At 40.7% G+C, this 285538-nt stretch overlaps 1 protein-coding gene across 2 annotated transcripts; it reads right to left on the reverse strand.

Annotated features, from left to right (window-relative positions):
• Window positions 1-24220: 24220 nt before the first annotated feature.
• Window positions 24221-231536, reverse strand: GPR158 (G protein-coupled receptor 158). 2 transcript variants are annotated; one of them, XM_075082627.1, is made up of 12 exons: window positions 229926-231536; window positions 215427-215532; window positions 143565-143667; window positions 135655-135872; window positions 109660-109728; window positions 77783-77892; window positions 49103-49341; window positions 37145-37283; window positions 32926-33031; window positions 30707-30853; window positions 29128-29950; window positions 24221-29001 (listed from the first exon to the last, which is right to left on the reverse strand). In XM_075082627.1, the coding sequence occupies exons 1-12, from the start codon at window positions 230789-230791 to the stop codon at window positions 28496-28498; spliced, it is 3432 nt and encodes a 1143-aa protein (XP_074938728.1). In that variant the 5' UTR covers window positions 230792-231536; the 3' UTR covers window positions 24221-28495. The 2 variants fall into 2 exon arrangements, with proteins under 2 accessions (XP_074938728.1, XP_074938727.1); XM_075082626.1 differs by having other exon boundaries at window positions 24221-29950.
• Between the last annotated feature and the right edge of the window lie 54002 nt (window positions 231537-285538).

A 285538-nucleotide genomic window follows, 5' to 3' on the forward strand; every position in this document is an offset into this window, starting at 1 on the left:
CAGCCCCTGGGGCCAGTGCCCAAAGTGCAAGTGCCTGGAAGAAACCAATGGACTGCTGTGAGAAAGAAGAAAGAAGGAAGAAAGAAGAAGGAAGAAAGAGGAAGAGAGGAGAGAAGGGGAGAAGGGAAGAAGGGAAGAAGGAAAGAGAAAGGGAAAGGGAAAGGGAAAGGGAAAGGGAAAGGGAAAAGGAAAGGGAAAGGGAAAGGGAAAGGGAAAGGGAAAGGGAAAGGGAAAGGGAAGGGGAAAGAAAGGGAAGGGAAGGCAAAGGCAAGGCAAGGCAGAAGGAAAGGAAAGGCAAGGAAAGGCAAGGCAGAAGGAAAGGAAAGGCAAGGCAGAAGGCAAGGCAAGGCAAGGCAAGGAAGAAGGAAAGGAAGAAGGAAAGGAAGAAGGAAAAGAAAGGAAGAAGGAAAAGAAAGGAAGAAGGAGGGGAAAGAAAAGAAAAAAGAAAAGACGAGAAAAGAAAAAAAGGAGTCCTGCTCTACCAAGATCCTGAGAACATCCTCAAAGTGCCTTGTCAGAGGAAGCCAGAGGGATAAGCAAGGCTGAGGTCTGCTGCTCCCTGCTGCTGCAGCCTCCAAGCAGAGACCAGGGAAGAAAATACATGTGATCAGCAATAATCCCTGAGGATTTTGTTAGAAGTGTCTGTCATAAGGTAACTCTCTCACGATGAAGGCAGGAGAGTGTCCGCAACACATACATGCAAAGATGTCTCCAGTACTTAGATTTCATTTTTCTTCCTAGGTAAACACCAGGAAGTCCTGATATTACCCTGCAGAATTCATCACGCCCTTGGGAACTGTGTACCCACATTGTAGCTGAGACCATTGTGATCTTGTGTAATCACAAGTTCATATGAGCCTGAAGCACCTCATGGTGGTTGACTGCTGCTGAATAAAATGTCAGCTTGTTAAAGGCAGGAGTGCATTCCTCTGGACTGTGATGAGAGTCTCTAAACCACAGCCACCAGGGCAAAAGAGACCAGTTACCCCCAAGGTCACCTGCTAACAACTACAAGGGGGGTAAAAGCTCCACAAAGTGTGCACGAGGAGGCTGGGCATCAGCAAACAGATGTGTCCTTTAAGAGAAGGGCAGGTTAGAGAGCTCAGAAGAGTGTCTGTCACTTTGCAGCTATTTTAGCACTCTGCATCCAGAAGTCAAGCTGACCAAATGCAATTAGGACAGGGATTTGATAGCCTAAACTGTTACTTCTGTGGATAGTGGATTTCATTGATGCCTCCCGACTTGCCTAGCTGTGGGAGGTGCCTACCTCTGAGAGATGGACAAGCACATAATCACCATTGAATATCTGGCCCTCCTGCCTGCTGCTTTCCTTGCTGAAGCTGTGGCAGCACTCCTCCTCAGCACAGCCCACAACACAGGGCAGCATGCCACAGCACAGAGGACCACCCTCAAGACTTGTCCTGAGGCCCTGTTTCAGCCAAGTTCCAAATCATGGCCAGTGCTGAAGGCCCTTTCTTCTGGCTTTTTCTTTTTTTTTTTTTTTTTTGGGGGGGGGGATCACTGGCTCTTTTAACATTCTGTTTCTCACCTCTAACCTTTTGTGGTAGTGAAAGTGAAAGCACCTTTCATGGTAGTTTAGACATTAATTATGCCTAACAATGTTTTATCTATTTTTTAGCTGCCATGTATTACCATGTGACCTATGCTTTTGGAGAATGGTGGGATAGATACAATGCCATGGAAAGGTGGCTTTCTCAGAGTCCACAGGTTATGTCCTCAGGGGCCTGATAGCAGATGTGTTTTCCAACTCCTCTGCAGAGGAACCCCAGTCTGGTCTGGCCTGGTAGGGCAAAGGGTTTCTGAAAAAAATGCATCTGATATAGTTGTTGAAAATGTTATCCACTCAGCTAAGAACAGAGATAGTTCCAGCACAGGATGTGACAAACATGAGACCTATGAGAAGATTTGCATTTTGAGACCACATGGAGCACTTGGTAGTCCAAGGTAAGCATATAAATAGTTTTGTAATTGTTTGTAAGGTTGCTTTTCAGTAATAAAGATGATTTTGTGGTCTTTGGCAGGTGATTGGGTAAACCACAGGGACTCAAAGCACAACTGAACTTATGCAGCTGCCCATGGTGGAAGGTCATCACTGGGATTTGCAGAAATTTGCGCTATAAAGGCTTGGCTTTGACCAGACCATCAAGGGATTTCTCCCTAGGAAAAACAATAGATTGGCATTTGGTATCTCCCTGGTATGACTTTACACAGTTAACAGGAATCAAAAGGTAGTACCATGCGAGAGCTCAGAGGCCCAGCGCTGCCCAACCAGCTCTTGGCAGGGCTTCAGCTTGCCCATTACTGACACACTGGGAGAACTGGCAAGAAACCCTTCAGCTTCTAGCTGGGACATCTTGGGAGCCCAAGGATTTACATGACCCATTAAAATGTTTGAGTCACAGCAAACATTATATCTATTATGACAAATTTTTGAATAGAGATTGAAATGATCATTTTTCTTCTTAGTGTAGGAGTACACATTTTTCTTTGCCTCCTAGTCTAAAGGCTTAGGGTTGCCTGGTTACTCTGACTCAGAAGCTTTGTGAGGTGTCTCTTGATGAAGGAACAGATACAATTTGGCAATTAGAGAAGCTTGATTTGTCATCTAAATGTAGAAATCCTTAGGAAAAAATAACCATTTGAAGAGCAGTTGTAGAAACTGCAGTGAGAAAACTCTCAGAATGTGCATTGATACTGAACGTTGCTGTTTTGCTTATTGTAGAGGCATGAAGGTCATTAATAATATATGCAATAATTGGGATTTTTTTTCAGTGTTCAATTAATAGCATCCTGTTCATAGCATATATGAATTGCAAATGTGATCAGAAAAGCATTTTTGTTGAAGAATTTCCCCATGGAATAGCGCTATAAAAAGACTCCATTCAGCTGGCAATCTATTCATCTCGGGCTGGAGTTAAAGGAACATGATGTATTCAGGTGAGGGCCACAGTACAGCCATCACAGCAAGCTAAAAAGTATCTTACCTGCTTAAATGTGCATGTGTATGTATATATAGTTATAAATATTATATGTGTGTGTATAAATGCGTGCAGATATTCTTAATACTACATTTGTGCTGATTTGGGAAATCTGTGACTGCAGAAATGGTTTTATTTTGCAAAGTAATTCCTTTAGAACTGAAGCCTTGTTGGTTTAACAGTTGCTTCATAGATGCCGTTCAGTTGTTTGCATTTTGATGAATAGCAGCAAACCCTTTAAGAACAAGGAGGGGCTTCTAATGGTTGGGAAGGTGGGGAATGTTTGTGTAGAAGTGAGATCTGTAGACTGACAATTCTGCTTGGAGGTCCAGGGAGCAGAAAGGCTTAGCCAGTGTAAACTTTAAAAGGTCAGAATTTGATTTAATGAACATAACCTTCAAGAAAACAAGCCTTTTTCATGTAGGATATCCCCTTAGGCTTGCTTCATTCGACTAGCAATAAATGCAGAACAAACAGAATGATGAAAAAGTCCCATTTTGTAAATCTTGCCATGTTTTTAATCAAGTGTAGCTGACTCATTTCATATAGCCTGAGATTAAATTTTGGCTACCTAATGTTGTACATGGAAGGGGTAGGGTAAATCTACGGCATTGTGATGGTTCCTTTATACCCTTGTGTTATGCACACTACTGTAACCCACATCACTAAGGTCTGAATCACCATGTGTAACTTCTGCACCAGCGGTGCCCTCGTAGACTCACTTTGGATACTGCTCAGTTGCAATGGGCTATTGGCTTAAACACCTCCATGCTGTTGGGAGTTCTTACTTCTCACAATCTGCTTTTTTTGTCTCTTAAAATGCAATGGCTGTAAGAGAGAAACAGAAAGCAATAGTTGTTTCTCCTCTTGTTATTAAAAATTAGGGATAGCTCAGGAAGAGCATACATCACCCAGGATTATTTTCAGTAGTGTATAACTGGCTGTAATAATCAATAATTTTGAATGTGAAATGGTGAAACTCTTAGGTAGTCATGATATCATGAGAGTCTTGCCAGAACTTTGCCAAAGAAAAATGGTGCCTCATTAATCTCTTAAGATTTTTTTTTTAACCAGAATCAATTGCACAGTTAATGAAACAAAAAAATCAGGATAAATACTAGTTTTCAGCGTGGCACAAGGTGAGCCTGATGGACAGAACAGTCACTACAGGAATGATATGTAATCTGCTTGCCAATTACTGTGGGAAAAGTCCAGTAAAATTTGCAGCTAACCCGCCCCCCCCCCCCCCCCCCCCCCCCAGTTTGCATTAAAATATGAGAAATGGAGAAGGCTTCAGGAAGACATACTACAGCAAAACTGCATGAGCAGTGAGGTGGGAGGTGGCATGCAGAGTGGTGCTGGCAGGAATAATTAGAGATAATGGCAGTCTAAATTAGTAGTGCCATTTAAAAAGTAGCTAGGTAGTTCAGATGCCTGAGGTGGGTGGTTGGTGACCTGTGGTAGCTCCTCTCTCCTGCATGCTCCGAGTGGCCTTCAGAGCTCCACAGCCTCTCAGGTCCGGCAGGGCCCCGAGCTTGCTGACTTTGGGCTGAACCACCACCCGCACCCTCCCCATCGCTCAGCGTGCAGCAGCAGCAGCAGGGTGAGGAGCAGGGAGAATTAGCTTAAGAAGAAGTAGCAGAAGAGGTTGCACTGAGGGTTTGTTGTTGCAGAGTATAAATCAGCAATTTGTCTGTGACCAGAAAAAGGACTGAAAATCCGGTCACCACCACAAAACAGGATTAAACAATGGGAGAGCGAACCTCAGTGATACAGTTATTCTGAGTGAGTGGGCTACCTCTCAATAGGCTGCTTATTCTATAATGACCTATTACAGCAATATTTGCATCCTCCTTGAGGATCCTCCACTTGCTTCTTTACTGAGCCAGTCTACTGGGTGAGAGGTATATGGGAGCCAGAGATATATGGAAGCCAGTATGATAATACTTGTGCTTTGGTATTAAGATTCATTCACGTGTTTAACAACATTATTCCAACCACTGTTACAGTTTTGACTGATATATGTCTTATGTTCTATTTTCTGAAGATAATATCCATGTTAAGTCTCAGGGAATCATGAAATAGAAAGAACTTCACCAACTGGTTTATATGTTTTCACTGACCTCGCATATGCAATATATGTTGTCTATACAGATAGTTTATTTAGGAGGACTTAAAGAGAAAATTGCAAATCAGAGATGCATTATATTTTTATTCCTGTCTGTGAACCTTTTCAGCTATTAAGATATATATTTGCCTTTAGTCAGAAACATGGTTTCTCACATATTTTGCCAGTCATGTTACACCTTACAGAAGTTGCCACAGTAAAGGGATACTTTGCATTTCCAGGTTGTGTTTCTCTAGCAAATGCCCCAAATATGGTATTCACAGGATTTCCATGCTCTCTATTGCAGGGGAGGAAGGATGCAGTAACACCAAAGTGGAAAGCCAAGGATCTGCTTTTACCCCAAATTTCTCACAGCGCCAAGCACTTCTTTGTAATGCTGCAAGCATCAGGGTGCTCCAGGAAGATTCATTTAACCAAACCGCCTTCTGAAATATACACAGCACAGAGGCAGAAAAAGCTTTCAGGTCCAAACTTGAATTTAACAAAATTTACAGAGGAAAAAAAGAAAACACAATGTGGAGGAGACTGACTTCTTAAGCCCTGAGGGACCAACGCTCTCCTAACAGAATTAGATAAACAGAGTTGCTGAAATGTTAGCGTAAACTGCAGCCCTCGGAAGGATCAGACCAGTGTCAGGTTGCAGAACTAGCTTCTGCACTTTTGATTTATTTTTAGTACAAGGAAAAGGATTTTAATATTGCTCTTTCTTGCCTAATGAATGATCAACGTTTTCCACATCTTCGGCTGGAAACATGCTGGGCCCAGTTTTTTTTCCTAGTCTATGACCACAAGATGCATTCACAGCCTCCCAGTGGACTAACATTATTTGAGGCTCAGCGAAACAATAAATAAATTAGTAAGAGGCAGCTGTATGAAATATACATCTACATATACATCTGTGGTGTTCTGACCTCATACTCAGAGCTCCTTTTTATGTGCTAATCCACAAGCAGGTGCTCTTCTGGCTTCCGACTGTGAACTACTTTACCCCTTTTTAGTCACTTTCAGTCATATTATTGATAATCCGAGAAATGAGAAGAATTACAAACACCAGCGCATAATCAAGGAGAAGGAAATTTCTAATGGGAAAATGGAGCATCCCACAGAGAATTCTGCTTAAAATACCATCTTTTACTAATTGAGATGACCACTGGTGTTGGAGATGATGATGTTTTTCACCTGACTTAAAGAGCGTTCAAGGAATACTTAAATCAGACATGGAATGTGAAGTGCTTATTATGTTTTTTCCTGAAGCAATGTTGTAAAGAGTATTTTAGAGACCCTGGAAGCTCAGCAGCCAATGCCAGCAATGCCCCAGCTGTGTGGGAAAGGGCTGGGGCAGTGCAGTTTTTTATCATTAGGTGGCCTAGATACTCACCCAGGTATATCCACCTCTGCATGAAAGAGAAATTATGCCGAGTTCCTGGATTCTTACTCCTCAGAGACCAGTACTGCTGGAAAAGAGGAGGAGACAAGGAGGACTAACTCACCTGCCCAGTGAAGGGCTTGCTATGAAGCCTGCAGTGGGGCAGGCATGGATTTTAAGAAGATTTCTGAAATGAAGAATGTAATAAAGTCCAGGCTGGGTTTCCCAGGCTTCACTGAAGGATTAAGTGCACATTGCAGTGGCTTTTCTTGCACCTGAAGCTGTGACTGCAGAGTGACAGTATTCACACAGGACCCCCGGGGACCCTTGAATCCATTCCTGATAAAAAGTAGGCTGCATGTATGTCTTGCTGCATGTAGGAGTTAGCTGCTCCTCTGCTGTGGAAGTATCCTCCTCAAAGTTATTTTTGTATAACCACTCTTTCTCTCAGTATGTGCAAAGCCTTAAGTTTTAATTGCCTTCTGATGTTTGAGCCTTGTTTCATGTTTTTATGATCCTCTTGGCAGCTATTTGATTCTTATAAATTCATACAAACAAAACCTGTTTTTTTTCACCTAATAGAGTCCTCACATTTAAGTAAGGAAACTAAAGATACACATCAAAGAACTAACTACTTATTTCAAATGTTTTCCTGAATTATTATTTAAGGGTATAGGAGGAGAGGGAGAGGGAGTAAATGTGTTTCTCTCTGATTCAACCATAGAGGTGCACACCATGACTGAAGCTGCTCCTCCAGCTCCCTTCCTAGCAAACAATAGTTCTCAGACACAGCTTAAGATCCCTTTTTCATCTTATTGTTGACTTCCTCAGCATTAACTTTGAGGAAGAGAAGTAATGCTGTGCAACGGTCTGGCTTAGTGGGAGATAGCAGCAATATCTACAGGAAGCTTTCTTAAGCCTTTCTGAAACTAACATATCGAAGGGCAAAAGCTAAGCTATAGAGGACGCTTATTGTACCAGGACAATAGCACAGATACCCTCACTGGGGCTGGTTAAGATTTTTGTTTTGTTATGAAGCTTTTTATATTGCTGTCAGAAAATGCCAGCCCATTGAAACTTTTCGTGGCAGTGTATTGATGTACCTTTCCTCAGTAAGAGCTTCTTTAATTCATAGTGGACACCTGGTCTGAACAAAGACAAGATAACTCTCCGTGATGCACCAACGTTGTCATGATCTCCAAGCTACAGTTATTCTTCCCAGATTTTTTAATTAAACTTGAAAATAATCACATAAGCAAGTAATGACACTCTCCATGGAACAGGGTTTTTATTTTTCCAGCTCTCCTTAGTCCTCCCCTAATGGCAACATACTGTGCGTCAGCTCAAAGAACATATGTCTTGGAGAAGCTCTGCCAGGAGGGAGGAAGTTCGATTGCTGTTGCTAGAGGGGCAGAGCCGAGGTTTCCAAGGTATTTTAGCTATGCATTTCGTTACTTTCAAAAATGCTTATCTTTCTTTTAGATTTAAAATTGAGGTTGAAATAATCTGTTGCTACAGGTTTTCTTGTAATGTAAACATTTTCGTTCTCTTCAGGCTGCTGCCATATATGATGAACCTCAACCGTGTTCATAAGATCTTAGGAACATAGTATGTTGCCAGCATCAAACAAGACTGCAGCTGCAACAGCATAGTAATCTGTAACACTCAAGTACAGAAGGTTTTTTGTACATTGGAAACCTCGGAATGGGAATGTTAACACCACCAGAGTGTTCCTCTGCTCTTGGAAAAACTCTGCCATATAGTAAACCCCAATAAACCAAGACAGAAGAAGATTGGATTAGCATCTCATGCCAGATTAGGTTGGAGTAGATTGGCTTCTTTGTATATATAAAAGGTTTTCTAGAACAACGATGATGTTTCAGAGCTTCTTAATGTTTCACAGTCTCTTGTCTAAAGGTCTGCTTGCAAAAAGCAGCAGTTCACTCCACAGTGACTCACTTTAGTAGATATAACACAGAAAACCTCCCCAGCGGCACTTTATTCTGAGTCACATTTCTCCAAAGTAGCATCTATTCAATGTACCTGTCACCTTACTTGATCAATTAAAATCTGGAGCATTGCATAAACATTACTGGAGGAAAGGTATAGCCTAGTGGAATTGCAGCTTCAGTGGTGATGGAATACATCTGCATAACAATAAAGTTAACATAGAGTACTAGTCTCCGGCTTTTAGAGCTCTTGTTTGTATTTTTAAAATAACTGCTTTTATATCTCAGGGTCTCTAGGCTGCACCTAGGAGATAAATGAGGGATAGTTGGATGTAGTTGTGTATATGTGCCTATGTGTGTATTTACATGCATTATACACACACAAACACACCCCCTACCTACATATACATATGTACACATATATGTTATATATACACACCCCCCCCAAACTATTTTCCTACATAAATGTCTTTGGTTAGCTAGTCATGAAAGCATGGTACAAAAGAAAGCTCGAAGACTTGTAGCAGAGAGTCATGGTACGCTGCTGACCACGTGCCATTGGTGCTCCCAGAGGGATCCTGGCTGACGTTAAAGCAGCCTTCATGGGGGAAGAGAACATGTCACGGAGAAAAGCCCAGAGTAGCTGTCAGACAGGTGGTATAGGAACTGTAGGCACAGGGGCAGAGTCAAGAATAAAAACTTCACTCACATCATGACAACAAACATTGAATTGGTGCAAAGTTCAGACTCCCCCAACTTTCAGTTAAGTGTTTCAAGCTTATTAAAGATAAGAAGGTTAAAATGGATAATCATAATTAAGGAATATTAGGGGGGAAAATTACAGTATAGCCATAGAAGTTAAACGAAAGCTTAACAATTATAAATATCGACAAACCTGATATACACAAGTTTTGTAACTCATAATTAGGTAGCAATCCTGCTTAACAGTATTCTGGGAAGGAAATGTGGCTTTCTCCGAAAAGCAACAGTGGTGGTTCTTATTCCAGTTGTACTTTAGATATGTACAAGGTCAGCACTGAAGTTTGAACTTGTAACCTTAACTTCCTTCATGTTCAAGAGAGAGAAATTAGTATAGAATCATAGAAACAGAATAATTTATGTTGGACAAGACCTGTAAGATCATCGAGTCCAACCGTTACCGTAACACTGCCAAGTCCACAACTAAACCATATCCTTAAGCACCATGTCTACATGTCTTTTAAATACCTCCAGGGACGGTGACCCAACCACTTTCCTGGGCAGCCTGTTGTAATTCTTGACAAGATATTTTGGGGTGTGTTTTATTTCATCTCTTAGATGTCCAGTTTAGCAGGAAACTAATTGTGTCCCAGACTCTATCAGCTATATTGATTCAATCTCTTTAAAGGGGGTCTAAGGAGACTCACAGGTAGAGATGTTGGCTCTTACTCAGATAGATACTGTTTTCAGTAGTCTTTGCAAAGAAAGTTGCTGATACTTCCCAGGTTTCCTCTGTTCCCTCCCTCATCCGTCCCACACACTTTTCATGGTGGAGTTCTCTCTCTGGCTGATTTTTTTCCCCCAACCCCTGAAGCACCAGGGAATCATGGCTTTGCTCAGTTCCCAGTATAGCACTTGGCTTGAATGTGGTGTGAAGGGTGGGCATCTTGGTGAATGATCATGATCTGTACAGCAGGTTTGACCTATGTGGTGCTCATAGGAACTATTTCACTGGCCTGCACCTGGGCTCAGTCCTTTCACCAGGATGTGATGCCAACGGCCCTGTGCTAGATCTCCAAAAGACATGAGAGGAGCCTGGCCAGTTGCTGCTGAGCACTGTGGCAAAAGAGAATGCCCCAGGGCTGCGGAGTCGTGTTGCCATTTGGAAATGCTGTGCCATTGCTGTGCCATTACTGTGCTTCTGGATGAAGGAACACAGGAGTACTGTCCTTGCACATTTAAGCAGGGTTAAATAAAGGGTTTAACTAACAAAGCAATTGGAAGGAAGTCAAGTCTCACCTGCACTTGGGTCGTGGTATCTGTTTCTTGGGTTCATGAGGCCATCAAGGGGGATATAGAGTCATGGTGCTCAATCACAGTGCATTATTGATGCATATAGTTTACAACATTGATGGTTGCTATGGACTGCAGAGTTATAATGCAGGACAAAATACAACATGTTGCACAGAGAAATGTATGGATATTCATTTCTCAAAGAAAGGGTATGATATTTAGCTGAGTGGTGTAAAAGATTGGCTTCAACAGCAGGCAGGCCAGCTATGTATCTCGGGAGGTGTGATCACACTGCATATATCACACCTGTGCTATGGCATATAACCATTTTTGAGGAAGAGAAAGAACTTAAATGGCTAAGTAGATGTGCTGATTTAGCTCAGTGATAAGTGACATTTTGGGGGCAGAAAGAAGGGGTGGTTAGATTTCTGAGTGGGCTGGAGTGAGATGTATCATTTGCGCCCTCACCATTGATAAGGCGAATCACAGCTGCTCTCCATAACTTTACAGTAATTGTCCAGCTCTCTGCACCTGCTTGTGTATGGAGCATCTTTTAAGCCTCACTTCATATTAGCATGACCTCCACAGCATCAGCATTGTGATCCATACACTTCATGGATATCCATTTTCACTATCATACAGATTTTCAAACTTGGCAAATTATGGACCCCAAATTCATCATATCCAAATTTAATAGTTTCCAGTGGTTGAATAATTCTGTACTACCTAGCACTTCATACCTATGATTAATAGCCTTAATATTCATCTCACTATACACACATATTTTTCCTGATACTGATACTATACTGCCACCCTTAATTTCAGTAATTTAAGGTATTCTTTCAATGTTTAAAAACTATATCAGTTTCAAGGGAAATTGCAATCCATATATTATTGAAGCAATTTTAAGCTTCAAGTCATTTTATATGACATCATTTCAATTACATCCTTGCTCAATATATAGAGCACTTACTCATAAAAGAGAATGAGTTAGTCAGATGTACAGAGTTTTCAAGGTCACTACATTGTTAACAAAACTTGTTAACTGACACAGGCATTAGTCATAAAGCTGAGTAAATGTAATGATTAAGCCACTCACAGTTCCTCACCATTCTGTTACATCCTGCCTTCTAAAGAGAGAATTTTTATTTTGGGGCCTGATTTAAACCTACTTAAGTCACTGGAAAAACTCCCTGTGGATTCACTGGACTTCGTATCAGACTGCCACTAAATATCAGAACCACACTCATGAAAGAAGCAGACAACAGGTTGATAACTTGGGCAGACTCCTACGTACCAGCTCCTGGCACAATTCATAGCTGCAATGTTCATCTCAGCAAAACAGATGGAGCTTGACCAAGCTCTAGGTGGAACTATAATTATATTTTAGTGCTTCAGACATCCCTTACTGCAGAAAGCACAGAATTTCCCTGCTGCAGAAAGCATGGAATAATTATTGTTTGGACTTGATGGGGGGTTTGTTGATCCCCCAACGCTGGGCTGTTATTCATTTGCTGGGAGCAAGGGACTAAATGAAATTATGCATGCAACATGCAACCACACAAAGTGTTCAATAAACAGAGTGATCAATAACCAAATGCAGACACTTCAATATAATGAAATCCCCACTCAGGTCCTAGGAAAGATCAAAACAGATCAGCTCCCTTTAAGTGATAAGAAGTACATTAGTTCTGTGTGCATTAGAGCTCTATACCGAATCCTAATGAGTACTATGTATTCTGTTTAAAACTGAAGGATTTTGTCTGGCCTGTGTCTGCTCTGCCTTACTCAGACAGTCACCCATGCTGTGAGATTAGGTATTTGAATGATCCTTGCCAAATGAAAAGCTGGGAGGCTGGAGAGAAGACTAAGGCATTGTCAGTGCCGATATCTACGATACAGGATGACTCACGTCCTATGTGGGATCCCACATCTCACCTAGTATGAGGCATCTTAGATACTTCTAAATCTGAGCTAGTCATCCTAATCTCCCTTGGAAAATGGAAAGATGGCAACTTTAGGGTGCCATTTAAATGACCTCCTCTAGGCATTGTCTTTAGTGTGAAAGGAATTATGCCATAGACTCCAGCGAGTATAGTGAAAAAATCTCCATTGACCGTACAAGGGTCCTGAGAAGACTCACTTATACATAGGTTTCCACATGGTGAGATTCATTCAAGACACTCCCACCCAAAGTATCTGCTGCTGGGTACCACAAGGCAGCAGAAAGACCAAGTTGCCACCAAACAGGCAGAATCCCTCCGTAGCAATACTGGACCACTGCAACGTACCGCTTAGGAAGTAGTCTGCCACAGAGACTAAGGAGGCACAGAAATCCTCCATGAGGAGACTGTCCACTGCAGTCCCATGTAGGAGCAAGGGCCTGCATACAAGAAAAAATGTCCAGTTAAAATGGACAGCTTGCTAAACAAAAACATACTTACAGAATGTGTATGTAAGGTGTCTACAGACTCCAGAGAGTGAGGGATTAAATATACTGGAAAGTGGTGGGGGAGAGGTAGAACCTCAGCCAGAAAGCTGATCTGGTTAGGATCAGCAGGACAGTGAAGTCTTTATCATAAGAGGGAGCTGGAAAAAAACAGAATGTATGAACAGCATCGTTGAAGTTTCACAAGGCAGAAGGACAACAGCATCAAGGTGAAAGGTCTCCTCCTCCTGCTAGGAATAATAATAAGGGAGCATTTAATTCAAAATCCAAGACACCTGAAAGATATATCCAGAAGGTAAAACAGACCAGCCACAAAACTGTGTCTTTTAGTGCGATTCATTTATTAGCACTACAACCCCTGTAACAGCCAACTGCCCACTGAAGCAGCTTTTTCTAAACAAAGCAAATCCTAATCCGGCGTGGTCCTAAGAAAGGAAGATCAAGGTTTTGGGACATGGACCAGAAAGAAGCAGCAGCCTGAGCACATGGTTAGATGGCTATTGGCAAAGCAGCTATAAAATGCAGCTATAAAATTCTCCTAAGAATTTGCAGTTTATATAAACAAGTATGGAGTCTTCCTACTTATTACTGAGCAGGTGGTTCATGAAACAGTATGGATATATGCAGACTTTAGTTTAGACAACAGAATTATTTTCATCTCTTAAAATTATTTTGATTTCTTTTATCTTTTATTTTTGCCTGAAAATCCTCTTAACAAACCTTGAACAGTATCTTAGTAGACAACATAGCTGGAAAAGCGGTGAATAAAATTTTTTGTTGTCAGTGATGTGTTTATTATACTCATGTGATAGTCATCCCTCTTCCTCTTTTGCTTTTGTCTTTGTCTTCTCATAATCCTAGGCTGGAAGGACTAAAAGAAATAAGATCAGCACTTATTTATGTATGTGCATTTTTGTACAGTGCCTAGGAAAACCTAAATTGATGCAATAATACTGCTGCTCCTGCCTTGTGCTGCTCAGAGAATCCAGAAAGACTGAGGGGGATAAGGCAGAGGGGATGGTTGCGTCCAGTGGGCAACAGTGTCTGAAGCAAAATGCATGTGTCAGTGGAGAGAAGAGAATTCAGAGCAGAAGTCAAGGTGAGGGGTGATGAATGTTTGGGAGGTGAGGAGAGAGCAGGTCTCTACTAACTGAAATGATTTTGAAGCTGCAAGTCAGGGAAAACAGTAGGGTTTAGCAAAGGCACAAGCAGAGGCCTAGTGAAAAAGGCAGAGGAAAACTCTAACACGGTTCTGGGTCTGAGATAAAGATGGAGATGCTAAGAATCAAAGACAAGGAAACATGCAGGACAGACAGGGTAAATAGGCTTTTTGAAAACGCCTAAATTCTTAGTGTTTCTAAGTCTCGTTTTCAATGTCCTGCTTGGAAGCAACAGGTAGAGCTGAAAAACCCCACTAAAGGAGAACTTTCATCAGGCTGAGCAAGAGCTGGACATCAGGCACACCAAAGGGGTTATCCAGAAACCTGCAGCCATGGGTTATAGAAATAAACCAGCAAGTCTAAGAAACATCTGTGCATCTGAGCCTATGTTAGTAAACGAGCTTGTTTTGATCACTCTGTGTAAGAGAAGGGAGGGGGAGAAAATGCATGTCTTGGAGGAGATCAGTAGAGAACACTAGAAGGAAATGTACTTAAAGCTTTCTTCTGGGTTTACTTTGCATGAAAGTTGCGACAGTGACATTGAATACAAATAAACTGGATGCTTACAACAGATTTGATCTCCACATTGTGCCTCAACTTACCTTTCTTCTGAACAGAGTCAGCTCTGTTTACAGAGCCCCGCTATTGTAGTTAAGGATGTCAAGAAGAACAGACTTTCATGTTTTTTCTTTGAATTTACCTGGCTCCATGGAATTGAAAAGGGATGAAGAGCTACTGAAATTAAACAGACGTACAAAACTGTACCAGATGTACCAGAGACGCAAATACCCAAGACCGCCCGTGTGACATTTGGATAGTATTTGGAGAAGCAAGGAGGATTTTGAATGTGCTCTTCATGTGTACACAGGAAAGCTGCGAGAGCACCAGCAAGCTGTGCAGGTGGGCAAGGGAAATTCTGGAGAATTCCTCGTGCTAGTGCTAAAAACCAGCAAATATTCATTTCCTACATCTGAACAGCTCAGGAAACAGTAAGAACTTTAATGTAGGAAAAGTTCAGGTCATTTCAGCTTCAGGTTTGTCTGGGTTTTATCTGTTTTGCTAAGAAAACTTGCAAATTATAAAAGAGCTGAGAGGAAGTTTTACATAGTATAAAATTCCTTACATTAACCAAGCTTCCATAACTTGCAAGTTGACAATCACCTGCTTTGTGAATCAATATGCATTTTACTGCCATTCAACCCTATATAATCCATTGCCATATAAAAGGTGAGGAGCAGTATCACGCCTGTGTTTCTTAGTGCTATCAGGAGTATCTGAGGACTGTAAGATTTTGACCGCATCCTTCTTCCTACTATCATTTGGAAGTAGTCAGGTTATCCCCACACAATGATGGACAATTAAGGCACAGGGAGCCTGGGAGCCAGGATAGTACCTATGTAAAATATCTGCCCTGAAATAATTTCCCAAATATTACACTGGAAGTTTACAGCTAGGCAGAAAAGTGAATGAGTGTGGCTTTGTCCTAGCTACCTCTGGTTTGGGGGGGGGAGGTATTTTACCAAGACAACTCTAGTCTGTATGGTAGCATGTGATTTAAAAATAAAATTGTATGTTTTGAGAAGACAAAGACAATAGCACTGCCATCTGCCTAGGGCTTGAGCTAGGGAAAGTAACTCCAGGTGATCAAAGGCAGCTGAACAGCCAGGAGAAAAAGCTGAAAAGAGCTTTAGTTTGCAGCACAATGCTTCTGGCCTCTGGCTGAAAAGAGAGCAAAACCAAGCATAAGCCACTGCAACATTTCCAATGAAAAGGCGAACCTTTTGTACTACCTGCAGAGTGGCAAAGGGCAGTAAGCACCTGGTGTGACCACCAGCTGGAAAGCAGGGATGTGAAGGAGCAGTGGCAGCTCTTGGGATGACAAACACTTTTTTGTTCCTTAAGGGTTTTGTATCAGGCGGATTGCTGACAGCATGTTTCTGTTTCGCTGGTATGAATGTGAACCAGATCCTGACTTGACACAGGCCAGCTCATTCAGTGGCCTACTTAAAATGAGCTTGTGGTCTCTCCATCCCAGTCTGGTGAAAAGGCGTCTATGCTGTCAAACGCGTTCTCTACCCTGACTGGCTCTAATAACTCATTCCTGATAGTCCAAAATGCATTAATTCTGGATAATATGTGGTCCTGTGTGCTGTTTGGAACTGTTTCCCACTCCAAGTGTCCACCTGGCTTAGCATCAGCCTGTTTCTCCAGCGGTTGTATAAGGGCATGGACTCTTGCTGACTTTGCAGATTTGCTATTGCCATTTGTAAAGAAAGACTCATCACACCATCAAAAACAATAATCTAGCCTTTCAGACTGGATTTTTCAAAGAAGTCATTGAACTCCAAGAGGACTGAAGACTAAATTTCTTTTCTGGTGGCTTTAAAAATCAGTAATTTCTATGCTAAGAATTAACCAATTAATAGTTTGCCTCTTATTCAGTAACTTAATACCTGCTGTCCTCAAAGTCTTCTTTTGGGTCTTATTAAGTTACACTAGAAAATGTGTTTCCCATGTGAGCAAACAGGAAACAAGCAGAGGAAAGCAGGAACTCTGAATGAATAGCCCCTAAACACCGTATTGTTTGTTTTGTTTAAATGTATTTCCTTTTATAACCTACCTGTTTGATACTCTAAACATGCACACACTTTTGAAGTATGAATTTCCAAATAACTTACTTCCTCAGAAAAGGAAATTTACTATGAGGTAAAAGCAGGAACAGCATAGAATGGTGCCTTAATATAAACAAAATCATACGCAGGCATGGACCTTCTGCACCTTCTGTTGAAATCCATTCCCACTGGGTCAAATGCACCCTAGTAAAAAGTGAGTTTGGGGCAAGAACTACAAGACTCATTTGTTTCAGCTGAAATCAAAAGTAATTTAAAAAGACAGAATGTCCAGGGCAGTATCTGATCAATCAGAAATCACAGAATCACAGAATCACCGAACAGTACGGGTTGGAAGGGACCTCTGGAGATCATCTTGTCCAACCCTCCTACTTGAGCAGGGACACCCAGAGCAGGGGGCACAGGAATGCATCCAGGCAGGTTTTGAATATTTCCAGAGAAGGAGACTCCACAACCTCCCTGGGCAGCCTGTGCCACTGCTCTGGCACCCCCACAGGGAAGAAGTTTTTTCTCATATTTAAGTGGAATTTCCTGTGTTCCAACTTGTGCCCATTGCCCCTTGTCCTGTCATTGGGCACTATTGAAAAGAGTCCAGTCCCACCGTCCTGACACCCACCCTTTAGATATTTATAAGTATTGATGAGATCCCCCCTCAGCCTTCTCTTCTCCAGGCTGAGCAACCCCAAGTCTCTCAGCCTTTCCTCGTAAGGGAGATGGTCCAGCCCCCCGATCATCTTCGTCACTTGCCGCTGGACTTGCTCGAGCAGTTCCACATCCTTCTTGAACTGGGGGACCCAAAACTGGACACAGAACTCCAAATGTGGTCTCACTAGGGTGGAGTAGAGGGGGAGGATAACCTCTCTCGACCTGCTGGTCACACTCCTTTTAATGCAGCCCAGGATACCATTGGTCTTCTTGGCCACAAGGGCACAGTGCTGGCTCAGGGTCAGCTTGCTGTCCACCAGCTCTCCCAGGTCCTTCTCAACTGAACTACTTTCCAGTAGTTCAGCCCCCAGCCTGTACTGGTGCCTGGGGTTGTTCCTTCCCAGGACCTTGTATTTGCTTTTGTTAAATTTCATGAGGTTCCCCTCGGCCCAGCTCTCCAGCCTGTCCAGGTCTCGTTGGATGGCAGCACAGCCTTCTGGTGTATCAGCCACTCCTCCCAGCTTGGTATCATCAGTGAACTTGCTGAGGTTACACTCTATCCCATCATCCAGGTCATTGATGAATATGTTGAACAGGACTGGACCCAGCACAGACCCCTGGGGAACACCATTAGTGACAGGCCTCCATCCAGCCTCTGCTCCATCGATCACAACCCTCTGAATTCTGTTGTTGAGCCAGTTTTCAATCCACCTCACTGTCCGCTCATCCAGCCCACACTTCCTTAGCTTGCCTGTGAGGAGGCTATGGGAGACAGTGTCGAATGCCTTACTGAAGTCCAGATAAACAACATCCACTGCTCTCCCTTCATCAATCCAGCCAGTCACACCATCATAGAAGGCTATCAGGTTAGTCAAGCATGATCTTCCCTTGGTGAATTCATGTTGAATTCACCATGAATGAATTAATGATAACCTTCTTGTCCTCTACATGTGTGGAGATGACCTCCAGGATGAACTGCTCCATCACCTTTCTGGGGACGGAGGTGAGGCTGACTGGCCTATAGTTCCCCAGGTCCTCCTTCTTGCCTTTTTGAAGATGGGACTGACATTTGCTTTCCTTCAGTCCTCGGGCACCTCTCCTGTCCTCCACAACCTTTCAAATGTATTAAAGTTTTCTCTAAGCTCCTTAATACTAAAAATAATTGGTTCTGAATGGGAAAGTAATAAAATCCTCATTGTGCTCTTTTGTTTTCTTCCCCTGAAATGCCAGGGGTTTCACATTTGCACTGTCATGTGTTTAACAAAGAAAAAGAATATGCAGTTTTATCTCACTGATTTTCTATTATTATCTGCTAGTCCATTATGTTGAATTATAATGTTGTTCCCAAGGAATTAAGAAAAATATCTAAATTTGCAAGGGAATGCATAAAACACCAAAGCAAGAAGTTTAGCAGGTAGTCTAGCTTGTGTGTAACAATTCTTGTCATACACTGACAAAATGTCAAATCCAAAAAAACCCCAAACCCTACCTGAGCACTGGATTTTCTTCATACTCTGATTGTGTGATTCCAGTTGTAATGTAGACAACACAGTTGAATGGAACGGTCATGCAGTGACCAACTGCAATGTACAATTAATCATAAAACCTGGAAGCAAAAATACATTTAAATACCACTTAGAAAGTAACAAATGTAGCATTTTGCTATCAGCTTTTACATATTGCAGTTTTGTTGGCCATTAAAACAGTATATATAATTAATCAGAATAAAAATTGTCAAAGTTGTATTTTAAAATATTTATTTCTGAAGGAAAATTCCCTATATTGTGAACCTATTGTCTTCTGACTTCAGACACAAAGAAATTTGTGAGGATAATACTGGCCTTGCAATGGAGCAGCTGAGATGCAAATCAAAGTTTTGTAGCAAGTTCCTGTAAAATAAATGGGAAAAAAAATCATAGAGATAACAAAACTGCTGTCAAGAAAGGGAAATGGATATATTTTAAAAGCATTAAAATTAGACTAGATTAAATTGAAACTAGAAACATAATTATTAAAAACCACTGCCTCAGAGGAGCACTAGCCAGTTTTGCTAGCTTACACAAATCATGTGCATTTGCCAAGTACCTCATAAAATGTGATGTGGGAACAGGGTTAGACAGGGGTCTTCTTCAGCGTTGCTGTGATTTTCCCTTGGTGGAGTCTCCAAGATGACTGCTTGGAACCACATGGCTCTTACTACCCCACAACTTAAAAAAAATCTTCATGGAACAAAGACATCATTATATGATACTATTTTTAGCACTGAAGTATGTAAAATCAACTGTTTCTCATCAGTAGTACTGTAGCCAGTCTAAACTCCCTGTCACCATCATCTGTTAAGCAGTACAGCTAATAGCAGTCAACTCCAAACAAATCCAGGCTGCCTCCAAAAGACTTACTCTGCCCCGCTCTGGCATCCCTGCATGCCCATAACACCCCAATCCAGCTCATCGCTACTGCCCTTGTCAACTTCTGTGCCGCAGCAGAGGAAAAGGTACGACAGAAAGCCACCATTATGGGTGTTTGCCAAGCAGATCAACCAAATACAGGTTTTTAAGTTTATTCCATGATTCCCCATCATGAAGTAAGGGCACAGTGGGTCAACAGCAAGCAGGAAAGCAAGAGGTCACACATGTGGGTATGTGAGCCCATGCTGTGGTGGGACTGGAAAGGCACCTGCATTTGCTTTGCCTCAGAAAATGTCTCCAAAAACCAGGAAGCAAACATGCTGGCAATCCCTAATTTAGCACACATTTTATGCTGGTAGACCTGAAAGACACCCAGTGGTTTGAATTTCATTAGAAGACTTCCATTAGGGAGGCTTAGCAATCTTTTCTTTTAATTGCTTCTAAAGGCTGCTACCCATACACTGGTAAACCTTACCTTCTGCAGCTACAAAAGATGTTATAATGTTTCTGTACACTTGTATATAAGATATGTATATCTGTATTATACAGAAGATTGTAAATGCACATTTTTAAGATATATGGCTATTTTGGGTACAATTTAATGTTTTTCCATGCTTTGGCACAATGAAAAATTGGACCCAACTCATACATCCAGAAACCTAAAATCCAGTAATTTGACGGTAAAATGTCCAGTGTTTGATTTGTTTGTACACTTTCAGTGACTAAAAGAGCTAACTCATAAATAAATGAAAAAAAAGAAAAATCACTTGCATAAATGAAGAGATGATGTTCAATTTTCCAAGTATTAAAGAACCAGAAGATTGAACATTGCAACATGATGGCAGCCTGCCAAACCAAGTGAAACAATCAATATCTTTTACTAAGTTTCTATCATTGCTAAAGCTAATTTCCGAGTTGGTGAAAAATACTCCTTTAGAACTGGAAAAAGTTTGCTCCAACCTGTCAGAAATACTATTTTATTAAGGAAAAAAGAAGTGTTCAGCTTGAAATAACTTCTCTGCAGGCAGGCATGCAGCCCTGTAACCCTGAACCAAATCATCTGCCATTTTGAAGAACTGCATTCACACCCCCCAAAAAATAATTTAGAACTTCTTTAATGGTTCCTTCAGAATCCAGTACTGATTTAAGAAAATCCTCAAAGTGTTAGAGAAAAACATTATACTTTTTTTAGGGTTTGGGTTTTCTTTGTGGAAGACATTCTTCATTCAGCTGTGCTCAAGCACTCACTCAACGCAGGCAGCTAAAACTGTTCTTCCCAACAAGCTCTAAACAAAATAATTTCCTTCTTCACTTGGCCACTGTGATCGCTCTGGGCTGTGGGGATCAGAAGAAAAGCAAAATGCCTTTCTATTACAGCAGCTGGTGTTTGTTAAGGGGGCTTGCCCATGTTATGTATTGTATAAATGAGCACACGTCCTGTACTATTAGGCTGGAGTCAAAGCTGGCCAGGGCATCCATCTGCAGGCTTTCAAAAGGATGATGTGAAGAACCTGTTGTGGTAGTGAACACTGTTCATAGGACAATAGGATCGTTCCAGTAGGACCTCAGGAGGTCTCCAATCCAACCTACTGTTCAAAGTAGGGTCAGCTACAAGATCAGCATTTTATCCAGTCGGTTCATTAAAAGCTCCAAGGATGGGAACTGCACAACCTCTGGGTAACCTCCACTGCTTGACTTCTCTCATGGTGAAATAGTTTTCTGTATGTTCAGTCTGAGCCTCTCTTGCTTGAACTTATGCCTGTTGCCTCTCTCTTCCTCCCGCCATGCACTACTTGAAGAGCGCATCTCTGTCTTCTCCCTACCGTCCCCATGGATGCCAGCAGGCTGCTGGCGACCCCACCCCCCCAGCTTCTCAGCACAGGGCAGGTGCACCCACAGTTTCGTCTCAGATGACATACACAAATCATTCTCCTGGAGAAGCTGGCTGCTCACGGCTTGGACAAGTGCACTCTGCGTTGGGTTAAACACTGGCTGGGCGGCCGAGCCCAGAGAGTGGTGGTGAACGGAGTCAAATCCGGTTGGCGGCCAGTCACGAGCGGTGTTCCCCAGGGCTCAGTGTTGGGGCCGGTCCTGTTCAATGTCTTCATTGATGATCTGGATGAGGGGATTGAGTGCACCCTCAGTAAGTTTGCAGATGACACCAAGCTGGGTGGAAGTGTCGATCTGCTGGAGGGCAGGAAGGCCCTACAGAGGGACCTGGACAGGCTGGATCGTTGGGTCAGAGCCAACGGTATGAGATTCAACAAGGCCAAGTGCCGGGTCCTGCACTTTGGTCACAACAACCCCATGCAATGCTACAGGCTTGGGGAGGAGAGGCTGGAGAGCTGCCTGGAGGAAAAGGACCTGGGGGTGCTGGCTGACAGCTGCCCGAACATGAGCTGGCAGTGTGCCCAGGTGGCCAAGAAGGCCAATGGCATCCTGGCTTGTATCAGGAATAGTGTGGCCAGCAGGAGCAGGTAGGTGATCGTGCCCCTGTACCCAGCGCTGGTGAGGCTGCACCTCGAGTACTATGTTCAGTTTTGGGCCCCTCACTACAAGAAGGACATCGAGGTGCTGGAGCGTCTCCAAAGAAGGGCAATGATGCTGGTGAAGGGTCTAGAGAACAAGTCTTATGAGGAGCGGCTGAGGGAACTGGGGTTGTTTAGCCTGGAGAAGAGGAGGCCGAGGGGAGACCTTATCGCTCTCTACAACTACCTGAAAGGAGGTTGTAGCGAGGCGGGGGTTGGACTCTTCTCCCTAGTAACATGTGATAGGACGAGAGGAAATGGCATCAAGCTGCACCAGGGGAAGTTTAGGTTGGACATTAGGAAAAACTTCTTCACCAACAGGGTTGTCAGGCATTGGAACAGGCTGCCCAGGGAGGTGGTTGAGTGACCATCCCTGGAGGTATTTAAAAGAAGGGCAGATGTGGTGCTTGAGGATATGGTTTAGTGGTGGACTTGGCAGTGATAGGTTAGCAGTTGGACTCGATGATCTTAAGGGTCTTTTCCAACCTTAATGATTCTATGATTCTAAGGAAAAAGGGTTGTAGAAAATACAGTTGTAGATTATTTCCAAAGCCACAAAAATCTGGAAATCATTCTCTTACTTCTTAAAGCTGTGAAAATGTCAGAAGTGGAGCTCAGAAGGCACTATTAGTTTTGGCACCCTGTGCCTGAGAGAGTAAAGCTGCCCTCGGTTTGAGCTGAGCCCTATGAAGTGGTTCAGAGGAAAATCTTCAGGCCTTATTTTTCTGATACCTGGATTTCTGTTTGCAAAGGTCTTGTACACTGAATGTTAGTAATTCCCTTCACCTTCTCTCGCCCTCATGTCCTCATTACACCTAATAGCATGACTCAGACTGGTTACCCAAATGGCAGCGATTCAACCCAGGAGGCACTAGGAAAAGTACAAATGAATAAATATATGTCTGTCAAGAACCTACCAGAACTCCTACATCAATAATGGCTGGTCAAAAAACCAGGGATGACAACAGAAAATAAACTAATTGAGCCTAACTATCTGTATTTATGCAGACATAAGAACGTATGAAGGTTGTGCTGGATGAAATGCTCATCTAGCACCATATCCACCATAGAGTGATTATGGAATGAAAACTGGGTGATTATGCAAACACAGCTCTCCTACTTATCAGCCATCTAAGGTTAGGGATTTAAGAGCTTTGTGTCCGCCATTTTCAGTGATCTTGACGGATTTCTCTTCCATGATCTCTCCAATGCTTTTTGAACTCATGATATCCACAGCAATCTGTGAAAATAAGCTCCACAAGTTATTTGTGCCATATGTAGAAGAAAACTTTGTTTTGAATTCCTGCAACATGGCTGCCCTGGGTGTTCTGTAGCTTCTGCATGACAAAACCCAGCAAATGCCAGTTTCCTAATTACCTTTGGACCATTTGAAATTTTACATAGGTCCCATCCCTCTCTCAGTCACCTCTCTCCCAAGCTAAACAAGTTGCATTTGATTTAGTTACCCCTCACACAGCAGCCGTTCTTTATCTATGATCATCTTTGTTACCATTCTTTGTACCTTTTCTATATCTGTTAGACATATATTTTAGATGAGGAATCCAGACATGCACACATATAGTACAGATGAGCTACAGGATTTTACAATGACATAATAAAATGCTATCTATTTATTTCCTAATATTTTTTAGCATGCTACTTGCCAGTAAATTCAGGAGAATATAGCATGGACCCTACAATTTTGCTCTCAGAATTGCAGCCACTGAGAGAAGAGAGCTGCCAGTCATGCTATTTCCTTAACCTGAAATCCCAAACATAGTACACAGCTAGTCTACAGGTCGATGTCAAGAAAATATGAGGAAAATCTGGAAAATGCTAATGACACGATCAGATTGTATAAGCTCTAAAACTCATTGTTATTTCTTTTACAAGTCTGATGAGAAACCTGTTTAGTTTGGATCAGTAATGACTTCAGAAAATCACAACACAAAAGGCTGCAGGCAGATTTCATATAAATGTGCTTTATTGCAGAGAAGTTACATTATTTACATGCTGCAACACATTACAACATAAATCTATCAAGTATTTCATGGTGGATGCTGTTGGTTGCCAGATAACATTGTTATAAGAACCACATTATAAAGTGAAGAGACTTACAGCTTTATATACTCTACAACTTGGAGTAGCTAAAATATTAAAAGTCAAAAGGCAGTGTTTTCTCAGGCCTGCCTGTTGTCATACGCATGCAAAAGCCTAAGGAGAGCAAATATAAAAGTATTGTCCAGTTTCAGGTCTATGATGCCACCAAAGCTGATGATAGGTGTGTACTGATTTATATTTTAAAGCATATAATCTTGCATAAATTATACAAGTCTAATAAGATTGGTATAAATCTAATTATTTATAAACGATGGCTTAGAAATAAAGGAGAAATGCAGCTTGCACATGCATTTAAAAGGACAACCTAGCAAATGTTTGTGACCTTAGTGTTTATTATCTTTTCTCTTAACAGATCTGCTAGAAAACATCTTAATTCCAGAGTTGCACTTCTCTTGGCTGAATAATGACAATGAAACTCCAGAAAAAGACAACTAAGCAATCTAGCCAATATATGCTGGTGGAGAAAAATCTATGAAATACAGAACATTATTTATGTCTAACTTAGTATGTCTTCATTAAGCAATGTTTCTAGCAGCATCATAGTGAAATAGAATAGTTGAGTGAAGTTTGGCCTCTCATTTTCTTCAGTGCAAAATAATTTAAAGTCCCAATTGAATCTGTAGCCCAAATATAATTTGCTAAATTAAATGGGGAAAGCTTTGTAGCTTTCTAAAGGGATGTTCTCCAATTGTATCAGTCTTAGGAGATGTGACTACAACAAGCCTAAAGAACCGTAACAGACATTTCTTAAGAAGTGAGGGAAAGGGTCAGGATGAAAGAAAACAAAACCAAACATGAATACACAAGCCAGTGCCTCCCCGGTAAATCAGCCATCATTCTTTTGCTTGCCATGCAGCTGGGCTGTTTTACACCAGCCAAGGAATGGGCTTTGTTTCTAAGTTTCTAATGAGGTTATAATTTAAAAAGGAAAGAAATGGAAAAGAAAACGAGCAAGGAATTGTAGGTAGGTAGTGGTGCCACAGACACAGTCATGCACTAAGGGCTTGATCCTGCCAGCGATGCAAGGGGCAGTGCTACTGTGTGGATGCTTTGCCAGTGTGGATCCCCTCATCCTTGGTGCATGTTGCATCCCAACACGACTGCTGCAGCGCGGGGGCAGCATGTCCTTGCTCAGCCCTGAGGTAAAGGACGGAGGGCAAGACAAGTGAGGGCGCCAAGGCTGGCACCTGCTTCTTGTGACCACATGTCTCTGAGGCAGTCAGTGTATGCAAACATCTCCTTTCATGATAGCTCCATGGATGCCCACTTCTAACTGCAGCGCCTGGCTCTAACAAAGCACTGACTCCCAGAGCAACCTGCCATAAGCTGTCCCCCCCACCTCATTCACACAAACCACTGCTGAGATGGGCTGCAGAACCTCCCTTCAGGGGTAGGACAGGCATGAGGTGGTCACCATACTCGGCAGGTTTAAAGTTGTGCATCTCTGCACACAGGGTCAGTGTGCTCCTGGACGACTCCCAGAAAGCTATATTCCCGGGATGGACTTCTTCCCATGCAGGGAAATTTAGGGTTACTTTCTCTCTGAAGAGCTGATCAAATCTCACTGAAGTTGATGGAAAAGTTACTGCCAAATCCTGTGAGTGTCTGGGACTGGGAAGGGAGAATCTGGGCACACCAGGTCTAACCTCAGCTCATTTCCACATAAGCAGAGATCTGGATTTGGGCTGCATGTGGGATCCCACTGGCACTGTATGTGCAATGTGGGTGCACAGATGTCCAAAGCACCCAGACTCAGGTGCCTGACTCCCTTTCACAGGTGAACAGGGACTCTGGGCCAGATGATGTCTGTTGAAGGCAAAGACCAGATGTCCTATGCCATAACTACACCCTACAAAGGAGGGGTGGGAGATTTAGACAAGCCCAGGGTAGCAAAGACCTAAGTCAGCATGTCCCCATGGTGGAACTGAGCACCGTCAAGGCTAACCAAGTTGTTTGGGGTAGTTCAGCCACTTAAATCTGGAGCTAATGCGCAGAATTTATGAGCGAGGCCAATGTGTTTAGACAGCACTGAGACCTGAACTGACTTGTCCCTAGCTGGCTCAGGTGTCAGCACATACCAGGTTAGGGCTTATCAGAGGAAGATCAGATCCATCTTGATCTTTCAGTGTAGATGTGCCCATAGTCTCCTGTCCTTTTTAAAGGACAAAAAAGTCCTCCTCATGCCCAGCTTGTCTAAGTCCCTCTGCTCACTGGATTTTATCTTAAGCCACTTTTAATATGATGCCACAAAAATCAGTTTATACTACATACATGTATGTGCATGTGTGTATTAGATATGACATTTTATATATATTAAACATATATAAATATCTATTTTTATATATATTATATATATATTAAACAACACATTCTATTCAATCATCCTAATTTCATGTTCTTCCATTGAATCCCATCACTTCTCTCAAATTGCACAAGTTCTTCAGGACTGAGCTGTCTTTGTTTTGGAGTACTGTATGTATAGCCAATTCTACTGAATAGCACTTTACTGGTACTGCATTCAGATGAGTGAGGGCTTTTTATTATTAGTCATACTCTTCAGAATCTTTACAATATGTCCTCAGGCCCTGATAGTATACCATCACTAAGACTCATAGTTGTGAATGGGCCATCTATGAATTAAACTCATATGCACGATGAGGACTGTAGCTATTACTGAAAATTAGCACTGTATTAAACACTAACTTACTGTAAACGTATGTCTAAATAAATTTAAAAAAACCCAAAGCATTTTGGAGAGTGGGGGAGAGATGCCATAATTTCCATTCCCACTATCTCTTACAATTACATATATGGGAGAAGAGTAATATTTTGGACTTCTCACTCCAAAGGCCAATTTTTTTGAGTTTTACCAACAGGGATAAACAGTACACTGTTGTTCTACACGAGCTAGCTAATATATTTCCCAGAGTTGTCAGGTTTTAGTAAAACAGGTGATCATTTCTGGGGTATAGTTGTTGTCATTCTTGCTTGTCTTATTTAGCAGTATATGCTCAGTATGAAATACCGAACAAGGTCATCACCATGGATGCTTAAAGTAAGAATTCTGTTTTGTTAGGTGATAGTTTCCAATTAGTAACAAACAACAGATAAGTTGTCCTAAGACTTACCAGAATATGCAGCTAAGACGACTGAATTTCCACTATTAACAAAGTCTATGAGCATTAACAGGGAAGTGCATAACAAGTAACTTACTGCGTATAAAACCCCTGAATAATACTGTATCAAACTATAAATTTAAATAACAGAGAGTAAACAAAAAAATTCACTATATAAATCACAGGAAAGGAAAAAAAAATAACCTCCAGAGCCCAAAGGAATTTCCCAGTATGAATTACAGCTTTCATAGCCAGTGAAAGAGTACTGCAATTCTATATATAAACAAAAAAGTCTACAGCAGGTATTTTAACTTGCAATTAGAAGAAAGTATCTGCAGATTGCATAAATGTGTTGTTGTGTCACATAATATCAAAGTTATTTGCAAAAATTATACAATCTGGAATGCTTTAATATGAGACACAACAATATACTTAAACACACAGTAATAAGAAAACGAGAGCAATCATTATATAAAATGTATTTTTGGGATGCATTGAGTTAGCAGTGCTATCTAGATTAAATATGTTAGTGAAAAGTCGTCATTTTAATAAGCTGCTCATTGATACCCCTTTTGCCATCAGGACATTTTCTGTGCCCTACTTTTGCTGGATCTTTAAAGTCCCAAGGGCAAGTTAAAGCCAGTTGCGGCATTCAGAAATAATTCGGTTAAGATCCACACTGTGTGTTTGTTACCACTGTATTTTTTTTCTTTTAAAAGAGAAGTGATTTCACAAAGGCAGGTTTCTTTCATTGACACAGTAAAATCCTTGGAGCAGGGACCATATTCTGGGCACTGCTAATCACATTGTTGGCACTCAACAAATAAATAATAACAACATTAATGATAATTTACTTTGCTTAACTCCTACTTATTTGTAGTGCTGATTCCCTTGATTTAAGTGATGCTCCTTAGGAATTTTCAGATCCTTTTGGCCTAAGTCCCCTCTGTCTTTCCTGTTGTCTTTCTTCTCAATGTTGCTACTCTCCTCAGTCCAAAAGCCTCTTATTTTCGAGGTGTTGCTGTTTTATTTGCACTTATAGCAGAGGTGTTCGATAAAGCTACACTTCTTTCTGCATTTGGTAAATCTGGTGTATCATACTCCCAGGGGCAGACTTCAGCTCGAGATGCTAAAGGTTGCTGTAAGTAACTACTTGGCTTATGGGAGTCAGATGAAAGCACATTTCCCTCGGAAGAGGCATTTTTTCTCTGTTCTGCCAACTTACTGAGGTTTTCCTTTTCTACTGCTTTCTGGAGTAGCTCCTCCTGCTCTGCAACACAGGTATTAGGTGCATATCTGTTAACATTCTCATGCTTCAGCCCAGGGGAGACCTGAGACTTAGAATTCAACTGGTTTTTCTCATTTTCAAAGACCTGCTGCTCCTGTGTCTCCCGAGCGGCTGCCTCCACCTTCTCTGAGCTCTTTTGATTTGATTGTTGGTACCCTTCAGGTGTCTTCATCTTATGATGAGACTTCCCCTTTGGCTGGGAAGGGTGGTTTTTCTCTGGCTCTGAGGAAGCAATAGACACATGTTTTTGAACTTTAGAGTCAGAGGGCACAGGACCAGGAGTTTGGTCATATATCTCCCAAGGACAAACTTCTCCTATGTCAAAATTGTCCTTGTGCAGAAACTTACCTGGGCCTGTGTCTGGATTTGCAGGTATTTGACTAACCCTTTGCTGTTTCATAATTCCAGATTTATGGGTTTTCTTTGTTTCCTCAGACTGGGTAGAGTTCTTCCGGTGGGAATCCTTATGCTCCCCTTTATCAGAGGCTGAGTGCTTTTTGCTGGCCTCCTTACCCTTCTGCTGAGATTTATGAGACTTAGTGCTTTCTTCTAGACTTTGTGTTTTACCTGTTAGTCCCAGAGTCTTTTCCTTGGCACTAGCAATAACACTGAGGGATTTTTGTAACACAGATGTTCTTGGATGCAGAGGCTTCTTATCGGCACTTAAATTATGTGCACTTACTGATTTGCACACCAAAGGGACTGATTCAGTGGAGACAGCTTCAACTTTTTCTGGAGCATTTTTGGTTAATTTGTTACCGTTCATGGAATCCAGAAGTGAATTCTCAGCAGCTATAACTTCTGTGCTTTCTGTAGTTAAGCTATTAGGTTCTTCTGTTTGATCCCTAACATGATCATAAGTGCTGTGGGACTTTTTTAATGAAAAGACTCTGTTTTTCGAAGTCTCTTCTTTTGGCTTTGCAGAACTCGTGGAGTCCTGTGGGTTTTTCCTCAGTGTGGCCACGTTTTTCACAGCACTGTGCTCCATCAGGTCCTTCTCATCCCTTGAGCACTGCCTGGTGACCGTCTCAGGGATTTCTGTAATGCGTCGCATTATTGAGCGCCCCAAGCCCTTTTTAGAGCACCTTTTTTTCTGGAGATGTGGGTTATTAGCAATCATCTTTTTCCTTTTATAGATTTCAAGCTGGGCATATAGTTTCTTCAACTCATCCTGCAAAGCAAAGAGAATGGCAAAACTAGTACGTACAGAGCAAGTGCAGTCAAACAAGCAGCCTGATGAATGCATTACCCATTGCTCTAAAAATGGCATTAAACTTATTTCACTGGTTTTTCTAAGTCTGAATATACCATTTCTCAATCAACTGGGATCCCACTTTTTTCCACTGTAAAAATAAGTTCAACCCTTGTGCACAAACCAGCTACCTTCCACAGCTGTGCATCATAAAGTGTGCACAATTCATATACATTAATGCTGTATGTTTCAGATTGTGCAATGCTGTGGTGCATGCTTTCCTACCGAACTCTATAGCTATTCTTTATTCTGGGAACATAAGCCCTTTTATAATCTAAAATAGGGATAAAGTATGTGGTTTTAGAATTTTATGTTCAATAGTTACGCATATATTACATACAAATGACTAATCACACTGACATCAATGCTGTTTGCACTTAAAGATTATTCAAAGGGCCTATGTAAACTGGTAAACAGCTCTTGCTGTACATGATTCTTTAGCCTCCAGTATGACTTTCACTACAACTAGTAATAATGCAGCTTCTCTGCACACCAGTGAATATTTTCCATGACATTTTACACGACCTGATACCACAATCTTTGAGAGACCTAAGCTGGCCTGTTTCAGCTGATATCTGCAAAAAAAAAAAAGTCAAATGGATGCAGTTCAGAGTTTACTTGTAGGAAAAAGTGTTGTTCTTGAAAATAAATGCTATTTAAATGAGTTATATATACCCGAATATCTTCAGGATCCAAACTATGTTCACTCCATGCTGAATTGATACTGCTGTTCAGATAGGATCCAGATCGACCCATATCAAGCTCATCTTCATAAGCTTCTGTAGCTATATCATCTCTTGGGTTATTGCTTGAATGTGAAAACTGCAATGAGTATTTATAAAAAAGATGTTCCCATCAGTGCAAGAAGTTACTTCAACATCACCGTAAGAGCTTACATCAACAGTTTTTATGGCACATCAATTCTTCTATGGATTTCATGTGGTTTTCTGAACTCAGAACCCTAGCTATAGGCATCATTGGCATAAGTAACGTCTTATGGAACATCAGGACTGTATGGAAGGAACTCTTATTAATGATTGCTTAACTTGATAAATCTTAAGGGATTTGCATAAGGAAAAAAATCCCACCTATTTTGATGCTTATTTGAACATCTTGAAATTGTATTTAAATTAAGTTAGTACGGAAATGGACTTTCAGGCAGTATTTCCAATTAGGCTGCTAAAACCATAAGACTGTATTTTATATTCCATACAGTTTAATAATCCTGCAGAAAGCAATTCTCCCGCTTTAGAACCTGACCCTGAAAAGGATGAGATGGTGTGGCAAAAAAAAAAAAGGGGAAAAAAAGAAGGAAACAAATAAAATAGTAGACAATTTCTGTCTTCTAAGTTTCAGCGAATGCTTGGATCAAGAGCTGGGGAGAGGTTGTCAGCTATTTTTTTATTCATATTGATTCACTCATCTGTAGTTACTATTGTCCACAAAGTCATCTGGCCTCAGGACTTTATGAATGGAACTAAACATTGCAAATCTTCTCTTAATTCCCTGAATTCTTTGGTGTGCTGGAAGAAAAACCTGTTCAGTGTTATGCAGATAATAAGCTAAAAATGGAAATGCTGATCAGTAGTTATGAGTCAGCTTCAGAAAGTTCAACAGATTTTCTAGGTTACTCTAGAAAGACATCTCTGAAGACATGTAATAAAGTATATGAATATAAAATAGAAAATAATAATACTATTGCTAAAGACCAGAAAAGTAATTTAAAATAAGAAATGTTATTCAGTATTAAGGCTGTATCAGTGTGTCCCCTTGTTATGACTGTTTAATGTACGTACATTTGACAGTTATCAGCATACCCTGTTCTGACACATAGGCAAAAGATAGGAATAGCAGCTTCATTAAACCGATAATTGCATCAACCTGAACTGCTTAATGATCTTCCTTCATTAAGGAACAGGAACATTTCCTGTTCTCTTTGACTCTTGACCTTTTGATTAATATTACTGGTAATTTCAAAAGCCATTATAAAATAATTTGCTTTGCTGGTGTACTAAGAAGAAAGCGCCATTCAAATCCTGTGGAGTGGTGCTAGAGATGGGTGTAGCTGCCTGCGGTTCTCCTGCCTCTGGTGAGACTGACATATCATTGCTTGGATCCCAGCGCCTGATGGGAGGCGTGCTGCGGTGCTCAGAGCACTTTCTCCTCTCTCCTCCTCCCCTCCCCCCTCTCCTCTCCTCTCCTCTCCTCTCCTCTCCTCTCCTCTCCTCTCCTCTCCTCTCCTCTCCTCTCCTCTCCTCTCCTCTCCTCTCCTCTCCTCTCCTCTCCTCTCCTCTCCTCTCCTCTCCTCTCCTCTCCTCTCCTCTCCTCTCCTCTCCTCTCCTCCCTTCTTCCTACCCAGCACTGGCTGCCTATCATAGGCCTCATCTCTCAGCATACAGCATCTGTCCATCCCAGACTCTGACTCACAAAGGGCCCTCCTTTTTCAGCCTGTAACGACTGCCTGGTTTAAGGCCCAGCCTCTCTGTTTCATGGCTAGTCCAAGCTCCTCATCCTAGTTTTATTTAGCAGTCCACCCTAGTCTTTCTATCCCCTTGCGTAAACCGTTTGTCTGATCTCAGCTAACTCTGGCAGCAGCATGGTTACCCAAATACCTTAAATAAGCATCACTAGGCAGGATTCCTTCCTTCTTGTATTAATCACATCAAAATTTTAAGTGCTTTAAACCCCTGGAATTTTGAAAGCTGAAAGAATCTTTGAAAATGTACAAGAGTTTTTAAAATAAAAGACACATAGAGCTTTTTAGGTAACATAGCCACATTTTACATCTTCCTTTTCTATCAGTTGCTTGCTAATTTTATGCAGCATTGCTTCTGCATGACAACATTTATCTTCCTCTGTCTTGGCAAAAGAAGAGAGACAGGAGACTTGAATACCTTAGGGATCAGAAGTAGCCCAACAGTGACTGTCACAGTCAGGTGCGTGTGTGCAAAGAACAGCATCAGCATCCAGTCAGACTGAAGTCTTGAAGCAAGAATGAATCTGAAAATAGAATTCAGGGTTGAAATTTACTGCCTTTTCTCCAGTGCATTATATTTAACATTTTCAATGTTCCCTAGGTTTCTTTGCATTGAAAGGCCAAACAGAACTGGTTTTGTTCTGTACTGCTTTCATACAGACTAAAAATTACATCCACATGCTTTACTTATATACCACAGTTCTATAACAACTCAGAAAAAAACCCCAACCAACAAGCCAAAACAAAATATAAAAAGAAACAGCAGACCTTAAAGGATATTGCTTATTCCATCATTCTCACTTTATTTAGCTGTATTTTTTTTGATGGTTTATATTGTCACAGCTTCTTTGGCCTGAACTGAGTTATGGCAGCTTACATGTATTAAGGATCTGAATGGATGATTTTAGGTTAAGTAAGCACATGTACTATGATAAATTGCAGTGCACTTCATAAATACAGGATGTCCATGCATCGCAGCTACAGAGTGTGGCTGATAAGCCATCAAAGAGAGAACTGAGCTGAAACGCATTTTAGCAGGGAGCAGAGAAATGGTCTTGATTGCAGGACCGCCCAGCTCAATACCACAGGGCCCAAGAGCCTTGCAAACACTGGGAAATGAGTGGTGAACCTCCCACATGAAGCAATTCCTTGCTGAGCTTTCTAAAAGAGTGGTAGGACAAGTGCTGCAGTTAAAGCTAGCTGAAGCATGCTTGCCTTATCTGCTTTAGTGAGCTCCTGAAGACAGAAATGGTGAGCAGTGCAATGGATGAATGGATCTACCCCCGGCTTGTAATTTGCAGGTTTACAAAAATCATTCAGCTAGAAATGACATTTGCAACTTTTCCAAGTCCACAGATGCAGATTTTGCAGAAGCTTTGTTAACAGAAATAGTCTGGCACGAAACACTGGCTTATATGCCATAATAATACAGTCATCATTTCTTGTTTAATACTTCATCAATGAAATGCTTCATGAACACAATAAAATATTATATTATTTCTTACAGAGATGTTGCTGTTGAGATGTGTATGGATATGAGGAGGCTCAGGCCTGAGGTTTAGCTAACTGAACATAACATGAAGACTATTGAAGATGACATGAGAAACTGCTGAGTATAACAGAGTGAACAAAGGTTACAGACAGCGCTGTAAGGGATGGTAAGATTTCACAGGTGGTTAACAGGGAGTCATTTGAAAGAATGCCAAACTTCACAGGTAACTGAAGGGAGCACTGGAGGTCTTTGGTGTAGTAGAACTTGCAAGGTCAGTGGTACTGATGTAACCACATCAGTAACAGCATATAAGGCTGTGCTTACCTAGCTAATGACATCAGAAAACGCAAATCTGAGTATAGATGTAGCAAAACTGGGACCAATGAGAAAAAAGTAATGAGGCGTTGGCTGTTTATTTGGGAGAAGACAATGACAGAGATGGACTAAGGTAGAGGGGGAAGAACAAGCATGGAAAGAAGAGGGTATAAAAGGGACATGTCTGCATGATCACACTTTCTACACTGCATGTGTGTATGTGCAATTCATGAGCAAACTTTAGGCTGGACTAGCCAGCACATGGGAGACCCACATCTGAGAAGACCCAAGGTCTCAGCCCATGATTAGGTACGGGGCCCCAAACCCGAAGATGGATATTGGCTTAAGGACTGTGCTTGTATTTGAAGGACCTGTGAAAGTAGTGTGCTTGTGAACCTACACAGGGTGCATGTTTCATTAGTGAACATGATCAGCTGCAGAGGACGAACAGGACCAGGCTGTACATGTTGGACCTGTGCTGGTCCATGTGGCCAGCCATGTGTTTCGTGTGACTGCACCGTAGTGGACGTGCTCAGCCTTGCTAGGCCTACAACAGAAACAGCAGCAGCCACATTCATCAGACAGAAATGGGTGAAAGCTCCCAGGTCCTGATGCCCACCGGATTTGTCTAACCCTTAGCAGCTCCAATCCTCAAATTCTGTGGAGGCTTTTTGCTTGTTTTATGCGTGTGAAACCTTGATGGAATAAGGTATCCACACCATACCCTTGAAAGCAAAATAGCATTTGTAGTAGCCATTCAGACATAGCAGAGATGGGGTCTCTATCCCAATGAGATCTTTTCCACACAAATTTTGTTTTTCTCAGTAATACAAGAGAAAGAGCAATTCAGGAATTTAATGCTATGCTGATCTGAAGACAATCAAAAATCCTCTGTTTCTGAAATGGGAATAATACTTTTAAAGGAAAACAAAATGCAAACAGTTCAGGTTTTATTTAGTGCTCACATCAATCTTTTAGGAGCTTCAGGAGTTATCAGACTGGATGGCTGCATTGTAATAGTAGGTGTCCTTCAAGGCTCCAGTGCTTTCAACTTCGTGACAACTCAGATATGTCATATAAATCTAATTCTTACATGTCTGCTCTTTCAGTTACATCCAGAACTTGGTGGGGAAGGCAGAAGCAAAAAAAAAAAGTAAGGAAATGTGAACTTCAAAGAGACTGGATTAAGACTTGTGTATACAGAAATGTACACAATCTCAGGAGGGATCATGTATTTCCAGTGCATTTTATTCAGTTCTATTCATAAACAGTACATGATATTTCTTCAACAGACCAGCATGTATCAGACAGAAGGCAAAGAATCAATACAAAACTTTTTTTTTTAAAAAAGAAGGAAGAATAAAATTAGCAGACCTTAGGTTGAAGTAATAGGATCCTCAATAGTATAAACTGAAAGACCTAATCCTTTTGTGTCTCTTTGATAAGGCATGTATTAAAATGCCACATTTTCCCCTTTCCCTCTCCCTCTAATCCAAGATTATTTTCATCCTGTCCTATTGTTAGAAGAATCTTGCAGCCCACATTGTAGTTCTTCTAATGCACTGAACTGTATCTTCTACATGGCCCAAAATATGGTTTAGGAACATTAATTAATGGGGAGAAATTTGACTGAGAAGCTGTCATATTAGTTGTAATCAATTCAAAAGCATTGTAACTGAATTTTGTATTTATCAGGAATGAAAAGAAAAATGCTTCCATCAAATACAGATTTTAAACATTATTTTTGCAGATGTTTGTGTTAGGGAGTAGAGAGGAAAAAATTCAGAGTGTGTGGACGTTGATATATGAGGTTAGCAGAAGGTGAAGGAAACAAAAAGTTGCAAGCCTGAAAAGTGCAGCGAACTTTATAACAATGATAGGGGAAAAGAGCACCTGAAAGAAGTAGAGATGAAAGATTTGCTTTGCTGATGTTCACTCAGAAAAAACGATGCCTGATGGAAGCAAATGTCAAGTAGACATAGAGAAATGTGAGTTCCAAGACAGACCAAGGAATAGAGAAGAGTATTTGAAGACTGTCAGTGAAGCAATGTAAAAAAACGCTCCAAACTGAGTAGATAAGGTCTGTCAGGATACAAGGGAAGATGTGAGAATGTCATAAGAAAGTCATAAGAATCTCTTACAGTATGAAATGAAATTCATGCTATCTTGCTATTTTGAATTTTCTAGGACCAATGCATTTTTGCACGGTACTCTGTAGGAAAGGCATACAGAGTAATTTTCATATAGCTCTGGCAAAGACCGTCATTTATTTATTACTACTTTATTAATTTACAAGTATGAAATGTAGAGCTCATTATAAACTTTATAGGAAAAGTGCTTTGTATTACTGTTACAGCACCATATGCATAACAATTTTTTATGTCAGCATATAAAACACTGTGCAAAGCAGTACAATTATCTTAACATACAGCTGCACCTTGCCAATCTGTTTCACACCAGGAAAAGTTCATATAAACCAGCATTCCTACCTGCTGTTTTTCTAGGGATACAAACCAGTAAGCAGTATGCAGATGACTGTAGACTGACAGTAGTTTTGCTATATCTGATTTATCATATATACTGAACTTTGATCCAAGAACGTATCAGTTAGCTATACTAAACATCCCCCCCAATTATACAATTAACAAGTTAATCGTACATATTCTTGAATCCCATGGGAGCAGTTTTAAGTTTAGTAATAGCTTAATTTGCAGAATTAAATATTTATTAGACCTTCCATTATGCATCCTATCCCATTCACCCATTTTAAGTTGCACCATATGAAACCTGAAAGATAAACATTTAATTACTAGATCTACAGATCACTTGCCTAATTGTATGGAATATAGCAGAGATAATGAGCTCATTGTGAACTGCAACAGCCATATAACGTGGCTCATGAAATGCTGATGGGACTGTCCGCACTGCATAGCAGAGATAAACACCCCACAAGAGGAATAAAAATTCAGCTGTGAGAAGAACAAAAAGAAATAATTTGCAATTAGTTTTATAGATGAAAAAGGAAGGAAATTTGAAGTACTACAGTATCTTCTGTATGTGTGAGTAGCTACGCAAAGACAATATACGCTTATACATGCATACATGTACACACATAGGCATTCAAACTCTTTCAGATACTGTCACTGTACACGATACATTGGTTTCAATTGTACACACTTCTTTTTTCTAGATCAGGAACCTTTGGGTTCATGGTGTTTCAGTTTTTCAGTTGACAAACTTTAAGACAATGTCTAACATGTCTTGCTTGCTTTTCAAATTGGTACTAGAGAAGTTTGACATCTCTTAAAATAACAAGTATTTTTATTTGAAGCTCTGGTTCTTATTACAGAGGCAGATACTGGTGCTATTAGACTATAAGCTTTTTACGACAACAGTTTCATTTCAAAGGTTTATAACTCAGATATAATACGTTTTGGGTTAAAAAAATTCCTCTGTTTATGATAGTTAATTCTGCTGATGCCCATAATACGATGAGTCATTCCTGAGGGTCTAATGTAATGATACCAAATGATGTGTTTCTCTCTGTTAGGAGAAAAATGAGTAAAGGAAGAAAGGAGAAGTAAAGGGTCAGGATCAGCTTAAACTATCCTGTTAGAGCTAACTCATCTGCACCCAGCAGTACTCTGACTTCAGTTTCCAGTGGAGAGTCTGCTGTGACATAATCTTGATTTTGACACAAATGAAATTATTCCATACCCATCTTGAAATACCTCTCCTTCCAGAAGAAAACCCCCACAACTCTGCCACATAGCTATGAGTACAGCTGACGTCTGTGCCTTTTGCCTTTCAGTCTGTATTGATGATGGCTGGAGGTGTTTTGAGTGTTAGGCAGCAACGTGCAGTTCTATGTTAGACACCTGCAATGCCGGCACTGCTCCGGACTGGCTTCAGAAATTGAGTGCAATCCTGTCGTTACTCATACACTGGTTTTGCCTTGCTGAATTTTTGCATTAAAAACTATAGTCAAATGTAGTATAATAGAAAATTAGTTCTTTTTCATAATTATTTTTGCCAATACATGTTATTACACCCTAACTAGAACTGGTGATTAGTGACACCACTCTATGGTAGTGATCAGCAAATCATTACTGGTCTGGTTTGGGTAAGGACAGAAATGCTTGTGAACTCTGCCATTAGCAACAGATTGAAATAAAACATCTGTACTGGATACCTCATGAGAAGAGGTCCTCTGGTTCCTCCACATTTAATAGTCCATAACTGCTGTAAATTATCTATATTATATTGTTATAGCATTTCAAAAGTTCTAATTTTGCTATGAATATCAGCTAAAATCAATAAAGACAAATCTGGATAAAATTAAAATTAATTTGGTTATGTAGATATCTCTGTGCTCTGATAACAGTTCAGTCTGAACTCTGAACAACACTTTGCATGTTTCTTACTTTTACCAAAAATAGATGGCCTAGCTTTAAGACCATTTTTACTAGAACATATCATACATATGCCCACCAGTTTCACCAGTTACTTAAAAATAAACATCTGAAAAAGTATCATCCATGCATGCTGCTATTTTTTGTTCTTCCTCACCAAAATCCCAACAATAATAAACCTTTTGACTAAGTAATAGTTTGACTTGGGGCCTTACTGAGTGTCAAAATGAAAATAGCATGGCATGAATCTTATGAGACTATGTGTCCCAACCTGGTTTTGAGCTCTATAAAAGCAAGGACACAGCTTTGTCTTTTCCACATCCCACATCCACTCAAGATTTGGACAAACTGGCTGCTACTTCCATTTCATTTCTAGTTAATTAGCTACGCTACTAGTGAAGTCTAATACTCTAGTTTCTTAAAAACACCTACACAGGAATGATCTAACAAGCCATCTTGCTCCTGAATCTTCCCTGAGCAAGTGGAATACAAATTTTGCTTTAATGAAATAAGATTAAAGGCTCCTTTACAAATGTCAGCAGTTTTGGTTTTTCTCTATAAGTACACTTGTCTCGCATGTGCAGAATCATGGCACTGAAATGTGTTGCTCTTCAAAGCAATGAAATGTATTGCTTTAATTGCTCCGTATCGATTTAGAAAAAAATTGAAAAGGATAAAACGGTTAGAATTAGGTTGCTAAAGCCAAATCATTGTATCTTACTGTCCTATGTTCTATGGAAACTCTTCTCATGAATACAGTTCAGCAGGTACGCCCCAGAACATGCGAGAGAGCCTCTTCCCTCTCATTTTGCTTTTCATCCAAAGTCCCCATGCAGTAAAAACCCCAACATCAGCAGAACTGAATAGATGAGCTAATTGTGAAATAACAGGCATACTCCACAAAACTACCCATTGTCCATTCTTCTTTCTGTTCCTCAGCTGAAGTGAGAAGAGCCCCAAGCCTCTTACTGATTGAAAAGATCAGTTACAAGTGCTTACAGAGGCTGAGAGTTTGAAAAAAGTTTGACTTTTCAAGGGATGAAAATACATGTATAAAACTCCACATCCTGAAGGTGTTCCTACTTAAACTAAAGAGCGTAGGCCAAGTTTTGCTTATTTTTAGAAGAAAAAAAAATCTGCTCTAAGTTTGAAGATTTACAAGTATTATTATTTTTTTAATACAGATTTGTATATGGGTATCGCAGAGAGGAAAGGAAAGTGAAAAAGCCATGCCTCCATAATAAAAAGCAATTTCAATGAGCTGGGCTAAGTAGGAATGAAGGTAGCATTTGATCTCCATATCTGAATAATTCTGAAAACGTCAGAGTTTTCTGTTTCACAGTCATAGTTACAAGGAGTTCCTAAGAGGAGATTTTAAAGTATTAATATACTGGAGGGTAATAGTTTGCACCATTTAATGCATAATGCTTTTATAAAAGCTTTACATTTAAAGCAGAGCTGGCATTCCTGTTTGCAGACAATAATTAGTGTGACAGCTGGTATGCAACACAAATGGGAATAGCTTTTAAAACACAAGGTAAAATAACAGAATTCCTATACTTGCTAAGCCCAACATCACAATAACTTCATTAGCAATAACAAACAAAACAGACTGATAGAATACCAATTTATTATCTAAACCACTAATTACAGAGCTTAAATGTATCACGTAGAAGCTGTGCTTGAGAGAGGAAATCAAGTTCATATAATTAGCTACAGACTATTAGTGCAATTTGTAATAAAAATCTGAAGGTGTTATACAATTTTGCCGTATTGTTTCTCTATATGGCCTTTTTGGTTTCTCAATATAAAATACAGTGACGTATTAATGTATTTATTACACCGATGAAGAACATGGATAAACCAAACTCCAAATAGATAGATTGGATGGATGGATGGACGGATGGATAGATAGACAGATAGATAGACAGATAGATAGATAGACAGACAGATAGATAGATAGATAGATAGATAGATAGATAGATAGATAGATAGATAATTGGACTAGATGACCTCTAGAAGTCCCTTCCAACCTACACCATTCTATGATAATGGAGCACATCTGGCCATCATGCAGCAAGGTTCTTATGTACCAGTAATCTCTGAGGTCTTATTAGTTCTGTCTATGGCACACTAGTGACTGTTTTGCACCAAATATCTTTAATGATTAAAATCTGAGAGATGTGCTATGAAATTTCTATTTGGCTTGCTGAATAATTTTCCACTACAAGCCTGGCATAGATAAGTGACTTCCTGATCACTGAAGGAATACCTTAGCATATTGCAAACCTGCCAAGACCAAACTCAAAGCTCAAAACACATGACCTTGTTCCTTTAAGTATGATTTATCATAAGGCTTATAAATTAGCCCATTTTACATAATAGGCACAAGAGCAAGAAATACCTTATTTTCCCCTTCTGAAAAATGATGGAAATTCCTAGGAGAGAGAGCTGTCAACACCTATCTGGACAGAAAATATGAAGTAAAAAAAATAAAGCATAAAAGAGCTCTGAAAAAACTTGCAGTAGCTACTCTATGACTGTTCAAACCAGGCATTCAGATTTCAGGTGCAAATCTCTGATAGGTAAGACCATAAGAAAAGGCACAATTGCTTTAAAGGCATAATGGATGCAGATACGAATAGAAGGTAAGAGACAAAAATGTAAAGTGGTCTCGATATGTCATGTGCAAAATTAATTAATCTTTTAATATCTCTCTTCCTAGTCACTACCTATTTCTTATGCACATAAACTTTTATCTGGTCTTTGCACTATCTAATCAACTTGCTTAGTTATATTCTTTGGTGTTTTAAAAACATGATCGTTCATTTAGTTTGCAATGCCCACCGTGTTTTTAGAAAATTGAGTGTTTTGGAACACTTAGCTTGGTCATCCAATACACTGGACCAGACTCATGCCCAATGCCACTGGCCTGTTACGACTAAGACTGTGCCCTGTGTGCTCACTGGGATTTGTTTAGGTCATTGCTCGTATTCTGCATTTCCTGATGATGAAGGACAATGATACGTGTTTACAATATGTGATATGTATCAGCTCTACAGAAAAGGAATGACTCAGGATTGGTATTAATCAAACTTCCTCAGAAGATCTGGGTTAATATATTTACTAGGTTTTGCTAAACATGCAGTTGTCTGTGCCGCAAATTATTGTTTCATATTTAAAGCCAGTACAAGACAAAGACGTGTCCAGAGACAGTTTCCATGACATTTTCTTTCAGTGTCCATTAGCCACGCTGTGTCGTGCCTTGCACAGCACAGCGGATGCAGACTGACTCCCTCCTGCCTGTCCAGCCCCCAGCACAAGTAAATTCCTGTGTTAATCCATATCCTCTCTCATTGCCTGCTCTGTACTTTGCCTGACTGCACAGAACTGCAGAACAAGATATGATGAACTGAAAGCAGTGATCAAAGTCACTTTCCCCTCTTTCAAGATTTAGAAAAGTCATTGAGAGCCTCCTTACACTTTAGTGGGTATGGGAAGAGATCACCCACAGATGAAAAATGGAGTAAAGGCAATAAGGGCAGGACTTCAGGAGAGGTAAGGAAAAATAGATTCAGAAAAGCAAAGATCATATAAGGAAACATGAAAAATCAAGAAATGTGAAGCTGGATTTTAGAACATAGCTTACAGAACATAGAACATGGCTTACACACCAACCTAAGTGACCAGGCTCACTTAATGCATGTGGCAGAGCAATTCCAGAGATAAGTCAATGAAAGCTTTGTAATTTGTTGCAAATGACATTTAGATGCCTAGTGAATGAGAGAAAAGACTGCAGGGGGAAAAAAGAGGTCATGTGCACATGCACAACCAAATTCCAACTTTGTGTGTACCTTAAGCTCCTGCCGTATGAAAAGAGTTCGTACTCAAGCCAAACTTCGCAGAGATGATTACAGAGAGCATTTCTCTTGTTATTTGGGTGCCAAACCAGGCATTTTTGCTGCAATTTGCAGCAGAACTAAGCACACAGGTCTGTATTTGTAGCCAGTGAGACCATACATAACGTGTTATATATGGATTTGACTAAGCTCTGTAACTGAGCCAAAGGCACTGCAAAACGGGCACCCAGATTAAATGGACCATATAACTCTAATCTTATTGTGCCTCAGCAATGGCTGTGTAAAATGGGGATAATGGCACTCTGTCACTGCAAGATGACAGGGGAAATAAATTTACCTATATTTGTGAAGAGCTTAAGTCCTAAACTGTGAGTTTTCTTCCCGCCATGGTTGGGAAATGAAAGTGAGTTATTTCAGGCTGTCCTGGTTGCTCCTCAGCCCTCCTACCCTGTCAGAAATGCCTTTCTCTTGTGCTTCTTCAGACCAGTCTCTTGGTGGAGATGGCTGTGGGCTAGAGCTGCTGAAAGGAGCTCCCTGGAGCCAGAACACCAGTCCCTGTGCTTGCTTGCACTCTTCTGTCCAAAAGCTACCTGCAGAAAGAAGGCACTCCTAAAGGATTAAACCCCATTTTCATGACTCTGTATGATGTTCTATGTCTAATCACACAAACTTCCTCAAAAAGCACTGTCGAGGCCAAGAACAGGCCACTGCTCTCCAGAGACAGTGATGTGCTCCATGTCCCTTCCTTATACTAATAAAGGAGAGCCCATTACAGCTGTGACTTGACTAAGTTCATTTGGTATTCTGAACTTTGCACTGCTGGAAAAACAGTACTGTTCCAACAGTTACACCATTTTTCCCCTCAGGTTGTGAACACAAATTACTGATTACAACTCTGCTTACATCCATAACACAGCTACAACAACTCATCTACTTCTCCATCACACTTCATTTCATCAGACTAATGTCAACATTTTAAATCCCCATAACCGAAATGAAGTGAGCTATGGATCTGGAAGCACGGCTCTTCCATCCATTCACTCACGCAGGGTGTCGGCTGGAGCCGAGCATGCACCATTTTAAAATAGGAAAAAAATTGTGTCCTCGATTGCTCCTGTGTTGTCAGCCAGCACAGTCTTTTTCTGCCTCACTGTGTCCAATCTCCCACCTGGAGAGTTGCACCATGTCATAGAAGTTTTTTTCTTCAGTTGAAAAGATTTTCTTATATTTCAATGAACTGTGATTACATGTCTAAGTCTTTAGTGCTGAGTTATTCCTAGCAAGTTGTAAGTTACCAGAGGTTTATCTGCATCTCTCACCAAATCTCAGCATCATTTTGATTAGTTCGGCACAGCAATACAATGACCTATGTGTGGAGTAAGAGCCAATGGCACCAAATCCTGACTTCTTTTTCTACCAGAACTTCCGTGGCCTGTGGCAGTGCAAGGCTGAAAGAAGAGCAGGAGTCCATGGGCTGGTGGGAGGGGACAGCACGCTCCGTCTCCTACACAGTCACAAGTCTGCCTTGCAGGTGACTTGAAGTAATACAAGGGACATGCTGACGCACTGCCTGTGGGACCCATGGCTTGAGGGTGACCTAGAGATGTCTTTTGCTGACAACAGAGACTTGAGGGTGAGCAACATGCCTAGGAGTCTCACTGCACAAAACATGCCAGCACTCAGGTCCATAATCTCCAGGAACTCCCCTCATTTCAGCACTTCTCTTAGCCCTTTTACTTTTTATTCCTTCTTCTACACACATATGCTGTCCCGCCTCACTCCTTCCATAGCTCGCTGTTGTTCTTAAAGCCAGCTGGCCACTCTTCTGTCTCCATGTGCCCCATCATCCTTTTCACTTGTGTGGGGCTGAAAGAGGGAGAACAGGATCAGAAAGATCTACCACCAGCAGCTGAAAGCAAGATGAATGTGGGACCTCTTCTCAATTCCTAAAGAGGATGCAAGCAAACCCCAGTGGTATCCAAAGTACTTGATGGGCTAGAAAGACTTGGAACAGTACAAGAAGTGGATTCCAAAAAGGGTGGTGCAAAGACAAGAGGAAGTCAGAGCATATTCCGGCCTCTCCCAAAGCCATATCCTACGCGGGTGGCCTGCAGAAGCATTTGAATATGGCATTTACCAATACACAAACATGCGGCTAAGGCAACCCAAATATGGTTTCCTTAGCAGAAATGCTTTATAGAAATGGTGCTTAAATAAAGTTTATAGGATTTCACCTGTGAGGTAACAGATAACAAGGAAAAGCAATGTTACTGCAGGGGGTAGTGTAACCCAAACTGCTCAACCCGGGGGTTCCGGCATCACTCGTCATCTTTTTTGCTCTTCCCCATAACTTTTCCAGATTTACCGTATCCTACAGATGAGGCACATAAACTGTGCACAGTGTTGGTGATGCGGACTGTGAAAGACATGTACATGGTAGTGGGAGGAGTGGGTGACAAGCAGAAAAGGGACAAGGCTGAAGGCTCCTTCGTAAAACTGGATCCTTTTCCTATTTCTGCTGCAAAAAATTTTATACAACCCTGGTCTTATCACTCAGAGTAAGCTTTTCACAAGTGGTCACTAATTTTACAAGACACATTTTCTGAGTATCTAATGTGAGAACTGAAGCCACATCTTCAGTGCTGAATTCTAGCAAGTGCCTCCTGGTTGTGCTTTCCACACAGAGGAGGCTATAAACAGTACTCTGAACAACCAGTCCCTACATGTCTCAAGACAGACACCCAAAATGGATAGTTACTGTTGACAATTTTTACTTTAATCTTTGTACATTGAGGCTATGGAGAACAGGGCTTAAAAACACCCATTTGGAAACAAACAGCTCTTTAGTCATTGCATGCTCTGAACAACACACCACGAATATGGCATAGGGCCACATCAAATGGGGATAACAAAAAGAAATAATAATCACTCATTTGCTGAATGCAGCAGAGGGCCTGTAGAAAATTTAATAAAGGGCCTTGTAAGGCTGTATTGCAACGCTCTAGCTCAAAACTGTGCAGGCAGTCTTAATGCCCAATTGCCAGAGCCTGTCTGGCAACTCATACCCTCTCTAGATGCATAGATTATATATGTTAAATATCAACAAATGAACAGGGGGAGGGATTTCTTTTGGGAACAGCCTGAAATATTTACTTTGTTTCTTTTCCTGGCTGAGGGCATGCAGTAATGCTGATGCAGCCTCATGTTTGAAATCCTCTCGATGCCCAGGACCCAGAGCATGACCCACCGATGAGTGGGCTATGGTAGCAGCTCAGGCCAGCTGCGCGGGAACAGCCCAGCTCCTGCCAGCCAGGAGTCAAACAGGTGCTGGGGAAAAACACCTCCCTGCCCTAGTTAATATCTGCCATTCACTTCTGGTTTAAATAAAACATTGAAAACCACATACAGAATATATGGGGGAATTTTTAAAAACTACAGTTCAAATCCTACCCATGCTGGATGAAATCCTTGTCCTGCTGAAGGCAGGAACATCCACCTGCCAAGAATTCACCTGCTTTTTATTTGTGTTTGTGCATGCATGGTTATTTGTTGGCCTGCCTTTCTCTCCTGCCTGGGGCTTTGTTTATCAAACTTAATATTCCCCCCCTCCCCTAGTTTGTGGGAAGTTCTTTTAAATCCTGTGCTGATATCTGCTTCATTTATATGATTTTTCCCTCAGGATAAAGAATAATAGTTTGATTTGTGACACTGTGAGCCCTTAGGTACCAAAAGTTTACCTCTTGGTTTTTTTGTTTGGTTTTTTTTTTTCTAACTTGGAATCTGGCTGTGACAGGTAGAGGTATAGAATATATTCAGGCCATAAGAAAAAGGCTTTGTGGGAGAGTGTTTTCAAGCCCCCAGGTCTTTCTCTAAAATCTCACATTGTCAAACCCATGACACGGCTTGTCAATGAGACAGATGCCCCAACCTTGAAAGTCATGCAGAAATGAACACAAAGAAAATAAAATAATCTAGGCAAGGGACAAACAAGCTACCCACAAGTATCCAACCTCAAGAAAAATGCATACTAACTTACATTATGTTATATAGATAAAACAAGATTTACTGAATGCTAATTTTTATCATCAGCATATCACTACAGAGACAAAGCTAGAAATGGTGACAACCTTTGTGTCTAAGTCCCTACTCCTCTCACGGAGAGCATCCTCTTAAACTTAATGGAAATGTAAATATAAAACATTCACTGCAATAAAAGTCTCTGGAGATAGAGCCTAAGTAGCGTGATTAGTATGGAAAACGCTTCATAAATCCTAACTCCAATAATCTCTGGTAGCATAAAGGATTCATCTCATTATGACTTTCTAACAGAGCCTTGTTAATTCTCACTTCACTAATCTGCGACCTTGAAAATTCCCTCTCCATATTTCAGTAAAGTGTTGACAGCTGAACGAAACAGGGAGGTATTCCAGCAAGGGCTTCAGGTGACAGAGTATATTCCAAATCACTTACTAGTTTTACATAAAATACTATGCCTGTCTAAATTAAATGAAGTAACATGCCTTCATAAATTACCATCCAGCATTTTTATTTTAGCATTTTAAACCAAATATCACAATCTGTCAATGAATTTATCACATAGTGTCTTTTGCAAGGCTGCTCCCAGTCAATTATAGAAATAAAAGGGGTTCTGCATTATGGGTATTTCTCCTGACATATCTCTGAGACTAAGTATCTAATTTTGGAACTAGTTCCTACTGGCTGTAAGCTTTTCAGACTGCTAATAACAATAAAAATCGTGAAGTGCATACACACACACACACAAGTGTGTCTGTGTATATATATAGACACACACGTGTTAGTAGAAACTTGTAGGCATACATCTCCTGGCTGCATAGTTTACTGAGGACTTGCACAAACACAACTCTGGTTATAAGGTAGTTTGGGTAAGAAGGCAAAATGACAGAACATAAGAAATTCTGCCCAATTTTGTTCAGGCTCGAGAACTGGCTTTGCCTCTACTGCCTTTGAGCGTATTTTCAAAAACATGAAAATCTCCTCTAAATGTAAATATACCTTTAAAAATGATCCTTATTCTTTCCAACACTAGGCAGACAGCAATTTATGTAATTTCTTACCAAAAAGGGACTACTGGTCATAATTAGGTATTAAGATCTGAGTTGTTAATCACTTCACTACCATAGCTATAAAATCCAGAGAATAAAACCATTTGTTTGCCATTATGCAACAACCACTGTATTACTGGCTGTGAAATGCAGTAAACTTTTGATGCAAAATGGATTAGTGCAGATGACGTCATCAAGTGTTCCACATTTAATTCTCTTTTGTTATTAAATTCAGCACATCTCTGGTGATAGTACTATTTCATGACTGCAAAGTATAGTTATATTTTATCAGTACACCCCTCCAAAAGGGCTCAAATTAAGACGCATTTCAAAACACACTCCTTCATACTCCTCTCCATGTGGTTCACCAGCGAGCACGTTAGACACATGGGGTACTCAGAGATCTTAAATAAAGGAGAGAGGAGCAGAGCACACAGGCAGTCCTTGGTGAAGCTGGCAGCAGTGGTTTGCCCTTTAAACTGCTGTGCATTACCACGTGCTGGCTTTCTGTACACCACTCAGAGAAAAAACTCCTCATACCCCTGGGCTGCTTCTATCCATCTTGTCTGCATTCTCATGTGGAGGAGCCACCATTACCTCTCTCTAAACCTCAGCAGCAGAGCTCTGCCACTGGGATGTCCATGGGGGAAGCAGGGAAAAGGGAGAAGGGTAAGAATTTATTTCAGATTTCAAAACACTGATGTATTTGAGATAGTGGGTGGCAAGCCTGGGTTGTACTAGAAACAACAGCTCTAGGCGCAGAAGCACCAAAACTGTCTGGCCATTGGGAGGAAGCACGTTATACTGTATAACTGAACCCTGCCATGGGGAATCCACTGTTATAAAATTAAGGAAACACAAGTGTGTCATTTTTCTCCTCGATATGCGTTCTGCAGGACTCATAGTTTTTAGCTCATGCCTGTCCCATGCATGGAAAGCACATCTAACAAATACGCCAAGTTGCAATGTTTGATGTGCGTTTCCTACTCCCATTACTCTGATACTAATTTCTGTAAGGTTATGAAAGAGTGGTCTCGCAAGTTCTTTCCCTCCTCATACACAAGAGCTCTGCCCAGTTCTGTGGTGCAGAAGCAAAAAGCTTCTGTTATTCTAGCCACAACTTCTCAATTAATAGTGTAGAAGAGCACAGTATCTTCTGCCTTTAAAGACAAAATTTCTTGAGTACCCATCACTTTGTTACTACAATCCAAGTTACAAACCTTTGAAAATCATAAAAGTCTCAGTATATTTAAATATGTTTTACTTCTCAGCCCGTTTAAAAAACATATATGCCAATATTTCATTCCCCTAGAAGCTTTTCACATGATGTTATGCAGTCTGACAAATCTTTCAGGTATTCTAAAAGAAGAAGAATGATAAGGCAGCCAGGCTTTATTTAGGAAATAAAAGATAAACTAGAAAATGAACATACCAACAGCCATCATGTAATCCCAGCGGTCTATGAGGCACATATTGAAGATCAGGTGGTCAGATGTTTGCCCTTGGCCAATGAGTGGAATGTTTCTCTCCAAATTTTGGGTTATTGCAGAAGTCCAGCCAACAAGAAACCAGAAGACTATCAGGAGAATAACAGCCAGCATCCTCATCACTCGCCCGCCTGTCATGTATGGAATGCGCTGGGCAGTTCGGGACAGGAACACTTTCAAAACCCTGAAAAATTGAGACAGAGCAGAATTAAAAAGAGCAGTAGCTGTGTTGCAGGAATGAAACTTTCATTTTATTTCACGATCAGATTAGTGAAAAAAATTATCAACGTTCTTTCCCCTGACAGTATGTACAAGAGTGAAATTTGAAACATTATTACTTTCATATTCATCGTATTTAAATGGAACTGATTGCTTCCCAGAGAGTGCTACACAGCAATAACAGAAAATATTAGCTATGCTTATGTTAGAGACATGAATTCACATGCTGTGTTATCAAGCTGTTTTGTACCTTCCAGTTCCCTGTGGAAGACTTCTGTCTTTAGAAAAGGGAAGGTCATTTCCATAAAATAGCAAGCACATGTGAGATTTAATTTTGTTTTGGTGCTGTCTGTCTGCTCATCCCCAATCATACCATTCCTGAAGAAAAAATTAGCACTTCTTGGATATTTTTCCCATTTAGTTTGATGCTTCTGAGACAGTATCTTACTCCTCATAGAAATAACTATGGAAGGAACTTTGCTAATTAAGTGTTTTCTGACTTGTTTAGAGGCAACAACATGTTTTTCAAGCTGGCACAGAACCATGATAGAAAAGCCACATTATGTCAGGCACATATATCATGTAACAGCCATTGAACACATAACACTTGCTTTAAAAATATTTGCACTTACTGTTAGGATAGGCTTACTCCCACCAAGAACCGTTCAAGGAAATATCACCTGCATTTTCTGCCCATCACCACCTGCTAAAGCAGAAAAAGGTCCTGCTGGGAGCATGGTGGCAAGCAAAATTTGAGGAAATTGGCTCAGGAAGAGGGAGTAGTTTGACTTTTTATGTAGCACAGAATATCTGTGTTGCCTGCAGCACGGGATCTGACAGAAGCATCTAACCCTCTCCTGGTGTTTTCCTACAAGAAAAGGAGGCTGCAGGGGCTGCTGCTGCCATTGGAGTGCTCCTGCCCTGACCCTGCCAAGTTACTAAGGCTCGGCAGTGAGGAAAGGCTATCACTGAAGTATTCATGTACCCAAACCTTTAGACAGAGGTGGGCTGAAGTTTAAAGGCTTTCTTAGAGATTGGGGTGAGGAGCCTTTCAAAGTTAAAAGGTGAGCTGAAACAGGTGATTTTGTCCTCAAAACGATGGTGGTTCCTGATTCCTGAGCATCAGTGTGTCCAGTGAATACTCTTGATATCCATGAAGGGACAAATTATCACTGAGGTTTAGGGAACTTGAATTTTTTCAGAAAGTTGAGTTTTTAAATGCCCTTGACAGCTCTCAAGTCTTTTCAGTGTACCAAGCACCAAGTCACCTCCCAAGCCATTCCATGGCTTTTCAGAAAAAAAAAAAAAAAAGAAAAAAAATTACACTCCAGATTAATATTTATGCTTATATTTGTCTAAGAGAAGGCAGAAGCAACTGGCACTACCTTTCAAACAAATAATTGATCCATGTCTTTTAAAGCAGAAGCACAAAAGCTTTTCCACATCCATAAAAATGAATCATCATTTGACTACAAACACAGCCTTCACAGTGTGCATTAGGTGAAGTCAGAGATCTGAATATGTTCAACATTATTCAGCTGTTTCCCTCCCAACAGTTACTCCGCAGGGAGTCATGGTTTTTGATCCTTCCCTGTTTGATAGATGTTCTGCTCTCCCTTTACAGATGCTAAGTGTTTTATGTTGGAAGCAGCTTCCCAAAGACTTCAGGCAAGACAGACAGACAACTCCACAGCAGCAAGGCAGGCGACTCCCTCCACATTGCTCAGCCACACCACTACTGTTCCAGGGCAGCACCAGTAAATCCTTGTTTTTACGACACTAAAATCAGTAAGTGAAATCTTTCCTTCTCCCTATTGTGAATGCCGATCAATACGTAGCTTCTTTGAAGGGAAGGGATTCTTTTTGTAATGCACTGGAAAACACCATCTTTTCACAGATATAGTTTGCCATTTGAGAAAAATATCACACCTGTTTATGAAGCTTTAAGAATTGCAGAAATGATACAAAACAGCTGAGAACTACTAGAAACTTTTCTTTGTATTTTGGGTCTCCAAAGTTAATTCTCAGTGATTCTACTGAAAACCAACGTGTGAGCCTTTTCTGGACGTAACAAGGACCCATTACATTTTTTTCCACTACTAGCTCATTAACTGCTGACCATGAGAGAGCTTTCTAAGGGAGATGGGTGGGCTGCTATTACGTTACTGACCTAAGCACAGTGAAACAAATAACAACTTGCAGTACAGCAATCAAAAACCCTCCAGTATGGATCTAACCACATTAATTTTTTTCTCAAAAAAGAGAATTTTTCACAAAAGTAAGTGTCCGCCACCACCACCATTTCTACCTTGAACACGTAAGCCTACATGTAACCCAACCCTTGTACTTTTTTTTTTTTTCAAAAATCCTTTTTCTGAGAAACTGTAGGGAAAGCCGGGTAAGATGTGTAATGTTGAAAATCTCCTTTCCAAAGGCTGTGGCATAAAAGTACCCAGCCAGAACAGGAGCTCCAGAGTTGTAATTCCCTCATCTTCCTGCTGCAACATGAATCCAAACCCACATGGCTCACCACCTCAACAGTAGCACACATGCTCCGTCTCCTCTAATCTCCTATGTATTAGTGAATATGTATCAAAGCCCAGGAGATTCCCCTCCCAAGAGCATGCCTACTTACCAGGCTGGAGGGTCATTCTCCTTCCTGTACCTCTGACTCACATCCTTTCAAAGTTCACCATAAAAAAAAAGTTGAATCACTGCAATATGAGACCAAATTGCCCCAGCAAACATGTATTGTCTGATGACTGGTACCCTCCATCAGAAAATCGGTGAGTTCTTGATTCAAATCCTTGCCCTCACTTCTGGGCAGGCAATACTCAGTCCCCGCTTTTCACACTGTTCTATATCTATATATTGGGTTGATATACCTGTTGAACAAATGAGACATTTCTCATTCTTACCTCAGGGAGGTAAGAAATACCTTACTGGTACCATACTAGGAAATTAAATATGCCCAGGGTTGTTCCTGGCACTGATGCCAACTGGCACAGAACAGATGGCATCCATACTACTACCCTCCAACACAGAGCAGCTGCATGCAAACTGCCCACTGCAACGGCCTGTGCCAGCTCCTGAACCACGCTGGGAAATGGCTTGGAAGCATTCAGGTTAGCATGGGCCAAGGGCAGGCCAGGGACCACTAGAACAATTCAGCAGGACAGATGATGGACTTCCAGTGCCCAGGGATATTCTCTGATGCTACTTAATTTATGAATATAGACATACCTCTGGATTCAAACCCTTGAGCAAACTGATGTTTAATTATGAAAACCAAGTAAGTCATTGCCAACTGGAAAGACTCCTCCACCTGTCCTGTGTAACCCCAAAATGCCTGTTAGTGCCAGGCAGTGGCCTGGTAGAAGCTTAGGACACTGTTTGAGAGGTATCTCAGGCAGAAGAGGAAACTAAACTATCTTCCTCAGCATAGAATCATAGAATCGTTAAGGTTGGAAAAGACTCTTAAGATGATCGAGTCTAACCGCTAACCTATCACTGCCAAGTCCACCACTAAACCATATCCTCAAGCACCACATCTACCCTTCTTTTAAATACCTCCTTCTAGCTCTTCTCCCAGCTAAAACCATTCAAGCATATGCAACCCACTTTTACATGCTGTTGTTGCATAATCAAACCATCATTTTCAGCGACGTGTCATCAGCTCTGTTTACAGGCAGATCAGACAGAACACTGCAATGTGCTTTACCTGCCTTGCTGTGAGACACAGCTGCCTTGAAACAAAGCTTTGACCTACAGACAGCTACTGGCAGCATTAAAGCTGATACGCAATAGCCATCCTTTTTAGAGTAAACAGAAGGCACAGTTCAGGCTGAATGAACTGCCTGGAGACCACTGCAGGTAACTCCCAACTCTGCTGGCTGCACTGCCAAGTCTGGGGAGAATTAAGCTGAATGGTCTGAGGGACTTTTTGGGGGTGGTCTGGCTCCATATAAATGGACAAGGGGAGTGCTTGGTTACAAACACTGTGAGTTGAGAGCCAAGGGAAGCCCAGCATCTGGAAAGAGAAACAATGCCATGAGTGGATCTGAAGCAGAGGGACAGAGCATGCTGGTTTCACAAGCAAAACATGTGGCTGCTGCTGTAGAAGTTACATCCTGAGATGTAATGTGTAATATTAGAAAATAAGTAAAACCATCCTGAATTTTCATGTCATAACAATAATCTGTCCTGTCAACAGAAAACATGGCCCCCAAACTACCATCTGACTGCCTAAGTGGCAGGAACAACAGGTGAAGGATCCTGCTTTGACAGCAACGACCTGGCATGGTTTGTTTATTTTTTATTTCTAGCATCTGTCATTTTGTGGCTTTACTGAGTCATCCTGTCAAACTGTTCTGTTCCAGACTGATGATTTTTATTGTGATGTGAAAGCTACATCAGAAAGATAACAGGTCACGCTCTTACTAAGTATATTGCCCATCTATGGTGCAGGGATTATGTCTTATCTGCTTTTTCTGGAGTAACAGCAAACATGCCATTAGTTACTTTGAGTCTGTAAACCAATGTGATTCTACTAAAACCAGTGAAAATGTACCAATGGCACATGTATGGCACCATGTCAATACAAAAGAGAGCCTACATGTCACACTTGATACACAGGCACACACACAAACACAAACACTGAGTACAGGTTTTATTTCCACATCAGGAAAGATGACTGAAGAAAGAACATCAACACTTAAGGCCCAAGACTTCACAATTTGTATTTAGATTCACTCATATCACTAGTTATTAGCTCTTGGCTTGAAAGAATAAAACCCATCTCAGAGAGAAATGAGCAGATTTCTAAACCACATTCCAGCTGAAAGTCTCCAAATTAGTCATTCTCTGCTTCCCAAGTAATTTCTCAAGGCCTCAGCATAGAACAGAATTGAAGTCCAGAAGATATTCACTGAAATCAGGATGATCTTTTGCTTTATTGAGTCTGATCATCTTGGACCTGAGCAACCCTGGACTGAGAGCCATGCCATGTCAAAAGTATGACAATGGGATGGCGAGACCTGCATCACCCACATCACATCTTGCCCAGTGAAAAGGTACAACAATTAGAAAAGGAAGTTCTGGCAATTATTTGGGTGTACAAGTACTTCTGAGAGTCCCCATCCTATGTGTAGCCATCAAACTTAGCCACATGTCACTGACAACCATCAAAATATCTCAACTCCTTCACACCACGCTTGCAATAAATCAAAGTGTAGATAATAGGATATCTCCCACATTTTCCATTTCAAGAAAAAATTTTTTAATAGCAAATACACTGTCAAGAAGACCATTGCCATAAAAGGCAACAAATTCTCAGAATTGACTAACCCTTCCGAAAGGACTGGATTTTGTCATCGGTAACAGGTAGAAGGCTAGTCCACACAGTGAGACAACTAGGGTATCATAAGCATGCTAGACAGTTACAAGGCAAACTCTAGGTACCCATGGTACTGGAAACATGGCGAGAGAGATTGTGCTGCAGGATTGTTTCCTGTGTACTGGAAGCATGCCTCACTTCAAATCCTCACCTGGGGATCTGTGGTTAATAAATGGCAATACTCATATCTGAGGATACCCTGACAGTACATTAACAAATTACTGATCAGATAGTCTTGTGTACTGAGTGAGCAGGGAAACAGTTGTGTCTTTTTTCCTTAAGAAATTATATTTCATTTCAAAAATGTGATCTTGAAAGTACAGTTTCATTGATAACTTCCCCAGAGTTTTGAAGTGATTTCCTACTGTGGGAAACTAATGTAATACAAATTTATCAGATGTATGGTTAGAAAAGCAAGCTGTGACGGGGAGTTAAAAATGTATTTTACCTCAGTGCCTGGTAGAAAATACTTTTAGTAAGCAAAGACACATGGGTCATGACAATGCAAACCTACTCAGTACTGTAGTTTCCTAGATTAGCTTAAATACTACATGTATAAATGTAATTCTACAGTGCTTCAATGGAAGTCCCCCTTCTGGATCAATATATAGGAGATAAACTGTGCTGCCATAATTTCCAAGAGTTTGACCAGACTGAAGAAGGAGAGAGGGAAATCACATGCCATTCAAGGGAAGGCAATAGAAGTCCAATAGGTCTCCTGCCGCAGTCAGAACCACTCACTCATTCCCATGTGAGCAGCACTGGACTCTCAGTCTCATGCATATTTAATAACATGTAAAGAGTCTAAAAATATGACTTGCTTTGATGAAAAGGCATTGATTTGTAGTAATTTTTGTCTGTCAATCTGTAGGTAAGCCTGAAATGAGCAAACATAATGCTGTGTTATTTCTTTAAATGTAGCCTAGATTCTGACATTTAAAATGCTATACATATGCTTTATTTTCTCCTTTCACCTGCAAGTCTAAATTCCCACCTGAGGAAAGCTCAGTTTCCTGGTGGACTATAGATCAAAAGCTTTCTCTGTCTGCAGCCAATTCCAAGGACTGTAGCTGAAGTCTTTTGACAGACGCGCTGAGGTTTGCTTTTCCCCAGTGCCTCCTTATTCCCCAGCTCACCGCCCTGTGCCCATGTCTATTCCAGCTGCCTGCTAGCTCCCGTTGCAGGAGACACTGAAACTGCACACATGTTGCTTTTTGAAGTGCTTTTGTTCGTATTACTATATCATTCAGGTAGGTCTCATCAGAAATGGCAGCTCCTCAACTGGATTTGCCCATCCTGGGTGTGTGTTGATGGATATACCAAGCACCGGGGAGCTGAGAGGTAAGAAGGCTCAGGAAGGGGGCTTGTCATGTCACGTAACTAGGTTTCAGTGATGCAGACCAAGTCTCCTTATTTATGAAATCCTCATCTGCTTTGTGCTAATTCTCTCTCCTAATAAACCACTTACTGCACTAATACCACCACGAATCCTGCTGTGATTAGAACTACACAGTGTCAGTGAAACATCTGACCCTCTGCTGTCAAACTCTGACCACGCAGAGCTCTTACAGAGCACACCGTGACTATGTAAACTGTTAAATAAAAAGCCCGTTTATCTGTCCCCAGACAACTAGCAGTAATATGTCTCCTGTTTGTCAACTAATCATGTTTAAGTGTACGTCACTTGGTTGCTTTGGTGGCACCAAAATCACCACCCAATTCTGAAAATCCCTGGGCACTGGGATAGGCACAATGCCATCTCTTTCTGAGTCTGCTACCAAATGGTTAACATAGCCATTTCAATGATTTCCTCCTGATAGATATGTTTAAATAACTACATTCCTCACTCCGTAAAAATGAGGTCAGGTCCTCAGACATTTTTCTCCATAAGCAAACCAGCCTTGTTTGAGCTCTTTTCTTCATTCAAGTTTGAGGTGGTTTTGTGGCAGAAACCTTAATTCATAGATCCTTATGACTCCTGCCACTAGTAGTTTAGACAGAAGATTATAAATCCTGCAGCCTGTACAAGCTTTCACTAAGCTAATTATTTGCTTCTTAAAAATCATCAGGTGATTATTATCTTTTTGTAAATCTAAAGCCATACCGTTCTTTACCCTTATCAAAGACTTTCAGAACAGGCAGTACAAAAGATCTCAAGGTCACTATTTATTAGGAAGCTTACACTGTGAAAACAGATGCAAGAACTGCCTCCTGGTAATCCTCCCCTACAACAGGTCAAGAACATTTTCAGCGCTTTCATTACAAAATTTGCTTCACGGAGCACCATGGATTTGAACGTACAAAATCCAACTCCCCTCACAATCCTGGCTCACAACATTTCATTTAACAAAGGCTGATGAGTAAAGCCAGTGGGTATGACACAAATTCCCCTCTTCATTAGTGCTGCTCCACACAGGCATCTTCTCCCACTAAAAACATTCACAGACGATTTTGACAACCTTTTTGAATGTCAGAGGCATTTTGTATTGATCAACAATAAGGTAGCTGGTCAAAACCTTATGCCAAAGCTTGTTTTTTTGTTCTTAAAATAGTCACACTACAGATAGCAAAAATCTTGCCATGGATAAGCCCAAATCCAGGCTGAAGTAAATTTGGGGGTGGCTATGTATCTTGATACACAAAGGTTTTCTTTTCTTTATGCTCCTTAGTTCACTGGTGAACATTGTACTTCTGATGAGAGAATGATAAGCCCCGCTTAAAAAAGACAGTACCTCTTCAGCATTTTGAATGTGTCCAGAAAGCCAAAATACCTTTCTTTTAAGCTAAAGACAGTAGATATTCTGATCCATTTGCATGATGTGAAAAGTTGCAGCTTTAACAAAAACAATGCATATGAAATTTTCAGCAGGACTGTAAGATTTAGCAGTCAATAGCAGCTGCACTACATGTTTCACCTCTGTTATAAATTTAAGTTACTAGATTAATTTATTAAGGTACTATATAAGAAGAATGCAAGGCTTTTCTCTCGATCAAAAGGCAGTGAAGAAAAATTTAGTGAACTTGAGTGAATTACAATTCACTCTGCTAGCAGTTATTTATTGTGAGGACTGAACTATATATCCATAGCTTATTTACAGATCACTATACTTTGCTTTTTGAGAAACGCACTAAACAGTAGTCAGCAACTGAAGAAAAACATAACCATAATTTCACAGATAAATGTCTTAATGTTCACAGATGAATGTTTCATTGTTTTCCCCTTTATATCCAGTTACACATGTGATTAATATGATATTGTAACTGTTAGTTCTTGTGTGCTGTATTGTGGATTGAACAAGATAAAAAGCCTTCAATAAAAAGATCTCATTAATTTACTTATTTTTTATCTCTTCTTACATCACAAGTTTCTATACTAAAGCACCATAAAATGAAAAGTGCTGTTATGTAATCTCTTTCTTCTTATTAGCCGGTTAAACAACATTAAAAACTATTAATGGTACTCTTACAATGATATCATACAATTCTGTTACTGAATTTTGTAGAGCAGAATCCGAGATCCTGCAGCTTCAAGGCTAGATGTAGCTCTTTGTCTCACTCGGGCTGGGCATTTACTAGCTGACATCCCTGGGACCCTGCTAATGCGCAGACCAGTACAGGTGTACTGTAGCTGATGCCCCATCCCTGCTGTAAAGGAACAAACCAGTTGATTTACAAGATCTAATCACAGAATTGGAGTTTGGATTTGTCATCACAGGAGCTTCAGTGACCAAATGATTTCTCTGAACTCTCCACTGGTAAGGGGAGATTAAAAACTGAGCAAAACTTGTTTCTCCTTAGTCGAATTGTGCTCTCCTTAGCCTCTTATGCTGATGAGATTTGCCTGAGGATCTTCAAGCTCCACATGACATCTGGTATTAGCTTTATTTCTAAGATAATAAAGATACAATTCTTTAAGAAACAATGGGGTCAGTAGACTTCTCTGAGAAGTGATATTTCCCTGTCTGTCAATGGACTGCTGAGCAAGCTCAGGAAGAGATCTGGGAGATAGCAGTGACAGTAGGAGAGCTGGATCAGATCCAGGAGCCTGGAAACAAAATTCCCAAGAATCAGAAAAGACTGTGGAGATCTTGATGCTACTTCAAAATTCACTAGAGTTGCATCAAATCAAGACCTGCCCTGCAAGGGCATGGTACACACATGAACTATTAGGCATAAACACTGCTATTTATTTCTAGACTGATATATGTAGTTGCCCCAAGATTTTTCCATTAAAAAAACCAGTCACCTTGGATGGTCAAACAGATCCCTAATTTTCTGAGTTTGAGTTTTCTTTTGGGTTTGCCTTTTGGAGCAGGTTCCTGCAGGAGAAGGTGCATACAGCTCAAAGTGATTGCTGACTGTGGGTCTAGCGAAGATTGTAAGAGAACATTCGAGAGAAGTATTTTTCAAAATAAACTGGCTTAAGTGTATGCCTTGAAAAAATTCCAGTGAAAAGAAAGAGACCAGGAGAAGTACTGTGTCTGTGGAGCACTTGCTAAAGCACTATACAGAAAATCTTCTGGCACAAAAGTATCTCCCCACCAATTTACTTGCAAGCACTTGTTTCCTTTTCTGCTGTGAAATGATGTTCCTACGCACTACTTTAAAATGGCAATCCATTATTAAAGACACAGGAAACAAACATCAGCAATTAAAAGGACAGGAACTTCTCCCATCTATATAAACTGTAACACATCACCATTATTGTGCATTTCTGTTTCTTCCATATCTTTTGGAGCGTGTTTTTTTCCTTTCACTTTCCTTCTGTCAGAATGTTTCAGTGCTGGAAGTTACTGTGAACAGGTTGAGAGGTTCATACAGCTGCTTCCATATTGGATGACCAGAAGGATGTGCACCTTTACATATCCAAATAAAGCCATATAAATGTTCGCATTTTTTAAATCACATCATTCTCCCAATCTCACCACTTCATTGCTTATCATATGCAGATATGGAGCCTTTTCTCAAAAAAAAAAGATCCTGAATTTCAGTTAACATTGATGAAATTTACAGAATGGAATTTCCAACACTCACCTTTTTCCCTGAAATGAATACAATTAATATGTGAAAGAATCTCTTCTTCTACTAGCCCATATAAGCTAACCATATAGAGTTTTTCCCTCTCAGCCCTCAAAGCTATCTACCTTTTCCTAACAAAATAAGAGTTAAGTAATCATTAACAAGAACAATCCAAATCGGCATTTCTTTTCAACCACAAGGACACTGAACAGGAGGATACACTGAAGGGTCCAGTCTTTGATGTGTCTGCTCTCATTTACGTGCATTCATAACGACGGCAGATAATCAAATAGCACAGAGGTAACAGAAAGAACTTGTCCGATTATTTTACTTTCTTTAGGTGTAAGATAGAGTAATCACACCCACTGGACACAATCCTCCTCTAAGATCCACAACGCAGATTTCTGTACTTCAGCAGAGCTCAAGAAGAGGTGCTGGGTTGCCAGCACCCTTATTATATCATGCAAAGCTGACAGGGGTTAATGAAACATGAAACAGAAAACTGCAGAAAGACACATAACTGTAATATTTAGTTATAATACTTGTTGAGGGTTTTGTGCCCACTTTAATAGAACAAATGTTAACCACTTTATAACACGATCAACAGGCAGCACCATCTCATATCAACTCTACTGAAAACAAAGCTTTTTATCAGCATTGTGTTCTTCCATCTGTGGAATAAATATTAACTTTATCTCGTGGTGGTGCATGCAGGTATCATGGCTAAGGCCTTCATGTGGATTTGAAAGGAAAGTTTATTTTTCAGCTTGTCTGCAAAAGATATGATTCAAACCACTCTTACAACAGATAAAATCAGGAACATCTCCACCTGTCAGGAGATATAGCAGTGTTACTACCAATAGAAGTTGAGACCACAAACAATGCTAAATTCTTTGGATAAAATTCCATGTGATAAAATATTATTATTAACAATACTCCTCTACAAATGAGCGCCTGGAGTAGATTACACTGAAGGGAATGAAAATCCTGGCAAGGGTATTAAAGCTCATCAGGGATCTGGGGTGTTTTGTGGCTCTGGTCAATTAATTCACAGAATGCCAGAATAGCCAGGGTTGGAAGAGAAAGATTAAGAAATCACTTAATCCAACTTTCCTGATCGAAGCTGGATCAAGAAAAGCAGGTTACTCAAGACCTTGTACAGTCAGGTTTTGAGTTACTGGTCTATGTTAAGCATCTCCTGCCATGCGGAAAGGAAGAGGCCAGTTGCTGGCACAGAGGAGCAGTGACCCTCTTGTAGAACAAAAAGTCCAACATGAAAGTTAAATACCAGAGGCTTCCACAGCAGCTTCACACCTTTCAGTGCAACTTCCAGGCTCACAGGAGGTACTTAAGATACAGGAACAATATCACATATAAACACACCTCTACTCTACCAATATAGAGGTGCAGATATGGCTATTAAAGGTTGCAGTACTAACTGCAGACCTCCCCTTGCTTTGATAGTCTTCTTATTTTACATTTTTAAGTTATCCAGTTTCAAAAACAACAATGGCAAAAGGTTCCAAGCTTGCATTATTCCAAAACCCCTGTCTTTTTTCTGAATGCAGATGATGCGGAGGACAAACAGACATTAGTTGGTAACCAAGCTGGTATCCACATAAATTCCCCGACATATTGCCCAACTTATTTATGTTTCCTTCTTAGCATTCACTAAGAACTTCAGAAAAAAGGCAATTCTACAGTAAACAGACCAAAATATAATTTTTTAGGTCCAATCTTACTCACACTCCAGTATGTCAAACACCCCTCCTGATGGAATAACAAGTAGAACAATGACCATATAAGAAAACAAACATCAATATGTGCACAGCAGTTTCTCACTAAAGTAGAAAACAAATTCTGGCCAGAGCAAAGTCAAATACAGAAGAATAATACATCTCTTCTATGATACTGTAATAAAGAAACAAATAACTAAAAAAACCCAGCAACCAAAAAGCCCCAGCTGTTTAAAACTGACATCTGATAAACTGTTGAAGAGGGATGGATTCTTCTGCTCTGATTAGCCTCAGCTTGGCTCGTGCAAGCAGCATGGTACACAGCAGTGCAGACAGGCTCTGTGTTTTTCTGTCTGCGATTTCTGCATGAATCTGGCATGCTACTGACTATTGTTATTGAAACAGATCAGTTACATTCGTGCTCTGGAGGAGATAAATTGCATTCTGTGTGTTCTTTTTCCAATGTTTCATATAAAATACAACATACAATTAAAGGAAATTTAAAGAATCATAGCCCAGAATAATTGTATAGTGTCGGCAATATCTGAATAAAATTAATCCTTTCATAAGCTTCCATATTCTATTGCCAGGTAAATGCTCACTCAGCTATGTTTACTCTCAATACGTGTACCCAGAAATGGAAAAATGAAGAAAGACACAGACATACTGGATCTGAGCCCAGTGAAGGGCCACAAGGATGACTATAGATAATTAAAGGACTTGAGCATCTCTCCTTGCAGAAGAGGCTGAGAGGGCTGGGACTGTTCAGCCTGGAGAAGAGAAGACTCAGGGAGCATCTTATCAATGTATATAAATGTCTGATGGGAAGGAGTAAAGAAGATGGGGCCAGACTCTTCTCAGTGTTGCCCTGTGACAAGATGAGAGGCAAAGGGCATAAACTGAAATACAGGAAACTCCATTTAAACAGAAGAAAAACCTTTTTTTTCTGTGAATGTGGTCAGACTCTAGAGAGGTTGCCAAGAGAGGTTGTGGATCTCCATCCTTGGACAAATTCAGAACCTGACTGTCCATGGCTCTGAGAATTCTCTGGCTCAGCCTGCTCTGAGCAGGTGGGTTGGACTATATGATCTCCAGAGGTCCTTGCCAACCTCAACTCTTCTGTGAATCTGTAATGTTTGTGTAGTCAGTATACAGATCTACAGACAGATGGAAGAAACTGAGAAGACACTAATACTTTCTTAGTATGCTTTCTGCAACAAGCTTTTTATTCAGACCTTAAATCTTAAGATTTAATATGCATTAGAAGCTTATTATCATTAAAAGTATAGTTAGCATTAAAAGCTCTTTTGTATAACTCGTTCTATGAACTTCTTCAGAGCTTTGGCTGAATATTCCACAAAGTATCACAAATTCTGCTCTCAGGGGCCCACTAAAGTACACCTTTTCACTTTTATTTTCCCAATTTATTACTAGACAATACTGTAATCCATTCTAATGAAGAGGGTAATGCAATACTCATACTCCCCTCCAAGGTTATATATATCAATGCAACATACAACTTCAATAAATAAATTTGGTTTGTTTGTCATCCTACAATAAAATATTCAAGTTAAAAAAGTCAACTGAAAGAAACACTAACTCTCATCTTCTCTGTTTACTCTCAGAAGCACGGGAAGAAATACCATCTTGTGACAAGCTGAATTCTGAAAATATTGCTTTGTGTGTTCACCATTAAATAAATAAAGAAAAAAGACAATTTAAATTACGGTCAAAGGTTTAGTTGTCAAGGGTTCTAAGACAATCTAGAAAAAAAAGAATGTGTCTATTTAAAGATAAACTGAATTAAATTTATTCTCCTGTTCTGAGGGAACATTAAGCAAGGACACAGGAGAGCTAATCTAAACTCCACAATCTTCAGTAAGAAAGAGGAAAGTTTTCTTGCTATGAGATGGATAAAACACTCAGAGGTTTTCACTGAAATAAAATGTAAAAGATGGAAACACAGACAATCTACCCACATACAGCAATGAGACCATACTGGCAACAAAATGGACCGAACAGAATGAGAAGAAAATGCAATAAGCTTGAAGGTCTGTAAAATCTACAAAGATCAAGTAAGGAGGAAGAGTCCCAGCTCCACTCTGAGGTCACTTACCATTAGAAAAGTGTTGATAGCCATGAATTTTTATTAAAGAGTAGCTGTTTAAACAGACATTTCAATCAAAGAGACATCAAGTTGTGCTAAGAAATGCAGTGGCAGTGACCTTGCTTCAAAACCAAATAACCCAAAGAAACAAACAGGGAAAAAAGGGGGAATTAATAAGATTCCTTTCTTGCTAATAGTCAGACATTGCCCCAAATTCAGACTTGATGGCATCCATGCAATAAGAGCGAATAACACAAGAAACAGATTTGGACTTTTGAATATAGCAAGCAGCTTAAATGTGGTGTTTCACATATCATGAAGATGAAAATAAAACAAATCAGCCCAGTTTAACTGAACGGAGAGACAAAAGGGAACAGAAAACATGCTTTATTTTGTTTTTACTGAAAATAGTCCTGAGATACATAATTTGGTTTCTTTATTCTACCTGACAAGTCTTGCAAATGACATAGATGACTCTGACTTTACATGCTAATGCAAATGCATGATGACGGACCTGAGCCTTTCCAGGGCAGGGTGTGCCGCCAGCTCTTCATACACCTGAGCCTGCTAGGGCTGCACCCAGGCGGCAACAAGCTAGGAGACACTAATTTTGATCTCCATTATCTTTCAGGTTACTCAATTTTGCTATTCTCAGTAGTCTTGTGTTCACTCCAGAAGTGGGGAGCCCACCCAGGAAATAATACTGGGATTTGGTATTGCAGGATGACCTCTGTCAGTGACTTTAATACAGTCACTATACTTCTAGCAACAAGGTGCAGAAAACAACGACAAATTTCACTGACTTCCTTTATAAATTCTACCTTTTTTTCTTACAAAAAGACTCACAGTTGAAGTCTAAAGGGCTTTGGATTGGTTTTTTTATTTCTTTCTTTGTTGTTTTTTTTTTTTTTCCAGAAAACCTGTGCACTCTGGCTGGACTGCAGGTTTAACAGAGACATTGCATTCTGGCCACTATGCAACTCTGTGCTTGCCAGCTGTAGGAAATTGTGCCTTTAGGAAGATCTGGCAGAAAGCAACTGCAGCTGGTGGCTGTGCCCCTCCTGCTGTGCAATGCTGACAGTGTAGCTACGAAACTGCTACACTGAAATTTGAAAGTGCAGGACTTTCTTCATAAAAGTAGTATTTTAACCAGACACACAAAAGAAGGTGGGAACGAGAGAGTTTCTAACATATCTATGGTGAAGAGTTGGTCTTGTCATTTGAGGTGGAGCAGCTAAGTAACAGACCTGGTTGTGGCTGACAAATGATAGAAGAAAAACCAGAAGGGATTTACTGGGATCCCAGAATTAGCCCTTTAAAATGTCACTAGGATTTGTCTAGTGAATAAATTACCTGAACAGAACTTGGGATCAGAAGACCTGTGGGACAAAAGGCATGTGGTGGAATCCACAATAAACATTGTGCTGCACCTGATGGTACTAGACAAGGCATCTGTGTTCTCCAAACACCATGCCCAGTGTTTGAAGAAAGGTTGAAGAGCGACACAAGTATGCCTGCTCCAGCTGAACACTCACACCCCACACAGGACTAAACCAGCAATGCTGCTGGCTCCACAGCAGTGATGAATGAACCAATGAAGTGTCATACCATCAACCTTAAAGCGGTCCAAGGCAGACAAGCCAAAATGGCACCTGAAATAATGCCAGTAAATGCACAGCTAATGAAAAATAGTCTAGTTTTGGAGTTAAGTGGTGACCAAATATCCTGCAAGCTGTTAAGCTAAATATACATATGGATAAATAGATAATTGGAAAAGACTCAGTTTATAGCTTTTACCAACGAAACGTGTATGAATTAAAAGGATAAAAGCATGCCTCGATCTTGGTCTTGCTCAGCTATACCTTTCTTTGGAGAGGCAAGGATCAGGCAACTGAGGAACATCCTGGCAGAACATAGCAGTGTCATAAGAGTCCAAACGACCCATGACTTACAATCATGGAATCATTTAGGTTGGAAAAGACCTTTAAGATCATGAAGTTCAACTGTTAATCTAACACTGCCAAGTCCACCACTAAACCATGTACCTAAGCACCGCATCTACAGATCTTTTAAATACCTCCAGTGATGGTGACATCCCTGGGCAGTCTGTTACAATGCTTGACAACCCTGTCAGTGAAGAAATTTTTCCTAATACCCAATCTAAACCTGGTGCAATTTGAGGCTGTTTCCTCTTGGCCTATTGCTTGCTACTTGGGAAAAGAGGCCGACACCCACCATGTTACAACCTCCTTTCAAGTGGTTGCAGAGAGTGATAAGATCTCCCCTGAGCCTCCTTTCTTCCAGGCTAAACAATTCCAGTTCCCTCAGCCACTCCTCATAAGACTTATTCTCTAGACCCTTCACCAGCTTTGTTGCTGTTCTTTGGATGTGCTCCAGCACCTCAATGACTTTCTTGTAATGAGGGTCCCAAAACTGCACACAGTACTCGAGGTGTGGCCTTACCAGTGCCGAGTACAGGGGCACGATCACCTACCTGCTCCTGCTGGCCACACTATTCCTGATACAAGCCAGGATGCTGTTGGCCTTCTTGGCCACCTGGGCATACTGCTGGCTCATGTTCAGCTGGCTGTGGATCAACACCCCCCAGGTCCTTTTCTGCCAGGCAGCTCTCCAGCCACTCTTCCCCAAGCCTGTAGCGCTGCATGGGGTTGTTGCGACCCAAGTGCAGGACCCAGCACTTAGCCTTGTTGAACAACAGCCATACAGTTGGCCTCAGCCCATAAATCTAGCTTGTCCAGATCCTTCTGTAAAGCCTTCCTACCCTCAAGCAGACCAACACTCCTGCCCAACTTGGTTACCTCTCATCCACACTCGTTGAGGGTGCACTCGATCCCCTTGTCCAGATCACTGATAAAGATATTAAGCAGAACTGGCCTCGATATTGAGCCCTGGGGACATGGTTTAGTGGTGAACCTAGCAGTGTTAGGCTTATGGTTAGACTCCATGATCTTAAGGGTCTTTTCCAAGCTAAATGATTCTATGATTCTACAGTTCTATGTTTGGCACACTGTTGCAGGGCTCTACTGCTTTCAGGTATCAGCATAACATTGTACCTGTGGGAGAAAATCCAGTGTCAGCACTTGTTTGGTACTCCTGCACCATGTTTCAGTGCATGGCACATGCCCACTGTCTCCTCTGGGTGAGATATAGGTGATCTTGGTCATGTCTAAATTTTCAGTCAGAAACACAAACCTGTTTTTTAGCACAAACCCCATTAATCTATGTAAGCGCCATTTTGGTACAGGAACAACTAAGTACCTTTGATGCCAGCTAGGGGTTCTGGGCAGAGATATATGAATACCAGAATGCCACATGAGAAAAACAGCAAGCACAAGAACAAAGTTCAAAGAGGACTATAAATAGATAGTGACCATCACCATCATGCTTCCCCCCCGATGAGAAAAAAATATGAAAACACATGGAACGGTCAACAAGGATTTTGTATCTTGCCCATATCAATGATCCCGATGGTGCAGCTGTGCAGCACATATGACTGCAAATCCCAATAAAGCATGTAAAAAACAGTATGAGTTTCTTCATGGGGCTTCCAGCCCTGAGGTATCATCACAGAAGGCAAACAAATTGAACTGAGAGCCAGCCAATATTTCTGAGGTGGGACACTGACAAAGTTTCCTTATGAGAGACTGAGCCACAGACAAAACTGAACATTACATAATATATGCCCTTGCAAAACCCTACATTTTAATACACTCAAATGGTAAAATGGTCAATGTCTCTTTTTCACAGGTATAATAGGTTCTTATTCATCAGAGGCCAATGCTAGCTGATACTCACCAGAAACCATCAATTGCTACTTTTAAAAAGAGTTTTGACTGCCACCACCTACAAGGTTCTGTGCTGGCTTGGGCTGGGATAGAGTTAATATTCTTTATAGTAGCTAGTATGGGGCTATGTTTTGGATTTGTTCTGAAAACAGTGTTGATAATACAGACATGTCTTCATTATTGCTGAGCAGCGCTTACACAGAGTCAAGGCCTTTGCTGCTTCTCACCCTACCCCACCAGTGAGCAGGCTGGGGGTGCACAGGAAGCTGGGAGGGGACACAGATGGGACAGCTGACCCCAACTGACCTAAGGGATATCCCACACCATATGGTGTCATGCTCAGCATATAAAGCTGGGGGAAGAAGGAAGGGGGCGACATTCAGAGTGACGGCATTTGTCTTCTGAAGTAACTGTTACATGTGATGGAGCCCTGCTTTCCTGGAGATGGCTGAACACCTGCCTGCCCATGGGAAGCAGTGAATGAATTCCTTCTTTTGCTTTGCTTGCATGCGCAGCTTTTGCTTTACCAGTTAAACTGTCTTTATCTCAACCTATGAGTTTTCTTACTTTTACTGTTCCAATTCTTCCATCCCATTGTGGGGCAAGTGAGTGAGCAGCTGTGTGATGCCTTGTTGCCAGCTGGATTTAAAACACAACAGGTTCCCAGAGCAATACAAGGCTATTTTCTCAACTAGAAAGGGATGGCTGGGACAGTGTAATTCCAGACCTTTTATTAGTTTGAAGGCTTTCAGCACTATATGGAGTTTTGTTCAAAGCCAACAAGAGAGTGATTTCTGAGGTGCTAGAGGAGTATGTCAGAAGGAATACATGATGGTCATTTAGGGACTGAAGGAAACCATAAGAGTTAGAAAATACACAGTTTAATAAAAACTAGTATAAAATATAAAGTTCAGTACAAAACTTTATGAAAAAAATACAAACTGTGGCATGAAAAAGGTTCTAAAAGACTGTCACATATGCCAGAAGTAGAAAGACAAGTTAAGCAGAAGAACAGAAGAACTCCTGCAAAAATTTGGGCACAAATTTACTTGCAGCATCTGGAAAAAAAAGCTCATAGATTTTTAGCCTTATTTCAGTGAGGCAATGGTACCAATCAATTCCACACTTATACATTTCTAGCCTTGGTGAAACTGCCACGGTGCCTTCTGACATCAACTCTTGATTGGAAGCTGTGAATTTATGTAGTTTGAACTACGTAGTATGATTTCAGACAGGTAATGCTAATTTGCATTATCCACAATCAAACAGTAGAAAATGATGTCAAAGTAATGCTTGAAAAATGTATCATCGACCTTGGTCCCCATACAGCGACAAGGCAGCACCAATGAATCCCTGGTTGCTTATTTTGATACAAAACTGAAAACAAGAACGCCTGCACTAGAGAAAATCAATTCCAGAATCAGAAGAGCCTAATGGATAGACAAAAAAGATAGGCAAGGAGAAACAAGAAGCTTAGGAAGATTTGTGGTCACGAGTGGCTGCCACTTCCCAACAACTCTGCGCAAGCCAGTGCTTCAGGCAGAGGCTGGCGACAGCAGGGCCTTCACCACCAGCAGCCCTGCACTCGTGTGAAGTTGTAACCTCCCCTAGGCACACCCAGAAGGAACAGGTGGCATCTCCCTGAAATCCCAGCAAGGGGAGAGAGATTGTTTGGCTGAAGATGATCTTGGAAAAATAACAAGATGTTGCTGTTGCAGAGGCCACGTGCAGAACATGGCTCCACCAGAATGACTGTGCTGCTATGAACTGCCTGAGCACAATGCTGGTGATGGCTGGAAAGAGACCCAAAGGCCCTTGAGTAACTCAGCACTTCTAGCTAACTTAATTCACACATTAAAAATGGGGACTCAGAATTTTACACTGATTATTAACTGCTAGTATTTTTAGATTTGCCCAGGAACAGAGGCTCCAGCTTGAATTGTATACAACCAACTGCAATTATGTACACAGGCTCACACTGTGCACATGAAAGAGGTAGAACTCAAGAAAATCCAAAACTCAGCTACATGTAAAAGTTGCCAATGTACTGTACTGTAATACTCTGCAATAGCAAAAGGGTTTTAATTTTTAATACAAATTTTTGTGGTAATTTTTAATTGGAAGTTTTACAGATTAGCTCTAAAAGGAATAGCTTGATACTTACAAGTGAATTAATAAATACTGAAGCTTTCTTCAGAACCTATTGTCTATGTATTCTTGACCTTGAAGCAGCCAAGGCAGCGCTGCCTTGTTCAGATCATGTATCTAATACATTACAACTAAAATTCTTATAGCACCTTGGACATCTTTTAAAAAAAGGATATATGAGGATAACTCACTGATGTGCAGGCTGGTACAACTCTGACAAGCTTTACCCTTCTGCATGTTACAGCATGGCAACACAGCATTATATGTCACCAGTGGTTGTTTACCACTGGTCAGATAAAGACTCAATTTTTCAAGAATATAATGGCAATTTATGGCCTTCATAACAATCCAGAAAAGAGCAACTAATATCTGAGAATATTTGGTCCAGGCACTAGTTTTCCCAGTACTAAAGATCTGCATTAGGGTAAGTGATTTCAAAGCAGCCAGTGTGTCCCGTTAAACAGTACAACTATAAATACGTCATTTCAGTTTAGAAACATGTTCAATTTCTCAATAGACCCATACTAACATGCATGCTATCACTTCTATTGCATGTTAGTAAAATAAAGGCCAAATATAGGACTAACCACTAAATTATATAGCTTGATCAGTTGTATAACACAGACCACTACATTTTTCTATAGAAACTCCTGTAATTTGTAGTAGTATTTCACTATAGAATATATTCCAAGGAAGGATTCAGTCTTGATCTGAAAGCAGCACAAGAATTTCCTCATTTCTTTTGTTAGGTTTTTCTATAGCTAAGCACCCTTCTGAGAAGAATTTGTGCCAGATTGCTCATTTAAATTTCTCTGTCTTTGGTTTCCTGCTACCAGATCTTATTAAACCTCAGTCCAACAGATTAAAGAGCCTTCTGTGACTACTTTTTCTCTCCCTGCTTGTTTATATACCACACAAGAAGTCATCTCTCAGTCTTCTTGCTGATCTAAAAAACAGATTAGGTTTCATAGAATCAAGCACTTTTCCCAGCCCTCAAAGCACTTTCTGAACCACATCCATGTATTGCATATCTCCTTTAAAAATGCATCTCAGGCACTGAATATAATGCATTTGTGTTAGTATCAAAGAAGTCACCTCCTGCTGTGAAATCAATTCTTTACTGATAAACTTCAAAACTCCTATTCTCCTCAATTTTGTTTTTAACTAGTCCCTAACTATAATTTGCCTTTTGACTATATACAAGTGTATCTCTTTGACTAAGCCCAAGTTACCAAGCAATAAAGATTACTTTTCATTACTAAACTTTCTGAAGCAAAATTTACAGTTTCACCAAGCTTTGTGTTACCCACAAATTTTATGAGTAATCATTTTGTGCTTGGCTCTCCATTGCAACTGAAATGCTAAATAGTATCAGGCTTACTCCTGATCCTTCACAGTAGCCCACCAGAAGCCTCCCCTCCAGTCATGATTTTTCACTGACAATCTGCGTATGTGATCTGCAAATCTCTGTTTCCACTTAACTGTGATCATCCCCTGTGTGAGTATGAGTCACACACTTAACTCCCTCTTCACACTCCTCCACAAATAGCCTAAACCTCATGTATTGCAGTGCAATGCTTGGTTTCTCTTTCATGCCATAATCCCACCCAGCAGACAACTGGGCAGCAGATACCTTGTTCCACCAACCAATTCCGTCCTTCCCTTGGAATAAGAAAAAAAACCAGTCTGTAGAGCTACATCACTTGTATAGCAAATGCATGCCTACGTGAAAGGAAGATGCTGCTGTATTGCACCACAGTACAAAGTTTTGCCAGCTGATGGGGTCCTGGACTTGGATAAGGTCTCTGAGAGGATGTCTTCCAGCTCCAGTTCTGAAGCCCTTATGCTATCATGTAATCTGATGTGTAAAACCAGTCCTTTCTCCCATTATCTGCCATGGTACTCTTGCATGCCATCAACACTTAAAAGAAATCTGAAAGGTCTTGTGATACCTCTGGATTATTGTAGAGGGCCTTCCAACCCACTGTTTTTTGTTTTTTTTCTAATCATGATGGGAATATAATTTAATATTAAAACATCAGATACTTACTTTATCTTCTCTTTGAAGTTTCCTAGCCAAACTCAGCCTACTATGATAAAGCAGAATGTGTGCTATATTAAGGCTATATTAAAAAAAAAACAGCCCACAGAACTGTACAGCTGTATCTACAGTATTTTTATATAAATTAAATATTAATAGGAATATGGATGAGAATTTTCAGGATCACAGAGCTCTAATAATCTTATGTACTTTATATGCCACTGATTTTTTTGCTTAAAGTTAATGTTTATTAGTCCCACTTCTACACTGTGCTCTATCAGGATTAATTCTGTGCTGAGTGTCTTTATAACAGTTGTGCTACATTTTATTAGTTTATACATATGGAAGAAGATATTTTATTCAGAAATATGAAACACAACCATTATGCTGTCTAGTTAAGGCTAGTTATTGCTCAGGAGTGGCAGGGATACAAAAGAGCTAAATAGGATTTTAATAATGCAGGTTTTATTGGGAAAAAAAGCCACAGTAAACCAGCATGTGACTCTGTTATTTAATCTAAAAGAACTACCAAAATGAGAATTTCATCTTGAATGTGCATTATGCGGGAATGGTATATGCAATTTACTAAACTCTCGAAGTTGTTGTCTAAGGACTATAAATAAACAAACCAGCAAAGGTTTGCAGCAGGCAAGAGAAATGAATTATACTCAGGAAATGAATGAATTAGGTTAAGACATGCTAACAGGAAGAGAGATTTTTCCATGACCAGCCTAATCAGCGAAACTTTATTCCTTATGAACTCCTACTGTATGCACATATATTTTTGCAGCAAGTCCAACTCCCTTCCTCCCTAAACTACATCTCCCAGCCTTTCACTCTGCCCCCAGCCCTTAAAGCCCATGTTTCTCTGCTGTGTCTTCCAGCAGCCAGGCAGGAGGCACAGTGGGGGAGCCACCAGCAGCACGTGCCCACTGACGGCACAGCTAAAACCATGACAGGCCTCTAGAGAGGGACCTGCTGACACTGTGGGTTTCAGCCTTTGCTCTGCAGGAACATTCATAAGGTCTGTTTTCTGCCCAACAGTGTTTTTCACAAAGCTTTGTAGGACTTAGTGAGTACAACTTCTTCTTCACTGCTATCTTTGAACTATCGCTTTTCATAAAAAAGAAGCGTCAGTGATGTGAGCTTCAAATAATGAAATGACATAGGAATCCATGTACACTTTCCATGTACTGCTTTACTTCTTGTTTAAGCAAAGATGGGCAAAAGTGGATGGCAACAAACTGCTGCATGTGGAAAAAGCAGTGAAAGAGGACAGAGATGCCCTGCTTTCATAGATTTACTTTTTCCCAATTAAATTAAGTTAATAAATGCAAAAAGTACCTGATGTCTCTTTTTTCCCTTTGTGTCTCTTTTAACTGAAAGTAGGTACCTTCCTCTTATCTGAGACATCACTACAAGAAAATAAAGCTGATAGTGAGGTGACAGTAATGCAGGAAGTGTCTTTTTTAATCCTTACAGTTTCTGCACTGCTGCTGGCTCTGATATTCAAAGCAGCATCATGGAACTCTCGCATGAACAAAAAGAGAAGAGGCAGAACGGGGAGCTATGGTTGCAAGAGCATCAGAGAGGTATGACAGATGCCCCCAACGCTTTAACCAACCTAGCCGTAGTTTGGTACAGGCTCCAATAAAGCCCTGAGCTGTAGCCAGGCCAAGAACTCTTCTAGTTCCAATCTGGTCTTTGAAAACCCACAAAAGAGCAGAGTGACACAGTGAGCATCAATGCATATGAGCTTGGAACACCAATCGTGATAAACACGTGAACAGCAGGTGGCTTCTCCACGACTCATTTATCAAGGAACAAAGAAAGTTGTGGGTGCAAGGAGTCTCATGCCTATCTTTCCCATCGCGTGTGATTTGACTATGAGCCAACCACTTTATTCCATAAATATGACAGCCTAAGTGAGCCGCCTTTGAGCTGTCCCTGCTAGGCAGTGTGGCTGCATGGCAGTGATCTCTCCTTGAGATGGGGCACCTCTCAAGGTTGTTCCTTGAGGCAGAAAGACATTTTACCAGGAGCAGATCTTTGGTAAGCAACTGATATCATGCATAACCTTGTAGTGTGGTAACTTTGCTTTGTGTCTTCGTAATTTTGAATCGTCATTCACATGACCATGCCATACAGTAATAGAGTGAACCTTGCCATCAAACTTTGTTAAGTTGTGCTTTTACAACATCACATTAAAACCACTTTTGCCTTTGACAGTGGTTCTTTAAGCAACTTGAATCACTCATTTTTGACAAGAGGCATAGAGCTCCAGCAGTCCACAGCAATAGGTGTATGGCTGTGAGCCCTTCTCTGCCAAGCACTGGCAAATTTTTGAAGCTTCTTGAGTTAATTTTTCTTGTAGAATAGAAACTGGCAGTACAAAACAAGTATCTTCTCAATTCAGGATGTTTATTTTCAGAAGTCCAGCTGCCCTTCTTCCTGAACCCAGAACGATAATAAGTAGTGCTCAGGCAACTCCGTTCAGCCAAGGCTTCAGACCCTCCACTCTGCACTCTGCACTCCCTCTCCACTCTGCACTACTGAGGCCACATATGGAGTGCTGTGTCCAGTTCCGGGCCCCCCAGTTCAAGAAGGATGTGAAACTGCTCAAGCAAGTCCAGTGGAGAGTGACAAAGATGATCAGGGGGCTGGAGCATCTCCTCTATGAGGAAAGGCTGAGAGACTTGGGTTTGTTTAGCCTGGAGAAGAGAAGACTGAGGGGGGATTTCATCAATACCTATAAATGTCTAAAGGGTGGGTGTCAGGGCGATGGGACTGGGCTCTTTTCAATAGTGCCCAATGACAGGACAAGGGTCAATGGGCACAAGTTGGAACACAGGAAGTTCCACCTAAACATGAGGAAAAACCTCTTTCCTGTGAGGGTCCCAGAGCAGTGGCACAGGCTGCCCAGGGAGGCTGTGGAGTCTCCTTCTCTGGAGACATTCAAAACCCGCCTGGACGTATTCCTGTGCCCCCTGCTCTGGGTGTGCCTGCTCAAGCAGGGGCATTGGACAAGATGATCTCCAGAGGTCCCTTCCAACCCTACCGTTCTGTGATTCTGTAACCTGGTCATGAAATACAGGGCTTGAAAAGGACGCAGAAAGTCTTCAGTCACAGAAATATACTGAAAGATGCAACATCAGCAGCCCTTTTAAACCCAAATGGTTAAATTTGAAACATCATTATTTCTTGAGAGAATTATTTTGAAGAATTCATTGTTGAGGAAAGTACTGAGTTTTCTGTTCACGGCTCTACAGGTAGATTTCTTAAATTAAGCTTATTTCCTCACTCCCATCCTTCCACCCCCATAAACATCAGCTCATTATTTTAAAAATGCACAGGGAATAAGAAAGAGGCAATTTAAGATGAGGCACTGTAGAAATTGACTGTGACGGGTGTTCAAAGAATGAATCAGTACAACTTCTCTGTTCTTTTACTCTTCCTTAAGCATCTGCTTTTGGCTACTTTGCTGGTTTCTCCTTGATGCTTGACCCTAACAAAGTCTCAAAGACCTCCTTGGGAAGTGGGGAGCTAAAGTCACAAAGAAAAAAAAAATGTTTCCAGTGCCTCCTACCTGGCTTTGGATAACCTTCATGCTCCAGTGCTACTCAAAGCACCTCATTTGTTGAGAAATACAGCTTTGGACTTTCTGGTTATCATTAACAGCTGCTTTTACACAATACTGGTTTTCCCATTAAACTTACAAAAATCACAAGTTCCTTGCTAGCAATCAGCTTTTCCCCCAGGCAAGACACAGGCTATGTGCAGGAGGGAACCAGTGCTTGTCATGAGTATTTGTGGTGTCTGCAGTAAGCCACTCTTCAAACCTGCGGTGACTGTGGATTAAATTAGATCTGCCAAAAGTTTCTACCAAATTTCTACTAGCATCATATTATTCTTAATTAGCATAACTGTTGTAAATGTATATAATAAAACATATATCTAGCCTGACTCAGTCTTTTGCAAGGCATGCTCCCTGACTGAAATACTCAGTGCTAAAAAATGATGACAATATCATGAATGTAGGAAAGGAATGGTCAGTAAACCTGGGTGGAAAACATAGATAGATTCCTAGAGAGAGTAATTCTACATTCATATAGGAAATAGGGGTTTTTTATCATCATGTCTCACAAAGAAATGTAGAATTATTCAGGTTGGAATCACTCAGAAGGTCTTCCAGTGCTCAAAGCAGGCTTAACACTGAATCCGGACCAGGTTGCTCAGGGTTTTATCCAGCTGGGTCTTGAAAACCTCCAGGGGTGGAAATTCACAACCTCATAGGCAACCTGTTCCACTGCTTAATTACCCTGATAGTGAAAATGTCTTCCTTGTATAACGTTGACTCTGATGCTAATTTATATTGTATAAACTTGAATTCTCCTATTTCAATTTGTCATTGTCCTTTGGTCTCCCAATACACATCACTGTAAAAAGCATGGCTCCATCTTCTCAGTAACCTCCTTGTAGGTGTCAGATATCTGCTGTTAGGTCCCTCCAATACCATCTCTTCCTCAGGCTGAACAAGTCTTGTTCCCTCAACCTCTCCTTGCAGGGCAAATGCTCCAAGCCCTGACCATCTTGATGGCCTTTCACTGAACTCACTCAAATTCACTGATGTCTTGGGGGAGTCCAAAACTTGACACAGCATTGTGGATATGCCCTAAGGTGTACCAAGTAAAGGAGAATAATCACTTCCCTCAATCTTCTGGCTGCACTCCTGTTGATATGGTCCAGTCTGCTGTTAGCTTTCATTGTATTGTGCTGATCAAGGATGAGGATTTGGTTCACTCTTGGTTTCTTGTTTAATCTTGGTCCCATTTGCTGAGCCTGTCAGCACAGGTGCCAAGTAACACCAAACAGCTGAATGAGCAAAGCAGAAGTGCAAGATTTTCTGGTGAATTTTGCAGCCTGTCCTCACTTCATGTAAATGGAAGATCATCTCCCCTGTCAGGATATTGCTTTCTCACACCATATAAAATAATATAAACAACCTGTTAGGGTAGCAGAACTGCAATGATGATGTGAGCCTTCCAATAGTCTTAGGTTGTTTCTCTATTTATCTGACCTATAGATAACAAACAACCCAAGCATTTCTATAGTGCTCTAGTTGTTATTCTTTTTGCATCAGAAATTGTGCAACCCAGAAAATACAGAAAATGAGGGTGAGGGATTTTCTGGATGGATTTCAATGTGAAGATGTGGCCAGACACAGTATTATGCAGTCAGAGTTTACCAGCCAAAGTGTACACTTGTAACCGGGGACACAAACGAAAGGGAACTGTAAGAGGTGGCTCTATTTCAGTGGGAAAGCAGGGTTTTCCACCTAAAATGTGACAAGCCAATACAGCAACGTGAAACATAAGATATCATCAGTCCTCATTGAGTTTACGAGCATAATATCAAAATTCCCTTATCTAATATGCCAATATTGTAATGAAACTAAGATAAAAAGATTAGCAAGCCTACTTCATCCGAGATGTCTGAATACCAATATATGCATACTGCATTTCTCTTTGCTTCAATAAAAATAGTTATAGAATGTATCAGTAATTTTTTCACTAAAGTTTAGAGAGCAAAAAGCATTAGGATTTCATCAAGCATAGCCAGAAAAACCTGTGTGCTGGCAGGCACAGATGCTCATCAAGTGTGCAGCCTGTTTGCTGTGATTGCCTGAAGAAAGCAGCCCCTGACTTATGACCCATAAGTAAATACAGTAAGTATATACACCATAGTGTACTATCTTACCCACCATTGCTCTACCTAAACACTTAGAAAGAATGTCTCTATGAACACTTCACAGGAAAACTTTTGAACACTTTTGAACACTCTACAAACACTTCTGTATTTTCCTATATCCAGGTAAAATATATTCACCTTCTGTGAAAAGGGGTTCTTGCATAATTTTACATCTAACATATATATTTTTCATCAAATCCTGCCTGCATTCATGGATCTCTACTGGGATTAGTAGCATATAATTCAAGCAGGAATTTTGAGCAGGAATAGTGAGAAGAAATACACAGTGGTTTTAAAAATCAGAAGTGGCGCTTGTTTATGATAATATTTGCAGCTCTTCCATCTAAGTACCCACACAGATTGCACATACTCCCACAGAGATGGAAATTAATAATATGTGAAATACCTGTGCAGCTTGAGCGTCACAGTTCCATAAACAGTAGCAAAGCCCAGAAGACGAACCCATCTTAGGAGAACACAGCGAAATACACTTGGCTCAAAATACAAAATGACAACCTATAGAATAGAAAGATAGAGAGCTTCAGTACCTCTTTAATGTGAAAGTAGTTCTTCATTCAAATGCAGAATAGTTGCAAAATGGGACAGCAGACATATTTCGGCTCATACTGCTGTATATTTAGATTTTCTAGTAAAGTGATGGGATGATCAGATCAACCAGCTGGCACAGTTCTAGGCACCAACTCCTTTTGAAGGGAGCTGGCAAAAGTCCTGTGACAGACTGTGAAGTGACAACACTTTCAAATGCAATTCAACTGACTTTTCTTAACCGAGTGAAAACATGTACCCAGAGAAGAGGATAGAACAGACAAGGACATTCTCCTTGAGCTATTCCAGTAATATGCAGCTGGCCTAATTCTGTTTTGAGGGACTGTATTTACTAGGTTACACTTCAAAGTCACTCCTTCTAATAAACCTAGCAAAATGACAGCTGCTCATTTTTCTCTGCCAACTATTCTGCCACACTAAAAATGAGTGCACTAGCCTCTCTCTGTCCAAAACCCAAAAATCTTGACATTATACTTGACTCTTTCTTATTCTTCCCCATATATTTCCCCTAAGCCATACCAAATCTCCCTATGCAACACAACTTTTTTAACAAAAATAACCGTTTTGTTCACTTACAGATTTCTATAAACACAACAACAGAAGCGTCCTACTGGCCTTTTGCTCTAACAAGTACCATGCATGAGGACAACACTCAATAAACAGTGACATAAAGCTACTTCTGCAGATATAGGGTATATAAAAGCATCATTAGCAAGTAAAATGCCACCCTCACCTAAAACAGGGCTGCTCAAATGGTGGACTCAGTCATGACCTGAACCATAAGTCCATTTCATCTTGTTCCAACAGATGTTGTCCCTGGTGTCTTGAGGGATGATCCTATACTCCTTCCCACTTGCCTGGCCCCACCAAAGCCTGCTGGCCCAGGGATTCGGCTGTACACTGCCCTTACCCCACCGGCAGACCCTGCTTGGTCCAGCAAAGCTAGATCAAGTGTATCCCACCTGTTTGATCAGAATCTGGTAAAAAGACCCAATGTACTGTAGTACAAATGAATTGGGTAATGCTGGTCTAGAGAAAGAAAGCACTGAAACATTTCAGGCCATCTGCCACAGCTTCATTTAGAGTCAGTACGCTCTGGCAGTAGAGGTACTATTGTGCCTACCGGCTGCCACATGGTATTATTTTCCTAAGTAAATGCTTTTCTATGTGGGAATTCAAGCCCAGGATATTGGCCAAAAGCCCAGGACTATGTCCTTTGGGTGACATAGACATATTTAGGAGAGTGGGGGCAAAAGTGGCAGACATGTGGGCTGAGAGAGATAGAAGCTGCTGTGCTTTGCTGGCATGTGTTTTTACAGCAGAATCAAGCTATTTCTTTAAAAAATATGGTTTGTTGAATCAAAGAAATTTAATCTGCTTTTTTCACTGTTATTGGACTGACATGTTTCAAGGTAGACATTTTCTGGGAATCTGACAAATTTTATGTGTAGGGAAGGGAACAGCATGCAGTAAAAGGCCTACTTCTCCTTGGAAAATCAGTTAGAAAACTAAAATGTATCCACACATGCATGAACACACTTGTGTAAATAGAGCATCCAGCAAGAAGTTTCTCAGAAAGACCTGAACGATAGCAGTGACCTCTTATCCTAATATACACATTAGGACAGTTGCAGGACCAGAGCAAAGTCTGTAGCAGTAACCTGCCTCCTGACGTTTGCCAGAGGGTAGAAAACACCCTGTTTCATCTTTGATTCTTTCAAACTAGAAACACAATGCCAAAAAGGACTGGTATGCAGACTCCAAACATTTCAAAGTTGATCTGAAAGCAGAATTTTTCAGGTGATTGAAATGGGGAGGTCTGAAAAATTTCCAGGCACAAACTTTTCTGAACAAGGGCAACAGCTCTCTTTGCCATGAAATCTGACACAGCAATTTTATCTGCAGTTGCCTGTTGAAATATTAACTGCTTGTGACTAGAAAATCTCATTGATTTGTATGAGCTGCTGAGGCATTTGGCTAGCTATCAACCAAGAAAACACCCCTTCCAATGCAGCATGGTGAGAGCTGGCATGTGGCAGCTCACCATGAAGACTGCAGAGGCAAGGTGCTGTTGGCAGAAACTGTTCATATTTCCCCATTTGAATGCAGACGCATTTGAGCTACTCCGTTACCCAGTGGTCAAGTACACTGTGGAACCTCTCAAAGACTTGATCCAAGTTTGATTCCCTTTTAGGTCTTTCGAAAATCTCTTCTTATGTTTGTATGATGGAGAAAAGTTGCAATGCCCTCCCAAGGGCCAATATCCACTTCTACCTCTTCTTCCATAACTTGCATGTGGTGTGGCGTGGACCAAGGCTTTGAACAGCAAGAATTGCTATAGTTATGTTTTGCTTGCTTCTTAGGCTTTCCAAAAGTTTATTCTAAGAATATGTCCTTCCCACCAGGGTTCCCTGGGATGTCCCTGGGATGTTGACTGCCACCTCTAAGCTTCTGTCAGCATAAAGTCTCTTACAATCTCAGTGAATTTTAGGGGCACAGTTTTAAAATTGAGTAATCTTTAATGGATTGGAGCCAAGGGGCTACAGAAACATTACCCTGGAAGCTCAGTACACCAAAAGCCATGCTCAAGTTTTTAATCTTAGTGGAATCACATTCTTGCAAAGAATATATATCTGGTGAAAAGTGGTTGCTGCACTCCATCCCTCACTCTTCCTAGCTAAAAAACCCAAACAAAACAAGAAACAAACACAGAAGAGTCTTGGTTTTGTTTCATATCAGCCTCTTCTACCTTCTGGTTACCAAAACCCCCATTCCCTACTGTTCTTCCCATATATAAGCCTTCCTTAAAGTGACTAACAATATGCAGCAATAGGTTGTTGAGCTCCGAGCTAGGAGAGCAGGATGAACACAGGATTCACCCACATACCCAGGTAGCTTTGAAGGGAACAAGGGAATCCCTCTGCAGTTCTAAAGGACTACTCTGCCCATCAAAAATCTAACAATAATTCATTTCCCCTTTTTTCTTTTATAATGCATTAGACCATGACAGCAGCATAAATCTCATTTATAATGCTTAGAGGTTTTGCTGATGGATGTCACAGAACCTATTTACTGTACATAAGGAAAAGTGATATCCTCTGTTTTGCCAGCTCCTGAAATCCATTTAAATACTAGACACCAGTTTCTGTTTCTTAAGCAACAAAGATCTGGGGAAAAAATATTTGGAAACCAGAAGAAGAGAAACCAGACAGTGCCTGTTTTTTGTACCAGTTACTGCAGGCGTGTGTGAGACTTCATAAACTGTGGCTCATCTTTGTCATTTGGACAAATGCATTGAGATGTTTGCTTTTAACCTCAACACGTTTTAAGCTATTATTACCCTTGCCCAAACATTGTCCCAGTAGTCACGCTACCACTTGTGGAGTCAGAGATGAAAAGACTTTCTAAGGTCGCCAGCTGACAAGTATGTTTAGAGCTGGAGAATTACAGACATGGAAGAGAGACTTAGCTTGCTGACACGGTGTTCAGCCAGCTCAGTTATTCAGTTGACATGATGAACAAGCACACACGCTCTCTAAAGGCAATGGCTAAAGTAAATAAAGGTACCTCGCCTACTATGGCAAATTTTTGTTATCAAGACAGATAGGACAGTAAAAGTGCAAAGAGAACTGAAATTGAATACTGAATGTTTGAAAGTATAACAGACATGGCCCTCACAAAAAATGAGCAAGTATTGAGTTTTCTAGCCTCAGTGCCATTGCTTCTTAAAATATATACAGCATCTAGAAAGATTCTTTAAAAGGAGGAACAAAATCAGAACTCTATAATGTTAATAGTGAGCAATACTTCTGTGCAACACAAAATATTCTTTTGGTTTTTAGATTAACTTTACTGTGCACATTATAAAATGATTAATTTTGCCCTTCACCTTGGAGAAGATGGAAGAGGGAATGGGCAATGCCATAATGCCTCAAAAGATCAGAAGTCAAAGAACAAATATTTTAAAAAATACATGGAATCACCAGTGCTAAAAATCCTAAACCTAAACGTGAAAAATTTTGAGCAGGACCTTAACTCAAAAAAATCCAAATCATTCAATTTTGAACTCGTCTTATTTTTGCCCTCAGTTGTAGACTCACAGAACAGTTTGGTTTGGAAGGGACCTTTAAAGATCATCTAGTTCCTGGTGCCATGGGCAGGGATGTTATCCATGTTAGATACATGGAAACAAGACACAGACCTTTAAATTTGAGCATCAGCATCATCTGGTTATGGACCCAAGGTGAAAGCGACCTACCTTAGACAAAAGTGATACAAAAATATTAATTTTTTTCTCATTTTCAAATAACCAAATCTCTCTTAAAATTGTGCCCAGTTAACCCAAAAACCTTTACAGGAAAACTACTTATGTTTTTTAACTTCAGAATTTGCTGCAAGTACTCTGCACAGCTCAATGCAGGACATGATGCAGCCATTTAAGATAATGCCTTTTGGGCTAATTCCATTAACAAGCATCTAGGAGATACTGTGAAGAGATCCATCCGATCTGTTCCATTGCCCAACACCATCTGCCTTTGCCTGCCTGCAATAGCTGTCTTGGGCTGTCTCTAGGCAATTGTGCTACAGAACGAGCCATCAGATGCTTCCTCCCAGCATCCTGCTGTGCTTTGAGATGGGCAGTCTTCCTTCTTCTGCCATGTTTCAGTAGTTTCCTTGAACACATAAAATATCCTTCAGGGTGACCTAGTACATCAAGTCACCTATTAATGCTTAAGTCCTAATACCGAGAAGGGATTTCCCACAACAGAGATGCTGTTTGCAATGTTAGATAGGCTTGCCATCCAAACTCATAACTGTCTGGCACTATGCTTTCTAGAAAAGGGACCAATCCACTTTTATGTGGGCACATTGCCATCTTAACAGATGGGCATGAATGAAGGCATTCATGAGCCTGTGTACACTATGGGCACCACATACCACTGTTAGAAACATGATTCACAGCTCAGAGCATCTGCTTAAATATTAGTGAATGCATAACTCATTATCCAATCCTGTACTACCAACAAATATTTCCGGTGTAACTACACAAAACATTTTAGAGGTATGATAATAGCTGAATATATACTTAAGCTAATTATATAAGAACACTTCTCTCCATCTCTATCCCTTTTTTTTTTAAACCACATGTGCTTTTTAAGCCGTAACATTTTACTGTAATAGGCCTATGGACACACGGTACCATCAAACCCTGTTATCCTTGAAAATCTCACAGTTTTAAAGGGGAGTTGTGCTGGATCACTAGCTTGATGCCACTATAAAGCACACAGTTGCTGCAAGAAATGACAGTAGGTTTTATTCTTGCCTCCGAATTGGAACTGAATCAACACCCCAGTACACAGCACTGGAGGCACTCTGCTGCTGGGGGAAATACATTTCAGACAAGATGTATGTCAAAGTCAAAATACTTACGGCCATTTATGATCTTTTGTGTTTCTTCATAAATGAAGACAAGTTCTTCCTAGCCGCCCACACAAAGTCCAGCTTGAAATTCTGCCTACTGAAATCCTCTTTTCCCTCCCACTATACTTTCATTTGTAGATAGGTCTTCTCCATCACCTGCCTTAAAACATATATTAAACCTCTGACTGTATTTCAGCAAACAGAGATCTTGTCTGTAAAGTGTTTTGGAAGTCTATGATGCAGTATAAGTGCATATCCACCAGCACTAGTGTAAAACACAGGGACAGACTGCTAGAACTTGATTCACCAGAATGCTTTGCTATCACTAAGTTTTATTATGCTTTGGATTCATCCCCATCAGGCAGTAACAGCACATCTCTAAAGCTCTTTATGGAACATATTTTTTACAGTGGAGCTCATTTAGCCTCCTGGGAGATTTATCTGGTGATTAAGCAAACAGAACCTTCAAGATCATTCTGATTTGACACAAGACTGCATACATAGAATGCTTTTTTATTGATACATCTTCAATTATTTTCCCTCTTCTTTTTTTTCTGTTCATAAGGCAGACCTCATCTAACGGTTGACGGGGCATCTCTGAAGAGGTTATTTTGCAGAAAATACAAATCCACATGACTTCCAAGATGCTGTCACGTCTTTCCTCCAATTTGAAGAGAAGAAGTGGTATGTCACAGATCCTATCAGCTCTGGAAATATTCATTTATAAGTGACCTGAACACATGACAAGAAAATACATTTATTTGCCATAAATTCTAGCCTCTACTTAGAGTTACTAATGATCCAACGTCACTATTCCTGTTTACATTGGCTTAATGAATAGTATTCTAAAGTCAAGTAATAAAAACTTAAGATATAATCTGCAATGTCTTTAAAAAGAGACATGCTTGCACTCTGTAAACTGATTTGTTCACAACAAATGAAGTGTTATGCCCAACAAAGCCCACACAGTAGAGAAGGACATTCTGGAGTTTTTTCCTAATAATGGCTAAAAAGTTGTTAGAAAGACATTCCTTAGCTTATGAGAGACATAAATTGACACCCTGGCCGAATCAGTTATAAATGCTAAGGACTGTAGGATTCCCCAAGGGTGAATTTACATCCAGGAAAAGAAAGGCGATACAAAGAAAGATGACACACTAAGTCTGCATCCTTCTGGGGGAAAGAAAAGCATAAGAACTAGTATTACCAAAACGACTAGACCCCTGATACAGCCAGCTGTGGGAACCATCCAGGGAACTGAAGAGAAACAGAAATCACAGAATCACAGAATGGTAAGGGTTGGAGGGGACCTCTGGAGATCATCTTGTCCAAGCCCCCTGCTTGAGCAGGGACACCCAGGGCAGGGGGCACAGGAACGCATCCAGGCAGGTTTTGAATATTTCCGGAGAAGGAGACTCCACAGCCTCCCTGGGCAGCCTGTGCCACTGCTCTGCCACCCTCACAGGAAAGAAGTTTTTTCTCATATTTAAGTGGAATTTCCTGTGTTCGAACTTGTGCCCATTGCCCCTTGTCCTGTCATTGGGCACCACTGAAAAGAGTCTGGCCCCATCCTCTTGACACCCACCCTTTAGATATTTATAAGCATTGATAAGATCCCCCCTCAGCCTTCTCTTCTCCAGGCTAAACAAACCCAGGTCTCTCAGCCTCTCCTCATAAGGGAGATGCTCCAGTCCCTGGGTTGTCTTCGTAGCTCTCTGCTGGACTCTATCCAGTAGTTCCCTGTCTGTCTTGAACTGGGGAGCCCAGAACTGGACACAGTACTCCATATGTGGCCTCAGTAGTGCAGAGTGGAGAGGGAGGATAACCTCCCTCGACCTGCTGGTCACACTCCTTTTAATGCAGCCCAGGATACCATTGGCCTTCTTGGCCACAAGGGCACAGTGCTGGCTCAGGGTCATTAGCTTGAAACCAAACTAAATCAAGAAATGGGTTATCACATACATTCTCCCTATCTAGCTCCAAACACAGAAATTATTGCCTAGCTTTTCACTGTAATAGAAGAAACTATTTAACTGTAAACTTCTCAAATACAAAGAGAGATTTCCATGGCGCTGGCCCAGGGAGTGGTGATCCTAAAACAGTAAAACATGGTCATTTAGGAAGTAATAGGTCTCCTAGCCTAAGAGCCTAATAGGCACTGAGCTGCTGGAGGTGGCAAATGCATGTTGGGGGCAAACGTTTGCCCATGAAAGGTGTCTTCCTGACCACTGTGAGTTATTGGATGCTTCTGCAGTATCCAGTACAAGACAGGGAGAAGGTCTGAAGCTCAGAAGTTCACTTGAGACCATGACAAGGTGTCGAACAATGAATAAAATACCTAACACTGAAGAAAAAAAATCTGTATGATAGCTCTAATTACATCCCATCTTAAGAGAAAATGAAATCAGAATTGTATAATACTCTTTACTTGTTCTCATTCAAATGTATTTCTGCTCCACCGCTGCCATAAAGCAAAAGAAGCAATTAAATACTCCTCAGAGAATCCAAAAAGAAATGGGCTTGGTTGGACCAATGGATCTTCTTATCCATCTGCTTTGATGTGCCAGTTATTTCTCCATCTTTGGTATGTATGTATCCCTCATACATATGTTGGCTCACTTCTGACAGCCTCACATCCTTTAATACAGTTACCCTAACAGCAGCCTGAACAGCCTCAGAAGTCAGTCCCTGAGGGCTTTAGAGTTGGCTGATCTCAGCAGTTCAGAGACTTCAAGCTGGCCAGATGTGGATTTGGCTGGATGTCAGAAGTTTCCACTAAAATCAACACATTACCACAGAAGGTTTAAAATCTGTTTAAACAAGATTTTTAAAAACAGAAACAACTGTTGCGTTTGAAAATTTAAAGCCCACCAGAATCAATGTAGCTAACTGTGCACAGAGGAAAAATGTTTTTCCTGATTCATGCAGGTCACCACCTGCAGCCTTGAGGCACAAAATTGATGTATAGTCATTGATCTGATTTTAAAGATACTTAGAAGCTAGCCAGGTAGTTAGGAGCCTTTGACTTCACTAAAAAGCAACTACCTAAATATTTTAAAAATGTCTGGCTCCCTGTCCTCAAAAAGCCCTGCAAGTGTCAAGAGCAGTGTAGATCACATTGACACTCTGCACTCTTTCATACGATGTTTCTCTTCCTAAACTTATACACAAAGGCCTTGGCTTACTTTCCCATGAAATATTGAAATATATGTGAAAATGGGGGGTTCCTGATCAAGCAAATGGTCAGGTTTTAAGTGGAGATGATTAGAAATGCTCTGCCAGCAGCAGCACTAAAAGCAAAGATAAGCAGGTGGGACATTCAGGGCTCCAGCCACATGCATGCTAAGGATGAGAAAAAAGCACAGGTGAGGTGTAGAGGAGAAGCTGAGCTCCTTAACCATTTAATACTTCAATTTTTCACGGCTTCATTAAAAAAATGTAATTCAGAAATAATAAAGGTATTTTCATTGGAATGTTTTGTCTAGGCAACAGGTATGTATGCATAGGCACACTTCAAAAATTGTTCACACCAATGCAAAATTATGAAAGTGGAAAATCAAAGGAAGTTTAAAGTCAAAATATTTTCCAATATTTGCTTCCTCTACCAGTTAGCTTTTATAATCCAACTGCTTCTTTAATCTCTTCAAATACATTTTCTTCAATGTGACCTGCCACTTGGGTGATGACAGCATTCAACAAAAAGTCCTAGTTTACCTATTCCGTATGTGGAAAAAATAAAAAATTTTCTTATTGGATGCACTACTACTATCTTTTCTTAAAAAAGATGTGGTCATCCAAGACGCAGAAAAATAAACATATTAAGGAGCTGAAACATCTCAAATGAAAGAGACTGACATCTATCCAGCCCAGTCATTTGCCAAATACTTGACACGTTCTAACAACAGGATTAAGAATATGCTAGTTTCACTTTATGAATAAAGAAGGAGACTATGCAATACAATATTTTATTAAAGACAAAGAAAATCTACCAATTCATTTTAAGACCATGTGTGTGTGATTTTAAGAAAAAGGAGCCTTTTAAAAACGTAATGGTAAAGTAGTCTATATTAAAATAAATCTTGCAAGAGCTGCAGCTAAATCAAGGCATAATAGACTAAATTATTCAGAGCAACTTCCCAAGTATACTTAATGCAAGACACAAGCTCATAAAACACTCACATAGACTTTTGCATTTCATTACTATATGGCTGAATTCCCTACAAATATACAACGCAAAGAAGGGTTTTTATATGAGTATTTTCAAATAGCGACTTCTACTTGGGAAAAACAAAATATGCAGCTATTTAGAGTTCCAAAAATACCTTATCCCCTGGTCTTAATCTAACAAAGCCGGTGAAGTATTTAACATCAAGTTTGTAAGAAAAAACTACCTGATGGTTTAGGTTCTTCAGGAATACCCCCTTCCTGGCTGTGCCCTCTCTGAACATGTTAGGCAGGTTCACAAGCCAAGGTAGGAATTTTGTTGACAACAACTTTTAAGATGGTTGCTTGGAAAAGACAATAGGAACAGAGCAGGTCTTTAAAATATCCTGTTAAAGCACAGCAAAGAGTCAGACATAGAACTCCCCTCCGCAGGACAGTTTTTGTTGGTATTTATTTTGACAAGCAGTAGTTTAGAAAACTTCTCTCCACAAAATACCAGCCAGACATCTCAGTTCAGCCAGCGCTGATTATTTTACTGCAGACATCACTGTTGGAACTATCGACTTTTCATTTTCGGTTTATGTACCTGTGGCAAAAACAGCAGTGGGGACAAGCCAAAGGGCACTGTATGACAAACCTCCAGAGGAAGTGGTGGGAACACTCCACCTCGTAATGTTCCCAAATTAGATGCCCCTCTGGGAAATCTGCTTTAGGTAAACTAAAGCTATTGGCTTCAATAGAGAGGTAATAGGGTGAACTGTGAAAATGAGCAACATACTCTGATGACACGATCTATGATCGCACCAGTCTTAAACTTATATTAACCATACTAAACAAATTATGTCATTAATATAAATAATTAGTTATGGGTAATTAACAAAGTCCAGAAGAAATCAGCCACAGCTGCAAACTCAAAATTCACTCTACAGTGGAAACTTATAGAAATAGGAAAGAAACACTATTTCTCTTCCTACTGACATTCTTATAGTTCTCAAATCACACGATATGAAAGTTGCTCCCTTCCAAAAGCTTGTGAACAGTTTTCTTGCCTAAGAGGTTCAGAGTGCTCACATGCTTTAGTTCTAGTCAAAACAAAATTCTTTTTTAATATACATCCAGACCAGAAAAATATTTATCTGGTGTTGATCAGATATTGATAGAGTATTATGACTTGAGAAATGGAAAGACATTTTAAAAATTTCTAGATTCAAGGCAATCAGGCTTTTCCGAGATTTTCTCTCAGTCACATATGATCTCTAGGTGATTTTTAACAGCATAAATCAGCTCCACTCCTCTCTGCTCCAGTGGGAGCAGAGCAGCCTTCAGAACCAGCCCTCCTCTGTGCAGAGCCTAGGCGCACACACTACAGGTCCGCTTCTCTGGAAACACAGACACACCCATAGGTAAGTCACTACTTACCTTCAGGTGGCTCAGGGACGCTGAAAAGCAGGAGTTCAATAATTGCCTAATAAAGGAGAAGTGAACATGCTAAATGTTATGAGTGGGATTACTCCCATGGTTGCCTGGAAGGGCCAGGCACTGATCTCAGTGAAGGAGGAGACCCTTCTTCTTACATGTTCCGAAAACAACTCTTTGCTTCCAGATTTTCATTAGGAATTTTTCTTCACAGAACTTATATTTTGTGATGTATTTCTGCCATTCTAGTTCTTGAGCATGAATGGAAAAGAAAAAACTCAATCACCTCTATAATTAGAGAACAGCTGAGATTACTGGAAGGACGTTTTCAACAAGAGCAAGTGCAAGGTCCTGCACCTGGAGAGGAACAACCCCAGGCACCAGTACAGGCTGGGGGTTGACCTGCTAGAAACTGGCTCTGCTGAGAAGGACCTGGGAGTGCTGGTGGACAGCAAGCTGACCCTGAGCCAGCACTGTGCCCTTGTGGCCAAGAAGGCCAATGGTATCCTGGGCTGCATTAAAAGGAGTGTGACCAGCAGGTCGAGGGAGGTTATCCTCCCTCTCCACTCTGCACTAGTGAGCCTCACTGCGTGCAGTTCTGGGCTCCCCAGTTCAAGACAGACAGGGAACTACTGGATAGAGTCCAGCAGAGAGCTACGAAGACAATCCAGGGACTGGAGCATCTCCCTTATGAGGAGAGGCTGAGAGACCTGGGTTTGTTTAGCCTGGAGAAGAGAAGGCTGAGGGGGGATCTTATCAATGCTTATAAATATCTAAAGGGTGGGTGTCAAGAGGATGGGGCCAGACTCTTTTCAGTGGTGCCCAACGACAGGACATTGGTGAGGCCACACCTTGAATACTGTGTTCAGTTTTGGGCCCCTCACTACAAGAAAGTCATTGAGGTGCTGGAGCGTGTCCAGAGAAGGGTAACAAAAGCTGGTGAAGGGTCTGGCGACCAAGTGTTATGAGGAGAGTGATAGAGTTAGAACTGTTGTGACTAAAACCTGTTGCTTTGGGGGAGTCAGAAAGGCTCCTAATCAAATTTACAATGACAACATTTGACCTTAGAAAAAGCAGATGTACAAAACCATAAAGATAAGGAACTGCAGAGCAAACACTAAACCAGAACAGACTGTCCCTCAAGGACAGTATATACGTGATCTCAGAACTGGGTTTGCGCAAAAGCAAAAGTTAACTAGAGGACACAGTGAGGAAGAGTATGTCCTTCATCCAGAAACCTCTGATGACCACCAAGAGACACAAACAGGCATGTGCAAAGGACTTTTGCATATGAAATGAGTTCTTGCAAAATCAATGAATATGTATATATTTTATTGGAAAACTAATGAATATGTATGTAAAGCTTGTACAAGTTATGCAACTAACCCTGTGTGGGCACGCACATTAGGAGTGATCCTCTGGGCATCCAGCACTACAATAAAGAATACCTTCTTAATAGTCATTCAGACTATTGAGCCCTGATTTAGGATTTTCACTGCATCAAGAGGTTGAGGAAACTGGGGTTGTTTAGCCTGGAGAAGAGGAGGCTGAGGGAAAACCTTAATGCTCTCTACAATGACCTGAAAGGAGGCTGCAATGAGGTGGGTGTTGGTCTCTTCTCCCAAGTTACTTGTGATAGGACGAGAGGAAATGGCCTCAAGCTGCATCAGGGGAGGTTTAGATTGGATATTAGGAAAAATTTCTTCACTGAAAGAGTGGTCAAGCATTGGAACAGGCTGCCCAGAGAGGTGGTGGAATAACCATCCCTGGAGATGTTCAAAAAACATGTAGACGTGGCACTTCAGGGTATGGTTTAGGAGACATGGTAGCGTTGTGTTGATGGTTGGACTTGATGATCCTAGAGGTCTTTTCCAACTTTAATGATACTATGATTCTATGAAATAGATATCAGGAGACATGAGCCCTACTTATCCACCTGTCAATGAGCTTCAGAGGAGGAAAATATTCTTAAATAAATAAAAGCAGTAAAGAATAAATACTTGGATGGTGCAAAAATTAATACTTTCACAAACTTGGGAGATCCTATAGGCTATAGATATATATTGATACTATGGTGCTGCAGAATTTGATTCTGTTTTTATGAGTATGCGTGTGCCTATGAGTGGACAGTTGTAAATAAAACATAAAACCTTTTTTTTGAGTGTAAGTTCTACATACACAGACATTTCCTAATCCCTTCTCCAGTTGATGTGCATGCATGTGTGTGTTTGTTCATATAAGATTAATCACTTGCTTGTATGAATATTTACATATCTATAAATTTACATACAGAAATAGATATGGTGCTTTTCTTGTGATTTCTTTTTTTGCCTGCAAAATCACTATTCATTTCAAAAGTTAGCTACATTTCATATCAATTGTACGGCACACTGATTCCAAAATAGCAGCATAATTCAATTTAAGTATATCTGTGCCAATGTTTTCTTCTTTATGAAAAGCGACACAGAACTTCATCAAGCTCAGTCTCCTGCAATCCTAAGCAACCCTGAAATAGACTTTTAGTGCAAAAGGGTTCACATGGCATCTCCATGAGCCACAAAATACTCCTTCACACAGTATGTGAGAAAGTAATATTTTCTGTATTCACTCTCCTTCACCACATTCAGGTAGTGTGATTTTACACTATAATCCTTATAATTCTACAGGGAATAGAAATCCGGAGTGGAGCTTCTAAACACCTGAGCTAGGGAGGAAAAATGAAAGGCCTAAGCCCAAGACAGGTAGCCTAAGTTCCCTCTGTATTCAATGGGGAGCATCACAGGCAGAGGACAACTCATACTGTCCTTCTATAGGCACCTTAGTTGGGTTACAAGCAGTGTCCTCCAGAGGTGCCTACCTTTCTCCACAGAGTATAAAGGAAGCCTAAGGGTAAAGTGTGACATTCAAAGTTAAAATTAATTTTAAAACCCCCTGCACCACAAATTACCACTCCAAAGTTTTATTTACAGTTCTCAACATTCTCAGCGCTCTCTCCTTCTCAAATGAGAAAGACTTTTCTACAGTTCACGTGCAGGTAGTAACGTGGCAGACCACGTAAAGCCCTTCCTTCAATTCTAATACTTGAGAAAACGTTTCAAGTTTCAGAACTACTTAGCTTAATTTAATATTTACTACTATTTTAAACTGGGGATCTCAATGGAAAAAAAAAAAACTTTAGGAGAATCCAACTGAGGAAAGAAATGGGCCTGGAACACAAGGTATGTTTCATGAATTTTAAGGTAAACATGCATGCAGAAGCACAGAAATAAGATGGCAATGAAAGTAACGCAGACATTAGCCCACTGAAGGCTATGTTCTGAATGGACAGGTATCAGTTCTGTTACAGAAGAAAAATGCAAAAGTCTTAAAATGAAAAGCAGTGACCTCAGACTAGCTATGTTGAATACAAGCTGCCAAGAAGCAATCTTAAGCAATACACCAACAATATAGCTGGATGAACTCAGAGGAGCTTGAGAAGAATTCTTATTTACAAACCTCAGGAGGAACATTCCTCTAATAGTAGAAGAACAACATACTCAGCTCTGAAAGAGCAGTCTTCTAAAGCTCCAACACATGTACGAGGCAACCAACTAAACAGAACAACAAATGAGAAATCTCCCCTTGGAAATGCTGCATGGGAGTGGAAAGTAGGAGGGATGGATTTTGGAGCAGATCTTGAGGAAATTGAGTGTGGGCTTGAAAAACTTTAGAGAGTCTGTGGAGGCCATTGAGCAGTTGGTGAGAAGTTTGAAGTATAATGGTGCGGGAAAGAGAGGAGTCAGAGGAAAAGGGAGTTGCAAAATGTGAAATCATTGACTGGGGGAAGCTAAGAGTGATGAATTCACCCCCTCTGGAAAACAAAGATTCATGACACTTCAGTGATTTGTATTGCTGCTCATCTCCTGAAAAATCAACAACAGTAAAATCCCTAAGACATAATAGGTGCATCTCATCTTCCAAATAGCTCATTTGCTAACCTTCACACACATTCTGGTTTTCCATAAAACTGCATTGGCAAATGCACAAGTAAACATATTGCTGAATTTTTAGTTGTCTGACATGGGCAATTTCTTGTTCAAAAAGAAACAGATAAGCCACAAAAACATTTGTGATATAAGACTGTATTTGATGAGCATATCTTTGATCTTTAACATCTTTTTCAGTTGTCATTAAAAACTTCAATTCTCTCTCTCACATGATATGAAGTTTTTTCAGACCCTAAAGATTTCAACTCAAACACCCAGAACAGAATTAGGACTTGCAGTTTGTTTTGCGGAACTATGCTTTCTCTGTAACTTAGGATTTGGGGTTTTTTTGTGATTAAAATTGCCTTTTATTTCAAACATGTAAAATAACTGTACAGAAACAAATTGTGGATAAGAAAAAGAAACGTAAGAGTCAATTTCTTATTATTTTTCAAATTCTGTGGGATTGGACAAAACAACACACCTGTCCTCAGTGCAAAAATTAGGAGGTTTCTGAGGAAGCAGGTTCTTGACAGTTAATACTTTAACCTGGAAACCAACCAAATTCAAGCTATGTTTTTCTAGTGATAACAGTTGAGGTCCATATGCTACTCACTGCTCATAACTAAAAATAACTTCAGTGTTCATTGGAGCTGGTATTGAAGACAGGTCTCCCCCTTCTAACCAATAGGTAACCTAGCAGCACAAGAGGCTGAACACTTTGCATGCTACAGCATCTTAGAGCCAAAGAGCTAAAACTTTCTTCAAGGTGGTACAAGTTTGTATCTTCTGAACCAGAGAGAGGAACTGAACCTGTGTGTCACATTCAGAATGATAACATTACTAAGTGGGATATTGGATAAAAAACCTATAGGTTTTTTTTAATCACCTATACTTGGTAAGAAAGTAAGGTGCACCTTAAGACAAGGTTCAAATCTGCAGCCCTTTGTGAAGGAAGGCATTTTCCCACACACAAAAACTGGGCAGATCATAAACCACAAATCTCTCTGTCTTCAGCACGCCCAACTGTCTAAGCTAGTGAAGGCAGGCGTGCTGGCTTCTGCGTCTCTGACTGTGAGTACACAGCCATTTAATGTAAAGACTACCTTACTTGACCTCAAGGCACCAAATTCAGGCACTGCATTCTGGAGTTGGAATGCCGAGCCCAGTAAGTTGAGCCCTTAAAAGATTTGCCGTCATAAAAAATGAAGCTATGTTGAGAAACACTTTCCCTGCTAATGGCCTAACTATTCAATCGTCTTTGGTCTCTTGTCAGAGACACTGACCAAAATAGCTGTAACCAGTACCTGCTGGTTCCCTCCTGCTGCCGCAGCTGTAAAAATAAAGCATTAGAAATACCAGTCTTTCAGGGCAAGATCTCCCGTTTGCAGTCCTGACACATTTCACTTGCACGGTCCACAAAATGTGTTCATTAACAGATCAACAAAACAGCAGAAGGAGGCTTTCTTCAAATGTTCCACTCCTTTCTGAGCACAGGGGGAGTCCTCCAAACATTTTACCAATTTATCAAAGAATATGCCCACCCTCCACCAGGAGAGACATATTCTACCCCATTTTGTTGGTAGGCTGTCCTCTGAATTTAACAGCAATTATTTATTTATATGAACTTCCTTCTCCGTCCTCCTTATCAAGCTGCTTGGGGTGTTGGATAAACAACCGTACAATAAAAACAGCATAAAAGCAGGACAAAATATTTAAAAGCAAAATGAACAGTTGTCACCAGAACTAAGAATGAGATAGTAAACAGAAACCAAAATAACCAGGGCACCAGGGAGAAATGCAGTGGTTTTTTATTAAAGAGAAGCCAGGTTGTTAAGATAGATAGAAAGAGAGATAGCAATGAGATAAAATCCCAAGCAGTGAGATCCTATATATGAGACTGGCCAAAATGAACACTTCAAGACCCACATTTAGATGAGGAAGTGAGGGTACTCAGAAGGCCATGACCTTCTTTTTCTTCAAGGTTCTTGAACACTTACTATATATATCACAACGATTTATGATTTAAAACAAACTCATTCAGGCAAATTTTGACAGGATTCCTTGTGACATGTCTGAGAAAAATGCATTACTTTAGATGGTCTAAGGAAATGAACCTAGCAGATTCACTATATCATGCTACAAAATTTCATCTACTTTATGCAAGACACATGGAGGAAAAACTCCCATTCTTTGAACTTGCTTAGGTAACTACAAAATCTCAAGAAAGTCCACTATGTTCTCTAGACCAACAGAGTACTCAGATGCTGTTTAGCAACAGACACTTCTCTGTCCTCTATTTCTTCTTCTCTCTTTCACTCTGAGTGGTTTCAACTTTTTTTTTCCTGTTCTTTAACCTACTTCTTAATCAGTTAAGACTAAACATTAATTGAAGTTCGATCAAGGTTCCCAACTTTTTTTTTCATTTGTTGAAAATAACAGAGATGACCTTTTCCAACTTTAGGTCTTCTCAAGAATTCATTCTCTGTCAGCTTGCATGTTTGTTTTACCTGATCCATATCTGGGGCCTTGTCATTAATACAAACAATAACATGTGCTAATTATTATATGAAATATGACTGATTATCTTTTATGAAATTATTTCATGTATACAAATTCTTGATCACCTCTGATGTCTGCTATACACACTTGAGAGTCAAAACAGAAATCAGTGCCTTTCACAATTACATCATTTGATATGAAAGGCTTTTGATGTTATCAGGTTAGTCCAGCCTACAGAGAGTTGAGGAAAGCCTGATACACTAGAGGTTTCTTTTCCAAACGTAGTAAGTACTGAAGGTATTTACCCTAAACAGAGAAGATGCCCTGTCTGAGAAAATAAGTGCTCCTTATTATTTGTAAGTCCCATAGCCAACAGCAGCCCATAGAAAGTCACCTCAGCTCAGGTTCAAAGTAGACCAGATTTCTTTTTCTGTAAACCTAGTAGTGTAGCGTGTCTTTTGGTTCCAGAAAAGTTACATAAAGTCAGCTAAAAATTAAATTTAGATTTTTTTAATATTCTTGGTGACATCTAAACTTGTCAGATACCTTACTGTTACCAAAATAATTGGCAAATGACTTAATATTACTAAATCTATTATTCTTTCTTAATACTGACATTGTAGGTATTTAGGGCATGTTCTGATTCAGCTGTCTTCCAAAATTCCTAGAGCATATGATTGCCTAACAGAGCTTTATGTTGAATTAATACTTAATATAGATGTTCCTTAGGGTTTTAAGAGACTTGTTATGATAGCATTTTGCCTTCTCTTGTTGTAGCAACAACTGACGGTTACTTGAACATAGAGTGCCTGCTACTATGGCAGTGACTTATTTGGATTATGATTTCAAAGATGTAAATACGCTTTGAGGCTTGGAAAGTAGATACAAGTTTAATAAATATGGATATAAGTAGCTGACTAAATAACCCAGCACACAGACTTTTACAGATTATTTCTTTACAGATTTCAAGGCAATGCTATCAATAAAGACAAAAAAAGATGAGCCGGCTCCATGGGCCAGGAAGCTCTGCCAGAGTTTCAAAACATTTCAATGGTTTGGCATGCTGGTGATTTCAGACTGGGAGTTTAAGAGAGTGAGCTGAACATGGAGAACACTTGCTCTGTACCCCAATACATTCTATATTTGAGAGGATTAGGCTAGTTAACAAATTAAGCAAGATAAGTAGATTTAACAACATACTACTGGAATATATAAAATTATTTTGGACCCTGACTGGTGTGACAACTTGCACGCTTGGACTGACATGGAAGAAAACATCTGAAGATTAAATCATAGCTCCAAGGTTTAAAATCAGTGGTTATTTCCTACTGAAAATTCCAAAATTTAAAATTTGAAGTCTGAATAAGATACAATACTTGAAGGAAACGTGGAAAGAACTTCCTTATGCCAATAAAACTTCCTTTACTTTTCTTCCTGAATGTCATTATAGTCTGCGTAAGCACATGTATAGCATGTGCTATACAAAATATACCTGTTGGATATACGTGTAACAGGATTAAACATTTCTTTCAGTGAAAATGACCAAAAAAGTTTTCATCATACAGGAAAAGCAGAATTAGTATGCATTTAATAGAAGAAAAGTTAAACAAAGAATTATTAAGATTTCCCTTTATACAAAAATGTTTCTTCACCAAGCTCTGTACACACACCATGAAGTAGAACCAAATCTCTGTGTAGAACACTCTCAGACAGCAAATGCCCGCAATGTGCTGCTGCCTGAATGGAGCCCAGCTGCAGCAGCAGCAGAGGGCATGCTTTCCTGTGAGAAATTCACAACACAACTTTACTCCACCAGAGAATACCAAGATTTCAGCACACTGAAGGAACACTCTCTGCCTTCACAGTGGATCTGCCCATGTGCACCAGTCTGGACATTCAGAATATGTCTGAATTAATGTATATTCACACTAAGACTATGTTTTGCATTTTTCAGCGGCTTTGGCCCTTCAGATTACTTTTAAAAGCAATGACCCTGACACTGACAAAGTTTCCAGGTATTCCAAATGACTGCTTAGGGTTACTTTTGCCTGCTTTTTGGCTTACTGCTTTTCTCACTACCCTTGACTCAATCTCACACTGGACATACACGTACATACTGGTAGTCCTTACTTGCCAAGGGAACTAATGCATCTAAAGGATTCCATTAACTTCAAGATTATGCATTGCTGTTGGTCACAAAAACCTTGCCTATTCTAGCATGCATCTGAACCCCACCAGCAACACCACTCTACACAAACCAACCCATTTAACTCATGCCAGTGCCAAACTATGCAACTTCTAACTCCCTTCTGAGCCCTCTTCAGCTGTTAGCATGTAGGAGCCAGTCTTGCTGGCAAGGCCAGACCAGGATACTGAATAAACTCACTCAGGCCATGGAAAAGTGGTTTTAAATCCCTGATTAGTTTGAGATAGTTCAAAGACCCTTATCTGTAATAGCATGCCGACTGTGAGGCAGCTTGGTGGTCTGAAGCTGGCCTGTTCTCAACCCACACTAGTAGAGCTGCTCCAGTTTACATGCATTGCTTGAATGCATTCACCAGGACACTCTGTACCTTATGAGCTCAGGTCAGACCCCTAAAAACAGACAAATATGAGTTACAAATTTGTGGTTCTGTGACTATTTAGCAGACGACTGAAATACTCATTTGAGTAAAAATGGGACCTCTTCTTGTTTTTGCCCCTTATCATTGCAAGCTTTCCCACTGTTATCTTAAATCCTGCAGACTGAGGCTTTCTAGTGGGAGTGATGGATTTTCTTCTTATTATTCCCTGATGCTTTGTTTATCATCTAGTGTCTTGCTATGCAATTTAGGTGCAGCTTCATAGAAATTAGTAGAGTAGCTCTGAAATACAGTCCATGTGGGACTTGAATCGGGCTTTTTTCTGCTAGTATTTTTATGGCTTAGTCTTGTCAAGCCTAAATCAAATATTTTCAGATTATTCGCATAGAGTACATATCATCTCCAGCAGTATAAAAACAGTTGCATGCTTCCAGACCTTTGAGAAGATGAAAAACTCACCATCGAATGTGTCCTTGCTCACACCTTTAATAAAATGTTTTTAATCACTTCTGTTGTTATTATTAGTAACCGCCATTTGCAATGTGATTCTTACTCATTGATCAGGACTCTGCTGCGCACAGCACAGCTATGCCAAACATCCTTGTACCAAAGAGTTCATAATTTAAATATGAGATGAGAAACCACAGGTCAATACAGAGGAAGCACAAGGAAAGAATAAAAGATTTATATTCTACAATTATGTAAGTGGTGGTTTAGGACAGGAGAAGAAAGCTTGCAAGGAGTAGTGAGAAATAACTGTATGCATGCAAGGAACAAGCACTGAATGTACAATCTGTGGTTTTACAGATACCCTCTATAACATGTAATTGTGACAATGGGAGAAAAGTCAGCTTTATATCAAGGTACAAGATGTCACTTCTGTCTTGTTTTCATTTTTATATTGTTCAGTTGCTCAATTTTGGATTAATTTTCTTGTTGCTATATTAGACTTTTTGCTGTGTTTAATTTTCAGGGACAAAGTTCTTTATTCTTTTTTCTCACTACCATCCTTTCCTTTTTCTCTTTACATTGCTTTTACTAACTAAACAATATGTAACAATAAGGATTTAGCACCCCAGCTTATTTAAAGATTAACATCAAAGAAAAATGAAAATTGTGATTGATCTAAAGAATTTAAGTTTGATAAAAGAGACACTGTAGGAGAACTATATAAAAATGTTATTTTCTTCCACTTGCAACTCTTTCTGTGATGAAGGAAAGTCTCATTTCATCCTCTTATTTTCTATGGTTTTTGTTAATATATATTACCTTGGAATTGCTTACATTTTTTTTTTATCTTTGTAATACTCCCATCCATTTCTGGTAAGAATTTTGATTGAATTGACGTAGTTCTCTCTTTGCTCCTTTTTTTTTTTTTCCACAAATGTGCAGAACTTACTAAACTGTATCATGCCACTACAAGAAATCTACTTTGGATTCAGATTTCAAAGAGAGATCCGCACATGGATGCTGTGTATTGGCTATGAAGGACAGGACATTCCTTAATGGCTTTGTCAAAACTTGCATATATTTGCAGATCCGTGCTGAGTTCCACAAAGGCAGAGGATCTAGAAATCAAATAGTTTGTGTAAAACACTGTTTGCTGAAAATGCTGTTGCTTTTTCTATATTGCCCTAATATACAGAGTTGTATACAGTAAATAAGGTTTATATCACATAGTAAAAAGCTGGTTTTTGTAAAGATTAGTTGCTCTAGTGAACATCATCTATTCCATGCCCAGTATTACTGTTACTTCTAAGAACAGAAATCTCATCTCTCACTTCTTTATGTCACCTAGATTTAGACCCAGGCACTACTCTTTTGAATGTCTCATTTTCAGAAATCAATCTGGCCAGTTTCATGGTGAACTTTTTACCTGTTGGCCCCTAACTCTTCATTTTTTTGCCCCAGCAAACTGAAATTTTGAATATTTCTGCCAGATGACTCTATTATTATCAGTAATAGAGGAAATACAACTTATCTTATACACTAGTACTTGTTGATGTGTTTCGATAATTTTATATTGCAACTTATATTTTATGTTGTAAACTTGGCTCTGCTCTCCTAAGTATTTCTATTACTTTTTCCAGTTCCTCTCTAATTTCTTATTTATATCAGGTGGTAAGCGGTTTTGGGGTAAAAACGTTTATTTAAATCCTACTAATCTCTTATCCCAGAGTTTAGAAATGAGAAGTTTAAAACTGCCACATAGTAATGAGAACTTTCCACTACCACTATTGTAATTCTGTAAGATTTTTCCAGCTCAGAGATTTCACTAGTTATCATATCATTTTGTCTCTAAACTGAAAACCGCTTAACAATGTCTAGCAACTGGTATTAAAAACCGTAAAGATATCATTGCCTGCATCTTCTTGGTTCTCAGCGTGTAGAATGACTGAATAAGGGCAGTGTCACCTCTGATGGATGAAATCTCTTTTCTAATTGATCTCTTCCAAAAACATTGACTTTCTCCACTGTAATGCATTGAATTTCTCATCCCTCCTAATCATTAACCATTAACAATCCTCCATGGTGTGACACTTAAACTCTAAGTAGATGGTTAGGAAATACCTAACACATTCATACATAAAAGAAGAGGGACTGAAATACCCAGTGAGAAAAAAACATATTTCAGCTCCTGTATTATACACAGTGAACAGGCTTTGAGATGGAGATCCTGTCTTTCCCTTTTCCTCTGCGTTGATGCAGAGTACTCTGTCAAGCTGTCAAGTGACATGGAAGTTGGTAGGTAAGATACCATGTTTTATCACTCAGCTGTACATATTATACCAGTCTGCGTCTTACCTTTAACATGTCAACCCCATATTCCAAGGCATGGTGAGTTATCATACCGCCCATTTCAGTCTGGCAGCATGGGTTTACAATTGCACTCAATTTCAAACCAGAAACAGCTTGGTAGTATCAGATCATCTGTGTCAAGTCTTCCTTAGCCATTAACTGCTTCTGCTTTCATTTTGCTTCAGATTCTTGCTGAGGCAGACCACAACAACCCTGAACTAAGGAACTGGACAACAGCCAAGTCTGGCAAGTTCAGTAAGGTCTAATGACAAGCTACAGGCCTTTCAATTTACCTCAGTTATTGCTCTTTGGGTCTCAGGTATGAAAGCATGAATAAACAATGAGAAAAGACATTTGGTGGAAAAATATAAACATACCCCTAGCTTTCACTGAAAGACACCTGGTTAAGTGAAAAAGAATGACTGAAATTTATCTCCTTCCAACATGCAGTCTCTCAGGTGCTAAACTAATTAGTGAAGGTAAATCACTGGTATCAGGACTATGCCCTAACCGAGAATATGACAGATGTTGACTACAACTTTTAATATTTGTCTTTCTGGCACACTTCAATCCTGGCTGATCTATACTATAAAAAACTCTTGCCTTTAGTTTTACAGTTTAATAAAAATATGGTATATCATTTTTGATTATCTTTCCTGTAGAAGTTCTATCACATTTATATTTTGAACTAATACCTGAGAGAGCCTTTCTTCATGTGTTGATTTTTTCATAAACTGAAGTCACTACAGTAAAATTTGAACATATTCTAAAACATCGTGCATAACGACTCAGTTCACTTGCCCAGTGGTCAATGTGATCATCAAAACATGTTTGGCCAAAAAAAAAATATTCCTATCCTTTCTAGCTTATATGCCACTGAGATCCAACAAGAGTTATATATAATAAAGTACACAATCATTCACTAAGACTATTTTTCCTGTTTTGTTACTCTAATTCAGCAGAAACAGGTGGGGTAAGTGATGACTTTCACTAATTAGATTTTTTTTCCTACCAGGTGTTCTTCAGTAACTCCTTGGCTTGCCTATGGCACTGCTGTGGTCTCCCGCTCAAGTGGTAGCCAAGCCCCTAATGGTTTAGCTTTACAGAGCAGGGCAACCAGGATGGAGTATATAGCATGGCTCCAGGCATTAGTGAGGAGTATGCCATGAATATTGCCAGCACTATCTTCCTCCATATGTATTTACCCACATTTCAAATTCTGATAGTTTTTGTGTGTCAATACTTTCTATGACCCGAAAAGAGGTCCCCACAACTTCCACTTTTCAAATGTAGCAGATTTTTAACTTGTGTACATTATTGCTTATACTGTATCAAAAAAAGTTTAAAAGCCCTGGCTAAATATTGTGCATTATTTTTCAGGATTTTGGTCTGGTTTTATAACACTACTTTGAAAAGAAGAGGTTAATATAGTGTCTTTATCTACAAATTCTTATATATGCAAGTAAGTGTATTCATGTGAGTTACTTCAGTGGAATTATGAGTAAAGAAGAAAGTCTACAAGATATTTCCCTGCTCCCCTCACCACAAGATTAATTTCATTGAATGAAGGGCTGGCAAGACTGTATCATACGAGCCAGCAGTTGAAGACAGTCATTTAAAATAAAAAGGTCAATGAAAACCCAGTGTGGCAGTTGGTTCCGGTCACCAACCATTGTCCTTTCTCTCCAGCTCTCAAGCCCTACATGCACACATATACTTGGCTATTCAGTGAACCTAGATTCTGAAAAATGCGTCCTTCAAACATAGTTCTCAGGAAAGCTTTCACAGTAGCAAAAGCAACGCTGCCCTCCTACACTCCTGTACCACACCTTTGGATCTGTGGGAGGAGGAGATGAGGTTTTGTCTCAGTATCACAAATACTGTCACAAGTATGAGCATGGGAGTCCAAGATGTGAAGGAATAGTAACATCAGTGCCTGCACCTTCACTGACCTCTCTACAGCCTGTCATTTATATACCCCACTATATGTTCCAACAACATCACATATTTCATAACAAGGTTCAAAAACTACAACCATGGGACTTTATTATGTGCCTGCACACTGCCCATTTGTGTAGCCTCTATCCTTACAGGTTTTTAAGACCTATCTGGATAAAACACTTAGTAGCCTTGTCTTATAACTAGTCTTATTGCTGTCCCTCCTTTGCGCACAAGGTTGGACTAGAGGCCTCCTGAGGACCCTTCCAGCCTGAGGTACCCTGTGAACACAGCACACAGGCGTACACTGACACACAGAACAATGTCCTCATCAAAGTCTACTTTTATAATTTACTAGAATTATGTCATAGCTCTACTGAGTTTCCAATATCCCAACCATTTGTCATCTACACAGATATACCAGTAGCAAAACAAAGTCATGAGACATACAGCTGTAGGTAATCACAGTTCTAGATGTGGATAATCATAGATATACGATGGATTTAATTACCTCCTTGAGAGTAGCTCCCAGATTTTTTTAGGACAGCTATGTACATTTGTGACAACAAAACCATGAAGAACTATAATATTGTGTATCTCATTTTTCTGCTATTTCAAATACACTTATTCAAAAACCAGAAATTCTTCAGTGCCTGCTTCCTGTTAATAAAAATAGCCATAAACATTTTTCTTAGTGAGGTCCAGGCCAAGGATACAAGCGTTCCCAGGGCCTATGAGGTTTCTGTACTTTGAAGCACAAGCTTGTAATGCAGAGGCTACATCAGCTTAGTTTTGGCTTTTCCATTCAAAGCAAGCTGGCTCTCAGAAAAAGCTAATGGTTTACTGGTTGCATGTTAACTTCAAAAAGTATGTTTGTTTGACAAGGGCACTGAGAGAGACAAACTATTGCATAATCTTCTGCCTGGTTGCCTTACTTCTCTGCCCAAGCAAGACAACGTACATATAAAATCCTGGCAACATTGCATTTAAAATCTGCCTTTTCCATTGGCTGGACGTCTAATCCACTACGATCCAAATAAAATGGAAAGACCCTTTTCTAGAGAAATCTGTAGTGATTATCTCAGAGCAGATAGTTACAGTGTCCTTGGACCTTAGTGACATGAATACTATACTGAAGACAGGCATGTTCTTAGCTACTGTCAAACAAGAACAAGAAAATTATGGGCGTTCATTGTAAGAGTTTTTAAAACTATTTTATGAGTAAAGAGGATGTAGCTGTATGCTGAAAAACAATCAAGCCAAAACATCTGGGGTATCAGAGAGGGCTTGAAGCCTGCAATTCACTCCACAACATATCAGTATGTGCAGCACTGTGTTGGAAAAAGCAAAATATTTCATTTGGCCTCAGTGTACATGAACATATAAGGAACAAACAGTGACTGAGCTCTTGTAATGCATCCCTTACAGGCATACTTGAGGGACAAATGCATAAAAGTATTATGCACTATTCCATTTTCACATTCATTAATGCCCAAACCAGAGCTTTCCAGTGACCTTGTTGGTGTGCTCAGGGCTGTGACTAATGGACCTACCACAGCCTACTAATCTTCCCAACATTCATGGCTCGCTTCTACCATGCTAATGTACATACAGATCATTCAAGGGAAAAAAGCGCACGTCCACATCTAAGCTCCACTACTCCCATCTTTCCATTCCTTCTCATAATATGAGAGTAGGTCATTCTAGCCTGAGTGTGAAAGAGGGAGTAAAACAGATCCTAACACCTACTACATGCAACAGGATGTCGGAGCACAAAGTTTATTCCAGGCTTCACTACTGAACTGCTTCATGAGCATTATTAAAGTCAGTGCACTGCTGCCCAGCATCTCCATTTCTCTGAACTGACAGCAATATTGCCTCGGTATAATGACAGCTTTAGAAAAACAAGGACTAGCAGTAAAGACAAAGAATTTGATTCTTTACCCAACAGAAGAGAAGACTGAAGGGAAAAATCCTAACAGGATACTCTGCAGCCTCTGAAACTAACTGACCTCACTGTTGTACAGGTTCCCCCCCACCATCTAACATAACTTTCACTCGCTGGAATTTAAAGCCAGCACTTCTTATCTGCCAAATCAAGAACATGGAGAAGAAACTATTCCCTTCCTCTTTGCACCATGGTACTCAGTAACTTTTATTGTTGGCTCTAGAAATAATATCATAATATTGCATGGATTTTGGAGTGCATTTTGGAGTTTCAGTTAAAGTAGACTAGCAGTATGGAAAATGTTTAATATATCAGTTAACCAGCACTTGCCTAGGGTAAAATTCATCGTTCTTTGAGGCAAGTACCCCAGGCTTCCTTTATAGTCAGTGAGGCCTAGGCCATGATCCACCTCATCCTCAAGTTGAAGTAAAAAATTAGTCATAAAAGGCCTTGTTTCTCCTCACTGTCTGCTGAGTGTAGGATGACGGTTTCAGCTATGGATACCTATACTAGAAACACAGACTAAGAGAATAATTTCACTCCAGAGTGATTTAGTCCAGTCATTTAGTCCAGCTCCCTGCTCAAAGCAGGTCTAATCAGGTCAGCTCACTCAGGGCTGTGTCCAGTCAAGTCCGGATACTCCAAGGATGGTGACTCCACAACTTCTCCAGGCAACATGTTCCACTATTTGACCACCCTCATGGTAAAAGAAGTTTCCTGGTCTCTAACCAGAATTCCCTATTTTTCCAGCTTGTGTCCATTACAGATGTCTAAAATCAGCTGAGATCTGACTCCTAATACAATTAGCAGGATGCTCTATTACAATATTGTGTTTGTGTTTGCTTTATTTGAAGGTCTTTGCAACATGCAAAGTGTTTTCAAACCCATGTTAATGCAAGATGCTTTCCAAGCATTAGCAAGATAGGGAATTAGGAACGGTCTAAAAGCTCCACCACAGTCAGTATTTCTGGAAAGGGAAAGTAATGAGAATCCTCCCTTCAGATGCCAAGAAGTAAGAGAGTCCTCTATAAGACAGTCAGGTTTTGACCCTCTCTTCAAAATCTAAGAACAAAGAAATATAAGCGAAATCAATTAGAAAGCCCAGCTTTCATTTGGAGAAAGTCCATCGATAACTGGAAAGACTAAGTAAAGGGAAATCAGAGATGTTACTGTGAGACCTAGAGATAATGTAAGAAATGAGAGCCTCAGAAATGAGCGCTGCCCAGCAACCGCTGGGTAAAATCTATGCATTTGTAATAGACAAGGCTCATCTGCCTGCTTATAATTCAGGAAAGATTGATGTGTTGTTATCAATATAGCAGAATTTGAATAATAAATTTTGGTGGAGACCATCATTTGCACTTCCCGTTTGGTTAGAAGGGCATTGTAACAGCTGTTTTTCTCACCAAAAGCAGCTGGCTGGTGATATTATTTTTCAATTAATGATGCTACACTATGAATAGATTACCGCATGTAGACATGTAAACAATGACAATTAGCGAAAGAAATTAAGCAATGTAACAAAGTAGGGTTTGGTTTCCATTTAATTGGAGGGTAAGGGAAGTCAGAGATGCAATAAAGCCCTTATGGACACAGTGAAATTTGTATGCTGAAGGCTCTCAAAATAATCCAGGACAGACTGGGTAACTGGATCTAGAAAAGCAAGAATTAGGAAAGAGTAAAGGAACGGAAAGTAAAGATGCAAAAGACTTAAATCAGTGTTGAGAAAATCTAAGGGGATTTTGATTTTTAAATGAGGATGTAATTTTGCACTGGAATCCTTAAACGACCAGAGTTACTTAGAACAGAAATGCTGCCATTTTATCTCTTTACACTGTATATACACTAAGGCAAACTATGTATTTCTGCACTTAGGCATGAATGTAAAGCTTTTTGATTTTACCTTCCAAATCACAAAAGAAGAAAAAACGATACAGAAAGGGAAACAGACTTATGTTAAAGAGTAACACCTTACTGCAGGGATGCCTGTCTGGCCCAAAGTGGTGAACTCCATTCCGTATTTTAACTTGCATTTTGTGCTAGCTGTGGAAAACATAACCCAATTTGGGTGTATAAGAGGTGAGATCTATATTAATTAGTCTTAAAGCTCTAATATACTCCTCTATTGTGAAATGAGGACCAAATCAAATAGCTGAAACAACTGTACCTCTGTGCGCATGTTACTAGGTCTTTAACCACATTCCTGAGTTACTGAATATTCCCACGTCTTCTCAGAAACAAATAAAAACACTAAATAACAAGAAGAAGTAAATGAACAATGGGTATGACCCAGGAAAAAGAAGATCTGCTTTGAATATATGTGACTTATAACCAATATGATAATTGATTAGCTATGCTCTACACCTTGCTATGAATGAGCATGTGTGTGAATGTCAGCTGGTACAAACGAGAATCTGTTTAGAGCTTGGGTTTTCTTTCTCATGCCATCCTGCTCTGCTTTGTGCTCCAGAAAAGAAGGAAGTGAACACGTTTAGACACTGTCCATGTACAGCAAAATGTCAAGAGTTCACATCCCAAGGACTCACACCCATAATTCGCACCTTGCAGAAACACAGGCTTTTCTTTCTTGAAGATATATAAAAGGCTTCTCTGGCTATGCTTCATAGCTTTCACACATTTGCTTTTCCACTGTCTTGTCCTGGATCAGAAACCGATGAAATCTCCCTTGCAGTGAATTGAGGGACAGCAATATTGAAATCCTGATACTTCTGTATTAGTCCCAATCTTCTTTATTTTTTACGAAACCATACTCTTGCGGTTGGTGAAATCAGGATTAATTTCTCTCTCTGAACATTAATATGACCTCCCGCTACCACACTCTACATCCCTCCCCTAAGACACTAAAAATAGAAATGATAAAATTTCTCTCTTTTTTGTTTCAGCCTGTAGGAGTAACAGCCTGATTAGTAATTACCTGTGTAAGAAAGAAAGAGAATCATAGCAAAGAGTGCGGGAGCATAAAACTGCTATAAAAGAGAAGTCAGGTCGTACACTTTGCATATTAGTTTCTAATAGAATGTGTTCTCAGTGGCCAGTTTTATACAGTATGAGAATAAGATGTTCAGAGAAGGACAAGCTCTGGTGAAATATCTACATCCCAACTGCGAGACCGGCTAATCAGGAATTTTCTGCAAAAGGTTTTTCCTCAGAATAGGCCAAATTGTCATTTTGTACTTGCTGTACATTTAACATTGTTAATGTCAGTGGAAAAAAAGGGGGAAATATTTAAACATCTGCGAAAAGCTGAGTGGCTGCTTCAGTTATCGAACCCCTCCCAGCTCCATTTCCTTTCCTCTCTTCTCCCTCTGCATGTAAAGGTTGTGGGTGGCCATCTCTTGCATCTAACAAAATGGTTCTTCAACTGCTGAGAGAGAAATCTTTTTCCACCAACAGTATCTAAGTATACCTGATGCTGAGCACCTGAAGCCTGAAGAGAGGCAGCCACCAAAGCACGTTTGCCCTTTGTGAAGTACATCAGTTAGAGAATCAAGACAAGAACTGGGAAAGAAACTGAAGAATTAGTGACAAGGCGAGAAGACTGCAGACGCAGCAATAGTTATGATGAAGTTCTGGCATACTTTGGAGTTGAGGTTGTACAAACACTGACTGGTTCTTATGGAGCCTCTACCTGGGGAAGGCACTGTATGGCCCCAGGGTTCTCTGGGAAAGCAGAGAGGGAGGAGACAGCCACGGAAAGGAAACCTCTCACGTTATGCTTTATGCTATGAATTTCTGTAAATGCTTCACAGCATTTCTACATCAGCTGAGAAAGCAGTGCATGGGCTTTCTGTTCTGCTCATTGGAAAAGAATATGAAAGAAGCTCTGAAAACCCTGGGGAGAGGTATTGCAAGTTGTAAAAAGCATTTGTACAATATGGAAAAATACAAAACTTCTTTCTTCCTGACATCTGAAAAGTGAAGAATGAAAAAACACATAAAACAGTCCTAGAAATGCATACACTTTTTCATTAGAACTTGAAAGACCCACATGGTTCAAAAAATAATGTGTAAAACTTCCACGGGGATTTGTGTTTATTATAGTATTCTTCACACCTCAGTCTACTACAGTTGATTTCCTATTTGTTCGGCAGCTGCTAAGGGGGTTTGTTTTCCAGCTAGTCTCTCAGTAACTACATGATGGTCTGTGAAAGCACAGAATATTCTGACTACTGAGGAAAAGAGAATATTCAAATATTTAAATACTTAAAAATATTCTAAAATAATCCACAACCCCATCTTTGTTTCTGTCTCCTGATCTGCAGGAGACAGATCTGATTTTCTATATCAACTTCATTCAATTTACACCCTGATGTCTTGCTTTACTAGTCATTACATTTGGTTTATGTGGCAGTTAACAAAGTCAGGTTTTCTGGGATTTTTGAAAAGAGAAAGGATCTGTATTTCTATGAGTTTTGTACTATATTCCTCATGTGACTGTAAAATTCTTTTTTTTCCCCACTTACAGTATAGGGATAATACCATCTCATTTTCCCAAATACAAGGTATTACAGATGTCAGATGTCACACAGCTTCAGAAACATCAAAATATATGCCAGTAATACACTGAAATAATTACTCTCCTTTGTACTATATTCCAGAGAAATACTTGGTATAATCAATGGCCTCCTTTTACACACCTTCCATATTTTTCCCATAGCATAGTTTAGAGAGGTATCATCTTTCAAAGCAAAAACTCAGCTTAAGCCAGGACACCTAAAAACTTCCAAGTGAAAAACACTGGAAAGTTCCCTATACTGAAAATGCAGAATTATTACAAATATAGTAAAACATTCAAGTGCTCTTAAGAATATTTACAGAACGCAGCATATTTTATAGTCAGATCAAGCTAATCATTACATAAATAGCTTTGACATTAATATTTTCAACAAGATGATTCATACAATGTTTTAAAATGTCAGCAAGGATATAATTTTTCCAAAAAAGTTATAGTTTTACTTACCGGGAAGTACAGAAGAAGTGATCCAAAAAGAATAGTTTCCAACAGCACCAGCCCTGAAGCCCTGATACTCTAGAAGACAAAAACCAATATAAAATATTAGAAAATTCTCTCTGTGTGCCATATAGATGCTGGGTTTTTTGCAGAAGGCTCCTTCACTTTTGTCAGTATAATACTTCCACAGTAATGCTTATTAAAGCACAGTGTTAAGCTGTCTGTCATATTGGCAGGCTCCAAATTCTTTAATTCACAGGCCCATTACAATGGTTGTGTTTTACAATATCCAATTTAAAAAAATCACTCCTTTGTTAAATACTGTTCAACACACATTACCTGGATACATTTTGAAACTGCTAAAATTGTTCTCCAGTGTGAAGAATTATGGATCATGGGAATTACAGATATGAATTTAACTGTAGAATTTGTTCTGTACTATTTAAACTTCAATAAGTCTTTCGAACATTTTGACTTATTTAATACTAATGACTTGGCTTCTATAATACATATGAATAATCTACAATTTTACTGAATACGGAGTATGCTTTAATCTAAAAGCACCTTTATCTTCCCTGAAATTTTGTGCGAAGATTTTGATTCAGACATTAACTTGTCAGGATTGTAAAATACCATGACATTTCCTCACTGATTCTAATGCAGTCTCTCCGTCACAGTTTTCTTATATTTAAATTTTTAAAAAAATCAATTATTTTTCCTAGTACAAAGTATATTCCAATAAGTTTGATGATTTATATACAGTGCATCTGTGTGTTATCTTAAACACAAAACACCAACTCTGCTTCCCATTTCTTCAGCTACCTACTTCCCCTGAAATATTGTTTCATACACTGTCCTGGAAGAAGGCAGTGCTTTCCCAACTGCAAGGACAGCAGAGGAGGCTTTACCAAAGATCTTTTGAAAAATCCCCTTCTTTCACATCATAAAATCCTCTTGTGGGCTGGAATCAATGGTTCATGGTAATCTCTCTAATGGTTTTAGATGGGAGAAGTTTATCTTTCAGAAGTAAGGCAATCATAAAAAAAAGCCCCTCCATCTGAATGGATTTACAGACGAATTTTTCATGCCCTGGGGTCCAGTTTCTGCTTACAAAAGACTGGTGGAATTTTCTAGATAAAAATTCAGCTTTTCAGTGAACCTATAATCTTATTCAGATTTTCTATTTCATAATTTGTTTTTTCAACTGGTAACTTTTACAACATCTCTGGAACTGAACATAGGTTGAAAGACATGGAGAAGATTCTCAGGAAGCCTTTTTAATATGAGACAACTACGGAGCTACCTAATTTCTAGTAATGGTGAAATTTTGCAGCAAAGGTTGTCGAAAGCATGTATATCAGTAGAGCTGTCATCAACATCCTACACAATTGTCCACCTCAAAAATTACCATGAGAATTTAATTCCAACAGGTAATCATTTCAAAGCTTCCATTTTAAGGAAAACACAAATATAACAGCTCCAGGGGCATCTTGGTGCTACTGATGCTGTTTCAGTCACAGTTAAAGCCTTGAGCGAGGACTATGAATGGTTTCCCGCTAGTCTTAAGATTATAATGGTGGCTATTTGGCTCAACCACTGCACACCTTATTTCCTTGGGTTTTGGCAGGAATTTTTCATGTATTCAAGAATTGTTATGGCTCCTGTTTTCTAGACTTTTTCCAATTCTTTCACTTTTCCTCATGGATCTTAACCTTAGACTTTCATATTAAAAATTAAGGATTGCAAAACTGTTCTGGTACCTATCTATAAAATTGCACCCTGAAACTGAGACATATATATTTCTAGCAAAATTTTCATTGAATTGATATGCTTTCATGAAATATTTCTTAAAAAGCAAAGCATAACAAAACACCAGCAAATAGCAAAAATACTGTAACTATCTTTCTGAACAGGACGCTATTCCTGCCTTACCAATTGCTGAAACTTGATTATCGACCCACAAGTGTAGCTTATATTTACTCTGGGTTCCCGCAATGCAAGGCTTTTGTTTCAAGAACCCAAATTAAAGAGTTTTGGCATTTTTTCCCCTCTGTTATGATGTTGGGTAAAGCAAAAACACAATCCCAATTGCAAAAATCTGGGAAACTGGTAACTGAAATGCCAATGTCAGGGTTTTTAGGCTCAAGCGATCCCACTGTTCAATGGCATATCAGATTCAACTTAGCCAGGACTTAATATAATTTATTTCTGTCACTTCAATAGATGGACAGTCTCACCAACTAATCTGCTAATGTAAAGATGGCCCAGCACTCCCGTACTGCATTTCCCCATGTAACAGCTGCTGTTACATCTAGAAGGATGCTTCAGAGAGACACCTGCAAAGCATCAAGAGAAAAAAAAAATGCCCAAAACACATTCTGTATTTGTGAGACACTCATTTGTTATAAGCATCCCTAAACAATAAACAAAGACCGGAAGTGATGACACTATCTTTTATGGGTGCTGTAATAAAATTTTTTATGTACCTATATTCTGTATTCAGCTGCATTCAATTTTTTCAAAAGGCACTATAAAAATCAATACATATAGACAACTTTTCAAGACTGCTTTCTGCAGACACTTCTGTTCTGATCTAATATAACACTAAAAAGCTGGAAGTAACTGTTTAGATGCCAGTTATGAAGTCACTAAATGGAATACTTCCAGGTTATTTTAATTAAGAAGTGACTAGACTCCCAGTTATTTTATAGCTTAAAGGTTTGGAGCTATGGATCATGCACACTGCTTTGACATGAATAATAGAAAATGAAAATATTTCTATGGACTATAAAGGGCAGTATGAGTTAGTTCACATTTCTGATGAACACAAAAAATTTAGCCTGAGTGAGACGTAAACCTTGTGTGTAGCAGATGAAAAAGAAAAGCTTAGAAAGCTTTTAAACCTTTTGGTTAAAATCTGCTTCCAGTAACACAGGTTTCACACTTTGTGATGTGAAGATCCCAGCACTATATCATAAATTTCAAAAAGACACTATAGGACACCAGATTCCTTTTGTGACCCTGACTCTGCCATAGCTGGGAGTTCCACAGGTTTTGATACAGTTTTGATTCACAACATCTTTGTAAGACAATGGCACTTTACTCATTGGGAATTAATGCAGAAGGGTCTTGCCAAACACCACACAAGACACTGGCAGAGGTCAGTGAACTCATGTCTCCCGCTATCGATCAGTACTCAAACCCCTGAACAAGCTTTTTTTTCTTATTTTGTACAATGCATCTGGATATGACAGAATGGCTGAGAAAGTAGCTGAAATGGGTATCATATGGAAGATGGAAATTATCTTTAAAAAGCTGGTCCTTAAACAGCTTCTGTGTGAACATCCTTTTCTAAACAACTCTCTCACATCCTTATCAGCCTTATCTTATTCTAAGATAACCTGCAGGAGCACTTCAGCATTTCCAGCTCTTCTTCCAAAACAATGAATGAACCCATGATCTTCTTCTCACCTGTGTTCCAGTAGAAACCATTCCCTGTGAATTCTGTCTATGCATTTCTGCTTCTTGCCCTAAAAGAAATGCAGCTTACAGAGCACACTGGAATTCAAAATGAGCTTGAATCCAGGCTTTGACTGTCCTTCTGTCTCAGTCTTTGATACCTGAAGAATGGGGGGTTTAACCCAACGTTTACAGATACCACAGCTCTTCCTGACAGGATTCTCCAGCAAATGGAGCAGACATTCTGGCAGAGATGAACACCACCCGTGGTGATAAAAAAAAGTGCAAAAATTGAAATAAGAAATAGTACAACCAAAGAACTATTTCTGCTTAACTGTAGAGAAAAGAAAAAAATGGGATGGAAATGGAAGCATCAGAATTCTACCGAACAACATTTTTGAAACTCTAATTGTCAATTTTCTCTACTGTGAAGAAACGGAGATATTTTCGTGACAGAAATGTAACATGAAAGTTTTTGGTTTAGAAAAAAACACATACATTGATTTAAAAAACATACGTGCCTTTTTTTTCTTCAAATAACTCCCATTACAGCCCAAGAGGTAAGGTCCAGGAAGTAAAGTCTGCATCCAGCACTGATGCTTTAATAACAGGGAATAGCTAGAGAGGGGGAAACCAAAACTAAGGCAGAATGTTTTTAAATTAATTTATTAGAGAAAGATATTCTATATTTGATAGACAGTATTTCCACCAGTCTCTGAGCACCATTATTTCCACCAAACATTGAATCCTTCACTGTACAGACTATGCAAATACAGGCCCCTAAGGCATGGCTGTGGGCAGCATCACAAATGCTTGACTTCATGGGAATCTGCAACATAACACAGCAGTGAATATGCCCACATACCTCAGGAAAAAAACCTTTGTTCTTTTAAGAAAACAAATGAAAGAGTGGAAAAGAAATGATAACCCAAAGCCTCCACCAAGTGGTGTCCACCTATACTGTCTGCACAATTAAAATTCTCTGATGGAATTCAAGGAAATCAGGGCATTTTAGGACATAACCCTGAAATTCCATGCAGTGGGATTTTCTTTCACTTGCATGCAATATTTGCTCAATTTTTTTCTCTTCCTTAACAGCTGCTTGGTTTTTTGCATCTGCTTTGCTTGTTGGCTTTTATTTTGGTTTTTGCTTATTTACTTCTCTGGCTGTTCATCTTGTATACAGTTTGCTCATTGCCTCTTCATCTGTGTGTTCATTTCCCTTTCGGGGTTTTATTTCTATGTTTACTTATTTGTGTCAGTAAATCTGTCTTTTCTGGTTTTCCCTGTCTCACTTAATGGTTACACATTGCTAACACCTAAGTGATATTACAATTTATTTTGCTTCTAGCTTCATACTAACTTTCATACTTAGCTTAGCTACATCTACCATACATTTTCCACATTCTCTATGTTTGTTTGCTTTTTAAGTGAGACCTTGGAATAATAATAATAATAATAATAGCATAATATTACTCAAGTCCTTTGACTTATCCATCATAATAATAATAGTTGTTGTTATTGTTATGATGGATAAGTCAAAGGAGGAAAATTAATGATTGAACTAGGCATTAGCTTCAATCCAGCCTCCATCCAGAAATACTGGAATCAAATTAAAAGGAAGCAATTAAAATAGTATGGCATGTATTACACTAAAGGTCAAGACCAGGTACGTACCGGTCTATACCATCCTCTTCAGCCTGAGCCAGAGTGTTTTCAGAGAGTAGCTACCATGCTTCATGTCTGATGCAAGTTGTCATCCGTGAGAAAAATTCAAGTGAATGGCAATCAGGTGTTTCATAAGAAGCTATCAAAAGGGCCAGCTAGCAAAATGCAAGATAGGTTTAGGTACATGGCAGCAAATGCAAATGATGAAGTGGTGTGAGGACACAGGACATAAATGCCCCCGTTTGGTAGGCTTGGTAACTTCTGAATCACTGGGTATGTCATGCTACACCTACACAGGAAAATTAGCATCCTGGAACAGTAAAATATCTTGCATCTGTACATAATGTACTTTGAGAGGCGTTTATGGAAAAAATGCGTTCAAGTAAACTAGTGTGATTTGGGCAGTGGCACAGAACTCATAGTTGAGCAGGCACCCTCACGTTATACAGCCACTACAGACTGGACCAGCACTCCAACTCAAGGAAGACACTAGCCGTAGCAAGCCCTCTCAGCTGGGATGTAGCTATTAACAGTTGTGAGATGCTACTGACTGTTTGCATTTCAGTGACTACTCAAAGTTAAATGAGTGTTGGTGATCTAAAGCAAACTGTCAAAACTGTTCAAAGTCAAGAAACACTCACAGTCATTACCAGCTCAGAGGTTAGATATCACCTCCATGTGAGATTCCGGATTTAATTGCAACTCTACATCCAGGTATAGGGTCAGAGTCATGGCACATGACATCATGCTACACATTGTGGCAGCTACACTGAAATTGCCTTTGTAGGTTTCCCCTTGGAAGACAAGACATAATAGCAGGTCACGGTAACCCCATGGAAGATTCTTTTGGTCAGTCAAGCAAGATGCACTGATGGAGAGGAGACAGAGCCTTGGGGTAAGGGCAGAGAAAGCAAAATGAGGGTGCGTGGGTCCAAGGCAGCCCTGTGAGGAAGGAGACCTTGCCAGACCTTGGTGTGGTCCAGACACACAGACAGTCAGAGGGATTTTTCTTATTAACTGTATTTTCCATACCGAAATCTCAGGTCTGCATGTACAAATATTCTGAATTAGGAAGACAAGGAAGTAGAGGCTGGTTCATTACTTCTGCTCTCCCGTGAAGCAAACACAGCAGCCGCTCTGGAGCAATTCCTTTATGGAAAGCTTCATTCACTGTTTATCAGAGAAATACAGCTATCTTCTTTCTCACATATCTTTTCTCATGAATGAAAACAAACCAAAAACACAATTACAGGAGGGAAGCCGTTCACCATAGGTCTGTGCTGTTCTCTGAACAGCAGTCCAGCTGAGACAGAAGCACCCCTTTAACACAGAGTAACTCAGGAGACTCATCCAAACCAGCAGGACTGGGGCTAATGACTGCTTTGAAAAGTGAAAACTTGAACAGAAGAAGGAACAATGAAAGAGAGAGTATGTGCCCAAGTGGAATATGTTAGATTCTTTTTATATACCTTTACTAGAAAACTCCAACATACTACTGCAAAATACAGAAGACTCTGTGACCGTTCATCAGGGCTCAAACAAAAGTAACACAACTGAGGTGCAGCTGCTTCAGTACTACGAGGGATTTAGCACATAGATCTTCCTGATTCCTTTATGAATTTGATAACTATAGCTTTTCTAGGCAAGAGGCTAGCATATTAGAAATACATGAAGAGAAAGCACAAATTTATTAATCTGAAAATTTAAAAAAGTGAGGTGGAATGGGCAGGTAAAGCTAGAAATAATACGGGTCCTAAGGGTCACCTCTGCAAGCAAACATTCATTTGCAAAGACTTGTGACAGGAAAAATGACCAGTGAAACTTTTCATAGTACACGAGTTACAGAACTTTTCATAATAAGATCACCACCCTTTGTTCTCTTGAATATATTAGAAAAGGAGGTGTCTGGGTAGGGTGGCAGAGCAAAAATACCTACTAATCTACAGAATGGATTTGGAGAAACTGAAAGAAGATGAAGTAACACTGCACAGATGGGTAAAGCTGTAACTACTGACGAAGGTAAAACATCATCTAGCTGATTTAAAGCAGGATTATTCGCTATAATGGATTAAAATTATGTCAAGGAAAGTTAAGAGAAAAATTCTTATAAATAAAAGGTTTCTTGTTCCCACCTACTTTATCCAAAGGAAAGTAAATATGGAAAATTCCAAGTCTTGATACTCTCCAGGATACCCTAAGGAAGGGAATATAAACCTTACAAACATCTAATCATCAGCTAAAAGAAGATTGAGATGCTTATCTTTTCACAGTTCCTGTTATCATACCTGCTTTGTATCTAATTGATAAACACTCTAATATGCCACAATGTGCATAATAAAATCTAACTAGTCTCACAGAATCACTGACTTACAGAAACATTTGTTGGAAGGGACTTCTACAGGTCATCTAGCCCCACCCCTGGTCAAAGCAGGAGTATTGCCAATACTAGAGCATGTCAGCCATAGCTTTGCCTATCCAAGCCTTAAAAACCTCCAAGAACGGAGCTGGGTTAATGATGTGTTACCCAGCTGACTCTGGTCTGGCACTTCTCTCCTAGTGAGAAAGTTTTTCCTAATGCCCGTCTTAAACCTCCTGAGATATAATTTGTGATTGTTGTCCCTTGTTACTTCCATCACCTGCCATTACTAAGGAGAGTTTGGATTTGTCTTTGCAACCACCCTTCAAGTAGGCTGCTACTAGATTGCCTTTTAGCTTCCTTTCTGCCATCCTATCAAAGCTTAGCTCCCTCAAGCTCTACCTGCAGGTTATATGCTCTAGTTTCCACTAGTAGTCATCCACTAGACTCTCCCCAGTTTCCAGGGCAACAAGTAGGATTACAACTCGGGACTTCAGGAGAGCTAACTTTGGCATCTTCAAAGACCTGCTTGAAGGAATCCCATGGGCTAGGGCTTTAGAAGGCAGAGGGATCTGAGACAGCTGGTCAGTATTCAAGCACCAGTTCCTCCAAGCTCGACATTGGTGCATCCCAGTGAAGAAGTAGTCAAGCAAAAGAGCCAGGAGATACGCATGGATGAGCAAACAGCTTCTAGAAAAACTCAAATGGAAGAAGGAGGTTTACAGTGCATGGAAAAAGAGACTGGACACTTGGGAGGAATATAGGAATGTTGTCAGGGTATGCAAAGATGCAACGAGGAAGGCCAAGGCCCACTTGGAACTAAATCTGTCAAAGCATGTCAAAGATAACAAGAAAGGTTTCTTTAAATACATCAGCAGTAAAAGGAAGACTGGGGAAACTGTGGGCCCACTGCTGAACAAGGAAGGGGCCCTGGTGACACAAGATGCAGAGAAGGCAGAGTTACTGAATGCCTTCTTTGCCTTGGTCTTTACTGCTAAGGCTGGCCCTACGGCAATCCAGCCCCCAGAGAAGAGAGGGAAAATCTGGAGAAAGGAAGTCTTACCATCGGTTGAGAAGGATCGGGTCAGAGATCACTTATGCAAACTGGATCCTTGCAAATTACACGGGCCCCAATGGGATGCTCCCGCGAGTCCTGAGGGAGCTGGCGGATGTTCTTGCTGAACCCTCCATCATCTTTGAAAGGTCGTGGAGGACAGGAGAGGTGCCCAAGGACTGGAGGAAAGCAAGTGTCACTCCAATCATCAAAAAGGGCAAGAAGGAGGACCTGTGGAACTATAGGCCACTCAGCCTCACCTCAATCCCTGGAAATGTAATGGAACAGTTCATTCTGGAAGCCATCTCCAGGCATGTAGAGGAAAAGAAGGTTATTGGAAACAGTCAACATTAATTCACCAAGGGGAGATCATGCTTGACCAATCTGATAGCCTTCTATGATGGCGTAACTGGCTGGGAAGATGAAGGGAGAGCAGTGGATGTTGTTTACCTCGACTTCAGCGGGCTTTTGACACTGTATCCTGTAACATCCTCATCAGTAGACTTAGGAAGCGTGGGTTAGATGAAAGGACAGTGAGGTGGATTGAGAACTGGCTAAATGGCAGAGCTCAGCTTGTGACCAATGGAGCAGAGACTGGATGGAGGCCTGTCACTAGTGGTGTTCCCCAGGGGTCTGTGCTGGGTCCAGTCCTGTTCAACATATTCATCAATGACCTGGGTGAAGGGACAGACTGTACCCTCAGTAAGGGAGGGTACTCCCTCCCACAAAAGTGGGAGGAGTGGCTGATGCACCAGAAGGCTGTGCTGCCATCCAACGAGACCTGGACAGGCTGGAGAGCTGGGCCGAGGGGAACCTGATGAAATTTAACAAAAGCAAGTGCAAGGTCCTGCACCTGGGGAGGAACAACCCCAGGCACCAGTACAGGCTGGGGGTTGACCTGCTGAAAGCGGCTCTGTTGAGAAGGACCTGGGAGTGCTGGTGGACAGCAAGCTGACCCTGAGCCAGCACTGTGCCCTAGTGGCCAAGAAGGCCAAAGGTATCCTGGGCTGCATTAAAAGGAGTGTGGCCAGCAGGCTGAGGGAGGTTATCCTCCGCCTCTACTCCACCCTAGTGAGACCACATTTGGAGTTCGGTGTCCAGTTCTAGGCCCTGCAGTCCAAGACAGACAGGGAAATGCTGGGCAGAGTCCAGCGGCGAGTGACGAAGATGATCAGGGGACTGGAGCAACTCCCTTATGAGGAAAGGCTGAGAGACTTGCGTTTGTTTAGCCTGGAGAAGACTGAGGTGGGATTTCATCAATGCTAATAAATATCTGAAGGGTGGGTGTCAAGAGGATGGGGCCAGACTCTTTTCAGTGGTGCCCAATGACAGGAGAAGGGGCAGTGGACACTAATTGGAACACAAGAAGTTCCACCCGAATATGGGGAAAAACGTCTTTCCTGTGAGGGTGCGAGAGCAGTGGAACAGGCTGCCCAGAGAGTCTCCTTCTCTGGAAATATTCAAAACCCGCCTGGACGCATTCCTGTGCCCCCTGCTCTGGGTGTCCCTGCTCAAGCAGGGGGGTTGGAAAAGATGATCTCCAGAGGTCCCTTCCAACCCCTACTGTTCTGTGATTCTCTACACTGTTCTTGAACCATGGAGCTCAAAACTGGACCCAGTATTTCAGGAGAAGTTCCACTAGCTCTGAGTAGAGAGGATTAACAGCTTTCCTTTGCCTGCTGGCCATCCTCCTGTTACCCAGTATACAGCTTTCCTGGATTGTGGTGAGAGCTCACTGTTGGCTTGTATTCAGGCTGATCCCACTGGAGCTTCCTGGTCTTGTTCAGCCAGGCTGTTACTCATGACATTTGATTAATGAAAAGATCAGGATAAAATAAAGACTTAGAGATACAACATATGAACTTTTTAAGATTCTGGTATCAAGGCAAGGTGTTTTCATAGAGCTTCCTCACCCATCTCGTTCAACGACTGCATTTCAGCCAGAGTTTTTTATCTATCTGACTACTGGTTCCAGTTTTGGATCTGAGGGAACTGGAACTGCATGTGTCTGGAGCATAAAAACAGAATCTCATTCTCTATTCTTGGTATTACCTTCAGCTACTTCATAAAGAAACTGACGAAAACAAGAAGGCAACTCCTGAAGAGAAACTGAAATGGGGACTACAAGAGCTGAGGAGCAAGCATGTGTAGTCTAACTCTCAGATGTCACTGAAGAACAACAGGCAAAGCCAGATCACATTCATGTCACAACACTTCAAAAGCGAGATTTCAGTGTTACAGCACTGTTTGGTTTGCTCCTGAGGCTTTCTTCATGGCATCAGCTCCCTGCATGCTATTGCCAGTCCACCTCTCAACTTAAGGGCTTTACTCTCAATTGCCTGTGAAACTAATGAGGGGGTGGGGAGTTTCTAGGTAGTGCAGGCCAGTATCCCCCATCTTATCTTCTGTTTACCCCTAACAATTGCCTTTGCAGAGCACATTTACTTTACTAGGCCTGCAAAAAATATTCTTTGTGAAGGGCTGCTTCATGCCTTTGGGATTTGCTCACAGTCTTCAGTCTACCCATACTATTTAGACCACATTAGTAGCTTTTGAGATAAACTTATCCCTGGATCTCAGAAAGTAACACCATTTCTGTGGCAAATCACATTAGGAGTGGAAAGCCATATGTGCCTCTTGGGCACTGCTAAAGGGTCATAAATAAATGCTTAACAATTATTTGCATGAGGGAAATTAAAAAAAAATGTAGCCAGCCAAGTTGCATCAAGTGTAACAAAACAAAAAGCTCAAATGATAGATAAACAAGCAGAGAAGATACTGCATTTCAATTCTCTGTGGTCCTAAGCAATACAGGAAATACAGCAGCATTAATTAGCACTGAATTTCTGAATGTCATCACACAAAGTCAGTGATATGAGTGTCAAAGTATTTTCAGAGGAAATACAAGAAATTAAAAGCCAAAATAAAATTAAAGTCATTCTGCATCTGCTACTTGTATACTACTGAATTAACAGAACTGTACACTTTTGGTGTCCGTCCAGGAAGACTGCAGGTTTCTCCAGGGCTACATGCCACTGCGTATTATATAAGTGTAGTACCATGGAAACCTAGTGAGGAGAAAAGTTTGGCATATTTTGATTTTTTTTTTTCACCTTCATTAAACAGTTCTGCCACTTTTACAATATAAATAATGACCAACTGGGGCTGTGATTTAAAGAAAATTTCCTTTTGCAAAGGTGGCTTACCACCAGAATGTGAGCTTGCCTTACAGATAAATGAGGCCTACAAGAAATAATTAGAAAAAAGTGAAGACAGATTTCATCTTTGATCTCAACTTTGAATACGACACATTCATACTTATTAAACTGTAAAGGGTATCTACCACTCAACGTCCAGCTGGAAAGCACATACGGATACATGACAGAATGGTAGAGAAGCAAGGAAACACAGAACAGATACAGGTTTTCTCTGCTGTGCTGAGCTGATGCATTCGAAGTGATTATACAGAATACTGCGTAAAACCATCTCAAGTGAAACAAAAAGCTTGGCTAAAGGTACATATGATGGCAGTGCAATCGCTCCCTGGTGCTTTGAGGAGGAGTAGCTCTCATATGACCCTAGTAGTGCATGTCTGGCAGATCCAATCTACTCTGCACGTGAGGACACAGGAGATGTGATGAGAAGTTATTAGATTGTATTCCCAAAGCTGTCTCTTACTTCTCTGAAAACCCTTCTTGTTCAAATTCTTGTTTCCTGGTATAGGTGGTTCTTTACCTCTATCAAATGACAGAAGGGAGAGACTGTGTCAAGTTGAAAATATTTGGTCTAAAGTGGAGCTGGTTGAAATGTTTCATTACCAGTGCCTTTTCTTACTAAAATATGCCTTCGCAGCAAGCAGATTTTTTCAGTGTGACTGTATTTTTGCTTTGATTTCCATGTGCTCTTTTTCTAAAGTCCATCAAACCTTCTTCTTGCCTCTTATCCCATATAACTTTTCCCAATTACAGACACGTTGTTATATTTTTCAGTGAAGAAGCTCTGTGGAAAAACTACAGTGCTAATTTTCAGAAATTTTATTTCACTTGAAATTTACCTTTAAGAAATAGAACATAGAGATCCTTCTTTCTGTACCTGAGGCTGGACTACAGTGAGCAAGATGTTTAATGACTCTGTTACGAGACAAAAGCTGGACCTGCCAGTTCCCAGACAGGTGCCAACATTAAGAATAGCAGAAAAGAGTGGAACTGCATTTAATTGCCATGGTTATCTTCATACTGTTCACACCAGGACGAAGACTACCAGGGACTAAAGACTGGGCACAATGGCAACTGGAAGGAGTCCCCTGAAGCCTCAGTCAGGTACCCTGGAGTGGTGCTGTCATCATTTTGTTATTTTCTTGATAATAAATTCAGGGACTGAGTAGGACTGCTACCCAGAAAAAGGAAAGTTTTAAATGCCATAACAAGGCTATGATTTAATTTTATTATTGTTTGATGTACAAAATTCAAGCAACTCATTCCCAACTAACTGCAGGAAACACTCATCACTTCAAGACAGAAATGGTTGTCCCTCTATTGAAAATTTCTTTGTAAAATATTCAAGATGAAATTCTGTGCCCTATTCAACCTCTTACCACACTGACAAATACTTTTAATGATAATTGTTCTATTTGCATAATAGCCTCCTAATAGAATATGGATTGCAAATACAGTAAATTTCATAGCAAAGGCAAATTTTCCAAAGATAGGCCTACAGTTATGTGCTTCCACTTAAGCAATATTGGCAAAATGTCAGAATTTTCTGGCATTTGCAGGTTTTGTGCAGTATTCTTAAACCAAATAAATATAATCCTCATGTTTTTTCATTTCACTTTAAAGAACACTTACACAAAGGTCAATTTTCTTTTCTATTACTAGTTATAGCTGAACCTAAATAGAAAATAATTATTAAATTTACTTTTTACTTGAAAAACAAATCAGGAAAAGCAAAGGTTAAGCAGCCATCAGTCGTAAATCAATTTTATTAAAAGTGCACAAGATGTCAGGGATCCAAGAAATCCCCAAATACTTTCGTTTTCAATTCATGTTGCCCTTGATCTTTTCTGTTATACAAGTAACGAAACCTGTTACAAAATACCATGACGAGGATAAGGTGTTCTGCATTTTGAAACATGGGTCCTGCTGCATGTAAGTTGCACTACACCACCTACAAGACAGATACTTGAAAAAACAGTATTTGTTGGTGAAGAACACTCACAGTACAAAGGTTAATGCCCCAGGGACATCTTTTCTTATAAAAGCAGGAATTCCTTCCTTGGGAATGTACTACTTAGATCAAGATACCTGGTTCTCACTAAATAGTGATGAATATGTAGATTAAGGAAAATCAGTAATGACGTAAATAATGCCTAAGTTCAGTTTCAGTTTATTCACACCCTTATGGTTAATTTAAAAGCTGAGTATGTAAAATGACGATCATCAAAATTCTGGATCACTTAAAGTGCCTGTTTCACTAGGTCATGCAGTCAATTAGTACAGAAATTAAACTAAATGAAATTAAAGGAATATGCAAAGGCATTATGGTCTTCAAAAATAAAATGCACTTTAATATCGATAGTTGTTTAATCAGCAAGAGATCAAATGGAATATGAAAAAAAAAAAAAGGATGGTATACAGACTCAAACTTCACAAGCAGGAGGTGGGACTCAGTTAGCATGTTCACTTGATTTAGTTTACAAATAGCTTCAGAACACCAAAACTAAATTTCAGCTTTCTTATTCAACATGGCATCACCTACTACAGAAAAAAATACCAGAGCTCACTAAAACAGTCTTTATAAATTGTAGGTCAATCATGCAAAAAGAAATAGTTTATGGTAAATTACAGGAGAAAAATATCAACCTGACTGCAAAGCTCAAGATTCATAATATCTCAGAGGAAACAAACTGAGAATGGTGTAGAAAAGAACAGTCAGAATAAATCCGATAAAGATTTAAAAAACTTATTATTCACATGACTGAGAAAGCAAATGAACTCTAGATGAAGATCATTATACAAATTTCAAATCAAACAAAACCTCATCATTCTGAAGATTTTAAATCCAACTGTAGTTTATTTTATTCACTTTTTACTTTACAAGAGCCAAGTGGTTAAACCACTCCAAATTAATAGCTTATGATTGGATCTGAAAAAAGCTGATCCCGAAAATGGTGAGATTTTTCAGCTCTTCAGAATGTACTATGCTAAGTAATCTCTTATTAAGTTCAGATCATGGATTGTATGTTTCACTGGAAATAAAAGCATATTTGCCTTTGAAGGAAATATTGCTATGTATAACTTAATTATTCTACCTACTGCAGTACTGCAGAAAGCCCCAGCCCCAGGTCACCCTCAAGTTATCGTGGACCCTGCACAAAGAGAAAGTAAAAAAGACTGTCCTTCCTTCATGAAGTTAAGAATTTCAGATAAGGGACAACAGACAGGTAAGGACAGATGGGAAGAACAATGGAACAACAAGGCAATATCACATATCGTAACAAGCAACGAGTAGTGCCAACCTATCAGTATCCCACCTGTAGTCACACACTTTGTCAGCTCTTGAATCTGAAGACATGATATGGAGAGCAGGGTATACTCTCAAAGAGCCTTTACCAAGCACGAGGAAAGTTGGACAGGAAAAAGAGGGTTTTTTTTGAAAAATGTAACAAGATAACGATGGAGGCTGGTGTTGACACTTTTGCATCAAAGAAACGGCATCTGAAGAGAGAGAAAAGCTCATGTGGGAGTTCAAAAACTGTATAGCTCATGTATGATGTCAACAGGGAGGTGCAATGAGGACATCACAAAGCGGCAGGACAGAAAATTGTTTGCAGCATCGTTTTGAATAGACAAGAGCAGGCCATGACTGCATTTGCCAAGGCCAGCTGAAAGGACATTGCAGTAGTCAAGACACAGGACAAGCTGAGACAGGATTTTTAGGTCTGTGAACCGGCAGAACACATGTATTAAAAGGGAACTCAGAAGGAGTTTGGTAAGGCTTAGACATAGCCAGAGGCAGAGTGAGCTCCACAGTCCAAAAGGATGTTAGATAACAAGCAGGTTGCTACAGTAACTAAGAAAGCAGTGGCTGGGATGTCTTAGAGGGAAGCAGGAGGAGATCAAGGTTACTCTCCAGCTATATTGGTATTGAAGAGAAGATGTCAGAGAAAAATGTCAAGATTTTATTCCAATCAGAGGCAGGCATGACTGGGACAGTGAAGGCAGAAAGCAGTCTGACTGCATTCGCAGCATAAAGTCCTAAAGAGAAGCTGACAGCATAAGGCTGCTACTTGTGAGCTATAAGCCTTCAACTTTCACCCAAAGAAATGAAGAAAAAAATGAAGAATAGGCCTATGTTTTAGTCTGAATGATCTGTGTTCAGCTTCCACCGCAACATACAGCCAAAAAACCCACATAAAAAGCAGCACATAAAGTTTCCCTGAGGATGCTACCATTAAATAAAAGTTTTGCAATTAATAAAATTAACTAAAAAATGCAAGACTTTTCCTCGAATAAAGTTTCCAATATACTGTTATTTCTGGTATTTGAAAGTTTGCATCCTACATTTTTTCTGACAGTGTTTGTTTTCCCAGTTTCTTCACTTAAGCTACATTTTCCTTCTCTTTGAGTGAAACTTTTTTTAAACAAAAGTTATTTTCTCATCTTTAAATGTGGTCCTCCTTAGTTATACCAGTTTTCAGCATCAAAAAGGGGTCCAGACACCCGCACACTGGAATGCACATCCCAGCTGCATCAGAAACCATGTTTCGATCTCCAAACCTTGGCCCTGTCTATTGGCCGAATGCTTTTCCCAGAGACAAAGAACTCGTCAAGCAAATGACTGTCACTGTGAAATTCTGCAAGCATTCCTGGTTGAAAAGTCCCTCCACTACAAATTGGGCTCACACTTGGAATAGTTTTTCTGAGCCTACACTTAGACCCTTAAAATAAAAAGAAAGGCCTACTTCAGACAAAAGTCTGCAGTTGGAAAGGGAGGCATGCCACAGACCTTGTGCAAGCTACCAGGGACTTTGCTATTACTATTGATTTTACAAGGAAGCTTCACAGCAGCATACAAAATACCAGAATAAATAAATTATGTCAGTATTATTCTGCTGACATGATAGCAAGTCCCTTTCCAGCAAATCTGTAAATGCCTATTCACAAACGCAAATGAAACTTCAGGTAAATACAACTATCCTGAAGTTACTGCATCAACGAATCAGTAGGAAAGCTTATTACCATGTGCCAGACCACTTGGTCTAGTCAGCTTCCCTACAAGGGCCACAAACGCAAGACTCATCAAGAATCAAAGACAGAGAATAACAGACAACCAAAAAACTTAGCTGTTTCCTCAGTTTAATTTCTAGCTCTGAAACAGCTTTGGAAAATTTGTTTTATCCTGTAATAGGATAGAATGGAAAACATATGCTGAAATTCAAGGATTTTATTACCTTTATTTTTCACAATTTATTTTTAAAAAGTGAAATCAGAGTGTAATACAATTAAACTTACATATGCCTTCAAGGCTACTGCAGCCTTGTCTCTGGTGACAGCTATCTTCCTGGCCAGCACCCGACACTGAAAGCGCACTACTATCAGCTCCATTAATGTGAACATTGGGACTCTATGCTGTAGAGTTTTGTGGAGTATTGGTGGGACAGATGAGAATGATTCATAGGCTGCAAGGTCTTAAAGAGCAAGACACTGAGGTTAAGAAAGTAAAGGCCAGGAATCAGTCCGAATACCAAAGTGGAGCAAACACGTCAGAGTCCGAGGCTGATGCACATCACTTCAGAGGCACTACACTCCATGTATGTTTTCTAGATAGGCCCTAGGGTGCTGTGTTATCCAACTTTGTGGAGACAAATGTTGGCATAATATAAAGATACATAAAGAAGGTTGCAGCTTTTGTATCCTTAGAGCTATCATTGAGTACTGATTAAAAGTAATTTTTAAGACTTACCTTGTCCATTAGGGGTAGGCTCTCTCTAGTGAACTGTTATATAGCCTTTTTGTGCTTCCTACCGCCCTGCTCTTCGCGTTATCTCTTCTTCATGAGACTGAACTGAAATCAACCAACATATTTTATATCTAGATCTTTATTTTCTTCATGCTTCAGTTTCTCCTTAGGCCTAAAGTATTTATAGTGAAACTAGGTTTATTTTTCTGTTTATAAGTACTTAATTCCTCTAAACCATGTATTAGAATGCAAATATATAAATACGTGAAACCTTTGGGCTTATGAAGTGAATGCCACAACACACTGCAAACACAGGGCAATACCACCACTGCAGCCATGCCTTCCAACACCTGCTGTCTCTGGGAAATCCAGCAGCCGGTACATCATCTCCGATTCTCAACTGCTGCCACAGGCTAACAGCCCCTGCACTTCTTATCTTTTCACTATGGCACTCTGCAATTATTTATGTGAGAGTTAAAAAAGTACAGCATCCCTAAAGGCATATCCTAACTATGCAGAAAAATGGGAAAGGACATTTTATAAGTTCTGTTTTATGAACACAGGAAATGAGAATTCCACTAAAAACAACAACAGTTTTGAAAAAAAAACAAACATCGCCAATGTCTTTAAAGCTGTACACCTCAAGACTACAATAAACTTCCTTGAGAAATAACAAGAAACTAGGTTCTCACTCTAGGACATGATGAAGAAAGGGTGTATAAAGCACTGAGCAATGTGTATGTGCTGAGTGAACTGTCAGGTATGCCCACCGGCACAGCACATAAAGGCAGCTGCTCCATCTGCACAAGATCTCTTCCCTCTATCAAGTTTCCACTTCAGCTGAAATGTCAGAAATTGGTGTCTAGGGAAAAAAAAGTAAAACGTGCACCAAAGATGAAAGGCATCCAGGCATAAGCACATCAAGATGCCACTGTAGAGTTAAAAAAAGAGAAAGGATTGGCTGATTTACATTAGCAAAAAAGGTATGTTTGCAAAGCCAGCATGCTTTAATATTTAAGGATGTATCACACATCAATAGCCTGTGATTATCTCGTTCTGAATTACTGCATCTTATCATGGCTGCAGTAAGGGAGAAAAGACATTCTTGATTTCTCAGTATTAGAAAGGGGAACTACAGCATTAATTTGCATGTTGCCTTTCCATCTTTGTGCTGTTTTGTGCAGTGTTTAAAATTGCATTGTTAGGGACTATCTTCACAGTTTTGAAATCATATTTAGTAGAACATTTAAATGTATTTACATTAAATGGAAAAACAGGAAAGTAGCAGCATAGAATATCTAGCCACCCTGAACTCCAAACACTGGAAATCTGTATTCAACAGAGAGTAAAATCCATATAAAAACAGTCAGTTGCTGTTATTTGCCACAGTTCCCTCAAGAGAGGTAAACTGATTTATTCTTGTTGATGATTAGCCATTCTGTCTTGTTAACTGTGAGTTTTTCCCTTGATCAGTATTCCAGACATATATTTTTCTCCTCTCATTAAAAGTATTTGTATTTCTGTATTTCCAACAGTTCTTGAGTGTTCATTAAAGGTCGGGGGAGGTGGGGGTGAGGTAAGACCAGTACAATAAAAGGTTGTTTAGTTACAAATTTCTAATATTTGGGACTGGAAATGGTCTTAAATGGGGAAACGCCCTTCATTTCAATGGGCTCTATCATGGTCCTTCACCACTGTTAATACTATATGACAACACCATTCTGAACTGCTGCTTTGAAGACTCTCCTCTAAGCATTTTTCCATTATTTTTGAGAGCTGAAAACCACCTTTTCCAAGTCTGCTAGCTGCTGTCAATTCTACCTCGATGTGCTGGATTTACATCCAGAGATGCTGGCCACAGATATGTCAGGAAGGCGAAAAGACCAGATCCCCCAAAGGTTTCCTCTCACGTGCTGTGGTTCCCCTGCCTGCTCAGAACTGGCAGCGCCACAGTGCACGACAAAGACAGATGGGAAAGTAGTTTGGCTTTAGTGCAACTACTTTGAGGCCTTTAGCATTGATCTGAATGAAAATTCACAGCAAACAAGATCCTTCCGAATAGGTCTAGTGTGAGTCAAGGCTGACATCACATTGCATCTCTCCATCACCGAAGTAGCAATTAGCCTCTTCCATGCTATGGCTGAGATCTGCTTCTCTGGTTTCTTTGCCAGTGTTCTGGCAGGTTCTTAGCATTCCTTAAGGGCACTTACAATTCCTCACAGCCATTGTATCCTACCTGATAGTTCCATGTTTGATCTGGTAAGCTGCTATGCAAAGGTCAGTTATTTTCAGCTCTTCTTTCTGATTCATTTGAAAAGGCAGCCTGATAACTGATGAGCTTTTTTGGTTCTTTACAGGTAATATCCTTCCACAGTCCCCTACTTTTGTAAGAACTCATTTACAATGCAGCTTGTTTCCTCTCTAAGGCTCTGGTAGATCTTTAGCCCTTGAAATCCTATCTTAACTTTAAAAAAAAAAAAAAAAAAAAGACAAAACAAAACTTTTTTTATTTCTATTTATTGAAACCGTCTGCTTCTTTCTGGTGCTGTATAGCTTTGCTACCCTTACACTGCATGCAATCAATACTGCAGTTGGTCGCTCCCTGTTTGAGCTCTCCATTGGTTCATATAACACTACTCACATAGATGAGTTCTATTTTGTTGATGCTTTTTCTCACAACCACTGTCCAGCTTCTCATTTTTGAGAATATTTGTTTTAGCATCAGTGATTTCTGTCCTTGCCTAGCCAGCAACTTTTGTTAGCTTAGCCTCATACTTTCTGGATGTGATTGTAATAGTAATGTTTGCATTATCCAATCAATATAGTAATGCCACAGCACCCAAGGAGGTTTGCTAGCGTTCACCTTGAGCTGATTTGTTAGTTGTTCAACTTAGAGGATATTTTTCACTTCTGTATACAGCCATGAAGATCTGACTCTTAGGGCTGAAAGCTGTTCTGCAAGATCCTCTCATAGTCTGTCAAAGTCTTTTGAAAACCGAAGAAATAGGAGGAGCCTATTCCTTCATACACTCCTCTGCAATTGCTAGGACCCATATCTAGTCCATCTAAAGTGCTGAGAGAGTCAGCTGAGCCTGTCCCTTGTTTTGCATCCAGTGCCCCTTTACCACTCTTACTATCACACTGCAGAAGCCTCAACATCTCCCCACCCGCACTATTCAGCAAGATCACCCTGTCGGGGCAGTCTAATAAAACACCAACATTTCCACTATTGAGGAAAAATCTCTTCGTCCCAGGCTTCATTGCACAGCTCCCTCAGTGTCATTAAACTGGTGCTGTCAGGTGGTGTCAGCTTTTCTGATGGGATTTCATCCATTTCCATCTCCCAGGAGTTTCTCAGCTTCTTGCAGCTTGTATTAACGCCAGGCTCAGGGCTTCCAGCTTTCATTACTGCTTGGCACGAGGGTTGTCTAGAGTAGTTAAAGACTTCTTTAAAGTGATCCACACATCTGCTTTCCCTTCTATATTAGCTGTGAATATTTTTTCCTTTTTTTTTCCTTTGTTTGGCACATTTCCTCCATTTCCTCTCCTGCTGAAATGCTTTGTCTTTCCCCATTCTAGCAGTAGCATCTGCTTTATCTGTTACATTTTTCGTCTTTTTCTGTCTTTCCCTACAATGTTTTTCACTAATGTTTTAGCTTCTGCTACTCCTTCTGTGCCTTCTTCCAAATTTCTTTTATTCTTAGCATTTTGGAGTTCTCCCTTCTCTCGGCAAAGGGCCACATTTTCTGCCTGTGATTTTCTCCAGTTATGACTCTTGCAGTTTAATAACATTGCTGCTGAGCTAATCTTGGGGCTGCTGAATCACTTTCACCTGCGTTTGGCAAAGCCTCAAATGAATTCCTTAGCATTGATCTGAGCTTTCTCACAGTATCTTTCTGCAGTTCCATTTTGTACTGTTTGCCAATGCTGACTACTGCTCGAAGTCACTGATTTGCAATTCCATTTACAGGTTGGCAATGCCAAGATTTTGGCCAGTAGTACCAGTGATAGTTTGGAGTAACTGTGCCTTGAACAAATTAGTTTAATTTTGTTTTGTCACCTATCAAACATGCAAGTCTATGTAAGTAACTACAATGCTTTCAAGAGACATGAAATTCAACTTAATGATTCTTTGCCAAGAGAACAAAAGAATGGTTTTCTAATTCAGACTCTAATGTCCCACCTCAGGTCATGACCTGTGCTGCATTATTAAAGAAGAAGAACAGCAGAGAATGATCCTTCCTGGTCTATGCTCCCAGTTTCCAACAATAAAAATTATGGTCTTCCTGCACCAGATGTTTCACTAAAACCACTGTGTTTAAACAGCCAATAATAGAGATATCCTTCATGATTGCTTCTAAACTCCATTTGAATTGATCCATACTTTGGGATCCATGATATTTTTTGCCAATGAGTAACATAAAGCAACTAAAAGCTGTGTAAAACACCTATTTGATTTTTTTTTTAACCAATTGAGGGATCCCTTCAACCCCTCTAGTGATATCTTAAGAGGAACCATGAATCCATACGTCAACATCTCCCTGTCTCGCACGATTATACCATATTTCCTGCACTGTCTTTTCCTCTCTCATCTCTTCATTTTCTACAATAAGTGTAGCTCACCTACCCCCTTGACACCATAATTTTTAAGAGCTTTTTGTGACAGACCTTGGAAAAAGCAGTCTCACATCCACGTGCTCGTAATCCACCTTCCCAGAGCTACAAATACATTTGTAGGACATCATTCTCACAAAAGCCCACTTCCCACACTTACCAGTAGTTCTATTTTTTATTACCATTTCTATGAATTTGCAAGCATGTAGGTTGGACCTACTGATCTTTAGTTCTTGTCACCATTACAGGAAGTCTTTCTAAACACAGATGTCACATTTCCTATCTTCCATTCCCCCTCTACAACTATTAATGTAAGCACTAGCTTACTCCACAGTAAATAATTCAGCAGTTCTTTCAGAAGTCTGAAGAGGACTCTTTAGAGGAACTTTTAGAAGTTCTAGAAGGAGAGACTTAAAACTCCAGAGACTTCTAAAGGTCCCTCTAAAGAGAAGCCTGGCTTTCAAAAGAGAGTCATCTGGCTTTGCTATAGGCTTTGCCTATTTACTACCATTCATTTTGTCAAGATCTTTCACTCGTTGAACCACTTTGGTTGATATTTACCAGGTTTCCCTGCAGATCGTTATTACTACATCCTAGGTTGGTAATAAAGATCATGTCAAAATGAAAGTCGCATCGTCACATTCTGTCAATAACACTTCGGCAGTAATTGTTGAAAACATCACTGTTCTCATTGCTATGTTCTTTGGGAGTGGAGCAGTAGATCTTTTACCAATGGCTGTTCTTTCAGTAATTGGCTTGGATCTAGCATATGATCCTCACAGTTGATGAAACTGCACCAATGACTGACTCTTCCACAGAAGTTTCCATTGGAAGTACTGCTTGGTAACTTGTGTAACTGCTATGATCTAAGAAGCTGAGCTATTTCTTCTCTAATCTTCTGATCTACATCTGCTCTTACTGCTATGATTATTTTTTTGAGATCACGGTCGTCACCTCCATCACGATCTAAAGAGCCCTTATGGACTTCTATCATTCTTTGTTTGAATTATTACACTCATGACAGTCAAGGTGCCAGGGATTTATCTTCCCAAGGTGCCTTCTGTTAGCAGACTCAGACTTTTCAGGACCTCAGCTTTTTGAAGTTAACGTTTACCATAAAGTACAAACATTGTGTAGTGTTTTGCACAGGCATTTTTGCCGGAGTGGTCACCTGGTCCCATTTGCCTTCCCATTTTACTAAGCCCATTTTACTGATCAACAACCGTAGCAAAACGCCACATATCTATACTTCATTCTTTTCAGCACTGGGGCCTTAATTTAGCATTTTTTATTCCTTAAGACCCATCCTTTGATCTTTTAAAGACTTTGAAAATTATTTCTTTATATGGTAGCAGTATATAATTCTTTCTGTTAAAATGCTGTATTAAAAATTTCTTCTTGTTGTAACTATTTCAATACTGTAGTGCCATACGTGAGAGTGAATCAAAAAAATGCTCTTCTCTGACACCTACCAGCACAATGGAAATGAGCAGTTTAACACAGTAACTTTAATTACAGACAGATTTACTAACCTAATTGAGGTTTGTTTCACTAACAGCTGGAAATTCTCAAAACGCAGATATGTTGAACTATATATTTAATTATATATTGAATATTGAATTATATATTGAATATTTCAATAGCTGTTTTTTCATTTTCACTACTTTCCCCCCTTGGCAGAGAGTACAGTCAGTTACAAGTTTTCTTCATTCACTCCAAATTTCTGTCATTATCCAATGTAACCAGCAGTTTTCTTATGCAAATACTCATTGTTCTCAGTATGTTTGCCCTTCATACAGCTCCTCATTTCGTAGTAATAACACAAGATCTTTTCCTTTTTAAAATCATGCTGTACTAACAAGATAAAGAACATAAAAGGAATCCAAGAAAAAACTCAGCTGAATGACATGAAAAGCAATGGAACATCTACTTATCAGTTTCTTGGCCCTGAAAACATTGATCATTCAGGAAAGGATTGTTAATCATCATATTACTTTTTTGTCTCTCTTTTCCTCCTCTTTTCCTTGTGAGATATACATTTAGAGCAAAGTCAACTCTCTTCTAAGGTAGCAAAATTATAACTGAATCCATCTCTGTCCAACTGAATGAAATGCAATGTCTCAAAGGCATCACTTTTCTTTCTGGAAAAAAGAATGTTTTGTTGTATGTCTGGTTCTCATTCGTTCACATATTGTGATGAATCTTTAATGGTAAGGGGTAATCTGGAAAAAAAAAGCTCAAATTTTTTTATAAAGACTGAAAAGTTCTTTAGAAACAAGGGAAGTTTATGCCTCTTTGGTATTGCTTTGATATTAAATATTCAGATCCCATCTGGTTCTTGACTCCTATCCTGCTTTGGAGAAATGGCTAATCATCACAAAAGTAAACACATACCTTTGATTACTAGCAGGTTTTATGAAATACCAACTTTCTGTAGTATGTTTAATAAAGATGTACCTTTTTTTTACTGTAGTGGATACATATATCAGAACATATATAAGTGTACAAGTGCAAGAGTGTATGGAATTTTACTCACCTCAGATCTCAGGCTATTTATGAGAAAATATAGAAATTTCTATAAAACAATAAATATTTCAGTGTTAAAAAAAATCAAGCCAAACTTGCAATAGCTACATATGAAGTCATCTACTCTGTTCACTTTGTAGGTCTAGAGAGTAAATTTTCTATTCACAAGGAATGCTTCTTTCATGATGTTGTCTATGACATTAAAAGTGAGTAACGTTACCATGAGGACTAAAACCTCACAAAACTGGAATGAAATTCTTCTAAGTTAATGCTAGGCAACAAAACAGATGCCTACAACAGACTTTTCATATGAAAAACTTTATAAATACAATTAAGTCTGTAATTTGAATCATTTTATGCAATATCATTAAATACAAAGACTCTGTCAGAAACAGGAGAGAAAAAAAAAAAAGAATGTGACTGTGACTGCTCGTTCTGTGATTTCCTGCCAGGATATTAAAGTCTTTCAAAATGAGCCACGCATTTGTAACACAGCCACTGTAGGATTAGGAAGACTCTGGGATCAAGTGTTCCAAAACCAAAATGGAAATGCTTATCTAGTTACGGAAAGTGGATGAAGCTATTAATTTCAACAATGTAGCATACTGTGTGCACACCTACACCTCCCAAATGTAGGTAGTGAATACATGCCAGCTTCAATTCATTTTTTCAGTAAATTGGAAGTTTCAGATTATATTCAGTATTTACTGAGGCAACAGTGAGATTCCATGAGATCTTACAGGTTAAAAGATTTTGAGTGAGGTAAGGGCAAAAAGTTCATTAGGTTAGTACATAAAACATAACCGCCCTACATCAGCAATCTCCAGACACTCCTTAATGTATTCATACTTCACAGAAAAAAAAAAATCTTTACTCATAGAAACAAGTTCTAGGAACTAGAATTATTTGGAAAGATTTCTCTTTGATGCCATTATTTTCCAGCTAGTCTCTCAAACATATTGAAACCAAACATCGTTCCCAGCAGTGGTAAAACAGAGACTTTCAAGATCCCGAGGCAATAAATACCCACATGCCTCCTTAGATACCTGTGTAATTGGCCTGATTTTCCAAAATTACTTTGAACATAATAGGTTTCCTTGATTTTTGCTGATGATGTAAGCAGATTTCACTGGGAGAAACAAATTGCTCAGCTTTTTTCTTTTCTTTTTTTGCCAAAAACTATATAAACAATTTAGGTACCTCCATGCCTAAAGCAAAGCATTCCTGGTTGGAAATCCCATCCTCTCCTTGAGTTGAGCTCCTTACCTGAGAAATTGACTGTCAAAATGAGAAGCTATACACTTAACATAAATGAGTCTGTACCACGCAATGAGCAGGAATATCAAAGTAAAACATGTCTGCTTACCTTTGCCTTGCGAAAATGGTAGACTACCAGCATGCTTATGAAGTCCAACAGCATACAGAGCGTTTGGAATGAGATGATAGCCAGCCGTAAATATTTGTCTTCCTGTGCATAGCAGGGAGTATCGTCTGTACAGTAAGAACATCCTTCCCTGCAGGGTAGGCAGGTGTAGACTTCCTCTGATACTTCACCACCAGAAAAGCGATTTTCTGCATCCTTTCCTGAAAGTATCAGAAGGGTAAGGGGAGACACCTTTAGTTGTACAGGATGGGCAATTTATCCATACAGGAGCAAACCAGTCCTCTGCTGACTCCCTTCCCCTCCCCGTTGGCCTCTTTCATTAAGTTAGAAAATGGTTTGCCAGGGCTGCTTTTCTCATTTGCTTCTCCTCTGTCACGTTCAGAAAATGCAGACCAATTCAGACATAAGGGAAAGTGAGTTTATTAAATGCCAAATGCTTTCCCGTTGCATTTAAAGTGGGCTAAATCTGCACGGGAAATTCTTTGAAGAAGAATTCTGAATGGGGAAAAAAATTACATCAAAGATTTGGGAATAAGGAAAGGATTTTACACAGACATATGAAGAGCAGACCCATTAACTACTTAATGTTCACAGTACAAGCTCTGATCCTATTTCAGATTGTTCCTCAATTTCATAAAGATGCTATCTAGTGAATTAATTAGCTTCAAATTAGATAAAATCCTTCTTAATTAACATTTGTTCAGCATGCTGTTGCATGATGGCACTACTCTGTCCCCAGAGCAAAACCAGTGCACTTACACTAAGTATAATTTCCCAGTGTTCACACAAGCACACCAGGAAATCTGGAAAACCTATCAGCAAGTTAATATTTTGTCTATGAAAATCAATGATTCTTGAGCTGATACCTCGTCCACCAAAGTGAACCCACCAACAGAGCACACAGGAGGATTCCTACTTTTTCTGATCCATGAACACTTGTCCATAACCACCTGTAAGACTTCTTACCATACAGGTAATTAATGAAATAAAAAGGTACAAGAAAAATGGGGCAAATAAAAAAGGAAAACTGAATTTGCTGAAAATGTTTAATATAAGTAAGACAGGCATAGGAGCTTCCAGAATCAAGAGAATGTGGCTGAAGCCAAATCAGTTGGCTTCAGTATGTTAAAATGTGTGATAACTTCTCTCAGTTTTCACAAGACTAGGGAATTGCTCCAATATCTTTGATCAAAATTCTCCTCCTCTGTCAGTGAAAGTAGTAAACCATGCATTGTTTAGTCTTAATTCAAGAGATGGCCTATTCCACTGACGTTGCGCATGCATATTGGATTATGAAACTCTCTTCAGACTTTTAGCTTGAAACATTTGAAGCAGAAGGTTACCTGCAAGGGTAATTATTTCTTGCTTTCTCAAATCTATGTACAAATGCACATGAGCACACATCTTCTGAAAGGTAAAGCCTGGGAATGGGACAAAGAGGCTGTATACCCAAGTCTGTTTATGTGGCATGCCTTTCCAGCAGCCCTGTGTTCCTTGTCCTCGGTGTAGGATGCTTCGCTCTTGCATCCCACAGTGAGCAGAGAACAGGCTGGTATTTCTCATGAAGATTGTGGATTTCTCTTTGCAGCTTTATTCTAAACAAAGATGTTGGAAACCTGAATATAGCAGAGTAGAGCTGACTCATGCTGGTAGCCAGATTTTTTTAGATATGAGCAGACAGCAAGAAGAGATCTTATGTCTTTTTGACCCAGGCTGTGGGAGGCAGGAATGGAAATGTTGGAAAATAACCGCACTTGGGCACCCCAAGAAGGTAGGGAACCTCTAAGAAACACCAATCCTGAAGATATCCTAGGACTGGAACTTCTTTTCAGAGCAAACACCCATGGACCTCAGCCCATCGTCATTCCATTTGCCAGAAACTACCTTCTTCCTATCTAACATTATATCTCTGTTTTCTAAATTATAGCTCAAAAATGGACCCACGCCTTCCTCTGTCAGAGACAAAAGTCACAGCCTCCCACTTCCCATCTCCATATCCAAATCAGGAGTGCACTACTTGTTGTCCAAGTTTCCCACTGTTTCCTCAACATTTGCACTCATGTCAACCTGCTTTTCCACCACCTACCTGTTCCTTTATCATTTTGGTAAAGAGTCGCCCTTGAATTAGCCCAGCTCCAAAAAGATTATTTAATCTCTTTTAAACCTCACTTTTCTGAGCCACACGGGCCATTTGTTAAAATCTTTTTATTGTGCTAACTAAATAAATTATTTCCAGTGTAAAAACTTAACCACTGAAAAAATATAATTTAAAAACTAAAGTTATGAGATTACTTAAGTCACAAATATTATATGAATATGGCTTTTTGCCATTCCATTCCATTGCCATGGCTTTACGTAAACTATGAATTTTGCATGGTCCTAAACTTGATATTCTTACTTTATTTCTGAAATGTTCAACCTTGAAAGTTCTTGCAAATACATATAATCCATTTTATCATGCATTTTCTTATCTGAGTCATGCATGGAAGTTTCTTCCTGTGTATGCTTGTCACATACTAGAGGGATAACAGTCAATGAACAGTTGCATGTGACAGTAAATATCCCAAGGATATGACTTCATAACCCAACAGCAAGCCTTTGCTTAGATGTGTCTGGTGTCATGCTGTCTGCTGTATACAAAGGAAGATCATCGATAAGCATGTCCTGTACTGCCAGCTATGATTGATTATCTGGTAAATGTCTTTTGACTTTGAAATGATTCTTCATTATAGCTAATATAAAAAAGACCAAAAAAATGGATCTACTTGAGATTTTACATAATGTAAGAAGGAATTATTAACAAACCCCATCTTTTTTTTTTTTCTCTCCTTGCCAAAAAGAAAGAACATTCTTCAGACCATCCGGAAGAAGCTCTTGGGAAAGAACTGATTGTTGTATTTACCACTGACTGGGAGCTTGTTTGTTCACCCACACCCTTGCCCTGACTATATGTCTCAGGGCACTGCTGCCCACTGTGTAGTTGAACATTTCTGCCCTTTATGCCTGGCCCTGTCACCTCACCAAAGTCAATATAATGTCAATGCAACCCATAGACAGTCCAAGCCAAGCAGGCAGTTACTGCCTCTTACAGCACTGCTAGAGATTTCACTGTGCCATGTCTTCTCCTATCTCAGCAGCTCTTTGGGATCACACATGCTTCTCCAATGAAGAAAATCAGGTTTTCCTCCCCAAAAAGTGGCAAAAGATTGTAGACAGTGGTATGGTAGATGGACAAGAAGCCAATTCTGCTTCTTGTAAGGCGGCAGCAGTTTTAGCGCTGACACAAATGAGATGGAAGCAAACACTGAAAGATTGACTGTGCTGCAGGAGTTGAAACTGAGGATGAGGAAGATGTAAAAAAGTACTGTCCTCAAAGAAAAGAAAAAAATGTAGTAAGAAAAAAAAAAGGATAAAATGGAAGGAGAAAGAAACAAAGAATTGGTGGAAAGTAGGAATAGGGACACAAACTAATTTGAAGTATAATAAGGAAAATGCTTGAGTACTGGAAAAATAAACAGAAAAGTTTAAATGGTTCAGCTATGACCCCTCTACTATATTTTTTCCTAGTCAGCCCGTTCGTTTTTGAAATGGTCTCCTAAGGGTAATTCTTCATTATCTTTTGTTCTCCTAAGCACACTCTGCTACGCAAGGGTGCCTCTGCAGCTGTGACATTGCCAGATGAGATCTTCCTCCAAAGTAAGAACGGCACCACAGACTGCTAAGTGCCAGGACAGGGATTGCTACCATCCCAAACATAATCATCCCAGACACCAGTCAAAACTCAGCAGATGAACAGAGAGCACTGTGCATGCTGAGCGCTGGGCAGAACAAGAGACTGATTCTGTTCCTGTTCTATTATAACACACATTTGGAACACCAGTGATGCTGCAATAACTCAGCACTTGTGAATGTAACGGGGCCTTCTAGCATCAAAACCTGGTAATCAGCCATGGTCATAATCCTCAGCCTAGAAAGGGATCACTGAAGTCAGTCACGGCCTTCATATGTGCAAAGATCTGCATGTGCAACAAGTTCTGTTGAAGAATCAAAGCCAAAGGGCAGGTGTAAAAAAATGGGAATTCCCGTTGAACTGGAAACCCCTCCTGGGACTTTTTATGTGATCATAGCACTGTTAGAGACAGTAAAGTCCCACATCCAGACAAAAGAGCCACCTCTGGTGCAAGCAGCTTTTTGCACAGGGCAAGTTCCACATCTGAAAAGCAAGAGCTGAGCAGAATCTCTGCAATATACAGGTGATGCATTGCTAAAGAATAAACTTTTAGGTTGAACAAAGCACTGCTGTTCTACCATGGATCTTCCAATGCAAACCTGATTATTCCATGAGCCAGAGAACATAAGTGCTTTGGAGAAGGGTGTTATGAAAATGTTATAATGTATGTAGTAGTCAGCAGTTAGTCCATTCTACCTATACTAATAGCGCTACGTAAAAATGAGCCACTAGGAGAAAGTGCATAATCATGTACTCAAGCACTTACAGGTTAATGCAACTTGCACACATGAAATACGTCTTTTTCTAAAATTAATTTCTGTCCTCAAAAGAGACCCTGGAAATATGGCAAGAACTCTGTGCTCCGCTAGTACCCAGGGTCCTCATTAACTAATGCAGAAAAAATAGAAAGGTTTTACATATTTTGGCACTGTCAGTTCTGAAGAACAAACTCAGCCGTGGGAGGGAAATGCTCTCCTACCTGGTTTCCAATTTAGTAAAAGAACAGCCTAAATTTCAGCTGTGCTTCAGTCCCACACCCATTTCGGGATCCTGTGCGACCTCCCTGCAAGCAGCAACACTGTGCTGCTTTAAGTCAGAAAAACAACCAGTCTGCAGCATCTTTCCTATGGAGGACACTGTTTATGCAGCATTGTATCACGGCGTTCGGGGCCCCCGCTGAGTTTGCAGAGGAGGCAGATAAGCAATCTTTTAAGCCTTCCCACCAGCAAACTGTGTAGAGTGTCCAACATCCCTGCAAAGCCATTTTATACAGCTATCTTTCAGACTCAAACCAAAATCTTCATCTGGACCTAAAGCAGAACCTGATCCCCAGTTAAAACTCCTGTACACTTCAGGTACAATGTGCAACTGTAGTTAACCATATTTTGCTGTGGTGCAGAATCCCAGTATCATTGAGAAATGTTCCCATCTCAAGACACAACACACTTGATCCAATTTTTCAATCCACAGAAGTACAAAAGTGGTCATTTTTTGTATCTATCTGCTTACTTAAGACCTACCTCTCATCTTAAGACCTGTAAATATTTCCTGCCACTATTTTCTTCCACTAGGAATACTTTCTAAACAATTAACATTTCTACTCAGTTTCATCTCTTTCATGCTCAAACTTCATCAACCTAACTCTACCAAGAGATCTTCAGGTCAGACAGTTTCTGTCAAAGCTGCTGGCAGGATTCATGTCTAAAAGTGTTGTATTAGCATAATTTAGAACCTCCAAATACAGACATTTTAACCATGTTATCTTCTCCTTTTTAAAGAACGCAGCTGGGTGACAGGGCCAAGTTCCCTTGAACTACTAGTTTTTCTCCCACTACTTCAGAATCATTTCCAGTCTCACACTAGCTGTCTCACTGTTCACTTTTTGAAATCACCTGTAGAGGTTCACGGATTGACCTGCATCCAGATGAATTAAAGCAGTTCTTTATTACTGACTGTTTCAAAACTCATGCTTATGTTAGCTCAGTAACACATGCTCAAATCAAAGTGGCCCCAGATCATGTAATTACACCCCCTAAAATATCAGCATATGCAAACACTTCCATGAGACAAATGTCTCTCATTTAGAAGCTAAATATCCAATCTAAGGTAGCTATATAGGTTCCTCCTCCTATAGTAAATGCAGAAAAATGGATATTTGACTGAAGAGTTACTTTTCCCATCTAAAGACAAATTCTGCCTTTCTAAAGCAGCAGAATTATCCTCTAGGGGAGCCACACTCTCGTTGCTGACTGCATTTGAAACTTAGGTGACTAACACATACCAAGCATATACATTTTAGACAGCTGATATGAGATAAAATTAATCTCATCCCTAATGATCAATGCTGTTACAATCTCTAGCCAGATTATTTTTGTGTGTTCTGTGGCATTTGGCATGACAAAAATCTAAGACTTTTTTTTTTATTAAATACTTATTCAAGGAGTTAAATCCCAACTCCATCGTAACTCGCTGCACTGCAGGAGCAACCAAACATCATCCTCACTTCATCAGAAAATTTGCACAAAGCCCAGAGAAAAAGTGCTATCGCACAGCTGCCATCTGTGACACTCCACAATATGAAAAGAGAAGGGAAACAAACACTCACCAGGTAAACTGTTGAACAAACACACTGTGCTATTTACATATAGATATACAGGAGACAGGGCACATATATATCTCTATCACATATACAGCATAAATAGCACAGTGTGTTTGTTCAACATATATATGTATGAGACATATCAAGTTAGGGATCAGGTATCTTGGCCAACCTATATCCAAACCAGGTCAAATCAATAAAAACCAGGCCAACCCATGACACAGACCGAAGTATTTAATATCTGGAGTTCACGGCTGCAAACAAATAGGGAATTTGAAAGCTTTCCTAATATTAAAAGTTACTTACCTTTCATCTAAAACCCCTGTCACTTTTTAGGTAAGAAAACGGAGCTCATGAGTAACTAATATAGGAAGGAACTTGGAAGCTTTATTTGCAGCTCTTGAGTCCACACCAAATAATTTATTTAACCCAATTATCAGGTACTCTGTAGCATGGGGGCAAGCTTTTATAAGTACCATCCTGCACAAGATTTACCAGTACAAAACACCTGAATCTGTATCTGTGAGTATCATAGAGGTGCACATTAAGTGTTGAATACTACTAGAGGTATTTCTGTAGTGGAACAGGATCAGCTGTGTTCACATAAGGCAGGAGATAACACATGCAGTCTGGAACCAAACTTGGTGAAAGCTACTCATCACCATTCCCTGTGCATCTCATACAAAATGCTCCCACAGCAGAGAGCTGATGACATGAACCTTTGGCTAAAGGATGGTGCAAAGAAGCTGGGGATGGTATTCACTCAAAAGCAGGAGGCAGAGAAGGGTGCCCTGTTGCACCTTCAAGCAACACCTTTACACTTGCGACTGCAGCATGAGCTCTACTAGTTTAACTGCAACGATTTCAGCACAAAATCTGCTCAGAGATTACGCTTTGGTCATGTGATGAAAGTAATGGACTTCATCTTTGGGCATGCAGTTTATATATTTTCCCTGCTGAGTATCAGCCAAGTTCTGCTTCTCTTACTGTGGGCAACCCAGTCTCAGTACCATACAACGCGTGTCCTGGGCAAGTGTAGGCTGTGTGTCATCTGTATCATACAGTCCCACTGATAAGCCACTGATGGGCCTGACCCATCTCTAATACTTCATCAGCAACTATTAGAGTTTGGATGCTCCTTAGGATTTACCTTTGCAAATGAAGTAAAATGAAAGCAGTTAAAGCCCACAGAAAGCCAAAGGCTAGGGCATTCAGGTTTGCCCTGACCAAAGAGGAAATTACTAGATTAATTTTCTCAATACTTGTGCTTGAGCACAGATGCCAGAAATCTCTATTTCCCTATAGCAAGACTTCTTTTCATGTTTTTAAATTTATTTACAAATCAAATATTCTTCAAGCGGGTATGTTTTACAGGATTCTCAAGAGTATCGCAAATGACAAACCAAAGGGCTAGAACTCCTTAAGTGATTATATAATCCAAGAGTTGCAAACCACTGGGATTTTACTGTATATCCCCGACGAGGATAAAAAGGAGTCTTGCATTATTAATGCTAGCTCTGTTTTCTTTTTCTTTTTTTTTTAAACTCAAGCAAAGGCACTTACTCTGAAAGCTGTTCACTGAGAAGATATTGGGATGATAGAATCCAGCCTTGCAAATACATTTGTAGGCTCCGAGCACAAATCCAAGGCCTTTAATTGGCATACACTGTGAGAAAGGAAAAAAAGAAAAGTCATGCAGATGATCATACAGTGATATACTCAGATGTACATTCAAGCATAAAAACATTACAAGATACTGTGAGCAGATTTCTAAGAATAAACAGACACCCCTTCCAGTCTGACAGTATTTTCTCAGTGACTTTCCCCACAGACATACATCACAAATTTTTTTTCTTTGTTGCTCATCACCAGCAAACAGCAAAGATTGCTGTTATCAAGCCTGTCCCACTGATAAATCAATCAAGTGCTAAATCTGATTCTTGTACTTTGGTTCTAGGTGGGACATCAGATGGCTGTGTTTTTTTCCTGGAGAGTTTCCAGCACTCTTCCCCAGCTGAGCAGGTAGGGTTCAGACAGCTGGAGCTCGTGCTACGTGAGGGAGAACATGGACACCTGCAGCCAAGCCACCAACCTTCTGCAGGCAGCATGTGCGGGTAACCCCACGGCACTGGCAACCATACCAGAGCGGAGACTGACCCAGCCAACACAACGCCAACAACTCATTAGAGAAAATGATTGCAGACCTAAACCTGACCTAGGTGAAGGAGAGCAAACCTACACCAATTGGAGCCCCATACTTCTAAGCTCGCTTGTCCCTTTTTGAGGAAGTAATATGTGAAACAAGTTTTGTTTTAACTCAACTTCACTTTTGTTAATTTTGACATCAGGACAACCACGGTGACTTTATTACAGTAACAGAATATCTACTCTCAGACCATTTTTGTACAACAAATAGACTCTGCCCAGTACAGAGGGAAGAAACAGTCCAACAACATAAAGGTAGAAACACTGGTAAAATTATTTTCTCCCAGTATAGCTTGCTTCACTTTATCAGATCAAAGTAGACTACTGTACTAGATGCCTCTCCCATCAGTATAGGTGTAACTATACCAACATACCTCCATGAACAGGAACTAGACACTAGTAGTTCCTCAGCGAGCAACTGAATTGTTTAACTAAAACACCCTCTGTCCTCTCATTTCCTTGAGTTTCACTTGTTTGTGACCATCTGTGACTTCAGAATATGCTTCAATCTCTAACTGCCTGTAACTGGGAAGAAGATGCAGAGGACAGGGTTTGGTAAAAAAGATCTGTTTCAAAAGATCAAATGCAAACCAAGAAAGGACAGTCTGCACTGACACTCAAGAAAACCTCAATTTTTTGATCTCAGATTTCAGCTTTGTGACATAATTCTAATGTTGGGAAAGACACTTGCTTTTCTTTGCCTCAGTGCCCCAGATGGCATCGTCTTTTCTTGCACCCTTTGCCAATCTGGTGTCTGTGCACACAGTGCATGATTGTAGGTGCTATTGGAAACCAACTAATAAGCAGGAAACCGGCATGCAAGAACACTGAAAATTCATTCAGCCTTTGTATAAACATGAAAGCAAGAAAGAACAGGAAGAGAACACACAGATCTTTTTTCTTCACACTTCACTTCCATAGGTGACCCCTATGGAAATGTGACTGTTGACAAGGTGGAGGACGGAAGAAATTGAAGTGGGATGAGTGTGTGTGCAAGTCCGATGACAGCAAAACCTTTTTAACCAAGCACAGAAAAGCAGTTAAAGTAGTAAAAAGAATTTTTCAGGCGAATATTCTGTTCTGCCTTTCTAGCTTTTTGCTTTGTAATGGGAATGCTATCGAGTCTGCATTTTCTTTTCGAAGGCAAGGAAGAAAAGAAGTAGCTTCTACTGAATTCTGCGAACACCACAGTACCCCCAGTACCATACCCATAATCCATTCCCACTGAACAAATTCTTCATATAAAATGTGTCACAGGCTCACAAATCTGTTCTGCATCAAAATAAATGCTTTACTGATGATCCTTTCACGCATATCCAATATTCACACCAAATAAAAGTATAACTTTTGTTGCTGACAAGTCTAGAATTTGAAAATGGACAAAATATTTCAAATGCCGTTATCTTTCCTTGGTCTGGGTTATTATCCTTGTTTCCAGTCTTTGGCAGGTGTAATGCACACCTTAAAAACCATCAGTCAAATTCTGCTTCTTGCAGTCCATCTAATCCATTGGAGAAGTGTAACAGGGATCAGAACATCAGTCTGTTGAAAGGAGGGAAGGAGAGGAAGCAAGCCTAGATCCCTCTAGATGCAGTTTCAAACTCTGAAATTCTACCACACTCAACACTTCATGGAAACAGAACTATGTACAGCCTGAATTTTTTTTTAAGAAATTGCAGCAGCAAGGCAGGGAAGAACACTAAATATCATATGGGCAAAAATGGGGAAAATACTTTTCCTGGAAAGAAAAAACACTCCTCTTTTTACCAACAATTTAATAGTTAATATTATGTTAAGCAATGGTGGTAAATATTATGGTGAAAATGGTAATAAACAAACTGAGTAAGAGTTTGCTCAGGTACAGGAGTAGTTCAGCAAACAAAGTCCAGATTCATTTAATCAAGGTTCTTTTGTCAGATACAGAGGCTTTTCCTGGCTGTCTGTGGGTGAATATGCCCAATACACAGCAGGCACATGCAAGCAACTTTTGTCCTTGCCCTGGCAAGTGGACCCCCAGAGCCCGAGTCCAGCAAAGATGTACTAGCTCAGCCACAGCAGCCCACAGCATCAGCCATGGGCTTCAGACCGCCAGGAGCACAGAGGCTGAGCACCCCACAACAGACTGCACAGACACAGCCAGTAAAACATTAGTCTGCTGCTAAGTTACTTAAGATTTGATCCATATAGAACTTAGCACTGAAGAAAAGATGTGTGAAAAATATCCACCTCCACATAAGCAAAAAAAAGGAAGCATAAAACTGACCTGGTTTCAGATTTCATTATAAATGTGAAAGCAAAGCTGTGGGAATAAAACCACCATATTCCCAAGTAATTTTTTGTTCATTAGTGGCGATCAGCTTTTTGAAAATAATGCTTTAATTAATTCATATGAGCAGCTACCTTGGGTTAGACCAGAAGCTCCATTTAGGCTTGTATCACACCTCTTTTGTGCCCAGCAGCAAGTGTTGAGGCAAACAGTGAAAGATGCAGTGTGGCTACTGAGTGAGCCTTCCCCAGATATGTCCTTTAGGACATCATCCTCCCAAATGGAATTTGCATTGCTTTAAATTCCAGCCATTAGTACTTATAGATGGCTTGGTTACAATTCAGAACAGCTTTATCATGATCTTTGCTAAAAGGAGAATAATCGGTGTCTGTACAATTCACACTGCACATTTATTCCAGTTGTCTGTTCCCTGGTTTGCAAGTTTATACCTTCAGCTTTACAATACTTGTACAACATAGTGACTCCCAAGTTTAAGACAGTATACTTTAAATTATACAGTCAGCTCAAAAAATAAGATATTCAACAAATGTTTATCTTGTAATTATTTATAAATAAACAGGTCCTGAATAAACACAGACACATCATCTAAACTAGTTTAAAAAGGTTGTATTGATTTCATTTTTATGCTGCTTGTTGTAAAGCACAAATTTGGAAAAATCTATTGCGATAAAGACTATATCTGTTGGAGACAAAATAAATCCTTCAAATAAGCCATGCAATTGCTTTGAAAGTCTGAGCCAAACCCTCTGGCATAAGAGAAGCGAAGCCCTTCATCAGACCTGATTAGCCAGAAACCAAGTGACAAAGTATTCAGCAGATAACACAAAGCAGATGTTACACCCACATCAGAAAACAGAAGGGAATAACAAGGCAAAAAGAAACCAGGAGTTTAACAGAGAAACATGTGGCATCATGTCCTACATGTAATTTAGAAACTTAGATAAACCACCAAATAAATCTGGCCTGTGGCATTCTGGAGCAGAGGGGTTAAAACAGTAACTTTAGAAAAAAAAAAAAAGAAAAGAAAAAGAGACTAAAAATGTACTCAGCCTTGACTCAGGTATTTCAAGGTATTTAAAAAAGCATCTTTCGATTTCCACATGCAGAGAGTGATGGGGATGTCTCCCTTTTCTAAAGTTGACTCCTTCTTCAAAGCATGGAATAAGTGCAAAGTCATGACAGAAGCAGCTTAGAAAAAATAATACAAATAAGCCCACATTCCTTTGCACTGGTTTGGGCAGCATGTAGGGACTTTCTAGAAAATACTACGTACAGAAGAGTCATTTTGTGCCTGGCACACAATGATAGCTGGAGCCGGTTGGTGTCCTGTGAGACCCCGAGAGCTCCTTTCTGATCCTGTTTACCATGTTGTCAAGCATGCTCGCTCATAAAAATAAAGGAGATAAAAGTCAGAGTAAAATTCTGCCTGCTGAAGTCAATGACAGCTCTGTCATTGAAAAGGCTTTACCTGTTATATCTTCTTATTTCATTTCTCCTTCAAAATCAGAGTTTCATGTTAAAGTGTGTTTGCAGCCTCAGAAGTGAACAGCGAGCACATCCATACATTCAAGGTCCTGGTGCATCACCCAGGAGCACCCTGCTTGCCTCCAGACAGCTCAGGAGGCAGCCAGCTGCCAACAACACTACTCATAAACTTTTTGCTTTTCAAACATAACATTTTATTTCAGAAGGACAGGACAAGGCTGGACACTTCATAATTTACACTCCAGGGTTACTTGGTAGGCCCCTGTAGCTTTTCTCCTCCCTTCTGAATGCATCGGTGGAGTTAATTCTTGTTTAAATTGAAGTTTAAAAACGTGGTTTCCAACAACAATGTACTTAAAATGACATTGAATTGTTTGAATTCTGATCAGACAAAACACAGCAATAGCTGATCTGATTCATCTCAGAGCAAAGGTAGCCGTCAGGACAATATTTATCTCAGTAGTTTAAAGCTTTGCTAAAAACTCCCCACTGCTTTTTAATGTGATTTTCCATTATTCTGGTCTTGTTAAGCCATGGGACCAGAGTAGATACTGATGGGAAGGAGTCTCAGCTCATTCACACACATACCTATAAACTGCATGTGATTGTTAAAGTTAAAATGTCTGATTTTTTATTAAACTTTTTATTACTCTTAGTCAAAATACTCAGAAAATAAAACAAGTTTTTCAAGTTACACATTTTTGTTAGGATACATTTGTTACTACTGACAATCAATGAACAGAAAAGTTAACATCAAATCATCCCCAGTTTGAGCAGGAAAACTCTCGCTACATGTAAGAGACTACAGAGTCTTTAACTTCTGATTAACCGCTTTTGCAATGTCGATCAGTTCGGTTACCTGGCTGTATGTCTGAGGAATCCTAGAGGATTCCCTTCTGGTTCTCTGTCACTCCCAAGATGCCATTAGCAGCGTATTACTAGACAGACATGACAAAAATTCAAGTGCTAGTGAAGAAAAAAAATATAAATTGGTGGAAATGGAGCGTTTTGCAAAGAAATGAAAGTGAGGGGATCAGAAATACAAACAAATGACAGTACTTGCTTAGAAGACAGTGAGAGAGGGGGGAAAGGTGAATTTTGCAGTGTTTGAAAGCAGGTTACTTGGAGTGGGGAGGCTAAGCAGCAAAAAACTCATCATCAGCTGTTGTGCATACAGAGAACCCAAGGTCAGCTTACAAAGTGCTTCCCACAGCCCGGATCCTTTACTAAAGGATGAAAGCACAACAATTACAGCAATTTTTGGAAGATGGGTAGCTTGGACACTCAAAGGTTCTCAGCAATGACAGTGTTGAAGACAGATTTTTCATTACTGCTGAAAATAGCTGTGCAGGCTACAACCAGGCTACTTCAAAAAAGAAAAAAAGTCTTTATACGGCAGACTGGAATTGTCATTGGTAACCTGGGTATCATTGTAGAATACATCAAACTTCACTTCTGATTAACGTGATAAACAACAAAATCACAATTTCTCCTCTCCTTAAAAACTGCACAGCAATTGCAGGGGAACCTGTTACAAGACACCAAAGGTAGTGATAATTTTATAGCCATTAAATAATGCAGTGTGATTAATTTTCAGGCACGTTCTCAGGGCCAGATTTCCTTGACTTTGAGGATAAATTCAGATATTTTGTCTATTAGCACAGGTTAAACTGCATTTAGAGCGATGTCTAATTCAATTCCTTAGTGTCCTTCCCACATTAGAGAGAATTCTCTTCCTACTGTATCTCTACCCCTTTTTTTCCTATCACTAGGATAATTTGTGCTTTAAACATGGGCAATACTGGAAATACCAAACTTCATCTGCAGAAGACCTTCCAGAAGCTGTCAAGGAATACACATAGGTCCTTTACCTCCGGACATCTGGTTCTGCCAACTACTTCTGCATTCATCTGTGACTTGGCACCAAGTGTTGCAAAAGTTTGCCTGGAAAATGGACCACACAGTAAGAGGGGATTAAGAAAGCTTGCCAAAACCTGCAAGAATGTGAGGCATTTCCAAAAACATTTGGTGGGGAGAAAAGCTGGATCTATCCCTGATCCCCATGAAGGGTGCAGTTCTGAGTAGCAGAGTACTCTTTCTCACCTATTGACATTTCTCTGAATTATTAACAAACTAGCAGAATTTTGCAATGTTTTAAAAATGGAAAAAACCCTCAATTTTGTATTACTTATTGATGTTAATTTTTTTAACCAAATTTTCCCAATTGGCCATTCACATTTTCTTCTAAAAGCCAATAGGAAATACTAGAATAGGCAGTCCAAGCCAGCAACTAATCAAGAGAACTGTGGAGTTGAAGCAAAGAAAAATCATTCACAATAGGAAAGAGTAGCAGAGGATGCGCAGGAATTGCACAGCTCATCTCACAGAAGAGCATGGCTGAATGTCTTGTAGACTGCACCGTTCTTTAGAAAGAGCCTGACTGTTACAGTACCACCAGCATGGATAGCCTGCTGGCCTTGCTCTTTGGAAAGGGAAAAGAATTCCTGTAGTTCATTCAAAAGCTACCAACTAGCGGCTATAATCCACAGGTAATTTAGAGGCATAATTCAAAGAGGGGAATAAAACGGTGGAAAACAGTGCACAATATTTTAATAAGTTAACATGGACAACATTGGTAAACCAATATTTTCTAGCCAGCTGCTGTATCTGTTGTTTCTATAGCATTTCCCAGCAACCATTAATGTAGTTACTTCCTGAGTCTTAAACATTATTTTTAGGCTGATTCCACACACTAGCAAGCCATATGTGATCGCACTGGAAAAGGTGTGTAACGGTTTGTGTGTTTCTCCCCAACCCACAATAATTTTTTCGACGTACTGGCTGGTTGCAGGCAGTGCAGCAGGGGTGAGAAACTTGCTAAGTTCCCACAAGCTTCATGAAAATAACAACTAGTAGAGAAGAGATATCTTATCAGTGCCCCCGCTGAGGGAAAGACTACATCATGAGGACGTACCTTTTATTAGACACTAGAGAATGCTCTTTGAAGTGCCACAGTCACAAGGAAAGCTTTAGCTGGCACTGGTGCCTTCTTAGACATCTGCTAACAGTATAAGGAAATGCCCTAGAAAACCAGCATAAGAAAATGCACTAGAAACCAATAATCCAGTGCTCCTGTTCCTTGGCATTCAGTCCATCCTCAGGAAAAGTTGGCCAGTTATTCCAGAGGTTTTTACTACTCAGGACTGCTAGGAGTCTTGAGTAGAGTCCAACTATGCAAAGCCGGATAAAAGATGCTTCTAGTCACAAAATCATTTCTTACTGAAATTCTACTTGCACATTTTGCATGAAACATGATTGAGAAGATGGCTGCACAAAGGATACAAATTTTATTATCTTTGCTCAATTTTGCAGCATTCCGTCCTTTTGTATTAGTGCAACATTAGATGGCAACTGAAAGAAAAATACCCACTTCATTGGTACTTGAATGAAGACACAGCGTTATTTATCACAAAACAAAGTCTGACACAGTCTGTTAAAGTCATCTTTCTGTTCACTTTGTGGTCATCGGTAAAACAAAACACCCAGCTAGATTCTGTCCATCAGCAGCATGCATTTTAAAAGCCCATTTCTCTCACGCAAGAAGGCAGGCAAGTCCTGCAGCAGAGTGACTGCTCTGTCCACAACTTGATGAAAATCCTTTTATTAATTTTGCTTTATTCTGGATTGTAGCCTCTACAGTTTGACAATGTGTTAACTCATCAAGAAAATTAATCTTGCTTACAAAATAGTACCAGAATTTGAGTTTTTCTACTTGTCAAACATTCATCTCCATGTTCCAGCCACAAGTCTCCCATCCTCAAGGTTGGGATGTATCTCAGAACTGAAGTTCAGAGCACAGTTTCTAGGTTTAACCTATGATCTCAGCTCTGTCAAAGTATAGATTCTTCTTGAATGCTTTTGGTCTCATCACCTGGATTCTCTCACAATTTCATCTGTCAAAGGAAACAATGATTTTGTGACAAAGCCATCATTCCTCCTCTTGCCCAAGAACACTGCAGATCACGGTCTGTCAGACTGCTGATCAAGCACCATCATAAGGGTCATATCACAGTCAGAAGAAGCACCATTTTATTGCTGCCCGAAAAAATTCCCCCAGACTCCCATTACTTGACAATACCAGCTTCACACTGACATTCACAGCTTCGCTTTGTACACTTACTCATTACACCAAACAAGTCCCACAGAGATGCTGCATGACCCGCTAGCACCATGAAAATACAGCACCCACTATTTGCCAGCTATTTGCTAGCTCATTCAGCCTCTTCTTTAGCACTAGGCAAGCACAGGGTTTTAGAAAATCCATTTGGGCAAGACATATAGTTATACTTTTGGTTATAACTAAAATTAATATGAAACAGCAATATACTTAATAAATTAATACCTTTCTACTTGCTTACTGCTTCTCATCCAGGACCCCAAAGAGAGATCAGCCATGAGAGTACACCATGAAATCCTGGTTTTTGCTCTGAACACTTGCTTTCTTCTTGCAACCTTTATCAGCTTTGAGGAAAAATGACCTAATTTTGAGTAGTAACTGTCCTATAGGTAAACCCTCACTTCTAGGTCTAAGGCTAGCCAGAGGGCTGGTGATCCAGCTCGCTATATGGAGCCACCATATTCTAGGAAGACACATTGAAAATCTTTCCTCTGTTCTTCTGCTTCCTTTATCTCAAATCTAGATTCTTACTTTTTATCCAAAGCCAATGTAGACTTGATGACTCATATCTCACTCCTCCATTGTCTTCTAGAACTGGAAGGTTTGGCCATGAATGTAAACTCCTTGGAAGGCTCTCTCAAAATGACTGCTTTTAATATTTAATGATGCTTCTCTCTGCCCATCATCATTTTTCCCTCAGGTTTGCACTTAATCCAGCAAGGCTATTCCTGTGCCTTGGTGATTAAAACCACTTTTCCCTGTTCTGCTTGACTGCTATTTCCTGCCCAAGCTGAACTCCTCCTTTATACAAAGCTACAGGCAGCCTCAGTTTAACATTATAAAAGCCACCCATTATAAAGATGTTCTCTGAAGCTTATGGTATGTTTAACACCAGCTTTGACACAGACCTATAAGAAGCATTCTTATTTTAATAGACTGAGAATAAACTATTGTTTATAGACATGTATATGAAAGCAAATACTCCCTTGTCCTGTCTCCAGTAGGGAGCCCCTGTGTTACAGAGTCGACTTGTATCCACAGAAATTTTAGGTGGGTGTCAGCTAGAGCACATGACCCCAGAGAAGGGCTCTGGGACTCTGTCAGTGATATGCCAGGGACCTCCATGGAGCAGCCCAGAGTCACAAGTGTGCCAAGGTGGCTTAAAAACTTGGCAGCAGCCCTTCTCCATTATGAGAGCTCCCAGCAGGACAGCTTGTATAAATCTGAAGTATAGCTAATCTTTACCACAGAACTACAGCCACATTTAATTAATCCTCCAGGATGTATAACAATACACACCCCAAAATGAAGGTTAAGTTCAAATCTAAGATGGAAGGATGAAACACACTTTCCATTTTAATTTGTTCAGTACTCTGCTTTCCCTCAGTTCAGCAACGCACCATTTTTGAGCCACAGTCCCAAACCGACAGACGGCTTAACCAATTCTAAAATGAGTTCCCTGCTAACCTCTACGGCAGATGGCAACACCACAGAGATACAAGAAAGATGAAGTTGTTCCAGCTTGCAGCAGGAAGCCAAAGCAAAGCATCAAACAGTCTCTGGAACTACAAACTCTGGAACTTTGTATTACTTCTCCTGGCAGGGTAACTACTGATAACACTATTTGAAAAGCATGTGACTGTAAATTTGGAAGCCAAATTTGTAGGGATCATTAAGAATGTCAGAAAATACACAGCAAGTCTATCTGCACTGTTAATTATTTCTTCCTCAAGTACTTGCAAGTATACAGTGGCAGACGGGTAACACTAAAACACAGGAATCAAAGTGGCCTTCAGGCAGTAAGGTACCTATCACCCACTAATTCTATTCTATGAACTTGCATGAAAACAGGGACTAATGAATAACAAGTAATATGGTATATCAACTGGACAGAAAGAGAGCTGGAGTTTTCTCTCTATTATTCAGGAGCTGCCAGGAGCTGGTTCACAAAGCATGATGGACTGGATCTTTTCTGACATTGTTAAAATTAAGAAGGAAATTGTTTTCTATTATTAATTATAGAAATGTACCTCCTGTTCTCAGAGCTCTCAGAAATAGTGAAACAACATCTGGTAGCAGTAAACTGTACACATACACTCAGCAGACAATAAGATGCTCAGAAGAGTTTGCCTCAGACTCAACAAAATGACATGTTTACTTTCCATCTGACAGAGCAACCCCATTTTATTGGAAGCAGCTACAGAAATAGCACCAAAGACCTGTCAGCCTTAATGTGACACACACACACATATACACAAAAACCCACCTGTAGGGGAATAGACAGGGATCGGCGACCGGAAGATCACGGGATGTGACGGAAAGATAGACTCCTCCCCATAGGAGTGGCAGGAACAGGAAGCGCAAGAGCTATATGAGCGTGTGACGCAGTTAAATAAATGGACATTTTGTATCCATCATATTGATGTCTGTGCATCACTGTCCCCAGGGTGGGTAGAGCCCTGTGTCCCAGAGATATGCGGCCCAAGATAAGTTCTCCCGTAGAAGCGTACAGCTACACCCACCCTCACTCCACATCATCTCACTTTTTACCTCTCACTTCGAGATCACCTGAAGAGGTTGCAATACAGTTATAACTTCTGCCAGGTGGCAAAATCCCCGAGATCAGTGAAGCTTAAGCCAGGACAAATGAGGGCAGAATCAGATCCTGTCACACATGCATAGAGTTTAGTTGGTAAACATGTAGATATTATAAAGGTGACAATGGAAAGGAAACAACTTTCAAGTTAAGAGAGAAAATGTTTGGTTAGTAACTTAATAACCTGCAGTTTAATGGCATCAGATTTTGTTTCATATTTATAAATAAATAAAGCTCACCTGTCTTCCTGGGCTAACAATTCCACAAGAACAACAACTTTACAGCACACAGACTTGTAAAATTAACTTACTGTTATGTTTTGTGTTACTGCTCTCCCCTCTCTGTCCTTTCTACTCTTATTCTCCTGCAAAATGCAGCAAACACCTCACCAAGGAAATGAGACTTGTGACCCACCTCCTCAGAAAAGTCTCCCACCTCACCCCCAGAAATGACACAGACTCTCCATTCACCTCACTCCAACAGACTCTTATTCCCAGTGCTCACGAAGCAAGAGGCAAACCCAGGCACCAGCCCATTCGGTAGTCTCAAGAGCCTTCCCAGTTCAAATACATTGCCCAGTACTTTTCCAAATCTTCTACCAGCACAAATGGGACACAGATGGGATCTTCTGAATTTCTATTCTGATACATCTAAAATTCCATCTCGACCACTGACTTCATTAAAACAAAACAAAAAAAAAACCCTCCTGAAGCTAAATTGCATTAACGTGTTTCTGTATTGTAAGTGAATTATAAATCAGCAAGTTTGAAGACAAGAGTCTCTATTGAGTTTTCTTGAGTCTGAGGCAAACTCTCCCAAGTACTGTAATTGCTTCAGTTTCCAGAAAGTTTCTGGATTCTACATGCAAAATTTGTAATTCTATAATATTGTAAATGCAGTCCTATAATGTGATAACTATATCCAAAAGAGGTTTTATACAGTTATCATGTTACAGAATTGCATTCATTATATTATAGAAATAAAGCTGCATGAATGGACTGTGGCAGAAGCTTATGCTGAAATCATACCCCCACTCATACCAACCTTCCAGAGTCAGCTGCAGGAAATGTAATGAAAAGCATAAAACCTAGAGGCAATGTTCTGAAAGCTCAAAAAAAGTCAGAAACACATGAAAAACTGAAGCACACACTATTAGCAGCATGAGGGCCTTGCCAACCTGCAGAGCCCACACACTTCCAGGTCAAGTCTGGAGGTTCTTGGTAAAGTTCAAAATGTTCAGAAGTTCCTAGGCATCTGCATGGTCACTCCGGGACAAATACTTCAGCAGACTGTCAATGTGACCTACCCACTAACAATTCTTACTGATCTCTCACTAGGAAGATGCTTCCTTATCTACAGGTTTCTTTTTGCCTTGTCTTGCAAATGATACATCTTTTTCCTATCTATGGACTTATTGGGGGTGTGTGACTTCTTTTTTGATCCCACTTGCAAATCCTCAAAGCATCTGAAGATTAGGCATTTCATACAGCTTTATACTAGTTCACCAAAACACTTTTCATGGTACAAATACCAGGATATTTAGTCACTATCATACCCATAAGGAAATACAGAGAAAAAAAGAAGAAGAAAAAAAGAAAGGATCCCTGCTCTAAAAAGCAATAACTTGCTCACTATAATGTAAATACTCTTAAAGTGTTCCCGTGACATAGAGAAGGTTACCTGACAATCTAAATTGTACTTAGATTTTGCTATAACTCTTTGCTATCCTTATTCGCTCATTTGAGACTGCATGCTGCTTATAATTACCCTGACCTGTAAAAAAAACCCTGTTAATATTGGCAGTGATGCTGGTACTGGCAGAGCAAGTTATAGACACTGAAGTTAATTATATTCAAACTAAAGTAAATTTGGGAAATGTATTTGGATGCACTGAGCATTTGACTACCTTTCAAATTACAATCATCTACTGTAAATGCAGAACTTAATTTCCCCAGTGAAATTATATAGGTTTCTGTTACGACAATTGTTAAATTTTGGGCCCCTCACTACAAGAAGGACGTCGAGGTGCTGGAGCATGTCCAGAGAAGAACAACGAAGCTGGTGAAGGGTCTAGAGAACAAGTCTCATGAGGAGTGGCTGAGGGAGCTGGGGTTGTTTAGCCTGGAGAAGAGGAGGCTGAAGGGAGACCTTATCCCTCTCTACAACTACCTGAAAGGAGGTTATAGTGAGGCAGGGGTCGGTCTCTTCTCCCAAGGAACAAGCGGTAGGACAAGAGGAAACAGCCTCAAGCTGCGCCAGGGGAAGTTTATATTGGATAGTAGGAAAAATTTCTTCACCAAAAGGGTTATCCAGCATTGGAACAGGCTGCCCAGGGAAGTGGTTGAGTGACCATCCCTGGAGGTATTTAAAAGACATGTAGATGTGGTGCTTAGGGACATGGTTTAGTGGTGGACTTGGCAGTGTTAGGTTAACAGCTGGACTTGATGATCTTAAAGGTATTTTCCAACCTAAACAATTCTGTGATTCTAATTAGCAGTTTTGTGAAGAAGTTCCCTGGGTAGGCACCAAACGTAAATGAGCGAGCGGGTAGTTAAACTCCTCGCCTACAGAACGCATCCTTCCACCAGCATCCAGGTGAGCGCCACCGCCTCCAGCTGTCACATGTGAGAGTGGGGAAGGACGGCATTTATGTACTGCACCCGTCATGCTTTTTCTCATTACACTTCCCACAGCTGCAAGACAGATGACTGAATACAGAAACACTACTTTCAATGGCACTCTTTAGCACCTTCAAAATTCTGCCCAGTTATTCATAGATACTGTTAGTATCCTGAAAACCATCTCCCTCCCTAGAGATACATTACAGACTCCTCAGCTACATCTCATAACTAATTCCTATTATAAGACTGAAATAAATACACAGAGTAAAAAAAGAGACATCTCATTTTGCACTAATCTCTTTGTAATAAAAGTAAATACTACTGTTAATTTAGAAAATAAATATAAACTACATAAATTTATATAAATACCAACCATAATGAGTTAATATACAAGAAGAATACATAACTCACACTTAGCCACCAAAGAAACATGTGTGCATGTAACCTGCATTGGAAATAACAGAAATAACAACTAGAGTGGATATTTAAGATCACCATCAGTTAACTGTACCTAAAGCAACAATGTGTCTCTGTTTGAACTACAAGGAATCTGAAATACTTTACAGGAGTTATCAGATCTACTAATAACAATAATAATGAACATATTTTTTACAAAATTTCATTCTGATTTTAGTAACTCTATACTGCAATGTACTACAGCAGTCACTTTGCAACTTATGTCCTCACTGAATCACATCTTAGTATATATAGTCTATATATTTTTCATTTAATATCTCTGTATGACAAACCAGCAAATTTCAGAATTGCTGTTCTAATCAGTAACTGCTGATTTGCTCAGTCAGTACCCTCATGGATTACTTCTTATACTCAAGTCAGAATTTGGATTAAAGGTTGGTTTGGCAATGAGAAATTTCTAACTGTAAGACTGTAATATAAAACAATATTGAGCAAAATTCCAACAAAATGTATATATGACCTAATATAAACATGTAATCTGGAGTGGAGAAGACAGGAACAAGTCCTTAGCCAGAAGGCAGCCCGCTGGAGGAGCAGACAGGGGCTGCAGGCCAGCCGTGTACCAGGGTGGTCTCTTTGCCTTTCTGCACCAGGCTGAATAGAATTGGTATGTGCCCTCAAAAAAATCACGTCAGTTGAACTAGCATTTTTATTAAAACCTCATTCCATCAGAAAACTGTAGCTAAGCTCCTCTTATATTAGTTTCTCTCATGTCAAAATTAACAATATAGAGGAAGGGGGGTAAATTTAGTATATCTTATTATCCCAATGACCCCATCCATTATCTTCCTCCCTCATACTCCTTCCCCAACCTTGTAATCTCTAAATCTTCCAGACAAAGCCATTTATCCTCACAGGCAATTGTGCTGCTGAACCTCAAACTCCAGCTGAGGAAACACATTTGAAAGGCAAACCAGCTTTTAGTGGCATAATGTCAAAAGCAGCTGAAAATACACAGCAGTTCTTCAAAAAGGACAATTCTTCAGGAAATCATTAGTGGTTATTTTCAGGATCACAATAATGTGCTCAGAGTTGCACAGAACAAAAGATGTATACGGTCTCTGTAACGTGAAGTTTATTGTAACAGACACTTGAAAGACAAAATGAGAAGGATCCAATTCTGTTCTCATTTGCCTTTGTTTTAAATAAAACAAAATTCCAGCAACTCCAGTGCTTCCAGTCACCTCACTGAACTTACTGGCTAATGATGATAGAATCAAATCCACTTTGCTTCATTCTACTTCCATACTCAATTAATTTAATACAAATTCATTTTTTGAGACTACTAAGAAGTTATAAAACCTAAAGAACTAAGACCAGTGTAGCCCGAAGTGTCACCCGTGACACTGGCTTCCAACAGATGCCAGGACGGGCAGCCTTGCTGCTATTGCCAATTAGAAAATTATACTCATTTAGCCACATGATTTCTCGTCCTTATCAAATTCCAGCTTTATCAGTGAATACTTTCCTAAAACTGTTTAGTCCTCAAATCCTGTTTTTCAATCCACAGTTTCAGCAAGCCTCTCTCCTCGCTGTAAAGTATAGAGTAAACTTGCCTTGAGACGCCAACTAACTGTCAAGTTTTACCACTGAAACAGCTGGATTTCAGTGTTAGCCAGTGGAAAAAATCCCTGAGCTAGTCTTCAAGTCAATAAGTGGACTGTGGGATCTTTGAGGGAGGAAGAGACTTCATGTTAACAGGACTGAAATTATTTTTGCTGAACACCCTACTCACCATAATCAGTGCCAGAGAGATTATGAACACAGCCTGAGCTTCACTGGTAGGACTAACAAAGAGGCTTTTTCCAAGAAAACCAAAGATCCTTTGGAATATCTATTTGTAGCATCACTTGACATTACAGAAAAAGCTGGCTCAGAACAGAGCGCTGTGCCATGGCCTGATTCACATCTTTACTAGACAACCAAAAGAGCTATTAGGTTGCAAAAAGCCCCATCTCAAAAAAAAACAGTTCTACTGACACAACTTCTGACAACTCAGAGACACCTTTTCACTTTCAGTAAATTAGCTTATTTTTATGCAGCAGTAACCCACAGCTGTGCTATAAGAATTTTACTGTTTCAGTAATAACAAATATCTCTCTATAGACTGTATCCTCTCCCTTTATCATGTAAACCCACCAGACTTTTCATGTCCTAACTTATCTTCCATGCAAACTGCCCGCCAGATTGGAAGTGGTGTCTCCCCAACGCACAGGTTGGTTTTGCCCTTTCCCCACTCCTGCTTGCAGACCCGTTTGCTTCCTCAGGAGGTTTCTCTACCTGAACAACCTAAACCAGTGCCAGTTAAAGCTCTCTCTTCTCTGCCCTCCTCGACGTATTCCTTTATTTCCCTTTTCTTTCTGGTCTAAGGCATACCTCTTAATTTATAGAAAAACTGGGGAAAAGTTGCTAAATGTTTTTAGGCTGACATCCTGGCATTCACGTTCATTACACGTCTCCTTAACCGAATGTGTCAGCAGCTCCTTAGAAATGAAAATCATTAGACTATTATTCCTATTAAGATCACGCAGATTTCAATCAGGATGCTTATTATGAAATTTCATCCTTTAAAATAACTTTGCAGAATTCTATTCAACTTATTGTCCAAACAAATTACTTCTTTCACAGAGGTAGGAGGCACTCCCCACTTGAAGAGACTAACTTCAAGTATATTTTCTCCTCATTTGCTCTCAGAGGTAGGTGTCATAGCTGCATATGTCTTAAAGCTACAACAGAAATTCCTTCTTTGCACGGGAGATTCTGTCATCTCCTCTATACTGGTTTGCTTCTTACTCTGAAACAGCCCCTCAGATTTTCACGGTTACTTTGCTCAAGTAAGAAACTACTAAAATGAGCAAGACAATAAAAGTATAGCCCTAAAATAAGGTGTGCAACAAAGCTGTTATCCTGTTATCTGTGGAGATGTCAAGCATTCCTCAGCTTTTGGAAGAATCATTTATACAAATATTTAAGCCCTCAAAGCCAACACATTTACCAATCATTTAGACATAATCATCTTGTCACTTACATACAGCTCAACAAACATGTCACTGGGGAAACCCTACAGTGTAATTAACATTGGGTTGAATGACAACTGAAGAAAAACATTATAAACGTTTTCATTCAAACCTGAAAGGCAATATCTAGCATGTCAACACTCGCTTCACCAGGAAGATTGATTTTCCCCATTATTATTCTTAATTGTACACATGTAGCTTTCAATGTAATTTCACTGAGTGCTTTAATCGTGGCTTGGCTTTAAGGTTTTCTGTTTAGCAGTGCAGTCCAAACTTTTATTCTCAGGAATCAGAGATCAAGCCACATCGCCTGATGGCACAGTTAAGAGATCTGATGGCCAGAGAGGAAAGAAAACAAGGAGAAAAACTTACTGTAATTTTTACAAACTTTCAATTTTGTAGGTAAAATTCTAAAAAGAAACAGTAAGTGCCAGTTCCACTCCAATAACCATATTTTCCTAAATATGGAAAATTGGTCCAGTCTTCTGAAGGAACTGTGGCCTCAAAAGGTCTTATTTTACTGTCAGTGTTGTAAAATTTCATATAGTGAAACAACTTGCAGTCATGTTTACCTATGTTATGTTTCCTCTACATTGACTGCAGAGATGTAAGCAGAGCTATCTGCCAGTGTATCATTTTAAAACACATGCACAACCATTCTCTAAGCAGCACAACAGCCCGAAGCTCCAAGATGCAGCAAGGTCTCACCAGCACATCTGAATTCTGCATAAAGTGCTATTAGTGTCCAATTAAATATTAATTATAAGAATGTAGTTGTACAGCATTTAGCTGGGGAAAGGCCATTAGCAAATCACAGTTTTTCTGCCAAAAAATACCTAGCACAGCACAATGTTACTTTCTGCCCTATTTAATATGGATCACAAGGAGGTAGTAAGTAGCCTGAAAGCATCAGTCTGACCAGTGGCAAAGGCTATGGTCCACTGTGCTCCCCACTTTTAACCAGACAAAATCCTGGCTAAAAAGCATGCCTGGGAGACATGAGTAGTATTTATTTCAACAGGGACAAGAGGCAAACGTTCCCTTTCAAAGAGAAGCCAAGCCTGTATACAGGGAGCCAAAGCCACAGCAGCTCCTGACCTGTCCTCTGCTCCCCTTCCCTTCCTGCCTGATGGAGGTTTTGGGCACCTGCCCTCACGCCCCAGCTCCTAGCTGTGTGGGGTCCCCGCCAACCACATGTGGACCACAGCCATCCTTCTCCAAGAAGGACGGACCATCTCCAGCTATCCACATGTATTCTTTGCAATCAGTTTAACCAGGAGATCCACCCAAGGACCATTCCCACACCCCCTGTCTTGCTCAGATGCCACCTGCCCTATCCTGGGGAAGTGTACCAGCTCTGCCCATGAGCCCTGCTGGCAGCTACACAGCTGTGACACCACTTTTTTCCCCTAACAAACTTATGTCATGTGATGGATATACCACAAAGACTTGAATTCTACCAACTGAAGAGAGCAGATCTAGTGCCTCCACTGAAAAATTGGGGTCGTTCCTACTTTGCTAACTTAGAGCAATGAGATATGGGCCGAAGGAAAGCTCTATCTAGCACTACCACAGGCAGGGGTGAACAAATAGTTTTCAACTATTATTTGGACAATAAGAATTGTTTGGGTCATATTTAAACTACTTAACCACCTGCATCCACTCCTGTGAAAAATACTGGTGAGGAGAGGGAGAGCTTAAATTCTGTATGATTAAAACATGGGTTCAATAATGGTGGCAGAAACAGTAGTTTCCCACTGGGCACTGAAAAACCAGGAGTACCTACACCTACCGTCATGTAGCAGGCATCACAGGTCCAGGTCCTTCCCTTGCGTTTAAGGACCCAAACTTGCATCTGGCATCCCCAGAGAGTGCTCTAGCACTCAAAATTGTTCTGGGAGTGGTTTCTCTCAGACTCCACCAGAACAGTGCAAGATACTGATCTCTGGGCATTTTAGTTCAGGTCTCTGAACGTGTCTTAGAAAAAGCACCTCAACTCTCAGACACACCCTTTAGCTACCAGGCTACGGATCCATTCATATTTCCTCAGTGTTTCCATGCCTCATTGCAGCACTTTATTTAAGTGATTTATTAAGTGACACTAGTGGGGTGGATTAGAAGTGTAAAATCTACTTCTTGTTTCCTCACATCAAAACACCCCCCCTTACTTTTTTTTTTCTTTCACAAAATTGCCTCCTGTTCAAGGTGCCCTCTAGGTTTTCACATGTTTCACTAGAGCACTGAAATATTTTATAGCACTCAGGAGAGCACCGGATGGCAGAGACACATGATCCCTGCCCAAGGAACTCACAGCCCAGAGAAGCAGGAGACAGCGAGTCAGTTTGGTGTCACAGTTATTGAGCTCTGGGAGATGCTCCTCCTGGGCTTTCCCACCTAGTCCTGGCTCTCTTCTATTTGTTCTCTGCAGCCCTCACCTTTAGGGAGGCATCTTTACAGCCCTGAGCTGTGCCTGCAGGAATTGCTCTGAAACCTATTATCACTTTCGATACGGACAAACACAATCACACTATTCTTCCTTGTAACACAGGACACACAAAATGCTTAGGAATTACAAAGTCATCAAGCAGGTCTATACGAGTAAACTTTTTTCAGAGAAACCTATGCAATCAAAGAAGGACTAACTCAGAAGCACCTTTATGTTGGCTGGAGAAGCTAGGCATCCTCAGTCAGGGTGAACTAGCTCCTTGCAATCCCTTCTGTCGGTTCCCAAGGCATTTCCTCTCAAGCAGTCTGTACTACCACATTTTCAGTACTTTTTGTGTCTTAGCACAGCTGCTAGTGGGAAGTTGGTAACCTCCAAGAGGATTAGAAACGAGGTATGCAACCTGGTAGAACACCATCACATTAAGAGCTCCCAAGGGCTCTGTGGGAAGCGCTTCTCCCACCTGGGGCCCATGAGAAACAGCACTGCAAATAGCACCACGTGCAAAAGTATGAAACTATGCTTGGGGACAGAATTTGAGAACGTTTTTTCACTCCGCTCATTCTCTGCCTGCAGCTGCCTTAAATACATGTAAAATTGTTCCACGTGATCCAACTTCCTCAGTTTCTGCACTGGGTTTTAGAGTAATGGAACAAGCTGAGCTTGTGATTTTTTGCTTTAGTTGTTGCCTCTGTATTAAATAGGTTATGCTGAATGCTGAGGGAGAATGAAGAAAAAAAGATTTCTTCTTCTTAAATGTTGTCATCATAGGATTAGCCTACTAGGAGATGAATGCCAACGAACATCTCACTGGGCAGCCCAGATTCAGGCACTCTCAAGCTGCAGATGCCCTGGGAGAGTACAGGCTTTTATTTGCAGTACATTTTATCCTAGCTTACACTTGTAATTATTTGTCACTGCTCAGCCCCATAGAAATGAAAGGATTTACATCTTTTTAAATAACTGGCTTAGAATAATAGGTAAGGGTTTGATGAATCTTCAAATGTTTCTTACAAAGACAATTAAATTCAGTCTGCATTATCTAAAAAGCTGCTACAGCAGGGAAGCAAAAAAACCAGTATAACTCCCCCTTCTTTTACTAATGCATTTTTATGTTCTGCATACCTAGATATTTAGCTATACACTTTTTAAACTGATAAATGGTGAGCTGCAAGCACTATTTGAATGTTACATCTAGGATTACCATGCCATTTCTCAGGAGTCACAGTAAAGATTTTTAATACTTATTTTTTCCTGTAGTGTTGCTCTCCTTTCTTTTACAATGTTTTTCAACTTTCTACTGCAGTATTTGAAAATAAAACTGACCAAGAAAGCCCACCAATTAATTCCAGAAGCAGTGGTTGCAACAAAAAGTTGGTATAATAGATTTAAAATAGGCTAGTGCTCCAACACCCCTGCCTCCCACAGTCAACAGTCATAAATCCTAACTCATTCTTTGAAATCAGAAGGAGGTTGCTGATGCAGACAGCTCCAGTTTCACCTGGGAGGTAATGAGGTGAAGTCATTGCATAGGAGAGAAGAAAAATACAGCCAGCTGACTACTTACCATTTAATTCAATGGCTCCCTAGTGGGAAGCATGAACAGCAGGGGTGCAGCTGACAAGTGAAATGCTGCTTTGTATAACACTTTACTACCCATTTATGGGCTATCAGAATAGCAAACAGTTAAAAGGCCACAGAGGAACAGAGCCCCATCAAAGCAATCTGCAGAGGTACCGTTTGTGGTTAGTAGGCAAGAATTCAGCAAGCTCATGGCTTGGCACAAGGCTTTATCCCTTGAATTTTGTTAGTAATTAGTTTTCTCAAAAATGCCTGCCCAGACTGTGCAGTGCTTTATAGTATTGACAGAATATAAAGTCCTTGCTTTTAGACCTTAGACTATAAAAGTGAGTGATAATAGGATGTAACATCTCTCTTGCTACTCTTGATGCCTTTGTTACCTGCTAAAGAAAAATTCTATAGGCAGTACAATCATGGAAGTCTAGTTCTTAACAGATGTACCTCACGTTTCACTGTGAGCTCTACTTAAATCATCCCACGTGACCAGCACGCTTACATCTCCTGCACTTGTGCAACTTCTCCTGACTAAAACAGATGAAATCACCCCATGTCTTTCACCTCATGGAGGGATTTTGCTCTCTTCCACTCCTTTCTCTTCACAAAACGTGCAGGACCATTACGTGTCTGGGACCTCCATCCTGCTGTCATATTGGCCAACTGGCTCAAAATTTTCTGCGTAAGACAACCGGACAGTCACACAACACAGCCACGAATGCACCTTTTCCATGGGAAACCAGGCTAAAATTACAATAGAAATACATCCAACAGTAACACAGTTTTCCCCCACTCCCATCACTCGCAGACCATAGATTCTGTGCTAATTACCCACCGAGCTGCAAGACTGTTCCTACGTAACCTGGGTGGCTGGCCTCCAAAACACTTCCAAGCACACTCCCTGTTCAGCAACATCAGGGTATTGGAGTGTGCCCACAAATTTGCCAAAATCTGACTCTCTTTATCCCAGGGCAGGACTGAACACCATGTGCGCTCAATTTCAACGCTTTTCTGCTGTTGAGCTTGCACATCTCTACAATCACAACTTCAACTGAATGACCTGGATAGAGAGGTGACTATAGAAACATTGGAGCTTCCAATATATTTGACATGTTACCAATTAAAAGTAGAAATCATCAGAAAAAACTCTTTTTTTCTTAGAATCAATTTTCTCCACCATAGCATCCACGTTTCTACAAGCACTACCACAGCTGCAGATAGGTTAATCTCCCTATCACGATTCAAAAGCATGTCTCTTGTGCCCAGTACTACTTGAGTCAAGTACAACAGATAAAAGTCACATAACTCTGTAACCATCCAAGAGCAGAAAGAATATGGTCTCCTGCTGATCGATGGTGTCTTGAGAAGAGAGAGAACTGCCCAACACTTCATGGTTTCTGAGCAAGGTGGGTATAATATAATTTCCAACCAGTCCCATCCACTTCTCAGTCAGCTACAAGTCAACAGCACCGGCTGACCGCTGACCCCAAGCAGCTAATTGTCAGCTGCTTTATTTGATAGCACTGCCATGACTTGCCCTTCCCAGTATAGCTCCTGTCCCGTTCAAAGCAGCAACTAAGCAAGGATAATGATATAACCCTAACTGCTTACTGATCAATAATTAACTTGATTATCATCATCAGAAAACAGCTTCCCAAGCAAAATTTACCCAGTGGCCTCACAATCAGATGCTCTATCATTTCCTTAACAAAAAAAAAAAAAAGAGGCGTTAATAATAGCCATAATCAAAAGCATAATGGTTTCTTCATGGACCTTTCCCAGCCGGGTAGTCACTTGTCTGTAGCCTGAAAGAATACAAAGCTGCCTAAACAATTCAGTAAGCACCACTGACCCATACCCAGCCAGAAAACACAGTAGCATTTGATCCATCATCTGCCACATTTGTAGCCGTGATAGCAAGCTGGGCAGCCTTGACCTGCATCATTTCCATTTGAGAATCACTGGAAATTTCCTCACAGCTGGGAGGCCGCTGCACCTTGTTGAGACAGACACTGTTAATCAAACTGTCCTCAATCATAACCAAGGCTGCAGTTGCAACTTTACAGATATAGTACACGGATGGACTACAGAGAACTGCTTATGGAAGAAAACATACTTTCTAATCTTGTTTTACCAATGGATTCAATTCAAGACATTCTGATTAGTTATGTTTAAAAGCAAGCATGCAGCAAGAAACCTATATTCTTTCCCCATATACCAGGAACATGTCTTTGCTGTCCCCTAAGCAGTGCAACAATGGTGCGAAAAGATTTCTAGGAGAAATAGGAGTCAGAGTCTAGGATACAGGCAGCATGTATTTTCTTCTTCCTCTTGGTAAGTCTCCAGAGTTTTAATAATTATTAGATGCCTTTGCTAAGAAGGAGTTTCAGTATCAGAGCAGAAGCCTATAAATGGTGAGAAAACACAGGAATTGAAGTGTCAATTCACTAACCTAATTTTTTTCATTTAAAAAAGTAAAATTAAGTTCAAGGTTGAATCAATGACTATTGGGTTCTGCCATTATCATTACTGGCAGATAGAAATGTCTTTGATTTGTGTGCTGCTACTCTTTCCAATGAAGATATGGGTACACATTTACATTTGTGCTTAGACTTGTGTTTAAATTTAAGATTTGCTTTTTGGTGTATTGGGAAAATCTAGTAACACACTAATAAGATTTTTAATTAGCAGATATGTATTAACACTTTCAGCTAAATTAAGGAAGGGGGTTTTGTCTGGGAATTACATGATTTTTCATTTCACTTCTCCGTGGCTGTGAACTGAAAGCACGCAATGCTGATACTTCTTTCAAAGTGACTTTCCTTCAGAGGACTTAAATTTTATATTCCTTCTTCATTTGCAGTTGTTCAGGTCAAAAACACACTTATCTAGAAACTAATTAAGTGTTTATGTTAGGATCATTGTATTGCTTTCATAAATAAAAAACAATGTTTTCTTTAACTATCTAGCAATATAAATAGCTGTCATTCCAAATATGCATTATTTTTATAATTTATAAGAATGGTTTTAAATGGTTAAATGCATATTTCAATATCTTTTTGTCATATTTTTCACATAATACTCTGGAATTATTAAAATTTTCAAGAATCTTCCCTTATCCAAACTCCCACATATAATCAGCCAAGTAGTTTACCAACAGAAATAACAGAGCAAACAATGAAAATCGACTGACAGATGCCTAATAGCTAGACATTTGTAATATAAATAAGGGTAGAGAACATGTGTGACAAACATGTTCTAAGAAAACCAAAAGAGATGGCTTGATTTTGGAATATTAGATTGTGGAGAAAAGCTAAGGTAAACCAAGAATTAGCCACCAAAATATTTTGTGAATGTCCCTGAAAAAAACATACCTAAGAAGTCAATTTCTAAAATCTGCTTGTGTGTTTTCCAGTTTTCTCAGTTCTAACTCATATATATGAAATAAAAGAAAAAAAAAAAAAAAACCAAAGCTGGGCAATAAAAAATTTACGTCAAATACAGTCAAAGTTAGTGGAAAAATTCCTCTTGCCTTATTACAGTGTTTGAACCAAACTTTTAATAAATATCAACATGAAGATGCTACATAGATTTCTGAAGAAATATAGTCCATATCATTCTGACTGCATTTTCCTTTTGCTTTAAGTAGATAACTTGTTTGCACAGCACCTTTGCTGTTTGCCACTTACCCCTTCCCCACTTCATCACTCCTTTACGCCACTAGGCTAAAGTTACTCAAGTAGTGGTATTTTCCTTCATTTTTTTTTTTCTTTTTTCTTTCCCTCCCAAGATTAATTGCATATTCATATATTTCCACAAATCTTCCCCGGACCATATGGGAATTATTTCAACCTGCCCCAGGTTAATTTCTGTCATTATTGGCTATTCATTCCCATTAGAAGCTGTTACTCATCCTGTTACTCAACATAAAAATGGAATCCTTTATTATCTGCATCACAGTAATGCTGGCATTCGCCTCCTGCCATTTGGGCAGTCCATGGCAGCAACAACATGACCATCACTTTTTGAAAGTTTGCAGAAGCAGCTCCTCTGCTTGTTCAACAGATGGTGCAAACCAAGTCATCTCACACACAGGCATAACGCACATAATTCTACCAACTGTATTATTAGGCTGTCAGGAGTGGCATAATGTATATAAACCATTCTGTATATAAACCATTCTGTACTTGACAGCAAAGACTCAGTTGAAAAGAGGTCAGTGTTTACAACTCCAATAATAATAAAAGAAAATGAGGTTTTTTTTAAGTTTCACTGATACAAATATGCAAGTGTTCAGCATGGTGAAACTGGGCAATGACGTTGCTTCCCAGTAACTAACCGATCCTGGAGCATGGAATCCTGAGTTACTTCACGTAGGAAAAAAAACACAACTGACTTTCTCTCCAGAGAACAGCCAAATGACCGCTACCCACAGCAATTCAGGGAAGCAGAGGCTGTGGTGAGAGATCCAGGTCTATCCACTGCTCTGGACTTCTGGACAGTATTAGGAGAGGACCATAGAAGGAAAGATCAGTGGTATCTATGCCCCACTTCTACACTAGAGAAAATCTTCTTCCCATACTTCAAATCTTTGTTCACACTTTACTTGCAGAAGACACGAGTCTGTCTCAAACACCATATATACCTAATAGGTTGTATTTCAAAGGACTACAGCATAAGCTGTGAACTGTCTGCTCAAAGTTCTGACCAGCTCTGCCACAGCTTCTGACCGATGGGAAAGAGCAAGAATTCAGGGTGTGTTTTCAGCCCTGGTCCTGCACGGTACTGTGGCTCCCAGGAGCCAGACTGCTCAGTCACAACTCCTTCCTATGGGGGACATCAATCAGAAAGGTTGATCCTGGTAAAGCTGGTGAAAGCAAACTGCAGCCTTGCTCCTCTCTTGTTGTTGCCTTGGCTTTCTGACTTTTCCAACATAGCTCACCAAGACTGACACCATGCCGGGGGTGGGGCTGTTCCTGATCACCGCCCTGTGAGACTCCTGGTGACACTCTAGCCTCGGTGAGCCACATGTACCTCTCTGTTGCAGACTCCCTGGACTGTCCTTTCATGGCCATGTCATTAGCTGCATTTCTGAATGGCCTGCACTGGCTCATTTCTCTACCATTTTCTCAAGCCAGGTACCATAAATACTACACATCGACTTGCCTCTGAATTGATGTGACTGATGGCACCAGTATAGAGCTGGATGTGATTTGTAAAATGGAACTATTTCCAGCTAAACCACCTGTCCTTCTACTCATTTCTTTTTGAACATAGCTATAGGCTTTCTGGGATGACTTCTCTAAACTTGTCTTCTACCTCCACCCCACGGTCCTGAAATTCAGATTTCTGTGACTGCTATAGCACTGCTTTATCTGATATCAGAAGTAAGGAGAGGAACTCAGGATGGCCCGGCAAACACCAAGACAAAGAAAAGAATCACACGACACTATCTGTAATTGTGCAATCCAAGGCTGCCGCCCCTTCTTCATTCAGGACATAGGCTAAATCTGGACTTGGGATAAATCCTGGTGCTTACTGATGGTGCCTGTTGCCTGAGTAACCCTTGCTTCATTTGTTGCAGTAGTTCAGCAGCACACTGAAAATGAGGCAAAGCATTAGAGGACTTGCAAGACAATTTCATGATTCAGATAACTACATACTTCCTTGACGAACCTCTTTCTATCCCTGCACAGGCAACAAAGGCTATGTGTGTGGTCAGCCTGGCAGATCTGAGCTCACCCTGCCTTTTCTCCAAGTCAGCATAAGCTCACCCTGCCAGTGAGCTGATCCAAGACCATGCACATCCACAGCACAAAGCCCAGGCTCATACACCCTGCCCAGGAAGACGGGCACTCAGCTGTATGTAAGGTGCCTGAAGTCAGCAGGGTGAAGTATTTACTAAGAATGTGAGCTTTTCTACTGAGGTCAGTTTGGCTGAACCCCATCATACCCAGGGATAACTCGTGTCCTGTCTCAATCGCTGCTGCAAGGAAGGTGCAGTGCTCAGGGCAATTCTCCTGAGCTCTCCTGACAGCTATCCTATGAAAGCAGGAAGCAAAAGAGTTTTCCAAGAGGCAGAGATCTGCTCAAACCTGGGCACCGTGGACTCTGGTTAAGTCAAAATCAAGAGAAGCAAAGTGGCAGAGATCAGAAGACAGAAATCCTGCCCAGCACATGACAGTGGACTCACACGTTTTTGCTGCTGGGGAGGGAAGCCAGCTGAAGCAGCCTGGTAACCACATGTGGTACGACCAGCAACTTCAATGGTCAGCCAGATAGGAGCAGGAAGAAGAAAAGACAAACAAAGCCTGTGAGTAAATAATGGAAAACAATTCCAGTGAGAGCTGCCTTAACAGTGCCTCTAAAACTTTTCTGTAAATAGTCCTCCAAAGGCTGCCTCACAAGAAATCTGAAATAAATGCTAGAGTCAGAGTGCTCAGCAGCCTGCAGCAATTCGTAGGCTGGGAGCATCCTGCACGCCGAGCACTGGCACTTACAGACTCACGGGGTGCTTGTTCACCCTCCCAGCCAGACAACAATAGGCACAGATCCTGACACCACTCAGCCCTGGCAGCAGGAGCAGGCTCTGCTGGCTTCACTGCACACCCACCCAGTCCCAAAGCACCCTACACACATCATCTATGTCTTGAAGTCGTGTAGGGGGACAGAGGTGACCATCTACGCATGGAGGTCACCTCTGTCCCTGGCTGACACCTTTGTCAATGGATAACAACTGCGGCAGCTCTTCCTATATATCTGTAGGCAATAATACTACTCTGTATTTCTGCATGGCCTAGCAAACACAAAGTGTGTTGCACACTTAGATTTACTTGCATAATGCTACATCTAAATGAGTATTTCCAACAGTATTTTATAGTTGAATTAACCTATAAATAGTCTAGGAGTCAAAACACTACAAGGATGCAGACTACGCTGTTTTATTTTTAAACAGGTAACTACTGCATTTCATTTTAGCAAACATTTCATTCTTATTAAAGGGAAAAGCTGTTTTCATAGGGGTTGATAGAAACTGAGTAAAGGATGCTTTCTTATGAATCCTATGTAATTCCTAGCTTTCACAAGCCTTCAGAGTTAAAAAAAAGTAGGAACCACCCAGCCAACATTTCATACAATTTAGCTAAAAAAAATCAGAAACAAGTGTTGGGGGTTAATATGCTCTGAATGACTCCAATAACCTTAGAATAAAGGTCTGAGCAGAGTTTGATGATCAGATGGCATGCACCAAGGTGACAAGAAGTGTCCTCAGATACTGTGAGTCGTTGTTTTAGTCCCCTTCCTACGATCTCTGACCCTGCTCTGCAGTGATCATATGCTGCAGCTTTTCTCTTATCTAAAAAAAACCCTTGAGAAGGTTACAATAGATGAAGTGATAGTACTGTAGACATAGCCTCCTTCTCCTTTCGTGTGGCAGTTCTCTGAAACACTCATAAAATATGCATGTTTTAAGCTTCTTCATGGCACTGACTATTGTGCTAGTTAGCTTGATGAAAGCAGCACAATAGCGAATTTAAAGGGACACCGCTGACTGCTTTGAGGCCTTAAAAATGGTTTGACTCAAATTCAGCATGTGTGTTCGGAGGTGTTCGATGTTAAACAAGTCTATTAACTACAGAAATGCATGTTGCAACAAATAACTTAATCTTTAATTCAGAATAATTTGTATTCTTTCAAATTATCTCCCATGAAGTTGTAAAGCCCCTTCCAAAACATGACTGTTCCAAAATAAGAATACAGGAGAAAAAAAAACCTGCAAACTTTGGAACATAATCAAAATTATGTAATTTTTTAGAATTACTTTAGATGTTTCTCTATTTTTGCACAAACATCCCCAAGCAAAGGCCTTTGCCTATTCCACTGTTGCCATCTTCTGAAAAGATGGCTCTAAAGTAAGGATAATACTGTGGGGAAGTTCAAGCATCTTGGTTAAGGCTGAAAACTTTTCAGTCTTGGTGACAAAACCTTCAGAGAAGCTCTGAGTATCCACTACCTCAGTCCACTCAGGAATGCATCCAAAAATGGCACGTGGACTTCAGCCTTAACACTTCCTCTATCGTTAGCCTTGATGACCCACCCACCCATCTCCCGCAAAAAAATTGCAGAACTTGGGTCATCAATACTGAAGGCCCTAAGCGTGTTGAGAGTGCCCTTAACAACAGCTAACCAGGCTTTTACACTCTTTGAACAGATGCTGACATCTGAGGAAGGTGCAGAAGCTAAGTACTCCTGACCTTACTGCCCCCATACCTGGTGTTCAGCCTGGCATGCATGCAAGTACCGACAGAAGCAGGCTCCCTGCAGAAGGCGGCGGCTGCCGTTGCCTAGTTGAGCATCTGCCCCTCTCATGCGTTTTTGTACTAGTTTTTGGATCAGAGCAGTTGCATGGAACACGGAAAAGACGTAGGTTTAGGTCCCCCCTTGTGTGATCGAGGTTCAAACCCACAACTTGTAAATCCCAAAAAAAGAACGTTAACCACCAGACTCTGCACTCTCCACATGTGAACAAAGACAAAGGGCAGGAGGAGGTGAGAAGAGCTCCTCAGCCACGTTGCTAAAGCATTATCAAACAGAACTAAAGATTTATTGTACAAGACAAAGAAGTTACATATGCAGCAGGAAGAAGGCAAGTCTCCTCTGTATATAGTGAGGTCTCTGACTAGTTGGCTACAGAACAATGCTTTCTCCAACCCTTTTCTCCTGTCCGATTCATCTTGAATCCTTGGTTACACAGTGGCATTAAGTCAACAACAGGAGAGGTGACTGTCCCAGCCTAGTGGCACGTTACTCCTCTGATCTGAATGGTTTTGTATTCACTCAGAAATAGGAATATTGGAATCTGGTCTCCTTCATCCTGGGTGAGAGCTTTAATTACTGAGCCATTGCAGAATGAGGATACCAGCAGCAGCCTTTCCTCCAGCTGTGTCTTAAATTAAAAGAGTGAGGCATGGTGAGTTCCATGAGAAAAAATCCAAAAGGCTGCCCATAATGAAGGGGGGGCTCAGCAGCAAGTAAAGAAACCTCTCTGCTGTCTTCGGTGACATGCCAGAAGTCATACAATGGGTCAGCAGCAGAGCAGGGAACTGAATCTAAATCTGCCTCCTAACCCAGTGCTCTTTCTGCTCCACCTTCTGAGCTCTCAGCACCAAAGTAGAGCTCAGCCACCCAAGATTCACCAGCTTTACATGAGTTTGCCTTGCAGGGTGCTGAAGCCCTCCAGCACATTTCCTCTTGGACAAATCCAAGATGACACACACTATTCCTCCCCTGCTGGTTTTATGTCGAGGTGCCTGCCATTCCCCTACTTTGAAGAAAAGGACAAAGCAGAGAAAAAGCCAAATGCGGCAAGATTCAATTCAGAGAGACAACCTGTCCAGCCTCTGGGGAGCCTTCTCAGAGTGCATATCTATGGTCAAACGATCAAAGGAAAACTATTTTTGCTCTTTCCACTCTCCTCTGGGTCCTTTGAAGAAAAGAAATAACAGCTCACAACAAAAGTGAATATTTACTCTTGCAGTTTACATAGCACGTGATCGCTATCCAGCTTCTTCGGCTTTTGCTACACCTTTTGCTAAAGCTTCTTTGGCTTTTGGCGCTTCCTACAGCTATTGGAGTGGAGAAAGGCTTCTTATTTTCAGACATCAACTATTTCAGCCTCCTGAAGACTTCTTTCTTGTAGTTAACTAGCAAAAAGTCTCTCTTTATCACTGTCCCCCAAACTGCTGCCCATGGAAATTGGCAGTCAAAGGAATAACATCTGCTAATGTCACCAGAATAATCTATCACCACCACCTTCGTCCACCTTCCCCTCTCCCTCAGAAGGATAAATCAAATTAACTGTCAATTGCTTAAAGGTTTTCCCTCTCTTTCGTTACCCCTCTCTAACGTCTACTTACAACTGTGTGGCTCGGAACATTTCTCAGTGTACGGCAGATACCACACTGATAGACAGTAGGATAGTCTTAATGCCAGAAAATCTGGAGTGACTCATCTTCATGAAAGTAAGCCATGTGAGTCACAGCCATGATGACTCAGAAGCCTGAGGAGAAGGCACCTTTCTGGGAGAAAGAATTGAAATTGTCCTACTTTTCCAAATAAATAACTTAGAGAGGAGTTTCCCATAGTGGTAGATTTGGGGGGAAAGGAGTGAGGGGGAATTACATCATCAGAAAGAAAAGGGACAAGATGTATATTAATAGCACTAAAGAAAACCACCAGTTACATTGTAACTCGACATATTTTAATTGTTAGACCTCCTATTTAATAAATAATATCCTTCTTTTCTTATTCTGGCAAATTAAACTGTGTTAGGCTTTTTGTTGAAGAGCTTGATTGCCTGACATCATTGACCATTCAATGATTTCATGAGTGACCACAGTGAAAATAAAATTTAGAAGATCTACAGTTCATTAAAGCTGTCAACAGAAGTGGATAAATATGACACATTGAATAACAAATTGTAACATTTCTGGATGTAAACGTGATAAGGCATTTATCCATCATGATTCACTTGATGGTAGCAGAAATATCAGATTGAATCAATCATCTGAAACAAACAGTATGAACTTCTAAGTCTGCTATCATAATTTTTATAAAAACTATAAATTATAACTCTGCTTATTAGAAATTGTGCAAAGATATCAATTAGCAAGCACCTGAATGTGATGGCAAGTCATGCAAATTTCCATCTATGGATCACATGTGGTCCAGGCTACATGAGCCACAAGGCAAAACAGTCTGTGTCTATAGATGTTATGAGGCATTTCTGTCAGGGTCTTACACAGACCTACAGAAGGGAGAAAGTTCATTAAATAGAAAAATTCAGTGACTAGAGACAGATAAGTTAGAAAACTCAATCTAATTATCTGGTTTGATCCATCAAATACCAGCTAACCTATCCACCTGGTGCTGAAGCAAGTGCCTCAGAATGGTCTGTCATACCCAGGGTCTGCACTACTGTTGAGTAAACTCTTTGGAATGCATCCAGTGTTAGAATCATTTTATTCTTCAAGTTTCAGCTCTTGCTGACAGATTTGTCCTTAAAACAACTGATTTTTCTTTCTTCAAATTGATCATCCTACCCCATGGCTATTCTGGCCATGTCCTTTAAGCACACCGTCACATGGAATAGACTAATCAATGGCTGTCTCTACATACCTTCTCTTCAACCTGCTTTCCATTCCCATGAATTTATTTTATATTTCAATTCCTTACATTTTTCTTTAGAGTTATGAAGTAATGCAGCTTCACTTAAAACCTCAGCAAAAAGTTTTATGCTAATACATTTATTCAGGAAGACTAGGAACATGCAAATGAACACCTGAGGTCCCTTCCAATCTGAATTTCTCTATGAGTCTATCAGATTGATAGTTACAGTGCCTTAAATAAAGAGCAGCAGTTTGTTACTCCACCACAACTTACCTATTTGTCTGAGACAGCGTCACCAGGTGAAGACACAGCTTACAGCACATCTCTACCGCACAGGCAGTCACACAAAGAGCTGCTCGAAAAGGCTGCCAGCATTCAGATACTTCATAACGAGAGGAAGTGTGTACGCATGCAAAACAAATGGGTTTTGCAGATGGTCCTCAGAGAGCAGACCTGTGGTAAATTATTTTGAATATTTAGCCCAACAGCCAGCGCGGCTAGCTCTAGCTGCCACTGCTGAGGACATTGCTGCCCTGGGTGTTTATTCTGCCCCAGCCCCAGCTAAATTACTCAGCTCACAGTATGGCCTTACCATCATCTGCTGGCAAAGGTGGGTTTGCATTATAGCTTAGGATGGAAAACTGATGCAGGTAATGCACCGGCCCATAATCCCCTGTGAGCGCCCTGCAGCAGGGGTGCAGGTCTCCAACAGCAGGGACATGCAGAGGGCTGGGAGCAGCAGTGTTTCAGTCTATCATGTGTAGGTTTGCCAGCAAACATCTGCCAGAGACTGGAATTTACCTGGACTTAAAATTCAGATAATTGTTTGTCTTCCTATAGATGCAGGTAGAGCCATGCTCCCCTCCCACATTTTTATTACTACCTGAAAGGTATTTATAGACATTGGCAACATTTTCTACAGTGGCCAGCTCTTGTACATATTCTGATTTCAGGATACCTCAACTCAATTCACCTGAAAAGGCCCGGTTACCATATGCACCGAGTGCCAGCTCTCTCCAGAAGCAGGTCATGTTGAGGCAGCTGAGCTCCCTGGTCCCTCTGTACAGCCAAAACACTCGATCTGTCTCCCTGACTCTTTCTCTTCATCAGGGTAGATCTGTGGCAGGCGTGAATCAGCAAAATTCCCGCTGGTAACAGAAATTTTAGTTGCATCTTCTTACAGGTTTTCTCCTTCAGTTGTCACAGACATATTGCCCTTCAGTTTTCTCCCAGTTTTCCATATTTTTGTCACCTCTTAGAAACAAACTTGAGGTCACAACACAGAATACTTATCTAGAAGCAGTAAGTAAAGGCAATTTAAAAGAAAAAGCATAAAATATAAGTAGAAACCAAGCAAAAGTGACTTGCTAATCTGTGATTATATGGTTTTGCTACTTTTTCTGACATGCACTATTAGAGTCAGTGGTTTGGGGGCTGCATTCAGAAAAAGAAGCAATTGATTAGAGATCCACAAATTCCTCTGACACAACTGTGTGTATATTTATAAAAGTCCTATTTCCCTGAGCACAGGAGGAATCAAACAGCAGGAGGCAGTGGGTGTGTTGATGCTGCAGGACGCAGTGCAGCATAGAGATACCATCTTTAAACAGGCTGGCTTGCACACTGGGAAACTGGCACTGCCGCAGCAGCACAGAGCTCCAGTTTGGACCAGCACATCCACGCGAGTTTGCATGTTAACTCCCTAACACTTTAAAAAAATTTTCCTTTGGTCCCTGGCAGCGAGCTGCCTGCCTGGGCTCTCTGCAGAGCAGCCAGGCAGCACACCCAGGACTGAAGTCCAGGCTGCTCCAAGAAAGCACAAAATTTCCCAAGCCAGAATGACTCTTCCCTAACTTGGGAGCCCTTATATTTAAGCATCTCCAATGCCACTGCATGTCTTGCTGCTATTATGTCTCCTATTCACCCAGAGCGATTTACATGAGGCTTCAGGAGCTATCGCAAGGTAAGACTGGATGTGGGAACAATGTAGACACTCTAGCTTAGAAAACATATTTACACCTTAGACAAGCACATGCACATTCTTACAGAGTACTGACAAAAGGAACTTCGGTGGCTCCAGGAGCTAAAATCTAGATTAGGCTCAGGCTTGTTGATACTCTTGGCTCAGTCCATGAGCCCCTCTCTCTCCTAGTGCCCAAGTACCTTTGCTCTTTCCTTAGTTCTTGTCATTCCCTCTGGGAAAAATCACTCAGAGATGCTGAGTGAACAGTGAGGACAATAATTATCCCCTGCATCACAACTCCACCTTTACAAGCTGCTTCTGCAGGCAATTGATAAGATCCTGAATTACATCAACAACAGAAATGGGCATTGCTGCACAGCAGTGTTAATGCCCCTATTAATTCACAACATCCATGAAACGAAGGCCAAATTCACGGTCAATGCTTACAGGAGACTCCAGACACAGCCCAAATCAGACATAATTAGGACAGCGTATGTTTAATGATAAGGCATTGATACTGTTTGACATTGAAATTACTCCAGAACTTCAACTCACAAAGGCTATATGTTTTAATTGTAAAGTTATTTATAGCCTTGATAAGAGGATAAAACTAAGCCCCTTCTGGCTGCTGAGCACATGGATGTTAAAGATCCCCCTTGCATTCAGGGATTGGGATAACCCATCTTACTTCTCCAAAATAACACTGCTCTCAAAACTAAGTTCACAAGTGCTCGTATCATGTTTGGATAGATAGATAGATAGATAGATAGATAGATAGATAGATAGATAGATAGATAGATAGATAGATACCTTCCTTCCTTCCTTCTGGGACAACTGCTTACACCTAAGGTACTAGAGCAGTATAATGTTAAATTGGAAATAAAAGTAAATTGTTCCATTTCACTGGTTAAGAACAAAGCTCAGAATACAACAGTTAGTACAACAGTTGTAGACATAACATATACATAACTGTAAGCACTTGTTCTGATCTAAAGACGATTAAAAGTAATACTTTTTATAAAAAGCTGCTTGTTACAAGAATAAAGATGCAGAAGTAGATTATAGTGTCCTTTTTCTTGTGTACGCAGCCAGTTGAAACATAATGCAAAGTTATGCGTATAAAGGAGCAACATATTTGAATTTACCTGTCAACATCCTAGACATAGGGCTGCACTGCAACTGCAAGGACCCATGGAAACCAGCAGTACAAATTCAGAAATTAGCTTTATAAAACCACTTGTACAATTTATTAATTGTGACAGAGTAGTTGGTTGTACCAAAAAGGGTGCACCATATTGCAGGCTGGAATTACAGCATGATATTAATTTATAATCAGATTTTCATATTTACATAGAGAGGCGTGAGAAAGATGCGTGACATTAGGAAAAACACTACCACCACCCCCAAAGTACTTTCTATTGCAAAGCATTCTATGATCGTTATCCAGCAATTGTAACCACTTGTTCTGAAGAGTTACCAAACAGGCAGGTGAGAACTGGGGAAAAAGCACAAATTACTCAGCATAGCATACAAGGAAGAATCCTGCTAGACCCAGAAGTCAGAGATGTGCCTTTCAATATCCAGCCTTGCTAAGCCTTCCTGAATTAATAAAGAGATAAGCTACATACCTTCCTATCACCTTTTCCACAATTCCCAGTTCAAAATATAGGTTGGTTGCACAGTCCTAAAATTCCCACTTACTCTGCAAGAACTAACATCTTCCTCCCTGTCCAAGAGTTTTGCAAATAGAGCTTTAAGAAACACCCTGCACAACGAGCAGAAGTTCCAGAACATTTGGATGGGACTGCTCAAATAAACATTAAGGACATCTGTTCTGAAAACTAAATGAATCTTTGTGGTTTTATATGAGTAATAAGCTAAAAATGGATCATAAGTGGCCAAAGTCTGTTCTCAATCAAACAACTTCAGTGATTTCAGCACTACTACCCTAATTATCTCAGCTGATATGCATCACTTCTGCCCGTTGGCACAGAAGCTGCAATATTCACTATATTACAGGATTAGGTGCTTTCCTCAGTTGAAATCCTCTCCTTTCATTGTCTCTTTACTGGTAATTTTATTTCCTGCTAGTCTTCGGTCTACTATAATTTAGTCATTTCATTTCACTTTGCACATTTTTCATCAAGTTGAGAATTACAGTTTAAAAAAAACTGCATGAGGAGAAAGGCAGAAATGGAGACAGGCTACCATTAGCATGCATTTAATCCACTCAAATCACACCTCTGTTCAGTCCAACAGCAAAGTGTGAGCTAGTCACAGCCATGAGTAACACAGTGGGATAGATTACCAAAGGAACTAAGGAATTTCTCATTGATTAGAGTCTTTAATTTCAGACTGTAGGTTTCTCTCGAAGTCATACCTGAGTTCAGCTACAATTTATCGGACTTGATGTCTTTTACTTATATCCTAGAAAGATAAATTTCATCCAAAGAAGGAATTACCGAGTGACATTTTGTGCTTTGAATTATGCAGGTGATCAGGCCAGTTATTCGTATATTCTCTACGTGGCCTTGAAATCAGTGAGTCACAGCTGAGGCTATGATATCTGATTTGATGTGACCTAGACTTTACAAATGAATATTTCAATTTACAGACTAAACCAATTGTACAGTAGCACAGTTCATAAAGTTATCAGGTCCTGGCTGGTTCCAGCTCTTAGTATTCTTGGATAGGAACATGTTTCTTAGCTTTGGTTTAATCCAAGTCCAAAATTAGGAAACATTTCATGTATGCACAAGCCACAGCCCTTTACTTTACCTAAGTAATAATCAGTTCATATAGTAATTATAAAGTAATAGTCAGTGTGGAGGAAAGAAATCAAAACCCACCAATATTTTCTTTCAATAACTAACACATTAATTTTTATCACTGCTAACTTGCAGTAATTTTCACACAGAGGAATACTAAGTGATTTTGTAATCTTTACTTCATTCTTTTTATGTCTTTGAAGAACTCAAAGAATAAAAATTACACTTGTGCAAGACAGTGAATTCAAATTTCCACAGCTCCCCACAGAAAATCACTCGAGGGTGGGGAAGTTAATATCTCACAGGCCATCATCAGCAGAACATCCCTTGCACTAATGGAACACAGCAATTCTCAATTACCAAATGGTAGAAAGCATTTTATTCTATTCCTGGCAAGTGGCACAACATCAGACATTAAAATCACATAATTTCATTTTTATAATATTTTACATTCCTTCCCCCCATTTCAATTTGGATGTTATATTAGCAACCAATAATACAAGAGCAGCCAGAAATAGAAATCAGATCCTTGTACTATCCAAGAATAGCTTAAAAAAATATTTCAAAAGCTATGAAGCATTAACCTTCGCTTTAAACTTTTAAAAAGAAGTATTACATACTGGATCCTTAAGTCATATCTGAAATGGGAGGAGGCAAGATTAGAAGCAGATATCAAAGGTTAATATCTCACAATTTACAGTAAAGAAAATAGTTTGGCAAAGGCATAAATAATACAAGGTTACCTAAGAATTTCCAAGTATTATTTGTTCCCTAAGTCTCTTTCAGTAGCAGCACCATTCAGTAGCACCAGCTACAATTCAGCAGCTGCAACCAACTGGAATACATTTTTCTTGTCTCATTGCTTTTTACACTGCAGTAACCAGTGTAATGAAAACAATATCCTTAAGGCTAAATTTGACCAGGGGAAGTAAACAGGGACCAAACTCAGCCCTTCTGTGAGTATCATACCCCAGTAGGAGCAAAGAGGATAAATATGAGGCTCTATTTGGTCCTGATGTAGAAGAAATTGAGGTCAGTGGAGTTAAATAAAATTTTCCTACTTCATGTCTCACTCTAAAGAATTCTCCAAATTGACAAAAAAATACTATAAACTTCTTCAAAATTTCATAAAATTTGAAGTCTCTCATGTTTCAGTACCTGCACAGAGATTTTTTTTTTTAAAAAAGGACAATTTTTCATTTAACACCTCGACTTCAACAGTCTTATTTTGTTCCACCAGTGGTCTAGAATGATATTATGAATTTTGTAGCACTACTATCCAATCTAAGTTACTGTGAGAAACCATGCTGAAGTCTCCTTTCAAACACAATGCAAACTCAACACCACAGGAGAACCCAGAGCATCTCTCCATAGCAGAGAAAGGATTTTTCACCACTTTTACATTACTGCAAGGACCATCGAAGGTCTTATGATCTCTTGACCATTTTCATCAAAAGAAACCACTTAAAACAACTGTCAGATGTTGCCAGCTGAGAATATGGATATCAAGCAGTGGGATTTTTGGCTGTGTTACGACAGCTCAGCAAGGTCTTGGATGCCTTGATATTACATGCATTAGACTAACATATAGTACATCTGCCAACAAGCAAAATTGCTTTATACTGAAAAGGGACTATGCTAATTGCACAAACCTGTAGACAAGTTAAACACTAATAACGATGATCCCCGTAGTACTGACAGAGTTGAGTAAGCACATAGAACTAACAAAGCTAAGAAAGAATAAGATACTTTCAATTCTATTGCTATATTTGTTGTTTTAACTTAAAATAACTGTACCTGGAATTACTTGCATATCATAATAATTTGAAACAGCTACAGACTTGTGTACTTTAGGTGTACACAAAACATGAAGGAATAAAAGCAGCAAATTTGCCACCTTTCTCCACTGTGCACAGATATGAACGTAGTGTATGAAAACCTTAGTTTAAAAAAAAGTAGCAAATGCATGATATGATATACTGGGATGTGAACTAGGTAAAAGGGGAACTATAAATCAAACTGCTGGATAGCCAAACTGAACCTGTAAGGGCTGCTTGAGGTGCTGCAGGTGTGAGCAGTAATTCTGCTACTGAATCATGTTCATGGCTTAACGGTACTGAAATCGTAGATGCTAGAAGATAAGACCAAGCTTACACCTTGCCTTGGAAAGCTGTATCACACAGAGTTACAGAAAGAGGGTATCTGTGTCTAGTGAGTGTTGCAGGCAAGTTAGTAAGCCCCCTTGTTGGCAGGAGTTACTAGCTCAGGATAGCCAGCTCAACAAAAATGCAGAGAAAAAACAAGAAACTCATCTCACTTGTTCACCCTGGAAAACCACAGTTGTATGAAAGAGCCTGTGTTACCTGTAGCACAGCCCTGGACTAAGCAGCCCAGCAGGCCAGGCATGCATTAGGAACCACTCCCTGCCTGAGGGACAGCACAAATTGTCTGTAGCAGAATTCAAAAAGCTATCAGCTGTCCACAATCAAAAGATAATCGCATATAAAGTAGACTTAGCAGAAAAAAATGTAACCACACTCAGCAATGGGATAAAATTTCTTAGTCTGCCTGTGCATTTTTCTGGGAGCTGTAGCATAGGTTTCCAATTTTAACACAGATTTTTACAATCCTTCAGCCTCTAGGAAATCACTGTACAGTTCACAGAATCCCAGGTTGGAAGGGACCTCAGGGATCATCTAGTCCAACCTTTCTAGGAAGAGCACAGTCTAGACAAGATGGCCCAGCACCCTGTCCAGACGACTCTTGAAGGTGTCCAACGTGGCCAAGTCAACCACTTCCCTGGGGAGATTATTCCAATGGTTGACTGTCCTCACTGTGAAAAATTTCCCTCTGGTGTCCAGTCGGAATCTCCCCAAGAGCAACTTGTGTCCATTCCCCCTTGTCCTCTCCATGTGACTCCGTGTAAAAAGGGAGTCTCCATCTTCTTGGTAGCTGCCCCTTAAGTACTGGTACATTGTAATAAGATCCCCTCTAAGCTTGTAAGATGATATCTTGGAAAAAAAAAAAATTGCATAGGTTTAGGACTCAGTAATGTATGGTGATAGGCAGAGAGCAAGGCGAGACTTCAGAAAGCTAAGCAAAAGAGAGACAAATTCACTACTCTCTTTAACCGTTCCCATTCTCCATAAAGCTAGAAAGCTGCAGCTACATGGTGCCAGCAATCACTCCCACTTGCTGTTCCATACAGCTAGGTACCTCAACTGGTTGTCCTATTATGAGCAACCTTTGACAAAAACCCTCAAGAGCACAGGAGAGACACATTAAATCAGCCCAAAGGCGCAAAGGCGCCTAGCATACAATCTCGTAATTGTGGCTAATAGCAAATGTAAGGAAGCCCATAAGGACTGGAATAATATACAGTGAAACTTCTCCACAACATTCTCTTAACTTCCAGCTTGGAGGTAAGAGATCAGATTTGATAATCATCAGATTTGATAATCCCCATTTGATTTTACTTCCCTTCATGTGTCCAGACATTTTTTTAGCATGGGAATTGTCAGCTTTCACGGTGCTCTCTGTCAAGGAATTTCAATGCTGAACTACTCAGCACATGAAGGGATCCTCTCTTCTTTTTGTCTCCTGCTCGATGCATTTGGTAGCTTCCTTCCCAGAATGTCATTATTATGGAAAGAGAAAGTATCTGGTACTCGGTCACCGCTTGTGGGGGAAAGAATAAAAATAAAATAAAATGAGGCAGAATTAGACCTCCTTGTATACAGTAGCAAACCAGTCCTGGAAGAGAAGATTGATACAGGATGGTGTTCTCCCGGCAACCTGAGAAACTGGAGTCCTCTTCTCCAGGAAAGAACTTATCCCAAAGGCTACAGCAGACCATTAAAGCTGGTGGTTGTAACTGCAGTCAGTAGCAGAAATTGCAGGGCTCTGCCTCCCCAGGCTCTTGTGAGGAAGTCAAGTCTTTGCCACAAGTATCATAACCCGTGAGGAACCTGAATTGTTTCTGGGTCTGCCAGCCTGTCAGGTAGGGATGGGAGGCAACACTGAATACACTTAACAATAATCAATAAAATTACTCATATTGAAAGGAGTTACACGCATGCCACAGTTTGTATTTATATCCAGCTGTTTAACAAGATTTTTATGTAAATGTTGAAAGAAAACTCCTGAGTGCAACAGAAACATGGAACATATTTTCAAAGAAAACTCCTTACAACTGCATTTCTCACATGAACATGGCAGGCAATTAAATAAATACGCTAGGGTCAATAAGCATAGACTTAAGAAAGCTAACTAATATAGAGCTAGTCCCAAAGAAGGGAGCTGAAAGTAATGAGGAAATAACCACACTACAACAAGAAGAAATATTGCAGAGGTTTTGTCACCACAGGCTTCCAATATGGTCATATCATGGCATATAAAACTGGGGGACAGAAAGCAGACCCTGCTTAAAAGTAACCACTGCTATGAATACATGGTAAGCAGAGATGATCTGTACCAGAGAGCCAGGGAAAGGCAGAGCCTTGTTCCGTAGCACTGGTAACAGATAACACGCTTCAGGCTGGGAGGCAGATGTTGGCCGTCACATGCGTTCCTCCCCCATGCTAACAAGGAGCGCAGCCTGGCTGCATTTTTACACTCAGACACAAAATCCCTAGTAGACACTAGTCCATACTGTACAGAATTTTTTTTTTTAAGTTTGAATTTAAAAGATATTCACCTATCCTAAACAGAAAGCTCCTCTTTGATTCTGCTACAGATCATGTGTTAAGTTCTAATGTTTTTGCATTTTTCTATTTCATTATTTGGGGAAAGAGTAAATGCTCTCTTCTGTTAACCTTTCTTTGAACAACTGTTTCTCCAAAATAAAATGCAAATCTTCAACAGCTATGTTATGCGCACGTATGTACACACACAAAGCCATGCCTTTTCATATCCACTGTTTTAAAGACAGCCCTCAGTCAAAATCAGCCGTATTCCCAAGCTGATTTTCAACACTCTATCCATTTAATGAAAAATCAGGCTGTTTTCACTAATACAAACAAGAACACAGACATATTTACTAAGGAATCCAAATTCTCTTCCTTTTCCTCTTACACACCATCTCACTTGGTTCCTAATTTATTGAGCACATCACACTATGTACTTCATCAACACAAAATTTAATTTAATGTTTAAATAAGAAATAAAAATAACCAGACATTCATAACTAGAACAAATTCAGATTTTCATTCTGATTTTTTTTACATTTAGTTCCAATCATTAAATCTTTACTTTTTTAGTAGTTGATCGAATTTGGACATGATGTTTGCTGACAAATTGTACATTCTGCTTTTCAAACATTATGCAGTGAGTTCTGCCGGTGTTTCCCATACCAGACGTGTGCATTCCAAGTAGTGTTTTCACTGAATTCTTTTTAAACTACAACGATCATTATCTGAAAAATGTATTTAAAAACCAGCGCTAAAGTACTGGCCTTTATATTGCAAATCCTTTTAACCACTGAAGACAAACAAGGGTAGGGGGTTGGAAGGGATCTCTGAGGTCCCTTCCAACCCAAACCATTCAATGATTCTATGATTCCATTCTATATACTCAGTGGTGTGTACTGCCACAGTAGACAAGGGTGTAAGGGTCAAAATGGACATCAATGCCAGCCAGCTACCACCACACTACCTGGTGCACCTGATGCTACCTACCACTCCAGGTGATGCTTTAGAGGAGGGAAGGGCAGGAAGCTACAACCCTTTTAATCTTAGTTCTCATGTACATCCATGGTCTGCTGCTTGGGTAAGGATGCTAATGCCTGCCCTAAAATTAGAAACACTTAATAGCTCAGATTATATTTTCAATTTCAAAATGAACTATGGGATAGCTACTTTACTTTAAAAGAAAAACAGCTGCCATAGGGATAGGCATTGGCTCTCTACGCTAAAGTTTATATTCTTACAGTAGAACACAGTGTATTGATGTGTACCCTGAAAAATACCACATTCAACAGGAAAACTGCTGCCAATTGCAGCCAAATCTCTACAGTTCCTGGCCTCCTTAAACAGAGCCAATGCCTCATGGAAGCCAAGTGGTCAGCACAGGCTCCTCGTGTCTGTGTCTTCTTAGGTGAGGCACAACTGTGCACCAAGTCCAAAGAAGAAAGGAATAGAAACATCTTAGCCCCTGTGGCTCTGCTGTCTCTAGGCACCGCTCCTGATGGAGAAAGCTGAGTGTGCTTCTGACCTGTGATTCTCATGGGACCTTCAGCTTACAGCTCCCTTGCGCCAAAAGCAACGCTGACCAAGAGAAAAAGAAATTAAGGAGAAAATGTGTATGAGTGCAAGGAACTGAACAGAGTGGGACTCTCCAGCTTGGAAAAGACGTCCTTCACTAGAGGCACGATTGAAATTTATAAAATGACAGACACAGAGAAAGTGAACAGGGAGGGACAATTCACAGTTTCTTATAACACAGCTAGAGGCAGAAGAAAACTATTGTTTCCCTGCAAAATGTGCTATACCTAAGCAGGGGCAGGGAGCTGAGACATTTTACCCCAGTCAAGTCAGCATTTATGTCTAATCAGCCTTGTAGGATTTTGTGTGTGTTGGCTCTCATGGAGAAATCACAGACAAGAATCTTAATAAGTAAAGTTAGTGGGTTGGTTGTTTTCAAGATAGCAGATAATTAATTCTAGGAAGACTTCTCCAGAAGAGCGGAAAACAAAACTTCACAAGACTAAAAGGCTTTCATTTGTTCTACAGAATTATCTTTCTTCTGTTATGTTAGTGACAGCCAAGTAGATCATATTTTGCTTTCCTGAAGCTTTGAAATGTGTCTATCAAAATCCATTACCACAGCAGCAGCCATTCCTACTAGAAGCCATTAGCCAGCAGGAAATAACAAAACTCTTCAGACACAAGCAAGAAAAAAGAGCAAAAATTAGAAATATGCTAAGACAAGAATAGGCTAAAAATATCAGTAAGCAAGTTTCCCGATATAACTGAAATACAGTCAGAGGAAACACATCCAGCTCCCAACAAATGCTGATGCTTGCTTTACATGGGCAATGGTCACTAACTTGAAGCAAAATATTACACTACATACAAACAGAGTAAACTCTCAGAATTTGGTTGAAGAAGCTAAGAATACTTTTGAAGATCATAGATCTACTTTTTCTGTACTAACAGAGGAAGATCTGCTTCTCCCAGGCCAACAGTCACATCAGCACAAAGAACCGTCCTAGGGGTACAGGCTGAAAAGGATTCACCATTTTTCATAAAGTCTTCACTTTAAGTTTAGACAGGCTTTATTTTGACCTACCAAGTTAGCCCCTTGGTAGTATTTAACTGTATCAACAGAGAAGAGAGGAAAGCATTTTACTTTCTATTTGGATGACAACAGTAGCTCAGGGCAGAAGCAGATCAGCATCTTCAGGGTAACGGAGATCCAGCTATACTACTTGCAGTGTACTGGGCCAAGACACCCAGAAAAGTCACTGGAGAAGATGCAGTCGTAACCACCCTGTGAATTGCTCCCACTGTTGACCATGAATGGTTCAAGCTGATGGGAGTTTTAACCACTTATTGTGATCTCCACACTCCAAAATGCTGACTGCAGAAAAACGCAGGCACTGCATAGCAGTGCCCATGGGTGTTATCTAACGCAGACACAAAGGACTGTGATATAGGCCAGAAAGCAGACAGAGGAACAAGATGGCTCAGCCTCACTGTGATGCTGCATCTCTTTAATTGGTCATTCATTTGTCTGGACCTTACTAATTAGTAGGTCTTCAAAAATTTAGTGCTGTCACTTTTAAAAGGCCACAGAACATGTGATAATCAGTTTTATCAAGAAATATTTATAATGAACACTGCTAATATTTAGAGGCAATTCGAGCCTTCAATGAACAACCTCAGGAATTTGCAATAGGAATACAAAGTGATTTCTTCTGTTTGTAAATACATGCACTTCTGGGGGGGGATTTTTGCAAGTTTTTTTCCCCTGTATTTTCTATGGCCACTTAGTGCATGTGGCAGGGACCTGCTCTGTGTCAAGTTCCATAACCCAATGCAGCGATCACATTTCACAGCCAAGGCTGCAGCTGGTGGGGGCGGAGTTTGTAGAAAGAATGCCCTGAGAAAACATCAGACAAAACCATCCTGACAATTTCTATTCGGGTGCCAGGACATTCTGTTTCAGAACTGTCCCAGCCAGACAGGGCTGTTTAGACACGTTATGTAGCTACTACAAACCTGAAGCTTCATCTGTACCCCAGTTGCTTGTGCTGCCAAGCTATTGCTGAAACTACAAAGGAAAGAGTGTATGTCCAATAGGCTACACTGTCCTTCTGCTAGAGAAACATCTGCAAAAATTTCTCATTTGTATGAGCAGAACAAAATTTTACCCAAAACGATGAAGCAAAATGCTTCAGTTCTGGATAACGAAAAGCATGCACTCCTAGTAGCAAGAAATCCAGGGCCAACCATCTGGGCAAGGTTACTTAAGCCTTCTGATGCCTAAACTAAAAACAGGCTTGGGCAGGTAACCCAGATAATATGTCAAAGATACCTAATTTGAATGAATAAATTCACCCACCTTCTTCACCTAATATCAATTGCATAAGTAGTTAATGTAAAAAAGCATTCACCCTGAAAGAAGAGCAGAGACCTTTTCTCCTTTTTTAACACATGGGCAACTCCTCCTGATGTCCTAGGAAATGGAAGGCCAAACTTAGAAAACCACTGTTTAAAAGGAATGGATAATCAAGAAAAATTGCTACTAAGTTTACATAGGAAAAATAGGAATTTCACAGCCAGTTGCATCACAGAACATGCTATTTAATGTAGCTTTACCTGAAATTTTATACCCGAAGAAGCAAGTAGCTAAGTGGATGAAGGACAGTGTTAGGGAAAGCAGTTACACAGAGCATAGCTGAAGTTCAGAGCTTCAGAAAATACTTAGGAGCCTGATAACCACTGAACTTGAAATCAGGGAGGGAAACTCTCGAGGACTTCTGAAGAATTAGATAGAAATTAGTGATCAAAATTCATCACCGATTACTTCTGACTGCTAAGACAGCAGAGTTGATCCTGACGTATATCAGGAGGGGAATACTGCAAGGGTGAAGAGTCAACATTAATATCATACTATGGCATTCATGAGGCCATAATTAAAAGGCAGTGTCCTGTCTTAGCACCCAAATTTCAGAAAAGATACGGACAAATAAAATGAAGTCAAAAACAGCTATAGGCATGAGTCAAAGGTTGGGAAATATGCACGAAGATAGTCTAATTTACTAAAAAATAAAATAATAATCAGTTTCATAAATACTTTCCTGCCACACAGAATTCTAGTACTGGTTGCCTCTTTATCCAACAAAATGGCCTGACTCATTCCAATTACTAGAAAATGAAGTTAAATAACCTCAAAATAGAAATAAGTTTATTACGTTTGCCAATTAAAGTCACAAACTTTTGGAACAGCCTGGCATCTCATGTGGTTTGTTATAGATGACTGGAAGAAATTAGCCAAGATCAAATACCTTTATAGAAACCTTGTTAAAATTGAATGAGTAATTACAAACGTGCTGTAGAGGCAAACGAAACCATAATTATAAAAGACAGTGGTTCCTCCCACCCCTAGTTGACAAAGCTATTTTAAGAGTTTCAGATTTCAGTGCATCAGGGCAACTCCATTGATTTCAGATAATTTATCCAAGACTCACTTCAATAGAGCTGACATTAGGCACTGGCACAGTGTCTCTGAGTAATGCACCAAGGATTACAACATCCAGTTCAAACTGAAGTAAATATATTTGGAAAGTTTTAAGAAAAACTGATACCTAGGCATGCTGTATTGTTGAATATTGCTTCCAAAGGGTGTTAAATAAAACCATTTGCTATTATGCCATCTGCTATTTTCAGTGGCACATTTTAAGTGCTGCAAGATGTGATAGACATACCAGCAATAGGCCAACAAAAAAAATAATCATGGTTGATTCAAATAAGTAACCCACTTAGGGAAGCTTCCTAGATGACTACTGAAGCATCACAGATCTGCAAGCGCAGTTCACTTCAAATTTCCAATTATTTTTCACATCAGTTACAGATACACAAGCACACTAGTTGCATGTATTTCACATTTCAAATTGTCAACAGCAGCAAAAAACTGAGTAAAAATATCAATGCATGCACAATTTACGACAGTCACTTCCTGTTTAACTAAAGGCTACATTCAGTTCAGTCTGGGTAAATATACCAACCATTTTTTTCTTTCCCCCAAATTTTTGTCCACTCAGAAGTCTAAAATGTTAAAAGAACAAAGGAGAGCATTCCAGTCCCCTGAAAGACTAAAAGAGAACATAATCTTTGAATAGAATACCAGGAAAAATACCAAATAATGAAGCAAGGAGATTATATAATCTCTGAATTCAGCAATCGTGAAGCACATTCTGGGATGTGTGCCCATTCCTGGTGTATGCAGTACGCTGGAGTAAATTCAGAAAAAGGTCCATAAAAATGAGCAGAACACCAGAAAACGGGCTTTATAGGAAAACTTCTTCATGATAAAAAAGACGGAGTTGTTCAGATTGAAACACATGTTCATAAAGAAGGCAAATTTTATTTCATTACCAACCAAGTATCTATAGTGGAAGAAGTTATTCAACAGCAAAGGAGAGCTTTAGATATGTGTCATGATGAGGCTGATATTTACATGCTATCTCTGAATCTGCACATGACATTTATGATGAAAAACAAACTGAAGGGAGACAAACATATATGTAGAATAAGAGACTTATTTTCACCAGAAAACCTATCATGCCACCAAATAGACTTTTTGTAAATAATGCAAAATTTACACTGTAAAAACAAGACAGGATCTCCCTCGCCAAGTCATTGCCTTGTGGTCTACATTTCATGCAGGAACTCATAGATAACTCTAGGTAACCTGTGCTGCAAAAGGGCTTGGTCTTTTAATTTCTTTTGTCAGGAAGTTACTGCACAGAATTGTTTCATAAAAGATGTAACAAAGCTCTCTGAGTAAAAACAGAAGACTAGAAGGCTTCTTGTTCAGTCCCTATGCCTGCTACCACTGCATGATTTTTAATTCTATCCACCAGTAATTCAGCTGGTACCTTTGATTTTTGTTTGCCTCACCTTGAAATACTTAAAATCTTGGCATTCTGCAAAGGTACAAGAGTGTGAAAGAGCAGCTGCAGTCTATTACAATGATAATGCAGTGAACACAACCATGAAGACTTTCCTGAAAGCTAAATGATCTGAAATATAATGGATGGAATATGGCTGTTCCTTCTGTAAAAATGGATGACAGAATCCTTTAGATTTTTTTGAGTTAAAAACATGACTCTGCTTTTAACGTTCACAGTAAGTAGGGCTAGTTTGGACTAGGGTAACAGCGAGAATCATTTCTCCTAAGAAATAAAGAATTATTCAGCATCACTATTCATTTAAAAAAAAAAAAAGGAAAGAAAGAAATAAGTAATTTTAGATGCCAAAAAGACACGCATAAAACTATGTATTTTTCTTGCTCTTATGAAGCTTTAATGAAAAATACATCTTTATTCAATGGCAAGCCAACTGATCTTAATCAGAACAAGCTGTGGATGCAGAGGGTGATGGCTCTTATCTGTGTTAACCACCCAGAAAACATCCCTCTTTCCCTTTTAAGCAAGAAAACTGTTGGAATCAGCTAATACCAGACCCTGCAAAAAAAAAAAAAAAAACTGTCCAGACTGAAATGTTTCTATATTGTAAGAAACCTGGAGACTGCTGAGATGGAGACTGAAGGTAGAAAAACAAAAGAAAAATATGCTTGAAAATAGCTTTTAATAATTTCTGATTAAATAAATGATGGATGTTTTAAAATATATTTTACAGTGGGTAACAAAGAAATGAGAATTCCTAGATTCTGCAACTCTTACATTAAATAGCACTTTTTTTCTAACAGCACCTCACTATACCCAGTAGAGCTGCCTGTGAATTGAGGTGTAACTGGAGAAGTGTAATAAACATCTTTCTCAGAAAATACAATGGGAATGGTCCTGTTTTTCATTAAATTTATATTCATCATGCCTCTAACAGAGTTGTGATATAACTTGCACACTATTTTTTGTTTCTACTGACAGAAAAAGATTTCCCTATCTCTATTAAGCACTGGTAGGGACCTCTACAGCAGTCCACATCAACAAGAAAATTCCAGTATTTCTTTCTGGTCTATTAAAACTAATAATCAGTTCTACTGCTGTGACAGTACTGACAAGTTAAAAAATAAGAATTTTACTCAGTAGGGAAATTATAATTTTTGCAGGAGAACTGAGACCGAAGAGATTCTCAGTAGATAACAAATGAGATCCACAGGGCTCAACCCATCTGTTTGATTTCCCCAAACCTCTGCTGTTGTCCCTCCCCACCATGAAATGAACCCCAAACACACGCTGTTTTCTTTGCCTGGGTAGTCTCACCAAGCTCACTAGATGATACATAAGCACTCTCAGCATTCTTTGTATGCCTTTATCAGGCTTCAAATAAAAATGGCTTGCTCTGTGTCTGTCAGACCAGAGAGGTTTCTAGTGTTCAATTACTTAGACAAATGCTGACACATCCTTTTGATTTCCACAGGCAAGGTTACAGCATTTGTCGCGGCATTTTCCTCAGCTTTTTTTCTCTCCTCTTTCTTGACATTATTTACGACGTATGGTGTCCCGTAAGTATTTATGCGACACTTGGGAAATGATGTCTTCAGCATGAAGAGGTAACAACTCAGCTACCTGTACTTAACCAGGCAACATACAGACATTTATAAATTGGTGTAATCTGTCCCAAATTCTGTGTTACCTATCTTTCCTCACTACATCTGCTACCTGGGCTAGGTAAATTAAAATTGTCTTCTGGACCAACTTTTGTCACTTTTATCCTTATTTAACTGTGAAAATACCTTTGCTAGAAAAGAGTGACACAAGATGGACCTATCAAACAATCCTTTTCAGTATTACTAGTCTCCTCCCGGAGGCATGTAAAAAAATTCACTACAAAGATGGGTAGCCCACACGTACAGAGTGAGTGGTTTGTACCCTCTTTTGATTGAAGACAAGTTTTACAATGTACTGACCTCATTTCTTCAGTCACTTCCAAGGCAGACTTCATATCAGGAATGCACTTAAGCTTGTGCTGAAAATTAAGGTGGCATTTCAGTACCATTTAGGTTTAAGTCCTTCTATCCTGTTTCTGATGATTTCCTGATCTAGGACCTTGAACGAATATGCAAACAGCTTCAAAGTCAGAGTCTTCATCTGAGGGTGAAAGACTTTAGACAGCCAACCTTATTGTTGGCTCCTTTATTGCTGGTTCTCTTATTGTTTTTTGCAGTGTTAAACAGAAACAAGGCTCTGAAGCCTTTCTTCCCAGCATTGCTTTTTCAAAATAAGGTCATTAAGGTCTAACGACCCTATAGCCGCTGAAGGCAACACAGGTATTGTCATTAAATTCCTGAGAAATGCAATTCCTCAATTTTTCACTATATTTTTACGAAAAAAAAAAATTCAGAGTTCTCAGCACCTGCCAGTCACAAAAGAATTGAACTTCCAAAGTCTCCAAGAGCTGAGCTCTGCTTCCAAAAACAGCTTGTGTATTTACAGTCATGCTTTCTGACCTACTTTTCTTATTTTCCAGTGGGAATACACAACCTAAAAAGATGGAATTTAATTACAGTAATGGTTCATAAAGAAAAAATCCATTTTGGTACAGTCAACCATACAGGTTAAGCCCTGGAAGTCTTTTCACAGGCTACAGGAGCATACTAGTTTGCTTATCTTTCATTATTGTCATTGCTACCTACTGATTAATTGACAGGTACTGTAGACAAAGTGCGTGCAAATACTTGGGAAAAGCAAGGTCAAAACAACATTTGAACCTGAAACATTAAAACACTGAACTGGAAATTGTTTAGATACATACTTGCATTTAACACTCACTGTTAGACACAATACTGAATTGTTCAAACTATTTATAACTTGGGTCCTGCTACAGACCCGGAGAAGAAGAAAGATGGCACCTTCTTACCCAGGAAATTTTTTCCCCCTAATTTTAGCAGTAACACACTCACACAACTTTGGAGAAAGGTGCTCCCGAAGTACCTTAAAGACCGAGTAACTTAGTTTCAAATGGATAAACAAATTTCATTCTTATTTCTGAATTCAATCATTGGTATCTATATGATACACTAATATGGTCGGACAAATGTAAACCCGATTTTGTATTGTATAAAGAACCGAGAGCACATTTTAATTTTGAGATTTCAAGTTGAGTTTGTATGGGTGTAAGTTAAAGTGAAAACATCTGTAAAAAATTGTGAATACAGAAATTAGGTAGTAGCTACAAATATGAAACAGAAAGGAATGGAAGGAATAATAACTAAAAAAACCTCAGAGTCATGTTTTGGGACATTTGGGGGAATTAAACACCTAACACATGACAGTTGCTAGAACAGTGCCTCAGGTTGAAATTGCACAGAAATGCAAGGGTCAGTGATGATATGACAGCCTAACTCAGAAGCAGTTCCTTGGAGCCTATGCAATCACATTCAAGTAAACCCTGTGTAAGTAAGAGAAAAAAGTATGCCTTTTTTAATCTGTCAGAATTAATCTTCAATAATCTTCAAGTATTCTATTTCCTCCTCCCAGGGTAAGAGAGGGACATGAAACAAGCAGCAAGATATGCTCCCTACCACACAATATTTCAGTAGAGCTCTTTCTTAAAATACCTAGTTCTCAAATCAGAAGTTTTTCTCACCCTATCCAGACATGAATTATGTGAATACAGTTACCAACTGTAGCAGTAAAACAATTCTCGAAAATTATGTCCACTGCTGGAATTTCCAATTTTAAAACTAGGTCCAGCCTTTTCACATTGGGCAAACTGGACACCCTGACCCTGATCTGACTTCTTACAAACTAGCACCAGCAAGTACACTCTTAAAATTTAAATAAATAAATAAATAAATAAATAAAAGAGCTACTTAGTGCATGATCAAGGGGGGTTTAGCTTCTTCATTAAATGGAAGGAAACAGATCATATACAAAATGCATGAACTGAGAGTGACAGAGATGAATAATGTATCTGTTACTTGTTTGCATAATGGAGTTATTTGATCTACTTTGACTTCTCAGGCAGAGCAAAAGAAAAAAGTAATAGTTTTCCCACCTTCTTCCAAGAAAGTCCTCAGCAACTCATAACCTCCTAAAGGCCATAGGATGCTATAGAATACTAATAAACTTCCAGCTCTTGTGGGGACACCTGTAAAATAGCAGATGCTGCCACTTGCATTGGGAAGACAACCACCACTGGGCATCTGCCTGATCTAATGAGAGAAGCGTAAGCACTCATGCAGAAGGTGGCAGACGAGTGTCCATTTGTGCTCAGATGGCAAGAAGAGAGAATTTGCATAGGGGAGTGAAAAACAAAGGTACTTCAGAGAGGTTATTTTAATAGATCTAGGGTCCTTTTACTCACAAACAACCCATACTCTTATGAACTATTAATACAGTAGTTTCTCCCCAAATAATCATTTTAGAAAGCTTTGGAAACTTTTAATTGCTTTCAAAAGCCTTAATCATTATTTTATTAATTCAAACACTATGTAATAACATTCAATCATTTATAGGGCAAAGTTCTGCAGTGGGAAGTTCAGTCCTAAACTGAAGTCAACAGCAGCACTGTCCAATGAGGAGGAAAGCTGAACATCTCTAAGACCCACAGATCAGCTTCCGTTGACTTTACAAGCTATGACTTAGAAGCCATACTTGTACAGGGTCATACGGCACTGCCAACTCCTACGGTCATAGTGTAACTTTTACACAATTGCAATGGTTTTAAAGCTACAGGTCTTGGAGCTCCTGCAAGTAGATCTCTCCAAACACTTTTTCACTCCAGTGTCTGAACCAAAAGTATTTTGCTTGGATTGGCTTGAAATCTTCTCTGGTCTGTGGTCATATAGAGTAACATATCATTTATGCAGAAATCTTTCAGGAATACAAAGGCACTTCTGAATACAGGAAGACCCTTTTTTGTAAGAGGAATTTCCTCTGAAATTGCAACCAGTTTTTCTACCCACACTTACTCAGTTCAATATCACTTTCTTTCTGGAACTCCCTACACACAGTTGTTGTGGGATTCATTCTCCCTCCCTTTCTTTTTTTCAAGTTACTGTTAAAATCAATGCATAGAAATAAAAAATTGTTTTCAGTGTTTTCCAATTCAAGGTGCCCTTAAGACAAACTATCTTATACTCTGAGTAATAACAGCAGGTTTATGCATTAAGAATGGTTTTTTCCATTCTTTTAGACTTACACAGTTAATACCTTGCTCCTAGCATCTTCAGCCACAAACCACAAGATTTATAGGTGACTTAGTAGTATGAACTTTTACAGCCAAATGTCAGTGAGAAATGAGTAAACCAAGACATAACTCTTCAACCACAGCAGATTTTTTTGTCCTCATTTCATCCCAGAATGTAAGTTAACAGTTGCCCAATTTCTGTGGTCCTTCAAATTGTGCTTGAAGGTCCCTCAGAGGTTTGGTCCAGCAGCTGAAGAAGACTGCCTGACCTGCCCAAACTGTTACCATGGCTCTCATGTAGCAATTTAGGATACAGGCAGATATGGTGTACTTGAAAACCCTGAGATCACCTGTGGACAAACTAACTTTGTAGGTGCTCCTTATCATCTCTATGGGAACAGCTTCTTTCTGAAAATTTCTTAGGAAGCCTTGTCTCTTGTAATGGCAGAACTATAGTCCTACTGGGTAAATATGTCTTATTACAGAACAGCTTTGGCATTACTTTCATCCTGGATAATCTAAAACTAACATTAAAACCAGGGATTTTCCAATAAAAAAGCTGCCTGACAGAAATTTAAATACAAGAGAAGTCTAAACTTAGAGTCTAAAATGTAAGTTAGTTTTAACTTACATTATGACAGCTTCCTACATAGTGCTTTACTGAATAAAAATGGTTTGCTTACTTTAATGAAAACAATTAAATAGGACTGCATTTTTCCCAGTGTTTACATATTTGAAATTTAATAAAACTGCTTTTTCCCATCTGATTTTAGTTAATATCCTCACTATGTTCTCTCAAATAATTACATCCTCAGGTAAGAAGGTGCTGTTATTTATTTTTCATTACACTAATTTTTTTTTAGCTAAGAAGCCTGCTGACCTCTCTTCCTCATAACGTCTCATACCTGAAAGCACCTACTATTTTATGAGTAGAATATTGTTGTAATTTTTAAGTCCTAAGAGAAAAAAAATAACTAGGAAAGAATCTTCTCATTGTGACCTAGAAGATGCTGAGCTGTGCTTTACAAACCAATAGCACATAGCAAGGTGCACTGGCAACAGCACATGGTGCTCTGCCAGAGTTCGTTTGGGTGTACTGACTAACTGGCATTAATGCTTTAATCACTTCAAACATGACTGAAAGCAGCCAAATACAACGCCACTTTTAAATTACCACCCTTATACAACAACTAACTTAACGGCATGACTTTCAGGGACTGAGGTTTACAAAGTAGTTCAACAAATGTTAGCTTTAGTCATTATAAATATTTTCAGTGCAAGTCATAAGAAAGAGCAGTTTGTTTCCAAGCTTCCTACCCAGCATGAGGAAAGGGATCACCCAAAATTGCTCAGTCAGGTCTAAATCCATCCCAATATTGTTAATTACGGCCCTAAAAAGTTGCTTTGTTATTGACAACCTGATTCATTACAAAATATTAAAAAAAAACTGGAGGAAAAACAGGAAAACCATGGGCCTTTCCCACTAAGTGACCTGTTTTCCCTATCATCCTATTCCTTTTCCTTGGCTAGAACACAGCCTACTTGACTTCAGACTCTTCAAGTCTGATTTACATTTGCTTTTAGGAACATTTACTTACTCGACAATAAACATGTCTATATTCCTTACATCTGTGATGTAGAACCCATCGCACATTTTTCCAGTACAAGTGGGGATTTTGAGGGAAAAGTTCTTAACATCTGTCTCCATAAGAACTAGTGCAACTCTGGCACATGGTATCACATTACAGAACACATCCTCATTGTCATCTCCCCTGAAGAAGCTATATGAAGGGCCTTTCCCATGAAGATCAGATTGTGCCTCAACATTCAGGACCATCAGATCTGAAACATCAGTTAATGGCATTTTGACAGACAAGAAAAAATGATTCTTTGTCAGAAAGAGGAATAGAAAAAAGCAACATTATTTTGAAGGGGTGCTGAAAAAATACTGATTTTGGAATCTACATTGTAAATATCTTTAGATGTTTTGACCACTCACCATCCCTCCAATACGTAATCTTTAGCTTTCAGTCAGAGCACAGTTTCTTGAGTCAACTCTCACAAGATCAGTGTTAGCAGTGGTTCAAGGGAGAACCTACTTTATACAAGTAAGGAGAAAAAGAGAAAAAGATAAAGTTAAACAAGCCTGGTGTCCGCTGATCTGAACCTGAACTTTTCCTTCACAGATGTTTGGCCACAGTGTTTTGAGGTGAGTGTGCAAACTGTCCAAGTTGCTTTTAAAAAAAGCTGTGCTGTTTCTTTAAAAACTTGTCTTCTCCATGAAGATTGTCTAAGACTGTTATTATGAGGCTCCACACTTCTTGTATCTATCCTAAACAACATTCACTCCTAAACAACATTCACTCCGGTCACGTCTGTAGCTTTTCCTCTCCAAAAACCAAACTGGCAGTCTCAGGCAAGCATCCAAAATGTAGCTGTTCTTTTTTTTCTTACAGACTATTTTCAGGGAGAGAAATGTGACCAGTCCAGTGGTGCTCCTGTTGAGGCTCTCAGGCTGCCACAGCACCCCGATGCATTGCCTCATTTCTTTCAACAAGATGCGATGTAGCAAATAAACAAGACTAATTCTGTAATTGAAATGTAGTGGGGATATTTAAGAAGGCACAAAGAAAATTGTCAGAGGCCCACTGGACTGTCTTTCCTTGATTTTCATTACAGAGACAATCTTAATAGGAATTAGGCTCTTAACTGTCCACCAAGTTAACAAATCTGAGGAAGATGAAGGAAAAGAAAAGTTTCTTCTACTATTGCTCTGTTTTTGTTCAGCTATGCTAAGAACAGTTTTCATATGTATGAGCAGACCTGGTTCAAAATAGAGACAAGCTGCTGATTCAGCAAGCCAGGTGCTGCCATTTCTGCATTTTCGCCTCCCACAAGAGGCAGAGACACCTTCACACTACCCATCTGCAGTCACTCGATCCTGCACAGCCCTGGGAACGCACCAGCCTTTGCTCCACAGTCCGGCAACCAGGAGTTTTACAGAAACCACATTAACTCCCGTCTTCTTGAAATTCATTACAGAGTAGTAACATTTTCAAGAACTTCAGGGTTTTTTTCAGGTGCATTATGCTGTTAATGGCAAAAAACTTCACAAATATGACTGGCTGAAGCAAAAAGGAAACTAGCTCTGAAGTAGGAAGCTCTCTAATGGGGTTAGACTAAATAAAATTGTACCAGACTGTTGTATAATTGTCTGGGTTTGGAAGACTCTCAGCCAATTTAGTTTAGAAAAAAAATCAAAGGGGAGGAGACATTTGCTATACTTCAAAAGCCCTCAGCAATTGAAAGAGTAACACAACCAAAGGTACATATGATTAAGTGATTCAGCACTTCTGTGACTTTATTGACTATATTTTAAGCTAAAGGGGAGTATTAGGTAAAATAATCTGACCAACTATGTAACACAGACTATGCTGCTTCAAACAAAACACCTCTGCCAGGATTCCAACAGCATATAAATGGCTAATACAGGTCTTCCAGAAAGGTGTCTGGTCTGTATGTGAAAACCAGAGAGAGAAGAGGTTGTACCATATTTGGATTTTATTTTCCTGGTTATCAGTGTAAATATCACCAGCCTACAAATGCATTTGCGCTCCTGGTCATCCGAGAAAAATAAACGACACAAAGGTATAATTATACCTTCGCCCCACACACTCCTCAGTGGCCTGCCTATCAGCAGAAGGGATTTCACATAGATTGGAGAAGCGGAAGGCCCAAGGTAGGGTGCAGCAGTTGGCTGCTCTCCAAATGCCTAAACACTCGCACACTTGTACAATACACAAGTTTCTGCCAGTTGCAAAACCCACTTCAAGTCAATGCATTCCAACATACTTACTAGAGGCGCTACATAAGCTGGTAAGAAAACAAAAATAATAGGAGGAGAATAATAGATCAGAAATATAGTTAGAAAGAAAAGCTGAAACTCCAAAGCATTTCACTGATAGCCAGTCTAGAGAGGAGAAAGGCAAAAACAGACTTAAGGGAAACAGTTGCACACAAAGAGCTTCATTTACACCTGCGTCCTTCCCTAAAGCTGGAATACAACCTAAAACTAAGGCTAGGCTAAGCTAGAGATTCCCATTCTGCAGGCTTTAGAGCACAAATTTACACAGTTGTTTTTCCCAAAAGACAAAGTGTGGTGTGGGATTTGGTGTGGGGAGAAGGCAAAAGGGAAAGGGTCTGATTGTCCCAATTATGGCACCGTATCAAAAGACAAAAATAATTATTGGTAACATCCAAGATGGTCAAACAGTCCCAGGGTCGCATTGTACCAGGCATTAGACAGACTCAGATTTCACTTCCACTCAAATAAATTGCCAGTGAAAGAAAACATTAAAAACACATGACTACAGTGGTGGTTACCAATACAAAGCTGCTTCTCAAAAGGTTAAATATGACCACTGTGATGTCTGCAGTCATTCCAAAAATGAAGGGAAATGCCGCTAGTAAGTGGTTATTTTCTTTCAGAAAATAAAAAGGTTCTCCTTTGCAAAAGAGGAAGCAGAAACGAAAGACTTTTTTTAACCTGCACAGAGGTGCTCCAGAAGTCAGAATGAATGCCTGCCAGAAACCTGTCTGACCTCAACGATTTGGACCACATCCGCAGAGCTGTACTTACTAAGAGTATGTTGCTTGTACTGATGGTTAAATTGAACAAGATCAATAGTACCTGAGAAGGTGATAAAGGGAGAATGATCCACCGAATGGTGAGCTGATTAGCCTTTGTTGCAAGAGGGAAGAACATATCCCATTTGCTTTCATTCTCTTTCCAAGATCTAAAATGCTTTGCTACAGAAGATATTCTAAAAAGCTGGTCATAGAACAAAGCACAACAGGGGCTCTGAGGCCCAGCGCAACAGGTCAGCAGCGCTGTTCATCTTCGCAGAGATCACAGATTACTGCCTCTGTTCTTCAGGATCAAACACGGATTAAAATCATATTAGTGAGAACTGTCTGCATGCTCCAGACTGAAACATCAATTCCCAGTGTAAAGCTATTGCTATGAAATCATACAGCTATGGAGAGTCTGAATGGATAACAATAAACATACTCACACTTGCAACCCAAAATTATTTGGGACTTAATCATCTCAAGAAATAATAGAGGGAAAAGCCCAAGGACTGTTCTTTGTAACAGTGTTTATATCTTTGGGGAAAACAAATGCAGTGGAATAAGAACACAAAGGCAAATGTTTGATGTTTGCAATCCACAAGTGAGACGCTATTTCTTTGTAAATAAGGGCTAATGTTAACAATGTTAACAGTGTTATTCTTGTCATGTGACTTACTGAGAAGGTAAGTATTCAGCTGTTTTAGAGAATTTATCCTTTTCAAGGCCTTTTCTTCTACCACTCCTTTCTTGATAGGATGTTGCAGCTTGTAGCTCTAGCTTAAGGGAAGCCTTCTGTGGCCATAGGATCCCACTGACAGACATGGTGCTTCACACACATACCGACTTTGCTTTCTTTCATACATCTGTGAGGCATGGCAGTCATTTCTTGTGTAACATGCATATACATTTAAACATAGAATTAATTCAAGGGCTATGGAAAATTCAGTGAGAAGTGAAGACTATAAAATTGATGCATCTCTTAATATTCCAACATTGTCACCATTTAACAGTGTAATAAAGATATACAAATAGGGAAAATAGTTTTAAGTTTGGTGCAATACAATACAATGATAAAGATGTAAAATGTGACTCCTTATAATCATGTAATCACTGAAGAAAATTTTTCTAGGTTATACTTGTAACAAAAAAGACTGTTATAATGTATCATTTTTGTTAAGCAATGTTAGAAAGCAGCTAGAATAATCCACTGATGCATAATTAAAAGCAACTCTCAATCACGTATGGAAATAAAACATAACTCAAATACACATTAAACCTGTAAAAATAATTCTTCCGTAAGTGGCTTACTGAGTAATACTTCATGAAAATTGCTTCTTATAATTACACAGACTATGTAACAATAAAACAGTCCCCTAGAAAGCAATCATTATTATGGACTCCTAACCCGCACGAAAACTAGAACTTCAAAATTATACTTCATTCCATTACCAAGACAAAAAAAAAAAATCATCCTTAGCGTTTTTCACAAAAATATTCCAGGAGATTCATATCAGGATGATTGCAGCATATTATTTAGACATTTAATTCAAACAAACTTCCTATAAAAATTCCATATAAATTCCATATTTCCATATAAAAATTCTGTAAAAGTGAACTATCAAGAAATGCCTCCTTCAGCTACTGAAATGCAATATTCACTTCAAAGGGCTCTGGAACGATATGAATTCAGGAGTTTAAGTTCTACAGGCCAAATGTTTGCTCTCACAGGCTTAAAGCTAATTTGTGCCATGTCTGGTACATATTGGAATATGAAGGTGTTTTATCATGTCTTGTAAAAGTTTACAAGTTCTGGAGTGCTCCTTTATTTGACGTCCTTTCTTGGAAGAGAGACAAGCTGTTCTGGCTGAACTAAAAAACACAATGACTATCTAATGGCGTAAGATAGATATGATTAGTGATTGAACTGGACAAATGGTATCAAAAGTTTCTAAACCTTTCAAGAGATAAAAAGGACACATTTTTGGTGGGGCTTTAACTGGCAGACAGGTTTCTAGAATTGCCTAAAATGTTATCACCAAGCCATTTTCCATTACCATACAACAGGACTTCCTCAAAATGTCTTTTTCTCATTTTTCCTCATAAGAAAGGATTAAAACTAATGCACATTTTAAATCAAGTTTTATCCGTCTTTCAAATTATACAATTTCCTAGAGCAGCTCCCTGAAATACATACTTTCATATTCCCAAATTAATACTTTTTTTAAATGTTATTTGAGGAAAATGCACTGCTGGTGTTGGTTTCGCTCCATTTCAGGATGAAAACAAGTATCAAACATCATAATTTCAAACAAACCAATACTAATTTACTGAAGAACCCTAGCAATTGTCCTCTATCTCTAGGACAGTATCCTATACATTGTAGACTGATTTACTCTGTTTAGAAAACTCACATTTTATAATGCAGCATATGTTATCCAAATAAATCCCACTACCAATCTGTATTACAGATCTTACCCCCTTTCAAAGCTTTAACCATTGGATACTTAGATGATATATATGAAGGGATAAAAATATTTCAACCCCATCCCACGCAGCAAGCCAGTATCATTATCCAAAATCTTAGTGATAACTCTACTAAATCAGCCTTTGAAGTTCTGAAAGTAAATTAGTAGATACGTTTGCAGCTGTTAACTAAAAAATACAAATCTGAATAAACTTAGTCCATTTCTTCTATTGTAGCAGGAGAAAGAAGTGTTGAACTTGTTACAGAAAAATCAGAAATTATTTCTCAGAAAACTCACATGCACATCATCACACACATGAGAAGTTTAAAAGAAACAACTGGTAAGCAAAAGCAGCTGGCAATGGAAAAGAGTCTTGACATAAGTGTAATAAAACAGAGCAGAAATACAAAGCTCAAAAGGGATACCACATTCTCCAGATATAAATCAGAGAGGAAAAACGAATCATGCAAAATATGAAAGAAGAGCTGACCACGGAATCACACAGCAGGTGAGGCTGGAAGGCACCTCCGTAATTATCCAGTCCCAACCCCTGTTCAGAGCAGGCTCAGCTAGAACAGGTTGCCCAGGGCCATATACATGAATATCTCCAACAATGGAGACTCCGCCATATCTCTGGGAAACCTCTTTTAGTGTCTGACCACCCTTCACAGTAATAATAAATAAATAAAAATAGATAAATAGATAGATAATGACACCCCTACCCCTCCCCCCCACCCAAAAGAAAAACAAACCACACTTTTCTTTTTCTGTTTCACTTGGTGCCCGTTGCCTCTTGTCCTGTCAGTGACTACCCCTGAGAAGAGTCTGGGTCTATCTCCTTTACACCTTTCCATCAGGTATTTACACACACAGATAAAATCCCCGAAACCTTCTCTTCTCCACTCTGAATGGTCCCAGCTCGCTCAGCCTCTCCTCGTTCAACAGGTGCTCCAAACCCTTAATCATTCTGGTGGCCCTTCGCTGGAGTCACTCCAGTACACCCACGTCTCTTGAGCGGGTGAACCCAGAACTGGACACTGCCCTCCAGCTGCTGCCTCACCAGACTGGGAAAGATCATCTCCCTCGACCGGCTGGCAATGTTCTGACTAATGCAGCCCAAGAGGCTGTTATCAACCTGATGTCCACCAGGATGCCCTGAGTCTTTTCTGCAAAGCTGCTTTCCAGCCATCCAGCCCCACAGCCTGTACTGGCGCATAGGGTTAGGTGCAAGACAAGAACCAGTATCTCCCCAGCCTCTCTAACATCTCATCACAGAATGCCTACATGCAAACGACCAAGTCATTCACAGTTGCCGATACAGGTATATATAGGCATGCATGCATGTACATGTATATGATATTCATACACATGCACACACATACACAGATTAGCTGTAAATAAATCTATATAGAAAAACAGACACACAAAAAATATCTGAAGGTTGCAATTTATAAGCTACAGAGAAAGCTCAGTTTGTTTCTCAGGTCAGGCCAACCCAGTTAACTTTATTTTCAAATGTAAGAGTAAGACAATAGCTGTAGCTGTTGTAGATGAAAGTTACACGACTCACTTTGCCTAAATTAGAACGCATAGTTATACCACTCTATTAAGATTTTTTTTTACCTAGCCAACCATATTTGAAAGACAAAAAAATTGACAGAATGATTAGATGGAACTGGTAATGTAAAAAAAGTAACTACCATATTCTGACAGAAAGAGTGGAGCTCAGTAAACAAATCCTACTATTTTATGCAAGTAAATGGAAACTGATTGCCCTGTGAACAATAGTTGTGGTAAATCTGGAAACTAAATTTAACTGCAGAGGAATTCTGATCCTGCTGCAAGAAGAAAACAGAAAACAAAATTGTCTTATTTGTCCAGATAAGGCTGGAAAGCTGGGCTGAGGGGAACCTCATGAAATTCAACAAAAGCAAGTGCAAGGTCCTGCACCTGGGGAGGAACAACCCAGGCACCAGTACAGACTGGGCGTTGACCTGCTGGAAAGCGGCTCTGCTGAGAAGGACCTGGGAGTGCTGGTGGACAGCAAGCTGACCCTGAGCTAACAATGTGCCCTTGTGGCCAAGAAGGCCAATGGTGTCCTGGGGTGCATTAAAAGGATTGTGGCCAGCAGGTTGAGGGAGGCTATCCTCCCCCTCTACTCCACCCTAGTGAGACCACATTTGGAGTTCTGTGCCCAGTTCTGGGCCCCCAAGTTCAAGAAGGATGTGGAACTGCTCGAGCAAGTCCAGCGGCAAGTGACGAAGATGATCGGGGGGGCTGGAGCATCTCCGTTATGAGGAAAGGCTGAGAGACTTGCGTTTGTTTAGCCTGGAGAAGAGAAGACTGAGGGGGGATTTCATCAATACCTATAAATATCTAAAGGGTGGGTGTCAGGACGATGGGACTCTTTTTAATAGTGCCCAATGACAGGACAAGGGGCAATGGGCACAAGTTCGAACACAGGAAGTTCCACCTAAACATGAGGAAAAACTTCTTCCCTGTGAGGGTGCCAGAGCAGTGGCACAGGCTGCCCAGGGAGGCTGTGGAGTCTCCTTCCCTGGAAATATCCAAAACCCGCCTGGATGCATTCCTGTGCCCCCTGCTCTGGGTGTGCCTGCTCAAGCAAGGGGGTTGGACAAGATGATCTCCAGAGGTCCCTTCCAACCCCTACTGTTCTGCGATTCTGTGTGATTCTGTCTCTACAGTAATATCTACTTTTCCTTACCACCTCTTCCAAGAATAAGAGGAATCAAAGACAGTAAATATCTTATTTATCTTAAGAAGTTTACATGCATAAGATGTTGGGGAGAAGTGTTTTTTGTTTCACTACTTATTCACTGACAGAAAGAAGAGTAAAAGCCTTAAAGAAGATTAATAACAAAAGCAGTAATACAAGGAAGCTCAGTAATGGCTTATAAACTAGCTGAAACAAAAAAAAAAAGAGAAGAAATAATCAAAAAGATAAAGATTAAAAATCAAAATGTTCTGAATTCCCATACTAGTACTGGTGCTTAATATATCAATGATCTAAAACAGCATAGTGCAGCAATGAAGAAACACAAAAGAAGATAAGTAGGTTAGTAAAGACTGAGAAATTTCTGGGAGACCAGCCCCTGCCATCAGCCTACAGTACTGGCAAACGCAAACTAGATGAATAAATCATATTAGTTACTCAGATGTAAAAAAAAGCATAGGTAAACCAGAAGCCATTTCTTCATTTCCAAAAAAACATTCACTTCCTACCAGAAGAGACCAACAAAAACTACGATATTTGAAAACTAAATTATTGTTTCCATTAAGGCTATTACTATAGCTCAGTACACTACTTTGAATATGAAGATTCAGCAGCTATTCTCTCTAGTTTTTCATCTCGGGATCTTTAATATGTTTTCAATCTAATTTTAATTTGTTACAGAAAAAGAGGAATGGACTTTCTTCTCAAGGCTAAATTAAACTTGTTTCTTGTGCAGGTATCATGAAGTATAAAAAAAGGCAGAAGAAACAGTTGCTACATTTAATAAAAGCTTTTTTTAAAATAAGGCAGATGAGTTTTTTCCATCAGTTTAGTTTCTCAAGTCCATGTTTTTTCAACAAAAATAATTAAATGTAGATTATGTGCATGAGCAGAATTTTCTAATTTTAACAACCAGAAAACCCCCTGCAGTATACTGCCTAAGTAAGCAAACAGCTAAGTATGCAAGTCAGGAACAGAGTCTGCATGGTTCATAGGAAGCTGGTGTCCTTTGCAATGACAGCAAGCGCAGCAACAGCGTGTTTAGCCGAGAGGAGGCTGGGTGGCTTCATTTTTGACCAGAATGCTATCACAAAGCAAGATCACTAAGAAAACTACAATGCTGGTCAGACACAGGTTTCAAAAATATATCAGGATGCTTAACTCTTCCTAGAAGTATATGAAGTGTGGGGTGGATGCATGCTGTAATGCACCCCAAAACCCCACTCTGGAGATGTCCAGCCTGGGCCCTGGCTGGAGCACACCAGGACTCCCTCTCAGCTCACATCCTCAGCATACCTTTCTGCAGAAATCAAACTGTGCAGAGGGTAATTTGCATGCCTGGAGATCACACCTCAATTTGAGTCATGGTGTTGATTAGTTTAGAGACAATCATTTTGCCCCTGTGTCCCGGCTGTAAAATGGAGGGAAGAGCCTTTATATTATCTCACAAGATATGGGAGTACTTGCGTATCTTCCAAGATAAGCATATCAAATCTCACATAGAACAGACCAGATGCTTTTATACTGAAATGCTGTATATTTATATAGTTGCATACATCTAATTGTGCTTAATGCTACTAGAGACATCTTTCAGATATTGTACAGTGCTCTGAAGGTAGTGATCACAAATGCCCTGTAGTGATCACTGCCCTGAATGAGGCTGTGCTCTGTTTATGCCTAGATCTGATACAGCTACTGCCACTTTATATCTGGGAAAGGTAACTCACAGCCAGCCTGCCAAAGGAGAATGCTTCAGCTCGGCTACAGCCCCCAGGCTCCTTACTGCAAGGTTTTCTGTGGCTCCCATTAAACCCTGATCTTCCATCTCTTCCCCCAGCCACAGACAGCCAGTTGCTCAGTCTCTCTCCAGGGAAGAGTTCTCCCCTGTGCCTGTCTCCCTCTCTGCAACTTCCCCTTTGTCCCACCAGGTATATTTCGTCCGTGTCCCTCCAGGTAACTAAGCTGCTGGGCCTCACCTCTTTCCTTCCAAAACACGACAGGGAGAACCACCAGTTCAGATAATTGGCATTGCCTAATAGGATGCTCTGACCTGCAGAGAAACATCTGAAAGCTGTAGCAATACATCTGAAAGAACTGGTAATTGATGCAATGCTATCATCGCCTGTCAACTGCAAGAGAAACCAAATACCTCCCTGCTATTTTCATTTTTGTCAGATAGCATCATTCAACCACTCATCCACTGCTTTTCACTTTTTTTCACTCTGGGGAAGGAAAACAGCAGCAAACAGAACTGCCCCAGATGAATTTAAATGCTGAAGTTAACACTGCTAACTAGGATGAAAGGAACTGTTGCAAAGGTTTTCTTCTTTTGAAGAAAACATTGATAACCAAGATTAGCTCCTGCAAAACAGTGTTATTTAAGATTTTTTTCTAAAAAGGCAGAGATGCTGTAGCTAAGCAACCTGGCTCTTCCTTAAACTGAAAGTTGGTTTTCATAGCACCTTGTTTATCACTGAAAGCTCTGACAAACCTCCACCTTATTTTATGTAATCATGTCTGGAGGAGTGCCAGATTAGATCTGGTACACTGTGGTAAAGGGACTTTTCCCATGAATGCAGATGATGCAAAGTTGTTTCTAAAATAGCATCCAAAATGTTCTTTGTGTCTACTGCACGCTCTTCAAATACACCAGCCTGTGTGAGCCGCCATCGGTCTAAGAGAACAGATACACCCTTCTGCTTTTGAATCCAAGAAGTGCTGGGTATGTTTTTGTTATGTTTCCTGAACCAAGCCATTCCCCTTTGTCTTAGATTTCCCCTTTAGCCCAGGATTTTATATAGTATTTAGTATTTGTATTCTACCACTAAAGATCTTGTTTTCTTCTGAGAGGATATATAGCCTGATGTATGCTCTCTGCCCTGATTTGGGTACTTCTCTTGCCCTATCTCAGATGCAATCTGGAGCTCCAAGGATGATGACTGTTTCCAAATTAGAAGTTAACTACATTCCATAAACCCTGTTCACTCAGATTGAATCACAAACAGCCAGCTTTCTTTTCAAATTTTTCTCATTCTGTGTCTTTTCTAATGGACAGGACAGAAAATACATGCAAGTAATAAGCAAAACAAGTGATACTGGATATGACCCACTGGCTTATGACTTTGGATGCTAATCTCTTGCCATGCTTCCCCTCCCACAGAGCATGTGCATTAATAGCCTTTTCCCAGTTTGACAAGGGCACTGGAAAGCATCTGTCTGAAAAACCTGGAAAGCACTGGGTTTTTTCCTCTCTCCCAGCTCAGTCCCCATTACAATTTTTTTTTAATCAGCCCCTGCCTCCCCTTTTTTCAGTTGGTTGTCTGTAACACTACATATAGTATATTAAAATATGACAGTCCCAAATGTGTTGTTAAACAATAGAAAAAAGATTTTGGCTGTACTGCTCATTTATTTTCCCTTCTCAACTGGTTTTGTGTTTGTGCAGAATAAATACACACACAGTAGGCCTATGCATCTTTCTACAAACACAGATATACACACACTATATACAGAGAGCAATGCAGCTTTTTTGTTTACTCTGCCTCTCTCATTCCCTCTAGATATTTTTGCACGCTGTCATTTGTGGAATACTGTTGAAATCCAAAGGGATGTCAGCCGAGCCTGCCTCGTACTGCAAGCTGTTGGCAGTCTCATTAAGGATGGGGAAACAGCGTGGAGTCCGCTGCCGTTTTTCACAGACTGATGCTGCTGGTTGGAAGCGTTTGGCCGAGCTCAAGGGGCTACGCCGGCTGCTTTCTTCAGATGCTGCTCAGCCTTGATTTTCTTGTTGGTGTCTCAATAAGAACTCTAAAGTTGTGACTAACAGTGCCAGCAGCTGCTGCCAGCATGTATGGGGAAGGAATCTAATATATTAAATTAAAAATGTTCAAAGGTTTCAAACAGGGTAAAAAGGCATGTTTTCTCACCCCTGTAATCAGCCTTGCCTGTACAATGAAATTACTTTGGATTTGTTATTGGGTAACTATATTTTTCCTACATTTGTTAATTTCAGAATTATCTGCATAATTTTGTTCTCTACCTGATTAATTATTTCTAACCCTGCAGATATTACCTACCTCATCTGTTGCAGTCCCAGAGAATCCAAATCTCTTCCCAGGTACTTTTCAGGGAAACTGTTCCCTATTTAGGTGTCAAGATAGAGGGCAGGAAGGAGAATGTAATTCTCTGTGCTTCACCATGAGTTGTCCCTTCTTCCCCCAGGTCAAGAAAAGAACAACTGGCCACTAGCCTCTTTTTGGCTGATACAATTGAAAAAAAAAAAAAAAAAATCACAACTGAAATAAACTTCAACTGCTGCTGCAGTTTGGCTTTCCTGTGTAAAGTCTCACCTAACTTCCTGCCTAACTAGACTGGGCAGTTTCCAGTCATCCTGAGACTGAAGGAGGGCACTCTTGTTCTCCCAGTTCATCTAGGCTGCTATGAAATCAGGGATATATGGGTCCTGTGCACAAAAGAGAACAAATCAGGAAAAAGTATTACCATATATTAGGAATTTAGGTAGTCAATTTAAAAATGGGGAATCTAAAGTTCCCAGCGCTTGCTTTTGTTTTGTATTTAATTTGAGAACATCAAACATAAGCAAGATATTTAAGAGTCACCAATCTACCTCCTGAGGAACACCTAAATCTAAGGACAGATGCCAGTTAAAGGAGGAATAGTATGTCTAAGAATTTCGTGTGAGTCATAATATTTTTTAGTTCCCAACCACACATCATTTTCTTTCAAGCAAGGACTAGCATTACAACTATTCTATCACATAATCAGGTTACTCTTGATGACCTTCCAAGGCCAAATCCCAATGTCACAGTTAGCATCATCTCCTAGTGATTCTGTGCCAGAGCACATGAAGGCAATACAGTACTTTCATCAACAATATCTATTTTCTGGAAGAAGTTGAGTCCCATCCATTCCTTCCTTTTTTCTGTCTAGCACATGCAGAGACCACTGGTTTACTATATGTTTACGTTCACTGTAATGCACCTCCATCTCCCTCCTTTCATTTTATTTTTGTTTAGAAGATAAACACTTCAGGACAGCACAGAAAGTAGGAAAATTTGTCTTCTATGTGTCTAGTAGATTTTAGCCACTATAAAATTAACTGAAATATAAGACAAATTAAAGAAGCATTTTAGCAACCCATAAATTGTTCGGGTTTTTTTTCTCCTCTTGTCCATTCCCTAAGTAACTCTCTTCCCCTTCTCTGTCACTTGCAATGTTTTCATAGTGTTAAGGAAGAGGGGAGTTGTATCTCTGAAATATTGAGCTTTATGCCTTAGATTTAATGGCACTGGTAGCCCAGCCATGTAGTATGGGCTATGCAGTAAACACACTTCCAGAGCCAAATCATAAATTCACTATGGCAAAGGCTTACCAAATGGTCTGCAGAAAGGCTATGCTGCACTAAATACTCAAGTCACCTAACAGAACTAAAGAGACGATGGAGGGTCTAACTCAAGCAGAGCTGGAAATCCAGAGATCTCCATTCTCTTCCTTACTCTGCTGGAGAGAGACTTTGTAATCTGGGGCAGAGCATTCCAGCGTCAGCAGGTATTTCTGTATCTGCATCTAAGAAGGTAAAGGAGAGGATAGGGAATATTCATTTCATCAGCATTTATAAAGCAAACTGTGTGGAAAGCATTTTTGCACCACTGTAATTTACCCTTATTCCACGGGGTAGATTCCAATGAAACAAAGTGTGAAAAGCAGCATATGGGACCTGCTTGTAAAGCAAGAAGTCCCCATCAGACTGAACTCTCCTAAAGCGGTGACCATAGGGGAAAAGGAGAGAAAGCTTCTCTGTAGATCATTCCCAGCAACTCTCCATCCCCCGGGGTCACTGTTATTAAGCAAGGGGTCTCATCCTCTTTAGGCGCAATAACGAAAGGCACTCCCTCCTTGCAAGTTTCATTTTGTTGGAGGTTTGTATTACCTATATATCCTTCTCTTAGCCATGAGAGCCTTGTTGATTTAACACTCTAATAAGTGCCATGGAGAAAGACAAACAGCTGGCAGGTTTTTGCTCCACATACAAGTAGAAAAGCCATTCATGAAGTGGCATTCAACTCCTTATTCAACTCCTTACCTATGTTATTAACACCTTAAGGTGTGAATGTGAGCCACACTCACATGTACAGCATCACCCATTAAAGAACCTCTGCCCTAGAATGTATATTTTTCATTCCTTTTTGCATCATAGGAACTTGCTTATGGATGACAGAATCACAGTGGGCTTACTAAAACAAAAACATGCAACTGTCCAATAAGAAGAATTAAACATCTTTTGTAACATCAGCAAATGTAGTGGATCCTATTGTCAAAACAGCACAAAGTGGCTCCAGTTTTACACTGATATCAGGTTGGACTCAACAGTAGCAAAAGTGCTATATAAGAAAAAGATCATTGTAAACTATGTAAAGCAGTCTTTGTTAGCTCTAAAGAACAAGGAAAACACTCTTCAGAATAAACAGGGACAAAAGAAAAGTAGTAAAATCAACAGTGCAGTTGAGTCTGGTACATAAACGCTCTGCAAAGAAACTTAGTTGAGCACAGCCAGCTTTACAACAATACACCCCAGAATTCCACCACGAAGAGCTGATCTTTAACATATACTTTAAGTAAAAGAAATGTTATTCTCTCCTTCAGCAGAGAGGAAATGCCCACTACCCTCTTAGCAGGAGAGTGAAGCCCTGAATGCCAAGAACCCAGTCCTGGCTCAAAGCTGGGGGAGACACCATCCCTACATCAGTGGTCCACGACAGCCACCACAGTTTCTCACTCACAATAAGAGATAAAACCATAGAGGTGAAATTTTCCAGCTTGCCCGCTTGAGACACTAAAGACTGTGGAATTAAAATGTTTTATGCAAGTCAGAAAACTTTCCATAACCCTTAAGGTTGTCTTTCATGCAGAATTTCACTCTGCACTCAGTTTCCTAAATGACACTCTGCTTACCTCATGTGCAATAATAAAATGGAAGGTAGATTTTACTGAACGTTGTATTTATGAAGAAAACCCCTTTTCATAATCAGAGTGAATTCTACAGAGAAACAAAAACTACTTTTTACTCCCATGAAAATGAATTGTGAAGAGTGAAAAAAATCCTTTTATTTCCCCTCCTTCTCCAACAAATTCTTCCAGGGAGACTAGCTTTTTGCATTGTTCTCTCCATGACACGCTCTTAATGACTTAGATTTGGAAGTGTAATTGTGGAATTATATCCAGTTTGGTTTGACTCAAATTCTGTTTTCCTCTATATTAAGAATAGAGAGCATGATTCAGAGCCCATTACAGCAAACAATAGGCTTTGAACCAGACCAAAGGTGCATTAAATCCCACCATTGATCTTTCTGAATTCGCTCCCTCTTAATTTTGCCTTGGTTTTTCTTAGTCTTCTCATAGGGGTTTTTCTTCCATTTTCTTCTTGGTTGCAGGAAGAGACGCAAGTTACAATCACACCACTCTGCTTACAATTTTGCTTGTAAGACATTAGGAAAAGGAGGAACATTTGCCAAAATAATCACATTCAGGATAACTAGCACGTATTAAAAAACAAGGTTTACCAGATCTCATGGGAAACAATATTTTCTTCTATGAAGAAACACAAAATATTTAAAAAGTGTTCCCTTCAATTCATAAGTCAAAAAAAGTACTTGACAAAGAAAAAAAATCTTTTCTTCATTTGCAGAAATATTTCGTTTAATATTAGTCTGTCAAAGACTACTTGAATTCTCATTTCAAGCTCATTTTAAGGAAGAAAAAAAAAAAAGGTCTGAGTTTTTCTTGCTCAAAAATGTTAGTAGATGAATTCATCAAAACCAACACCTTTCCTAAATTTAGATTTAGCTTTGATAAATTGGCATTTTATAACAAATTAGGCAAACATCTCTTGACTTCTGGTAGACAACCATCAACTTTCCCTACATTTTAATTGCCCTTTCTGAAAGCACAGAAGTGCAATGAGGTCCCTACTCTTACAGAAAAGACATTGGTGCCTTTGAAAACAACATTATATGTCATAATAAAAAGAAAAATCATTGAATGTATTTTGTTTTAAACTTTCTTTGAACACATGTGACTGGCCAGACTGAGTGATCTATGATATGCTGACAGACGGAGCCAGACACAGACCTTCAGAGGAAAGGGGAAGTAGGAAGGAGCTGAACATAAACATTTAGTCAGCTCTGTCAAAACGTTGGCATTTCTATTAAGAAAGAATTACAGTATCCAATTCTGCCTGTTATTCTGTATCATTCTACCAAAAGCCCATGTTTTTCTGAATATTATTAGCATTTGAGCTACTTTTACTGTGTTTGCGTGAAATTCATGCACACCATAATGCCTTGCGCAGAAAGATTTTTTCCAGCCTACAAACCACATAAGTCTATAAAATAGATAGCATTTATACTACAGAAAATCATTCATAGTGGAAAGACTTGTTATTGAAGTGTAGCTCGGTCCCTTAGGGACAGACATACCTCAGAATTGTTGAGATGACACCTGTGTGTCCCCGAGAACCACCCCTCACTTGAACACTGGTCAATGTCCACCTTCTGCAGATTGATGTCAACTTTGACAACACCTCTGAAAATAGAGAAAAACAGCCTTTAACACAGTGACTACAGAAATAGTTTAAACTTCTTTATAATGCTGTAGCCTGGAAAGCAGAACTACATCCTTCTAAATACAGAATTTCATTAACTCTCTGAAAACAGAATTTCTGTGTTCCCAAAGCCACAATTGCAGACACACATTCTTATGTTAGACCTTACTGAGATGTACTACGACAAGAGCTTGATAAACCTAATGCACTAAGTGTAATGCGGCAGGTAAGAATAAGTTATACACTCAGTTTAATGCCCTTCATGTTTTACAGTGCAGCAAATAACTAAAATAAATACAATGGATGACCTGCACTATTTCAGTGGCCAGCAACCTCCCCAGTTAACCCCAAGTACAGTAATAAGCGCCACACCTCACCCCTGTGCCTGGTGACAACATCATCCTCCCCTTTGCTCCATGGAACACTATTTGCCAAAACAACTGGCAAAAGCCTTGCCCATACTCTCGCCAGAGACACCCCAACCTCCAGCGACTTCAGGCCTCTCCTCCATGGCTCAGCACCCTCCTCCAGCAAGCACCCAAACCCCTTTCTCCCCATCTCTGCCAGCCAGCACTAGTATAATACCTGATACAACATCAGAAGGGCACGGTGAACCAGGAGTAGGCCACTGGTGTCTGTGAAACCAAAACAAATTTATCCTACACACACAGATCCTCAAGGACTGTCTCAGCTGTATTACTCCTATGCCAAGAACACTGATGTTTTCATCATCAACAGCTCCCTCAAAAATTTTTTTGAATAAAAGTTAACAACCTGATTTGAAAGCCAATGCCCCATTTTATAAACAAATTGGAAATCACCAGGGGAAAAAAAAAAAAATCTAAGATTGTAGTTGCTTGTCTCAAAGAAGCCTTCAAAAATATCCTTATTGTCTCTAAAATAATGTCCAGAATGATTATGGATGTAGAATATTTATAGCATCATCTCATGAGAACACGTATCTGACTACTTTGCTGCTGTCGGGACTTAGCAAAAATGTCAGTATGCAATTCTGGTAGTTGGGTTGATAGGTGTTCTGTACTGATTTCTTAAATCCAGGATACCATTTCTTTTAAATCAACCATTTGCAGTCACTTTAGACAAAAGTTTTGATTTCCACAACTACAAACACAATCACCCTTTCAGGCTGTGGACTACCAAGAGCACAGCCCAACCTTGATCTCAAGAATACCTTGCTCACCTCAAAGTATGCTGACTCTATTAGTTAAAGCTCAGTATATATGGACACAAATCACTCTTGGGGAGATTCCGATTGGACACCAGAGGGAAATGTTTCACACTGAGTACAGTCAACCATTGGAATAATCTCCCCAGGGAAGTGGTTGACTCGGCCACATTGGACACCTTCAAGAGTCTTCTGGACAGGGTGCTGGGCCATCTTGTCTAGACTATGCTCTTCCTAGAAAGGTTGGACTAGATGATCCCTGAGGTCCCTTCCAACCTAGGATTCTGTGATATATAAGAACTCTAATAATAAAAGAGCTACAGAGCCATATATTTGAGATGCCACATATGAACAAAGTCAGAACATGCTTAAGAGATAAGCTTGATCAAAGTAAGGACAATGCTGCTCCCTCAGACCAAGTGCAAAGTGTCCACAACTGCTATATTTGGACATTCATCTTCAGACATGCTATATAGTCATTGAGAGAAATACAGGGACATTGTTTAAGCAATCTGAAGAATGCATTAGGAAATTATGTAGGATAGCCAGTAGGAAGTTAGACAGTACATGTGCACTTCATCCCCCTCCATCTCCTGCCTAGATGTCTGATAGTAGGCACGCTTAGAAATGATCTGAAATGTTTAAGTGCTGGCTCTAGCAAGCTCAACTTGAAATACCACACACCATGCTTCTACAAGATTTAAAAATATTTTTAGTTTACAGCTCTATGCCTTTCCAGTCATTTTGGACAACAGCTTCTTCAGGGACTGATAAAACTACACATCCACCCCAATGAACTGTTTTTCCCATGTTCTAGGCAACAAAACCTCAAGGGGAAAAACTGCCACACTGTAAAGACTAACTCTTGATAAGATGTTGATGTCAGTGGATTACAAGCCTATCTTAACCTGATAACAAGGTATCTGTCTCCATTGCTCACAGAGCAGAGGTAACCAATTCCTCACCTGGTCATGTGCAGATCACACCAGGTACATTTCTACTATTTTCTGGACCTTTCTGAGCATCAGCATGCAGGCCAAGGACAGGACCTGTTCTGCAAGTGAATAATCTCACTGTGGCTAAATACAGGCATGAAGCAGGCAGCAGGACCAGGACCAACACTACTCCTTGCTCTCCAAGTTATAAACCAGGCACTTTGGCAAGGGTCTCAAGCATTAGCACCATTCTGACTACTCTAAAGAAATCCGTTTGTACAGTAGGAAAAACAGTGATGATTCATCCTTATTAGGACAGCAACAGGTTCACCTGGGAGACTACCTAAGCACCTTAGGGAAGTAGGTCTTTATTTCCTTACATGGAAAGCTTTTCCCTTGTGTACATTTTGTTTTTAACTGGTAGGAGAGGAAACTCCCTTTCCCTCTACAAACACTTCTGCAAAGAAAGAGGTACAGATTGAAAATTAAGGGTAAACTAATCACTGCTAGGAGAAGAAAAACACCTTAAGAGTTTGCTGTGTGGCATCAGGAGCAGGGCCTGTAGAAGCACAGAGTCAGTACAAAGGGACATAAAAATTTTCAAAAGAAAAGTTAGCATTACTTGCGAGAAAGACAACACATACAAGCCAGAGGAATTAGGGACAGCAACTGTACTGAACAAGCATTTGAGTACAGCCTTGTACCAGATGTGCTGCAATTTGAAGAATTAGTGGCATGTTCTAGTGGGCCAAGAGGCAGAAAGCAGGAGAGCATCCTAACACTCAGAGCCATGTACTAGAAAGACAGGAAATGTATTTCCTTATTTTTCACATCAGAACTGATCGAATAACTTGTATCCTTTGAAAACTCTTTGATACAATTATTTTCCTCAAAACAGATGTGAAAATCAGATTCATATAGCAGCTGTCATTGAAAGAAACCTCTTGTGATCATCCAGTCCAACTGCCTGCTCAAAGCAGAGTAAGTACAGCAAAGTACAAATATATATAAAGCAAAAGGTACAGTTCAGTTGGGTTTCTTAATACCTCCAATAATGGAGACTTCACCACCTCTGGGAAACCTGATGTAGGGCCTGAACACCCTCACAGTGTCTAAAAAAGTTTTCTGATGTTGAAATGGAATTTCTTGTATTTCAGTTTGTGCCCTTTGTACTTTGTCCTTTCCCTGACCACCCTGGAAAAGAACCTGGCTCTGTCTCCTTTATGCTTTTCTATTAGGTATTTACACATATGTACGATTGCCCTGGAGCCTTTTGTTCTACAGGCTGAACAGCTCCAGCATGCTCAGCCCTTCTTGTCTGTCAGATGCTCCAGTCTTTAATCATCTTTGAGGCCCTTCACTAGGCTCACTCCAGTACATCCATGTCTCTTGTACTGGGGAGCCCAGAAGTAGACAGTCATCTATATGCAGAAGGTTATTGGGTTGGTTAAATGCTATTTCCCCTTCATAAATCCATGCTGACTACTTCCAATCACATTCTTCAAGGGTTTCAGAAGTGGTTTTCAGGAAGATTTGTTCCATCAAATTGTGATTGATATGAGGCTGACCAGCCTGTAGCTCTTGGAAGATATCAAGTACCTTGGCCTTTTCCATATCTTCTGTCACAAAGTCCACTGTCCCATTCAGCAGCAGGCCCATGTTCCCTGTTGTCCCAGCTTTCTTGCCAGTGTACTTATTGCCCTTCATGGCCTTCAACAGATTCAGCCCCATATGGACTTTGGTTTCCCTAACTCCACCCATGAATGCTCAGACCATGTCTTCATATTCCTCCCAGGTTACCTGACCCTGCTTCCACCTCTTGTGCACCTTCATTTTATGCTTGAGCTTTGTCAGGAGCTCCCTGTTAAGCCACACAGGCCTGAAAATTATGTAATTTCAAAATATTTTCACAATACTTCTTCCAGAAACACTACAAAATTCTTCCATTTGAATCTGAATGCATTTTCCCTTTGGTTCTCTTGTGATAAAACTTTTCTTACAAGAATGTTTGCCCTTCACAAAACCCAGTCTTCATGACCTCAGTACAAACTTTTCTACCCACGCTCTTCTGTGTGCAGCTCTTCTGTAGCAGAGCCTGAACCTCTGATATGATTAAGTTGTTCTGCTTTTTCTGAGTTTTATGAATTTCTGGGGTGAAAATCTACAGGAAGGAAACACAGTGCAGTCCAGAAGCAGGCATATGAAAACAATCTCTCCTGACAGTTATAATCTACCCTAGGCTTTCCATTTTCTCCCCCATGGTGCATATTATTCTTTTCTCATTATACCCCTGCAATGTATGTTCATGCTTCATGGTAACATCACTGCTCTGCTGAGATAGTAACAGGGTTTCCAACTACTTGAGGATACAGTGCTTTCAAATAATAAAAAAAAAAAAAGCACTTTCTTTAAGCATACATGTGGCATTTACAGAAAGCATCGTGATGATACAAGACACTCACTGCATTCATTTGGGATGCTTTGCCATTTTAAAACAATATCTCAGACTTGTACCCCACTGCTCTTACATACAGAGTACACCAAAATGTACATGATGATATATTTCTGAAATTAATGTGATTAATACAGTAGTCGGCACAGCCTGGGTAGCCACCTACATTTTCAGTTATTTTTGATTCAGCATTCAGAAAAAAATTGAACATATGGAAGAACACATCCTCCTAGAATGTACATGGACCAGCTACCCGTAAGTGTTATATTTACTGAACTAACTGGGAATAATTGCAGCTCTGCTATCTTGATAGAAGCAATCAAGACAAATATCAATTGTATGAGAGTAGACTCAGCTTGTCAGCATAACACATTCATCCATACTGACAATGCTGCCTGGCCAAACCAAAGCTACAGTGATAAGTTAATAACAATATTACTGGTGATTATTGACCATCTGGCAAGTAAGTATATTTTGCTTATCTCCTTGTAACAATAAATATTTGTTTCCTGCCACAATTTTACAGTTCTTACACAAAAAAAGATACTTAAGGATTTGTGCCTGTTTTGGCTGGAATTTTCTTCACAGTAGCTAATATGAGGCTATGTTTTGGATTTGTGCTGGAAACAGTGTTGATAACACAGGGATGTTTTCCCTGATGGCTGAGCAGCACTTAAACAGGGTTGAGGCCTTTGCTGCTTCTCATCCCACCCCACCAGCAAGTGGGCTGGGGGTGCACAAGAAGCTGGGAGGGAAGGAGGCACAGCCAGGTCAGCTGACCTCAACTGACCAAAGGGATATTCCATGTCATATGACATCACGCTCAGCATATAAAGCCAGGGGAAGAAGGAAGGGGGGGGACATTCAGAGTGATGACATTTGTCTTCCCAAGTAACTGTTACAGGTGATAGAGCCCTGCCTTCCTGTGGATGGCTGAACACCTGCCTGCTGATGAGAAGCAGTGAATGAATTCCTCCTTTTGCTTTACCAGTTAAACTGCCTTTATCTCAACCCATGAGTTTTCTCACTTTTACCTTTCTGATTCCCTCTCCCATGCTATTGTGGGGGGAGTGAGTGAGAAGCTGCGTGGTGTTTAGCTGCCTGCCAGGTTAAACTGTGACAGACACATTCATGTTAACATGTAGATAAGAAAGAATTAGTTGAATTGAACACAATAGATAATCATTGAAGAATAACATCATCAAGGATTTTCTGTCAGGTCAGAGGTTTGATTTAAGAGGCTTTCATGTCTGTCTTAATTTCCAGTACCACTGTTTGTTGGCATGCTGTTTGCCTTGAAATCTGTGCCAGAAATTGATTTAAGCTTATTTTCCCAGCCTACTAGCTATCTTGATAGTTTCAGTAGTTATATTTCATTGTAACAACGTGCTGTAAAACCTATATCTACAGAAGATTTTTTTGCCTGTACCATTACATCATAAAAAAGCAGGAGCACATTCTCTTTCTCAGTCAGCTTAAGCCAGAGCTGCACAAAATAATAGCTGGCCAACATTTAAATAGTGATAAACGATATCTCTGTCCTGTAGATCTTCAGAAGTTTTTTAGCACAGAGGTCATCACGGCTCAGCTAAACAGGCATTCAAAGTTTGTCTTCTAAGTTTGTACACTTATTTTTGTACCTGTAAGCATTGCAAGCGCCATAATTAAGGTATAAGGCACTGTTATCACATGCTGAAACGGACATCCTCCAAGTCTAAATGCCTGCCTAGCTTCTCACTGCCATATTCTTTCGCCCCTACATGCTGTCCTTCATAGGTCTTCCTTATCACAAAAACCAAAGAGATAAAAATAAATTCTCCATAGCCATCCCAAATCTGCAAATACCCACACCTCTAGATAAATGAAATAAATGTATACTAATTACATTACTAAATGTAATTAGTATAGCCAATGTTTTCAGGGTTACACTTTTCTGACCATTCTCATTTTGGAGGCTGACACTTTCAAGCATATTAATTTGCAAACAGTGCACACTGCCTGACACCTGAAAGCCCTTCAGTGAGCATCCAAAAACAATCCTGGTATCAAATTTACAAGTGACTTCCAGCCATAAGTCTTGCTGGCAATCAACACCTCCTGGCAGGTTCAAGCTGCTCTTTAAAGTTAAGGTTTACTTCACTTAGCCATTTTTAAAACTACTACCTTCACATATCCGGCCAGATTCACAAGAGGGTACTGGGATGTTACGTACAACATAATTTTGACCTTGTCACACAGTTACCACTAATTTCTTACTAACAGGACAGAGACATTACCTAATTCCTCAGCCATAGCATAACTACTGCTTTTCAGCACATTTTCACAGGAGAACCAGCTTTCACTAAAAATAAACTTAACTGAAGAGTAAGAGTGGGCACATGAATTAGGATTCACCTGCAAAGAAAATCCCTCTAGGCCATTTGGAACAGTGCTACAAGGGTGGAATACTTGAAGCTGAATCCTCTGTGGTCTGAAGAATTATTTCAGATATAAATCTGCCTTCAAATTTATGGCATGCCATGCTGCCTCTCTAGGGATTTCCCTGCAGTTCAGTCAGAGAGCTTCCTAGATGCTTCAAGGGGTGGTGATTTTTTTTTTGCTTGAGGATGTTCAAATTGCTGCTAGCATCTTAACTCTGTCACAAAGCATCACCTTGTATAGGAATGCTGAGGTGTCAGTGATGGTGGCATACCACTTACATTAGATTCTCCCTACAAAAGAGTGTCTTGGAGCCAAACTCAAGCTATTTAGTAAGAAATCAGCATTTTTTTTAATGCTCCCATTACTATCCATGAGGTCAGAGAGACATATGGACAGAAAGGATCTCAAGGAACAGTATAGAAAGTCACATAAGAAAAGAGGTTAGGAACAAGAAAAGCTTTTGAATTAGAAGGGTCCTACACAGGACAAATGGCCTCAGCCTAACTACACCCGATCTTCTGACACTGAAGATATATTTAAAGGCAATAAGGGAATTTTAAAACTGAAAAGTAAGTGGAAGGCAACATTAAAAAGGGAAAAATGCAGAAGCATAAACCTAGGCAAGGAATGTACAAAACAAGAATGTAAGACAAAACCAAAAGACATTTTTAGAAGCAGCATGTTAAAAGCATAGTCTCTACTAATTAAAAACTTTTCAGATACATCAGAAAAAGGAACCCTGAAACAGAATCTGTAAGGCCAAAAGACAACCAAGATATAAAAATTACTCAGTGTAGAGATAGCCTATGCAGAAAATAAATTATTTTCATCACTGCACACTTTGGAGCCAGGAAGTCTCCAACCTCTGAGCCATTCTTGAAAGTATTAATGTGACAAAAGACAGCTTTCACATGCAGCGATGTTAGCAGGCTGGGCACCACAACTACCCCTGCTGTGTTCAATATATTCACAGATGACTGCAAATGGGTGACCAGTGACAAAGTTTGAAGTTGATAAAAATACTTATTATAAACCACAACTAAATCTGACTGGCACAGAAGATTAATGAACACTTTCAAAGTGTTGGTTTTATTTTTGGGGTTTGGTTTGGTTTTTTAAGTGTAGGTTTTGTTTTGGTTTTTTTTCAGTCATAAGAATCTGGGATCTCCCAATGAATTTTAGATTCATGGAGCAAATTTAAAAAACAAAGAAAATTTTTTTTTCTCTGAACAGTTCATAATTATATTATGGAACCCAATGCCAAACTACACTGCAGAAGACAAAAAAATGGGTTAAAAAGTTAATTAGAATCATGGGGGTGAGTTTAATCCATACTTACTATCAACACTCATTCAGACAGAGTCTGAAAAACAAGGGGTTTTTTATTGCCTATTATTTGTAAATGGGATATAACCAAAATAGAAGAATTCAGCACTCCTACTGCTCTTACACTTTCCCTAAGTACCTACCAGAAGCTGCTTTTAGAGACAGGGCTAGGTAAGCCTTGCATCTGACCTAACAAGCAATGCTTTTGTTCTTAACTTTAGGGACATTTCTCTATCTCAGCCCAGGTTCACAAATAGACAGAATAGGAAGTGACAGTCCTGGAGCCGAATCTCAGATGGTAAGGACTGTCACATGTCTATTCCCTTCAAAAGAGCTTTGATAATCTGCTGTGCTGGCAGCCTTGCCCAAGGTGGATAGGGGTAGAGAACAGAGAAGAGGAAACAGCAGTTCGACCCAAAAAGCTAATTCCTTTTATTGCAACTTACTATGTGCTATCTAATTATTGACATAATACAGTATGCATTTCAGTCCTTTCCTGGCCAAATTTAACATTTTTCTTCAAAGACACACTTCTGTTTCTCCAATAGTGAAGAAAGTTGAATCACACTTAAAAAAAAGGAAATCTGTATTTGTTTTTCCATTTGTTTCATCACTATCCAGTCTTCTATCCTCATCCATGACCTCATACGAAAGATTGTTTGGAGAATACTCATAACATACTGGGGGCTTCTATAAGCAGACAGTAAACCATAGGAAGACATCTCTTTGTTCTCACCTCTTTTCACAAAGATAAATGCAAAACTTTCGGAAGTTCCAGGAAATACATTATTTCTTTTCATTTTTGAAACCCATTCTAAATCCACCCACACCTTCAATCATGTTATATGGGGCTAAAGTAAGAAATTAAACCACATTTAGAAGAAAAAAGTTACTAATTCTTACAGTCTCTTTTTTAGGTCTACTTTTACGGTTATTTTACCAAACAATTTAATACCTGTGAAATATTTGGCAGAAGAGGAAGTCACATATATTCCCTAAGAAATTACTCATTTGACCTATATAATTATACATCCACAGTTTAAATTGCCTTCAATATCTCCTCAACTAAGAGCACCATTAAGGCCTAACACTGGTGTGGTCCAAGTCATTGTTAATAGTACAGTGGAAATCACTACATTACACTGCCTTTAGGGAAAAACAGCTAAATTTAACTGTGCAATAAGGATTAATCTTTGCACCAAGGAATACCTTTCTAATAATTAAGAGAGAAGGAACAAATGTCATGAAGACAAAAAATATGAAGCGGTAACACCTGATTCAGCCAAAGTTCAGAATGAAGTTATCTGCAAATGCTCCAGAACACATCATCATTTAAAAAAAAAAAACTAACTTACTCAGCTTGCTGATTGTGGAGCTTTCTGCCAAAACAGCCATTATTCCATTGCATTCTCTCAATAGTCCTTAAAAAAAAGGTTACAAATACTGGCCTGGATTGAGGGGGGGAGGGACGGACAGGGGAGAAGGGGAAAAAAATAAAAAAAGAGACAACTTACCTGGCCTCGCTGGAACATGGAGGAGCAAGGGGGTGTGTGGAAAAAAAAAAGTGTCACTGTACCCTAAAGATATTCTGACCTCTTAGATGAGAAATAGTGTTAGAGCAATGACCAGTTCCCAAAACATTGGCATATTATAACACAACATTAAAGAAAATGAGAAGACCATGCAAGAGAACATTTTGAACTGCAAAAGCAACCATTCATCAGAGTTTGAAGATAACTGACGTCATTGCACGAGGCTGAAACACTGCACATGAATCTGACTAACCACGTTCAACAAATACTAGAACAAGACTTGGGAAGAGGGACCATGGCAACAGAGAGCTTCTGACAGGAGACTAAAGAATGTGTAGTCTAGTAAACAAAGGTGGAGAAGGGACTGCTGCCTATAAATAGGTCAGGGCAGTAAACATCAGGGAAGAGTGCTATTTCAGATAGGAGACAGTTCTGGAACAGCAATAAATGGATGAGAACTGAATGTGTATAAACTTAGATTTGAAATCAGAAGAAGATATTCAAACATTAGGCCTGGCACACCAGTGGACTGGAGAGTCAAGAGGGAAACCCATCTACTTGAAGATGGAGTTTGGCCAGCTGGTGACATTAAGTGGACCTGTGACAGCAGATTAGACCCAGTGATCCAGAAGGACTTTTTTTTTTTAAAACTCATATGTTCCTAGCTGACTACTTGTACATCTTTCTTCCAGATCAAATTGTAATCCTCCACGCTGGCCTCCTAGACTGCTGAAGCAATGAAAACCTCCCATTTCCTCTCCATGGGTCAAGCAAGTACTTTCTAGAGAAAGAAACATACTCACAACATGCAGCTTCTCACACCTTTCCACTTCCACAGCAGGGCTGCAAAGAGACCACTGGCTCACCACATGCCACAGAATATGGTTCAGTCTCACCACGTAATAGGAAGTAGCAGAGGAGGGTCACAGAAGATCAGCAACAAATGCTATCATCCTCTACCCTCTGCAGCACTAGAGTTGTGGAGCAATTAGACATATTATATGGTGAATTCCAGCTGCAAACTGCATCACCTTAGAGTTTTTAAGAAAGGAGGAGGGAATGTTTAATATCACCAAGTGATTACTTCTAGTCTCTGCAGATCCTCACTTCTGAATGACAGCCTACACGGTATTTTGTAAGCAGGTGGGAACGTTCTTTCCCTACACTCTGGGCAAACCAAAGGCCAGCGAATGCAGACACTACCAGCAAGAACTGCTAAGTTGTTGCAGACAGTCAGCACCACTAACACTGCGCTAATGCGGTCTCACTGGGTCCAAACAGCTCCTGGTACAGTTACCGGGACAATCAAGTTGTCTTTGGTTTCTCCATCTCAGTATTGACCTACAGTGCTAGCCTTGGCAAGACAATTCTAAACAACCCTCCTTGGCCTTCACTTTGGACAGTTTGGCTGTCACCTCTTGGGAAGGGGAAGAAGAGGGTGTGAGGTGAAATTAAAGGCAGATAGCAAGCTGTTTGCAAGAGCCCCCCCACCACCACTTCCTCTAGCAGAAGGCACTATAACCCTTCACCACATGAAGAAGCAAGCCTTTTTTTCTGCATTTTCAGAATGTCATTGACAACAGCATTGCAGTAGTAGCATGTATTAAACATAACCAGTAGCAATTATTAGTATTGCCTTCATTAAACTCTTTCCATTGCTACACCACATGACATACCCATCTGTTACTGCAACAGAAGAGATACTAGGAAGCAGGAGCAATGGCTTTTCCTTCTGTAATCTGGAAGAACTCTTTTCCATGGAGAGAATGTGTTCTTGAAGGTCTCTTGCCCTAATGTACCATGCCATAAACTTTATGTCAGCAAAGATAGTACATAAACTGTTAGAAGAACATTAAAGGGGCTTGCACTAAGTTACCATCAATGACCTCATGCCAGACTATTAAATGGAAGGAACGTGTAAGCTGATCCATTAACATGTTCCTAACAGATGGTTCAGAGATACTTTGCTGGGAGAACTGATGTAGCTTCTCAAAAGATGGAGGTTAATACATACTGCTTTTTACCATATGGGCCTTAAACAGGATTTTGAAGTTAAACCATTGTGCCACTCAAAGACAGATGGTGAGGGGGAAAAAAGCTTATTTCAAGAGGCACCTTATAGTAATTAATACTAATGTTCTAATAATTGCATTAGATTTTGCATTTTTATATTACATGCTTATACTTCAACCTGTTTCTTAAGAACTCAGAGGCTGTGCGCCTACCAAGTACAGAAAATATTGTGCAAATATTAGGACATCCCACAAGTCTTTGGAGAAGTGTACCTTTTTTTTATAGTATTTCCTATGCTGCAGAGTTAGTTTTTTAATACCTGAAATAATCTTTTATTAGAAGCCCATCCTTCATGTAACATACCTCAAACTAGGAACACAGGATCTATCATTTAGCTTTACCATAATATGTGCACATGTGTTCATATATACATATACACACACACACACACTTCTTCCACCTGCTTCCTTATATAGTTACCAAAAACATACTGACCCATTTTCTTAGAAACACTTACCAACTCACCTCTGGTTTTGAGTTAGTTTTGTCCTAACTGTTCACTTTGAACTTGCACAACATACCCCATCACAAGATCTAAATAAGAGGCGGCTCTCCAAGCTTAGATGTGCTTCATGGATGCCCTTTGAATTATCAGAGTTACAACAGGTTATTTCTTCATCTGAAGTGCCTCCCACACGGTAAACAGAGGCTGGGAAGATGAGGAAGCCAATGCAGTGCTTTGTACTGCACCCAGGAGGACCTCTACTGGTTGCCTTGGTTAGCCAGGGTTACTCCAAAATGGACTTGGTGAGTTCTGCACGCCAAAGCTACCACAGCAGAAACCCACACCACTGAGATGCTCCCTGGCATCACAGGATCTTGGCACAGAATTAGGCTGAAGTTTTCGGCTCTGTTTTTTAGAGACCTGGTTTTATCTTACTGAAGTCAAGATTGAAGCTTCTTTGACTTAAGCTTGATACCAAGAACTAAGTTCTCAGGCAGCTGGTTAGTAGCTGCCAGCCCACCCCCAGCCTGGTGGTTCGTTAAGTTATAAAAACCTCTATCCCCACCAAGAGAGTATCAGCCTACACTAGCTTTCTTCTGCACCCTGAAGTTCATCAAGTGTGAAACACTGCATTTCAATTAAATACGAGAAGTTTCCTGAACTTTTCTGGATCCTCACACACACTCTAGAGGTCTGCAGTAGAGCCATTCTTGGATTTTGGTCTTGGGTAGACTTCTGCACCAAACAGCCTGCAGGTGAGCTCACTTTACCTTAACCCTACAACCTGTAAGTGTGAGGATTTCAGGGCAAAAGGTAATTCCATAGAGGTAAGGTCATCAGCCACTTTCTATTCAGCAGATTTTTTTTTTCCCCCCCACAGATGCACAACTGCATTCACACCTGTTTGATCCTACTGGATTTCAGACTAAGCCAAGAAACCCAGTGTTCACATACACAACTGCCTGGCCATCTAGGTGTGACAAGGTATCTCCAGTGCCTTCTGCATTCTTGTCTATCTTTACCTACTACTGAATCACAGCAGAAAGCAAATTCTGTGATTCTCTCTCACCCCTGACAAATGCCAGCTGCTTCTGGGCAGTGGGCATTCCCCAGGGGACAGAGTTATCTGTGAGCCCCACCACAGGAGTGCCAGGGGGGGAAGTCTGACATCCCGTGCCCCACAGATTGCTCTCATTCCTCAGGAACATCCCTCTCGCCTGTCAAAACAGGAAGACACAAGATTGTGCATTTTTGTGCCCTCCTCTCTGCTAATCACAGCCCAGCTGCAAAGTCCTGGGGGTAACAGCAATACAAAAAATAAGTAATTCTTTATGTATGCCAGTATCAGCTACACAGCTATCTAATGGGGTGGGGGGTCCTAAGAAAAGCTTCCCTACTGCCCGCTCAGGTAGCAGCCACATGCACTATTGACAGAACTGCAGTCACAAACACTTATTTACCTACAAACACACTGACCGCTGACCAGGCTCGAGCACCTCACAGTGGATGTGCTCTGGAGACCAGAAATCGCAGTTTACCAGTATAACGACATTGTTTCCCAGCTGGTTAAAATCATAGCTGGCATCGAGGTAGTTTTAATTATGTAGTGTAGTAAGAAATAATGCCTCAGTAAACACCTTCCTCTTGCAGTGAGAAATAAACTGGCAACTGCTGCTCTTCCCTCCCCCCGAGGAGGATGCTTGAAACCCCAGGCATACCCGTTTCACTGGGAGCAGGTAAAGCAAATGCCATCTCACAGACAGAGATGAAAGCGATTCTCTTACTGAGCAACAGCTCCTTAAGCCACACAAGGTAGAGCTCAACGGGAAGGCCTGAGGTTGCTCTGCGGTGTGACTGAGCAGCCAGTCTGGCAAGGGTGCATCAGGTCACTCCAGAGACACAGCATGCCTGTCCCTGGGCGGGGGGGGGGTGGTGGGGGGCGGAACCAAGACCCTATCCTACCCCCTTCTCAGCAGAACGCAAGCAGAGGAACACTACTCCTACCTGAACTCGGGGAGGAGGTTCGGACGCAGCCCATAGAAAGCTGCCGAGAGAGTCACTAGCCAGCCGGGTTTGTAATTCCCATTCTCACACTCCAGGTAAGGCGAGGACCACCTGATGTGGTTCTTATCAGCGGTGAAGCTCTCCCGCCTCTTCCAGCTGTTCTCCAAAGTTTTGGGGCCTGTGTTTAAGACCTTTCTGTGCAGATGTGGCCTCCACTTGCGCCTCAAGCCGTGGAACCACTCTGTTTCCACAGAGGTGTTGGCCAGGCGGTGAGCCGAGGAGGACAAGTCCTGCAGGAGGACCTGGCTCTCGTGCCTGCTGGCCTGGAGGAACACCTGGGGGGTGGCGGAGAAAGGCTCCGTGCTGAAAGTGATAGCTGCCCTGGAGATGTTGGGGTCCCCCTCCAGGAGGCTCCTGATCAAGGCGCGGTACCACTCCAGGTCCTCCTGCAAGTTCTGCTCCCGCGACTTATTGCTCTGGAGGATCATGTTGAGGAAGTTGGTGGCGTGGGTGAGGGTGTCCAGTGCCCCGTGCAGGGACGGGTGCGAGGTGAAGCGCGACTTCCCGGCGAGGCTGGCCAGCTCGTACCGCCCGGAGCAGTTGGCGCGCCGCAGCTCCCGGGAGTCGCCCGTGTACAGGAACGAGGCCACGTCCTGGGGCACCTCCTCGGCGAGCCGCTGCGCCAAGATGGTGCTCTCCGTAGAGCGGCTCCGCGGGGCCGGCGGATGCTCCCGGCTCTTCATGTGGCTGAAAATAGGCTGCCTCCCTCTGAGCGCCCGGTCGAGGGCCGCCTGCCCTTGGCTGGCCGCAGCCCCGAGCCCCCGCTGGGCAAGGAGCAGGAGGAGAAGGAGCCGGAGCAAAGCCATGTCCCCTGGCGCTGCCGGTCGCGCAGGCACGGCGAAGCGGCTGAGGACGGGCTCCGCGCAGGCGGCCGCGGCGCAGGGGCGCGGACGCGCAGAGGCGGCCGAGCAGCAGCGGGACGGAAAGCGGTCCCCGGCCCGCGAGTCACCTGTGGCGGCGCCACCCGCGCCCTCCCCAGCGCCGGGCGCCGCGCAGCCCTGCCGCCGGCCCGGAGCAGCTCGCCGCCCCCTCCGGCGACGGCAGCGGCCGCAGCGAGCCCGCTTGCGCGCCTTCTCCCGCCACGGCCACCGCGCTCAATGAGCTGCTGCCCGGCGCAGCCCGCAGGGGCGGCGGCGCCCGCGCCCGGCGCAGCGGCGGGTACCCCCGCAGCGCCCCGCCGCCGCCGCCGCCCGCGCTCCGCTGCTCCGCATCCTTCGGGCGCCGCTGCCGGGGAGGGGCCCCGCGGCGCGGGACTGCCACTTGCTGCGGGGCTCGGCGGGCGGGGCTGCTGCTGAGGAGCCGGGCGGGCGGCTCTCCGAACGAGGACCCCCGCCCCCAGCTGCGGGAGGCTGCTCACCGGTCGGCCCCGCACCGCCCGGCGCCCCTTCCCCGCCGGCCCTTATAGGTGTAGCCCAGGCAGCTGCCGCCCTGTGTGGCCGCCTCGCCTGTCAGTCACCCGGCAGCCATTCATGGGGCAGGAGGACGGCTCCGTGAGGCGCTGAGGGAGGCGGCGCCGCCGCCGAGAGGCGTCGAGGCACCTTGCTTCACCCTCCGCCGGCTCGGCTCGGGGCGCAGGCGGGAGAGCCGCCCGCCCCACTGGCAGCCGCCCGCTTTCCCCACCCACCCCTGCCCAGGGGCAGGGGTCGCGGGCGGGGAACCGGCCGGCGGGGCGGGGGCGGGTGTGCTCCGCCGTGGCCGGGCCGGTGTGCGGGTCTTGCCCGGGGAGTGTGGCAGCGACCCCTGCCGGCCGGCCGCGGGGCGGCGCCGCTGCGCTCTGCGCCTCCGCGCCGGGGGCGATCGGGCGGCAACAGCGGGACAGCGGCCGGTGGGGCTGAGGAGAGCGGGGGGCGCTGACGGGTGCTAGAGATGTCCCCGTCTCCCGGAGCCCAGCGCTTTGGGGGAAGGCGGATGCAGCCAGATCCGCAGCGTGGGCCGGCGCCTGTCGGGGCTGCCTGCCGCTGTGACGGGGGAAGGCGCTCTTGCCTCAAGGCGTGGGTGGCGGGGGGACGGAGGCCAGCTCCGCGGCTTCCCCAGGCGCGTGGGGCCGCCGGGAGGGAGCGGGGAGCCTTTGGCGGGGGTGCGACGTTTGGGTGGGAACGGACGGCTTTGTCTTCTGGGCCCGTGGGGCCCGCAGCCACGGCCCGCGTCCTCCCGCGCGCCCCCCTCGCCTCCCGCGCGCCCCGGCAATGGGAACCAACCCGCTTCCCTCCCCCTTCAACCACAGTGTCTGGTTCATCATATTTCTGTAACCGTAACCTTTCCTCCTTTTTTTCCGTGGAGTTTTATCCATCACCTGTCTTTTAGCTCCAAGATGCTAATTCCTACTGGTGTCTTCAAAACTAAGCCCTTAATCCAGTGGTTTTCCACGCTGACCTGTGGAGCCCTTGGTGGAGCGGAAGCAGCGCTGGCCCATCACCTGGCTTTCCTCCTCCTGCCCTGCTGAAACCGCCGATGGAAACACCCAAATGAGTTGAAGACGCGTTACAGTTTTCCAGATAAGCCACGGGTTGTGGGGCCATCATGATCAGTAGCAGGCATCCAGTTCAGCAAAGCATTTAAACACGTGTTTAACTTTGTGCATTTTCTGTGGCAGAAGTATTTGCCTGCTCAGTATCTGGCTGTTGGGTGAAGGGTTTGTGGCAGGAGGCAGTTAGCAAAGGGTAGAATTTTAGAGGAGGTGGTCCACAAAAAAATCTCCTAATTACAATTAATTCCCTTCTAGTTTAGTATAAGACTCCCTTTTGGAATTCAAAAGTGCAGATGAAAAGAGTAGTAAAAAGAGGACCATTTTTTTTCTTTCTCCCACACACACATGTGCATGCACATCCTATAAGGAGAAGATTTCAGTCATGCAGAATATATAATCTAATTTTAAACCACCAACAAGATATTTCTGCACCTTACAGCATACTTTTATTTTAGAACTATTTGAAATTATAGTTAAAGGAATAGTCATTCTAATACAGCTAAATGTAAGTCACATTTGCAGTCCATATATCCTAGTGATGCACTTTATCTCTGCCTATAGTCACCTTCAATAATTATAATATCACATGTGGATAAGAGAAAGTTATAAATACCTTTTTTCTCATTGCATGCAGTTGAAGAGGATAGTTGGTGCTTAAGAGTAATTTACTTGTAATGAACTTTCCCTCAGTGAACAGCCTGTGAGATTATTTGAAACCGCATTTACTGAGCAACTCAGAAGCTGGAATTTATGGTTTAGCACAGCACAGGGAGCCTGTGCTTCCAAGTCTACACTGAACAAATACCTGAAGACGCAGCGTTTGCTGTGGATAAATGAGGACTGGGGCTTTTGACAGGAGCAGCTGTCAGGGCTGGGCTGAGCTAACTTGGGATCAGTTACATGGGGAGATATCAATGGCAACATAAATAAACAAGCATTTTTTTTTAACTGTGTGCCTGTGCTGATTCTCTGTACTGGCTGTCACGGGCTGCTCTAAAGGAAAGGTCAGTTCCCTGGTGGGAATTCGCTTCCCCTACTGTAGCCTGACTATTAATACTTACCTAAATTGCACTAGAGCTGCTAAATGGCCACATTCACACATTCTCAGGGTGATCAAATATCCCTTTAATGTTCTTGCATGGTAAGTTCCTTCTATTTCCTGCTCTCCTCATACTCCTTCCAAAACCCTTGTCCAGTAGCACCCACCACTGTCCCACACCCTTGGCCTTCACTGACACCCCGGGAAGCTCTTCTTCTTAACCCAAAGGTTTGGCAGGAGCAAAGACCTATATGGGTTAGGGCACAACTCCAGCTGCTGGAAGTCTCTCCCTTGTCTCCGAGTCAGAAGGCTCTCTTTTTCCTGTCTCATTGGTTTGCTGTGTTTGTGCTCTCTGTGCTACTGAGTCAGAGGGAGAGGATGAGAGGTTAGCTGGAGGACTTTTTCATTAAGGGTGCCAGGTTCGTTGTTCAGCCTTGCACAGCTGCATCGCAGAGGGTTCAAAGAGCCTTTCTTTATCCTCTAGGGCTTCCTCCTGCAGTCAGTTCAGCTCCCAAACAGCTACTGTGTACAGCCAGGTCCAAAATGAGACACAAATGGATTTTAAGCCATTGCAAACGTGCATCTTCTTACAGCTTTGTGAAAACTATGCTGCAGGACCCAAAGCCTACCATTCATTCCCCAGATCCAGACAACTGGCAATATGGAAAGATAGTATCCTCTTAGATTAAAGAAATCCACCCAATATTTTATTTACATGATGTTACTACAGATTGGAAGAGATGTAGGAACCTTTGATCATTGTATTTTTATTTTAATATTATAATGCACTGATGATTCTGGCCTGTCATTTGTACTCAGCTGACTGTGTCAGGAATCTCTTCAGCTGTTACCAGTACAGTGTGAAAATGGACTGGAAGTCCCTGAGACACAAGATCCCTGTGACTGGATAATGTTTCCTGTGCTTCTGCCTCAGTTCTGCCAGGGGTGCTGCTTCAAGCCACCCACCAGCGAGGAATTGGGGCATCTGACCACTGTCCTGCGTATTTCTGCGTTGTTACAACTATCGCAGTTGCTGTGTGCAAAGCACCTGTACGTGAAGGGTCTTGATTGATTGTATTACCTATCCAGCTGGAAGTCTGCACTTGGATGTTGCACAAGCTCAACCTGAGTCTAATTACAGTGTAGAAAAAATAGCAGTGCAAAATGTTAGCAGTTTTTAAGAGACTAGAGGAAGTGTAACCTACTTTCTCCAGGTATAGCCTATATGAAAAGATCTTGGTTTATCTGAACCATTTGAAATGCTAGAAGGGTCAGAATTATTGCATTGTTACAACCAATTGGAACAAAGGAATGGCTGTTGTAGCTGTGAAATGTATTTAAAAACTCAGTTCTTTATTAATTTTTGTCCTAAGCTAATTAGGTGATATACAGAGTATACTCACTAACAGTAAGTGCTAAAACTTTGAGAATTATGCATTGTCTTTTTTTCACAAAATAGATACAAAATGTTTATCAAAATAATTGTTTATGTTGTTCAAAAACACATGAAAAGTAATGTGTTTTTAAAATAAAAGTAGTCTTACTTTCAGCCTGATTACCTAAAGAAATAATGTTCCTGCAGTCATATTTTTGATCTGTCTGAGGAGTCCCTTCTGATCCCATTCGTTCATTTCAGCTAGGTGTGGCAGCAGTGCAAAGGTCTCAGTGTTTCTGCAAGCTTCTACAAATGTTGTGAAGCTCACAGCTGGATCAAAGAAAGCAATCCAAATTCATTTTCATCCTGGGGGAGAAGCTGCAGAGTGAGTTCAAGAGTTACATGGTCTCTTTGGTCTTTCATTTGGCCTCTCGTGTTGGCCAGTAAGAGTGAATATACCCCAAAACTATAGAAGGATGTACTGCTTCCTCCCTACCCAATAGATAGGGAACAGTGGAGGGGGCTAGTGTGGGGGAACTCAGAAAGCCAAGGGGGAGCTGGTGGCACTGCATTTTATATACAATGCAAAGAGTACACGGGGACTGGCAGAGATGCTGGGTTTATTGCAGGAGAGGGCAAGAGAGATAGTGAAGAATCCGTTGGAAACCAGGCTTTGTTCTCTTGTTTCCTCTCACGAATTAAAACCATCACCTAAATACTTCAGAGAATAAAAAAATAAGAAATAGTTAAAATGCAGAGTACAAAATTTCTTACTTAGAAGCTGATGGAAGAAGCAGCAAGAGGTTACCCATCAATGTTTACTTACAGTGAGAAGTTCAAACCCACTGCGTATTTTCTTAGAAACATGGAGAGGGAAGGAATCTCACAGAGGTTACCCAGTACAGCACTCCTGCGCTGCAGCAGGATTATGTACAGCACAACTGCCTGTGGCAGGAGAGTATCTGCCTTTCTCTCAGAGAACTTCCAGACAGGTAGACTCCACAGCTGCCCTAACTACCTTGTTCCAGGTTTCATCACCTTAGCACCAAATGTAGGGTGAGGGGGTTCCCTAATATACCAAAATCTCCTTTACTTTCTTTGGTTCTTTACTTTCTTCTCAGAGCACAATCACCATAAGCTAGTATCTGTCTGCAAAAGACCACTTTGACTTACTCCTTTTTTTCTTTCCTCTTGGCTAAATTAATTCTTAACAGGCTATGCTTTCTAAAGCTGTTGTTGGTCCTGCTGGTCTCTTCTTGACCGTCCATTTTGTTAGCCTGTTTCTCTTGGCGTCCCAGACAAGGCCTCCGGCTACTCATCCTCTGCAGGCTATATAAAATTCTCTTTTAATACACCCCACATTGAGGTCTGTCTGCTTTTTCACCTTCACCACAGTGTTGACCAGTACTTCAGTCTGTAATGCTATGTAATCCCCATAACCTTTCAAAACATATTGCTTCCTAGTTATCCATTATCTATTTTTATTTGAGGATTTGAGCTATGCATTCTCTGGGTAGTACTTTGACCTCGCCTTTGTTGAATTTTACTTTGCTAATTTTATGCCATCTCTCTGATTTTTCAAGATTAGCTTTAATTCCTATTCTGTTCTTCAAAATGCTTTTAACTCTCTCCTTGTTTCTTGTAGTCATTTGCTAATTTTAGGACCTTTATTTCCTTATCCAATTTGTTCATTAACCTGTTTAATAGAACGTAGCTGAGATCAGAACCCTTGAGGAAACTACTTGAAACATCCTCCTGGTACCTAGCTTTTGAGAATGGCTTCAGAGGCAATTGCTTACCAACTCATGACCCACCTATTTCCTTAGCTTACTGATGAGAACCCCATGCTAAGCATGTAATGAATGTTGCTGATGCAGACATATAGCACATCTGCTTCATTGCTCTCCACGAGGTCAGCTATGAGGCAAAGAAGAAAATTCAGTTTGTTTCATATGGAGTTTTCTTGACAATCCCACACTGGCTAATTTTAATCAATTTATTCTTTTCTAGGTGATTACTAATAAGTATTTTAATAGCTCCTTTCTGAACCTTCCTGGTGATATTTATTTCATGAGGTTCTTTATAATCTCTTCTCTTTTTCTGAAAATACATAGTATAATTTTTTTCCAACTTTAGAATCTTCCTCCCAAACACTTGAAATGGCAAGTGGTAGTATGTGTTTGAAAGATCACATCTTATCTCCAACAGAAAATGTTATTCTAGATTAGGAGAAAATTGTCTGTCAGACAACATATTGATGGCTTTGACTCCTAATTGTTTGTGGAGAAGTTGCATCTGATATGCAGATGCATCTAATATGCAGATGCAGACTCTGCATTTTAAATAAACACTATTCAAAAGCTTTGTAAGCTTGTTCACAGTTGGGAAAAGATAAGGGGATGCTGAAGTTAAGGCTGCAAACACAGTCCCTTCTGTCTGTACTTTACAGAAATTATTTGAATGCTGGGAGACATTGCCCACATATACCGAGAGCTGTTGGTGCCTTCAGACTCTGTTGCAAGGACACACTGTGTAATGCACTTACACTAGGGAGAGCAAAACTGCAACTCAGAACATGAACCAATAGCCGTCAGATCCCTGAGCCAGTGTCCATGAATTTCTTTATTTTAAATTAAAACAAAGGTAAACCAGAAATATCTCTGACAATAAAGGCAGAGTACAGAAAACAATAAATTACTAGCATAGTATCTGGGCTGCCTTCACACAGTGAATCCCACTTCCCCGTAATTTCCAGTATAAATGTTGTGCTAAAGAAGGACACTGAGTGGGCAACACCCCTAATAACGGATAGAAGAAGGCTTGGGCTGTATCCAAAAGGAATTATTAGTGTTTCAGTCACTATATTATGAAGCCTAAAAGCTAGCCTAAATCCCTGGCCCCTGCAGCAGAATGAACAGCTGAGCTCAACCCCTCAGCCATCCCTGGGAGAGCACTAACGGTCACACACGTGGAGGAGGAGTCCTCGCTCCCCACTGTTTTAGCTGCAGCAAGAACAGCAGTTAACTGCAGCCTCTCATTCACAGGGTAAAAATACTTCTTGTTCTTAGCCACTTAAGTCATGTATGTGGGTATAGATTAGTGGATGTCTGCTAAAGCCCAGCCAGAGGTGGTGATATTGCTCGCCTTTGGATTAACTGCCAGCACCACGAATATTTCTGTGGCAAGAGAGAGATGGAGGCCTTTCTGAACAAGAGCTTCAAAACCACAACTTTGAGAAGACAGCCCAACAGCAGACTGGGAGCTGGTCAGGGCCAGAATGGAGCCGCCAAGAAATGAATAAAAGGTAAATACACTAAGACAATATAAAGGAGGAGTCACCTGAAAAGTAAAGTTTAAAAAAAAATTATAATTGTCAGGAAAATTAAATCTCAACTAGGACATGTTATGTTGAGTAGCTAAGTTTCCTATGAGCACCTTGCCTTCAGTAATGAACTAGTTGATTACACTGAGCATCCTAATCAATGCAGTTCCTTTTAACACCTTAATATACATCCTTTGGGACTATTGGGGAAGAACAATCTGCTGGATAAGAGCACAGGCAAGGTGGGTTTCTTTGTTCTCTTATGACAAGAATAACATTCATAGTATTTCCAACAATATCTCAACAAAACTAATTCTTTTATCGATCAATAAATCATGAATGCACACTATCCTGCCAAAGTCTTACTCTCCTATCCTAATCCAGCTTGTACAGCAGTAAAATGCTATCTCTTGTTTTCTTCCTTGCTTTCTCTCTGCTTGGGATTTAGGGCATTGTTAACTTTTTTGAACTTTCAAAGGTGTGACCCACAATATGATGGCATGGTAACTGCTTTGGATTTAACTGTATGTCTGGATTCAGTATTCTTCCTCTCACTTATTCTACCAATGACTTTCTTTTAAAATACATTTCAAAACTAAAATAATCTTGTATTTGCTTTCAGTTACATAAAATAGAACAAATTGTCATCTGATGTAGATTAGCATATCTTTACTGCAGCCAATGAAATTTTATGAATTTATATAGATAAGTATTTGCCCACTCGCCTTACATAAAGAAGGCAAAAAACAGAATTCCTACAAAAATGTTTCAAAAACCTACATCCTGTTACATTTTGTTCTAAGAATCTGCAGATGTCAGCTAATGAAAATAAACTTCAAAGGGAGGAATCATTTGAATTAATTGGGAGCTAAATCAATCTCAAAATAAGTTCTGTTTGGAAATGGTTTCTTTATACTGTGTTGCTGAGTGGGTATTGGCCTTTTAACAGCTCTGCTGTTTGATGCAGAGCTGTCCACTTCAAATAAGAAGCAAACAGCTGAAGCTACTGATCATGGACCTTGAGGTCTGAGGCAGCCCTTGCTTCCATGCTGATAATGTATTCAAAATAAACTCTCAGTTAAGGTGCTGCCTTTCATTTTTCTTGGAAAAACCAAGATTTCCACAAGAAACTGAGATTACCCTCTCTCTGCTCCTGTCCTGCCCCATGCCACATTCGACAGTGAAGCCAGATGAGAGATATGGTAGGTACTCTGACTCCTATTACCAGTGAACGAGAGGGAAATACCTACAATATCAGAGAGGGAAGGAGAAAGAGGAGCCAAGGAAATTTCAGTTTCTGACTTTTTTTTTTTTTTACAATTTGTAAAAAGAGGCTCTGCTTAACTATATGCAAGCCAGACTCCACTCTGGAGGAGAAAGGTAACGTGTTGGAAGGTAATAATAATAATAATAATAATAATAATAATAATAATAATAATAATAATAATAATAATAATACCACCACCTCTTGTCATATGTGCAAGGCTCCAAAACATTAAAACACCCATCTCTTTGGTTTATGAAAGCAGTTTTAATGGACAAGAGGGTACATGACTGGATAACCCTAGGGCAAAGTCTTCAACAGTTGTACAAAACCTATAAAGTAAGGACAGAAGACAAGCAATATTACTCAGCCATTTGTCACAGCAGTGTTGGGGTAGGAACTTTATAGGGTTGATCCAGACTCAGGAGTCCTCTGGCATTGAAGAGGGAGGGATGACATAAAGAACTAAGGCAGGCAATTGATAGGAGCAGACTGGCAAATACACTGTCAGGCCTCCACTAAGACTGTCATTACTAAGGCCCTTTATTTGCAACTGTGGTGTTCATGTTTCCTGATGTGGATCACTGGTCACTAGGACCCGTAGTGAATAATGATGCACAGAACTACATCTTTCATACAGAAGGTAAAGAGGTCTTGTGGGGATAAGAGCTTTTGGTCTTTGAACTCAGAAAGAAATCCCTATAGTTGAAGAAATCTTTTCAGCCAATCCAGCATTCCCCTAAAAACCTTTTAAAATTAATTTGAGCTCAAGAGCAGAAGAGAATCTCTGTACATTTCTGTTAAATTGGAGCCACTTGAATCTGTGGTTCAATGGAGCAAGGATGGCACTCAGGAGAAAGTGCTTGTTCCCCACTGATTCTACAAATCAGTGGCTTCCAAAAGATTGGAAGCTAATGCGGATGAGGTAGAGGGAGAATTCAACCGTTATGGTCAGGAGGAAAGCTATTTCAGAGGAACATTTCAATTTACATTCTCTAGAAGGAGTGATGATTTCCTGTGAGGAAAAAAAGATAAATTCTTCACAGAAATAGAAAAGAAGGATAACTGGTTTTCTACACCTAACCTCATTCTGCAGTTCCTCTCCCTAAGCCATATTATAGTTGGTGGTTCAGTTTTTGCATTGGTTATCCTTTTCTAAGGTAATTCAAATAATAAAATCAAAACAAAGGTATGAGTTACATGTTAAGTTATAGATTCAAGGACATTTTTGCTCATATACAGTTTTCAGCTAATAGACTGATGATATTTGCTTAACACAAATCATAATTAGTGGAGGATGCCTGATTTCCACAAATCCTGTCCAGCAGCATGGGATGGGCATAGCTGAGCTGTCTTTACAGTATTATCCAGCTGCTGTTTCAGCCTACATAACATGCACCAAGGGTGGACAGAGTGGAGGACTTAGGACTGACAGCGTTGGGAGCTATGTTGGCCGTGTCTTCCACTCTCTTTCATTAAATGTTTGCAATGGGCAACGCCAGTCCAGCGCAGAACTTGGTGGTGTGTCTCTTTTGCCAATGTATTCTAAAATACCAACTCCCCCAACAATCAATATGCTTCTTGATCCCCATGGTGCTCCAGAAAGAGAATTATGAGCTTGGTCACTTGTTAAACTGGTGTCTTTCCTGACTGGAGAGACAGTGCAAGGATGCCATTTGAGTGTGTTGTTTTCCAAGAGTATAAGTAATGGGCCACTGCAACTGTGGCAAAACATAGGTAACAGGACTTGCAGGAGGACTTGCAAACCACTCATGCCCCCTGTGCAGCTCTGCCTGGTGTGAAAGGCAATCAACTGCCAGCTTTCATAGACATACAATACTTTTACCAAGCATAAGTTTCCTTTTCCTTTACTGAGATACACTAAATTTACTGATTCTGGGCAACCTACATAAGGACATTCAATTCTTCATATAAAATAGACTTGCAGTAGCTACAGGAGAAACCAGCCAGCTCCAGATAATTAATTCAGGCACGAATTACAGCTTTCAGAGAGGTAAAAATACGATGACTGGTGGTAGTAAGATAATCCAGGGAATTATTTTTGCAAGTGCACTGTTGTTAGTGCTGCTTCCCTGTTCAAAATCAAGTAGATACAAAGGCTAAAATCTGTCTACAGTGCAGTCAATAGTAAACCACCCACAGATTTTTCCAGAGCTGCTTTTAGCATACATTGGCAAAAGAGACACACCACCAAGTTCTGCGCTGGACTGGTGCTGTCCCTTGCAAACGTTTAATGAAAGAGAGTGGAAGACACGGCCAACATAGCTCCCAACACTGTCAGTCCTAAGTCCTCCACTCTGTCCACCCTTGGTACATGTTATGTAGGCTGAAACAGCAGCTGGATAATACTATAAAGACAGCTCAACTATGCCCATCCCATGCTGCTGGACAGGATTTGTGGAAATTAGGCACCCTTCACATGTAACTATGCTGAGGACAATTCAGGTCAACGTCTTCTTTTTACTTACTTGTAAGAGAATGTCTTCTAGTTTTACCCTGCTGTGATTAGAAGATACATAACCTTCAGCTTTGCTCTCAGCATCGATCATTTGCAGCTAATATTTTCAGCAAGTGTAAGCAGCCTATGCATCACTAATTCTTTTGAATCACGATGTTTTAGTTAAAAATCATTTTGGAAAGTGAGACTTGGACTCTTTAGACTTGGGCAATTCACAATATTTTACTTTTTTTCCCCTCACAGATCTCAAAGAGTTATGTTAAAAGATATGTAAAGCATCCGTTCTCTTCCACAAACAGGAGAGGCATCTTCTGTTTGATAAGCCAGAACTTATCAGCCATCTTATCTCAGATCTGCTATTTATACTGCCCTTCTGCAAATGTGTTATCACTGTCCTGCACACTGTTCTAAGGCATTTTCCACAAAACCTACAGATTTCCACATCCAAAATGAGCATAACCCAGATCGAATTTATATAGAAGCTGGAACTCAGTCTTCACTTTGCATGGCTGTGTGTGGGAGTGTGTGCATGTATGTGTATTTGTGTGGGCGTATAAGCATTCATTTCTTAAATTTTGTTCCTGCTGTAAAAATGACTCGTATAGCAGTTTATTTTAATACCAAATTGCAAGGCTAGTTCATTTTACAAGATGGCAGCTTAACACATCGGGAGGGAGGGAGAATAGATTTTTCCTAAGATCTGCAGTGTCTATGATGCTCTGTAACAAACAGAGCAGAACAAAATTCTGGTGACCATTTTGATGAAAAAGTGAATGTGCTCAGTGAGCCAAGAAGAAGCAGTAAGGGAAATAAAATATGAGACTTGATAATTTTTTCCTCTTCCAGCCATTCCATCTGAATTTCTGTAATTTTATTTAAGGCAGAAATATTGTACTTAAGGGGGTTTAATGCTTTTTTTAATTAAATATGCCCAATTAGTTTGTGAAGAAATGTTTCTTTTTTAAAATCAGCTGTGATACTTGGTGAGTTCATTCTTTCCCTAAAGCTAAAATCAGCTGTAATAGCTTTCCTCCTAACTCTAGAAAAAACATTCTGTAACTTTGGCACTTTAATCTCCACAAAGGCCGTATAGAAACAATCACAACAAATGAAGATTGAAGAATGAAGACAAGCTGGCTTTAGGGCTCCATTACACTAAAAATGGGAAGAGAAAGGAAGTATGGCTTCAGAGCCTGAAAAGTACTGTAGCTTATGCTACACAGAAATGAAAAGCTCAGCTGCCTGCAGCTGGCTTGCGTCCCACCGTCTGCGATTTAAGGCAGTAGGAGTCTCCTTTCCCTACCTCTGCCCAAATGAAAAAATTTTGCTTGTCATTTTGATGTACCTGTTGCATAAAATTCACATAATCTGCTTAAAACCCATCGTATCTGCTCTCTGCAGGCTCTCGGTGTCCCAGTGTTAGGGTTACCTTTCGACCTCCCACAGGCTCAGCCAGGAGGAACCTGTCTTTTAGGACCATGTATCCCAGCAGCCCCACCCTGACCCAAGTGCAAGATTGCGTACTGTTAGCTGGGGTTCGCAAAGTCTGCCTGAGACCCAGGCACTGTTACAGGAGGAGGGAACACCACATGACATGTCTGAGAGCAGTGCTGCAGATGTATCTCCTACTGCCTTTTTCTTTGCTAGGAATGACAATGTTTTGCACTAATGAAATGCCACATGCCAAACACACCAGGTACCTCCATTAAACTATCAAATGCTGCAAAAATAAACCAAAAAAACCCTTTCCTTCCCTTGTCTTCATATTCTGTTTAATAGCTCTGATCCTCAGATGCTAATTAAGTTCTCTGCTTTCATCTCTTCCATTGCACTCCCCCATATTCATGGACGTGTGTACACACACACACACACATCAACACACTTTGAACCCTTTGACACTGTCCTAATCATGTTCATTTTCTACTCCAGCCCCCTTATCCCGCCTACATTTTTAACCCTGAAAGACTCCATTGCTCAGCTGAGGCAAAGTCACAGCAACCATTTGCAAGAACAAGAAGAGGACGGTGCAGCTGGCTTGCACAGCTGGGAAGGAGCAGGGGACAAGGTGGAAGAGCTCTTTCAGGGTTCCTGTTATGCCCCAGACTAGTGCCTGCTGGCTATAACAAAGACAGCAGAGCTGAGAGATAAGGGTTAAGTCAGGTGAGGTCCAGGGCACGTATTCTGACTGAACCTTGCAGTACTTTAATTTTTTGTGCACCCTGTGAGTTCCACAAAGGTGTGTAGCTGCTAGCCAGCTCTGCTGTGTTTTCCACCGCTGTTCACTACACTGCAGATGTTCACCTGTCACTTTGCTCTAGGCAATCAGACTTGATAAATTCCTATTGCAAACAGAAGATAAGCTCCATGTTTAGCAGAGTGGAATGATACCAAGTCTATTTTCATTTCCGCTACCACAGGAATATGCATTATGCATATATTTTACATTTATGCCAGTTGGACTCAATTCTGCATCTTCCTGTTAGCTGAAATGATTACCTATGTTTTTGGCAGTGGCATGATGATGCTGTATTTACCTGAACAGGATTTTAACTCATGACCCGACTCAGCAGCTTAAAATATTCTGCTTCAAGCCACCTTGTTTTGAATGAGGATGCCGAAGATGGCGTGGTCCTATCAGTAGCAATGGTAAAGCACCTCCTGTAGTCCTTTAATCTTCCCCATCCCTGGGAGTTTTGGCCCCTGTGGGGGACCATCTGTGACAGGGGGAGCAGTCCTGAGCAGCAGCACCCAGCCGGCACAGGTAGGGCGACCCTAGGATGCTGCTGGCCTTGCCCAGCACCATTTCCATGGCAGTGTTTGGGCATTAATGCCAACCTGGGAGCATTCCCAACAAGCTTGCTGGACACGGCCACCCTGTTCAGTGATCTGAAAGTATTTAGCCCTGCAGGTGCAAGCTGTACTGGGGCCAGTCAGCCTCTGAGTGGTTCCTGGGCCATTTTGCAGACATAGCCTACAACTCTCATCTGACTCTGCTCCTGTCTTTCCTATTTTCACCCCATAGATTCAGTCATATCAAGCTCAACCACATCTCTCTAAACAGACACGGTCTGTCTCTCTCCCTCTCTGCTGTCTCATTTGCAGCCAACTCTTGGATGTTTCCTCTTTGATCCCTTTTCTGCATTCAGTTTTGCCAGTGCATTGCCTCTAACCATCTTCCATTTCTTGTCATCTGAACACTCTCTCCTTCAAAACTTCTGTAAATTCCTAGTGGTCATCCACCTATGCTATCTCCCTTCCACTTTCTTCTGTTGTTTCTGGTGGCAGCACCCTGGTAATAGCATTTTTTATTGGGAAGCAATAACATGATGGTAAAGGTTTTAAATCTCATAGTCCTTCCTTTTCTCTTTCATTCCTTTTTCTCTTGGTTATCTTCTCCACTGACTTTCTTTCCATGTCATTTCATATTCATTTCCCACATCTTTAGAACTCACCAGCACCCTGCTATTCCCTCTGTAGCTTTGCAAGCTTTTTTTCCTCTTCTCTCCTTTTTTCCTTTTTTCTTTTTTATAGGCAGCGGCCACTCTTAATCTTCGCAGAAACTATTTATCTCTGTGCAACACCTGTCATCTTCTGTGCCCCAGCTTCTCATTCTACGTCTGGTCTGCATTTGCATAGTCTAGTCGTCAGCTGGGTTTCCTGGTGCCTTTCATAGCTTTCCCCACATAATTTTTAATCTTTTCAGTACTGCTTCTCCCTTCCTTTTTATCCTAGAGACAGAGGGACCCTGTTAGCAGGTTCTGTTTCATAGGAAATCTTTCAACATCAAAGAATACCAGACTGCAAACACTATTAAAATTAGTGCACAGCTCTCTAGATCCTGGTGAGGTATAGCATTGGGAAAAGATTTATTCCCAAGATTTCTTATTCATCCTTGGACACAGTGCCAATCAATTTTTTCTAGCCCAGAGGTTTTGGCACTCTGTTAATCTCTTTTTCCATGTCTGTACCTCCATGTCAGTTTTGCAAATCATCATTTCCCTAAAACCTTGCTCTACTGTTCCCAGTCCCTCACTTTTGTGACTGAATGCGTACTGAAAGTATACTTCTTGTTCTAGGATTGAATAATTTCTCAGAATTCCCTAGCCATGGACCTCGTACAGTCTTCCCAAGCAACCTGACCCCTGCCCCACTAGCCTTGCTCCCTGTCCTTGCTTATCCCTCTTGCGATATCAGCCTATTTTTCTTGTGCCAACACAGAGGACATGGTGAACTGTTCACTCCCTCCTCTTTGCAGGTGCCATTTAGATTTTGCACATATCTGCTTTCACCCTTTCCTTCTCTGGACTGAGCTACCACAGGGATTTCAATCTTTTTTTCTTGAGTCATATTTTCTAGACCTCTGACCATTCTTGTGCTCTCTCCTCCGGTCCCTCAGGACCTCTCTCTGTGCCAGATTACTCATACTAACACACTAGCTCTGCTTTACTGAAGAGAAGCATTTGCCTCTCCATTAGTCTGCTCATTCCCCTGTAAAGTTTATACTTACACTGTTCTGTATTGGAGAGGAAGTCTCAGTGCTCAGGTCTGTGGTTTATATACGATCTAAACATAAGCGTGAATGCTTGTTAATACATATAGAAGCGTTTGAAATAATTCTGATATCATGTAGCACACGCTTGCTTCACTCCTCCGTCATCCTTGCCCCACAGGGTATGTCACTTTCCTAATAATTCTTCTCTTAATTCCCTTAGTAGTGTCTTAGGGCTGAAGGTACCCTTGGTTTCACTGTCAGTTCCTCTAGTCTACAAGATTTTGTTTCTAAAAGTAGCTTATTTCATTCTCACTAGCAGTTTTCTTTCTCCCTAAAATAGCAGGGGTTAATTTCAGGATTTGTGTTATCCATCTGTATTTCATTTATAAGATTTCCTGAAGACATATAAAGGGCCAAACACAGAAAGTTCAGTGCTGTATTTCTATTTGAAATAACAGAAGGATATAAATCCACCTCCAACCAGTGACCTTTCAGGATTTGCAGCATTAGATCACTTTGAAAAAACTCTGATGGATGAAAAATATAAGCATTAGGGAAAAGTAATATCAGGGATCCCTGGTGTCATGTTTGCAAGAAAAGATTTTATAGCAGTTATTTTACCCTTTGATTTATTCACACCTTTTGCATCTATCCTCAGGCCAAAGTACTCAAACTTCTCCATAAAAAAATCACATTTGGCCAGCTTTTTCCTCTAATGAGATGCTGGCTGTCTGTGGTATTTTTTTTTTCCTGAGAGTCCTGTCTAAGTTTTTCCTGTGACAAAGGTCACAGCTAATGTTAAGCCTGTAATTTCCTTGCAATAACTTTGTGGCTCCTGACAATACTGTAGAAAATGAGGATGCCCCAAAGGGCAACACAGTAAAATGAATGTTGAGAATTTGCTCTGAGTGATAGGTAAGACCTATTGGAGGTAGGCGTCCATCCACAGACATGCACATGCACACACAGAGTGTGTTAAGGTCATAGCATGAACCTTTTCACTGATGTTTATTACAAATATCATCAGAGAGTCTTTTCTACTTTTTAAAACTAGTTTATACTTTAATCTAAAAAAACCTATAATGCTGAAATATCACTTTTTACGTTAGATAAATCCAAGAGAATAAACAACACCAGTTCTTTCAGCCAAGAGTCCTTCATCTCTAGCTTTGATTCAAGATTTGCTCTGAAGTCACACAAAGTCAAATAAGTCTTTCTAAAATTTGTCCGGTCCCCTTCTTCAGTAGTTTAGAAAGCCTTATATAGGCAGTGGATGTTGTCTACCTAGACTTTAGTAAAGCCTTTGACACCATTTCCCACAGCGTTCTCCTGCAGAAACTGGCTGCTCATGGCTTGGATGGGCGTACTCTTCCCTGGGTGAAAAACTGGCTGGATGGCTGGGCCCAAAGAGTTGTGGTAAATGGAGTTAAATTCAGTTGGCGGCCAGTCACAAGTGGTGTTCCCCAGGGCTCAGTGTTGGGGCCAGTTCTGTTTAATGTCTTTATCAGTGATTTGGAGGAAGGGATTGAGTGCACCTTCAGTAAGTTGGCAGACAACAAGTTGGGTGGGAGTGTTGATCTGCTTGAGAGTGGGAAGGCTCTACTGAGGGATCTGGACAGGCAGTCAGAACCTCATACAATTGTATGAGGTTCAACCAGGGCAAGTGCCGGGTCCTGCGCTTTGGTCACAACAGCCCCATGCAACGCTACAGGCTTGGGGAAGGGTGGCTGGAGAGCTGCCTGGAGGAAAAGGACCTGGGCAGTGTTGGTTGACAGCCGGCTGAGCATGAGCTGGCAGTGTGCCCAGGTGGCCAAGAAGGCCAACAGCATCCTGGCTTGTATCAGAAACAGTGTGGCCAGCAGGAGCAGGGAGGTGATTGTGACCCTATATTGGGCACTGGTGAGGCCACACTTTGAATGCTGTGTTCAGTTTTGGGCCCCTCACTACAAGGACATTGAGGTGCTGGAGCGTGTCCAAAGAAAAGCAATGAAGCTGGTGAAGGGTCTAGAGAAAAGTGTTCTCAGGAGCAGCTGAGGTGATGCTAGTCTGGTGTATAGTGCTCCTGTCCTGAGCCATTTCTTAGGGCCTTTCCTTAAAGTCTCTGCAATATTTCTCACCACATGACAATATTTCAGATCAAACTATGCCAGCAGGCAGCGTAACTCAGATCATTTACCTAACCCAGACACAAACCTCACCCAGAATGCCACCCTCTTCAAGTCACACTAATTTCTTAAATGCATCTGTGCCATGTATAGCTTACAGACTTTTGCAGCCTTTTAGATCTCTGCATGGAAACAGGAATATTCCATATGATAACCCTTACGTGCTGATGTTTCGGAAGATAATCTACCTGTGAAGGGCTTGTGCTCTTCAGAGCTCTTCTGTGGGTTTGATGAGAGTCTTTGTAAAATAGGGTGGATATTACTCTCCATAAACAAGTTTTTCATTTCTTCTTGTGGAAGCAGGTTTTAAAAAAGGGGGAATTAAAAAAAAAAAAAAAAAAAAAAAGCTTCTCTTTACTACAGAATTCCCAGAATCTGCCACGGGATCTGTGGCTATAATAAAAGCAGCCATCATGCCTGAGATCTCAAGGCTGATTAAAGAAACATTACATAAAGCTGTATTCAATGACTAACAGAGCAGCTGAATAATTCTACCTGAGCCAATACCTTGGGACCTGTAGTGGTAAAAGGCAATCTTCTGACATGTCAGTGAGTGGAATTTGCCTTTAATCCTTAAAGGTAGGCTAGAAATTGAGTTTTCACTTTGTTCCTACTTTAGAGTTAGCAACCTGAATAGCTATTGGCAGGCTGAACAGCAGGAATAGTCATTAAACTCTTACACGGCCCAGTAGTAAGAGTGGAACCAGCTAACACCTTTGGGGTGGGCTAACAAAGGCTCCTTATTCAGGTACGGCACCCTGAGCATCCGTCCCCGGAGACGCGGGGACCCTGCAGGCAGAGCCTGCGTGTGTGTGGGCAAGTATGCGGGGCACCCATAGCAGCACCCACCTGGCCACCCACCCTGGCCTGGCCTCCCCAGCCAGGGGCTGCAGGAGCTGGTGGCCCGGGGGATGTATAAGATAGAAACAACATTAGGGGGAGCTCCATTACCTAGTCCAGTTTTTTAAAAGTGTGAGCGTTTGTGTCAGTAGCAGAGCAGTGGCTTCAGTTCTCGGAAAATCACTGTATTTCCTGTTCAGTCTCAGGCTGCTGTGCAAGGACAACGAGTGCTGGTGAGTTATAAGGTCAGGCTGATTACAGGTATTTTCTTATTAGAAAAACTGGCAGCCTGCTATTCCCACCCTTAAAAGTGGCCAATTATCAACTATGATTTTATCATTTCTGACAAAAAGTCAGAAATGCCACAGAGTTACTTTTAACTATAGTCTTTACATGCACAGACTGATTAGCTAATGAGATCAATAATTAGTCATGGGAACTTCATGCACCCAGGTTGTGGTGCCTATACAATCAAATGTGTTGGCAGTTTCCCAGGAATTTTTAAAGCTTATGACCTGGACAGTTTACCAGTAATAATTCCAGAACGTTTGTTATTTTCATATAAGCTGTAATGTGCATAATCTAATTCATAAATAATCATTAGAGAAGAAATGGAGAAAAAGTAAAATAGAATTTCTGATTCAAAGGAGATGGTATGAATTTGAGTTACAGAGAATAAATGCGGGCAGATCATGGCAGAGCAGTTGTGGGGAAGGGAGAAGATGGGTACTCCAGGAGGGTGGAGAGGAGCCAGAGACACTGGAAGAGACAACAAAGTCTATGTAATACTACCAGAAGGACTATTATTCTCTTTATTTTTTTAGTGCTGGGACACAAAGATCAATTCTAGGCTTATTTCAACAGGAAAAATAAAATGCTTTGTACTAAATGGTCTCTTACCCATCTTAAAACGCTTCCTACCCAAACTAGTCCCCTGCAATGAGTGGCAGTGGTCGCACAGCAGGCCACAGTTATGCCTTGAAGCACATTTTTAAGCACCTGAGACAAAAGGAGGAGGCATTGTGTTCAGGTTCTGTGTGCACCATCTGCTGAGAGGAGACACACAGACTTTCAGAAGGCTGCCAGCTGGCTGGCCATTCCACTCATTTCAAATAAACATTCAACATGTTTTCAGTAAATTTGGGATGATAAAAGTCTGGTTTTTCCATTCTGCAGTTCTCGCTGGAGAGGGCGAGAGCTTTTTTTTCTCTTGGCTATATTATGTATTTCCAGCAAGATGAGCTTTCACTTCAGATTGTTATTATCTCATAAAAATAGCCCACACGGAGTAATATTCATTATTAGGGTATTATATTATGACCTTTAAAGGGTCTTTGAAACAGGCTAAAGAATAAGAACACTTGAATATCCTTTACTGAGACTATATCTGAAGTATTCCAAGGATGCTCCAATAAATACAGTCATTTTAAAGAGAGAGTTTTCTTCCTAAAGTGTTTCATTTATAAAAAGTAAGGAATTCAGTCAGCTTTGGGGTGAAAGACAAACACAGACACTGCGCTACTTTCACTGCAGAGTGATCCAGGATGACAGGGATCCCTGAGGTCCCTTCCAACCTGTGATTCTGTGATTCTGCGTGTGATTCTGTGTAATGCCATGTCTTGGTGCAGGACACTGGTATCATGACTCACTCACTCTGTATTTAGCAAAGACTCTGCAGCCAACGCTGGGTGTCTTCAAGAGTTACAGTCTCAGTTTTATGTCTCAGAGGATGCTCATCAACCGTGGACATCCAGATGTTCATGTCTGAAGTGAGCAGGGTGGAGCAATCTGGCATGGAGAAAAACGCTTTTGTAATCTAAAAGCAACATACACCTGAACCACACCATCATCCTCAGTAGGAATGCAACATTTTCAATTTTTATCTCAACATTTTCTGAATCATATCATAAGGAGTATCAAAGTTTTTGGAGTACCCGATTCTCCATGCCTCTCTTTTTTAATGCCTGTGAGAATATGCAAACAACCAAGCTATTGTTATTAGAGGAAATTCCAGAGCATCGGCTATGGTCTGATAATTGCTCATCTGAATGCTCTTCCTTGCATGACATGTGAGGTCATTTTCCCCTCTTTCACTTACAGATAAACCGTCTCAGTCCCCTTGATCTGGAGAGGTACACGCAGGCAATTGCCATGTAGCCCCAAACTGTAACTCCCATTTTGTCTGCCCCCTAGGAATCTGTGCCTGTGACCATACCAGCTCCATTTACACAGGCATTCAGATGCTTAATCTGTCCTGGCACTTTCTTCTATCTGCTGCTTTTCATCTTGCATAAAAGAACATACTTTTTTTTTCCCCAAATGTTTCTTTTTTTATGAGCCACGCACTATATAAGAGGTTCCGTTGTACAACCTCAAGTGTAAGTACCAGGTTTATGTCAAAGGATTTGAAGGTTTTTGGGTGCCAAAGACAAATGGACAGACAAACATACAAAACACAGTGTTCTTTGAGAGATCTGAGTGAAAATATTCATAGCGACAGCCTGATCCTTCAAACAAACATTCAGGTCAATAACTTTTCTTGGGCATACTCTCTTATCACCTCAAGAAGTTTGTGTAAAATTATTCACATGCATAAACATTTACAGAATCTTTTCAGAGGTCATTTCACATCACTCAGTATTTTAAGCCCGTCTTTTTCTTTGGTGATATATATTGTTCACACATCAAGAAGCTAAATCAAAAGCACAGTGATATTTTACTGGTTTAAAATCTTTTGGCTGAAGCCATAGGGCAATTTCCTTCCCAGGAGGATGCCTCATTAAAAAAAGTTCTGACATAGCCTTTCACCCTCCACCCACCCCAAAAATGTAAAAAATTTCATATTTAGCTTGTTCCCTTCTGGGACAGAGAAATAATGTAAGATTTGTGACCATTAATTTACTGGCAATACCAATAGCCTGGCCAATGAAGTAGGAAGGAAGTATAGTTCATTTCAACAGCAATTCCTATTGTAAGAAATGTTTCACATGCTGAAATGTTCTGTACGGTGATGAAGATGCATCCTCAAGCTACTAAAAACAGACTGGGAAATTATTACATACAGAAACATAAATAAAAAAATTCCCAAAATAGCATAAAAGAATGAAGATAACAATTAAGTTAAGGAAATTCCGAATGAAGGTGGTAACTACATCAGGCAGTGGCATAACAAATATAGCACACATAAATAAACCAAGACATAATAAAAGGTAGATTTACTGAAGTGTATTCCGCACAACTCATATCCTGCTGCATTATTTCCTGTCATTAATTACCCCATCTACCTCCAAATAATATCAATCAGCCAACTGGAAGAACAAGTTAATGAGCAAAATTTCATACTCTGGGGTCAAGTTCCTTTTCCTTCATTTGTCTTCATTAGCAGCACCTCTCAAGGCTTTCCCAAAATAGAAGACAGTGAATTAGTCAAAAAGATTTTAAAAGTCACACTCCAGAATGCTCAGAAATAAAATAGCAGGATTAGCCCAAAGCTCTTAGGATGAAATGGAGGTTGTTATTGTTATTAAACAAGATTACCACAACTACGTGTCTTGCCCTCCTGATTATTTTTACCATCTGTACTCTTGACTGGGTGTCACATTTGCCTGGCACCTTGGCACTGAAGGATATACAGGTGCTTTAAAAATTACTGCCTGGTCTGTACTCTGTAAAGCGTCATGACTTTCCTTCTCTGGTTACTGCTCTTCAGTACATTGCAGTCAGCGCGATTCCCTTCAAAACACCCTATCCTTTCTTCCTGCTCCAGTTAAACTGGGCTTATCTCTTTTCTTCCCAAGGACAAAGCAGGAAAATCAGCCACCGCTGGTATCCCATAGCATCTGGACAGAAATAAGGAGGCCAATGCAGCCATGGGATGGCCACACAGAGGTCCTGCTTCTCCACACCCCCTCCTGGGGACTTCCAGTCTCCTTCAGCTCTGTTGTCCTTCCGGAAGTCATGCACACCAAGACTCCTCTGCGGACCCCAAATCCCTTAAAAAAAAAGTTACGGGCAGGAGCTGGAGAGACAAACAGAAAAGTGGGGTGTTCCTGCATTTGTTTTCCCAGGAAATCTCTTCGGCTTATGTAATTTCTGCTTATGAGCTTCTGGGGAAAAGAAGAAGGCAGCATCTCAGGGACCCCTTCTTTATCAGTAGCCAGAAAATATAACATAGCCTGGTAGTACTAGGACGTATTTTGGCCACCACAGATATGCACCAACATGGAGTGAAAATGCAGCAGTTGTTTAACAGCTCCAGCAGTTTGCACGCACATGGTGGGGTCAGAAGCATCAGCATCACTGAGAAGCAGCACAAGGTGGAGGTGTTTGGACATTAAATGTGCACACAGTACATCTCTGCACTGGGGCAGAGACTCCTTGGGTTTCCTACGACCACGTTTAGAGGGACCTCAGACTTATCTCTCATGAGAACAGATGTTTCTTCTGTGCTGATCCTATTCTATTTAGCACTAACACAGAGTCTGTTTATAAAAGAGCAAGATGATAAATGGCAAAAAACTGCTCTTCCCTTGGAGCAGAGCAGTATTTTACCTGAGGGACATAAAACAGACTTCCAAGAATCAAATGGTGTCACGTAAACACGATCAAAGCCACCTTTAGTGCAGTGCTGCCTACACATAAAGGAACAGGAAAAGGAAAAAATATTTGAGCACTTGGAGTTAAGATGCACTGGTGGCGGGGAGGTTCATTGTGTCAGTGAAATTCAAACAGTTGGTGTAGTTCGAGGTCTCCAGCCCTGTGAAGGCAGAGGGCACTTGCAGGGATCAGGTCAAGGTGGTGAGGTATGATTCCCCTGCTCCAGTCCTCTCTCAGGATGCTCTGTTGGATGACCTTGGCCAAGGGCCTGCTGCGTCCTCTGCCCACTGCCCGCTCTCTAAGAAAGGCAGGAGCATTTTAAAAAACTGACAATAATCCGTGATTTTTTGTTGTAGCCCTTTCAACCCTGACCTTTCTAACCAGGTGTTCAGGACCAGGTGGGGACTGAGCCCCCTGTTTCCAGGGGTGTTGGTCACACTCAGAAGCAAAGCTGATCTTTGTGAGGACCCAACCGACCCTCCCAGCAGAGCCATTTGTTGTGGCACCCTTTAGTAGCCCCAGTGCAACCTCCTGGAGAGCCTTTAAATCACCCAAGTTAAAAACTGTACCATCATTGTGAAAAAGAGCTTTTTCAAAAGAAGTTTAATTTCTTTTTGGTTTTATTCTTAAATCAGAATTTAACTGATAACAGTTCCTTCCAGGGAGTGGTTTTCTTCTCAACTATTTGGCTCTGTTATCTCCCTGTCTCTAAACAAAACCTCTCAGCTCTCTGAGTCAGATCAGCTTTCAGGTCCGGGTCAGGTCCGTGAAGCAATGGCAAGTAAAGCCATGGCAGATCAGTCCTGCATATACAGCGGGCCCCATCACTGACCCCTCGCAGCGCACCACTGAAACTAAGCCAATTCCTGCCTTAACGGCAGCTGCTGACGGTGAGAGCAGGCGATACCGAGGTGGTGCAGGTACTGCATGGTTAAACTACTTCTGCATAACAGGGTTTGCCAAGCATGGACACCATGGACCAGGGCAAAGGAGGTACTGAAGGGGGTCAGTGGCAGGACACAGTGCTCCCACAGCGCCAGGGCCCAGAGGGAGGCAATCCCCCTTCAAGGAACAGGAATGACTGGGAAGTTCAGGGTGCACAGTCCTACCTGAGTGCTTCCCTGCCCAACCCAGCTGGTCAGAGAGAAGAAAGGCTTGGTTTGATCTTTTTTATTTTATAAGAAGCCTTAGCTAATGGGGTTGAGTGGACATTTAGTAGATGAAATAGGAAAATTAATTTACTTAATTTTATCATCAATTTCCTTGAAAAATCCCAGGAGAATTGCAATGCCAGACTGTAGATAGAAAATTATTTCTGCAAGAAAACAGATGCTGAGCTGCAAAACTGGGCCCTGGAAGATTAGCCTGGGTCCTCATAAAGCAGGCTGGGACTTCTTTTGAAGAAACCTTCTAAATGTAATTTGAACAATTAGCTCATCTCTGGTATTTCTAGATCCTTAGACAGTCTCTGTGAAAGAAAAAGTAATAGGCCAGCCAACATTTTGGCCCTACAAAGAAGCCGTATTAGAGGCAGCGTGACAGCTGCTAATGAGACAGCTATTATTGCTATTGATTTTCTGTGGAAAATTGACAGAATTGCATAACCAAGCCTGATAAAAGGGATATAAGATTGGTTTTTATACCAACTGTCCACGTACCTTGTAGAGTCATTTACACAGGCAGATTGATGGTAAGTGGAATAGTGATCGTTTTGAAAATCAGTCTATCAGCAATTTATAAAGTTCAATTAAAGGCATCTATTACAAGCTCTCAGTATGCAGTAGCCACTGCATATTAAATTGCAAACTTCATTTTGTGAGGCTAATCAGCCTTTCTTGCCACTGTCTTCCCAGTTCTTTTGGGGACTAGATGCCAACACTGATGACAAAAGAAAAATGTCAAGATTTGCTACAGCTTATGTGCCTCCTACTCAAACAGAAACCTTTGTCAGCAGAGAAGGTGGCCAGGTGAAGAAAACTGGCTAGTGTCTACTCAACAGATTCCCGCTGTGAAGGCTTTAAACATCTGGTGATGTTGATCAAGGGTTACATGATAGGTGAAAGTGATATCCCAAAGCCTTAAAACTGTGAAGCCTTATTATAGTATCTGTACAAACGAAGCAGTGGTGTGCTTGAGCATGCGACAGGTAAGCCATCAGACATTATGCCTGTCTGTCACCCCTCAAAGAGCTGACAAAGGCTGAGGTAAAACAACTGTGGTACTGCCTTGAGCAGGACAGGCCAACCAGGAAATGGCTGCGTCTGGCATTAAAAGACATGCAGGATGAACTGCACACACTGTTGTATAAACTTCTTGGATAATCTTAATTATTCAATATACTTCAATATTATTGTGGGCCTGGTATGTCGAATAGTGTAAAATAATCTAGAAGTAGTTTAAAGCAAGAGAGGTAGAAGAACATGACTGAATGTTACCACAAACCTAGGCCTGACTTCAATCATGCTAATTTAGGTTAATAGGATATAAAGTAACAGGAAAGAATTAGGGGCAAAGGGTGTCAGACGTGAGTGCTCAGCCATGACGTCCTATCCGCTGGATTAACAGAAAGAAGCTGGACTGCAAACAGCAAGGAGGTATATCTGCCAGCTTTAAAAGGACACAGATAATTTCATATTAGAGATAAGCTGTCAAAGGAAGAACTCAACCCATATCTGGGCTCATGTCCAAGGAAAGATTCTTTTCTGCAGATATCTTGGGAGCTTCCTTAGAGCTCAGGTAAATTTAGGTAAGATTTCTCCCCTGCCAGATAACTGACCCCCTTATCAGTGAGTGATCTCTAAGGCAGGGCTCAGAGCTTTCAGCTATAATTCCCACTCCTCTACCTGTAATCAGAAATCTAATACTGAAGCCTTATAGAAACTCTTTTGCCTTAGCAATATCGCATTGTCCTTTTTCTACTCTTTTTTTTATCATGTGTTCAAAAATAAAATTCTTTTCCATCTGCAACAGTGAGTGAATGGTTTCTGTGGAGAGCATTCCTCGGACTTTCTTTCTTTTGGCTCAGGTTTACAGACCAACACCTGCTAATGACAGGATCCCACTTAGCACATGCTTAGCATATGAATAATATAATTTATTCATTAGAAAAATGCATCATGGGAATAGGAAAACTAATAAAAGAATGTATGCTGCAATGTATAGGGAAGCAACTGAATTGTATAAAGAATGACCACTGGCTGCACCTCGCAGCTGATCACCTTTCTGTTCACACCAGGTAGAGAAATTAGCATAACAAATCTGGTGTCAGGCCAAGTGAGGAAGGCAGAGAGAGTTTGGTACTAGAAAGAGGTGGCTTTAGAGCAGGTTGCAACGCAGGTGCCCGTGGGTGAGCAGTGCTAATGGTGACCAGTGCTCACTGTCACCAGAGGCTGATAGGGGAGTCAGCCCTGGAAGGGGCACTTGACACTCCAGATGATGAAAGGAGGCTCCTTTACCTCCTCAGCTGGTACCTGGCAGCCAAGTATGCTTTTCCATTAATGCTATGGAGACGAACTAAACCACTCAGAAGTTGGAGTTGTGGGAAGAGATGTACCATGACGTGTGAGATGGACAGCTTGTCCCCTGCAAACCTGCAGCTAGCCCAAGCAGACGTCAGGGTGGAGCTTCCCTGCTGGTGCAAGGAAGGCAAATCTCATTATGAAACACAGCCATCAGGTCAGCGTCTCTGTAGGGCGCTTAAAGAGGACCACTTGATGGTGTGCAAACCTCTGGTGGGTGCAGGAGTGCAGGGGCATTACTCCACTGTGCCCTGGGAAGGCGTGCAGAAATCCCTGCACCTATGAAGATCTGAGCAAGCATTTCCAGCACCTGAGTGCAGCTTGCATGGTGCAGCGCGGGCCTGGGTGGCTTGATCGCATTTACGTTGTGCTCCATTTGGGCAAGGAAACTAATAGGTCTCTTGGTGGAATTTGTTAGCTCAGATGATGTCTGTGTTGGGGGGATGGGGAGCAGGAGTTTGTCATGAAACACTGCTGTAGCACCCATCTAAAGGTGCACGTGCTGCATTAAGCTGTTTCCCCCATAACTGCTTTTCCCTGTCTGCAGTTGCATGGCACAGCATGGCCACAGCTTGCCTACTGCTGTGTCTGAGCTGGCTGCCTTGCCAAGACGGCTGTGTCTGCATGCCCTGCCTCTTTGCAGCAGTGCCCACAGGTTCACTGAATTTTGAAGAGTTGGACAAACTCAGACAGCCATGGTCCTTGTAGCTGTGGTCCTTGTTGCAGAGAAAAGCTTTAGCATACGACTGGATGAACGCACAGCTTGTGAAACAAACAAAAATTAATACAAACTTATTACATAGAAAATCTTGTGATTCTGTGATGCAGTCTGTTCCCTGGAGATCAAGGAACTTTACCTATCCCGATTTTGGTCTATGCAGAGTCTACCCACTTTTCACTGCATGACCTAAAAATCCAAGCAGAAGATTTTCCCAGTCATTAGCACTGGCCACCTCTCTGGCCAGCTGCATGTTGCCATGCTCATGGTGCCACTGCCCTCTCCGCAGGCACTTCTCACAGCAACAGCCTCTCATGATTTTTACCCATCCTTTTTTTTGTCTTTCCCAACCTCCCTTCTCTTGCTCAACCTTCTCAACAGCTCTGTCGTGCTGGCATTACCTGTCTTACCATCTTGCTTGACTAGAAACCAGTTTGGCTAGGTTACCTGAAGGATGTAACACAAAGCAGAGCCATGACAGGTAGGTCTTCTTTCCTTCTCCCAGGGTCTGCCTACATATCAGAGCAAGCACCCAGCTTCCAGGCCCAGTGGGCAGCTGAGTGTCCCATCAGCTGCTGACAGTCACGTTTCCTTCACCTGAAGTGGGGCTAGTTTCTGGCAACTTTGGAGCTGATTAAAACTCTTCACAAGATCAGCTGATTAATCGAGACAACAGAAACGTTGATCAGCAGGAACCAGAACATCACGAATATTCAGGAGGTCCTAAAGTAAAATTTCTTTAATAAACAACACCCCCTCTTTCATGATGTCTGGAAGTGTCTCATTCATGACTACTGAGCTAGCAGCTTCCCCTCCAGCCTCCTTGCACAGTGGAGTCTGTTCACTATTGTGCTGAGGAAATATGCTGAAAATACTCAGAAAGAGTGACAGAGCAAAAAGCTCTGCATGCACCGGTTACCCGCCCCAAGAGAAAGCAATAACCTAACTTTGATAAAAGAAAGAATTTTTTTTACAGTGAGAACAACCATTCTTTGGAAAAACCTTCCCAAGGATGTGGTAGAGTCCCCATATCTGGAGGTTTTCAAGAACGGCAGTCCCAGGGTGCTAGGTAATAAGCTCCCTTTCCCACGAAAGATTGGACCAAACGATCTTTCGATGAGCCTTCCAACCTGGGCCGTTCTATGATTATGTGATAAAAGTGAATGTCAGCTCCTGAAATTATAAAGCAGGTGGTCATGGTCTGCAGGTCTCTGTTTCTCTGTTGGCTTTGACCAACTGTACCTCTGAACCCACAGAAGCCTGGTAAAGCAGGCAAGGGCAACCTCGGAGTCCCCTCAGCCACAGCATCCTTCTTTCCCAGGCAGCAGCAGCAGCACCCAGGCCTGCAGGAGCTGAGAGTTTCGCAGTGTACCAGCACCCCAGCCCCTTGCAGAGCAGCTCCAGCAGCAGAGATGGGGGCAACATCTTCAAGGCTGAAGTCCTCTTCTCGCCCCTTAATGTGAGATTAGATACAGGTAGTTTGGCATATTTCTGTACACAGAGAAATCTAATTGGATTCATTATATCAGCATTTGCATACATTAGCATCGCCGCTGACACAGAGCAGAGTTGTTATTATATAACTGTCCCCATTTTGCAGGGGCCGTCAGTCAGCCACCTACGGCGCTGGCAGGAGGCATTTTGTGGGCGGAGAGACTATTGCAACCTGCTCTCCATGCCATTTGTTTGACAAACAGTATTGTATCAGCCAAGAGACTTAGCTATCTGTACCCATGATGACACATATCTGGTCTATCATTAAAAAGAAAATCTGTCTAGATTTATATGTGTGTAAATTTAAAAGGTATTGTTTCAGCAAACTTCTTAACCTAGCTAAATTCTGAGCAAAATGAATATAAATTTTCCATTACACTTTTTGTCCTGCTTTATAAATCATAACAGAAGCTGTGAGCCCTTTCATATATGACTTTAGCCAGAAGCACATGCTGAAACAAAATTTCTTACATCATCAGCTGTTCACCACTTTTTGTAATATATGGAAAATTATAAGCTCTGTAGCACAATCAATAAATAGTTGATGTATTCTGAGTTAGAAGACTTTTCACAGAATCATAGAATCATTGAGGTTGGAAAAGACCTTTAAGATCATCAAGTCTAACCATTAACCTAACACTGCCAAGTCCACCACTAAACCATGTCCCTAAGCACCACATCTACATATCTCTTAAATACCTCCAGGGATGGTCACTCAACCACTTCCCTGGGCAGCCTGTTCCAATGCTGGACAACCCTTTTGGTGAAGAAATTTTTCCTAATATCCAATCTGAACCTCCCCGGCACAACTTGAGGCTGTTTCCTCTTTCCTATTGCTTGTTCCTTGGGAGAAGAGACTAACACCCACCCCACAACAGCCTCCCTTCAGGCAGATGTAGAGAGCAATAAGGTCTCCTCTCCTCCCCTCAGCCTCCTCTTCTCCAGGCTAAACAACCCCAGTTCCCTCAGCTGCTCCTCATGAGTCTTTTTCTCTACACCCTTCATCAGCTTCGTTGCCCTTCTTTGGACACACTCCAGCGCCTCAATGTCCTTCTTGTAGTGAGGGGCTTAGTGGGATTGGAGTGAATACCCTGATTTCTAAAACTTTTCAATGCACTTTTTTCTGTTTTCCTTTCCCTGGAATATGAACATACAGGGTGACATTCTTAGGAACCTGATATTAATCTCAGCCCCTGACAATGGCATCATCCCCTCTGTATGCCTATATGTGGTCAATTCTGTTGATGGAAGAAGAAACAGAAAATTTCTAAAACAGAAATTGTAACTACTTTTTGATACAGAATTTGCCTGGAAGATTTTACCAACAGGACAAATATTAAATTTAATTTTTTTTTTTTTTTTTGCAAATAATACTACATATTTGGTATCTGAATACATGTTTCAAAAAAACCCCCAAAACATTAGCATCCTGGGAGATGCACCCTTTTATCACACAAGTGTCCTAACAAACAGTACTGAAGATCATCGATAAGGAGCAAGACCTGAGCCATTAATGCCTGTGTGGGTAATACAGCTAATGAAAATAACAGAGCAGCTCTTCAACTTGCAGAAGCTAGGGCTTTGCAGAGACGCATCTTCCTGCTGCACTGGAGGACATCGCTGATGATTAGAGTCCTGCGTGGTCCTGGAGAGGCTAATCAGTGACAGCCACATAAACTGGGTGCTGATGAGTCCTTTCAAGAAGCTGGGGATAAGTCTATTAGTGACAATCTCTGTGGTAAGTGCAAAGCAGCCCCTATTCTCAGCCTCATTACAAATAAAACTTGTGATGAGAAAATAATAGGAAAGGTGGTGAGATACTGTCAAACACCTGTCAAGGCAAAAGCCAAATGTCATTTCCTAGACAATGCTGCTGTATTAAACAGGCGCTGTAACAGAGTGCATTATGCAAAGGAGGCACAAGATGGACAGTTTGGCAGCATTTCAGTTACTTTGGACAGGCAGATCACTGCCAGATTTTCTGGAGGACAGGTATTTTGCTAATTGATGGGAAATGCCAATGAAGGAACCTATGAACCACAGATTAAACTCCAAACTTCGTTTGACTGATCTACCAGTTACACTGAAATACAAGATGACACTCTACTTTTTGCGAAGAGAGGTTTGGAGCAAGGCTGTTTTCTTCTTTCTGGAGATGTAGAAGGAGTAAAGAGAGAAAACACAGTGATGGTCTCACATTCCCATTTAGGACACCTCTTCTGACAAGACCGGTTTGGTACAGCCCTAGCCGTTTCCCAGCAGAGGATTGCACATCTGTGTAACGTGATGTGTTCAATACGCACTCTGGAAACTTCCTCATCAACACAGAAAAGGAGCCGCAGCACAGTCAAGTTTGGAAAGAATGTGAGAAACATTACTAAAATCTGTGAGGATCTCTTTCAGAGAGTGAAATGCAGCTATCAAAGCAAATTCAACCATGGTGCTCTTCAAATTGCGTTCAGGGCTCTGTCATGCTCACAAACAGAGCATACCACACTTTTGCAGAGTAAGAATATTTCTTGCCAGACATTTGGAATCTGCTGCAAAGCTCTTTCAGACACAGAGCCAGATCATCCATCAGGGGAAACACTGAGCTCCATCTATTTGCCAAAAAAAAAAAAGAAAAAATCTGTGTCAGACATCATTAGAAAAATACAGGGGTGTTTATTAGTCTTAATGTGTTAAAAATAAATAGCTTTTTAAAACAAAGCCATGATTTGGAGACAAAGAGCTAGCACTTTAGAAACAAACTGTTCTGCCCTTTGCTCTCCTTGAAGGACGGTGGATGGCAGCTCCCCGCGGCACAGCGTCCCCGCAGCCCCCTCTCCGGAGAACATGGCACTGCAGAGATAAAGAAGCTGTTAGAGCAGCCGTCACCTCCCTCCCAGATAAGGATGACTAATAACTCACTCAGCAGGCCCCTCTTTTTTGGAAGTGCCATTCTTAAAGGCTTACAATTAGTCAAGTCTGACTGAGGAAAATAACGTTTCCTGGGAAGCGGTAACCAGCTGAGAAAGCCAGTGGCCCAAGATGAATCAATTAATCCTCATCAGCCAGTCCCCAGAGCAGTAGATTGGCGGAGGTCACCGGGGCTGTGCGTGAAAGCCCGCTTCTACCAAAGCATGAACCACTGTGCACTGGTACCCCAGGCATTTTTAGAGGATGGGTCCTCATCCATCCACCAGCGTAAAACCTGGCATGACTAACCTGCCTGCGAGAGAGACCACAGAGCTAGCTGCGCCATAACGTGAGATTGTTTTCATGGGAGCCTCAGTCACATTTTTACTAAAAGCTAAACCCGCCATTCCCAGGGCTCAACTGGAAGAACACTGGCTGTCTGCAGAAGGGAGGGCAAAAGCATTTTCACCCCAGGGACCGCTGCCTGGAGCCTGGTACTGAAGAGAGGCAACATCTCAGCTGCTGTCACTGATGTTTCCCCAAATGTGTGCCCTATAAAGCAGCACAGCTGCACTTTTTAACCCCTTGGTGACTTCAGCTGCTGTTCCCCAGCGGTGCTGCTAATGCACGTAACAGAGGAGGTTCAAGGGCCCAGAGAAATCTCAGCACTAAAAGCCAGGCTTGGGGATGCCTGTCAGGAGGAAAGCAGGGGTTGGGGATGCTTGTCAGGGGGAAAGCAGTGCTTTTCCTGTCACTGCAGAGAGCTCTTGCTGCAAGCAAATTCCTCAGGGAAGGGATGCCAAAATCTAAAGGCACAAAAGCAAAGAGGGTTTGTGCAACCATAAGGCAGCGTTGGATGCATCCAATATAGAAAGCAGGATGGTACGGCTCCAGGCATGCTACCGAGGGGCCTCAGCTCTCCCGCTGCAATGTTCCAGGCACAGTCCCTGCCGAACAAGAAGAGATAGGAGCAAGCCAAGCACACCGTTCCCTGCCTGTCAGCAAAGGGAAACAACAGTCAGATTAAAACCTGCAGACTTCAGTCAGCAACTGCTGCTTATGCCAAGAATTTTGGGCTGCAGACAGAGGTCATGGAGATGTTTACACACAGCATTTTAAATCAGTTCCTGCAACTCATCATAAGAGAAATATTTTCCTCACTGAATGTAGGCATATAAAGATTACCTGCAGAACTGCAGCCACATTTAACTACTGCCATGTTGTAAATATCAATAATTAAACAGTAACCATTCTGAAGATCACAGGAGAAGACAGACTAAACTTATGATGCTGTGAGAAAAGGATAGTTTCCTAAAATAACTCTGAGAATGTCTTAAAAAAATCTTGTGAGACTGTGTGTTTTCCATAATCTATCTAGCAACTCTTCAGCTTTCAAGTGAAAGCAATATAAAGGATTAAACCAACCGAAATTTTAAAAATTCAGTTAAGATAAAAAACTTAATGAAACGGCACTTTCATTCTGCAAGTACCTGCTCTCTGCTGCTTCACCCAGCCACATTTCCCACCCCAAAAAAAATTGATTTGCCAGCCCCACAAAGGCAATAGCACAAGAGGAGTGCAGCAGAGTCTGTCTGCCCTTTGCATCACCGGGAAAACTGAATGCTGTCTTCTACCTTTCAGCTACTGATGTGCATGCACTGCAGAAAATCAGCCCGGCTTTCCAGCATACGGGTTGTGTTTAAAAGGACTGGGATGGAAAAATGTCAATTATTAGCCAAGAAAATAGTCTATGGTGTTTATTGAAATGATAATAGGCCACCCCACAATTGATAGCTACAGTTATGGCTCTAATACTTCTTGTTTTACAAGACAGAAGGAGGACTGGCAAATGGTCCTGAAACACAAAACCAGGCAGACCAACATTTCAAGGCAGATTAGGTAGCTACATAATGATCTATATGAAATGAGCTGGTAATATCACCCCACTTTTGGAGGCAGTAGATACTCCCATTAGAAAAATCATCATCAAAGCTATCATCTTTCCTACTGGAGGCAGACAATTCAGTCCTGGTTCTCTGTCCATTCCCAGAAACGGTCCTTCTGCGCAGCGTACGGACAGGCAGGGATGCGGACACCCAGGCCGCACTCCTCGGGCACGTCCCTGTGCCGCTCAGCAGGCAGGCAGAGGCATTTGCCTTCCCAGGGTCTCAGGGCAGCACTTCTACCCAGGCAGCAGCTCTTGTAGGTGGAAGAGCTGTGCCTGCACATGCTAACCTGGCACTGCAAACCATTACAGCCATGTCAGTAAAACTGCCCCAGACATAGTCTTATTCCAGGATCAAGGTGGTTTTCCTTAACTTTACCACTGTAGACTAGAAATCAAAAATGCCCTGTTATTCCAGAGGTGGGGGTTTCCCCTTGGGGATTTATACCTATGCATCCATATTGGCTTACATGTACTAGAATAAACATATTGACAACTGGCAAATATCCCTAAACTGTTTGGAAATATAATGTTTAACCAGTTTAAGGGACACAAGTTGTTCTTGGGGAGATTGGGAATCACTAGTGGGAAATTTTTCACAGTGAGGAGAGTCAACCACTGGAATAATCTCCCCAGGGAAGTGGCTGACTCGGCCACGTTGGACGCACTTAAGATTCGGCTGGACAGGGTGCTGGGCCATCTTGTCTAGACTGTGCTCTTCCTAGAAAGGTTGGACTAGATGATCCCTGTGGTCCCTTCCAACCTGGGATTCTGTGATTCTGTGATTCTGTGATAATGGAGACAAAAAAGCCTGGGGAAAGGGGAAAGAGGGGGAAGGAGGGAGAAGGAGAGGAGGCAAAGGGCTGCTCTGTTTAACTGCTCTCCAAACTAAGAAATCTTGGAGCTACCTCTTTAAAGTAAGGTTTTCAGAGGATGCAGACATCCCTTTCACGTGTGCTTTATCAATTCTGGGAAAGCTGATGAGACTTTCCTTCTGAGAAAGCAGGTGGCTCTGCTCCACCCAGCTTTTTGAAATCACCTAATGAGATAATTTCTTCCAGGAGACAACTGAGGAGCCCGCGCTGCACAACGGCCACTGAACGGCAGAGCAGTCTGAGAGTGAGGGGCATTCAAGGTTTCAAAACCACATCCTCCCTCATCTCAACATGATCGAATCAGTGATGAGATGGTGCCTGCAACAGCACTTGACAGCTATGAAGACAGAGCGACCAGTCCGTCAGTCAGCAACCAGCAGGTGAAACGGAGAGCAGCTCCCGCAGTCCCGGAGAGAAAGTAATGAACCTTCCTTTCCCCAGCCGTCTGCTGTGTGACAGATAAAACCAGGATTTCACTGCTGAGTTTGTCAGGTGATAAATTCAGTTTAGTTTAAGGCAGGAAATCTGGAAAACACTTATGACTTTTGTCAGCTGTGAGGGCACAGCGGGGACCCTGGCAACACCCCTCCTGTCCAACTGGAGCGACCTGAGCAATGGCCATGCTGTAGAAGTGTAAAAGCCAAGTGGAGACCTCACACTTAATTATCTTAAAGTTCATGTAATGTCATACAGCAAATGTCATCCCTACAGTGTCAGGAGATCTGTTCTTTCAGCCACTAATCTTTTTATGCCCTTAAAGAAGCAGGCCGTCTGTCTCCTCAGTCTGGCAGGATTTCTAAACAGCATGGAGCTCCAGTGCATCTCCCTGGCTCACGGGAAACCAGCTGGAGTTCAAATCCTTTTCCTAGTTCCTCACTTCCTACCCAGAAAGGAAAGATGACCAGTGCTGGTTAAACAAACTCAGAAATCAGATGCTGGATTTACAGACCTTCCTTGGGGTTGGTCTTTGTCTTCCGCTGCTGGTAGCCCTTAGTAGATTACTTTTGCCATAACCAGTGCTCTTGACAGAGATGTCTTTTTTTCCCCTCAGCTCTACCGCAGGACTTTGGGTTTTGGAGAGCTGATTTCTGTCCTCAGCTACTGCTTTTTCCAGCTGCCCACAAGTGATCATCCAGGGCACAGAGGAGCTTGAGGTGGGAAGTGTGTGCCTGAGGCACCACCAAGCATCATCAAAGCACAAGACCCTGGGTTCGATAGAAGAAGCTTAATACAGTAGCTGTTTCCCACTGAGCTAAAAAACAAGATAACATAAGTAACAGCTGTCTAAGTCAGAGTTTAGGTTGCAGTGCTGCAGTAACATACTAATTTCTTTGGTTTTGATGAGGATAATGCTTTTGCTTCTTATACAGATAGTGTAGAATTAACACTCACTTCAGGATAAGCAAGTTTAGAAATGCTGACTATTTGAAAATGCATTACTGGAGGGGGCAGAGGTGGGAGGTCTCCCTGAAGGCAAAGAAGAACAGAGGCCTAGAGCAGACAGCCAGGTCACTAAGTCTTGTCCCCTGCTGTCACACAGCTCAGACCGTGTCATCCCCTCCAGACGACGGTCACTTTTCTTTGGCAATATAGCAAAGCATTTGCTCTGTGAAAAGCTTGAAGGGCTTATTGCAAAACCCCAGCATCTAGGTGGGTGGAAACTTCCTGATTTAAATAAACTCTATGTCCTCTCTGCATGCTGGCTTGTGGGCTGATATTGTCCTTTCCACAGATGGGTCCCCTCCTGTCCAATGTTTCCCCTTTGCTGTATCAGCAGGCAGGGCAGTCGTTTGCTGGACTCATCCCGCAGCCATGCAGGATGCTGGCAACCCCTAGGCAGGCTGGACACATCTCTGAGATGGCTGACAGAGTTCCGCAAGGAGCTCATGCAGTCATCCCTCAAATGACAGAGCATCTTTGCTCTCCAGCCATGCTGTTGGGACAAAGCCTCCTGGGTCTTCCTGATGAAATTGCCTTGATGATAAAGGGAAGAGAGCAGGAGCCAGAGGAAGGTCAGAACAGGGCACGTGGGCCTGCATGGCGGCTGAGACAGCCTTTCCTTTTGCCCATCACTAAACCTAACTATGAGAAGAGAGTGAGTTTTCCATTATTTCTCCTTTCCTCTTGTTGCCATTGTCATCTACAAAACGTGTCGTGTTTAAAAGAGGTTCGTACAAATATTTAGGTAACATGCTTTAAACATCACTATGTATTGTCCCAGTATGAAGAAATAATGTCTGGGCTCTGACATTATTTCTGTCCTCGTGGAATACCTTCTACAGTTGTTTCGACCCTCCTATGTAGAAACCATCCCAGTTAAAACCACACTGTAGGGCTTTGTGTCTATTCCTTCCCCTCTGAGAACAGCACCAAGGTAAAGATCTGTGCCATCTTTGAAGGGATGCAGTGACTCCATTCTTGTGTCCCCATGTCATTGTTCCCAGGGGGAGGATCCCGCAAAAGGGGCAGCCTTACTGGGGAGGCACCAAGGGTTGGCACAAGTTTTTGTTGTTCCTGTTCTGCAAAGCTCCCCAAAGCACTCAAGGACATTCTTTAAATTCCTTTCTCCCAGCCCGTTGTTTGATAGCCCATAAATAGCTCCTCTTCAATGCTGGAAGCCCCAAGCAATGAGCCAAGAGTGAAAATATTTCAGTGTTTAAACACTTCATATTTGTGGAGGCCAAAAGCTTCCGTGCTCTGTTCTGCTTTAAATGTTGAAAAGAATTTAAATTTAAAGAGAAAAGAAAGTTCAAGAAATGCTATCTGATTCCTGACATTCCCATAAAACAGGGCTGTTTTCCTTTAGTCATTGGTAGTATACCTACAGAGCAGAGAAGGTCACGAACCTAGCGAGGATGAGCTGAGCTGCAGCAGCTCTGCATGTTTTCATGAAGTTGGCTTGGAGATCATGGCCAGGGTTTTCACATTCAAAAACTTAAATATGGAGCTGTGCAAACTCACCGTGGCTGAATTGCCAGGAGCCTTTATGTTCAGAGCTGGAACATGATCAACAATTTCTAAAAAATCAGTCTCTCTGTGATGTCTAATTTTGGGTACCAAAAAGCAAATCTATTTCAGAACACAAGTTACTTATGGAAATATTAAGATTTATTTTCTTTCGTGTGTCACTCAGGGGATTACTTTGTTCCATGACTGTGAAGGCAAGACCAGGGAGCAGTGACCTGAGCTTTCTTAGTACTAATATCATATAATATTACTTTAGAAATACCATACCAGTACATACCAATAATAACCTGGTTATCCCATCATGCTCGCTCAGCACCTCCTCATAGCAGCATGAATTCAATTTTCTTGCTTTAAGGCAAAGCAGTGCTTTTGGATAAGGGAAGGGAAAGAAAGGAAAGCAAAATGTTTTGCTTTCCTGAAGACTTTTGACTTGCGCCAGCATGGGTTGCGTTAATTGCCCCATTCAGCACAAGTCCTGCAGTAGTCGCTGGGGTGCACTTCTGCTGTACATGCATGCGCAATGCAGTGTTCTTGAACTCCGTGCCACCGGTTAGCATTATTAGGAGTAACGTGATGTCATGAGATGATAATCCATGGATTATAACAGAGTAAAATATCTGTTATCAACTTGCCTCTGGGATCTAGAAATGCTGGCTAGTATTTTTCATCCTGCCAAATCTGTAACATAACATTTCACATTAAATGGCCCTTAATATTAGGGATGTTTATTTATCCCCTAACCTAGCCTTACTCTGTGCACGTGTTTGCTTTTCTACCTGGGAGTATTCCTTTTAAATGATATGACCTGCATGATTAGTTTCAGCACATGCTAGATTGCTGCAGTAGACAAGGGGCTCCAGGGGAACTACCCTCGCCTTCCCTGCTTCTCTGCTGAGGACCTCTGCATCCTATCCACCCTGGAGCAGACTAAGAGTCTGAAGACGTATTGCACTCATTTTGGTGATAGCTGCTATAAATGTTAAGTGGACTGTGAGGCTGAGAATATCCTGTGGAAAGCAGCTGTGATAATAAGTCATGATAAAAGTATTAGAAATGCCTCACAGTTTGTCAGCTAATGTATCTTTGCAGAGGAAATAAGCATGAGGAGCAGAAAAAACACCTCCAGTGTGGTCATTCTCACATAACTTTCTTGCACTGACAGGAGGTGGTTGAAGGTGCAATTGGGTCTCATTGTGATGGTTTGGCTCCCTGTCCCTGGACATGGTACTAACCTCTGCAGTCCACTGAAATGCAGCCAGGGAATTCAGAGGTGGGACACTCCCATCCCCACTTTGCAGAAGAATTACAGTCTGTCTCCCCTGTTCAGGGTGCTGCCATCACTCCTGCTTCCCGGCCGGGGAGAGGCTTATGCCTCCCTGAGGCCTCCGCTCCTCCTTGCCCCAGCAGTGCTGCACAGTCATGGACAGATGCATGGAGGAGCTTGTTCTTCTCTTGGACTGGCTCTCTCTCCTGGTTCTCCCCTAACTAAATGACTTGTTGGTTTAAGATGAAGCTGTCTCTCAAGTTCTCTTCCAATTTTAGGAAATTGGAGGATTTGTTTTTCAACTTGATCTGTAACTCTGACAGTTTGACCAGTTGCTCAATCAAATACAGACCAAACATTATGACATTTTTCTTCCTTCCATAGGGTGTAGATTCAGCCTTTTCCAAACATCTTGCTACTTTTATCTAATCATTCACTCACATGTGATTCAGGAAACAAAAATGGGCAGGAGCTCTGAAAGATTTGACCCCGAAAGATTTGAGGAAGACCTTCAGCTGGTACAAATGGCATTTCTCCAGCTGGACAGTGGAGCGCTGCAGCTGTAGAGCTGCCAAGCAGCCAACCCTGGACTGTGGGGACCTGGCATGGTGCGTATCACAGCACCAGGCTGGCAAGGGAGGCAGTGGAGGCAACATCAGCCAGAGGAATCCAGAGTCAAGACAATCCCCAGGCTCACCCCACTTTGAAGGAATGCCAAGAAACTACTAACACAAGAAAATGGATGAACCTTAACGCATTTTGCAACATTAGGTCCATAAACACAAGAAAACTGCAGGCCCTTTTATAAGCAACAGGACAGACAAACTCCATAAAGACCACTAGGTTATTCCCTGTTGCTGAACTGGTTACTCAGGAGGTGATCTTTGGCTACAGCAATAGGGATCTGTCAAGTACCTAATCACAGTTTCACATATTCCTAAGTAATGCAAGAGGGTGGCTTTGGTTTAACATGTAAAACCACTTCTGCCTCCTGCTCCCAAAATGTATCTGGTGACACCTAAACCTAAGAGCCAAACAAGGATTTAGCTTAATTGATAGAATAATATTAAGGAGTTGGACATAAAAGATATGTTTTCCCTTCTTTTGGGATAAAATCTAATATAAGACAGTCTCATCTCAGAAGTAAGATTGCTCTAGTATAGCAGTCAGAAGTAGATCAGGCTTACAGACATAAAGCCACAGCTGTACTGACAGGGGGAAGTGATGCTGGCAACTATTTGCCTATCAGATCAGGAAAGGGAATCCCCTCCAGGGCAATGTGGAAATGATGGGTGAAGAGAGAGTATCTTTGCTGTGCTGATATTAATAGTTCATTTGCAAATTTTTACTCAAATCTATTCACTTCAAAAGCTCAGCTTGGGGACTGAGAGAGATATTTTTCAACAAAACATTAGTCTCAATTAACTAAATGTAACTAAGATAAATGAGCTGAAAAAAAATTTAAGCAGATAAAACTGGTGAGGCTGTTAAATCCGTAAAGGGAAGATGCTGAAACTTGGAAGGCACCTGAATACAGCCCTGCAAGTATTCCAAGGCAGCATCAGAAAGGGTTACTGGGGCCCTCCCAGGCCGGAGATGCTGAGTGGCCAGACCGTGTTGACACAGACAGTCAAACAACAGTGAAGCCCACAGCAAACACTGTGCACTAAGGTGGGAAAGAATTTTAATGAGTAATTTCAGTCTCATATGTGCTATGAAAAAAGGACTTGGCATCGTTCCCAATGACAGTGCCCTCCAGATTAGAGACTAAGTCACAGCATCCTCAAGGGAGGATGAAAAGAGACAGCAGTAGAGTTTCTTTCTTTCTTCTTTTGATCCTGATATACTAATACTAATAGTAACATGTGTGCATAAGAGCTATGCTGGAGCAAAAAAAGCAAGCTGAAGAATAAAAAATAAAATAAAATAAAATAAAATAAAATAAAATAAAATAAAATAAAATAATCACAATAAAACAATGTTAACTGATTTTAAGGCATTAATCCAAAGTTCTACAAACACCTATAGCAGGTAATGCATTCTTAGGTAAACAGTAACTTATTTAACCAACAGCACCCCTTTAAAAGACTATTTTCTGATGTCTTCAGAAGGACCAACATCCCAGTCTTTCAGATGAAGCAGATGTACGAAAGCAAGCAATATCTGGTGGGATGACAGGTTCTGCCCTGAAAAACACAATGGAAGAACTGGCGTGTACAGTGAAGGCAAAAGGAACAAAACGCTCTTCAGGCATCAGGGGGCATCAAAAAGCTCAGCTGTCTTCTGCAAAATATCTGCAATATGTTATTAGCCCAGGGTAAATGAGTCAGATGCTTCCCCCAGGAGCCATTACACCCTGGCCGGGCCAGGGGCGGGGTGCTGGCAGATGGCTGCTGGGGATGCCTTTCTGTCCGGAAAACCAGGGATGAAAAGAGTGTGCCCCTGAGCACAGCTGATCTCTTAATGACAGACTCATCACTGCTCTGTCCCCAAGCCCAGCGGGCTCTCCCACCCTGGGTGGAGTCAGCACCAGGGCAGGCTGCCGCGGTGCCTTCGAGGCCTTGATCCTGCTTTAAGCTAAAAAAGTATGATAAGTCAGCAAAACTCATGAAAAAGCCATTGTAAGGCTGAAAGAGCGACATGCACGTTATTCCCCCAGCTCTGCACCGCGATGTGCCACGCAAACCCTCCAGGAAGGCAGCATTTTTAGTTTTTCGAGCGATTGTGCTGCCACACTATTGTGGGCTTGGCTCCCTTGTGAGAGCAATTTCCCAGCCAAGCTGCAGAGCCAGGGAAGGACAGTTTGCTTCATCTGTTACTGCCACTGCTTGTTAAAAGGACAGATCCTCTCACCACCATGCCATTAATTTCCACTTGATCCTGTTCATTATTTATAACCAGCTTTTTATAAGTCAGCGTTCTGCAAGAAACCCCAAAATTGAGCATAATGGAGACCAGGCACATAGGGTGCTTATATCCAGATAAAGAAATACCAGTTAAACTGTGGATAGCTCCGTGTGATGCTGAATGTTTAACCTCGCTGCTATTGACGTGGCTTCACATATAGTCTTCAGCAATACTGAGGCCGCACGCACAGCCGGGACCACCCTGAGAGTCACCTGGACTTCGGACAGACATATTCATCCTTTCAGAATTTCCCTTTGAAATAATTGGGATCACTTGAAAGCAATTACAAGTTTGAAAGGAAAGATATGCAAACTCTTTGTTCCCCTCCAAACCTGTAAGTAGTGACATTTTTCTACCTGTTTGGAGAGGTAATCATTACTTTTGAAAATGTAAGGTAAATCTTTTACAGAAAAGGCTTTAATCTATTGGGGTTTTCCCCTTTCTTTTCCCTAGGTAGAGCCAAAAATCTTCAGTGTTTTCTACATTAGTAGCTTCCCTCAGGTTTTTCACTTAAAAATCAGAAAGGTACAGTTTTGCCTCAGTAGATTATTTCTATTATTTATTTGTGCATTTTCCTGTAAACAAGACTGACTGCTTAATGGACAGTCATCTCCTGTGTTTCTCAAATAAGAAAGTAGCTGCCATCTCAGAGGCAGGCATGAGTAATTGCTTGGTAACAGCCAGTGCAAGGCTTTGCTTTTCACCAGGAACCTATTCCCTACCCAGAGACTAATTAGCTACTGCCGAAAGGAAAAGGGAGACTTGCAGAGATGCTCAGCAGCTCTCATTCCCAGTGATTTGCAAGGTGTTTCCTTACACCTCAGTCCAATACCCTCCTTAGCATGCTTGGCCACCTGCTCTGTACCTTTCCTCTGTGACAGGATTTAAAGACACGCTGCATTTTTGTTGTCTCTGGAATGAAATAAAATCCTGAACCCTCAGCTAGCAAGGATGAGCTCTTCCAGCTGGGCAAGGGGCTTTTAGTTAATCAGCGAGTGGCGGGGCAGTATTGCTGGGGAGGCACTGGACCATCACTTGGTCACTGTATTTCCAGTTAAATATAAGAGAGAAACAGATGGGACAAACAGACATGTGGCTCCACACTCTTCCCTGTGGCCCCCCCCACAGCTATCCTCACCCAGGCTGCCATGCCAGGTTAACTTTGCCTTTGAAACTTTAGGAGATCAAGAGTTTAGATCAAATCTCTCTCTGCTGGGTTTTCATACAATGCTTCTCTGTGAGACATGAAGATGATAGATCCACCTTATAGGACTACATAAATACACATATTCTCAGAGTAGATATTAGGAGGAAATTTCAGGAGGAAGTTATCTGTGACGCTGTAATTAAATACTGTATTGTAAAGGGTATGTATGGGGAAACTGAGCTAAGGCTGCCTGGGAAGTTATGACTTGGTTATTTCCTAGAAGCTGAATGTTTGGCCTTGGAACTGTAGCATTTCTTTTACCCAAGTTTTCACATGTCATATTAATAGGCAACTTCAGTAGCTTCAGTCACAGACTTGACAAGCAAGTACCTCCAGTGATGATGTCCCTTGTTGTCTTTCAGCTTCATTACACAGGTCAAGCATGAGGGAGATGGGAAAAAAGAATGAGATTTTTTAATTGCTTTGGAAAGAATGATGTCTGTTCATGTTCAAATTTATACAGAGTCACTTGTTGGGGTAACTGCCTTTAACTTGTGCAAAACAATAATGAAAGGGTTAACAGGGAACATCATGGATAATTATTGTAAAGTTAATAAATATGTAATTAATTTCCAGTCTGCATTTTGCAGTAATCCAGTCTTGCTCCCACTGAACACCATGGTAGTTCTGTGATTCACTTTAAATGAATCAGGCTGCAGAGCTATCATGTAAGGTAAAATCCAGCACTTAAACAAACCCTTTATCCTGAAATTCCAGGGACTTCTCCAAAGATGCTGTTACTAGTTACAAAGATGCTAGTACTGTTACTCACATCACACAGATGTAGATACTGATGATACACAGTCACTGTAATGGTCAGGTGATGGATAATAAAAGAATAATTCATAGCCTGCTTAAATAAATGAGCTTCAGTAAAGTTACAGATTGTATTTTCAACGGGTAACTTATAATTTTATTATTTAAAAGGGAAATCCAACTTCTTCCTGCAATCCATTTTTAAATGCAGTTTGGAAAGTGTATTCCAAATATTTATCCTAAAATAAAATATTACCTTATCTATTAACTGTTATCTATTATCTGTTACTGTCTTCTCTAAATACCCCAGTTAGCTCAAGGTAACTCAGTTAGTTCAAGCAGCACAGGTAAAACCGCTGCAGTGGTGCCAGGCAGCTGCGGTACCGCAGCAAGGGGAGAGGGAGGAGGGGGCTGGGCCGGGATGGGATGGGGCAGCCGACACTGGCAGCGCTGGGAAGCAGGACCCAGCCCCGTGCTTGCCCCAGGCACGATACCCACCTGCTCCCCATGGCAGGGCAGTCAGGTTCCCCAGTTCCCACGTGGGCAATGCTCTGAGAAGGCCACGCTAGCTCTGCTGCTGCAACAGCCTCTGTGGGTGGCACGTGGCCTCTCCTAGACTTCAAAGTCAGGCTTGGCATCTGCAGATTTGTGAAACCCTTGATGAATCAGGAATGAATCTTCCCAGTTTTCTCTAAAAGTGCCTGGCAAACATAGAAAGTGCATTCACAGCTGCATCTTCCAACACAGCTTCTGAGCTACTGTTTGTTGGGTCTTTTTCCCATCAGGGCACCCATACCAGCAGTTTCAGTTTAGGCATCTTCCCAGCCCCTCTAACACACTCTTATTCCCCTTGGACAGGCTGTATAAAGCAATGCGCATTTGCTTTGCATCATTGCTCTGGGTCCTGGTTCCCAGCTGAACATTGTTTGGACTTCTTGTGGCATAAAGCCACCTGGACTCCTTTGGAGAGCATGACGCAGATTTCTGGTAGTTACTCTGTAGTAGGGACTGCTCATTTTGTCTCACAGCAATTAGTTATTTCCCTTTTGTCTGATAATTCAAAGTGTTTCTGTTGGAAATTATGTATTAAAAGACTCAGCAAACTGAAAATTAGCAGTGATTTTTTCTTTTTTTTTTCTAATAATAAAAGCAACCAGCGTTTCCAAAAATACTCTTTTCATTTATGTATCAATCACAAGGCAGAAACTGCTCTTGAATTAGCATTGCTTGTAGGAAACTGCCTTAACTTTACAGATACCAGAACAAAGTTCTTATTTTTGTTATCATGAAAGGAAAACTCATACATCCCTCAGCATGCCTATATTTCAAAGCCCATCTGAAGCACAGCAGCAGGTGTAGCACTTTCTCCCAGTCAGCTGAAAATACTGATGATGAATTAATTGCATATATGTCCCCAGATCTTTGCCCCTCCTCCCAAAGCCAATCTCTTGGACCAGGCTGAACGCAAACACTGCTGCACAGGACCACCTGCTCTCCCTTGTGCTACATAATATGTTCTCCAAGCCCAGATGCGTCTGGAAATTTAGTGAATCCAAGTTCAGAGGAGGCAACTAAGGACAGCGGGGTATAATGGAGCGGGCTGCACAAGAGGACCATTTATTTTCCAGTTGCTAGACTGCTGTGAGTCTCTCCAAAATGTGCCTTTTGCCTGTTTAGCAAATGCCCGAAAGTAAATGATGTTGTACACTGTGTGACAACCTTTCTGGCTTCAGCTTACTCCAACACAGACTGATTTGCTTAGAGGAGCTTGCGCAGCAGCAACTGCTACAGAGCAGGAGCTCATGGTGCAACTAGGAAGCCTTTCTTCCTGAGCACCTTAATCTCTTCATTCTGTATGAAGTCCCACTTCTCCAGGTTCCTGAGTGATTTAATCATGTCGGCAGGTTAGATCATAGGATATAGTTTCTTGTCTTTTGTCTGAACCTAGTTCATGCTTTGTAGCTCTGGAAACCTCTCTCCAATATCGCGTCTCATTGCTACTTTCCAGTTACCATTCATGGGTTTTTGTTGTACGGCTGCAGAGGGAAAATCAACTGACACCAAAGTTTATAGGCCAAATTGAGGTCACATCTTTCTCTGTAATAAACAGCCTTCCAACATGACCGCCTAATTTCTTCCCAGATAAAAAAAAAAAACCTCCTATTTTACAGCCACTTTTTGTTTCCTGCTTTTTGCCCAATTATCAACCTAATGAGCCAACTTTCCACTTATTCCATTACTCTGCATCACAGACGTTGTACTCTGGTCTGAAATTTTGCCAAATGCTCAAAAGCTATTGCACTCCCCTGGTGCACCATAACATGAATACCTTCAAACAATTCCACTACATTAATGAGTTATGACCTTTCTTTCTAACACTACAATCACTTTCCTGTCTTCTGCCCCTGCCTCTTGGCTTGTTTTCCATCACTTGTTTATTCTTCTCTTTATTTAAGAATATGCTGAAGGAATTTCTTACCCACTTCAAGTACCAGTTCATATCTCTATTTTCCCTGAATGTTTCTATTTTCCAACCTTTAAGGTTTTTCTTTAAGTATCAGTTGGCAAGTAGCAAGTATCATTTATGCATTTGAAGTTACAGCTGAAATGCATACAATGTCATTATATACTATAATAAAAATGTATCGATTGATCTGATCGAAACTAGTGATTCAAATGTATCTTTCACTATATGCCAAAATGGATACTCTAAGCAAAATCAGAGATAAATGCTTTTTCAAACCTGGTCCTCAGAACCAACATTTCAGGGGCAGCTAAATTGCCACCCATTTTGTGTTTGAGTCTTCATTAAAAAAACAAACAAACCAACCGAAACAACAAAACACCAAAAACCAACCAACCAAAACACCAAAATTAAAATGGATGGACCCAATGTATACTTGCAGTCCAGCTTAAATTATCCAAGTAGTGCCTTTTAGTCCAATGCCCTTCTGCTTGCTTAATCACCTGGTTTGATTAGCAAGATGAAGAGATTGGCAACAAGAAACATGGTGCTGGCAGGAACGAGCCTGCTATGAAACGCATGCAGAGACAGGGAGACACAGCATCTCCAGATAGGTTGAGAAGCTGCAGAGCACGTGCCAGATAGCGCACACATTTCTTCCATGTCTGAACCAAATGAAAGCGAACACAAGTTCAGTAAGGCTTTCCCAAATCTGAATGCCATCTATTTATACACATAGAACATCCAAACATTAAGCCTATAAATGCAACTAGGCACTCCCAAAGTGAGATTATTTCTTTAAATACAGGGATCCAAAGGCAGCTGAGAGTCTGTTTCTGCCATGTATGAAATGTGATGTGCTTCTGGAGACAGCTGCTGGCTTTGGCTGTGGCAGCAAGGCGGGAGCTATGTGAGGGTCCAGCATCCCAGTGACTCCTGTGAATGGAGAACAAAGTTATTTTCATCTGGGTGCTTGCATAAGCAATAGTACAGAGTCTCTTTTGCCCCTAGATCCTAGCCCAACCCTGGATATCCACGTCTGGACTTGGAATGTTGTTCTTGCTCCCCCAGCCCTGATGCCAAGCTGGGCACCCGGATAGGTGGCCAGAAGGCTAGCTGGTCACCACAGCCGCCAGGGCTGCCACACCGTGTCAGAATGGACAGCGGGGTCAAAAGCAGTGAGAGCACATGCTGAGTGTGCCTCGGGGGTTATACGATTGAAGCAATTTGACTGAGTGACATGAGAGCAAAGAGGTAAAGGGTATCAAGAGGCACTTTTGACCAGAGGCTGACTGGAGAATTGTCGCTCAGACAGGTCTGGAGGGAGCAGACAAGAGGAAATGAGGAACAGCACAAAAAAAATGTGGAAAAGGAAAAGGGAGAAGGAAAAAGAAAAGCAGATGAGATAGTTTCTGTTGCATTTTATTAGTATTGCAGACTTTATATTTCATAAGAAAAGTTCTCAGTCACATTAAAATACCCCAGTAAATCAAGTACATGTCCTCAAGTTGCAGAGGTGCCATCTTCTAAGTCTCTGCTTTCTCCTTCAGGTTTTACAGATTCCTTGTCAGTATTTTGTCCCCAGTCCCTGAGACACTCTTACAAGCTCAGCACTTTCAGTTCTGCCTGTTTTTATCTCTTCTTATCTGCACAGTTTCAGTTTACATACTCCACAGCTCAGCAACGGTTTTCTCAGAAACAGTGAACCAAGGTCAGACAGCAATGCTGCACAAAACCAGCTGAGGGTCACGGCCAGCTGGAGTCCTGGGCCGCGGCCCACGCTGCGTTCCTGAGCCTGACTGCACAGCTCAGGAAGGTCGTGTGGTCCCTCTGCGACATCTCACATGTGTTGTGGAGGAGGGCAAGGGCACAGGCCAGATCCCACCTGGATCTGCTAACGCAGCAGGCTGGTACCCACAGGGATGCACACCTCTTTCTACACATGATCTGAGATGCATCAGTGAAGATGACTTTCACTATGATCTTATGAGCATGATATTCTGTGCATACACTAAACTGAAATACATATACAATCTATATGCATCTACTTTATATCTACGTGTGCATATATGTAAATTCTCTAATGTTTTCTGTCTCTCAAACTGAACAGTAAACTGAACAGGATACCCTGGGAAGCTTCACAATCAGGAAGAAGTCATACAGCTTCAGTTAAACAGACTGCTAAAGTATAAATGCTCGTTCCATGCTAAACACAATTTTTGAAGTTTTAAAAAAAATTTCAATGCTTTCTTTTTCCTTTACCTCAGAATTATCGCCAGACAAAAAGTAGAACCACCTCCCTGCCCCCAAAAAAGCTGTTTCCCTGGTATCTAGCCTCACTGCAGCAGGAACTTACACAAATCTCTCAAGAAAACCACAGCTCCACCTTTACAGTAAGAGTTTAAAGCTAGAGGTGGCCTGTTTTAGTCATGGCCATGTTTAAAGGAATTGTTTAAGGGGTCAGAATTTCAATCTTGGGCATTAATTAATGGACACTCAGCAGAATTGTGTCCAGCTTCTGACTATTCACTGGATCTGATTTTTGTTGCTGTTTTCCCCCCTTTTTTACTTTCTACATATTGAAGTCTGATTTTAAATATAGCTCTTCATTTTTGTGTCATTCATTTATGAATTTGGGGAGGAGGAAGGCAGGAAAAAAACCCCAACATCCCCTAATCAACTGGAATAAAAAGAAATGTTGCAAAAACCACCACTTCCAAGCTTTCTGAGAAAGGTATCAGCTTATCAAATATCAGCACACTCATGCACATACGCCTCTTCTCCTCTTAGGTCAAGTTACAATAACAAAATAATGTCTTCTGGTTTTCCTCTCCACTGAAAATTGTTGCATACATAACTTTTCCTTCCATTCAGAACTCATTGCAATTTGTAAAACCCTGCTGTCTGATAGCCATCAGAAGTAGTTAGTGACAATGCAGCTCACAGAACTTAAGTTTGAACATTTCAAAGTTCAAAGTACCCAATTCCAGAGGGAAATAAAACTCTTGATTTGCAGTCCAAGCACCAGCCTGAAAGGAACTTAAATACATTAACTACAAAATGCTTATTACAAGATTATTAATTTTTAATTTTACAATTTTGGTATTTTGCATTTTAATATGGAGTTAAATTTACACTACAAGGACTGATTTTAAATTCTTCTTTGAAAAGGATTAGAAAATTAAAAAATAGTTATGCTAAAATGACTTTAAGATAATGGGTGATGGTGAAGAATAGGAGTGCATTACACAGACATATGCTTTGCAAACCAAAAGAAATTACCAAGGTGGTTTCAATGACACTCCAAATGTTACTGTTTCATCACTTCTTTTGTTTACCCTGTAAAAACAGATCTACAAACCTCATCGCCACTAACAACATCTATTGCAGCCATCAAAAAAGGAAAAAAAGGGAAAGGCAAAGGAAATACATACAGAAGGAAATTTAGGAACACGGGACTGGGCAATTGTTTCTGGGGAACTGGAGACAGCTACATAATAAAATTGCTTTTGTAAGTTGATAAAAAAAATCTTAAAGCGACGGGAAACTCATCAGGGGAAAGTTAAGGGACATTGGAGGTTAGAGAGACCAATTTTTGTCTTTTTGGGCCTTACCCACACAGCCACAGTGACCATAAGGCACAATAACTCGTCAGCTTCTCAACTGCACAATTACTTTTAAGCTGTTCCATTTATATGTAATTTGATTTATGAAGCAGACCATGCAATTAATACAAGGAACAAAAATTCGCTAAAGAAAATTATGCTCCTACTGTCTCTGAACTGACTGAACAGCCACCACCGTGGGAGGTGGGAGATCCACTCTTCACCCCGTAGGCTGAGCACAACAAGCTAAGTGCTCACAGAAGGCAAATTTTATTTTGGAAGGATTTAAATTTAAAAAAAAAAAGTAAGAAAAAGAAAGAGAAATGTAGTTTGTATTTCTTCATTTCCCAGTCAGCTGTCAGCTGTGCCTTGCGGAAATGAGTAAGAATCTGTGATGTTGGGCACTACAGAGATCTTAGTAGTTTGTGAAGTAGTTTTCCATCTAGCTTTTGTACCGGCTCTGTGCAGTGTTGGAAAGTTCACTTTGCACTCAAGACCTTCCAGCTCAGCTTCGGCACTCTGCATTTTGAAATGAGGTTGACTGCATATTAGGTTTGATTTGTCATTAGTAAAGTAATTCCAGTGTCAGGCAAAAGTAACACAGTGGATAAATGTGTCTGTTTTATATGCAGACACCTTTGAGAAGGAAGGAAGGGACCTGTACTTATAACCATTTCATAATGAATAAGTAAGAGCTTTACCATCAGTGACCTACAAACACGAGGAACAGAGATGCTGGCAATTCAGGTGCTGCACACATCCTGGAATCTGGACTGAAAAGCTAATATTAACAGTTTGAAAATGTAACATCTTTTTGCTTTTTGTAAAGGAAGTGAGAGATGGTTTTCTGTTTTCAGCAATCATCAGTGTATCTTCAACATCCAATATAAATTCAGAGAATCCAATATATTGTTTTGATCACAGATAAAGTACAATCATACAATTTGGAAGTATATTAAAGTATCCGATACTTTTCTGAAATGCATATTTCTAGATTTCTGAGACTGAGGAAGTGAAAGGAAGAGAGTGAAAGAGATTAATTACGTTACTAGCTTGGGGAAGCAAATCTCCATGTTGCATAATGACCCTTTGTAGCCCGCTTATTTAAAAGCCTCACGGAAGTGCTTTATAAATCTAACTTCCTTTCAGTAGGCAAACCTGTTCGTCTATTGAAGGTAAAAAACTAATTTCCTTTGGAATACAATTATTCCAGAAAAATCTTTCATCAAAAAATGTAATCCAGAGTGATAAATCATTTAGAACAATAAAATCACTTGCATGAACAAACACAACTTCTGTCAGTAATTGGGCTTGCTTGCCCTAGGCGTAAGTTTGTTACATCTGGGAAGCGATACTACTTGTGGTTACAGTTCCCAGTATAACATTTTCCTTTCCCAGTTCACACTTACTCATAGCTATGCCTATCCAGCAGCAGTTACATAAGATGCAATTCCAAACATTTATAATCCACCTCTTGCAAACAATAAACGTCATCAGATTAGCCCGTCATGCTCTGTACTGGCAAAGCAATCTGCAGATCTGTCATGAAGTATCAGTACTGTTATTTGTCAGCAGTAAGTATGGCCGTTTTTTCTCACAGTGTTACCTGCAACACCTTGGTTATGGTGGCTGTCATGTAACTGAGAGACCCTTGGGCAAAAGGACAAATTCAGTGTCATTTATTTCTCCCGTTTCTGGGAGCTAGAGTATATATCCATCTGATCTGACATCATGAGATGTCCCAGAAGCAACATCAGCAATGGTTGAGACCACTGATTTCCACTGGTGGTGTCCATTGCACCCTACTTGCTGTGGCATTTTCAGGGACCCTGAACCCTGCCGTTACCTTGGCTAACCTGTTTTGCTTGTTTAGCTGTGTGTATTTCTACTTACAGACTCTCCTTCAGGATGAGACCTCTCCACATGCCAGCCATCAGCTCTTGAGAGCAGAGAATGTTTCTTTCCTCAGTACGTTTGGTTTTCCTTTTTAACACCTTCGTGGGACAGGCTTCTTGCTCTTCTCAGTGGAGTCCTGTCCCCATTTACTCACCTAGTGCTGTGCCTAATTACTACAAAGAAAGTTCAGTGTGTAACTTAACTTGAAAGGTAACAACAACAAATCGTATACTTCCTCATCAATATTTCATGATTACTACATATAACTTTCTTTGTATGGCCACTTCCACATCCTTCAAATAGTCATTTTCACTTCACCACATTTCTTTAAAATTTGCAGCAAGTGGGAGATGTTCAGGCTCTAAAATTTTACTGGCAGCCAACACGAGATTCTATTAACTCAGGTTTGCTCCTGCAGTCCTTGTGCTAGATTTAACCAGCAGGTAGGTTCTACCAACCTGATCATTCTGCAAGTGTTTTTTAGACAGACAATTGTTTTCAGTGAATAAAAATTCATATTCTGTTTTGCATAGCCACCTTTGAGAGATGATAGAGGTATAACAGCATGTTAGGAAGAAGAACATCTGCTTAATGTCAAAGTAGTACCCACTCGGCTTGGCAAAGACTGTCATTAGTGTCAGCGGTGGAGGCAGCCACTACTCTGTCCTCTCCACTGTGTTAAATGAGAGGAACCAAAACCAGAGGGCTGATGCATTGGCAGGGACGGCGCATGGAGCAGAAGGATTACCAATGTACACATGCATTAAAAAAGATGCCACAGAAGTTTTACTACCACAAAACAATAAAGAAAAAATTATCATAATCCTTTCTGTTGACTTGAAATAGATTTGAAAAAAAATCCACAGCTTATATTGGATTCCAATTTAAGCACAAACTTAAGGCAATGTCTTTTATTCCAAACCAAAATGCAACTAGGGCAGTAGCTAGAATGGAAATATAAATTATTAATTAGCTCAGGTCTGATCTTGCAGAGTCAGCAAAAATAAGCAAACTTAGCCATGGACCTTAACCATGGGGGAAAAATCCCCAAGTATAATATGCATGTCTCTATGTTTTATAAAATCTAGCACACTTGTATTGCTTTAGTAGGTTGTATTATGCTCCCTTTATGCTTTATTTGAGGAAAAAGAGCAACAAGATATTTGATTTTAGCATGCAAAGATTACAAGAAACTGAAAAAGATGTAAAGCCTGTAGGCTCTGTTATCACCCTGGACGAGAGGCATTTGACAATATGTGGCTTGGTCATTTTAACAGTAAACTATGAAAAATCCTCCCCTGCACAGCAAGACTTATTATTTATACTGTTTTTCTCCTGTGAATACATTACCTGCTCTTCTTTATCCTAAAACTCAGTACAAGCCCCATTTGCTGCATCATATTCAAAACCCCAAACTCTTAGGTTTTGTATATAAGACCATAGTATAATTTGTGGTTTTGATTTAAATATTAAAGAATTGAGGTTTTTTAATTTTGAATTCTTATATTAAAGCAAAATTGATTCAGGATTTACAGTCGAAAAGCCTCTAGCAGCATATAATGCTATGAATTAATGTGTTTCTCTGACCGGGAACCATCACGTTATTTCTGGGTACTCCACATATCAATGAGTATTAACCTAATTATCATTAAGGTTCCTTACTGAAATTTGTGTCAGTTATGTGTTATAAAAATGAAAATATAAAAAGCTCATATAACATTACAAATGCTTATGACAGCCTCTCATTTAGAGCCCTTCAAAAACTGCAAGAAATTATCATGTCTAGCAAACTTCTGTTAGGAATGCCATCTTGTGGTTAAAAGCTGTGTATAACAACGATTCCAGGTAATTTTAACTAAATTTTTACTTGCAAAATACAGTTTTTGCAGAAATGAGCTATTCATCTATGACCTTTCAGAACTGTACAGTATTCTTTTATTAACCATTCCGGATGAAAACAACTGTGAATATGGCTTTCCTGTCCTCATCTGTATATAATGCTAATTAATTATGCAGGGAGCACTAGTTTCATTAGGAGATGGGATGCATTTATTAGCATTTTAAACAGAACCAGCTTGACACATGTACTTAGTAAAAAAGTCCACTAAATGCCTACTCTATATATAATTTAGTGAATTAGTCTAAAATGTTTGGAAAATAAACACCTTTTTTCTTCCCCAAATACATTTTTACAGCAGAGCCCTGTGAGCACACTTTACGTCCTCTAAACTTTGTGGAGCATCTTTGGTTGGTATATAAAAGGTCAAGTGAAACTGTAAAAAGGAAACATTGGATTTTTCAATTTGTCTTACATAGATTTTATTGTGAGCTGAAAATGAATTGAAATGGCCATTGGATCACAACTTGCTCATGAAAGCAGAGCAAAATGACAGGTAAACAAGAATGCAAAGAGGTCCAAAAGCATCTAATAAACTTTAAGAGATCCCTAACTTTTAAAAGCTTAGAAAAATGAATAATAATTAGCTACATTCAATACAGCTGACATTTGCATAGGCACTTTCCTACTATGTATGCTCTCCTCATTTTCATAATTAAAGTATATCTTGCCCAAACCATCACAACACATATTGTATAATGAAATTTAAAACTAATGAGCCATACCCTAATAGCCATGAGTCAAGTCAGGGTGTGCATTAGTAGTCCATTTGCAATTCTCTAGAGACAGGAAGAATAAGGCTAAACATATCCAGTAGCCTATTTAGCACACAACTTGTTCTGTGTACTGATAACACTACAGCAGAACTGAAACGAGTTCACAATCTCTAGCACTCAAACCTCTGTGAAATACTGCTCATACTTTTTTTAGCATGCAAGTGACTCCTGGGGCAGCCAAACAGGACTGCCATGATTATTTAGTTTGATCTCTTGCACAGCATGGATCTGAATTGCCTGAATTAGTCCTCTATCAAATCATGTCTTTTCAGAAAATCATCTTCATCTAACACATCCAGACTAGAGAAACCTTTACCATTCTGTTAC

Source organism: Phalacrocorax aristotelis, chromosome 2 (genome assembly GCF_949628215.1).
Source record: "Phalacrocorax aristotelis chromosome 2, bGulAri2.1, whole genome shotgun sequence".
In the NCBI taxonomy this organism is placed as follows: domain Eukaryota; kingdom Metazoa; phylum Chordata; class Aves; order Suliformes; family Phalacrocoracidae; genus Phalacrocorax; species Phalacrocorax aristotelis.

Coding starts and splice junctions, on each gene's coding strand:
- GPR158 (XM_075082626.1), bottom strand. CDS start 230,791: ATGGCTTTGCTCCGGCTCCTTCTCCTCCTGCTCCTTGCCCAGCGGGGG. Junction 37,284..49,102: donor GGATTACATGATGGCTGTTG/GTATGTTCATTT, acceptor TTCTTCTCACAG/CTGAATTTTTATTCCTCTTG. Junction 33,032..37,144: donor GCTATATTCCATACAATTAG/GCAAGTGATCTG, acceptor TTCTATTTTCAG/ATTCATTCTTGCTTCAAGAC.